This window comes from Falco rusticolus, chromosome 8, assembly GCF_015220075.1.
Source record: "Falco rusticolus isolate bFalRus1 chromosome 8, bFalRus1.pri, whole genome shotgun sequence".
Lineage (NCBI taxonomy): Eukaryota > Metazoa > Chordata > Aves > Falconiformes > Falconidae > Falco > Falco rusticolus.
The window spans coordinates 7115945-7362106 of record NC_051194.1 but is presented as its reverse complement, the minus strand read 5'-3'; the positions used below and the strand labels follow the sequence as shown (position 1 = coordinate 7362106).

The window sequence follows — 246162 nt, the reverse complement described above, 5'->3', positions numbered from 1 at the left end:
AAGTATGACTGGCCATTAGGACTTCTGCAGCCTGGATAACAGCTCCTTTGTCACCTTCTATCTGGACATGAGGCCAGAGGAGTGTCTGGGAAAATTCCCAAGGCATGCCTTCACCGTGTGCTGGGGACTCCAGTTGTCACAATGCTCCTGAGGGCTTTAATGGACAAACACATAAAAACCTCAGGAAGATTCTTGCTTAGTTTACAAAAACCCTCAGCCTGTTTTTAGAGAGACCCAGGTTTTTCAACAGTGACTTCTCTTCTCCCCCAGCAACCACTAAAACATAACTCCACTATAGACAACTGGTTTTGTCAACATGGGCTGCCACACTCCCAGGAAACAGGAAGCCAGCAAACCTTGGGCTGGCGCAGCTGACATCTAGCTACAACCCCTGGGTAACCCAGGGTAGACAAAGAAACCCTCTCAGGGCAAATAAAGGACAGAAAACCTCTTTCTTGTTCCTCTTTGCCCCTTCCTCCCTATTTAAACGCGATTGGCCCGCACAGATTGGAAGCACGCTGCACATCCTGAACCATGAACGTGTCCCAGGAGATCTGGCACTAAGCTGATGGTAAGCAAAAGTACCCAGAGCCTGAGGCATTACAGTTTGATTAACCAGACGAACCTTTGTAGAAGGATTAGGAGGACTCTATCATTGTGATGTTTGAATCCTAATTGAAAACCAGTCCGCTGTGCTGGTCTGGGATCTGGGAGGAGAGATGTGTGTGTCTGTGAGCAGCAGCTTTGCGCCAACAAGGGGGTTCACAGCTCCAAAGAACCACGTTCACCTCCCATTGCATATCAGCCCAGCAAACGTCATGGAATTGTACAAGACCAATGGAGACAGTGGGAACTGGAGTTTGAATTTTAATCATCTATATAGAGGCCATTTAGAAATCGGTCTGCTGTATGCAAGTGTCAACAAACACTCATGAAATTTCATCCCTGCATCAATTTGCAAAATAGGAAAAATGCTTTGTGAACACAAATGTAGTCCTGTGTATAGAGTATAGAGCTGCCAACAGCTGCTCTCTGGGGTGATTCCTGTAATTTGCTGTGGTTTTCTCAGCCAGATGTCATTTAGCATGAAGACTATCATCAATATCTGAGCTGAGGTTGAACCCCTAAGAGGGTCTGTTATCCTTAACCCTGAAGCACAGAGGACTTCTGTTTCAGGTTATCTTCTCTGAGTACCTAACTCAGCTACACAATGAGGAGATCTATGGGCAAAAGTGTGGTGCACGGTTTGGATTACCAGACCCTCATGCCATACACTGTCCATGGAGGGAAGCAGTCCCAATACCTAACTTTGAGCCCATCAGTGGCTGTCTAAATGCACAAGAGTCCCACTCCTGAGCATTCAATCTCAGTGTTGATGTTACAGTGCAATGCTGGCATAACAAAGCAACAAGACTTGACTACAAATGGTTATTACCACTATCTATCTGATCCTGCAGCTAAAGACCACAAATCATGGGGCTAGATGTTGTTCGTGTCCCCTTCAAATATGTAGCTATAGCATAGCCTCTTCCTCAAAGGAATTACTGTCGCACAGAAAAAGTTAATATCAGCAGGTAAAGACAGATGGGGACCATGAGATGATGAAACAATCTTGACTGGGTTACAGTCTGAAAGTACTAACAGCTTAACTAGTGTTAACCAGCTAATTACAGATGCTAAAGAGGTAACACCCCTTCAGCTGTTTCTTCATAACCACCTGGGCACATCACCCACACATGACTGCAAGACAGAGCTCTAGCTGAATGCTTAAAGACCATGGCAGTACAAGGGGATGTGTTCTAGCTCACGTATTTGCTTATGTTCTTCCTGAATGCCGCTTCCTAACATTTGAAATCATTTGAGTATGAGTTTCCCAGTGAACAGACCTGAAGACTGCAGCATTTAAGCATCTCTGTAAGGACAAAGGGAGGATCAGGTCCAAGCTGTTTCTCCTCAAACCATGGATCAATTGAGCAACGCTGATGATGTCACTATCCCTGGCACCGGGACCTAATTCAAAATTACCTCAAACCTGAAAGATTGATTTTCACCATCAGCATTTAATGTCTGCTGTATCTTTCTTTTCCCAGCAGAGGAAAAAAATAAAAGAGAGAGAGGGCTGGGGTGGGGGGGGGAGAAGAAGATGGTTCTGATTCAACTGCAATTTAGCATTAATTTGCATTTTTAAATTAGTTAAGCTATGGACCGTTGCAAAGCAATGACAGAGACTTTTTGTAATAATTAGTCTGCTGGGAGTGTAGAAATGGCTATACAGGCAGGTTGCACTGAAAGAGGAAGCGATACCCAAATGCTCAAACTGGGAAATCTGCATCGGGAAATTTACTCTCACTCATATGGGGCCAGCTCCAGCTCGCCAGACACAGCTACAGTTCAGACAACTTCATCTGTGCTAGGCACTGACTATAGGCAGCAGAGAGAAAGGGATATTTTTAGATTATGATTAGTCTTATCCTAAAGTAAAAATCTAAATCAGGTCAGATGATTAGATACCTGAAGTGAGGTGAGATCAATCTCACCACTGTTCTTTTCAGTATAATCTTACATTTGCAGTTTCTTCGTATGCACCAGTCTCTCCCAAGTAGGCTCCACACATCTTACCCCTTCTCCCTTCCTTCTGCAGTTCCTACCATGCTTCTCTTAGTGCCCGTGGTGAGGTTTATTCCCCTCCTAACTCCAGTGGAAAGTCATCATAGCTTCAGGTCTGATGGTGAGCGCTCAGGGAAGGAAGAAGTCGGGGGTCAGGGTGGAAATGAACTAAACAGCCCCCGGTTTTGCCACAGGGACCTACTTTTCCTCAGCTCCAACAGGGGGATACAACAGCACTTCACTGTGCGGTGCGTGCTTGCTGCACATTCAGCGATCTGACTCGGCCTCACTGATTTTTGCAATGCATCTCATGTTTGTTGTTTGAGATGGGTGAATATTATCACATCTCTTTCCTTGGGTGGCAGAACACGGCAGCACTAATGTTCACTTTGCTCAGTAATGGGAAGAGACAACTCGTGACTGAGCACTACTTTAGAAACACTGCACACTTGACCATCCTGAAAGCAACTGTCCAATACCCATTAGATGCTAATTTGCATCATCTTGTATTTGTTGTCCTTTGCCTGCCCTGCTCCAAAGGCTGGCATCTGTTTCTCAGTGTGACTACTACTTTCTGCTTAAGTTTTCCCTCTGGGTGAACTGAAGCACAAGGAATATTTAGTGAATTTCCTGAAATCCTTCACCTGGTCTGAAACATCAACCCTCAGAACATTTCTGTTTATCCAGCCTCATCACTGCCTGTCCAAAAATGCTCTTCCAAAGCAGCAACAGACAGTCCCAGCAACCCAGCGTCAGGAATCAGTCAATACAATGTATCTGGCACTCTCAGTACAGACAAAAAATGAAATTATAAGGAAGGTGGAAGCTTTCTTTGCCCCTATATTGGCTAGAAGATTTCTGATAATATCATTACAAATGTTATTTGCATCTGTCCATATTCATCAGACATTATCAAACAATCACCGAATACCTAAAAGCCAAACACTTGAAGTTAGACATTACTAATTATGTACCTATTAACCCCAATGGGATCAACAATTCAAAGAACATATGCACTTAACTGTTGTCTGAACCTATGTGACAGAAAATTGCGTGCACTATCCAGCATAATTATAAAGGAACAACAGATTCAGGGCTGTACCATGGAACGGTTTCCTATCTCTCAAACATAGTATGAGATTACAGAAAATCAACATTTTACAGACACTTAATCCATAACAGTGTGTCATGTGGGTACATAAAACCCAGCAATTTTAAAAGTGTTTTACTTCTCGTCTCCTTCCAAAGAGGTCTGTGTGACTTAAAAATTGTTCTACCTGCATCAAACGCATTCACTCTATGACCACAAAACAGAGACCTCATTATTCTGACAACAAAGTGAGTGCAACTGGATTTCCCTGAAGGAACCCAAACCTTTACGGTTATATTACCATGTCACTCTGAGTTTTCATAGGTATTAATCACAAAAGGACATCTTATTTCAGCATGGACTTAAGTGACTTGATCTAAGCTATCTCTTTTGAGGACAGAAGTGCAAGAAGAATGTGAAAGGTAAAATAAATAAACAGGTCTACTTATATTATGGATGCCAAGACCTAAATGTGGTGCACTGTTCCACATTTGTTAAGTCACTTGCACAACTTTTGGGACTGGCATTTCTGGAGTGTGTTTTTCCTTTTCAAGTTTCTGATATGTTGTTGCCAGTTAGGCTCATCACTTCAATGGGTCTTAGCCATGACAGCTACCGCTGCTGTAGAAAGTTCAAGTTTCTTGCTTACTCACCTATCCTTTTGCCACTAGTCACATGTCCAAACTGAGGTACAAGTAAGCACTTCCTAGGATCCTCCATGCATATAGCCTCAGGATATCCTTGCTTTCGTCCTCTGGCAGAGAATAGTTGTGGGATTTGTGATTTACAGCTGTGGTGTAGGCTCTGGAAAGGTTTTTTAGCTTGTAGCATACAGGGGTACATGGAGCAAACCTGGCAGTGCTGTTGAACTCTGGATAGGATTCTTCTCAACTGAGCTTAGGCAGCTGACCTGCAAGGTGTCTTGGTTTCTATTGTAGTCACTGGCGACAGAAACACCTCCCAAAGACCATTTGTCTCATCCTAAAATGGCTGTCCAAGAGAGATGGGACCGTTTCTGAACATGTCGTTCTATTCCTACTAACAACAGAGCAAATCTACACACTTATTTCGACTAGAAACAATTTTTAGGCAGTTACATTTAAACTAGGTGAAATACACTCAAAACATCTTTGCACATTTGCCTGTGTACATAGAAGCAGATCCAATCTAGTTGTTTATTCTTGAGTCTTTTCACAAAAGGACGCGATTTTCAGACAGGATCAAGCTGGTCCAGATTTAGACACAGGAACTATAAAAAAACATCCACAGCCCTATGAACTTACACTCCCAGTAAGTCCTGAGATCACAATGGTGTCTTCCCTGTGAGGCAGCAGGTTGTGTAGGGATAACAGTGAAAAGAGACAGAAAGGGGATGGAAAAGGAGCTTCACTGCATACCTTGCTGTTCCTTGTTACTTGGAGAGGACAGATCTGCATTATAACCTCCCTTTCTGAAAGACTGAAAGCTTTTTTGAAACATCTCTAACCACCCAAAGGCTGCCAAAGCTGTTACACACGATATTTCTTTGTCGAGTGTCTCCTTTTGCTGGCAGCGCAGAGGGCATGAACCTGGGACCTGTCGCTAGACCTAAACCTGCTGAGGCACAGTCATCTATAATCATATTTTCTGGATATTTCCATATGTGTAACCAGCAGTTCAGATACCCCACTCTCCCATGAAGTACTTTTCCATAAAAATAAGATCCTGTAAAACCTATACCTTTAGACAACCCCCATTGGAGATAGCCCACGTCTCTTTGTTTTACAAAAGAAATGCTTGAGTGTTCATTCTCCGGAGCCTCCTGAATTTCCACTGTGTTATCTGTGTTATCTGTGATTGTCTTGGAAACCCAGCTCACCCTGAGGCCACTATTAACATCTTTCAGCATAACAAAAGCTTTTATTGTCCCACTATTTCACATGCATCCCGTCAAGACACCCAGATGAATGAGTTACCAGGGGGTAAGTTTGGGTATAAATTTACAAGCCCTCTACTCCATCATAATTGTCTGTATTCATATTCTCATTCTTCATGCTCATCCAGATGTACTTGGAAGTGATTTGTCCTCAGGAAAAAAAAAAAAAAAAAGGTTTGGCTTCTTTGCATCTGTTCTGTAGAAACAAAGAAAAGGGTGTCCTGGGGCTTCTCGGGGAGAAGCTGACATCCTGGGAGGTCACCCACTCATCTTCCCTCTGTAACTTGTTCTTCTTTCTGTGGCCTCTGTCACGCCTATTCCACATCGTTAAAAAATATTTAGTGAAAATATGAAGCCATCTATTTAGTCTGAAACACAGTTTTCATCCAAGTAGCTGAAATATTTCAGCTGGAAGGAAACTTACTACCAGGGAGAAAATACTGAATGGGGTTTTCTACACTAAAACTCGACACTCTGCATGTTATGAGCAACCATCCATAAAGGACATGCAGTTTACATCACCAGAAAGCTCTTCTCCAAGCCCAGCTATAATATTTCTCCAGAGACACAACCCAAGAACATTTGACTATCTGCATTTTTGCATGTGCCTCAAAGCTTTTGTTAGCATGACTATGATGGCTAGTGGGGATGATTTGCTCACATTCCCAGCTATCTGCCAGGCCAGAAAAATCTCATTGTTTATACATGCTCGCTGATTGTTTTTATTATTTAGTTGATTGATAAAGAATCCCTTAATGGTGTCCAATGACTGTTGTGTTTTCAATGAAGCAGCAAATAATTCAAAAACACTAAATGCTCATTATAACTAGTAAACGGCAATACAATAACAGGCAGGCAAATATTAGAGAACTTCTCACCCAGCTGAGTGAAGCCAAATATAATAAAGATTATCTTCAGAGAAATACACCATGAAGGGCATTCATGTCTGTAAATGAGTTCAATGCACCCTTCTTACCTGTGGTGCTATTTCACCTAAAATGAGAAGAAAGCTAAAAAAGTTCCCCAAGTCCAGCTTGTACACACACTGAATTTTCTTGGTGTTTATCTGTTACATGAGTATACTGACTTTAGTCATCTTCAGCTCACACAAGTAGCATTGCTTATTTTATTCTTTCTGACTACTCCATTCCACCAATGCTGGAATTGCTCTCTAATAGTCTGTGAATGCTATGATGTCTTAATTACTGCAGTGCTTGTTGTATTCCTATGTTAGATAATCGAAATGTGGGGAGAGAAGCAACAAGGAGAGTCAGGCATTCTGAGGAAAAGACTTGCTCAATGTATGCATCTTAACGCAAACAAGTCCAGGATGCCAAGAGCCACATCCAGGAAATGAAAGAGGCTGGGCATGAGAATACCATCTGCCTGGGGTCTTGCATCACCACTGTAGAAATGTGACTGTGATTGCATTTTGTTTCTCTTTTAGCTTCAATCTCCCTGTAGCTAGAGAAGATGACTGTAGCTTGTAGGAGTAGAAAAATATAATGCTATTCAGGACTGTGACATTGTTATTCTAAGTTGCAAAGAAGGAGGAAGAGCAGATTCAAGGATGATACCCTTGGGCTTGATTCCCTTTCTGGCTTATATTGACATAAACAACATGCAGGAGTGGAAAAGTCTGTATTAGCAAGAGAATTTAAATGCACTAATCAATTTGCATTGCTAAAGTCATGCAAGACTTTAGAGGCATAATGATAAAACTGGTTCCCCTGAATTTCCTCTTTAATTCTCATTAACTGTCTTGGTCAAATTCTCTTCCTTATTCAGATTTCACCAATAAAAAATGACGCAGCTAAAGGCTTAGAGTAACTGTGGGTTTGCACCATTGTAGAGGATAACAGGTTTCTCTCTAAAAACCAAAGTGCCTTCTTCAGACTGGTGCTAGAATTGTTGATGTTCAAGGACAGGTTGGACAAACTGCTGCAAGAAGAACCCAGTGTGGTTTACTGAGAATCACATCAGTCTTGAGAAATCCTGAGCTGAATATACTCAGAAAGTAGAAAAGGTTTTGGAGGAAGATTAAACATGCTACCCTGCTCTTGTTCTTCACCAGATACCTGCTTATGGCCCCTGCTGAAGACCCATTACTGATGCTGTCAAGCTACTCTGAAGGATCCAAGATATCCATTCCTCAATAGCTAATAATCTACAGATTCAGCTGCACCATGAACATCATCTACATGTTTCAAGTCTGATGAGAAGACAGAAGACTGAAGATTTTTTTTACTGGAAAGGAACTCTCTGCATTCCTGCTAATGCCCTCAGAAGCAAACAGAGACAAACCCCTATAAAAAACAATTCTCAAAAGTCTTTCCACAAACCGGACATGTTTCACAAGATGGACAGAACAGATCCCAGCACGCCAAGTTCAGACATTTTATGGCAGAATGTGTTCCTACATGAGTAAAACACCAAATTGACCCATAATCTATCAGAGCAACAACAGAGAATAAAATTCCCAATATAATTGGTTTATAAATCACTCCTGCGATACCAGGACCTAGCCATTTATTTTGAGGACTTGAGGGTTTGTGCTGAGGAAATAGGGTGGTTTAGCTATATTTAAACTCTTTGGCTGGCACTTGGAGAGCAAAAAGACAACTGTGCACAGTGATTTATTTCTCCACTTTACTTGGATTGTAAAGGTGTGAAGACAGAGCTTGGAAAAAGAAGTGCTTCCAGCGGCCACCAGGCACTGTGCAAGCGTTATCCCTCCTGCCCCAGCTTTCTGCCATGCTAGATCTGCACTCAGAGCAGCTGGTGACGGACAGTCACCTTCAGCCTCTCCATGATGCCTGTCATAACGTGCTAGCTGTTAACTGATCTTTGAAGACCATTTTGCTAACAGAAGCTTACCAGAGATTCAGTGCCCCACACAGGGAGCCCATACAATGGCATATTCACTCACACATGTATATACTGTTTCTCAGGTCATGTATCATCCCTGTCTCTTACGTTCCGAACTCCTCTACATGATATGAACATCAGCACATGCACTTAGCTGCACAGTGGATGCAGAGCATCATCAGGGCCAGGTGGGATGGTTCCTCCCTAGTGTCCTGGATTCAGGAAGGACAGCCTTTTCTCCCTAGCAAAAGGAGCAGAAATGGTTTCTCAGTGTAGCTACTGCAGAAAGTCCTCAAAATTATCAGCCTTCACAGGACCATGGAGTGGGATAAAGGCCAGACCTGAACTGGGAGTGAGGTCAATAATCATGTGTGAAAGTATTTTACGGCAATTTTGTCTGAGCAGAGAATTAGCAGATAGGGAAAAAAAATATACTCCCATCCTCCATGGAAGAAATAGAGGTCACCTGCCAACCCTTTCCCACAAGCAAGTGGCCAGGACAGAGCATTGCTGGCAATTTCCTTTTCCTGACACTTACTTCCACATTCATTCCTCCAGAAAGCAACAGCAGGGCCATTACTGGATTTCTGCAGCTGTTCACGCCTCACTCTGTGCCAGCACAGTGACTTCAGTGACAGCAGCCAGGAAGCAATACAGTATTATCCTCCCTGTGCCATGGATTTACAAGTACAAACCTTTTCTATGACTAGCTTTTCATCAGCAGAATTGCACAAAGAGAGCAGCTGAAGTTCAGGAATTCCCATGCACATCCAAAGCCGACAGAAAGATCTGGTTACTTTAATCCTAATAAGAGATGCTCCTAACATACAATGAGAAACTGAAGTCTGTTAAAAAGGAAAAGGAGGGAAAGGTAAAATTTTGTACCACACTGTTCTGCTAAGTTATCAAAGGAAATCTGGAAACACTGGCCTCTGATTGCAAATTTGGTCATGGAAAGTGGCTCTAGGGGAAAAAAAAAACCAAAACAACACAACAAAAAAAAAACCAAACCACAAGAATTAAAGCTGTTTTCCTCCTTGTTTTCCAAAAGTACAAAGTAGCCAGGCAAAGAGATTCAAACAACAGCCCCAGTCATTGAGCTCCAGCATGTGAGCAGACAGACAAACGTATTTCACTGCATACGTGCCTTCTCCAGACAGAAGTCCCAGTGAAGGGGAGATTCCTCACATACTGACTGCAAGACCAGCAGGCAAGATCAGAAGGTATTCAGCATGCAGCCACACTGGCATACACACTCCTGCCCCATTCCTTCAGCCTGTACCATTTATCTGTTCCAGAGCAGAAGCTATAGAGTAATGCCTACAGTTGGCACACTGCTGTAGAATGCATCACCAGGCATTTCCCTTGAAAATCACTGATGTGCATCTGGCTTTAAAACTTATTTTATTTTCTTCTAAGTCATCTGTTCTGTTGGTTGACATTTTATGTCAACAGTCATGAAAGTATCTGAATAAACCCCATGGAAATGAACATTCTCTGTTTAGTTATGTGCAACACACAGTTCCTACAGCCTCCTATACCTTCACCCAACAAGATGGGTTGCACTGGATCTTCTTGTTTCATGATATAGGATGTTGTCCCTGAACCTCCCTTTCCAGACCACCAAAGAATTTCAGCTAGCCTCTTGCTCAGTGGAAAGAGACAGAGACAACTCAATGCTGCAAGCATCATACACTGCCATTGCCTTCTCCTCTGGCTGTAGCACATGGAGCTGGTTTTATTTTCAAAATCTTCTATTCAGTTTATCTCTTGGACACTTAGGAGACCACCAGTTGGTCCCTGTAGCATAAAGACTACTTAAATGAGAATGAGATATTGTTCTTCTGTAGCCTGTTAGCTACACATGAGTAAGCAAAGGCACGAAGGGCCTTAAAGGGAAGATATTTGAAGAAGGAACTTAAGCTGAAATTCTCAAGTGTATCCTAGTGCTTTCAGTAAGACACCTCATAAGCATCCATTTTATATGATCTGGAGAAAGGCTTTGGATTTTCAAACACTGGCATAAAATTAGTCTCTCCAGCCTAAGCTTTGATCTGAATTAAGATCATGGAGAACTGGTCAGCAGCAAAAATCTATAAGATCTGATTAATCAGAATTGAGTAATTGTTGATGTCCAGTTTGGACAGTGCTATCTAGCACTGTATGTTTAAAGTCTTGATGGTATATCTTTTCTGATTAGCCCTTCAAAAGAATATTCATGTAAGTTGGAGCTGCAGCGTCTCTGCTAAGTATTCTGATGACATTGTAGGTCATTATAAATACAAAATTTGCCCAAGTGAAACAAGTCCAGCTATTTAGGGTAGGTTAGAGCATCAAGTTAACGTGCCCTCTCTAACATAATTTTACAAACTTTTAGGTCAGGGAGATCCTGTTTAAATGCAAAAGCACTTTGTAACTGCAATTTGCAAAACAATGAGAGAAATATGCACAACATGGTTTGCTGATAAAGCAGAATTTTGTCAGAGTAGGACACTGTTTAGAGGTTTACCCTGGGGGCACCAGCTGTTTTCTGAAGTACTGCTAAATGACAGAAAAAGATACACTTACACACAATACACGCAAGGATAAAACCTGGAAACATTTAACTTGTAAATAATAGCACAGATACGAGAAATCTGTAAGTCCACAGATAGCACACTATGATAGAGAGATATTCACCGTCATATATGCCACTTTGTCAAGAAGGGAAATCTTCAGGAGGAAGGTATGAGACAGCAATTAATTTATCCTGTATCAATAAACAGCAACCAAAGATGCTGACATTCAGTACTTGCCTTTTTATCCTTTATTTCCTATTATTTTTTTCTCCTAATATTGCAAACAGCAACTGGGGTTTTTTTGCAACAATGTGAACTACATTTAATACTTAGATTAAATGAAATCTGGGGGCAGAGAAGTATTAAATGTAGAGATGATACGGTTTTAACAGACTGCTGGCCTTTGTCATAAGTAAGCTATCAAACTTAGACCAAACAAAATCCATCAGGAGAACAGCAGCTTTGCCAGCAGCTGTTACAAAGGGAACAGGGAATAATTTTAAGTCAAGGCCAATAACTTCTGTTGGGATTAGACAAATTCACAGATGGTGGAACCAGCAGTAGCTATGAAAAACAAGAGTCCACATCCAAACACTCAAAATATCTTTAATGAGAAAGGGAGGGTGAGCAGAAAGCAAGCCACTTGGACTTGTTTCTTTGCTTGGCCTCCGAGGTGTATCTGTTGTGGAAAGGAGGTTGCAGAAAAGGAAAGCAAGCCATGACAGCATATTAGCTACAGGCAGTATGTTGGACCCTCTTCTCCCATATCCCTCAAATATGTGGTACTAACGCTGTGAAAGGCATGCCATCCTAGATCCGAGGGCAAGGAGCCAGCAACTCAAAAGACAGAGGAAAAAATATGTACGTACCCAGGGAGGCAGAAAACATGACAAGGAAAAGGGAACAGCAATGACTTGCACCAAATTAAACAGAACCACTTGCCTCAACAGCCGTCTGGTCCGATACCATTTGTGAGTTTTGATCACATCAGCCAGGTCTCCAAGAGAGACAATTTATTTGTACAACATCAACAAATTATTCCAGGCTCCAGTTGTGTAATGCCTGGTAGAAAGCTGTAAGGAAAAGAAAACAGGAATGTATCTGGCCAATTATGCACTGAGGAGCATAGAGAAAGCAAACAAACAAAAAGCCTCTGAACCTGCAAGTGTCAACACAAACCCAAAAGACTGATAAGCTTGTTTTCATAACGTGGGGCTGTAGCGTGGTGAGCACAGGGAATGGGAGTGATTCCTACAGCGCCTGCTTGCAGGAGGTCAGTGCCTAGCATAGTGGTACAGTGCTCACCGCAAGCACGTGTGTGAAGGTAGAGCCACAGGGGTTCTGGCACTTGGATTTGTTTTCTCTTTTTTTTTTATCCACAGTGAAGCTCATGATGGCAGCCCATGGGAAGAGCCAATTACATGTCTGCCGATGGCTGCAGCAAAGCCTGTGAAATGCTGTGTCCCTTCGGCACCTCACCTCAAGGACTCCAGACGCCAGGTCAGAGAGTCTGAGGCTGAGCACACTGAGGAAAACCAGTGTGCACTGTCACAGGAGGAGACCACCACCTTCCGTACCTATCTCAAGGGCTGGAAAAAACCCAACCTGTTTTATTTTCTCTGTTTGTTCACCTGAGCACAGCTCAGCCCACTGCACCATGCAGGAGAAGCATGAGCACATCAGGACTGCTGCAGTGGAGCTGAGCATCAGCTCAAACGGTAACAGGACTGGTTCAAAACGCCAGCTTTGAAGAGACCTGCAATACAAGGTACAGCTCTGGGGGTGAAACGAGAAAGACTTTAGAGAAGCATCTTTTTGCTGCTCCTGATGAAATGAAGTGTTACTGCCCACTGAGACTCTCTCTCTGTTGTGCTCTTCAAATACAATTATTACTCCACCCTCAGCAGACTTTTGTCTTGTCTCTGGCAAGACCAGGGGCTGCTTTGCATGCTGTATCTGATCTTACATTGCCACACAACCCACAGGAATAGATCTTGTCAGACCTCGACAGCCCATATAGGACGGACCAGAACTATAAAAAGCCAGTGCATTCCCCACCTCAGAGCACAGGGGAAGCCTGGAGGCTTTCCTGCAGCAGGAGAGCGTACGCTGCCAACTGTTTTCTACATTGGTTCTTTTCACACTTTCCAGTCACTCACCTCACCCTCTGTAAATACCTGCAGGGTCAAAACACTGTCCTCAGGAGTTGGAGGAGTGACCTGGACAAGTGACACAGCCAATCCAAAGCCCTTTCTTTAGAAGGAGTTGCCCCCAGCACAATCTTTTGCTCATTCAGTCTTCTTTCTCCTTCCAGCAAAATCTGCCAGAACTGACTACTTCCAATTCATTTTTTTCCTTCCTCCTCTTCTTCATTTTATTTTGTGTGTTGTCCCAGCCTCCCCTTTCAGAGGTGACTCCCTGGGGAAATTCATATCCCTTGTACTTTTTACTCTGTGCGCATAATAGAACATTATCTGCATAATTTATCTTTCACTACATGTTGTCTTCCTTCTGGCTAAGTGTTTTTCTAAAATAAATATATATCCTCTTCGTGTACACTGAGAAAAAGAACCAACGCGCCTGTCCTATGTGAGAACTCCGTAACACCCAAAACCTGAACCACCAAGAATACGTTCGCCCGGTGCTTTAGCTCAAGCACAGCTGTGGAGCTGATCTTCCTCTTGCCTCCTCTCTCTGTATTTTTCAGCGTTCCATTCTTTCTGTAGATCTAATGAAACCCCCACGAGGCTGAATCCAGATAAAATTTGGAACTGAAATGCAACCTACAAAACAAGGGAATTCAATGAGATAAGACAAAAAGCCCTTTGCCTTTAATGCCTTTTATCACACCTCTGAATGGCAGGGCGTGAAATAACGGCAGACCTATGGGACTGGGAAGGGTAGGAGCACTGGTCATGGGCTAAGTAGCATGACCATAACATCCAGACCACATGTGGCAGAGATGTTGTTCCCGTACCTGCTTTCCAGAAGCACAGCTGTCAGCTAGTACTCGTTACAGCTCACAGCATGCCGGGGAGCTGACCAAGCATTTGACTATGTCTTGAAGTTAAATGTGCTGGGGCTGTTGTGGTCCAGTCAACACAATCTTCACTCAGCTTCTCTTATGTTCCTTTGAGCATGAGGACAGCATAGTGCTTTTCTGATGTTGCTGGGATTTCCAGGTATTCATAGCTGTGAGCTAGAAAATTTGAGAGAAAAATACAACAAAATAGTTTCTTTTCTATTGCAGCCTGAAGTTTCATAGCAAATCTGAATCACAGCATAGCAGGGTGAAAACATGTCCTGAATACTGGGGGAGCTAAAAATCCTCCCTCTTCATTTTACCATGTGACTACATCTATGCAATTGAAAGGGAATTTCATGTTTCCATGTTTCTTCCCATTTGCCTTCATATTGATTTTGAAAGTGCCCCAGTTTTTCTCCTTAGCACAACACTACTATGGTCCCTGGTTTGTACCATCCTTCCAATTTATCATCAGGTTCAGAGCCCAAGGTTAGAAGGTACTGTGAGGACTGAGTTGTCCATTTGCAATAAAAGGCAAATCCACGAAAAAGGTTTGGAGTTTCCTCTCAGTCCCCTCACACTTCTACTTCCTACAGATATCTTTGGATGAGCCGAATTGTCCTTGGAGATTCTAGATCTCTCCAAGGGCCACTGATGGGCTCAGTTCCTATGTACACACATGTCTGGTACCACTTCAGAAAACTGAGGGTCTCCTGCCTGACTTCTGAAAGTGCTGGGTCTCCAGAAAGCTCAATGTGGATGTCTCAGATACTCCTGGGAATCCATAGTAGCATTAGAAGCGTAGGCACCTGAATCTCTCCCTAGATGAATCTCTCCCTAGATTCAGACCTCTCTTTGTGATAGCTATGGTTGCATTGAGTGAATCTCAGGCCATGAGGCTTTTTTTAGAGGGCCACACCAGCAGGTTTGTGCCGAACCAAGAGACTCTGACTAGATGCAGGGCTGGAAGCCCTCCAGATGCTCTGCTGTCCCATCCATAGTGTCCCCATTTATGTATTTTACAGAGTCCCCTTTCTGATTTCCTTAGATGAATTTAATTTTCTTAGGAGAAGAAGGGCAATGTGAAGTTAGCTTCACTAACTCTGTATTAATCTCCTGGTGCACTGTCACAAGACTAATGGCCTAGTTTAAAAAGCATCACTGTCAGGGGGTCCTTTTTTAATAGGATTCCCACAGTGCAATAAGAGGCAACCCTTGTATCTAAAAAATGACGATATGGGAGGAGAGACTTCAATCTCAACAGATTAAATTTGGATTTTATTGAAGACCTTTAGAGCTAGGAACCTGTCATCTGTTGGAGTCAGCTGCAAAGCCCCAAAAATAGGAAATAAAAAGTCTGTCTCCTCTCTTCTTTGATAGCAATGCAAAGCTTTTCTGTGAATTTTTATGTTTCAGCAGAAAAGGTCAATCCAGACTCAAAAGCTATGGAAAACTGACCTGTTTTCATTACAGGTTCTTTGATAATCTCTGAGCCTTTGAGGCTCCTACCCAGGGAAGTGAACACAGAGAGGCAAACATGAAGCAGAGCTTGCACATGGCCACAGTGTGGGGGAGAAGCAAGTATAGTTTAACCCAAAACACACCAAAACTTTTCAAAGCTTCCCATCTCCCCTCAGCATCAGCTGTTCCTTTACAAACCTTCCTCTGAAGTCAAAGGCCACAGTCAGGGAAAGACTTCTCAGAGGAAAGAAGTTTCATCTCTGTCCTTGTTTTACCATATCCACTGTTCTCCCTTAATAACAAAGTTCCTACCTCATGTGCTCATCAGAGCTAAGACAACAGTGTAAAACATGATCCTCTGCCATCAGGGCTACTGTGAGGACTTAAACGTTGCTTGTTCTTTCTCACCATTTCTGTGGCTGTCTCATTATCACATTTATGCCAGCTTCAGAGGGGGTTCCAGCACAGGTGGCCTTCAGGCAGGTGAAGTCACACTGACCTCTCTTCTTTCATTTTCTCTGCGTTTGGGTGATAGTCTGTTGCCAGCAACAGGAGGAAGCTGTCCCTATGCTGTATCAGCACAGAAATAATTCTCCTAGCCTGGCTTTCCTTCAAAGAACTTGAAAGAATCTCCAAAAGAAAGTTGCAACAGGAAAAGATGAGAGAAGTGGTCAGCGGCCTCCCATTTGCTCAACTGGAAGCACACGTCCAGTATCAGCCATCTCGTTGCCTCTTAGGGGACACAAATATCACAATCCGCTTCCACACACTCTAATTTCAAAGTCAGGATCTGGGAGACTAGGTAATCATAGTGTAACGCTGATTCCTTGGGAACAGCTATCAGCACCCACTCAAATGTCAACACTCAAAGTAAAGACTGATGTAAGTATGGTCTCTTTATCAGTACTAGCTGTCCTAGAGATTTAATGATTTGAAGAAAGAACCCGAGTTGTAATAAAACTTAATAGCATCATCTGAAAGGCATTAGGTAAGTCTTGCCACAGGAAGAAAATAATTTCCCACCAATTTCTGTCTTAGTTTAAATCATCTTCATACGAGTATATGGTGATGATGGGAATATATCATGAGCTATAATTGAAGATAACCGATTTCTCTCCCTCAGCCTGTATCAGTAAAAGCTCAAGTTTCATGAAGTTTGGGGCACTGGACCTCAGAATAAGAAATGGAACAACTGCAGAAATTCCAAAGAAGAGAAATGTGAACTGTCAAAAATCAAAGACTATGATCCGTAAGGGAGCAACAAGGGATCTGTTGGTTCAGACTGAGAAGGAAAGAAAGTGGAGAGAGCATAAGAGCCATCAATTTTATAAAGGCTATTGGAAAGAGAAAGGAAATAATCTGTTTGCCGTGGCCAGGATGGCTAGCACAAGAAATAATGGGCTTGAGTGGCAGCAAGAGATGAGTCAGACATCAGGAAAAGCTTCCCAGCAGTGGGGGGAGTAGGGGGCCAGAATGGATCGCCTGGGGTGTGGTACAGTCTCACTGATGGAGTTTTTTAAAGAACAAACATTCCTCAGAAATTATATATACAGATAGCTGATCCTTGCTGAAGGAGGGGGGGAATGGATAAAGAAGCCTCTCTTAAAACCCTTTCCTCCCCCCTGTTTCTTCTCTCATCCTATAAATCTAGTAAAGAGACCCCAGCGCACACAAAATCCCAAGGATGTGGCCAAAGGCATCTATAACAAAGCCTCCTGCGGTGAAATTGCGGAGTCCATATAAACTCCTGCACAAGCCAGAGGGCTGCCTAGACCAACCTGCAGCATGTTGTACCCAGATGGCAGGTGAACCCCTGCCATGTTGTTTTACACTGCATTTAAACAACGGCCCAGCTTCCAGTAACCCAGTTAGTTTCACTGATACCTCCAGAACTACCTGCGTGGTGAAGATTAGGTGTGTCCTGGCTAAACCAGAATCTAACTACAGCGCCCTGTCCCAGACCACTGAAATACGCTCCTCTGCCAACACAAAACTTGACAGTACAGAAGTTTCTATATCCTGGAGTAGCTTCATAACCCAACGCACAAGGGAACAGTCCTGCCATTATCAGATAAGGGCCCTAAATGAGAAAGTCAACGTTCTCAAGGTCCAGTGCCTGTGCCCCTTTGATTACTGCAGTATAAATATATTATTGTTTGTCAGACCGATCTTCCTCAGTCTGTTTCTTCATATCAGTGGTAGAGATAGGAGCTCTCTGGGGTCCTCTGAATGTAATTACTTTCGGCATGGGGGAAGAGATTTCCTTTCATTCAAGGGTGCTGTCGTCTGCAGCCTTAATTTAGCCACTTTTATCTATATTATGAGGAACGTGGATTCTACTATGAGTTGTGCCAAGCACATCTTGAGAGTGAACTTCTTGCAACTTATGCTTCCCCCTACAAAGGGGAAATGAGGTTTGCTTTGCCTGCTTGCCAGAAGGCAGGAGGTCCCTATGGAGTACACCCCGAGGTTTCTTGCACCAGTCACTGTGTGTCACCCTTGCTTTGCCCACTTACACTGCATGAGCATTTTTCTACTTTGCAATGGTGCTTAGGACCCCAAAACCAATTGGTGGTCGTATCAGTGTTCCAGAAACATCTGATTATATTCCTTTGCAAGGGAAATGTTTTCCCCATGCCTGCTAGGGGAATTCTCCTGTGTCTTGAAGTGCAAAGTGCCATTGTTTTTCTACAAGTGTTTCCTTGGAACTTGTCCTGTAAGAAGCCAGGACCTGCCACACACCCTGAAGTACTCATGAGACCTCTGCTGTGGAAACAGGACAGCTGGTTTCACCGTTCAGTACATGAAAGGGAATATTGCACAAGGAAGTACCAGGAAGCCAGTGGCTCTAAATATTTACAGAGTTGTGTGCTTACCCCCCCAGATAGATTCCACAGGACTGTATTTAAGGTCATAGACTTGCCACACTAATATTGGAATGAATTCTCCTTTTTACTTCATTGAAAGCCTCAGGCAAGAGAGATCAAGTTTAACCTTAGCATCATTCTGTTTCAAACAGTGTATAGTAATGCTGAATGAGCTGGAAGGAGAGGTATATATTTTATTTATTTATTTGTGTGGTATTATCAAATTTGAGGTCCAAAGACTGAAATCCTACTCTTCGCAGTACTGTGTGCACATTGGTTAATATAGATTTTCCTCTGGGAGAAAAAACACGTTGAGATATGCTATGTGGTGAAAGTAAATATTACCACGTGCAAAGCAGCAAGGAGGGGAATGAGAGAAAGAAAAGAAGAGAGAAATGAAATTATATATCCAAGGACACTCAGGAAACCCATGTCACAGCAGGGAACTGGATTCACATTTGTTCTGTTCCAGCTAAACCTTTTCTACAAGCAGCCTCCCTCAATCTGTGGTCAAAACCCCAAAGAGGGAAAAGAGAAACAAGAAGAAGAAATACTGCAGGAACTTTAACCCCACTATTGAGTACTTTTCATGGTGTGCAGGTAGTTATGCTTAGTCTTCAATAATGTATGACAGAAAGTAATGCAATTTAAATCAGGAGAGGCAGACAGCAGGGTAGGGGAGGTAGAGGTGAGTGCTGAAGCGCACAAGCTGAAGGAGATAATATTGTAAGAAAAAAAGCTGTGAGCAATAATAACAGCTTTTCTTAACAGAACTTAACTAGGTTAGAGTGACCTCTGAGAGGTGCCAGAATTTTAACAGCCAAATTCTAATGCGAAGGATTATGGATATTTCTGTATAAATTGCCCTTGTTTTACATAGACCATTTTGCTGAGCACAATGTTAATTTTGCAGCTCCGTTGGAGCAGCAGCTTATAAGAAGATAAACAGAAAATGATGCCTTTAGCGGCTGACGGATACCTTGGCTAAGAGGGATGATGAAACTATTTACATGAAGATATTAAAGGCTCGAAGGGTGCACCAGTTCTTTTAGCAGCACTGCTCTGAATGGGGTGGGGGAAGGTGGCAATAGATGGGAAAGGACGTATTGTCTTTTCTCTGATTTGTAGCTAAGAGAAGACTTTTCTTTTTCAGCTGCATGTTCTTCTCCGAATTTCCTTTCTTGTGTAATTCTGCAGCACTGACTATTGACTGAATTCTTCGCATTTGAGGTGAAATCTGGGGTGTGATCTATGATGCTGACAGAGCAAGGAAGGGGAAACTGAAGAGAGCTAAGGCTTAACATGTTCTGGGAACATAAGCCCAATTGCACTGTGGTGGCTGAAACAGGGTGAACTCATAACTCCCCACGTTTCCAACCCCTGAATCTGTGGGCTTCTTTACCCTTGTGTTTCATCCAGCCTCAGCAAAGATGATGAGGGTAGAGAAAAGGGTAAAAGGAAAGGGACATCAGGATCATGAGGTTCAAGCCTGATCCCAAGCCTGTGTCAGGACATGCACTGTCACGGGACCTAGGCCAGTCCTGAGCTGAGCGATGTACCCACTTAAGGCACAGCAGGCAGGATAGGAAGAGAAAATTGGAGTCAGAAAGCAGCGACTTCCCAAAGCACTACCCTCAAAAACTCTGCAGCCGTATCTCAACAAACTTAGGATTCAGGCTGCATCAGCCAAGGCACAGGGATAAGTGAGCAAGCAGGGCAGCTGCTTAGGACCAACCACTGGGATGTGAAGGCGGAGGAAGGAAGAGGTAATCCTTCGTGCCTGGCACAGCGCATGTCCTCCTGCCTCCCCAGCCCAAGTAGGTATAACTCCAAGGTGACCCAGCCACTAACTTTCTCCTTGACTGGTCAACTCCACTTGCCCTAAGTCCAGGTTTTAATGACCTAAAAACGTGTATATCTAAGAATTAATCATAAAACATTTTTTTATTTTCAGCCATCTATTTTCCTCTCTTTATACTTGCCTACCATTAGCTCTTCTTAAATGTGAGACAAGTGACTGGCATTCATTCCAATCAAAAGTTTTGGGTTTTTTCCAAAGGGATAGTACTGTGGTGGCCACACTTGAATAGCACCAACAGATCTACCTGCCTACAAGGATAGAGCTGAATTCAGTGGATAGCAGCAAGGTAATATTAGCTCAGGTACAACCCCTCAGAACTCCACCTGGCCACGGTCATAAATTGCTGCCTCCATCACAACTTTGCCAATACCATTTCCATGCTGGCTGCACAGCAGCTTTATTGTAGTATAACGCGCATTTCACAGGAGTGCAGCAGGAATGACAGAATGGGGTTAGGACGCTAGAAAAGCCACATTATTTTTTCATCCTAGGAGTTGCAAAAGGAGGTAGAAAAGAGAAGGGCAAAGACACGAAAGGCTCAGCTCTAGGCTGCTGCTGCAACAGAGTGAAGAGAAGGAAAGACAGAAAAGGGCTGTGCTCACTCATCCACTCTAAATGTAGGAAAGTTTTTCGGAGACATTTCCCACTAGTCTTTCACTTATTATGCATCAAGGGCAGAGCTGTCTCCATTTTATTGCGCTCTGTCATTCAGAGCTGGGCTAATCATTGCTGCTGCGAATGGAGACAGCCAGCTGGGAATCTGCCTTTTCAAGTGTCCCTCATGTTTCTTATACACATGCCACTGCCCTGACTCAAGCTGTGTCTGGTGACTTTAGCAAAACTGTCTTTGCATACAAAGATCTAAAGGATACAGTGAAAAAAAGACAGGTATAGATGACAAAGGAATGAAAGAACAATTCTGCAATGTCCTGAGCTTGAGTTAAGGTATCTAGAAGTAACCTTGGCTTTGATATCCTCAGCACAACTTCAGTAACAGTGTGTAAGGAGCTCTGGGTAGAGATTGCCAGGCCAAGGAGACCACCCAGTGCCACACAGCCCTACGAGGACACAGCGGGTTGGGTTGGGTTGGAAGCAGCAAAGCCACCTTCACTTCCCCCAAGCCCAGTTCAGCAAGGTCTGCTCTCACCACTACAGCTGTTGAGACAGATCTGGGGGTAAATTTTAAATGTGGAATTTTTCAGACTGCTAGGAAGGAAGATGGGTTAGATGTCAAGTCCTGGAAAATGTTGAGCAGCCATCTGATATATTTTATCTACCCAAGCGGCAATGTCAGAGAAGAGTCTGAGGCCATCATCCTCCCATCCTTGACTTTTCCAGGCAAGGAATAAAGCCTGTTGTAAAAAATAATGCGTATTTACATTTCCAAAGAAATAAAGATAAAAATACAGACGAACTTCTTCAAGGGGAAGAGCACACCTTAGGGTTTAATTCATAGAAAGACTTTATAATTGCACAGAGGTTGATATTTGTGCTAGTCACTTGAGGGAGACAAAGAGCCACACTGAGTTTGCCTGGATTTTGTATGGTCAGCCTTCAAGGCAGAGAACCATAAAACCCTTATGGTCAGTGCAAGGTCTGGAGATATCTGTTAGCTTCTGGGTGCAAAAGAATGAATAATGAGATGGGAAAATCTACAGGGAAATAGGGAATTAATCAGAACTTGAAAGATCTCACAAGGCATTTCAGGAAGACTACCAAATGTGAGATAGCTGGTCAGCACAGCTTCAGACAATGTAGACAACAGCAAGGTTTGGGATAATTTATCTGAAAGGATCTAAACTCACTGTAATATCTCACGAGGGAAAGAAGGCCTGAGAACACAAAGGTCATTTCAATCAGCTCAGCATGATCAAACACTCTGATGCATCTGCTCAAAACATCTGTGGTGTTTAAACGCTGCTCCAGAGTCAAAATATTGAGAAACAGAAAATACCAATGTGCTGTGCAGTAAAGAAACCACAAGTAATTTCCTTGGTGAGTGCTGTGATCAGATCTGTGTCATAAACCCAAGAGGAAATGGTAAAAAATTAACATAATTTCAAAAAAAAGATTGTAAGAATAATAAAGATTTTTCTCCATGGAGAAAAGCTAGAAATATTATGGCTATTGAATAGAAATCAGAAAGATGAATGAGATGGTACAGCACAGGCGTGGTGACGAACATGAAATATCATATTTGGCACTTCAGCTTTTTCACTGACATTTGAGAAAGCAGTTTGGGACAATCTGCACAATTAAAACAGAAATTACTCAGAAGACCTATAAAGAACAGACTTTTAAGTTTTTAAGCAAAAATAACCACTGGAACTCTGCGCTGTGTGATACAACCGAAGCATCCAGCTATCGCTTTCTGTAACCTAAAAAAGATATTTAATATAAGCAGCACACGTGATTCCTAACACAAGAGATGCCAGAACAATTTTATTTTATTGGATGATATTGCCTTTTTTTTTTTTTTTTTTTTTTTGCAAGTTTCCTTCCTCTCTTTGTAAAGATGAAGTTTGGTTTGGTAACTCACAGCCACACAAAAGATCTTGGTGGAAGGTTTCATGTGAAAGAGCTGAACCACCTCTCAGCTCCGTTTCCCTCTGGAAATACCACCTCTCACCCTCAGGACTACAGAGGGAGCCTTTCTCTTGCCATTGATTAGCTTCACCATCTAAATTAGTTAGCTAACACCCAGTGCTGTGAATGCTCCCAGAAAGAAGTGAACACATTAGATGAACTTCATTCAGCCATTAAATCGGGAGGTATCTACCTCTTTCTTAGGGGTCACAAATGAGATCAATTTACCACAAACCTCTAGGGATTCTGCAGTACCAAGGTAGAGGTAGGTAAATGTTTCAGCTCTCCAGAAGTTGCTGGTCTGTTTATCACTGCAGTTTCAATGCACTTACGTGAACCAAAAATAGTTTAGCAGTTCAATGGAGCAAGACAGTCACTGTATCCATGCTGGACTGGACATGTGTGTGTTAGCTGTGTCACTGACCATAATGATGTCCTTAGGTATGAGTGCAGTATTCGTATGTTCTTCCAGCTGACATTTTATTGTAATTCTACATTAATAAAAGTACAACTGAAACATCAGTGCAGAATCCAGCTCAGCCTAATCCACTGAAGCTGAAGAAATACTGTGAAAGTCCTTCTGATACTGTGGGTTGGAGCTGGGTCAAACAGACCTGTACATCAAAGGGTTAGCACCCAATTGCACCGTCCTCTGTTACTGCAGGCAGGCAGTCCTTGAAATGATGACAAATTGGCTTGGAAATGCTGTGATGCACCTGGATGATTTTAGAAAAGTAAAAGCCTGGGGGATTCCCCTTTTCAACTGAAATGGGAAATACATTTTTATAAAAAACAGTCACGCTACTTTTCTTTTTTCATCACAGAGGTGTCTTTGGTGACAACGAAAGCGAAACACGCACAGTCCCGGGGACAGGCAGTGTCCCATAGCCAGACAATAATCAAACTGGTCTCCTGAGAGTTTAGCCAGTGGCTTCAGTGCAACGCCATAGCCAGTTTTCATCCTTTCCTTACCTCAGTCAATCCCCTCATTACCTGCGAATAGACTTGAGCTTGGTTACATTATTTTGCAAGCTCTTGGACAATCAAATAAGCAGAGATACACCATAGCCTTAAGAGTTTTCCCTGTGGCTGGTTGGGATTAGCAACTAGAGAGGAAAGAGCAAGTAAATACTAAACCAGATGATAAATTCCATATCTCACTCCTAGACATGCTAAGGAAGCATCCATTTCTTAGCTGCCACAGATCACCTTGTCCCTCAAGCAAACATACCATTTTATTTCCTAACAGAGGCATTAGTTACTTAAGGCAAATACGGGGATCAATACCAGCAAGCCTGGGAGTTCTAATACAACACTGACTGTATAACCAGGTTGTTAGCCTAGTACTCTCTCTAAATCAAGGAACAGCTCCTAGGCTTAAAATTCAAATATCCTCCTGCCCAGGTGAGTCACAACCAGAGAGGCAGCACTGGATATTTCACAGTTACTTCAAACTTTATGAAGAGTGAACAACATCCATTAACGTTTGATTTCATTGGCTCTTCTTTAGCCATATAAGACCAAAACACACTCCAATACAGAGCTGGTTTCCTCTCAGAAGCTGGTCCTCTCCCTCTCTCCACAGTACTGGATTGAGAAAAACTGCCCACAAAGTAGTATGAAGTCCCGGGCTTGCCCCCACCCACATTATTGACTTGTTTCCAACCTCTACTGCAGAAGTGCAAAACCTTCTCCTTTAGGAGAGTTACACTGGAGAAGGAGAGACTTCCCCTCTTCTTCGGAAGAGACTTCTGAACATCTAACAGGATTTATAAAGATCCACGGATACACTTACCAGGAGATGGCTTGAGGAAGGCAATAGAGACTCAGACCCCAATGAAGTCTCAACTTAGAGTTCTTTGTTCTTAGCGACAGACTCTTCACATTCATGTTTTCTGTTTTATTCATGCTGGAGACAACTTTGGAGACCACCACTCACTCATCTTTCCCCATCCCTTAGTGATAATTCACTGGGGGCCTTGACTAATGTTTTTAAAAAAAATTGCAGAATGGGAGCAGCACAAAGTCAGCTGTGACATGTGGTCCTTGGGGAGAGTTAGTCAGGAGCTGCCTGGAGAGGCTCTTTCAAGTTTGCCGAGTCTCTGAGCATAACAAGATACAGAAGAGAAGGACAGCAGTGCAAGGCCACAGGGCTCCCTACAATCTGCTGAGCCTGGGAGAAGGAAGGGCATGTTCCTTCGCTGCCTTATGGACGCCTTTCCTCTAGCGCTGGTAAAGCACTTCTGGAGCCCTACAGGGAGGTAGTGTTTTCCCTCACTGTTTCACCTCCAGCCTCTGCCCCAGAGTGTGAGCACACATGAAATACAATTTGTCAAGAACAAGCTTCTTGGGTTGATCATGCTTCTAAGATCTCACCTTTCTTTTCTTACTTAGATAAAATGCTTCCACACAGATGCCTTCACTTAACTGATGGAGCTGAACCTCTCCTCTGCTCCTGTGGCATCAGGTGAGTAATGAACTGCACTCCCTCGCCAGGCAAAGTAACCACCTCAGGAAACTCTAATCAGACACAGGAAAGCTCAAGAGGATAAAAACAGGTGTGAAAAAATATATGCAATGTGCACAATTTCGGCCACTCCTGAGGCAGGGATTGCTGCACAGACCCCTCCCCACCTGCCTGCAGGTTCCCCATCTCCCATTTGCCAGAGACAAGAAGAGGAACTTGTGTTCAGCTGTTCCCTCTATGCAGAGATTAATTCATTGACAAGGCTCCTAGGAATGTGCCAGCTCGTTAATTACCGTAAGAAATGTGTCAGCAAGAAGTAGGCAAGGTGACTGCTGAAAATGGTCAGAGCAAATCATCTATTAGTGCTTGCTACCCTGGCCATTACATGCCAAAAACCCAACCAGTAACACCTGGCAGACATTTCTTGACTATGAAATGCCACAAACTGCACAGTTTACTAATATAAAGCACTCATGTAAATCAGTGTTAAGGGAGAAGATTAAAAGGAAATTGGCCCCACAAGCTAGTAGGTCCTGTTGTTCCAAAGATGAAATTATTAGGTTACTTCCTACGGGCACAACGGAGTCCTGGGAGTATGATGGGTCTCCTAGCAGCAGGAGGTGGCATGGAAAAATCCCAGCTGCTTTGACATGCCACCTCATCTGTGTTTCTATCTGGCTGGTGGGAGAGAATTCATCTTCAGTAGAAGCTGCTTCTGTTATTAACAGGCAGGGTTGTTGGAAGGATGTCCCATAGCAAACCCACTGGGACATAAGGCAGAGAGAGACCGGGCTCAGCAGGCTGAGATCCTAAATGCAACGTCTGCTTACACCAGCAAGTACTTGACTCACAACCCTGTGCTGTCTACGCAGGCAGAGAGATGGCCACAGCCCATTTCAGATCTCACAGCTGGTAGCTCTGCCTGGTGCCTCCCTCAGAGAGGGAACGTGACCACCGGGAAGCCTCTGATTTGCTATTAAAATTCATCATTCTTCTTGAAATGCCAACACTGGGATAATGCGCCTGGGATTAGACCTAGGAAATCCATCAAGGCCAATACTTAGTCACACTCAAGTGCTTTTATGCCACAGTTGCTATGAGGAGCGGCTTCAAAAACAGCCCCTTAAGAAGATCGGGAGGGCAGGGGGCCTCCCGACTGCTGTGCAATTGAAGGCAGGGCTCTTCCCAGACAGAGCCCATGCATTTTCAGTAAAGGGGCATTTGAATGTCAGGCAGTGGGAAGCAAAGTCTTGTCAATGCATCAAAGGTTTTGCTTCTGTTGGCTCAGGGGGAATTAAAGGAATGGAGAGAAGAGGCTGGAGAAACTTAAGGTTGTTTCAACTCGCACAGAGCTCAGAAGAGCTCTGGGGTATCTGTAAGAACAAAAAGGAAGATCCGTGTTACAACTTCTCTCTTTTCATGCCTGTCACAGGGCTGGTGAATTCATACCTCAAGAGGAAAGTGCTAAGCTATGAGCTATGGAGTATCTTGCCACATTACCGACCATCTACCCATAACTCTTTCCAATCATCACACTGGATCATAGGGGGTGGCCTTGCCTTTGTCCCATAAGCAGCCCACATCCTTCCAGGCTTTTCATTTGATAGATTTTAATTTTATTCTCCCCCCTCACCCAGTCTTGTCCAGTCTTTCTGCAGGCTGTAGGGCTAGGAAATGTTATTTTTATCATCTGATATAAAAGGGATATGACAAGCCTGTGCTGTAAAATGCCGAGTATCAAACCATAAGGAATTCCACAAATAACTGTTCAGATGTCCAGAGCGGGGAGGCAGGATATGGATGGCTCCCAAGCGCACATCTAAGTCCACCAGCACTACAGAGAAAATGTGGCTCTGTCCAAGCTTGCAAGGTTTCCCGAGGTCCTTGCACAGGCTGAGAGCAAGACCTGCCAGAGGGCAGATAGGCAATGCCACCACCTGAAACCTTTGTCAGAGGTCTTGCAGAGAACCACTGGCTCTGGGTGACAGCATTAGTTGTGTCACACACCTGGAGCGATTGCCTTGAAGAGGAGAGATTGCCTTGAAGAGATCAGCATTTGCTGGTGGAAAGCACAAAATGGGTGACCTGGCTTCCCCTAAGGGATGTCTAGTGAGGTGTGGGAAGAAATTAGTAAAGAAAATCTGTGAGAGAATCCCCTGGCAGTGATGAGGCAGGAACGGGCTGATGCTGAGCAGCTGGAGGAGGTTTGGTACAGACCAGGGAGAAAGCGGAGAAGCCCGATGTGCTGGAGGAAAGAGGAGGAGCTGCTCTCCAGAGAAGAGGGGAGACGGTGGGATGGGAGACTGAAGAGACATTGGAGGAGGGGGAAGGTGGAAAGGAACCCAGAAATGGAGGCTAGCAATTCAGTCAAAATGGGTTAGACGGGGACAAAGGCAGCTGGGAAGGACTTAAATAACATGAGATTAAGAAATGCATGGGAGAGCTGATCAGTGTTAAGGGATATGAGAAAGCACAGTCATCTGGTTCCTGCTGATGGCTTTCAGAGGAGCAGAGTCTGAATAGTTTGAGGAGAAGGATAGCCACAAAGCAGAACAGAGGCATATAAAAACACCAGAAAAAAACAGGGGGGGTGTTAGACCTCCTGAATACCCACTGGGATCATCTGACAGCAAGCTTAGAAACAGCACGGTTTGAAAAGCACATGAACTCAGCGATGCTGTGAGACCCAGCTGCACGCAGGGCTGCAGGCACTGGACACATTTGTGGGTGGTACTAAATGGGGTACAAACACTGCACAGGAGTTTCTTACATTTCAGTCTCTGTTTAGCAACATGGTCCTGGGCCAGCTGGACTTAGCTGTGAGCCAGCACAGCAGACAGAGAGCACTAAATAAGAGAGACAGCTCCATCGCTGGGGACATGCCACCACCCTGAGGGGGGGCTCTGAGTGGCCCTGGTACACGACTCACTCCCCCGGGGCAGCCGAGCACTGTGACTCCTTGCATGGGCCAGACATTGCCATGACCCTGGTGGGCTAACCATCACGTGGCCACTACATCGCTTGTCATATACTGAGAAAAAGGTAATTGAGAGGTCCGAGTTGTGCAGTGAGCAGATGACAGAGAAATAGAAAGTGTTGGCTCAATTCCTTGATCTCTTCTGGGCTGGGAATCAACTCATATGCCAGTTTGGTCAGGCAAGAGCAACCACGTTGCTGCACCCTGGCTCCTTCCAGCCTACATGTCTGTTTGCTTTTCCCTGCCATTCTTTAGCATTTGCTAACAGGTTCTTGCACTGCAGGTCCTGTGAAATGGGCCGGAGCAGATCCTCACTTTGAGAGACCAGGTCCAGGACCATGGCCTTCACACAGCATGAGTGTGGCTGCCAGATACACCCCTTCATCAGGGATCTAGGCTGCTTCTGGCCACGTCACCACACAGAGGAGAGGGGAAAATGCCTCTGAACGGGGTAGCAGGTAGTCTGACTGTAGGCTTGTTTACGAATGCGTGCATTAGCTCAGAAACCAGTGCAACCACAGAAACCATCACCCAAAGCAGGAGCACAGATGGTGCTGAAGTCCTCCTAAGATGCTGAAGAAACAGACGTTTAACTACAGACTAAGAATAACTTCAGGTCTTTGAAGTGCTACGAACACCATGGGTTATCCCGATCGAGTTACTTTCCCTGCTAACTGTCCAGCCAGGTGTGTAAATAGTTAAATCACTTTATAAAAGAGTTCACAATTTTAGCGCTGCCAAGGAAACCTACGGAAGAAAACAGCCAACACAAGCAGAAGCCAAATCTGCAGACCAATTAATAACTCTCCTTCTTATCATTGCTACCTCCATTTTCTACAGGCCCTGCAGAAACAGGCACTTCTGAAGGGGCCAGGCAGCCCCCCAGCCCAGCGGGCTGCCTCTGCTGCTGCTTCAAACGCAGATCACATCCCGTAGGTCACATCCCGCAGGTCACGTCCCGGGAGCAGCCTCCTTCCTCCCAGGCCCCTGAGCCCACAGTGTCCCACTGCTCACACACAGGCACAGAGGCTTATTTTTCCCCTTATTCCTGACAAACAAAAAGAGAAAAGCTGGGAGAAAAAAGAGAAGAAAAAAGAAGAAAAGATGAACAAGAAGAACTACTCTGAGCAATGGGGGTTAATCTGACTCAAAGCCTAAATCCATGTTAGTAGTTAATCCAGTTAGTAAGGCTTTCATTGGGAGCTTTGAGAAATCCTTTAACCTCTCACTGTAAACCAGGAGCAGCTTAACAGCTCAATGTTCATGAGAAAAGCCTGTCGATAATGCTGCTAAGCAGGTATTTAGCAGGATTTAAGAAACAAGCATGTGACAACTCTTCTTTAATGAAGCAATTGGGCTTCTCTCCAGGAACCAAGTGGTCACTATTTCTTGTAGTCTTGCCTGTGATCTGCTGTTCAAGTTTGCAAAGAAGATGGTCTCTGTCAGCTTGGAAAGTATTCTTTCCTGGGGAAAGTGCAGTAAAAGACAGATATTGCTAGTGGTTTTTATAAATCTTATGGATTCTTTGTGCTAAAAGATCTTCTATGATGCAGATTGCAGTAGTCAAAAAATTAAATTAACTTCCCTGCAATTCTTTTTTCATTTCAGAGGTGTCTATAGTGTTTGAAGAAAAACAAGCTGACACACAACTTTAACGTTTAAGGCTTTTTACTCCAGCCTGAGCCTAGCAGGATCGACAGCAAACCAAGTCTTTTTACCATCTCTCTGCAAAGTCTTTACATATTCATTCCACCTGCAGAGACTGGTTAAACGTGAGTTAGCTCCAGTTCAGAAATAATGCCATCACACGTAGCCTGATGCTGTGTCCTGGTTCCTGGCAAAGGCAGAGTACAAGCATGTCTGGTAACACTGACATACCGCAAAGGAGACTTCATCCCTGCCCTGGACAAAGGGGACCTGGGGGGTCAGAGGCAGGCGATTGTCCAGACTCACCCACACTTGGCTTCTCTGGGTACCCAGTTGGCAGAGGGTTCATGAGGATGCACAGCTGTCCTCTGGATTGTACCTACTTAGCTCTCTGACAGTGGTCACAGAAATACCATCACAGAAGCTTTCAGGCACAATTCCCTTCTTTTATCTGTGTGGGTTGCTACCAATTCTCTCAAAGATATGTGAACCAAGGTGGCAGTACCTACTTTTTAGTGTGGGAAGCTCTTTTTGAGTTGCAAAATCCTCTGGAACCAGACCTGCTGGGCAACAGGGCAGAGATACATTCACTGCTGCCGTGACGAGGACCTCAATCAGTCTGGAAGCTCCAATAGATACTAGGATTTTCTTCTGTGATATCCCATCCACCCCGTTATTTCTGGAGAATAGGGCGATTCTGAGCTACAAGGAAGCAAAGCAAAGAGAAAAGAGAGGGGATGTGTGTGACAGAGGTGTGCGACACACAGTGAATGAGGCGCAAAACCATGGTTTTTCTCAGGCTTCCCTTCTGTTTTACACCAGAAGATTCAGCCAGGGGTAGCATTTCAGCAAGACCTCTCTGCCTCTTGGATTCCAGACACAGACTCTCCTATTTCCATTCACTTTCACAGATAAAAGGTCATTCTGCCTTTTTTCCCTCTTTATACTAAGGGGGAATGTTGCATTACTTTTGATATTTGCTGTGTTCAGGCAGCGTGGGCTGAGAGGCCCATGCAACATTAATCCGGCTCTACCACCGAGCACCCTGTGATGCTCAAAGGGAGACGGGTCATTGCCATTGTGGCTGCTACCTCTAATGCACACGAGCTATCAACGCAAGCAGGGTCTTTCAGAGGGAAACATTTTGCCGCTCTCAGTGCCTGAATTCATTTCTAAAGCAGATTGAGGAAACCAATGTGTAGGAAAATACAAGAGAAAATAATTCCTCTTTAAGCACCTGATCAGAATGTCAATAGTGTGCAGGTTTTGTGTCACTCAAAAGTTCTTCCATTTCTGGTCCCTTAAGTATCTGACTTTTTCTGCTGATAAGAGCAAAAAAATTCCATGCAAGCACACAGATACTAAACTACCTTTAGAAGGATTGTCTTTATGGGAGTCCTACCTAATGAGACCATGATCCCTTGTGAATAACTCTGGTAGGCACAAGGACCGCACAGATAATAATTAACCTATAACATTGCCATTAAAAAGTCATGACATGATTTAATGCACTGACTAGGATAGTTATTTTTCCTTTCATAAATTATATTTACCTATAGCTCAATTAGGTATTTTCAACCACTGTTCTTTCCTCAGTCCTTACACTGTGTCTTTTCCAAAAAGACAGTCACAAGACCTTTTAAGGAAAAAAAAAAAAAAAAAAAAAAAAAAGAGAAGAAAAGAAAAAAGAAAATATAACCTTTAAAACAGCAAAGGAGTGATAAAAGCAAGTGAGCTCCCACTCAGTTCAAATTCCAGCTTTCCTTGGCCAGGTATACTGATGGAAATGAGACTTCTTATGCATCATGCACAGCCATCTTTTCACTGAAAAATGAACTTCAAGCAGGTGCAAGGTTAGCAGAGACTGGGATACCGAGCAATTGATTATCCTGTTCACTGCAAAATCACCTGCTGTATCTAAGTTTGATGGTACTGTGTATTTACACTCTGGTTTCTTATGAAACCAATACAAAAGACAAAGTGGATAAGGGTAAGACTGTAGTCACAGCTGTATTGCAGCATCTGGATTCAGAAGTTAAGGTTCAAGCTCAGGAATTTAACTTCATAAAAGCAGCTGTATTAATCACAGATCAGCCAAAGAGAAAAAAACCACCCAACTTTCAACTGCAGATAATTTTCACTACGATGCAGCCACCTCCAGTTCCCAAATTTCAGAGGGAACCACCACCCAATTTTCATCTTGTTATGATTCACTCCCTTCCCAGCATCAAGACATTTGTGGCTTTTCCAGCTCAGCTCGTGTGCTGAGCCAACCAGGGCATGCAGAGCAGCAGCTTGTGGTCTACCAACAGCCCTAGCCACCGCTCCCAGACCTCCTCCTGCCAAGGAGGGCAGCAGCATTGGCCAGATGGCGCCTGCATCCCCCCCAGTGCCACTATGGACCACACCGCTAGCAAGGCAGGAATCTGCTGGGGTACACATCGCGGATGGGGTCGGTGCTGCTCGCTGCTTTCCCATGCAGACCTCCGCTTGGCTGCATCCCAGCACAGTTTGAGCTCTTTAGTCAGCATTGCCCTGGGGGTTACCCCTAGCCATCTGCCTGACGCACCATCTGAGCGGACCTTCTGCTAACCCTGCCTCCCGAGGAGGAAGCCGAATACTGCCAGGCTCCCCGCCACTCGCCTCAAAATAAATAAATAACAAAGGAGCGAGAAGAGCCACTGCTCTTTTGTTCTGATGCAGTCTGGCAAAGTCGGCACTGATGTGCTGACTTGGAAAGAGCCAGAAAAATGACAGGGTCCATCTAGCCTCACAAAGCCATCCCTGCTGGGGCTGTGCACCGAGTGCTACAGGCAAGGAGTCAGCATGCTGCAAGGTATTATCCCCATGGCAGCACCAGGCTGCAGAAAGGATAAACCATAGCCACTTGGAAAGCTGCATGGGACTTCAGAGAATCTTTTCTTAGGGTGGGTTGTGGGAAACCCCAGGACTGTTTTCCCTCAGGTAAGGGTGTGCTCCAACTTGGAACATTCTAATTCCTATCAGCCAAGAATGAAAAACAGCTCTGCAAAGTAGGGAGGGCTGGGACACAACATCCAGCTCTTCTCCCTCCCCATTGTTAAGGAGGAGATGCTAACTGTAGCCCTGCTCTAGAGGGAGGAACAGGAGAGCAAGGAAAGAGGGAGGCAAGGGGAGAGCAGATTCAGAAAAGCACTGAGCTTAGGCAAGGCTGAAGAGACCAGACTGTGAGGGCAAACATGGAGCAGAGTCTGAGGCTAATTTCAGTTACTAGTGTGGACGTCGCAAGTATATGGTATGGTGATGGTGCTGGCAACAACTGGCACAATCACCCCCCACTGCCCCAGGCCTCTGTAAACGCAGGCTCACAAACTCCCTAACAGAGTTCTGGGGTCTCCAGTTGCCTTCAGGCATGGGAAGCGCTTGTCTGCAACTGTTTATAAAAACACTGTGTAGACACCACTCAGAAACAGGGTTCAGGAAACAACCCTCAGCTCACACCTCACAAACAGACATCAGCCCCTCACCCTGATCCCTTTTCATTCTCTTCAGCCTAAAGAAAAACAGCTTACAGAATCTCAGACTGTGACTAACTGCTGAAATGACACTCACAGAAAGGGGGAGATCATTTTGCAGATTAGGCTGGGAAGGTCTGCAGGAGATGTGATGCAGTGTGGAAAAGTTCTGCAGCAAAGCTATGCAAAGGAACAGCTTGAGTCAGAGCCCCACTACAATAGCATGGTCATGCTACTTAGATCAAGCTCCTTGGCCATTGTTAGCAATAACTGACCTTCTGTCTTGCCATCATCTGATGGCTGGCAAGCTCATCAGCCACACTGCATGGCAGGGAAATGGCGGTGGAGTTAATGGGACTCTTCTCATTTTGCTGCACAGCCTCCCCGCCTACCACCATGGCCCCAGCAGCCAGTCCTTGCCCCAGCAGCTGAGAACCACAGCTCTGCTGCACTATCAGGGGCAGGAGACAGCGCTGCAGGTGCCTAGCCTCTGCTTAAAGTAATCAGGGCAAATGCAGACTGAATGCATGAAGCACGGGAGGGTGGAGGCAAGGAGGGAGGAACTGGGAGAACATCAGGTAACACAAGGCCACAGGCAGAGATGGATGGCAGAGTTTCCCTGCGTCAGCCTTTTGGTCCCAGCAGGTTAAGGTACAGCCGCCCTGACAGATGCAACATCCAGCTTGGAGGGATTCAAATTAAGGTCAAAAGGGATAAAGCAATGGTGAGCAAATGAATGTGTTGTTCCTGGCTCACAGTCATGCCCAGATGCATGTTGCTCATCACGAGGATAATCAAAATGCATCATTTGTATGTGTGCGTGGGCGCGCATACATGCACACACACACGATTTACTTCTCCAGAAGGGAATACAACTATAGGAACTATTTTTTCACGGCCTCTGTAGCAGCTCTCTGGATTTGAAGCTTGGGAAGAGGGGGAGGAAAATGGGAGGGGAAAAGGAAAGGAAACCCCCTCTCTCTGTTTCACCTCACCAGGAACAGAGGGGAAAGCTGCTCACAGTCCTGAGCAGGGATACGGTAGCACACTAATTGTTTATGCAATTTTGCATTTGCAAAGAGCAGGGCCTTGTAGTGTTTGTGGCTGGAATCGGGCCCAGGAGGGGCAGGTTTTCCCCCATCTCCATCACTCAGCAGATTAATTAGCCATTACTCTCAGCTCTACGATGTAATCACAGCCCAGATCTGCAACAGCAAACTCTGATCCCATCGCAGAGCACAATGCCAGCTGTGCCCAGCTCTTGTCCAACAACCATGAAGGTCCTACATGCCAGGGCTTCCTTCCCTCCTCCTCCTGGGCAGTGTGGCTTGAGGCTGTGACAGATTCTCTTTGCATCCTGCTATGCGCTCTCCACAGAAACTGGTCAAATGTCCATGTCTAGAATCTGAGTCCCAGGAAACAATTTATTTCAACGTTGGTGCCCAGAAGCATTGTCCAGACCTGGAAGGCAGATGTGCTCAGTGCTGTACGAGGGACAGGACTCAGCTGCCTGCATTTGACAAGACTATTTTGGCTCTGTGAGGCCACTGGACATCAACAGGACCCTATTCTTCAGTCTTGCAGCTGAAGCACACAGTCTGTATGCCTTCCACAGCAGGATGTACCTTCTCCCAAGGTAGGTAGACATTTTGCCCTCGACCTAAGATGTGCCTGAAAGCAGAATGTCTGAGCACAGCTCTGTGCATAAGGTAAAAGCTATTTTGGCTGGCCTCTAATTTTGTGTTAGTGCCTGCCAGTGGATCCACAAGCCACTGAGGAGAGGGCCGAATGCTTTTCGCTCATTGTAAATTTGTGATGCTTGGAAATTTGTTTATTCCTAGCTAGAAAATGCTAAGCCCATCAGTTATGTCCTCACTATTCTCATCACACCATCTAATTTATACTGACCTCCCATCCGGAGCATTGCCCTAAATTGTCACAAACAGTCAGCTCTCCATTACGCGGCTCAGTGGAGTGAGGGGTAGAGACATCTGTGTGCAGAGACTCAGTGCTGTGGTGTTGCTCAGCACAGGATCACCAGGCATAATTAGCCTGGACACCACACTGAATCCTGGCTGACTCTCCTGCAGCCCTGGTCTCCAGCTCATAAACCTTCCCAGAGTGCCAAGGCACATGGAGCAGAGACAGCGCTGCAGTCCCTGCTCACCTCTGGCATTACCCACCACTGCCTCCCCCCTGCACTGGTCGGGGGGGCTGCTGCCACACATCTGGTGCTGTGGCTGCCCACTGAGCTGGCAGTGTCACTGGGGCTGCTGCAAAGCCCATGCTCATAACTAGCTGACCCTGTCCCTCACCTCTACACTGCCTGCCTCTGCATCCTCTGCTCCAGGAACCTGGGTGAGGGACAAGCTGGAAGCCAGCAAAAATCCCACAAGATTTAGTAATTCACTGTCTCCCTGCTAAGTATCTGAATTATGGATTCTCCATTAGGGATCTGACCGAGATTGCCTGTGAGCTGAGAAACAGGCATTTCTCAGAAGCTTGGAGACCCATCACCACTTTGGTCTACTTCAAGATTTGGTCCTCAAGCAAAGTTGTCAGCAATTAGCACAGATGTATTTTAGGTCTGTTTATAAATGTCTTGCAGCTGCGCTGATCAGGAGCTGGGCACAAATAGCAAGCAAAAGAAATCTGTTTGGTCTCCTTACTGATGCAACTGGCTCTGGTTAGTCTCAGACTTGTTTTTCCTTCTTCCAAAGGCTGATGGTATCTTCAAATGGGTGAAAGCTGGGATGTAGGTGGGAGGGGAAAGAGGATCATCCTGACCTTTGAACACCCGAATTGCTCAGACATCACTGTTAACCATGTCTGATCAGCAGAAACGGGCCAGAAGCTCTCTCAGAATTCAAGTGCTCATGAATTCATCAGTATTCACACAGGGTATTTAATCAGGACTAAGACTATGTGGAGTTAAGATCTTCAGAGACACTACAGAATAAAGACCATGGTGACGTTTGTCTTCTGTCTTTCTGCTAGTGACCTTCTGCTAAACATCAGATCCCAGAACTGCCTGCCAAGGCCTCGGATATTATCAATAAGTCTTTCCACCATTTCCCCCGTGATATATTTATCTCCAGTGGTAAATCAGCAGTACCTTCTGGCTGGCTGTACTGCTCCTGGTTCCTGAAGCTTGGACGTCCTTCCCCAGGCACAATGCCATGCCTTAGGCACTGTCACCCAGGGTGTGCTTCCCTCCCTGGCGCAACGGCAGATGACATGCTTTGACGCTGTCTTTGCAAAAGGAGAGGCACCCAAGGTGCAAGTCTCAAAAGAAGAGGCAGAGGGTATAGCCTAGGCTGTTGCTACAGCATTAACATGAATAAAGAAGAAAAGCAGGTAACCCTCCTGACACTGCACAGCTTCAGCCTCCCTCACCGGCTTGTTTCACTCTCCTGCTCCAGCATCATTGTTTGCTGGTATCTGGGAGCAGGACCTGACCCACCAGCTTCCCTCAGCTCCCCCTGCCATCCCCATCCCCAGCGCACTGCTGGCTCGGTGGCCGCAGCCGTGTTAGCTGAGCCATGCAAGGCCCCATCAGCATCTCCTGAGCCGGCGCAGATGGACAAGCTGGCTTCAGCAATAAAGATAGTTTGAAACCATTAAAAAGCAGCAAGAGCAAAATGAAGCCCCCTGCAGTGCTACTGCCATTAGGAAAGCAACACCAGCAGCAAACAAACGGAAAAGTGTGCTGAAATTTTTGCCAAGGCAGCCCTAGTTGGGAAATGAGGTATATACGCAGTGCAGCAGGAGCCAGATGCAAAGTAATTCAAGCTGCAACTTTAGAGTAGGTCTTTTAAACAGTGTGGGATGCTTGATCCCACAACTTACATCAGAAGTGCATAACAAAAGGGGCTATTGTAAAAACCGTGCGGAATCAGGACTGACTATTACAGGCAACTCTGCTTAAAGACATGGTTAACTGCTGCACTGAAGTAATAATCCTGCCACTAAATCCAGAATTTAAATGCCTCAAGGGCTTAAGGACTGTCTGGAGATAGAATTCATTTCCAGAGGTTTTATTTAGTTGCAGCAGCAATTTTACCTGAGGGTGACAGTAAATTTGAGAAATACAGGACTAATAATTTAACAGAATTGTCCGTGGTATTTTTTTAAAGGCACAACTACACACACACAAGCTGGATGAAATGAGTTCTGCACATTGCGTGCTTGCAGGTTTCATTTGAATGAAAATGATTAATGGGAACATAAAGAAAAAACACAGCACAGCAACAAAACAAATCAGCTCTGTCTCCTAAAGGTCAGAACAAACCTGCCTCCTGATTTGGAAAATCACCTCCTAGGACAACATCAGGCATTTGCTTCTGCATCCACCTCTTGCTTCTCCCCGCTGATAGCTGCTGATTCCCAACATGCCAAACAAGTGGATGGAGCAGTAACTAAACACGCCTTCAGCCAGAGATGCAGGACATGAGCAGAAACGGTGATTTACACCACTGGCTAATTTCAGAGAATAACTTTTGCCTGTCTGTGTATCACCATTATTTGCAATTTTGAAAAAAAGCAAGAGATTTTTTTATTCAGTACCTCAGTTCAGCTTGGAGGATGCTTTCCCTCAGGAAGAGATGGGGAGTCAGCATAGCATCAAGCGTGGGATGTCTATCACCAGGAAGGTAAAACAATGTAACAGCTCATAGGGAGCTCTTTCCCCTTTGCCTTGGTCCTGGGCATAAGCAGAGCAAACAGCCCTCCTGTCCCCTTCCTGTGCCGTGTGACACCACCTGGGGACAACGGGACAACCTTCTGCAGAAGTTCCTATAGCTGAGCCCAGCCAGACTGCCGTTTCAGGGAGGGAAAGGGGTGGTCTGGGAGTCTGGGACCAAGAAGGGAACTAAACCTCCCAGCTGTGAGGCTCTTAGAGAAAAGCTCTACTGGATTTGAAACCACTAGATCCTCTTTTTCTTTGTGCAGTTCCACCAACAGCACACTTACCATGAGAAACGGAGACAAAAGATACAAAGGCCTAGAATTAGATCAGGTGAAACTGGAGCAAGTAATCTGATGTAGGTAAATAGTTTATTTCTAACCCTGCTTCCAGCTTCTACTGGTGCAGGAGCAGAGGTTTTTCAGGGGTGTGAGAGAAATAGTTTCAGCTAAAGAAAATACACCAAATGACAGCTGGACTTATTTTACTACTTTAAAACCAAGCCACTTCAGAATTTCATTCCCAAATGGTAAATGGGTACATTTGCCAAAATGAATTACTTTGGGGTTTTGGGGTTTTGGTTGGGATTTTTAAGTAAGTGAGGAAAGAAAAACAAACAAACAAAAAAACCAAACACCAAAAAACACACAACCTTTGGGGGTTTTGTTGTTGTTGGTTTTGCTTTTCTTTTCCTTTTTCTTTTTATACAGATCAGGAAGGAGAGCAAGTACTCAGCTGCTTCCCATGCTCAGACGCAGTGCCTTCTTGATCTCTACAGCACAGTGAAGAAAACAAAATACTTCTGTGGGAAATACCTATTCTCTTCAATGACGCATATTTTTTCTCATTTTGCAGAGAACCCAACAGGTTCATTGGTCCCTTTGGCTGTGAGGAAATACCTTGGGATAGCGATTCATTCAGAAATCAGGTTTATGCAGCTGGAGGAGAAACACAGCCCATGACACCTCCCAGCAGGCACCGACAACCCCGGCTGAAGTGTGACACAAACGATGACATGTTACACAAACCCCTGGGGAACGTGCCAGTCAGTCTGTGCACACATGAGGGAGCACCTGACGTGTGCTTCGACATGCCACATCCCCGACAAACCCAGATCCCACCAAGTCCCTGGCTGCAGTGGTCACTAACAGTCCTGCCACGGTGGGAAGGCAGCTCCTGCAGCTTTTAACAGCACCTGACACCTCTTAGGTCCCCCCAAAAATATTCTTCAAACATTCCTGTTTGCCTTGTGTCTGTCTTTCCAGCTGGACTGTCTTCCTTCTCTTTTGACCCATCACGAGCGAGAGGGATCCCTCTTTTGACTCCCTTTGAGCTATTATATGGGCTCATCTGCCTCCCAGCACTTATTACCACCCCTGAAACCCGTCTCTCTCTGGTGGCATCACATGCACATCTTCTGGCATTTGTGATGGTTCCCACACTGTCTCAAGCTGAGCTAAACAGTTTCCAAGTGCAAAGCAGCATGACTGAAACTTCTGTTAGACTTTCATAATGAATATGAAGTTGCCAGACAGTAGAAATTCCTAACCTCATCTAGTTCTCCAAATCCAATTATCAATGCTAATCAGCCAAGACCAGTCAAGTCTTCCCATTTTGACTAGAAATATTCTTTTTTTTTAACGACAACAAAACAATTCTTGCAAAAATGTTGGTATATCATATGTGAATTTCAGTATTCTATTAACACAATGTGCCAATAGCTCATGACTCGATGTCAGCTGCAAAAATGACTAGGTTGACTCATCTTTGTTCATGGGAAAAGCTTCAGACACATATCCTAGATCCTGCCATGAATTGTCCAGGCCTGAGAGCAGCCCTGGATCTGAACTCTCTTTGGTCTTTGAAGACACTCTGATCTAGCTCCAAATCTGCTGGTTTGGAGGGCACACCTTGTCCTCTGGGATGTTTCAGCAGCTGAATCAAATCATTTGATGGTTTTGTAATGCACTCAACTGAGACGCCATAGGTTGACTGTGTTAACATAACTGCTGCCTGTGAGTGTTGCAGCTGGCTAACAATAGGACTCGAGATAAAGGGATAATTCTGTAGCTCTGAAGGCATGCTAGATAAAATGCAGTAAAAAACCCTGAAGCTTTCGCAAAACACCAGATTCCAAGATCAAAGCTCTGCATCCACTTACTCATATCAAATCACAAAAGCTAATGGGCAGAGATGCCTCTTCGCCCAAGGTGCTGGTCTTGGCCAGAGTGCATGCAGGTTCTACATTTGTATCTCCTTCATAATAGCTCCAAGTAAGAGATGGGCTTTGACAGCTTGACCACCTCTCACTCTCACAAGTTGGCTGCCTTGTCATTGGCAGAGTCCTCAAGCAGATCCAGCTGCCCAGACGGAGCTGGCTCATACTTCAAAACGTGGCAGGCAGCCAGAGCAGCAAAGAGACGTGCTGGCTTTTCCCTACACAATCCCTTAACAAGGAATCCTGATGTTCCTGGGCACAGCTTTCTTTCCCTGGGTACCTCACACCACCCAGCAGTCACTCTGATAATCTCCGAGACTCCCTTCAGCAAAGAGAGAAACAACCTTTTTTTTTTCTCCTTTCTCTCTTGGGATGAGCACATAAGAAAACATCATTAAACAGAAATTTCCCTGGACTGGAGAGGCAACTCCAGGCCACTTGAATAAGGTGAATTCTGTCCTTGCTATTTTAACATCTGGTCCTGTTAGGGCTTGTGATTTTGCTTAAGCCATCCAAGCCAGACACACGCACCAGCTTCCACAGGGAGTGAGCCTTATTGAGGATGCCTATCCGTTTGTCTGTTACAGATGGATAGAAGGTAACATTTCTATTTATTTTCTAGATATCTTATTTCCTTTGACTCAGATGGTGAGCCCAGGCCACCTTCACATGGCACCTTCTGCCCAGATATATATTGCTTCCCCTTCTCTTAAGATGCCCAGGTTATACAAAAGCTCCCTAATCGCTTCCAGACACAACAAATGGATTAGCACAAGCAGTTTAACCCAGATCTCTTGGGTAACCATCCTCACCTCGAGTGGTGGGGCAGGGAGCACTCTCAGTTCAGTACCATGAGCTGCTAAAGGTTTAACAAGCCACTGCAGGACTGACCACCAACCAGCTGAGAAAGACCCAGACCTGTAGTCCCCCAAATCCCCACCACTTTCCCATCTCCGTAAATTCTTGTCCAGGATGGAGTTTATGAAAAAATAAACAGCAAAGACCATTTCACCATCAAAATGCTTCTTTCATCCTGCCACAGAGAGTCCACAGTATCAAAACACAATTAAGAAGCTGCACATCGACAGACTCTTCTAATTGCTGCAAGGAGCAATTCAATTATGTTTTCAACACCAAAATGAGTCATTATCAGTCTATAGGAGAAAATTTGTTTGTGGGGTCATGGTTTTTATAGCATGTGCTATCTTCTTCCCAAAAGTTAGCTATTTTACTGCTGACAATATTCTTTTTGGATGGATTCTTCCCTTTAGGAACTAAATTGAGACATTTCTGGTTATAGGAACAATGTTCCACTGTATATGAGAAAAGCCCAAAGGCATTTTCTCCTATCTGGGGTTATGAAAACAGAAATTTAAGGTCCCATCTGCCTTGTGAAATTCAGCTGTTTCATAATCAGATTATAAGTAGTCACACTTCTAGTCTGACTTCATTGTAACTCTAGTCTAGATAGGACTATAAACACAGTTAAGCTAGTAGCCCAGTTCAGACCAGTGATAGCTGGTTTTCAAGAAAGGAAGAAATAATTCCTGGGATGAAAGATGGCAAAGATATTTTGTAGAGACTCTGAATGACAAACGTTGGAAGAGTTAAAACATACAGAGTATCCTGAGAATTCAAGCAACTTACTGAATACTTAAAGGAAAGTTGAGTCAGGTTGGGTCTACTACTTGGGTGACTGAGGGTGGTTAAGAGCTGCAAGAACACTTGAACGTTTCTTACAGACAGATATCTTCTTTTTTATTGTTCCTACAGCAATTTGAAAGCAAGATGATTGCAGTGCGGTGAGATTCAGCAGCACTGAATAAGTTCTGTTTTGAGAGCTCTGGGTTAAACAGCACTGATTTAGATGTTCATGCCTGCACAGTAGTTCAGCAAAGATAACAGGTTGCAGTAGCCACTTGGTAATTGACCTGTGGTGATTTAAAACCTTAATTTGCTTTCATGCTTCCTGATTTAAAGTAGTGTGTGCACTTGGGCATAACTGCCTTAAGAGGTCTGAACAATATTTTAGCATGGATTCCTCAGGAAACAAGGCTTAACAGAGCATACAGACTCTCCCTCCTAACAATTCCTAAATGCACTGGCCATTTTCAGCCAAACTTGTTGCAGGTTCAGAGTCTCAATGCTTATAACATTCTCACAGGTTTTGTGAAAAGCCAGAACCAAGCTCTTCTCTTGCTTATTTTGAGAGCAGGCTGTTGCTTGAGCACGGTGGGCCACTGTGACTTGGTCACAACATGTCCTGTGTCTTCTGTCGTGGGCACATCACATGGGACATGGAGCAAGAAGAGGACAGCTGGGCTACTGTGGGGCTGGGTTCTAGATACAAAAGAGAAAACATAGGAATTCTGGGCTTCCCAGATCAACAGACAGGGAACTACTGGAGAGGGTCCAGTGCGGGGGCCACAGGGATGATGAGGGGACTGGAGCACCTCCTTTATGAGGAAAGGCTGAGAGAGCTGGGGCAGTTCAGGCTGGAGAAAAGACTGAGAGGAGACATTATCAATGTATACAAATACCTTAAGGGTGAGTGTCAAGTGGATGGGGCCAGGCTCTTTCCAGTAGTGCCCAGTGACAGGACAAGGGACAATGGGCACAAACTGCAACACAAGAAGTTGCTTCTGAATATGAGGAAGAACTTCATTACCCTAAGGGTGACAGAGCACTGAAACAGGCTGCCCAGAAAGGCTGTGGAGTCTCCTTCTGTGGGGACGTTCCAAACCTGCCTGGACACAACTCTGTGCAGCCTGCTCGAGGTGACCCTGCTTGAGGAGGGGGTGGGCCTGGATGATCTCCAGTGGTCCCTTCCAACCCTGACCAGTCTGTGATAGAAATCTAGGGTATAGTGGACCCACTGCTTGTTGAATGTCCTGCTGTGGTACAGCCATGACTTCATGACATTCCCCCTACGTACAGCCATTGACACAGGAATGAAATGCCATTCTCTAGCAGAGAGACCAGCAAGCAGAGGGGTGAAGCAGATCTGCCTCGCGCTGGGCCAAGCAGTGCGAGAGGCACCGCAGGCTGCAGAGCCCTGAGTGGCACCTACAGGCGGGTGACAAGGCTCCCTGGGTGATTTGTAGGCTCAGAACAGCAAAGCTGTCACGAAGCACCAGTGAATCTTCCTCAGTCTGCACCTTTGCTGAGCTGATTTATTGAATGTGTCAATAACAGAAGTGGTTTGGGGACAGGCTGTAAGGTTCAAAACTTGAATTTCCTCTGTGTTAGCACTGCCCTCTGACTTCAGCACTCTAAGTTTCATCTTCAAGTGAGTTCAGGTTTTGGCTGGCTTGTAGGGGCAAAGGGCTGCTGGAAATGAGCCCTACTGCTTTGTCTGCACAGGGTAAATTAGAGGATGCTCTTTTTCACAGACTGTGCACTTGGCGGCTGGGTTAAGTTAACAGGAGTTAAAAGGCAACTTGGTCAAGTAAGCAGGGAAGAGCAGCAGTCAGAATGTCCAGCTTCCTGCTGCCCATTAAATAATCATACACACCTTTGGGCCACAGCTTCCTTACTTATAAAAAAGGGTCAGTCCCAGCATGTCCTGGTCACAGGACAGTGGGCATTTCAGTAAAGGGGTGCTGCATTTTCGTTATTGCTATTCCAAAATTAAAATACAAGTGCTGACCAAAAGCTCACTGAACTAAAAAAGAAAACTCTATGGACTTCAGCAAAATATAATGTACCCCTCCTCACCCTGGCTGACAAGGTCCTGTCACGACATGGAGAGGGATTACACCAAACACCGAGAATGTCCCAGAACAGTTACATTTTCAAACCAGGCTGGGTTATCTGCAACCATGAGACACCGTGAAGCCCCTCTCTGTCCCACCAGGGCCACACTGCATGGCAGCGCGATCCCATCAAGACCAGCAGGACTCATCTTCTGGGCACAGAGCCCAGGGCCAAGAAGGGAAGTGCTAATAGTTGAAAAGATGTCTGAAGCTTGCAGAAATAGCTATTTTCCCAGGAATAAAACATGACTTTGAATAAATGTTTTATTCCATTGCACATAATGAATGGCAGTGAATGTGATTTGGGGACCTGTCAGAGCGGGGAGCACAGACATAGAACATGCACTGCAGACGGTATTAATGAGGTTGTTTAACTGAAACACAGGGAATTGAGATCACTGTTAATTTTAATCCCCTTTCCTCTGGGATTTTTTTTTCCTTTTTACGATCACCTTCCTATGTGGCTGATAAAACAGGGCCATCAAAATGTTTATGAGAAACTCTTGCAGGAACCAATCCATATGCAACTGCGTGGAAGGTAAAGAGGTATCCACTGCTCAGCGTTTCCAGCAGATTTAGCATCAAGCTCAGGTTGCAGCCAGGCAAAAAATGCTGCTTGCATCCAGAAAGTGTAACGGGAAGGAGTCACTAGGAAATAAATAAAGGATGGCTCCCTAACCCAGCAACTGCTGGAAATGGTCTGATCTGTGGCAACACCACTCTGCAGAGGAGCTTTGAATGGCTTAGTAGTGGCCATAAGGGATGTGCAAAACTATCACTCTTATGTGGATCAGAGCAGCTCTGGCCCCTATGCTTACTAGACAACATACTGCACAGCTGGTACCAGCATGGGGGGATAAGCCCATGTCTGCCATATTACCTCCTTTCTGGCTGCTAGAACCACTTTTAGGAGAGGACTCGCTCCAGTTTTATTAATTGCTTTAATAGGCAGAGAATATTCTTGTTGGTACCTTGCTTTCCTCCTTCAGGAGGAACACTCTCCACCTTGCCAGCTAAATCTCTATAAGGCTTGGAGAGTCCAATGCGAGGAAAGCTGTGCATGGTTTCACCTGGTTTATTAAATCTACAAAGAGGCTTGTCCTGGCAAAGGAGCATTGTGGTGCTATTAAAAGAGCAGAATGGCAACACGGCATCATCTCCAGCTAATTGTTTCATCAACTTGGAGAGCAACAACCGCCTGCTAAATAAGGCACTTCTTTTCTGCTTTGCAATTGTGCTCTTCTGTCTGCCAAGAAAAGCTCTGACACTGAAGGCTTTGCAGGGCCTCTAGAAATGTTGCCTTTGGTTTTAGTCCAGAAAGACAAAAAGCGAAACCGAAAGCTGCAATTTGGAAGAAGAGGCAAAAACTCTAAGGAGGTTTGGCCTCCTCCCACCCACCTAACCAGTAAGCACTGGCTAGAAGAAAAATACCTAATGAAACTGCTGTGTCAGCATCAGAAAATGTTAATGCTCCAGTAAAGAAAAGACACTTGAGAGTTTCCTCAAATAAGTTTATGCTTTCAGTTGCTTGTGGAAAAAACAATCAAGTTTGCATATGTTTACCAAAATGTTGAAAGTGCTTGAGTCTTTCATATTACAAACCAGGAAACTGAAGCTATTGAGCCAGTCCTATAATAAGATTTGAGAAGAAATAAGGGGCTATTTAGAACTAGTTATTGCTCTTTGTAATGAACTGAAGTGGCAAAACTTCTTTTATTTTGTCCTGTTCCTGAGTTATCCAGGAATCAAACATAATGTAAGCACCTATTAGTTAAAGTACATGCTCATGCATGTTGATTTTCCTTGTCTCAGGTTCAGCTTATTTGCAATTTAAAGCATCAGCAATAAAACATTTCTGCACTTAAAAGCCATATCTTTTCACCAGTAACAACACACCTCCCTTCTGTCCTGGCATGCCTGTTTGTGGGCTGCCTTTAAACTTTGTGTCTAAATTTCTCCTTCCTTCTCCTCAAGCAGGTGACCAGAGAGTAAGCCAGGCCAAATGGCCCTGGGTGCCAAACTTGGCATCGGTGTTATTGCTCTGTTATCTACAGCAAAGGTTCACTAGATTATGCAGATGGCTCCAAATCTGTAATCTTAAAGCAAATCAGTCAATAAAGTTCCCTCAAGGATCAAGGTGTCCTGGCAGGACACAAGTGTGAATGAGTAGGCATTTCTCACTCTTGAAAAAAAGAAGCGAGGAGATGGTGAGGAAGAAAGGAAAGAGGAGGGAGACCCGGGCTACCTCTGAACTGGTCAGCCTCCTTCCCAGAAGCCCAGTGGACACTGGTATGAACAGAGGTACCCAAGTACCAGACACATCCTGCAGGATGTAATTAGCGCCTGTATGCTGAATCAAGCCTGCCTGCCAGATTAACTGTGTGCATGGGACAAGCCGGTCACGATGAGAAATTCCTCTGGCTCCCATTGTGATTGACAAGAAAAGGAATAAGAAGATAAGACCTGAAAAGCTGTGTGCACTAACCTTTCCCTTTGTCAGAAATGTCAAACCAATTCCTAACAGCTCACTTTAAAATGCACTTTACATCCTCTTTTTGACATCTTTCCCACCTCTCCAACATTGTCAGAAGATACAAATTCACCCTGACAGCCAGAAGAGAAACAGAAAACAAGAAAGAAAAGAAAAGAAAACCAAATCTCTAAACACTTTCTAACCAGCGTAGAGGCAACAAGAGTTAGTGTAATACACTTACTGACAAATTAAGCATGAACCACCTTCTCCCTACAAAAAAACCCCACCACTAGTCAGGCAGGAACAAGGTTACTTATCCTAGCAGGACCCGATGATTATTGTCTTATTTCCCTGCTAAACACTGATAGCACTTCGTAACATAACTGTATCAAGTTCATTTTCTTATTTTTTATTGCCTTTCTCCTCTCACAAACTACTTCCATTCCCCTTCTCTGTTATGTTGACTTACACAACCCAACGCCTTTGCATCAGGAAAGCTGTGCAGCTCGATTAGTTGCTGCTGAATGAAGGCACGTATCACACATAGACAAAGAAAGAAAAAAACTCCAAAAACAACACCAAAAAAAGACCAATCTAAAATAAAGAGAAAAGGAAGAGGTTTCATTAACTAAACTCTCACATCTGCATTTTTTGACTTGATGGGTGGACTCCCTCTTACCTAAACTTACATCTCCTGCAAATTAGCTATCTGGTCTCATTAGCATCCGGGCTCCTACTAAGTGAACGGAGAAAGAGCAAGTCAAAAGAGTGATTCACTGCACCTTCTTTAGAAGCTATTTTGTGATGGACTAAATGATGCTTTGGAGATTAGACAAATATAGACTAGATGTCTAACTTCTACACAGCTACAGGGTAAGACGTACTGCTGTCATGACACAAGGAAGGACAGGTCCAAAGACTAAAAACTGATTAATAGGCATCAGTGACAATTATTTGATTGTAAAACCTCTGGGAAGAAGCAGACCCAGGGAGAGAAAACACTTGTTCAAGGTCACAGAGAAGGTCACTAGAACTGCTCATGTCTCCCCAGTGCGCTCCAATGTCCTGAATAAAACATATTCATTCATCATGCAAGGAGTAAGATTTAGGACATGACAGTCCAAATACCACATAAAAAAGAAAGAAAAAAAAAAAAAAAGCACAACCTTACATTGGCACATGTTTAACTGCAGTTTCATTTACATGAGCGCAGAAGCACACAGGTTCCCCCAGGCTTCTGAGAGTATTAGTAGTAGGAAAACATAATCCTGTGGATTTTCAATAGCTGCTTCCATTAACAAAAACTCGAGGCACAGGATGATATGAATGACCATATTAACTAACCAAACCTAAACTCAATACACTGCAGTCTGACTAGAACCGGGGCAAAAGCTGTAGGGAACTGAAGGACTTTGCACTGCACAAAATTAATGCTGGCTCTGGACTAAGTGATGGGACATACTTCGAAAAAATACAGCAGACAGCAGCTGGACACCAGTCTGGGGTTGTCCAGTGATGTGGGACTTCCATACGTGAAGCCAGTAGTCAGCAGCAGGTGGGAAACAAGCTTCATCTCTCCCACGATCAACCCCACGACGGCCAACAAGACATCACAGGAGAAATAAGGGACTTTCCAAGGACCTCTGGGAAAACGAAGGTCATGAAATATTTGGAGTGACTATATTATGAAAAACAAATAGCCCTGGCCATGGGCTTGCATATAAATTGCCAACTGCAGCTATGCTCACAACAGCAGTTACGTGTTAAAAAATGCCTCTTATAGCATCAATGTAGATAAGCCCGCATGGACCTGAAGGATGCTTTTTTATCCTTATACCACCACATTCCTTTGGACTTGTTTTCAGCTGTGGCCCCTTTCTTAGAACAAGAAGTAACTGCCAGCTGAATCGGTGCTTCCCCTCCTCCTCCTCCAAACATTTCATAACCGCAAACCTTCAGCTGGGCTTACTCGTTTCCTGTGTTTACCCAACAGATCATGGCAAAAAGGGACATGAGGAAGGAGTTTATAATAGGAAAATAATCAATACTGACACGCCATCACTGTCTGCAAGGCAATCATTAGCGGCTCAGGAGAGACCTCAGGGGCTTCTGTTTGCTCAGCGTGTGATTGCCTCCTGCAGAGAGCTAAGCTGCTGTGAAAGGCTTCAGCAGGTGCCTTTCCCTCCTCCGCTCCTCCTCCAGCCCAGGGAATTCAGTCTAAGTCAGGCAGCTAAATTACACCTCTGGGTTATTATCAGCAGTATTAATTACTGTGCTCTCCCTAATTATCCTCTTCTAACACACTCAGTTGGTTTGCGGGAACAATGCAAGGTTGGCAAACAGTGGCATTTAAAAATGATCGGGCCAGAGGCTCAACTGATATAAAGCAGCACAGCAGGTTTATAGAAAGGTCAGTTTGTGCTAGTGGTGGAGTTTAGCCGCTGTTTTACGAGGGTGTAAGCTGAGTTGCAGCTGGGCTGACATGCCTTGGCCAGCTGCCGTGAATGGAGACAAACAGTTTTGGGTCAGTTGTTCACTGGTCTACATTGTGACCTCGTGCAAAGTGCTATTCCCTACCACAGTCCTAACGTGGCTTTCTGACCTACATTAAAATAAACAACGCGATATCATCATCCAGAGCCAGAACATTCCTTCTGTCTTCTGTTCCATCCTGCATGGACTGAGGGTACATTTGGGAAACCCAGAGAGTCTGTAATATGGTTTGGCTGTCTATCCTGTCCTTGAAATAACCCAACCTCAGTGGACTTGCACTCAGATCACTGACATATGGAAAAACACATTTGCAACACAAGACAACTCAGTTGTGCACTTCCCTACCTTTGTTCTTCAAATCCCTCACTCCAGCTGGTTCCCTGCTTCTTCGATGCAACTTGTTTTTGTCTGGGGTATGTGACTCAACTCACCAGATGCAACCCATCTCAAACGTGACTGACAAGGGTAACTGCTCGGTGGCCTGACAGCCTGCTGTTGGAGCCCTGACAGATTTGTTGCCTCAGGGGATGACAAACTTACCCCGTCAAAACGCGCACATGTCCCCATCGTATAGGTCTGTTCCTGAACATTCAGATACAGCGTATTAAAAAAAGAAAATAAATTTCTGCAATCTGGAGTACACCTTCTTGGACTGTGGTCTTTCAGCATGATCCTTCAAATACCCATGTGTCCATAACCTCAGACCAGCACCTGTAGCTGTGGAACACTTTCTTCCACATGCCTGAAAACGTGTTTCTGTTTTGTTCTCACTTGGTGCCTGTGAAAATCATGTCTAACTGGTCTTCTGTCCTGCAGAAGACGTGACATAAAATACAGCAGTATTTGCAGAGATGGACTCTGAAAAATGTCACCTGATTTTCTACCCAGAGCTGACAAAAGCTCTGTCAGTGTCCTCTTGTCAGCTATGGGATGTGAAGTACTTTCTGCAAATATCACCAGACTCCTGTGCTCATCTGCCTCCGAAGTTCAGAGTTTAAATGAAGCACTGGGGAAATATAGATCCAAGCAGGCAAGATATATTTGCCAGTGTACAGAGAGAAGCAATAGAAATCCCATTTTAACAAACTACCCTAGCTCGGAGAATGAAACCCAGTCTGGTGAAGGTCAATTCTAGCTCTATGTGTATCGTTTAAGTCCTGCTTAGGCCTGTAGCTGTCACAGAGGCCACGCGCTTCTGGAAATGTTTATCCTGATAGAAGATCCCTGTTTTTCAAGAACAAATAGCAGCTGCTGCGTTTTTAACACATTCCCTACAACACAAGCGTAATCAGGGCAAGAGAAGTGACACCCTGCTCTAGGCACTCACTGAGTGGGCATCAGAGAAGGTAAATCTGCCCATTTCTTGGCTAATTCCTGCTCCTGCAGGAATCCAGGGATGTCTGCAGATCCACAGCATGGGAGGAGGAGGGGCAGAGTTGTGCAGGTGGAGGGACAAACCCACAGGAGGATGAAGCAGTGCCTCAAACATCAAACTCTCAGCCTTCCCCTGCGTATCTAATCAGTTACTTCAGTTACCATCTCCAGCATGAGCTGGTAACACCAGAGCCAGAATCATGCTTTCTGGTGGATATCAAGGGCTTTTCCTTCATTTTGATTACATGAATATAGCTCCGACAGAGTCGCAGCTGGAAGTACCCAGCAGAAAACTGAGAGTAGCCATGGCTGTAAGGAAGAGTCAAGACACAGTTTGGGTAGGCATATTACAACGGTAAAGAAGCCATTTCTACATGAATTCATTAACGACAAAAAGTAATCTGGCCAACAATGCAGCAAAAAAGGAAACTGGTACATATATAAACCTCCTTTCTCCTAGCTAGCAAACCTCCATCTTTGTGAACCCCTTCCACGATTATGAGCTCTATCTCATAAAGCAACACTGTCTTAATTCACCAGCAGTTTTGCATCATGAAGGTGACCTTCTCCATGACGCTGCAAAATATTCAGGGTGTAAAATGTGATACATAGATTGGGGTCTGATTCCTACCTGCACTGAGCCGTTTTAGACAGTCCCACAGCCCATTTCAGTCAAAGGTAATCTTTCCAGAAAGCTTTGGATCAAGCCCCGTGTAAATTAGAGCTCCCAAGGCCTCCTTGGTTTGGCTTTTTTCTGGAGGAGATTGTGCAGGACAGTGTTTGTGCTGATGAATAGCTTGGCATTATAGTAACAAGGTGCAGGAGATCCAAAAACCTGCTGCTGTTAATATACATGACTCACCACTGCTCTGTGTGCCAAACATGCTTCCAAACGAAGCTGCAGTTTGCCCTTGGTCGTTTAGCTGGGCAAAGGCAAGTTTGCAAAACTTGTTTGTTTTTTTTTTAGCCATTCAAGATATCAACACAGCAGAAATCTCTGTCTCAATCTGCTTACTGGCAAACATCAGACAGAGACTACTGTTGTGTGCTTTCATTTTATTAACAGTTTACAACTTGAATTCTTCTTCTCTTTGTTCCTGCTGATGTCGCAGGAAACTATAAAAATATATATAGATGTCTGCCAAATAGATTTCTTGGAGGAAAGTAGAAAAACGTGAATAATGGGTTCTGAACTATGGATAATTAGCAGATCAAATAACCCCAAGGACTGGGGAATTTTTTCATCATCTGCAGATATGCACCATTCCTATTTTTCTAAATAAATTATGTGTACCCTCCGGGTACATTTTTTCCTCCTAGCTCCTATAATAAAAATAGAGGTGTCTACTGTGGGGGTAGGGGAGGTTATTTATTTATTTTAATGCAATTTCATGCTTTGTACAGTGAGAAAATGACAGCTCTGGCTGCAGTTAGGAGTCATACAGTTGCTGGATGAACTTCCTGGCCATAGCACCTCTTCCCTGACCTTTCCACTCCTACAAAAGGCTGTTGTGCAATTTAGTTCAGTAATGCCCAGCTAAAGAACTTTGCCAGTGTCAGCAGGATGGTCAGTGGGCAGCAGGCACACAGCAAAAATTGTGGACGCATTTCTCTCTGGGTGCAAATGGCTGCAACTCTCCCTTAGGGTTCCAAGTCATATTCCAGCTTTTTTTTTTTTTTTTTTTTTTTTTTTTTTCAAATTACTGCCTTGCTTCTCATTTACTTGCTCTGCTTCTCATATCCATAAATAAGGAATATGCAAATCTCCAGCAACACAAAATCAAAGCAATTTGCTTCTCATCTGGAGCAGGGAAAGGCTAGGACACAGGAATGGATCTTTTCCTCCCCCCAGCCAGCAGTTTATCTGCCACTAGTGTCACTCATCACCAGCCCACAGATGATACATGCTCTGAAAGGTGTGTGCAGCTTTGCCCATACATTTTTGGAAATAAATGAATAGATAAAGGAATGGCTATGCCACGGAGGTGTTCAGCAGCTGATTTGTGGAAGCAGCCAGGGACTGATCCTTGAAACACGGAGAGGACTGCTGCAACCTAGGAGTTCACAAGAGCAGGTTTTCCAAAGCAGTTCTTTTATCAAAAACTATAGAGGGCCAAACCTCTGTAATCTACTAAGATCACAAGAAAAATGATGCAACTGTTACCTATTGTAAATAAACCTGATAAGTGTTTCAAAGCTTGAGCTCTCCAGATCTTTTTTCCTAATGAAACACTGTCATCTTAGAGGCAAAATAAAAGCCTTACTTAGAAACAGTAATTTAATAGCAGGGACATTAATTAATTTCATCTCCACATCAATGCTCTGTTTTATTTAAACTCCCATCCTGCAGCCACTGGGGTGCTTGAGCATCTGCAAAGCCTGCAAGAGCCCTGGACTGCAGCCAAGGGGAGGTTTGGTATAGGTGGCAGATGGCAGACTAACATAGACATGAGGGAACCAGCTCTAAGCCAGTTTGTTTGGGTAGCAGTAGTGGTTTACCACGAGTAACATGGTGCTTAGTCCAGGAACAGCAGGATGAATCTCAACCATTCATACTTAGCTCAGGCAATGGGATGACCATGGAACTTCAGCTACTGATAATGAAATTATGCCTATTACTAATAGGCTTTAAGTACTCAGATGCCCTAAACCCATCTATTTTTCATCTTTGCTGATGAAAAACTGCAACAGTGATTCACTGGTGACCCCGAATATTGGTTATATGTGTGAATGATAGTAGTTATTTCCCTCCTTAGAAATCTCCTCACTAGACTACAATGGTAAACTCAATAAATGCACCCACCGTGCATGGCACACCTAAATTCAATACCCAAAACTACAAAAGCAAGGTCTGACACGACCCAGAGTTCTTGTTAAATCCTTAGCTACCGCCTGCTGAGCCCTTCAAAATATAATTCAATGCCAAGGAAAGATGTCATAAAGCACTGACAGGAAGATGTCTCTGTCAGTAACCCACTGAAAGTCAAACTGATCTTTTGTATTACCCCATGCAATTAACCTGTGTAAATATGTGCTAACGACCACTTCACTAGTAATTCCTTTCATTTGCTCACCAAGCCACCTGAAGACAGAAGCAAGCACTGCTCTTAAAAAAACCACATCTGTGGCAACGAGGCCCCTCCAGCCTGGAAGAAAAATGCAGAAAGCCTGTGTAACACCATTGGTAGGACAGCCATCCTATGCTTCCCTCTACAAGCAGTTTCTGAGAGGTAAACTCAGCAACTTGCTGATGCTACAACACTGAAAAACTTCTCATGGCCTTTCCAGCCACTGCTGTTGCTGTTAACCATCTTCTTGTCGCTCTGATCTGTTCATCTTCAGTGGTGAAACAAGGGTTAGTTGCTTGCCTGCCTTTGCCCAGTGATGCTGAAACAAGGACAGGCAAGTTCTTCTGTGGACAAGTCTGTTTTCCTCCCTAGTTCCTGCCAAGTAAGCATGAGCAGATGGCACATGAAGAAGAGGGCAGCAGCAACATTGCCTGGGAGGCAGCCCAGAAGGTTCTCAGAAATAGGAAGCTTTGCTGGGTTTGCCTTGACTTCACTCCTATCACAATGATGATGCCTTACTGCTCCTGCTCCCACAGAGAATAGGGATTGTGTATCTTAAGGTCCAGATATCCTATGACACAACATGTGCTGCCTACTTTGCCATCTCCTATCAAGCGACCCACAAGCAAGCTCTCCTCACCTACCTCCAGGGCTGCCACAGCCCAGCTCGTACCCAGAGCCACAGCGCGGTGCGGCACCCACAACACCTGAGAATGAGCCCCACTTTCAGATATTGCCAGTTCCCTTCAAGACCTCAGAACCCTCTTGAACTTCAGTGGAGTTGTCACCTGCCTCTGCCTGTTACTCATCAGTAAAACAGCAATAGTAGCAACCCCTTGACTTTAGGTACTACGTTATTCTTGGGGTAGATGCTCATACTTCTGATAAAGCCTGGGTGCAGACTCAGCAAGACAAATCCCATTCTCAGAGCTCTCTACCATTAGAAAGTAAACTTCATTAGTTTACTGCATAGAAACACACAGAAAACATGACTTCTGGAGAACCGAGATACCCACACACTCTCTGCAGAACTCTCCAAAAGTGCTGCTGCCCACCATCCCTACAAACACACATCACAGACCACAGTCCTGTACCCTAGCACCATGTGCTGTAGGATTTTTATGTTCTGTCAATAATTCTCTTCAGCAGCTCAGCAAGTCTGGCAAAGCCCAAGGCTATAGCCACTGGTTTTTACGAGCATAATAAGCAGAGTTTATTTCCACACCACAAACATAAACGTTTCCAGGATCCCAGCCACGTACACAGGACACCTGAGACACCAGCAGCTGTCTCCAGCTCCACTTGACCCCCCTGAAAAAGGAGGCACGGAAAATGCTATCCCAGCAGACATTAACACAGGTTAATTAAACCTAAACTGTTCGGCAGGGGCACAGTGAATGGAGGAGCGGTGCTTCCCCAGGCTGCCCAGTGCACCAATCCCACCGTGGCATCATCATTAATGGTTCTCACAAAAGCCTCAGGGCTCATTTGCTTGACAAGAGCAAAGCAGTAATTTTACTGTTGAACACTTGCAAAAACGATGCCCTGACTGTTATCAAAAGTGACAGGCAAGTTATGTGAGCAGTTAACTGAAGGTTACTTTTTAGGGCCAAACCTCTGAATAGATCAGACGTCAATTAGTTCATGCGTGGAACGAGGAGGGGAAAGAAAACAAAGAGAAAAAGAAGGAAGGAAGGAAACGGCAGAGGGGAAAAGAAAAAGCAGTAAGGAGATGAACATTTCCCTCAATCAGTGCTCTGAGGGATAGGAGGGGGAGGAGTTTAAGCGTGGCAGCTGCCTGCATTCCCTGGGAGCTCTGGCCCTGCCAGCTGTGGGCAGCTGCTGCAGTTTAAGAGACGCAGCTGGGACAGCAGGAAGAAGCTGATGTTTCAGCACACACAGCAGCACCCTTCAATCGGTACCTCCCATAAAGTTTCGGGGCTTTTGCTTTCCTCTCTGTTCCTCAAGTGAAAACCTCATGAGAAGATTTTCAAGGTCCAACATATTGCTTCATTTACACTATGGACACTTGCAGAGGAAAAAACATCATCCACGGAGTGAAGGTACCTGAACACCCTCCAGTTCAAGATTTTTAGAGAAAAATACAGTCTTTGAGCCTCAGGAAAGTGCTTAATTAAGTCATGACAAAGTTTCTCTAGTAAAAAAAAAAGACTTTAAATATCCCATTTAATTCACTGTAAATAAAAAAGATGGGTTTTCATCTTAAAACAACTTTTACTTTTGAAAGTTTTAGTTATACTAGGCTCCAAAAGTGAAAGCTGAAAAAAAAGATAAGAGTATAAAGCTTCAGTCAAAATGCAGCCTTTGTTTAAAGAGACTGAAATCTTTATTTGTTTCTATGGAAAAGCAATATGCAATCATAACTTTCCCTTTGAAACACAAAAGAATGGATGGAGTCACAACCCCCACCCCCCACCATCCTATCCATCCTGCTTCACCTGATGACAAATGTGAGGAAAATCAAGAAAATTGAACTCACACCCTGCAAGCTGACTCACGACCAAGAGCTTGGCAGAGCCTGCCTGGCTCAGACAGAGGAAGCCACCTCCCCACCACCTCCCCGGAGAAGTCTTGTCCCTGCCCTGCGTTTGTGCTACCAAAGGGTTTAGCTGCTACTAACTTCTACTGCTCCCGCTGTTAGCTGGCTAGATGCTCTGTTGAGCTTCTTTAAGATGGTGTGGTACGAGCCCAGTGGTTCTCTGAATTTTGTGGAGAATAAGATTGATGGGAGGGAAGCAGGGGGTAGGATTCCCCAGGATGAGACCTCGAAGAATTAAGCCTGTTGACAACAAACTACATTCAAAGGTATAACTAGAGGTTTTCTTGCAGTTAAGGGTTCTAGAAACAATTTGGGTCACAGTTTTAGAAATGCTTTCTTTCATGTTTAACAGTAGGAGAAAGAAAACCAGTCTGCTCACTTCTCTGCCTCCCTCCCAGAGCAGCTGCCAACACACAGTGGTCTCAGCTAAGCTTACGCAGGTGGGGTGACAGCCACCCATCGCTGCCTGGCGGGTACACCCAGGGACACCAACCCTGAGATCCGGGTCCCACAGCCCTGCAAAGCCCCAAACCATGTCCCGCCAGGCTGCCCCGCACTGGGACAGCTCGCTGGCAGCCAGATTAAAGCATACCATTATTTATTTCCAGAGAAGTTCAATTCTGGACCTGTCAACCTTGACAGGACAATAAACATTCACAGGGGTGGACTTAGGCTGAGTGAGTGTCTTGGGTTTGGAGTGGGACTATTGCAGCTGGGAACTTATTTGTCCAAAATCTCATCTTCCTCAGCCCTCCTCTTCACCCCACTCCCCACTTTTTCTGATCTTTATCTTCCCAAGAAAAGGCATCGTTTTGCCCTACAGGTTTGCTCCTGGAGCACACCCTGGCTTGGTTGGTATGAACAGGTTCGATGCAGGCAAGGACTAAAGCTTACAGAGAGCACCCGTTGGTTTTCTGATCACATCCTGGGCTGGCTGTCAGGCTCCAAAGGCAACAGGATTTATTGCACTGAAAAGCAGCTGCAGCAGCCGCCCGTGAGGAGCCTACGGAGCTTCATGCACAGGAATAAAAATTTCAGGGCCGCTTGGAGATATGAAATATTTCTTAATTACTTTCTGTTCCAGCACAGCTTGAGGATTTTGCTGTTGCTGTTGTTCTTGGGGCTTGTTTGGTAGTTTTGGCTTTTTTTTCCTTTTTTTTTTTTGGGGGGGGGGGAGCTTTTTACATTTTTTTAAAGTGTAACTAGTAGCATAGCATTATTAATGCCAGCTTCCTTGCTGCATCTCATAAAGGACTATCTATGGCTTTGTTTGGGGACTGGTTGCTAATGGATAATGCTGGCGCGGAGAGAATGCCAGCGCCTGTCAGCATGGGATCATTTACCTCATGCTGAAACACATTAAAATCTCTTCCCCTGAGACATTTCTCCATAATGGCTTTGCGGAGAGGTGCATCATTGTAATGCTTAAAAGAAGCCTGGACAGGCTCCTTCCATTGATTCCCTTCTAGCCCTGCCAGATCATGCATTTCATTAATGCCCCTTTGTCCCTTAGACTGTGATTCCTAAGGCACAATTTTCCCAATCACCTTTAAGTCTTGCTCATCTCCTCTTTCTCCTGCTTAACCTCTGCCCCTCAAACTTAGGTGTTGGTTTTCACCACCAAAGCCAACATCTCAGACATGAAATGTCTGGTGGATGCTAAACTAAATTTGTTTCTGAGCTGCTTCTGCTGCTCGATGGCTCCTGGGAGAGAAAAGGGAGAAGTCTCTGGGGGAAATGAGAAAGCCCAGAGACTGAACCCCATTCCCCCCACTGTTCCCACATCCTCAGCCATTGCCTAAACACACGTAGCCCCTGCAGCCAAGGCCTGCAATAGCAAAAGGAAACTACCAGGGCACAGGGAGCTGCACCTTATTCTCAGCTTTCCTCTCCCAAAAAAGTTCCTGTTTTGCACTGGCCATCAGTCAGCACAAATGCCTCATAGCTGAGTTGCTCAGGTGAATGGGTAAGCCTTTTGAAGCAGGTTGGGTTTTTGGGTAGATGGATGGAGGCACCAGGCTACAAGGGGACACTGATGGTTGTCCCCCTGTTGTCCCAGGGTCAAGACCAGCTGGGATGTGGCCCCAGGCAGACTAGGGGTGGCTGCGTGTCCCCACACCGAAGTCATCGACACATACATAGCTCTTTTCACTTCCCTGACCCTGCTGCAGGGCTCTCCATAACACCGGCATGGAGTTGCTTCTGCATCCCCAGAAGCCTGAGCTAAAGAGAAAGATGCTGTAGCATCCCCCAGTTCAACCCTGCCCAGTAATTCTCCTGGGTGCTCCGGGGTTGTGCCTTGCACCAGAAGATTGTACCTTGCAAGACCCAGAAATGGCGTTAAAAGACTCCAACTCCCCTTATTCTGTGCAGCTGAAGAAAAGAATGACTTTTCAGCACCTCTTCACATCCCTTTTTTCTTCCACTTCACGTGTGAACTGAGAATAAGGCAGCACTAGCAGTCCAAAAGTTTTCCCACCCATGCCACAGTCAGTGCATCAGTTTTCAATCAGGGAAAATTGGTTCTGCATAATTATAAAACATAAAAAAAACCCTGGACATGACCTTAGAGTGGCCAGTTTCCAAAACAAAGAAGTGGCACAAGCCGGATTTGCTTCCCCGGTACCAGACCTGCTCAAATCTTTGTTCCTAAAAATGACACATTTTCTTCCAGCATACCAGGCTGGGGAGGACAGCAGGGGTGGGCAGCTGGATGGAAAAGTGAAGAACAATTTTGCCAGGACAGCCCAATGACCGTGGTAGGTCATGCTTTTTAATCTTTTCTAGGTTAAACACAGGCAGTTGTGTCTCATTATATTACATTATATAATATGATTTGCTGATATAGTTTGATAGGTTGAATCCAAGAACATGGTGACTCATGTAGGAAATTGGAAGCCTCCTTGTCTCCAGCATAGTGTTTCCAGAAGCCAGAGTGAATCAAATTGATTGTATTTATTTAGTTATTTTTGCTGTTTAGTAAATAACTATTTATGTAGTTATTTTTAAAATCTGTAGGGGAAACCTCCCCAGATTTGAGAGGTGGAGGGAAGCTACAGGCTTGGGTGCAACAGATTCTCTAAGATAAAATATTTTTAGGAAATGTCCCAAAAACAGAACAAGAGAAGAAGAGAATGTCACCCAAAGTGGGTGTCAGGACTCCTGGGTTGTAGTCCCTGGCTCCAGTACTGACTTCAGAGAAAAGCAGCTTTTCCTTGCGAAGCAGCCTGGCTGCCAAGGAGTTTCTTACTTCGGGAGCTGAATGCTTTTGACAAAAAGCCTGAGCTTTTCTGAAATCCTTCCCTCTAACAACTGGCCACCTTGCTTTGCCCAGACCTAAAGACCCACTTCACAGTAGCATTGTAAATCTTAATTAAAATCTGTAAACTATAGACGAAAAGGGTTATATGAGCACGCAGGTATCAGTATCAGGTACAGCTCCTGAGACATAAACGTTTTCATGCTGTACTGTTCACAGCGGCATTGACAAATGCATGAATGTCACAGCATTATTGATTTGGTAGCTACTAAAAAGCTCCAGGATCCCCGGCAATAAAACCATAATAATGAGAAGTAACCAGGATAGCACCATTGCTACAAACAGTATTTGCACTCACTAGGACTAGAGCATAAGTGGTATTTATCAATAGAGAGGGGAGGGCTAGTTTGAATGCAAAGAATTAGCCACGTTCATTTTGCAGATATGGTGGCTGTGATTTGCCTTTTTACCATCAGCTGCGAGGTATCAGTAAACAAGAGCAACTCACCCAAAAGTGAATGCTGCAAAACAAAACCAAAAGCTATTAGAAGAGAGTATAATTGCTATTTTCGGGGGGGAGGGGTTATTTTTTTTTTGTTAAGTGAAGCCTTCAAATTCTTAATAGCTAAAATATCAAAACCTTGGTCTATTTATACTCATGATGTGCAACACAATTTCATTACAAGGTGAAGGAAAAGCAGAATGTTAAATTGCCCTAACAAGTAGTTACTATTTAATGAAAAAGAAGATAAAATATTACTTTACAAAAGCCCGAAGAGTCAGAGATTTCTCTTGAGGGGGCGATATAATGTAATTAAGGCCAAGTACAACGATGAAAAGCGCTACCTCAATGAAGTATGTTGTCTGATACTGCTGCTCCCCGCCCCCCCCCCCCCCCCCCCAAGTCCCTCTCTGGTCTCTGTGTAAACGAGGACACAGCTCTAACAGGCTGCCTCCGATGATTAACCATAGCAGGGTATTTCCAACAGCAGAAAGAAGGACAGTTAGTAAACACCATTCGCTTTCCTGCTGAGAGAAAGGGGAAAGATGCTGCTGTGCTTGAACAGAGACTATGGGAAACAAATGGCTGCTTTGCTGCTGCAGGTCGTTAGCATAGGTACAACCATAAATTCTGCTGCTCCCTGCTGCTGTCGCTGCAGCACAGCTCTCACTTGCAGAGCAGAAATCCTGCTGAAACCATCCTTTGAGGTCATGACATTTTGGACAAAAGGCACTCTGGTGATGCACTGGGGACCCTGTGAAGCCTCACTTTCCACCTTTGCACTCGGTGACACACCGGCTGGAGCTCACCCTCCACTTCTCCTGCCTGAGCTCCCATGTGCTTAGCCTCAGTGAGACTTCTGGTGCTCATGCTCTGATGGAGATGGGGCAGTTTGCTCTGATTTTTGAAAGCTTGGGAACTCTATTTTGTCTTCCCCCCCGCCCGCCCCCTTAAATGAGTCATTGTCTCTTCATTTATCTCTTTTCTGGATGAATCTACTCTCATGGCTTCCACACATGTTCTACATGGCAGGAAATAAAGGAAAACTTTTCACCTCCCAAAGACCCTAAATAAGTGTCTAATTAAACAGTAATGATTACACTTCCTTTGGCAATGCTGTGCAGGCAGAGAACTTCTGTATTGCATGGAAAAAAGGCAGAAAGCAAATTCCTTCAGTGTTGCTCAACTTGGAAAAGCTTGCAAATCCTGTTGGCAGAAAGTTTATAGTCCTCTGCGGAGATCACCTCGGCTGGGTGATATTTTCCTGTCTGTCAGACACAAATACCACCTAAATTCTCTTAAATTACTTGGTAAGTAAGAAAGATATGCTTGGCAAATACCCTGTCACTATATAACACAGTAATTACATATTCTGCAACCAGGTACTAATTATATTGCCTCTTGATTATTCAGTGATTACACTTTGAAGTAATTACCATGACACCTATGTACTCTGGGTGATAAAGTAGCAATAAGCCTGTATCCATTCTAGGGGGAACTGGCTTCCCTCTAAACACCTTCCCCTCAACATTTTGTATCAAAAACAGATCTGGAGATCTCACAAGTAGCAGGGTTGTGAGAAAGGGAATGCGCCCTTCCTCCCAGCATGTTGGTGGGCTGCAGGTCTTCCTCCACTGAGCAGTGCTTGAAGACCTCTGAAAGCAAGACACTCATTGAATGTCAAAGGGAGCCAAAAGTCAGGAAGGCAAAAAGCATAGTGAGGAGTCAGGAGGCTTTGAAGACAAAGAGAGCTGATACGGTGGCTCCAGAGAAGCAGCAAAGCAAGACAGCTAGCAAGTGTTCAGCGTGTGACAGCACTGAGAGTGACAAACTAGCACCGACCCATGCTGCAGCTCTGCCACAGGAGCAGTCAAGCCCCACAACTGCAGCTTTATTGCTTCAAAACCAGAAGAGTTTGTGCCGTGTGGCTAAGCCTGGCACACTCCCCAGGGTGGCTGATGGCATCAATGCACATGATATGTACCCAGACACACAACCACAGCACAGATGAATCCCTTAACACAGGAACCCAAGGCTCAAAACACTCACACTTGCAAAGGCACTGCTTATCGTCCTCCCAGGATTCACATAACCAAATCATATTGTTAGTACACATTCAGCGAGTAATTTCTTCAAACATGGTATTTGGCTAGCACTGCTGAATAAATCAGAGGGGAAAAGGGAGGAAAGGATTTTTTAAAACAAAGACTACTGCCACCTACAGCTCCTACTTGCCTTTCCCATCACCTCCTGAAGCTCATTTCTGATCATATACATCATTCCAATTCTCCCTGCATCCCAGAAATATGACCCTTTTTAATTGCAGCAAATGTTAGAGATTCATTTCTGCCAGCCTTTTCAGACCAGTCCTGAATGCTCAGAAGCAACCTGGGCAGCATTTTAAGAGCTCAGATTTCTGGCACTGTCCCTTAACAACGCTTTAGTGGATGCTAATAGGTTAACATGTTAAATATTGCCTTTTTCTTGCCTGAACCAAATGAGAAATATTTCAATTACAGTATTCCCGTGGAAGATGCCTATACACTACAGTTATTATAAGCCAGGCCTCAATCATCACGTATCTGACTGCTCTAAGCTAAGATCGCAGCTCTTCAGAGCTTTTGCTTTGTGATTGCTGTGCGCCTGACTGAGGACAGGATCCTCTGGGAGATCATGATGCAAATAATAAATAAAATCCCTAAGCTTCTCCCCACCCCATGCTAGAACAGTGCTCATCTTCCAGCCCATGGCATGATCTGAGCTCGTTTTCCCCTAATTAAGCACAGGTCTTAGCTATGGTTTGTTGAAATAGATGGGAATTTTCCACCGATTTCAGCATATACAGGGTTCAGCCCCTAGACTACTTTCTAGCTAAATAAAGTACTCAGGGAAATCACCATGAGAGTTTATTAATAAATCTTACGATTTTATGCATACCGTGCAGGGAGAGAGAAGAAAGAAACTGCATACTGTCTGAAAAAACATGTACTTCCCCATTAAAAATACCCTTCCCTCAAGAGCATAATAATTATCAACGAAAACTGGACGAGTGTGTGCTTCCGTGGAGGAAAATTATTTCCTACTCTGCAGAAAAATCCTGTTACTGGGGTTGTATTTCTGTACCTGATCACAACTTTGGTCATCTGGCATCACCATGTCTGTAGAACACAGCTCCAGGCAGACACGTCACCCTGTACCTCTGTCCAGCTGCCATCAGCCCCATGTCTTGGGGCTTTGATTCCTCCTCCTTTACAGCACTGGAAGCAAGGGGAGGTTTAGATTGGATATTAGGAAAAATTTCTTCACTGAAAGGGTGGTCAAGTATTAGAACAGGCTGCCCAGGGAGGTGGTGAAATCACATTCTCTGGAGGTATTTAAAAAATGGCTAGATTTGGTGCTTAGAGCCTGATTCAGTGGTGGGCTTGGCAGTCCTGGGTTAGCAGTTGGACTTGTTGATCTCATAGGACTTTTCCAACCTAAATAATTCTATGATATCACTGTGAAGCTAGATAATCTAGCTTCTACTAGAAGATATGAAGGTAGATAACCAGGTCAGCTAAGCCCTCCCAACTTTCCTTGCTGGAATGGCAGCTCCTTGTTTACATGCCTCCTCCATATGTATCTGCTTCTGTGGTTTGAGTGAGGCCATTCCTGACCGCTCAAAGGATGTTGCCAGAGGCAAGATATAATCCACAGCTAGAATTTACAGAGGAAGTTCCCTATTCTGAACTTTAAAGGAAATAATTTTCACCCAGGAATGTTTCAGGCTGGAATTTCCCTTAAGAGAAGAAAATAAAGCAAACCAATCGTATCAGTAAAGATGCACAGAGATATTGTCTCACAAGGGCTTAGTTAAGAACATTCTCCTCCTGCTTTGCTGGTCATATCAAATTCAGCAAAAGTTCTGACCTTCTTCTTTGGCAAGACTGGGAGAGACTTGGCTGGCCAAACCTGAGCAGTAGCTTCTCCCTGCCCCACACTGGGCTGTGAGGAACGGTGAACACTGGTGTCTCCTCCTGCACTTGGGCTGACCTCAGCCAACACTCATCCTGCTGGGAAGCCTCGTCACTTGTGGCAATGATCAGAGTTGAATGCAGACCATGCTTTAACCTACTGCAGTGGTCTCACTGAGATCTTCCCACTCCCACATCATAATCCCCCAGCAAAAAGAATTCTGGACTTGCCCTTAGAAAAAAAATAAATTTCTCTTTGTGTACCTATCAGCAAGAAGAGGGCATTGCTTAAGCTTCTTGCCACAAGGCAGGTAATCCCTGTCGTGGTTCTGTCAAACCTGAAAGTCCCCAGTCAGCTCCTCTTTAGCAAGCAAAAATCAACTGGAAGGATCCAGCCTGTGCCTCTGCTAAATGGATGGCAAGAGGCTCCGTGCCTGGAACATGCAGTTTCACCCTTTGTGTCAGATGCATTCAGCCCTATTAACATTTTATCTGCGTGCCAGAGCAAAAGCAGAAGACTTGGCAACCAGTCAAGAATAATCTTTCCTGGCATGTGTTACCCTGCTGCAACAGCTCTGATGAACTTAGGGACCACTGATGGGCAGCAGGGAAGAGATTGAAGATGGAGATGTGGAAGATGGGATGGGGAGGGGGAAGCAGGCAGGCCCAGGACTGGGACCATAAGATTAGAAGAGGTATATGTGCAGGAGTACAGGTCTAAATAGTTCCACACCAGAGGATCCCGAAGTTTCTTCCTTCAGTTGCTGGCTTAGTAAACGGCTGTCTGCTTTCCCTTTGCATTTCTGGTCTCTGAAAATAGAAGGTATTAGCACTTATCTGCATGACATATCTGACTGTTGGCCAGTGTTCACATAGCACTGTGAGAGGAAAAAGTTTCTCCCAGCAAAATATCCCCCATCCACAAGAACCTCCTGAGCTAAGGCACTCAGGAGAAATGGAAAACAGCATCTGCAGATGAGAGAGTGCAGATGCAATGGATCAGTGCTGAGGACATGCTCTTTCTTGGACAAACTCAGTAACAAATGGGAGGTATTGCTTGTGCTTCATCATGAGATTTGGCATGGCCTGGTCAAAGCAATCCGGTGGGAAAAATGCCCCATGTTATTTAGTTTCAACTGAACATCCACAGAGCTTACTCTTGGGAAATCATTTGGTACCCCAGAGTCAGCGTAACTGAAGCTGCAAGTGATCAAATTTGATTCCCCTCCATCAGCTCAGGAGTAAAGAGAGATTCAATTCCTCCATGGGCCAGAAGAACAGGTTAAACGTAACATGCACCCAGACATGCAGGTTTCTCTAGGACCCATCTTCAGAGACTTGATCCAGGCCCTCTAACATATCTGAATGTAAAATTAAAATAGAAAATATACTATGTATGTTCTCCTGATACAGTCAAATACCCTAGCACTGGACTGGGTGTGATTAGTTAGTATAATTTCTGCTCACATTAATTAATTGGAACACCTAGGGTTTCAAAAAATAGCTCTGCAATTGCGCTGCTTGAATAGTTTATGGTATGACCAGCTAAGGCAAAGTGGAGAGATGAAGCAGCTAGTGATTAAAGCTATATTTTAATGATAGCAGTCCAAATTTTACAGAACGCATCAGGAATGGTGGTGAAGAACACCCAAATTCGAGTAGCAAAAACACACTACAAAGCCAGAATGAGATGAACCATCAGTGTCAGGCATGCAGACTGCCAGCCAGAACAGCTGGGTTGTCGGAGTGGGGGACAGCAGCAGGGTGATGACAGGAGGGTCAATACCTGCCACCAGCCATGTGACTCCCTGAATTCATTAGTGTAATAAGCACCACACCAGGAAATTCCATTAGAGGCCAAAATGTAGGAGAAGAGGAAAAACAAAAGGGAGCTTGGGAGAGCATCCTGATGAGGAGAAAGGGAGGAGTCCACATAACGAGGACAGCTAAATGTCAGAGCACACGTGGCCCACTGCAGCGTTTTCCTGCTGAAAGTAAGCTTTCTCAGCTTGCCTAAAGAAGTGACAGTTATGCAGTCATGCTCCATATATGTCTGCCCTATGCGTTTCAACCCAGTTCTACGCGGTGGCACAGTCTCAAAGATGTGGGCATCCCTGTGTTTTGCAGAAAGAGGAAGACAGGGATGCTCTGGAAGCAGCTGGGTTGCATTGGGGTTACTGAGCACACAGCCCTCAGCTATTCCATATTAGTCTTCAGAGAAACCACACAAGATGTTTGACTCCTGTGTTCCGTTGCTTTTCTTTACTGTGATTTCTGTGAAGTTTTGTTATATCCCTGTGTCCTCATGCAGGGGGTGAGAGACTCAGCTAATCTGCATCTTGGGAATCCTCAACAATATGAGGAGTCATAAGCATGCTGCTGCCAATGGACTTACTAAGCCATGGAACTGTCAACATGTGAAGTTGAAGAAATTGCCAGGTTCTCCCAAATGAGTTTTTCCTGGTGAATTAATAATGTTCCAGCATAAGGGCAACAGAAAATATCTGTCTTTAATTTCTTTTTGTCACTGATTTATTAACAGCATGGAAACATAAGCATGGCACAACAATACGGTCAGCTCGCAAATCCCCATTCTTCTTATAAATCAGGGAAATTAATTTTTTTTTCTAACCCAGGGAGCTGTCAGAATCAGTTCCAGCATGTGTATGTGTGGCCTAGAGATCCCAACAGCTTCAGAGGAAAGCAAGCACACTTAACACCTAAATTACCTTTGATAGCATGCAAAGGAGCACATAGACAGACTCCACCAATCTAATCATCCTCTCAACGCAGCTAATTTAATCCAAACCCTGCAAACTAAGTTCCTAAAAAAGGAAAATGTAGTTCCTTACCCCATCCCTAAAAAAAATACTTGTAAAATGAAGATATTTATCCTCCTGGTGAAACGGAGGAGTATCCCCTTGCCTGCTGTGCTTGTCTCCTGTCTTGCAGCACAACCAGCTTCTTAGCTGTGTGCTTCAGCGTGTAGGTCCCACATCAGCTACACTCACGTGGGAGGCACCTTTGGAAACAGACTTAAGCCTAGCCTAGCTTGCAATAGTCTCTCCTCAGCATGCCTTTTGGCTGCTTTTCCAGCCAGCTTTCCTCTGTGTTAATTTATTTGTCCTTGTCACTTCAAGATGCAGCTCTGTCCCACCCAGTGATTCCCTTGTCTAGGCTGACTGGGGTGAAGGTCCGAAATAGCAGCAAAAGACAAAAAGTTCCTCAAAGGAGGAAGATGACAAGGAGCAAAGTCAGTTGGCCTGAAGCTTTTTTCATACTCGGGTAGTGTGTAATGAATCTGCATCTTCCCACTGCAACTACAGGCTCATAAAGACCCAGTTCAGTGTTTCCATTTTATTCACACTGATGATAATACAACTAATTGTAGTCTTCCTGCCCACTGAAAATTGAATGAAGAAGGAAATCTGCATACTGACTGAACATGCTGCCAGGGAGAATAATAAATGAAAATCAAAGTCCTGGTTCCCAGATGACTGTATGCAAAAGAATCAGTTTGCATGAGAATTCACACTTTCAATCACCACTGGAAGTCTGCTGTTGATGGCATTTTTCTGGTGAAAATGATACAAGCATTTGATCTGCCTCAGAAGAAAATCTGTGATGTTCAAGAGCGCACAAAATCGTACCCTGTCTCAAAGCGCCCAGGCAGCAAGGCCAGGAAGAACCCGGTTTTGGATGAGCAAATTCCGTATGCAGCATCCCTTGATATCAGCCTGATTTACGTGATGACTTCCCAAAAAAGAGATAATTATGTAGATTGGGATTATTTATTTACACAGCCCTGTCACATTTGGAATGAAACCGGAGCCCCCGATCTGCTCAAATTCCCTTGCACAGCTGATGTAGACGTTCCCTGTCAGAACAGATAGAGCGTGCGCCTGTCACACTGGCTCTCTCTGGAAGTGAAAGGACATTATTCAGGCATGAATCGCTTGAATCAGAGCAGTGACTGTCCCAGAAGCCTCCTCAGCTCCGAGCCAGTGTGCACTGCTGCTGTCGGTCACGACGGCAGCAGCCACAGCAGTTTTATTGGTAAATTTGGAGGCACGCTTGCCTGCAGTCAGCTGCATGGACATGCTGGAGATGTATCACGTCAGCCCATGGCAGCCTGACAGCAGCCTGGTGTTTGTCTGGTCTTTCAAGAGAAAAGCGGAATGAAGCAATATCACAGCTCGGATGCAGATTCCACAATAAATAGCATGAATAACGCTTGTATCCCATCACCGCCTCCTAAAAATGACATGTCCAAATGCTGGTGGTGTTTTTGCCATCTATCCTGGTTTCTGCAGTGTCTCTGCTAGTTTTTGTCAAGGGGCACAGGTATAACCTTTCCAAGAGTCCTCTGGAGCCACCTTCCTCATCTAATGATCTATGTCCTGACATGGGATGGCTCAGAGGTGAATGTGACACTCCTCCCTTTGCAGGTCTGTAGGATTTTCTCATTAGCATAATTGTGCCAGAGCCACCAATTTTCCCTACTTCCAAAAAGTCAGGGCTGAAGCAAGGAGGCAACTGGAGATGAAGTTCCTAATATAACAAAATGCGATGCTTTTTTAAGACATCTTGAATGGGAAAAGTGTTCTACAGTGATACTTGGGTCATCTTTACACCTTTTCCATCCCTCTGCCCATCATCTTGGGCATGCTGAACAGAGCAGCTAGCAAGCTGTGGTAATCTGTGCTGCTCAAAACCAGCTTTTTGTGATTTCAACATTCAGATTTATCAGATTGCAGACTGGCCTGGACATTCCCTTCCAGCTTTCTGCTCATTTATGCAAGACGACGTCTATGTAACTCTTTAGATCAGCTGTGTCTCCTCCTTGCATCACTGGAGCAGTGCCAAGGGGATGGAGCTGAGGCTACAGTCTGAACTTACATATTAAATACAAGTCACATGAGTCAGTAAACCATTTGTCTCTACAGGGGTCCCTGTACGTGCCAGAGAGAAGCAATTAAATGAGCAAGTGTCCAGAGAGCTGCAGATAGAAACTGCATATATTTGGAGGTGCTGGAGTAGTCGTCTTCACAAAGTATCTAACAGCTACGTTCCTCATTAGCTTTATTCCCTTCCATCAGCCCTACAGCCCAGTGAAGCTAAAGGGTGAAAAGCAGGGCCAGAGCAAGGCTGAAGCACCGGACTCCCAACAGGGAGGAGGTGTTGATCTCACACACAGTCTGCCTCCACTCAGGAGGGCAACTTCACCTTGGGAGCCAGGCTCCTGCGCCCACTGAGTGACATTCCCTCCCCATCCCCTCGGGCGTTTGCTGCCCACGGGCACCCTTGCAGCCTGTTACTAATTTGGACTTGTCTTTCCAGTTCACTTCACTCATTTGCCGTTGAGGGAGATTAAAAAACAGAAGCAAAGCAAACCTAGAAAGGAATGTTTTAGGTTTTTTTACTTGGTGCTGGACAGAGCTCAAGCAGGAGTGGGACATCCTCTGAACATACGTCTTCCCGGAATCAAGAGAATCATGTATTGGGGATGGGTGGGACCACATGGATGGGGAAAGGGGACCACACTTTCTAACGGCTAAAAGTATTCCTTTGGCCTTGAGCCCAGTATCAGGTCAGAAAAGCAACCAGTACTGGTAGCCACCTGTGCAGGACATGCCTCTATCCACCTGAGAAGAGGCACCTACCTGGCACTCTTCCAGTCATACTCCTTTTCCCCCTGAGGGCCTACTGTCTCCTCCATAAAATTCTTATCACAACGGATTCTGAGCAGCCTGTTGTGACAAGATCATTGCGAGTGCTGCGTGCCCAGCGCCAGCCCGCCCCAGGTCAGGGCTACCCTGCCGCTGGCTCTGGCTCAGATGCAGCAGCACCTGCTGCCGCATCCCGCCCATCCTCCCTGGGTGCAGAAACATTCCATCTAACCATGGAAATGGCAATGCAAACCCTCCTGTCCTGAAAGCAGATAGGGAAGAAAAAAAAAAAAAAAAAAAAAAAAGACAACCGCTGCAAAACCTGCTCCTAAAACTAGCTTCTCTGAAGATGGAAGTGCATAAATGTTCATGTTTCCTGGCAAACTCAGGGAATGATTTTCAATGAATGAAAAAAAGGTGGTTTATTTGTCTGCTCTTGAAATATTTTAATTCACTATTTACCCTCAAAAAATATCATTTAGGAATTCATGATACATTTCAATTCAATGTTATGTATAGATTTGTTTTCATTTTGGAGCCAGAGGATGGGAGTGTTATTAAAAACTGACTCTGGATTAAATGTCCTAAAATAAAACACATTTCACCGAAAACTTTCATTTTGGGTGAAATTAAATGCTTGACAGACCAAATTGAGTATTTATGAAGAGGTTTCACTGTCACATCAAAAAAAAATTCTGTTAGCACATCAGCATAAGATACTCCTTGATTCTTCTCACCCAGAACCCAAAATCTGTCCTTTTTAACCAGTTCACATTAGATATTGTTTTCCCACTTCCATAGAATACAACGCTTACTTGGAAGAGGCATGAATTATGTTGGTAGGACACCAGCCTGGAAAACAAGAAAAGTTTTGAAACCCTGACAGAGAAACAAGCCTGCAGGAAGACTTTGTGAGCTGATACCACCACAGGCTGGTGGAAAAACAGTGAGCAATGAAAAAAAACCCACATAAATGAAGGCAGAAAAATTAAAAAAAAAACAAAAGCAGGGGGAAAAAAATCACAGGAAAAAGCTGTGCAAAAGCTTTAAAAATTCAAAACACTTCAGCTATATGTTTGGACCCAAGGGGATTTTCGAAGAAGAAATGCATCTGAATGGGACATTCAGAACTCCCCCGTGAGAGCAATTCTGCATTGTGGAACATTTTATATTCTTTTGCCAGAATGCTGATTTGTATGTGACCTGTACACAGAGCAGTAAAACTTTTACACCACCTTTCATTGTGTGTTTTATCCCAAAACAGAAATATTTAGCAAGCTTAAATTGTTAGCTATATCTGCCAACACTTTTAATAAAATAATTTCTGCCCTCATGACTGTATGTCATCACAGTTCCATTAGACTGAGCCAGTTGTAATAAACTAATCCACAGAATTATTTCCAGGCACCTGCAGCTAAAGGGAAAACAGTAAGTTTCTCCTCCTTTCCTCTCTTTCTTTCTCTTTTTCTCTCTACATGATAGACAGATAGATAGACAGAAGACAGACAGACATCCACACCCTGGTGACTGGGATATTCCTTCCGTTTTTTCTGGAAATATGGCAGTTTAAAGCAAGTCTTACCAGAAGCTGGTAGATGGCTACTGTATTTGGGATGTAATTGTGTCCATGCCTTGTGCACACAGACACTCTTGCACTGATCTAGTCGTGATGGAAATTTGTTTTGTTGAGGGTTTCTTCCCTCCCAGTGAACATACTGGGAACCTTATCCTAAACTCAGTGTACAGATATCGAGAGTCTCCATGCGGGGTGGTCATGCCAGTGTTAATGCAGCTCCGGAAGGTGGTGTTTGCTTATTCGCAAGGGCTGGCTGAGCGATTGGATTATTTTATTTGTGGATCCGCCCTGAAGTTACCATCACAAACCTTCATAACTAGGCAGTTGTCCAGACACAAGGGAAGGAATGATTTCTACTCTAATGAATCTGGGCTACATCTGCACTGAGAGCAAAGGTGTTAGTAATGGAACATGTAACCTAACAAGCAACCAGTCACTCCCTCTGCCTCCCTCCCTGGAGACAGCACAAAGTCGTCTTAGCAGAGCAGAGGATGCTGCAAGTGAAGAATGATGTGTGCTAACACTGCAGAGATTAGACATCCTGAACAAAATGCCCGGGGGAACAGTGGGCTGCAACCAAAGTGTCTCAGCCGAGCCGTGAGTAGAAGACCAGCCCTGCAATAACAAAGGGGTGCTGCAGACCTCTTCTGAGCGACTTGGGAGAGCAGTGTGGGAAAGACCCTGTGCCGCATTTCCCAGATGTCTAGTTGCCTCTAACTAGCACTATCAGTCTCTGAGCATCTTGAGCCAAACAACACTTGTCTTGCTCCTGCTGCTGCTTTGCCGTGTCCCACCCAGATGACGCAGAATGTGCCAGTCAAGAGTGAAGAAGCATCATGGTTGCCTAGGCAATGCCATTGCCACAAACAGTAAATAAAAGACAACAGTTTGGGTTAGCAGCATCCCAGGGTCCGTATTGTACTTGTCACTGCAAAGCCTCCCTACTGAAAAGCCTGCTCTTCCCTCGACACATGTACACGTACACACACACAAAGTGCCGGTGCATTCCTCCTGCCTTTCACTGCGGGAACTGCCTCCTTCAGCTCGCTCGCCATGTAAAAGAGCAATAGAGGAAGAAGAAAACGCATCCAAAACCACATTCAACCGAGCCCACTCCTTCCTGCCTCTTCGCAAATGACTGACAAATCGTGGGAGGAATCCAAGACCCTAAGACAAGGAGTTCAAGCCTCCGGTATTGTGAACCACTGCAGTGAAACCTCTTATTTAAATGTAATGGGAAATAGTCTTATATACATATACCAAAACAAAAAGAAAGCTACCAGCCCACCACCCTGTTCAAATTGGGTTTCTTTCAAAGGAAGACACTGCAGCCCAGCACTCGCTGCGGGCAGGCAGCCACCGCCTGGCCAAGCGTGATGGCGTTGCTCGTTTTTCACTCTGACACCACTGCAGGCTCCACAAGGCTCCTTGACTTGCAAGGTGATCAGAATATTGAGTACGATACTGCAGTAGCAAGCCTGGCACCCAGCACAGCAGCAGAGCAGCTACCGCCCTCCCCTCCCCGCCCCCTTTCTCGCTCGTATGCAAGGAAAAGAGAAAAAAGAAGGAAGAACAACCCCACCCATGACAATGAAATTTCAGGCGTCCAACGCCCCCTCATACATCTTCCGAGAAGGGACCTTGGCTCCATTGTTTCTGATCCTTCAACGCATTTCACAAACACCAGAATGTGCCCGTTGTCCCCGCACACACACCCTTTTTAATATGCATGCTTTTGCTATGGAAATGTAACCCCGGCAGTACGTTGTAATGATGGTCTTGCTGCAGGGACACTGCAGTCCTCCTTTGCCCGTTACTACGCAAATAAAATTCCTGGAGAGAGCAATAATTCTACCACACATGACAAAGCCCATGGCTCGGACCAGCTGCTAGGGTCAGACCCTGCAGCAGGAGCCAGCCTTATCCTTCTTACTCCATTCACCCTCGAACCCTTGATCCCTCAGTTCTCATTCACGAGGTAGGAACAACACTGTCCTTGTTGGCAGCCTAAAATCCCACCCTAAATCTGGAGCCACTCCTAACTGATACCAACAGAAACCCAGGGAGGTTGAGTTTGAGTCAGGGAGATATTGCCAGGTCGAATCTCAAAGGGCATCAATTAATCGATTGCCACAAAACACCTGAAAGGCACAACATCTTTGAACTTGTTGCTTGCCCTACTCCTCCCAATCTCTTCTCCCAGCTGCCACCTCTCCCCACTCCATGCCTGCATCTCTTGGACCACTTCTCTTGTCCCATCTCCTATCTGGAATATACTTAAGCCACAAGCTTCATTCCTGCCTGTAGCTTTCCTGCAATGAAGGGTGAGTCATCAAAAACACCTTCATAAAACTTCCCTTACACTTGTGAGTTTCTTTACCACATCGATTTGGGCAGAATGCATGCAGAACAAATGACCTTCTAACTTCTGAGACTTCTTAAGAACTCATGTCCTATATTCATGATGGAAAAGTTAGTGAAATTCAGTACTACAAGGGTTAAAGGTCCAACAGCCTATTTTCCTTGTATTTCTGAGATGCAGAGATATCCTGCACAATCAAATATCTTCAGGATACTTGAGCACAGTGCCTGTTCATCTTAGTTCTTTTTATTTATTTATTTTAACTAAATAAGATGTCTCTGAAAAGCATTTAAATTTACATAAATATTGTGGAGAAGAAAATTTCATGCTGCTACCTGACTAATCAGTTACACGCTAGCAAACCCAACAGTAACAGCACAGCAGAGGTGCGGTTCTCTCCCCTTCCCATTTGCATTATTTCTTCTGGATAACTTCTTATCAATCAGCTGAATGACACAGCAGAAATTTCCATTTCAAATTTAAAAAATTCATTTGCTGATTCAGTTTTAGAAAATGTTTGTAATAGGTTTCAATGTCAAAAAGCATAATTTCATTGAGCAGTTCTGACTCAAGAATATGAAACTAATACATTCTGTTGTTATTCTTCTCAGCGGCAAATGAGTGTTACAAAAATTAAGTCTGGGAAAATAGATCATTGTTATTAATATGTAATAGCAGATATTCTGCACTCGTTTATAAATGTCTCTGATGTGAGGTGGGGATTGACAACATAATCAGCTCTCTCAGCACTCTGCCTTTCCTCAGTAAAAAGTGTGTTCACGTGCCCTACAGGTCTCCTCCTTCCCCCAGTCCTTCCCACCTCTGGAGTTGCTCAGGAGAGCTTATTGCTGCCTGCAGTGAATCAAAATGTGTTATCATTAGGCTCAATGTGTTATTGAGTTAATTAAACGTCACACTTTTGATAACATTAATTAGAAACATTTCAGACTCATCTGAACACACATCCCTCACAAAACCTGAAAAATAAGTGCCAATGTCTTCATCTGGGTAGATTTTGTTGCTGCAAACAATCCATTCATTACTAATAATCAAAGTATTTTGTACATCCTAAGGTAGCAGGTTCTTCTCAACTTTTTCATTCTGTACGAGACTGTAGAAAACACTTGTGACACTCAGCAGTGTCACATGTCTGGGGGCTCAAGTTCCCAGGAGTTCAACCTGTACGTCCAGGACACGGCTTTCAGCATATTATGCTCTGCAAGTCATTGACAGCAGCTTCAGGCTGTCTATGGTGCATGGCCCAAGACCCTCACAAAGTCATCACGGAGGTTAACGTCATCCAGGTTTGCACAGTTCAAAGTTCTATTCCTCTTCCTACTTAGCATGGATTTCCACACCTTGAATTTGATATGAGGGAAGGTTCTAAACCAAAGCAAATCTCAGCTAAATCCATGCCTTACTATGGACAAGACAATTTTCCAAGCCAGGCACTAGCCTACCCACAAATACCTGTACTCACTGCAGACCTTTTCTTAGACAATATTGCATTTCCCTTTAGCCCATCAATCACTTCTTATTTCCCCTCCCCCATGGCAGGTTAGTTCTCACCAACACAGCCATCCATCCTCCCCATTTCAGAAGCAATCTCAAGAATTTTATTCTGAGGAATACAAATGTAAAACTTTTTTGTCAGGTTTCACTTCAGGAAGCCTCATGCTCTCTTGAAACCCTGACACTGCTGTTCCCTTACTACAGATTGGAAAGACATTTTGCACTTATCAGAAGCCTATTTAGTCATTTATTACTGTATAAGGGACAAATAAAGGACATTCTCCACAATACGGGACAGGTGGGCACTCTAGATGGTCATATATTTACTAGTAAGTGCTGGGCTGCTTCTCAACATATTCAGTTATGTGACTGTTTCCTTGGGTTTTGAAACCTGTCTGGCTGAAGAACAGACACAAATCACACTTGATTAAGTTCCCCACGCTACAAAGGAGAAATAAGGATGGTAAAATAAGACAGAAACAGCCTTCATCTCTTCTCCGCTTTCCTGCCAGCTGGCTGGAACCTGAACTGCAATGCACACTCTCAGTGGACTTTTTCATCAGAGCCCATCATCTTTTATTTCTTCATCACCATGACACTGTTAGTTTGTTGTGGTCCCTTTGTACGCTGCTGTATTGTTTTGTCTCAAAGTGCTGTGTCATATGTCTGACACATGAGGCATCCCACAGCATCTTTCACCAGGCTTGACCTTGGCTTTAAAAAGAGGAGGAAGGCGTGTTCCTGAAAGCAATGGCTGAAAAGAGAGAAGGAGAAGGGAAAAAAAAAAAAAAAAAAAAAAGAGGGGCTTATAAGAACTTTTATCAGTTCTGTGTAAAACACGCCATTTGCTATTAAAATGATAAACTGGAAGAGTTTCCAGAGATAAAGACTATGACAAAATTCTGTTATTAAGTGTTATACCATTGTTCTTGGCAGTACCATACACTGAAAAAAATGTAGCTGCGATAAGATGAGGAGCATAAGTAAATTTTCACTGAACTTGCTGCAAACAGGAACAAAAGAGCAATACAGACAATAATATCACAATTCTGGCAGATTCTCTACAACATTTAAATAGGACCTTGGATATAATTGTGAAATTATGATAAATGATAGTAAAAAGGTGTTTCACTGTGCGAATGGTAAAAATCAAAACTTTTGCATTAAAATTTGACAATAATATGACTGTTGGAAGGCCATCAGAAAAATTCCTGCAGTCTGAAAATACATCCAGACACTCGAGGATGAGGATTTCATGGTTCCTACATGTCTTCAGAGCACCACTGGCTCCAGTGACAGCAGGAAATAATTTTTTTTAAAAGAAGAGAGACAATTACCAGGGAAGGGAGGAACTATAACCTAACAGCCTTATTGAAAGAATGGCCATCTGTAAAAATCCAGTTTAGTCAAGTGTTTTGTGGCCAGCAGTTTGCAAAAGGAAATCCTGGGGAGATGTACAACTGTCCTAGCTCTGTATGGGCATGTATGCATAGGTTTGTTCAAATTAAGAGAAGGAAGAGCTTGTCAGAAAAAGAATAGTTACAGCAAGTTTTTTAACTAGAAAACACTAACTTTCTTCTAAATGGTTTTAAATAACGCATTCCATAGTAGGGCTTCTTTACATATTCCAAATGAAGAAGACAAATAAATGGAGTAAAACAATAATTTGAAAAGGAGTCACTGCCCAGGGCTATAAATACTTTCAGAGACAGAAGAAAAAGCTAAAGTAGCACATACAACAAATGTCAGATTTGCTTTTTACAAAAGCAATTACCCACCACAACAGTTTGTCTACAGCTTTGCGGAGATCTCTTTCACTCAAAGTCTTTAAACCAAGGTAGGATGATCAGACAAAAGTGATGAGCCTTGTGCAGATGTAATGGAGTGCAAGTCTGCACTCTGTAAGCTGGCAAGATGAAAGACGTAAGACGTAATGAGTCATGATCACCTTCTAGCCTTAAAATCTGTAATTCCCAGACTCTCTAACTTAGAAGTTTTGCCACCTTTCTGTTTTCCAGGTGGGATGGAGTCATCTGAGCCACAAACCATCACTGAGAAAGCAGTGGCATCTCAAAGTCACCGCGCTACAGTTTCCTCCTCATTATTGCTTTTTGCTTTGGAGTTTCTCTGCACAGACAAGCTGCTGCTTTGCTACTTTTCTCCACATTAGAGGAAAAATAACGAGGAATCCTCAGTGACCACGAACTTTCTCTTGCTTTTACTATAAGGTGTTTTCCCATAGCTATTTTACGTATAGAAATATCCCAGCATATCTGATGTTATTTAGACATATCAAAAACTGAGAATCAAGTCCAGCAAATCAGAGGGACAACTTGCTAGCAAAGGTGTAAAAAGCACTCAGGGATGACTGGCATATCCAGGGAAAGAGGGTGAACAATAGATCCACAAGGATCAGGGCTATGGCCAGTTTTATTTAACATCATCTTATTCAATGCACCTGGTGATGAGTTTAGGAGTCCTTCCAGTTCTTCCTGCAGTTCCCACCAGGAAGTTTGTAGTATTTGGGGTGAGGCTCTGAACAGCAAGCTGTACCCTGCAGGGTCTTCACATCTTTGCAATAACCCACAACGGGACTGTGCATTACTTGGGGAGGCACAGTCTCCTTTTCTACTTGTCTCTAAGGTAGCACTCAAAATGCTTGCACCAATGGCTAGAGAAAGAGCAACTCTTCAGACATCAAGGAGTAAATAATGTTAACGTCAGTGTTATTTAGCTGCTGGTAGAAGACAGCAGATTCATAGACATAGCAAAAATTGCTAGCATTAAGTAACATGACTACACACTGTTTTTTATTTGTACATTTTGTGTACAATTTGGTGTACGATCATAGAGCAGGCTCTTTCTCTTTGGGGCCCACACCAGCACGTAAGAGATGATCACAGCCCCCAGAAAAACATTGTGTTCTTGCTTTAGGAACACGCTTTCTCAGGAGGAGCAAATTCACACATCTCCACCAGCTTTGTACCGAACAGCATTTGCAACAAAGAGGATCTTTAAAGAGGACCAAAAAGATGGTAGTGGTGTGTATCTGTGTGTGTTTGCAGGGAGTGCTTTTGTATGAAAGCAGGTAAGGAAGGTATCAATTAAAATGCAATGGGGATGCGGTGGGAGGACAAGGAAGGTGGTTCTTATAGTTTGGTCATGGGAGCGGGCGCTGCTGGCTGACCCTTTTTGTTGACACTTTGTTGTTCTGCTCTCTGTCTAATCTTCCTCCCAATCATTCTCACTAAAGCTGGTAAAAACCCCTGTTCAAAAGAAGATAATGCCAAATCAGTAGCCTTTGAAAGCCCCATGAAAGTTGTCAGCGTTTATTTGGTTCAGAGGACGCTGGGCAGGAAGGGAACAGAGACAGAATAGTGGTGTGTGAAGACAATGTTTTACCTGGTTAACACAACCCAGATTTGTTCAAAACTAGGTTTTCTGGAAAGTTCACAAATCTTTCAACAAACCTGGCACAAATAACCTGACAAGCCTGCCCTTAGGTTAGACTTCCACTGTTGCCATTGCCCTCATTGGTGTAGCTTATTAGAAGATTAGGCAGTGCTCAACTGTTTCAGTTAAGGCAGTATTTAACTGACAGTTAAACTAACTGTTTAACAAAAGAGAAGATGCTCATAAGACTCAGGAAAAGAAAAAAGTTACTCTCTGAGATAATGCAGATGATTCCCTCGAGACCAGTCAAGTGAAAATGCTGGGCCAAACATCAACAACCTTACTCAAACATCAACAACCTTACTCAAGCAAGCAAGCCAAAGGCATTAGCAGTGCTGGGGTTACCAGGCAGCTTGGAAATGCAAAGTGTGTGTCTGAAATAAGAGACTGATGTGCTTGAGATGTCTCATTTTGACATTGTCGTCCCATGCCTGTCTTGCTATGGCTGGTTTGTTTGGTTTTTTTTCTTTTTACAGTAATTCACTGCCCCTCTCAAACAAATGGTAGGAAAGACAAATATCCAGACTGGTATCTGGAGCTAGTGAAAAGGGGTTCAGAATGGCAGTAATGGAAATGAATGTTTTCACATCTTTCAGAGCAGATAGCAAGTAAATCTCAGCAAGCTACCCCCATCACCATCATCCTGTTAAGGCTAGACTCTCCACTGGTCAAGCTGGAAACAGGTCATTTGGACTGACAAATAGTGAGCTTGTGCTATACGTTTCTCTGAAATCACCAGCATGATTCACAATGACTTCACAATCTGGCCTCAGAAGATCAGTCGAAATGGCCTATCCTATCCTTAATGTCTTCTGCAGCCTCTGAGAAAAAACACCTACTGGGAAATGGGCTTTCAAGAATACTTCCCAGCTACGCAAACCCCTAAAATCTACTCTAACCTTCACTGAAAACTTCCTCACAGGGAAGGAAAATTATATCTTCTCATTTTTTCTAATGTTCTGGTTTATTGTTTTTGCTCCTTCTCATGCAATATAATTAAAGTGATGTCCTCAGAGTTGGAGGATACTTACAATAAACAGCTTCTGTGGAAGCTGAACAACTCAGCTATGGTGCTTAATCAACTGGAGAAGATGTTTATTGCTGCATATGCTCTGCTGCTGTGAAAACTAGCCCTTAAACACTCAGTTTCTAAACAAGAGAAAATAAAAATGCAATAAGAAGAAGTTAAGGTCCTTGACACACTATAGGGAAGTGAAGGCAAGAAAAAAGGATTGTCTCTTGCACAAGAGGAACAGAGGGAGGTCAGTTAATGCATTGTAGAATGAATTACTAGTGATAGATGAACTGCAGGACACATAAAATGCTGATTTTTTTTCCAGTAACTGTCCATGTGCCGAGTTCCTTAAAGCTGCAAAATTCCACTCTCCAACTCTTCCAGTGCTGACTGCTTCAGAGCCCAGATAAAACCCACGGCTGCAGCACAGCTCGCACGCCTCGCTGTGGGAGGCCCGAACACAGCCATTTCAGTGGCTGAAGAACACATTTTAAATAAACACAAAGGGTGGAGGAGCAGATGTTAGCAGCACTGATAAATAATTGGGAAATATGTTAAGGGCCACATGTTCAAGAGTCCACAAGTACAAAATGAGCTTGTCACTGTAATGAGCCTTATAATTAGCAACAAAAACTGAAGAAATGGGAAAAGTCAATGCCTAGCTTTGCCTCAGGTGTAAAGAATTATATGGCTTTAAACCTTCTGAGGTCCTTCTTATTGTGTATAAATAATCTAATGTAATTTCCTGAGCTTCCTGGATTAGACAGGATTATACAGTCAAAGCTCATCAGCACTCTTGTGACGCTCGATCGGCAGATCATGCATGATTTCATCCAGTGGGATTGAACTGGAAAAAATCACATGGCTGCAGGAAAGATGGCAGTTAAGGGTACCTGGAGGAGAGAACTGGAGAGCTGTAACCCAGCAGCATGTGTTGTGTGTCCCTCCCGAGCCATTCGGTATATGGTGTCTCTGACCCAGTAGCTCACTTCTGAGCGGGACAAGCTTGCCCAAAGAAATCCTGCAAGGGTCCGTCGACACAGCCAGTGCAGGAACATCAGCCTTTGGTGTCTGTGATTTTATGAATCAGCTCCTGTATAATTAGCTAATTTTTACTGTATGTATCTTTCCAGGGAACGGGTTGTAGATCTTCCCTATTATATATTTCTGTTGGAGTCCTTCAGTTGAGTAAATTACATTATTAACAGCACTAATAGCAACAGAGTGAGTGATTGGTAGGAATTTCATTTGGCATGCGGGAAATTACAGTTAGAGATGTGTTTTAAATGTTGATAAACAGAAGCAGAGGACTCCTACTTCATTAGAGAAATAGATTCTTCCTTTCCCTCCTCTTATGACTGAGTCTGAAACACTACAAAATTATTTCTCTGCAATGTGGAGCCCAAGCCATGCACCTTTTCTCTGCTTTCAGCTTTGAAATACAGACACAAAGCTTTTGTATTTTAACTTATCTCGCCTCTACCGAGCTACTACTAGGTATAGTGACCCACTGTAAATCCTCAGGATTAAATTGTTTTGAACTAGAAAAATATAACACAAAGAAAAGGAGAGCATTTGATTTCTTTGGGTACCAGGCAGGAATTAGCTCATATATGTAGCACAAAATAAGCAGCTGGTTAAGGATTGCCTGTCATAAGGAGGCAACATAAACCTGCCAGAGGAATCAAAGCACCAATCATCAGATTTTATATTCCCTAGCTGTGCAAGGTAACAAATGCATTCTTTCAGAAATCACACAAAACATAGTGGAACAATCCTAAGGACTTAGGCCTTAAGGACAAGTAACAGATCTCTGTTAGAAACACCCCCTTTTTGTTGCTGGTTTTTTTTTGTTTAAGGTGAGTGAAGAATGTGGCAAGAACATGCTAGAGATCAAAATTCAGCATTGACGTTAGTTGAAAAGTATCTGTATAACATCAAGAGAAACAGCAGCATCAAACTGTCTGCAGTTTCTCTTACTAAATCACCTAAAGCATATCAGGAGATGCTTTCTCTTTATTTTCTTTCCCTTTTTTTTTTTTTTTTTTTTTAAATAATGAGTTCATTTACATCCTCTTTGTATTCTGTCATATTTAAGGAAACTCTAAATCAAAAAACTTACAGGCAGGCATCTTTTTAGGACAGATACCTTTCAGACAGAGAGCAAAGAAAGCTTCCAGACAGCCCTTTCTGAACTTGTCAGCAGAAACATTTGCAGAGGAAATTTTATTTCACGAGCTGTGTGCATTCAATTAGAGAACAGAAGCAGTGCTGTGCGAGATGAGCGACCAGAAGCGCAGCCTGATATTTTCAGTACAAAGTATACAACGAGGCAGATTCTCGCACAATAACAGTAAACAGCTTGCAAACTGCATCAAGCACCAATAATCATAAGGGCAATGTGGTTGTTCATGGATAAATCATGACCGAAAGCTTTCACCTACAGCAAGACAGAGATCTAGGCTCTTGCAAAGTATTAGTCAGGAAAGTCTCACTGAAATCACAGAAACAATTTCTTCCTCTCCTGAGCATCCTTGTCCTGCCAACCGAAGGAGGTCCCCATTGCAGTATTATTTAAACTGGAAGTGCCAACATCCATAAGCAATGGAGTTCTCCATCCGTCAGTTCACATAAGCATGTGCTTGTTTTTTAACCAATTTGAGTGATCTCAGGGGACTGCCAATCTGAGGGTGCTCTGCCACATCAGGACCAGAGTGCCAGCAACTTGCAGGACCCTCGAGACTGAGCCTCTGCTGAATTTTTGCCTCGAGTCACATTCTGGTCCTGGTAGGTGGAGCTGGAAATATACCAGCAGCTCTGATACTGGCTTTCTGGTGGTTTATTTAGACATCAAAACTCCCTGACAAATCTAAAGTGCTGCCTTCTCAAACAAAATCACTACCACCACATTATTGTGCCGTAATCCTTTGGGATGCCCACCATGAGTGAAAATCCAATTCAGGGATTTTCAGTGGGAGATGAAAGGGTTTCCTCAAGCTCACCCCATGTTCCTTCACCTCCGGGCAGGCACTGTATAACTCCAAACAGGATTTTGCACGGAATGGAGAAAAAGATGTAAAGCCCTGGTGGTTCTCTCCAACAAAGGCTCACACAGGGAAACGAAGACATGAAATATGAAGGAAGAGAGGGAAATTAAAAGAGAAAAAGCCTTTATGATCCTAATAACAAAAGTTCATCATCCACCCGGTCTTTTGTTCTGGCTCAGAAGGACATTTCCCCTGAGGGACAGCAACCAGAAAAAAGAAAGAGATGCAGAGAGAGGCGGGGGGGGCAGGAAGAAAGGTTTGGAAGACAACTGAGGAAAACAATACCTCCTTTTGGCATGCAGCTTACAGCAGAACATGCTTCACACACTTGTTACTAATCCTCATAGTATCAGGAAGCATTTTGGAAATACTTTTCACTGAACAGCAGACCCTCTTCTGCCAAACCCACTGCAAATCCCACAGGTTCTGCAGGACTTCCCCGGCCACTGAGCTACTGCAAAACCTGGAATTTGCTCGCTAAGCCTCAATGGGGTATTTGGTACCAGTTTGCATCTCTCTAACAAACTAAGGGCAAAGCTTTCTAGCAAGCACAAGGCAAACCTGTCCAAATTTCTACCTTTGGTGGCATATTTGGTTTAGGCAAGTGGATGGCGGTTCTGTACCTGCTGGAGAGTTTTTGGCCAAAGGTTTGGAAGACTGCAAGTGTGTTAACCTTGCACATCTGGAAGTTTTGTAAAAAACACACAGACTTTGTGCACAACTTCTCAGTTTAACCTTTTCCTCTTTCTGTTGTCCCTTTCAAACTCCTTTACCTCTGTTCCTCAGTGTTGCCCTAAGTAGGTGCCTTCCTGCGGCTGTTTGTATAACAACTGTTTTCTCCAAAGATCTTGCTGTCTGAAAGCCTGTCACTCCACTCTGAGCGTCCTGCCCCGTTCGATTTATAGTGGAGACAGACCACCTAACACACCCAGCTGCTGGCAGGAACACCGCAAATCAACCGAGTGTGTCATTCGGCTGTACCTGAAAGTGAAATAGTGCTGTTTGAAAAGCCAGCATCTCCAGCCAGTGGCCACAACCAGCTGAAGCGTATTGATGTTCTCTCTAGTGATGAGTGAACTTCTCCTTGTCTTCAGGGCCATGGGAAGCTGAAGAGGCCAAGAAGTGAAATGACCTAAGACAGACACGTGTGGATCTTTTTGTCAATATTAGCTTTTCCTCATAGGCTTTCACTCAGGTGCAGTAGATGGAAAGGTTTGGAGAGAGGCACACCAAATGAAAATTAATTTTTCCAGTGAAAGTGTGGCCCTGTTGCAGTTGCTGGGAATTTTGAAATTAAATTAATTGGGACCAGGATTTTGCCTTTAATTTCAAACATGAGCCAGATATGTTGGCATGTCTTTCTTCTTATCTTGGGTGCATCTAAAGATGGACAAGCCACTAAAAGATTAAATACTTGGTTCAAACAGACATGCACATATCTGAGTGCTCCTGCAATCCTCCTGGCCCAAAGCTGGCTGACACAAACGTGCAGAATTGGACTCAAAACTGTATAACCTTAATGTAAATTTCTTTGAAATAGGAAATTCTCCAATAAAGATATTAATTTGTTGTTTAAATATGGCAGCGCAATGCTGTGTACCAGTTCTGATTGCATATTAATTTTTAATTAAATTATGCTACTTAAAACGCTGCCTGGAGGGCAGTGAGGGGGCTGCAGCCCCTCTGAAATGACTCCTACCAGCTTCCCTGCCAAGGGCCGGCTCCCCGGGAGCTGTGGCTATTAGCCAGCAGCGGGAAATGACCGCCTTCAGCAACCTCTTGGTCTGATCACCAAGTGTCCAACCAGAAATAAGCCCCTGATGCAATTATAATAAAGACGACCGCAATACTATGGAGATGAGGACATTCTAGATTTGTGATTGCAGCTAAAATGAGAGTATTATGGGCTGTTATGCCTTGTTAATTTTCTCCGGACACTGCAGAAAAGGAGAGAGGTAAGGTCAGATTTCTTAAATGATTCTGTCTCCCAGGAAATGAAACCACAGCATCCTTTATACTCCCTGCAACCACAGCGTGCAGGCAAAGATTGCATTCCTGGATCAGGAGCTCCAGGAGTCCAGCTGCTTTGTATGGTAGCAGCTGACATCTTCTCCCACTGATGAGCCACTTTGGTGGTTTTACTTCAGTAACCACCATGTGAATTGGCATAATGATGATGGCCAGAATCAACTCAGATTTATGCTGAGTCCTAAAAGGCATCATCATCTCACATAATATAATCATCCAGTTTCAGCTTATCCCTTTCTTCCCAACCTGTCAGACAAAAAAAGCCCCCGTATCTCCCCCAAGAAGGATTGCGTTGGAGTGGGAACACACCCATGGCATTGCTTTTCTCCCTCCCACAACGCACTTGCTCAGATCCTCTGGTCCAATTAAATTTAACAAATGCTTCAGGGCACAACTCATGCCAGCAAAAGAGGCCCATCAGCTGTAAATGTTTTTGGGAATTCATACTCCTGCCTACTTACTAATTGCACAACTGGATCCAACCCAGGGATGTTTCCACTACAACTCAGAGAGGTGGTAAAGCACACATCTGATGCTTTTCCAACTAGATTTTACGTGCACGGTCCATAGCTTCAAAAGATAGAGTGGTAAAAGAAAAGTCTGCCTGGGTTTGGTACCAGCAGTCACTGGCTATATGAAGGAATGAACATGACAGAGAACAGGGAGAAATGGACTGGGTTGGAACCAGGGTCAGGAGCACCCACAGCTGGACATGCTCCTCTCCCAGCTTCATTCCCTGATAACAGTACAATCTACCATGTACATTCAATATAACCCAGGCCAGAGCTGACTCTCCTTCGTATGGATTCACCTTCAGCCCTCAGTTCCCTAGTCCCTTGCCTGTGTCCACAGGCACTTACATCACCAAGGACTGGGTAAATTTCCTGCCTATAGGTCTGCCAATGTGAGTTTCAGGTAACTGTCTATATGAGCCACTAACACTCATCAAACAAATACTGAGGTTTTACAAAGACAACATCATGCTGAGGAGACCAAGACGTGATCTGAACAATTTTCTCTTAGCAAAGTCTCTTAAATGGAGAGACTAGGATTCTTTTTTCCTAGAATGAGAACTTCAGTAGTGTTAGAAAAAGAAAAATCAAAGAAATTATTCAATGGACTATAACGAAGAGCAGCTAAATGCAATCACAGTAAATTGCACAGACTCCGTCTTTTTCTTCTCAGAAAAAGTATTTACAGATGAAAATATACATGAGGATCTATATTTTTATACATGGAGCAAAACACAGTTCCGTGCAGACAGCCACATAAACCAAACGTATCATAAACCCCCTACCTGAGCACATAACACCATTGCCCAACTGCAAGCCCACAGGCCACATTTAGCTGCCAAAATTGTTTTACATGCTCTGCTGCTTTTGCAGGGGAGGAAGGAGGGAACCGTGTTGCTAAAGCAGCACAGACTGCTGCTCTTGGGAGACCTGTGCTCCTACAGCTGCCGCTGTGCAACAGCAGATGGAGAACAGGGATGAGTGGGAATTCTTATAACATTGTGCTTACAGAGGGTTTAAACAGACTTGCACACGGGAGTGTAAAAGCTGGGCCAAGCAGAGCCTGCAAGGCGTGCACTACGAATGAAGGTGGGCTTCTCATGGCATTCAACTTCTAGCAGCTTTCCTTCAGCAAAGGGGGACAAACTAGCACTAAAAGATATTTTTTAAAACCAGAAAGATCATTAAAACTGCTGCAGGGGAACAGACATAGAAGAAAAGGAATTTGTACAGGCTCAGGGTACATTTTGTCTGCTTTAGACCTTTCCAAAAAGGAGAACAAGACATTAATCTAATTTACTCAGCCAGTTATATGAGGTTTATGCCTCCTTCATATCACCAGTCTGGCATAAAGCAACTAGAAGTGCACAGGTAAATCAATCCTGTAATTTCCATTTTAGCTTTAACAAGTTATTTTACTGTTTCTAGGTGCTAAACATGTGTATTTGATGACTGCAATACACATTATGCAGCGATGCATCCTGAATAGATATATGAATATTAAAGGTTGCTCTGTTCTGACAGCTGATTCTAGAGTTTGCCTTATGCTGGCTGAGATTTTCAGTTCTTCTTAAATGTAACTTGCATATCACTGTAAACTCTCTCCCTCCTTTTGACAGGGTGCCCTTGTAGATGGTAATTTCCTGAGTAGAGAAGAAGAGACTCACAATTCATCTTGGATTGGGTATCCTACGGCAAGACATCTTTGCAGAACATAAATATGTATCACTAGATATAAAGCTGAGGCCCCATTCTTACAGTATGTTGTGATGAATATGGAGGAAAATTACTGATGTCATTGTGGCTACAGTAACATGAAACTGGTACAAAAGAGGCCAAAATCAGGTGTATTCAGGAGTCTAGTACAAAAAGTTATATTAAGACAGAGTAAAATACAAGACAGTGGTAAGAGAGAATCTTGGCCTTCTCTAAGTGATACCGTAATACTCAGACTGGGTGAAATAACCAAAGCAAGTAACTTAAGGAAATGAACTATAGAATAACATTAACTTTGACTTCACACAGTTGCACTAGGACTCTTAACAGTTGGACTTTATGATCTCAAAAGTCTGTTCTAACCTAAACAATTCTATAATTCTAATGATTCCTCAAACAGTGAACTCTTGCCTGGCTCCAGAGTGCAAGAAAATTTCACTTGGATCTCATCCCTGGCATTTACTGTCTCCCAAACTCATGTCAGAGAGCATCTACTTCTTTTTTTTCTGCCATTCTAAGGAGCCACCACACCTCCCAGTCCACCACAATGCTTCATGGACAGCAGAGCCTGCAAACACACCACTTCCATTCATAGACCTCCAAAAAACATGCTGCCCTTTGATTCAAGTTAAAAATGTTCCTAGTTTACCTGACAGTAAGATGTATATAGGGGAAGAAAATCAAGTTAGCATCATGACAAGCATGGCTACACATGGTGAGAGGCAAAGCTCTGCTCTTACTCCACCACCAAGCCCAGGCATAGATTGATGTCTTTAGTAAATTAATGAACTAGAAGAGCTGAGAGAAGGGACACAGGAGAGCTCAACCTCTGCCAGCTCGTGCCTCGTCCATCAGCTGCAGTTCTCCCCGGGGTTTTCATAGACAAACTGTCCTGAGTGGGGAGGATCCCAGCCAGAATCACCCTCTCCAGCATTTCCTCCAACCGCCTTGGCAGTAGATCTGCTCTCCAAATCACAGTTAAATCCTGTATCATTTTGAAGGAGAGGAGAAAAACAAAAACAGATACAGATGCACATGGGCTGCTGCTTGCATTGTGATGCAGCTGTGGAGCACTGCATTGTAATGGGGTGGGAAAAGACTGGTGACAAAATAACCCTGATGTGCTATTAAGGCAATATCCAGGCTCCTTGTTTTTATTGGAGTCAGCTTGCTCTCTGCTCAAGCACTGTTGTATTCCCTGCACAGGACACTGGCTGAAGCATTTCTGCTTGGGAGCAGCTACTGCCCTTTTAAACATGTAATGCTTTTTCACAGGTAATGGAGAGAACTAGGTGGGGAAATCCTTTACTCAACCCACCAGACGCAGCTGTCTCATTGCTAGAGGTGCTTCTGAAAATGCCAGCCTATGCCCAAAGAGAATTTCTCGATGTTTTTTATCTCTTTCCCTTTTGTTTTTGAGAACAACACACAGGGGAGAGCAGAAGGAAAGAAACAGAAGCTGGAAGGCCTCCAAGTGGGAGACTTTTGTGGCTGTATGGCAAGACAGAATAGGGAATCCCTGCAAGAGTCAGAAGTAGAGACCTGGAGAGAAGGGCAGGAAACCTAGTGGGGCCAGGAAAGGAGCAAATAAGGCTGTAAAGCGGCAGAAGACCAGAAGTCTAGAGAGCAGCTCGAGACCAGAGATCTGCACTCACTACATCTTTTGTAGCTGGGCTTAAACTGAGTGACTTGAAACACCAAGACCCATGCAGCAGAAACTGAGTGCATGATAGCCCCAGGTTAAAAAGCAAATAGGCTTGGTTTGGAGTAAAGCTAGAGTTCAAACCTGTATTTAAGTGTTGTGGAAAATCAGGTGAGTTGGGTGGGGCTGAAGATTAAGCTACAACCCCTGGAGAACATGCTATACAGATGCCATGCCACATGCTAGCATAGCCAAGCAGGCTGCTGCCAATGGATGGGGCTTCTTGCAGGCTGAGAGGAGGGTCACTGCACAGGATAAATCTGAGGAGGGAGAAGTAGGCTAAAAAAGGAAATAATCTGTTCTTTGTCTGGCTTTATGATACTTCAGCACCCGACTGCACTGCTGCTTGGGGAAGGCGTAGCTCATTTTTCCTCAGACAGCTGAAGCTTTGCTCAGGGCTTCTTTCCAGCTTTAGAAGGAATAGGGTGCTTACATTTGTTTGCAGAAAAAAAGCCAGCTCTGGCACAGCTGCCAAAGGACATGCTGTTGCACTGCAGACGCTTGCTCTGTAACCCTGCAATGTGCTGCAAAGCGCTATGGCAAATCAGCCCGGCTTCCATCCCAACGTGCTCCCTCTCCTGCCATACCCCAGAGCATGCTTGCTGCACTGTAGCAGAACAGAAAATGTCGTGGAGTTACTCAGCACGCTGCTCTAGCCGTACAGGCCACTCTAAGGCACATCCAGCAGGCAGCCTTCCTCTGCACTGCTCCTCCCTGACTACCTGCAGCACCGTGTTAATACCGCTCAATACAAGCCCAGAGGCAGCTGCCGCTACGGAAAATTCAGCAGACCCTCTTTGTAAGGGTGTTAGAGTTTTTCCCAATCACTTGGCTTTCTAGTCATCTAGGATTTACATCATTTAACGTGGCCCTTTAGAGCACAATTTCCAATTATTTCCTTGGCTGTAAACAGATCCTAATTGCTACCACAAAACATCATCTGACTTTCAAACTGAGTCACATCAGAGCAGCAGTTTCAAGATTCCTATTAAAGCACTAAATCCAGCCTCAGATCTTGTCCTGGGACCATTCACCAAACCCAGTCTGGGTCCAGAACAGCCACCCCATATTACAGGGCTCTACTGAGAATGCTGATCTGGTCCTTGATTTAGGAACATCAGGCTAAATTTTTTCCTTCCTCTGTAGGAGTTACATCAATTCTTTATCTCCTCCCCTAACTTGACACAAGGTCAAGCAAATGGCCATGAACTACTTCATTTTGCTCCACAGCACACAATAGAAAATGCAAGAGCCAAGCTTCTACAAACCTTCTAAAATGAGGAGGAATATTAGTGCAAAGCATTATGCTCCAAGCAGCAAAGTACAGGCATTGCTATAGTGTCCAGCAAGCCATGATACAAATCATATGAAATATTAAAACGTTTTGAAACAAGTAATGAAACCCTTCCACCTCATCCCTCAACCCACAGATGTTACCTATTTAGGGTACTATCCACAGCAGACTGAGAAACCACCAGTCTCAAGACTTGGTCTGTGGTTAATCTACTCAACAGCTTGAAAAGGGAAACCTGCCACGTTATAAATTTGGTTTCTCAGAAGAGTCTGCTGTCAATGATGTTGAAAACAATATGGAATAGAAACTTTCCCTTAAAAGTAATGGAAGCATCTGTCTTTCCTCAGTATACAAGGCAAATGAATCTGCCTCCTCCCTTTGTACCTGTGTCCATACAGCACTTTGCATCACAGCCTCAGCAAAGCAAATGATCAATAAGACTTTGCTGTCTGAAGCTCTCTCCACATTTTGCTGAAAGAAAGAGTAATTTTCATTGAAGGGGAGAAGACACAAAGGGAGATTAAGTAATCTGCCAGAGGCATGACGGGAAGCCTGCAGTATGGCAGAGAACTCCAGTCTACTCAGCACTGCAGCCTGAGGACCAGGAGATGACCCTCTGCCTCCAGCTGGAGAGGAACCCAGCACGCTTCACCATGGCAGAGCTGCAAGCAACCAGGAACTCAACAACCACAGAAGGTGCAAAAAGGTGCCAAGACTCTCACCAAGCTGGAGGAAGGTCTCTTTCCAGGGGGGCTGATCAACCGGTATCATGCTTTCCCTGCTGGAGGCTGTGGCAGGCTGAAGGAAGCAAATGGCTTCTCCGTCTTTAGTGCTGGATTTGTCCCTGCAGCAGCACGGTGGCACACCATCCCTGCCACACGCTCTGCCACCGCACCAAGCACCCCCCCCCTCCGCTGAATCCGGGGAGGTGGGAAGTTCCCAGCATTTCTAAGAGATATTTGCTTGTGGTAGCACCAGAGGCTCACCTGCTTTACCTTGGGGGAAGTTTCAGTCTTTTCAGGCGAAGCCACCAAGCTTAAATTCCCAGGCTGAGCTCCACACTGTATTCAAGGCAAAATTTTGGTTCCCAGTAATACATAAGAAATGCCGCCTATCTTCCTTGAGCTCACCGCACTGGTTCTCTAGAGATGAGCATGAATTTCCTGAGATACTACAAGTAAATCCATTAATTGTTTCAGAAGCCGAAATTAATTAAAATACAGCCCTTAAAAGAAACTTAGCATCTCTATGTCTTCTCATTGTTCTGGATGATCTTAAGAGTGAAAAAACAGACTCCACAGATCTTCAGTGTAATGAACCTTAATTGGAATCTTTTACATTAGACTGCAACTGAAGAAAACCAGTTGTAATTAAGCTGGGTTATTAATGATTTTATAATCTAACTGTAAGAAGTAAATAAGCTAGCACGAGACCCAAGCTAACTTTTCTGGGAGGGACTGATATACGAAAGGTAGCCCAGCTCATTGCCACTTTCCCCTGCGGCAGCCTCCCTGCAAGATCTGCAGTCGCTGCGCTACTGCAGAGGAGAGCAGGCTGCAGTGGTCACTTGTGGGCGAGCTGGGCTACAGCTGTGGCCATGGGGAGCACTTTGCAGTTCTGTTCCTCACAGTCAGTGATGTGGTTACTTCTGGATTCCCTCTTTTCCCTGGAATGCAGTGTTGTCCCTCATCATTTTTGATATCTGCAGTTCAAACCCTCCCTACCACTCCTCAGGAAAGCGTTACAGACTGATAATAAAACTACTGAAATTCCCACTGACATGTGCAAGCAGCCCATGGCATGTCACTTGGTGTTTTCCACTTCATTTGTTTCTGTTGAGTCACCTCATTTAACAAAGTTTTGTGATCTTTTCTCTAAGGTTGGCATCCCACATTTGTGCACTGCTGAGAGGAGAGGTTAGGACAGGTCACAGGGTTCCTCCCTGGAGAAAGCTGCAGGAAGCACAGAAGAAAGGAGTGAATTTATGAAAACTTCTCTGGAAATACAAAGTCATGATGAGACAGCTCTACAGCAGTACTTGTGGGGGACACTGAAGGCAGTGTTTTCTGACGGCCATGAGAAAAAGAAAATCTACATATGGCTTCCCTGCAACTAAAGCAAGCAACTAAACCCAGAACTTAAAATTCAGAGCATGTAAATTCTTCAGTAGTGGTATAATTTAAAAGTCTTATTCCCTTCAGGGGACTTTTCTCATTTTAGACATAGGCAAACAAATTTAGCAAAATCATTTCAATTAAATCTTGGGACAGAGCCCCAAACCTCAGAGCATCTTTCTGATTTTCCCTTTGACAACAGTGCTGGTGAACAGGGCACCCACATAAGAATGGGCAAATACTAGATAAAAGGACACATTTTTGAGCAAGTGTCCTGGACCATGGCAGAGATGCAGAATAGAGATGCTCCAGCTACATCCTGGGAGGAGTCCACAGCCTACTGGAACCTCTTATCACTCCAGGCTGAATTATGGCTAAGTATAAGCAACTGTTAATCTCTTTTGGTTGGGAGCTACTTTTTGGTGAGTACTTCATAAAAACAGTAGCCAATTTTTTTTAAAGCTGAACTTTGAAAAAGTTTGCATCTCTAACTCAGCTAAGAGAGTACCTTTCCTCTATGCTGCAGTTCAGTTCCAAGGTCCATTGTGTCACATTACAACCAACCAGCTGGACTGAGCCTGGATTCACTGGGATAAAACTTGGTCCTTTCTCCAGAACCATTGCTTCCCTGTGCCTCCACACCACTCTACAAGGCAGACAGAGCACACAGGCAGGGGCTATCAAGAGAGTTCCTTCAAAGCATGCCCCCGAGGCCAAACTAGCACATTAAGGGAGGCACACCCTGAAAGTACTTCTTCAAGACAAATTGGCCTCAGGTCTCTTGGTCTCCTATACAAAAGAGCCCGTAAGCTCCAAACTGGGATCAACAGAAAGCAAAATCATTTTCCCCTCAGGAAAAATGGGGTAATTTATGCAGGTTTCTCTGTGTTTAAGAGGCACTACAGTGGACTTAAGCAAACACCCAGTTAGCAGCAGCATACACCAACCGCTATATTACCATGTCTCTCTGGATCTTGTAAATCTGCCACACATTTCCAACAGGCCTCAGCAAACACCTTTGTTAAATGGATGGGAAAAGTCACACATCACTGATGATGTGCGTTGGTCCTGGCTTGCAGGACCTCTTTTCTGCCAGAACAGAGCATCATTTTCTACAGCAGCTCTAGTGCACAAGACAGCCTGCAGGTTTTTATGACAGCTGCAGACACTGTTACAGGCTCAGCCACAAAGCACACAGCCCTGGGCTGTAGAGGCGGGGTTAGCTAGGGCACAAAAACTCTCTTCTCCCTTGCTAGCAAACAGCAGAAAAGCTCTCGCTGTAACAGCTTGTTACACACTGACAGCGTGTGACCATCTGGGCTGCAGGGTGAGCTCCAGAACCCAAAGCAGGTGAAGTCAGTAGTTACTTTCACAGCAGGATCACATCCTGGGGGACACTATCAAAAAGCCCGAGTTTACATCTGCCCAGTGCTGGACATTCAGGCATGGTTTTCTCAACCTTTCTGGCCTCATTAACTCACCAGAGCTCCTGCAGTAGCTGAGATGGAGAGGAAAACAGCATGTGGGAAACACTCATGAGCTGCTTCTACAGACACCAGCATTCAGATCCACATCAGGACCTGGATGAAATAAATTTAAAGCACTTCACTGGCACTTGAACTCAGCCCACAGCTGGTGAGGATCTGCTTTCAGGATTTGCTAAGGGGATGGTTTCAGCGAGAGCCTTGAGGCAACCGGTGCACATTGTGGTGTGTTTGCTGTTGGCAGGAGCCCAGGTGTGACTAGCTTCCCTTACAACAGTCCCATTTTCATAAGCACTTCTCTATTGCATAAACAAGCCATAAACCAGTCTCAGAGATAAAGCTTCCCTCCTCAGGTGCTTTTATCATTCCCAATCCCTTTAAGAAAAAGCACGAAGGATTCATTTTGCCCATCAATCTGGATTACATTCTCCTTTTATCAGCACTTTTTCCTTAATGTCTTTGGCCATTCAGTTTACAGGTCCACTTAGATACAAGAGAGCTGAGCTTTCCTCATTGGAAAAGGAAAAGAGTGTTGGGAGGAAGGAAAAAGCCTAAGTAAAATCATCAGTTGTGTGCTGGACTATTGCAAAGGAAGCATCAATTATGCAGGTTTTGGAATATGTTACACTACCCACAGCTGTTTGATAGCTAGGCGATATGATTTATGAGAACAGCCAAGATTCAATTACTGATTTCCCATAAATTATCTATACAGTCCTTTCATCCTATGCCAGGTTATGGAGGGCTCTGATGAACAGAGGGGACTGAGGAGGGGGTTCTCTGGCCATGAAATGAGCAGGGATTTTCAAAGAGAAATCAAAAGGAAAGAAACAACAAGTGATGTAGCGCCAATGGGAGGTGTTGGACTTCGGATTCATGAAATTGAACTGTCATTCCCAGGCAGGCACAGGAACGCTTAGTACAGATGCAGTGATTGAGCCAGTCTTCAGACTATCCGTCTATTTGTCCTTGACTTCTTATCATGCACTTTGGAAGAGGCAGATTACGGCTAAAAGGAAAGAGCACTTTTTGCTGTATTTTATAAATCTGAAAATATTATTGAGAGAAATTGCTTAGTAAGTTCCTGGGAAATTTTAGATGCATGCACTGACTTTAGTGAGGATTTTATCAAAGCAGAAAAAGCAAGACTGCCCCTTAGGAATAGTAACACCGATTTAATAGAGGCTAACATGGCAGAAGAGTTAAAATGACTATTAGTCTTGTTTTGAGGCAACACTGACCATGAAATACTCGAACTTCCTGGTTTTAGGATGTATTTGGGTGTCTCTCACTGAAAATTGTGAACGAAATGTGAATGAAGTGGGAAAGAACTGAAGGAGCAAACCTTGTTCTTGTCACCCCATTGTGATAATGGCTCTGGCCAAGGCTCTTTCCTGCACACAGCCCGTCAAGGACATCATAATGTTGCTATTTATATTTATTTTCCCTCTGGCTTTTCCACCCAGCCTGAATGGCAGTGAGCACACATCTCTGACAGCACGCCACCCCTGTTACCACCACTTTGATTTCAAATATAACATTCTTAATCCGATCTGTGGCAGCTGAAAGTAGAAAACTACCTAATTAGAAATGAAACGCGCCATCCAGAGGAGAATAAAGCAATTCTTTGATTACACTTTAAAGGATTGAAAGAAAAAAAGGGGAAGACGGAAGAAAAGTTAAATGGGAAACTTTGGTAGGACTTCTATGTGCCCTTAGGGGTTACAATCAATAATCTTTGCCTCCCTGTATGGTTAATGGAGAAAGACACCTCTTCGAAGATCAGTACAACTATGCTTGAAGCTTGGGCATCCTGGCTTAGACATACTGTTTCACTCCCTCAAGTTAGATATTTGCATTTTCCCTTCTCCCATCTTTTCTCCCACCCAAGAAAATTCACACTTACTCTCATCAGGAATCCATTGTACCTAGACAGCTATGGGAAAGTGGGGAGAAAATATCACTATGCTCTATCTCTTATAGCTCTGTAATTTATCTTCCCTCTTTTCTTGTATCCCCCTTTCCCTGACCTCTTACAGGCTGTCCTCATGAATGCAACAGAGGCACAGCCAGCACAGCCCTATTACCCTCTGAACCCAAACCAAGGTGACACTGCATAGGGTTGCCTCCAAAACTCCAGCCAACACCTTCTCCATAGCACCAGTGGAACCAACCTAAACAGCATTAGGAAATAATGATTATCATCTGCAAGTGGGTTCCACAATTCAACAGCAAAGTGCTCGCTCTCCATTCAAGCCTGTAGATCTCTTCCATGTGGGGACATAAAAGTCATTACATCTAAAATAAGAGGTAGCCATATGTTACGGGGTGCTGATCCTGGAAGGCTTCTAAGGCAAGGGATGAAGTGGAGCATTGAAAAATAACTTTCATAGGTATTTCAAGTTTTCTAGTTCTTTTCTGTATTTCCTCTGGATTTCTCTTTGACCGCCCCATACGTATTTGTTCTATTTTGTACCTCTCTGTGCCACCCCCTCCCATGTTCACACGTGAGGACGAGGGGGATGCTGAAGCAAACAGTTGCTTGCCTGCTTGTTTTGAAATATTAGAGTGAAACTTAATGTGGTTCCTTGTTTGTGAAGCAAAAAGCTCTTGCTGGGGTGCCACTGTAACAGAGCAGCTAAGGGAAATGGATTTTATTAGCCTGGTTTCCAATCCCTTTACTTAGCTGGCTCGTTATTACATATCTATCCCCTTAACTGTGCAAGCAGCTATACAGACAAATAACAGGTGAGGCCCGTAATGACAGGTTGTTACAGTCTGGAGCACCTGAATGGCAAAGCGATTCTCACAGAAGATTGTTTCTGCTCACCTGAGTAACCCCAGGAGGCCTCCGAGGAGCTCGGGGAGAAGCAACAGCCGGGCTGTGCGCTGTGCACGGCTGCAGCCGCCATGCCGGGGCTGCCCGCAGCGCTGCTCAGCTACCGCGCAAACGTCACCATCAACATCGCTGAGAAAAAAGCCTGACCCAGGAGGGGCTCTCATCTCTGGTAAAGGGGAACAGAGGGGGTAATGGCTCACCCCAGCTCACAGTATCGGCTTTAAACTGTGGGAAGCTCTCAGCTCCGGCGCAGCACCTTTGCCAGCACATGGCCCAGGTCTGCTCTCCTCCAGCTGTACATGCTCGAGAGACACGCTCCAGCAGCTGCCTGAGCCACAACTCTTGGATCTGGCTGGTCCCTCAGCCCAGGTATTGTTTTGATGCACCTTCTCCTCAGACATTGTCCTGCAAGGCATTTTGCTGATGAAGAGTCTTGGCCAGCACACCCCAACGCTTAACAAAGATCCATGGTTTGCTGATCCAGCACTAGTTCCCCAGGTCTCTCACCTTCAGACAGGGAATAGCACATAACAGTAAAGCCCTTCCTTGGGATGGCCAGTTAACAGACTGCTTGAGTCTTCCTTATGCTCCAGCCACTTGTTTTCTTCCTGTAAGTGTCTGAAATAATTAATTTAAGATTTAAAGACCCAAGTTACTGTAGTGTGCCCAAAATAATAAATGTCTCAGATTTTCAATTACGCTAAATGTAGAAGTGTTGGATCCCATTTCTGTATCTAATGCGTCATGCAGAAGCATTAGCCCCTTATTCATTAATTAAAACAAGGTCAGCATATTCCCTGATGTCTCTTCATGACTGCACAATGAACAAGCACTGCCTCTGCTGTGGGCAGAGTCCAGTCACAGATACACAGCCCTCCCACCAGAGAGCCAGACTTTGGCTGCCCGAAACGGTCGAGAGAACAGCGCGAGGCTTTGGGAATAAACATATCTGGATATAACAGAAGAGGACAAGGGAGGTGAAGCCGCCTGTGTGTCTCTTAGCCTAAACAAGAAGCACAAAGACACATTGCTCAGGGGAGAGGTGTGCAGAAGAGCCTTAACTACACCAAAGAATAGCTTTGAGAACTGAAAATGAAATACTTCTTTCATCCACAAAAGACTTCCAGAAATAAGGGGAAGGAGGAAGTAAAAAAAAAGAATAGCGGGGAAAAAATGAAGAAGATCGTTTGCGCCAGGTGTAGTCCCCATCTGTACATACGTCCCACTGTCACAGCCCAGATCTGCAGCCACATTATCATGGTGGGCTACACGATAGATACAAGCTCTGTCCTCAAACTCACCCCAGCTCCTCCCACTAGGAAGCATTTACTAGACAAAGGTGGGAAAGATCAGGAAGGAGGTACAGTTTCTCTCTGAGCATTAGCTGTTCTTCCAAACTGTTCCCAGGTACGGGGTGCATTAACACAGCTAACCAATCCCTGCCACCACCACCCCCACACCCCCCCCCAGTTTTATCAAAGTGTTTTCTGCTTCTGTCTCATCCCATTTCACTGTTAAGACCTTTTTATGGTCCCCAGGCTCTAGCTGCAATATGGCCATGCCATTCTGGTACCTCAGATGTGTAAACTGCCCATTCTCTCCTCCTACCCTTTGTTTTCCCACCTCCTCTGGACTTCCTCTGCCTGGCTTTCATTTTCAAAGATTTTAGAGGTAGTATTTTATTGTAATGGGTTTTATTATGATGATGTACAATACCCTTAAGTGCTTTGGTGAAGGAAGAAAGAAAGGTTGTGCTATAAATAAAATCCTTATCTACAATCAAAGGCAGATAAATGATGGATGCGTGAGGGTGACTGCACACATGTACCTACAGGCAGTTCCTCCGTTGGGTGGTAGCTGCACTGGGAAGAACCAGAGTCATTGTAAAGATGAGGGTATTTGGCAGTGGCTTACTTCCAAAAGAAGTTACTTATAAGGGGGATTCCCTGATAAAAACCTGCACAGCATCCTCTGGACTAGAGCCAGAAAGATTGCTGAAGGCAAAGTAACACCCACAGCACTGTCGCAAGACTCAATACTGTGACAGAAGCTTCTTTAAACAGCCCTTAAAGACTTGCAGGGATGGCAACACAGCCGTGTTGGATGCTCTGTTCCCGCACTGGTCTCACAATACCAGTTTTCCTACTGACTGCTACAGTCCTTGCTGCCATTGCAGCCCATGTCCGATTGCCCCATGCCCAGCGGAAATGAGGAAGAGTGATCACCTTCCTCTCTGCAGCTCCTGTGCATGTGTTTGAAGGCTGCTGTGGTACCTCCCCACCCATTTTTTCAAAACTAGGGAGACATTTGACTTGTGCTCCCATACAGAACTGGCTGTCAGTTCTGTATCTGTACCAGAAGGTATCTTCAGGGAAGGTGAAGCACAGCAGTGTTTGACGATCTCTGAAATGTCCATCTGATCTGGCAACTGCCTTGGTGAGCCAGCCCAAAAACTCTTCTTCCCACAAAACTCCTTTCACATCAGTCCAAAAGCCAACCAGGCTGGGAGCCCACAAGTGAACAGGGAGCACCAGCTGCAAACATGCTGTCTGTGTTGTCTTTTCTGCTATGGACTGATACAAATGTTTCTGTTTCCATAGCATAATTGAGTCTTTATTTTACTGGATTAGCTAACTCTTGTCCCTCATCTGGGGTTTCTGCCCTTTCAAACTGGCCAATGCACAGGCTACTCCTGCTAGAATCATTCTCCAGTGTAATATCTCTAAACACATAACCAATTGTTTTTTAAAATAGGGTTAATAGGTTTAAGAGGTGGGAGGAATTCCTACAGCAGGGGAAAGAGAGCAAAGAAAGTTTCCAGCTCTTGAGATTATCCTCCCTTGAGCTATGCTATGAATGAAAGGACCCAGAGGAAGATGACACGAAACAAAACAAAGCTAAAATAGATATTGAATTAAAAAAAAAAAAAACCACACAAAAAAAACCCCCAAGCAAACAAAAAACAACCAACCAACACCAAAAAACCACAGAGAATAACAGAGGAGGGGGAGGGTATCTATCCTGCAGCTTTACAGACAGTATTAGCATCTTTTTGCCTAATGAGCCATAGATGTAACAGACACACCATGAAAATAAAAGAGGGAGGGAAAAGCAAGCATCAATAATACAGAAAAACAGCAACAGAGGCTGCTGTTAAGCGAATGTCACTTCCCTCACATCCTCCGAGTCTCCCCAACCAGCTGCCCTCCTCCCTTCCCAGATGATTATTGTCTGACTCTCTTTTAGCACTTTATCTCCACAATCATTTGTTTATCATTATGTCCTGGGGTTTAGAGCTGACAGCAGCCAAGGGGTGAGATTCAAGGGTGCCTCCTGAGGAGTCCCTTGCCAGTGCTAACATCTCACAATGCAGAGAGGTGCTCCCACCTCACTAAAGTTGTGAAGAGAAGGGGCCAGAGTGCAGGAGGACAGTGATGTTTACCTCTCAGTATGTCACAGGTGGGTTTTCATGCTCAGGAAAAACAAAAAGACCCATGCCTGTCAGCGTGCGTTAGCACAAGCACGCTTGGTGGGACATCCCTTTGGCTTGAAAGCCCTATGCTCGCTCACAGAAGCAACACCAAAGCTTCCACAGCATCATCCACCATCCTTAACAGTTATTTTACTGGCACAGCTCTTAGGCGAGAAGCTGGGGCAATGGCAGGAGTGCCAACCAGGCAGAGGCCCGCCACTGTCCCATCTTCTCACTTAGAGACTTCTGTCAGTAACTTGGACATAAAATGCAGCCGGTTCTAAGTTAAACTACCTTTGCTCTCTGTTTGGGCATATTAATAAGCCCTAGCCTGTTTGTTTCTCTTCCCTGCTTTTTTCTCCTTCCTCCTTCCTCAACCCATCAGTCCTTCCTCCTGTTGTTTTTTTTCATCTGCAGAGCCTGCCTTCAAGGTTTATTCCTTTCCCACAAGATTATTTGGAGGTTTGCTTGTGCAGGGCGAACAGCATTTCTGTAATAAAGCCTCAGCCACATTCCATTAGTGTCATTTCCATCTGCAGAAGTGAAGTGTCAGCTAATAAAAGGTAGCACAGACCCCTTGGGCAAGATAAAATGAGAGAGCAAGAGAGGGGGGGGGGAAAATATCTACCGTCAAAGATGGAGAAATGATAAATGTCTTTCCAGAAGGAGAAGCACCTGGAATAGGAATAAGGGAACATTGGGGGAAGGGGAGGGGAAAGGAAGGAGGGGGGGTATATTACCTCTGCTGAAAGAGCTTTGTTTCTGAAAGATCTTATTAACTCAAAAATCACCTGCTACCCATATTTTCTGTTCACCAAAGGCAACATGCAGCCTTGCCGCACCTCTGTGGGGAGATGTTAATGTGCAATTGTTGTCTGCAAGCAGTAACGGCCCGGGGGAGCCAGGGGGGCTGTGCGGCAGGGTCCAGCACCGCAGGCAGAGAAATCAGCACAGGCTGGGACCTGTGCGGCTCTGCTGAGCATCGCCTCTCCACAGGGATGAGAGGAGACAGGGTGTCGCTGGCTGTCTCTGAGCTGTGAGACCCACAGGCATTTCTCAGCAGCCAGATACAAGTTTGTCTGTCTAAGCTGTTCTCTGACTCCATGTCAGTTGTCTAACAGGTCCCCCATCCAGATGATGTAAGAACAAGGCGCCTCGGGGTACATCAAAGGGTACACACCCGCCTGCAGCTTAGGGGCATGTTTATGACCCATTTGGTCCTTGTCTGCTCCCATTACACAGAAGGGAGGTGACTGCAATGCTGCTGTGGCCTCAGTGCTGTCCATTAGTCCCCACCAGCCCCATCTGCCCTGCAGTGAAGCAGGCACATCAGTGGTTGCCCGTCTCTCCACAGCACCCTTCCCTCTGGACAAGGACAGAGAGGCCCAGATACCACGAGAGGAAAAAAAAAAAAAAAAAAGAAAAAAAAATATATATGAATCAGGTTTAGTCCGGAACAAGGGTCCATTTTATTCCTGCAGCTAGAATTTATCTCCCTGATCTCAGATGATCTTTGTCTAGACTTGGGCTCCAATTATGGAGAAGTTTCAACTCCCTGCTGAATTTATCCATGATGCTCAAGCTTTCCAGGGCAAGATCACTACTACTCAACTTTACAAGCAGCTCCGAGCCCTGTTAGAGAAACACAACCATAAAAGCATCTGTGATTAGATTGCTGCCGATGCAGCAGCTCTTAATGCCATAAGCTGTGTAGCAAGCACAGGCAAACACGACCACACAAAAGGGGTCAAGTGTGCCATCCTCCAGAGCTGTCAGGTCTCCAGCTAGGCCACTGAAGCTATTGGCAGCTGGCAGAACGTGACAACCTTCAGGCTTTTTACATTACCCTGAAGAATACAATCAGTCCACATTAAACCCAAAGGCCACACTCACAAGGTCTTCCTCAGCAGCGTGCATCTCAGCCACAGACATTTGTTCTATAATATACAATGCACATGCACGCACACATATAGATTTTTCTCAAAGTATCAGCCATACATTCTTCACTTTTGCCCTCAGAAACAAGGCTGTTGCCCTTTTTGCTCTTAAACCTACCAGCAATACTTTACTGTCAACATTTTGGAAAGCAATCGCCACAAACAAAGCAACCATACAGGTAAATACAGAAAGCTCTAGTCTTTAAAGGCCTCAGGTTCTTAGCTGAGCAACCAAGAAACTCGGGATAAATTTGGGACTTTCCTTTTGATTTTAAATGGAAATGTTATCACCTGGTAGTCACTCTCCTCTCCTCACTGCTTTGACTACATATGGATTTTTTTTCCTACATCTGTATCGAAGCATCATCCCTGGGGGCACCAGCAACGTTTTTAGGTCTGTGACAGATAACCATGTCCCTCCAATTTCTCGGCTAAAAACTTCCTAAATTCACCTAGGTCAGCACTCCGGGGAGCCAACCGGATAGCAGTTTGCTTAATAAAAGTTGCCTTTATACAAAGATCTAAATCCTATTTTCCAAGAACTGCCAGGGGATTTTCAGGCTGTAATCCACCTACTGATGACCCTCCACAGCAAAAAAAAACTTTTATGTTTCTGGGTGGGATTTTTTTGTTTGAGAATAACACCAGCTTTTTCTGGTGGCTCTGGGAGAGGGGGATGCGAGAGCATCTCAGGATTGCCACAGGCAGAGAAAAAAGGTTGGGCAGTTTTTTTCCACACCTGCTGCACAGCCAGTTATCAGAGATGACAGAAGAAGAGGGATCACTGAAGAGGCTGCAATTCTTGGAAATTTTTTCTCAGGTTCAGCATGGAAATCTGAATGAACCGACAGGTCTCTGAAGGAGCTTGGGAAGCCCTTTTTGCTACTTTAGAGGCAGACTCTTCTGTTATCCTATCGCTGTGCAGAGCATCCAAGTCACTTCCCAGGCAAGCCCTGGGGACTCCCAGCTGCGCTGAGAAATCTTCATCCTGATGTGGATGAGCCACCGTCTCACCCTCCTGCCACAAGAAACTGTCACCTGGATAGAAACGAGGCTGGTACGACAGGAATGTTTAAAGCTACGAACAAATATCCATCAATGGTTCAAAATATTTGAGGAAGATTTGCTTGTCTCTAGGGCCCAGAAAACCATATTGTACAAAGCTCCTCTTCCTGAGAAGAAATTCGCACTGGGCCTTTAAGCCTCAGGAACGCACGCGATGGATTATTAACAAATGTGAGTGGAAGGGTAGCTCAGTTTAATGTCACCTTTGTATACACACAGGCTTCCATCCTTTCTTCACAGAAAGATTATCCTCCCCACAGATAGATGCTGGAAGTCATCCAAGAATTTAAGAACATTCTTTCATTCACAGGTGGTTTTGGAGCTTACAACAGCAGTGCTTACTCTGGAAGATGATGAGGGAGAGAATTGCCTTGGCCCTTCAATCAGCTTTTGCCCATTTCGCATCAAATTGCAATCTGATAATACTCAGCACAAACTAGAACACTCTAATACAAACAGAAATGGCTTCAGCAGCCAGAAGAAACACTAATGACAGAAATTAAATGGAAAGACACCGAAGCATGCAGCGCTCCTCACTGTCTTGGTGGACAAGTTGAACATGGGTCTGCAAGTGTGCCCCTATGGCAAAGTGGGCCAGCAGCATCGTAGCGTGTGCTAGGCAGAGGGTTGCCACAGGTCGAGGGAAATGTGGTCATTCCCTTCCACTCAGCACTGGTGAGATACATCTGGAGTGCTGTGTCCAGTGCTGGGCTCCCCAGAACAAGAGAGATATGGACATATTGGAGGGTGTCCAGCAAAGGGCTGTGGAGATGACTAAGGGCTTGGAGTGCCTGATGTACAAGGCAAGGCTGAGAAAGCTGGGGTTGCTTAGCCTGGAGAACACTCAAGGAGACCTTAACGATGTGTGCCAATACCTGATGGAGGAAGTAAAGACAACAAGACCAAACTCTTCTCAGTGGTGCCTAGAGTCAGGATGAGAGGCAAAGGGCACAAAGCAAACCACAGTAAATGAGCACTTTCTGCAGCTCTTGTCTCCTTCCAGAGCAACATCCCATGCAGCAGCAGAGACTCTCATGATCATGGCATTGACACTGGAGAAATCAACGCTTAATTCTCATCTCCACCTCTCATCAAGCCATTTCGCTGGGATCAGTGACAGGAGTGAGAAAGGCCCTGTTCTCACTCAGAAATCCAGGGTATGAGGCTGAATTCACTAATAAAGCTTCAGGAACAGCAGACAGAGAGGGATAATATTTGAAAACTCATTGAGCTGCTGACAGCAGTCTAACAAAGGATCATTACAAAGACATGCAGAAGCTGTGACCAGGATGCAGCAAGTTAGTCCAGGACTGAGAGACCTTAGTTACAACAGCAGGATGAAGTGGAGCTAAAATCCATAGGAGCTAAAAAATTATGACCTGACAGTGATACCAATTCTGGAGGGACTGAGGAGGGAAAAGAAACAACAAAGCTACTTAAAACCATATCAAACATACAGAACAAGGGCCATGAGCTTAAAGATGTGGAAAGGTTGTGCCACAAAGGAGCAGAGGTGGAAATAAAGAGAAGTAAAAACAAAACAACTGCAATGGAGATAGCAATAAGAGTGAGAGCAGGATAAAAAAAAGAAGCTGGACAAGAATACTGACAAGTCAAAAACATTGATCCTCAGCTTCCTTAGCCAAACAAGACTGGAAACAGTGTACCAGTTGGGCTCCGGGGAGGATGGAGAAAATTCAGACAGGCCATCTACTGTTCCCTCTCCTCCAGACAAAGTCTGGGGATTGTTCACGCATACGCTGTTACACTGATAGCTGTTGCTGCAAGGTGTAGATGTTTGACCAGGGAAGAATCAGGTTTGTAACATCTAGAGGCACCTTAACGTACTTCTCACATGGAAATAGTGCAATGACTCTGCAAACAAATACCTGTCCTGCAGTTTTTTCAATGGCAAAGGAAGATGGTCTGTGCCACCAGGTTTTTTATCCTCACTTATCCAGCCCCAGAAGAACCCCACTCTTACTGAGAGCCCAGATATGTCTCAACACCTCTAGCAGCCTATGTTTCCCAAGTAAGTGCCAAGATCAAAGAAAGAAGGGAGAAGAAACCCACAGGATTTTCTGCTTTAGGACAGTTGGATTGTCTTAAAGCCAGTGTTGAGGAAATTATATAAGCTGCCCTTTCTGGCCTGGGAGATGGCTTCCTCTTTGCTCTACATCTATTTCATCAGATCAAAATTACTCCTGTTGCCAAGATATTTGAAAGCAAATTGCCAAAAAACTTCAGTCACTATCCCCAGCTACTGATTCCCCAACAGGACCCAGTACCCAGTCTGATTCTCACCAAGACATGATTTGTAGGCACAACATCCTCACCAAGATGCCTCAAGAGGGAGAGGCAGTACATAACCCAGGAAATACTACATGCAAAAAATCCAACAAGACTTAGTAGATTCAATCCTTTTTCATTCGGAGGTAACTTCCATATTCATTTGGACCCCAAAAGTATATGGAGGAACAGGAAGCAGCAATTAAATGGTGCAAGCACGGGGTGAGAACACGTGTGTCTGATACCATCCCATGTCAGTGACTTTGACAGGACAAAGCTTTGGAGAGGGTTTCAGCCACAGACGGAGAAAATGCTGCCCCAGTGAATCACGATGCTGGGAAAATTAATTAGCTCCTGTTAAGTCAGCTATAAGCATACACAGCTCCGTGCCCACCCAACCTTTTATCATTATTACAGAATCACAACATAATCTGCCACCGCAGTCTTCCCAGACCAAGGCCAGGACTGAAATAGTAGGGCCTCTGGCTGTGGAGAGTGTGCTGCCATCGTAAATGTGCACGGAGAGACGGCTGCAGCTCAGAGCTGAGATGAACCTCTCCAGCAGCTTCATCAGAGGCATCTCTGCTTCCAGGGAAGGGTTCTGACTGGGAGATATGTGCAATGGCAGGACTGTGAGGGCAAGAGGCATCCAGGGTGGAAAAGGGTGGCAGTGATGAATTTGGGGATAAACACACTGTATAATTTCAGGAGAGGCAAAGAAGACAGAAGCACGATACCTGCAGGTCAAACCCAGAAAAGAGTAACAGCACTGCAGACTGGCTGACTTGCAGAAGCCTCAGGCTGGAGCTGAGGCATATTTGCAGACTTAAACAGGAGATCAAAGCATACTGAGGACTTGGCTCAAGCCTTTTCCAGCTAAGGGAAGAGAAACCTTTCTTACCTGTGACAGCAGGTTAAATGCTATGATTTTCAGCCTAAGGAGCCTCCTCTTCAGAAGAGACAGACCTGATAGTCCTTCTGATTTGGACTGTTCTGGGAGGGGGTCAGCTGGCTGTTCCCAACCACTGGCAGCCTGGACTGCTGGATGCCAGGATGCGTGCCCATTCATTTCTGAGCAATGTGGATGTTGACCTACACGCATCAGGAGTCTTCCAGACTCATAGTGTATGATTAAAGGGTCCAGAGCAGGGTCCCCAAACTTCCAGCTTTTGTTTGTCATAGCACTGAGAGCATCTAGCTGAAAAGTCTTTTTTTAAAGCTTCCTAGGCAGGTAAAGATGGGCATCAGGAATAGAAGTGTCTTTGCATTACAGTAGCCCGTTCACCATGCCCTGCCTCCCCTTCTTCTCTTGCAGTCTAAATTTTTAGCTAACCCTGTGCACCCTTCATTAGGAGGCAGTCGTCCATCTGTGTCCTACACCAGCGTGCAAATATGCTGACATGCAAAGCGCATGTTTCCCCGCTTGCAGGAAACACGCTGTGTAATGAAAGCATCTCCCAGCAGGAGGGACAGAACTTGTGTGCCAATTACCTTGGCACGCACCATGGGATCAAATGGGGCAAGAGCATAGCAGTAGATACAGCAAAGCTGAGCTTTCCTGCCAGCTTCTGCACTCAGCTTAATACTGCCTTGTAATGAAGTCATTTTGGCCTGCAAGACACACAAGCAGATGGGCTGTCATTCAGGGGCTACCGTCTGCACCATCCGTTCCTTGGGGTTTGAACTTTATTAAGGTCGGTGTTTTACAAACGCAATCAAGGAAGCAAGCTTGAGAGATATTGTGACAGCAATAAAAGTGCGTCCTGCTTCATCAGCGCTTTTTCAAAAATTAGTGTAAATGTCCTCAGTGGCAAACAGTGTTTAGTGCTGCTCAGCGCAGGAGAGGGAGGCAGGAAAAAAGAGACTACACAGGGGTTTTTAAAAGTAAAACTCAAAGCAAGTTTGCCACAATGAGTAAATCACAAGCAACTGCCTCCCTATAGCGCCCCGCTGCATGAAACTCCTTCCTGATATAAATCAGTGCCATATCTAACCAAATATAAAAGCTGTGCCTCTCTTGCTGCATAGTTTACCTTACTCCAAGACGTTAGCAAAACTAGCATCTTCATCTCTTCAGACAATTGCAGTATCTCACCTTACACTGCAGCATGCAGCCACACCATGGGTTTGTTGCTTATAACGCCACCACAGCCACCCATCAGCTCTACAGTGCCTGATGTCACTGTACCATCCCTGTTCTTGTTTTGCATCTTCTTTCCCTGCACTGCCATGGGGACTTGAGAGCAAACTGCATGGTGAACCTTAAAAATCAATTCCAATTATGAAACCTCATTTTCACTGCTCCCAAAGTATTTTGTTCTAGATAGACATTCAAATTTTGCTCCAAAATGAGTTTTCTTTTCTTCTTTTAAACAAAATTATATGAGATGATTTTCGAATTTGTGAAAGTGTCTGGGGAAGGAGGAGGGAGGAACAATACATATTCTCACAACTTTTCTTAAAAATACCCAAACAGACAGATAAATAATAAAGTAAATAGCATCACATTTGGTGAAAAAAATGCCTCAAGGCTTGAAACTGGGCAGCATGGCCCCAAAATACTAGTTTGATTTTTGCTGAGAAAAAGGGCAACTGAAGCAAAAAGAAAATAATTCTGCATCAGCTCTCCAGAGCATCCTTGCACAGCAACCGATCCAGCTCCCTTCTTGCAGGGAGGAGAAATCACACCCCCGTATTGACTTCGCCGCACACTCTCCCTGCCAACCCTGATAAGTTCATGGTCTGCTGTCCCTGAGCTGCCGCTGGGCCAATTTGCATGAGGAAAACTGTAAATGTCACACTGAAACACGCACAGTAATATTCTCCCAAAGCAAATAAAGCTTAGGACAAGTAAGCAAAGAAAATTACGCCCACAAAGCAGTTGTAAATCAGCCCCTTTCCAGGCTTTTTGCAAGTTTTGTTGCCTCGTAAGTATTCAGCAGATTCAAAGATTTCACGCAGACAAAAATCTAGCATTTTCCTACTTTCTCACCGTGAAATTAAAGTCCTTACAGCACAAAGGGTGCCATCACTCTGTTAACACAGGACAAGGGACACCTCCCTTCTAAGGTGGAAAGTATAAGGATCCCCCTTCCTGCCTCTGGAAAACCCACACAGAGTCATAGAATTGTTTAGGTTAGAAAAGACCTTTACAGTCATGGAGTCCAACCATTAACGTAACACTACCAAGTCCACCATAAACCACATCCCCAAGCGCTGCATCTACACATCTTTTAAATCCCTCCAGGGATGGTGACTCCACCACCTCCCTGGGCAGCCTCTTCCAGTGCTTGACAACCCTTTCAGTGAAGAAATTTTTCCTAACATCCAACCTAAACCTCCCTTGGCATAACCTGACACGGTTTCCTCTGGTCCTATTGCTTGTAACTTGGGAGAATGACCCCCACCTGCCTACACCCCCCTATCAAGCAGCTGTAGACAGCAATGAGGTCCCCCCGATCGTCCTTTTCTGCAGGCTGAGCAACTCTAGTTCCCTCAGCCACTCATAAGATTCATGTTCCAGACCCTTCCCCAGCTCTTTTGCTCCTCTGTGGATGCACTCCAGCACCTCAATGTCTGTCTTGTAGTGAGGGGCTTCATTAAACACCAGTAGTTTAACTGGGAGACAGACAGAGCTTCACCCCACAGGACTGGAGGCATTTAACTGGGATGCTGAAAATGGAAATAGTAACTAGTCATCCTGGGCCCTTGCTGGGGCAGAGAGATGTCTCCAAAGGATGATTTGCTCCTCTGAGGTCAGCCCAGTGCAGGTGCCTTTCACACGCTGCAGACTGAAAGGGGAGGTTGTGTGGAGGTTAATGTAGATGCTTCAGGACCAAAGTTTGGTGGGCTGAACCTGGGGTGTGAGACATCAGCTTTTAATGTAAAGTCTCCAAGGAGTAGGGAATCTCTCCTGTCCTGGGGAGCAGCAGCTAACAACTCTCCAAATTAAAAACTATTTTATTTTACCTCTTTCTATGGGAACTAACCAGAATGTGCCTACATATAAATCCATTGCTGGTGAGGAACCAGCAGACTCTCCACAGCTGCATCAGCCCAATGAGTAAATAAAGCAGAATCCAAATAAACCATTTCCACTAATTGGCACAAGCCACCTAGCCCACACTGCACCAGCAGAGCGCACCGTCCTTGACTGCACAGTTCCTTTCCTCTCAAGCTTTCCCTAATATGTTTTCAAAGACTGAAACTCTCTCACTACATCCCAGGTAATGGAGAGTAAGATGGGCAAAACGTATATCACTGCCTTGTGACCAGTCTCTCAGCGCTACGCACAGTCAGCCGTAAAGAAAGACGGTGTTTAAGATGACCCTGGCAAGGGTCAAAACTACCTTGTGGTAAATCATTCATTCACCTGCTTCCTGAAACTTGCTCTTCCAGATCACTGATGTTCTGGGTGAGGTTTACAATGGATATTTTTCCCCTCTCAGTACAGGATCACTTAGCTCTGGCAGATACATCTGGTGATTCCTGAAGCAGCAGGGACAGAGCTAACAAGGTGGCTGCAGTGCAGCCCTCACCCCGGGGGGGCTCAGGGACAGGCTAGGACAGTGGAGGGACAAGCTGGAGTGGGACAGAATGGGCCTACCCCATCCCTCATATCAAAGCAAAGACTGATTTCTCTCCATGCATCTGAGCAAGCCCAGGATTTTTATCAGCTTCTCCTCTCCCCAATTTCTTCATCAGTCCCTTTTCTCCAAAAAAACCTCACCCTCTTTACCTCTTTTGTATCAGCTTTCCTTACACTGCTGTGCACAGGCTCAGTGTGTACCTAAGGTAAAAGCTCCTGAGAGCACATAAAGGCACAGAATTACTTTTCAGCAAGCAGTAAACTGAGATTGTGACCAACGTGCCTCATGTTATGCAAATACACAGTGCTGGATAAACAATTATGCAAAGCCAGCCCCAAAGTGGACAAACTATAGTGCATGTTATCACGGTGCCTTTCAGGGAACGTTGAACCATGCTCTGATTTTACAGCCTTTCCTTCCACAATATGCTGATTTCCAAGCTAAAGAAACAATCTGAAAACAGGGAAGAGAATTTCAGGGTAACTAGATAGAAAAAGAAAAGGAAAATGCATATGTAGCTTGGAAGCTGCTCTCCAATCCTCCAAGCTCCTTTCCAGTGTGCCTAAAGTTCTCAAAAGTTTGTAGTTTGTTTGGGGGGAAGAAAAAAAAAAAAAAAAAAGAAAAAAAAAGTGCAATTAATCCATTCCACTTTTCCAAAACTTCCCAACATATAAAACTCGGCATAAATCTCCTTCATGGAGTTACTGTAGTGCCTTCAGCAACCTTCTTGCATCTCTGGAGACATTCAGCTGCACTAAGGTTCCTCCAGCACGAGGGACTCAGCCAAGGAAAAAGAATTTCCTCGTGTCCTTCCTCTCTCTCACACTGAACAAGCAATAGCATGGCCCCAAGGATGCTGCCGTGAAGAAGGAGTTTAGGCAATACAGGACTGATTCAGCAGCTTGGTACCTCACGCGGAAGCGCTGGGCTAACATGACCTGTATCTGTTGGGAGAGAGGAGATGCAGAGGTGAGGGAGGTAAAACATAGCCCTAAATAGTTTTGTACCATCTCATGAATTCTCTTTAGAGTTATGTCAAATGTGGGAAGCAGGTGGCATAAATGAAAAAGCTCAAGAAAGGTCAAGCCTGGGAGGAATTGAGCAAGAATCTTTTCATGCAGGGAAGAACTGATCTGAAACAGCCTCTTGCCAGAGGCAACCAGGCAAGAAAAATCAAGTAAATAGCTTTGAAGGAATTGGAGGATAGAATTCGTCTTATTTTAAGCGTAAAAAAAATGAGGTATGTAACCTAGGCTTGTCACCCAGGCTCCTTCAACAGCAGAAAGGGAGAAAGGCACCTTAGAAGGCAAGTAATCCTGGATACCTGTGAAAGCGCCTGTTAGCATGGATCCTGGATCTGTCTCAAACGTGCTCAGAGAGATGAAGTTAGGCAAGGAAAATCCCAACCTTAATCACCGCAGAGCTCCTGGGAAGGTGACAAACATTTGCCAACATGAATTTAATGAGGTGTCTCCCTGGAGCAGCACCCCACCAACAGGTATTAAGAGAGACTATGTGGATGTGAGGCTGGCCATCTGCCAGCTTCAGCCAACCAGCAAAACTCAGCAAAACCAAACCAAACCAAGACGGTCTTTACTAGCCTTTAAATACCCGAGGAGGGAGGGGGGGTATTGAAAAAAGATGGAAAAATACAAGGAAAGATGATGGACACTAAATGCAATAAATGAAAAAAATACATTATCTTCAGTTCCTCTTTGCCTGGTTCTGTAGTAATTTCAGAAAGAATCGTTAGGTTATGAGATAGATTTTATTTATTCCTGATAAAAGAGCAACGCTACATTTTTGACAAGAGTTCTTCAATATGCCACCTGAGTAGTTCTAATAACAGATAATAAAAATGAAATATGATAGGATTCCTAAGAAGATCACAGCGGTGAACCGGGGAAGCTATTTCATAGCTCTTCCTTAGGAGGTAGCCAGATTTCCTAAGGATAACAAGTAAGTTTTAATCAGTCCCTTTGCAAAGGGTGTGGGGTAAGTTTTCAGGATGTGGCTTTATTCCCGTCTTAGCTGTAGGTGTTACATAAGAATCAAAGTAAAGCGAGAGGCTTATAGCTGGATGAAGGCAAACTACCTCTGGTAGCTAAGTAGCAGTGGAAAGCAATGGTGCAGGGGTAGGAAAGATGGTGAGTTTTATTGTGAGCACCAAAGGCTCTGCAGCTGCAGAAGGAAAAAGCACCTCATCATCGTGCTTCAGGGTCCAACGTCAGTGAGAAGATACTCTCTCTGCCATTAGGCAGCACCATGTTGGGAGCAAAGGGTAAAGTGTTTTCAGGCTTTCCCTTATCCTATTAATCTGTCATTACTGGAAACTAGATTTACTCAACCGTCCCGGGTCTAGTTCTTACTTTAGCTATACAGACATAAATGTGGCATTAGCTCTCTAGACTCTTGGACTGATCCTGGCTGTAGGCCCATGCCATTCTGAAGGCAGCCTGGTCTTGCACAGCCCAAATTGCCTGTTAGTTCTCCATGGATTTACATTTGCACAATGTCTGTTATGGGGTGCCATGAAAGCTGGCTGCGAAGAAGAAACACATGAGATGCTTAATGAAACCATCCTTCCATGTATCAACTCTATACATTAAGGCATCAAATCTGCTATTGCTTCTCTTAGGTCAGCTTTTGTTGGCCTTTGTCTTTTGTATTAGTTCCTCCTTGCTTTTCAAACACACTTCCACTGTCCTAACAGAGCTCCTCCACCACTAAAACCCCTACAATCAGACTGCAAAGGAGTCAGAGGGAAACTATCTTTGCTGTTGGCTGCAGCCAACAGAACAGAAATGCTGTGGAAAGTGGCAGTGATTATGCAATACATAAATCATAGGGACAGTATTTTCTCTCTTCCCTTTGCACAGATCCCATACATCACCGTGACTCAGTGCAGTTCTCCCAGTAGGGACGAATTCCAACTTCTAATGCACTTTCCATCTGATTCCTCCATGATAACAGATGGGTCGCTGTCCTGAGATATTGCATTTTGATAGTAATATATTAAATACCTCTGTGTTTCAGAAAAATTTGGTTTGGGGACCCAGCATGAATCTCATTTCAGTGGTTTGAGTTGTGCGTTTTACCACTGATGAGAGAAAACCCCTTCAGTCCAATGGCTATCATCTTGCCTCCCCTTCTCCTCTAGTATTTCTGGTTGTTTCACCACTCTTCCTAGATGTGATAAATCACATAAATTTAATTTAGAGATTATACCCCTGGCTTTGAAGGCAGACAAGGTTAGCTCACTGCTTGTAGCCTGCTAATCTTATAAAACTCCTCCGTTCCCACTTGGCTGAAACTGTTGTTGGGGAGTGAAGGGAGAGCAATATCTATTCTACAAAGTGTTTGGAACTTTGTTGGACACTTGCAGATGGCATCCTGGCCACTGTCCAAACTCTCGTACAGCTGCATAAGGGCAAATGCTGTAATGCTGAAGATTTTCATAAGCCCCACGCTATTGCAAATTCTATCTCAGCAGCACGAAGCTGGTGCTACCATTTCCAAACTCTTCCCAGCCTTTCTGATCAGTTACAAATTTCTCTCAGATACAAGATTTTCCTCAAACCTAAGTAGTTCCCATTGTACTACCTCCTTGTGCACGTTTGTTTGTGACGATTGCTGCCTTCTTTCTATGAAACTGGAAGCCAGGACTCCTTCGCTAAAGCACCACCAGCTCTGCAGAAGAGGTGCATGAGAAAGGAGAATTCCTGCTGTCTGAAGGAGAGCACTGTTTCTTGCCTGTAAGAAGAGCTTTTGGCCCCAAGCCGAGGGTTAAAAATAGTGACCAAGCACATTCTCCATGCAATTTTTCTTTTATTTATAAATTCCCTTTCTAAGGAAACATGTATCACCAGTAGGGGATTAAAATCAGCTGTTTCACGGGCATCCCAGGTGGCTGTCTTTCCTCTCTTTTCCTAATATTTCCTTTAGGCTTGGATAGTTTTTATTGGGTTTTTTTCCTCTTTGCTCTTTCCCACGCCTGAACAGTTCTTGGCTTTGGCAGGCACAGAGACAGCAGTTTTATGACATGCATTTTTTAATGTATCAAAACATACTCTTTTGATTAATTTTTTAAAAAGCAAACTCTGCTCACTCAAGGTTAATATCTTTCCCACTTCAACTGAACATAACAGAGTTCCAGGTGTTGCTGCTGTTAAAAATCTTTAAACAAAACCCTCATCTTCAGAAATTAACAGGGCAAAACCAGCAGCTTCCTAGATATCCAAACCAAGAGATATTTCTGGACCCTTTGAGAAATGGCTCAGAGTGTTCTTCAGTGATGACAGTTTGGCTTATTTGATAGACATTTATGCGAAGCTATGATAGCTGTATGAGCCCAATAGCAGCTGCCCAGATAATTCACATTAGTAGCTCCCTACAGCTCCGAGTACCGTACATACAGGAAATGTGCAGAAATCACACACTGACCTCAGACAAGCACGCAACGTTCTCCTTACTTAGCAAGTCAGTATTTCTACATCCAACACCAAGAAGAAATTGCCTCCAGTCAAAAGCCTACATGCTCTTTGCTGGGTGACCATCTGAGATGGCCTTTAGGAAAAAACATAAGGAAGGGAGGGAGGGAACCATCACTTCAGCCAGCCCTGACCATCCAGGACTACTCCAGATAGGGTGCCAGGGCAGTGCTGCTGCTTTGCCAGGACATCAGAGAACAAGGTGATTTGCAAGCAATTCACATACGTTCACTTTGATCTTTCTCACAAACTTGAGTAACCTCACTAGATTTTAATCAAGTTCTTTAGAGCTTTAACCTACACTTTTAATGCATTGAAGTTAGGCATCTCAGCTTGTTTCAGGCTTTACACACAAGAAGGTAACAAGTATTACACTCTTTTTTTTTTTTTCCCCTTCAGTTCAATGAAGAAAATGTTGGACAAGGGGAAAACATTTTGTTTTACGATTTCTACAGTGGATTTCCCTTGGATCTACCTACTCTTACAAATACTATAACATTTTAAGAAAGGTTTGAATCCGAAATGAAGGAGACTTACCAGACAGGACCAGAAGGAGCATCTCATGCACTGGAGAAGACTGTGATCAGAAGCAACAGAGAAGTCAAACTTTGCATCTTGGTAGAGTGCAGAGGACCACACAACAAACCCAGATCAACAGCATCGATAAGAGTAAAGCATGGAGGGCCTAGAAAGAAAAATCAGGACATTTTTTTTAAAAAAAACACACATCAGATTCACAGGTACAAGCCAAGGTCTCAGCTGCACAAGTAAAGAGGCATCTTAATATATTTTTAGCCTAACTTCCTAGTGAAGCGAGTGGCTGAGCACATATATATTAGCAATCCCTCTTAAATTATTTTGGAAATTTTAAACCACATTTGAAGAGGGGAGAAGAATTTCAGAGATACCCAAATCTGACTTGTCCCACCAGGACTGGAGGCCAGGGAGAAGAGAGAATTTATTAATACTCCCACTGAAGAGAAAATACAGTGCAGGCTCAGCCCTTACTGAACACAGAAGAATTCTTTTTTTTTTTAAAAAGGGGGGTCTGGACCCACATATCAAGCTCAGAGTTGTAAGCCGAGCCCAGGACACCAATCATACAATCATTTAGGTTGGAAAAGACCTTTAAGATCGTTGAGTCCAACCATAAACCTAACACAGCCAAGTCCACCACTTAACCATGCCCCTAAGTATCACATCTACGTGTCTCTTAAACAGTTCCAGGGCTGGTGACTCAATCACTTCCCTGGGTAACCAATGCACCAGAAAGACAGCTTCTAGCATCTTCCTACTGCACAGCGCACATCACTGCTGATCCGGACGCTCCCTGAGCTAGGCTCATCCCCAATTTGTTTCAGAAAAACGTTATGGATGTTGTAGGTCATTTACTAGCAAGGGAAGGATGATGCAAAAAAACCCAAAGCCAATAGAGACTGGACAGACAACAGTGCATTACTAGCCAAGCATGCCGAGAAATAAACGTGACGATTTTTATCAGAGTGCATCACAGTTTTTCATGGTAGTGCACAGAACTCAGTTTTACAGCAAAATTATTCTCAGCTTCTGCTTTCTTTACTCAAAGCAGCTGATCTCTCACAGAATCCTTTGGAAAACCACTCAGCTTTGCAGCTATCATTGCTTCTTCTGTCTTCCATCCTCCTCCCTTTTTCTAGGGAGGAAAATAAGAGCTTTGCTACCTGGGGACAACTTAACCAGATCATACAACTCATTCAAGTTTTATTTGTTTCCCTTGACTTCACACTCAGCTCACCAGCAACTGGATATAATGTCACCAGCGAGGCAAGCTGAGCAACAGCTGAGACGTGGTAGCAAACTAAGGAGAATGACAGGGCTGGGAAAGCCACCGTGCCCCAGGCTCAAGAAGACCTGGACCAGGGGACCCCAGAATTCACTCAAGATAACACCTTTGCTGTACAAGGAAAATAACCTCTCTTTTCCTAACACCCTGATTTTTTTTTTTTTGACATCTTCAGTGTCAATAGAAGCAGAGAAACATATAGAGTCTAACAAAACAAGCCTCTCTGCAAAACATCACATTTTCTAGTACAGCAAATCATAAACTTCACAGAGGACAAAATAAAGGAAGAGATCTCTATGAAGAAGATAACAGAAAATAGTGAAATCATCTTTTAAAAAAATATTGAAGAGAAGAAAATGAATCACGTTACATAATTTACTTTTAGATGCCTTGCAGAGAGGCTACCACAACCTCAGCACTGAAGATTCCCGTGAACCTGGAAGCAGTTACTGGCTGCATGTTATCCTGCCGCACTGAATTCCAAAGGGTGCTTGCACAGGGTGATACAGGAGGGGGAAGAGCATAAGCAGAAAAGAAACTCCTTGCCTAAAAGCCAATTCATACAGAAATATCATCTTGAAATTAACCTGTACTCATTTTTAAAGTGGAAATTTAAATAGAGTGATAATTTAAAAAAACTGGCATAAGCCTGCTTCTTGCTAGCTCAGCATTTAGAGATTTTCACCTATGGAAAGGTTCTATTTTGAGTAGGAACCCTGACAGCAACGAAGCTGAATAAGATTAAATTTGAATTAGTCAGAAAACCATCATACTTAGATGAGAACAAGCTTCTCCCAGAGTGTTTAAACTTCCTCTGAGATTTCCGAGGAAAGGACACTGCTCTGCGTTGTTTTTTATGGGAAAGTCAACAGCCTGAAGAAACATAATTATTGTTCATAACATCTATAAAAGATTTTATCAAAAAGTATCACATTGGCAGGGCATTTGAGGTTAAGCTCCTGATTTTAGTTTCCCCTTTAGCCTATTTCCAGTTGCTGGGAAAGCTCAATGAGGGATAGAAGTGTCCATGTGAACACATGCAAGTCGCAGAGCAGAAGAAAGGGAGCAGTGCTTTCCCCTGCCCCTGGAAACCACTCAGCCTTAAAAGAAACAGCCTCAGCCAGAATCCTGCGTGTTCCTGTGACTGGTCCACTTTGTGTCTGGTAAGAACAGAGCGCGTTTTAGGGCAAAGACCCCAGAAGTCAAGATCGCTTTAAAGTTAAATGTCCAGTGTTTCACAGAACCCAGCAAGGACAGCGGTGCCATCTCTTCATGCTACTTGTCTCTTTCCAAGAGGTCCCTGTGACCTTTAATTCCTCTACAGAGAGGCACCAGGGACTTCATTTTAAGCAATGCCATGAACAACTCCACCACCACAGCAGTTTCAAGTAGTGCTTCAGAGCCTAGAGCCCTCCTGAGAACCAAGAGCAGCTCTCTGGACCAGAGGCAGAATGGTACAGAGCCAGATGGGTGCTTGGTACAGCAGCAGCTAGCAGATGGTGAATAAAGAAAGGCAAGAGGACTACATAAGAAAGAGTTCACCTTCTTCATTTTGATTATATTTTTACACCCAGTCTTGCTGAATGCAATTATTTGTCCTGTTACAGAAGTACACGCTGCTCAGATGCAAGCTTCCCAGAGAAGAACTTGCACTGCTAAGTGGGTCAAAAGACTTTACTTAGAAGTCAGTAAAAATTATCACCCCAATGTGTTTTGTAGCCTAAATAAACACGAGTGACCACACACACCACCCAAGCCTCAAAAACCCCTACTACATGTAAATGTTTAACCCTATCCATAATTCTTATTACAAATCAAAGTATTTATTTTGTGAGAAATGATTCCTTCAATTTCTACCCTCAAAATACTAGTGTAAGCAAGCAGCTTACTTTTTTTTGCCAATGGGGAAACCAAGCTGCCAGAGGGATGAGGGACAAAAAAACAGGTGTGGAGCAAAATTCCATTCAAAGCAGTGATAATACTCAAAGCAACTAATTAACTGAATGCTCAAAATAATTCCATTAAGTAACTGAACACTCAAAAACAATTCCATTTCTACAGTAGCATCTGCTCCTGTGAACAGTCACATATTGAACCCCACTGAAGCTCAGTGAAGGAGATATTACTCCCATTTTACAGCTATAGATGCTGAGGCACAGAGCAGCGAAATGCTCATCGTCAGATCTTGCATTTGCGTGCCCCCTCATACTCCCTTGCTTCCTCTCTAGAAAACGTGGAAAGGAGACAGGAAAACTCTTCCCAGGCAAGCTGTGCCTCTGGGTAGGTGCAGGATCAGCAAGGCAGAGCTATGATGGCTGATCACAATCAGGAGTCCTGCAGGAGAGCGGAGGACCCCTTCCAGCTGCCCGAAGGGGAGACAGCTGCCAACAGCTGCTGGGGACAAAGCGCTACAAATGGTAATGCCAAAACAACCTGCACAGGGCCATAAATACACAGGGTTCATTACTGTGCAATGCCCTCAACACACAGCGCTTCAGGAGGAGCAAGTTCTATTTCTACATCGCATGCTGGATAACCTGAGAACAGTCTGAGAACAAAACTACCTGGAAACTAACTCCTTTGTGAGACTCTATGAGTGACATTTGCCTCCCAGCCAGGGCACAGCTTCAGAGCTCCTCCACTCATGCCAAGTAAGGGGCAAACATTTTCATTTAAACATATTGTGTATTTCTTTAAATAAATAATAATAAAAAAATTTTCCTTTTCCCCCCCCCACCTGTTTTTTTTTTTTCAAATATGCCATCAAAATCTCTGGGTGGAATGTGCTTTCCTTTTGAAAGGAGCAAAATTCTTTGCATAGGTAGGAATCCAATTCAGTGACAGTGGAATCAGGCAGCAGTTCAACATCTTAAAGGAATATTTAGGAAATACAGGATAATTGTAAATATTGTAAATCATCCGTATTTCCAATTAAAGGATTGGGGGCGAGGGGAGCAGGTTTTGGGGAGTTTTTGTTTTAACAACATAACTCATCTGAAGAGCATACAAAGCCATCCTAAATTCCCCTTAAATTCTCAAGCCCAGTGTTTTCTACTAGCTAAACACAGCCTTAGTAAACAGGGCCATTCAACCCCATTCTAGGGACCACTAGGCTAATAGAGGTAAGTGGAGTTTAAACCAGATTAATAGATCCTAATGTCTGCACCTTGTTAACTCCAGCATTTGGATTACTCTAAAAAGGCCACCCGTATCTGCTAGCAGGGCACATGCCAGTGGGGAAATGGCTCATGGAAGACCTGAAACAAGGGCAATGACCAAAGCATACTCAACAGCTTCTAACACAAACATTGCCTGCCGTTTCCTGTAATGCCCTGATGCCACTGGGAAGTAATGATGCAGCCAGGCAGAGGACAGGAGACGCCAGGAGGCTTCAAGAGCTCCAAAGAGACAGCAGGGGACCCTGTGGATTGATCTTAGTTGCCATCATGCCTGAAGCATCCCAACCCTCTGCAGCAGCTCCTGCCGGTAGTGCTGGGCCATCACAAGTACATACAAGTGCTTATCTCTCTGCCAGCACAGGTCACTCTCTGGGTCTTGGTCCTTTATCCCCAAGTTCAATGACACCCACCCACGCTGAAGCGATCGCTGCAGCTGTGGTCAGCAGCGCTACGTCTCCTGTGTGCAGGTAATAACTAATTACTATGGTATTAACTCTCAAGAGACATAATAATCCCTATAAACTTCGTTTTCCTCCATTCCAGGAGAAATTTATTTGGCCTGGCCTTTTTCTAGCAAGTATTTAGCATCCTGTGTGCACATATTTAAAAAGAATTCCTAACAAATCACTCAACTGAAAATAATTACCCCCGAGGAGGGAGCGAGAGAACAAACACGCGCCAGATGTGAGTCACACTGTTCACTGCACTCCTGGAAGGCACTCGGATACTGTGATGCTGAAAACAGTGGAGGAATCGAGGTGGGACACAATTAGCCATGTTGTATTAAATTGATTTTTATTCAGTTTTCCTACCAGGTTCATTGCTGCAAAAACAGAAGGAATGAGGTTTCATGAAGTGATTTACAAGGTGAGGGGATGGCAGAACAAGGTAAAGAAAAGTACTAGTACCAGTCTTCTTGTTTATATTCATCTTTGCTCTGTTTCAAAACTTTTACATACCAACAGCTTTGTATGTGAATTTCTGGTTATTGCTATAAAAATATTTCTGCTAATTTTTTTGTATCTACTCTGTGGGAGTTTAGTTTTTACTGGTCTTAGATGAAAAGGTTGCAGTTAATGTTGTCTAACAGATAAGATTTGGGAAAGCTATTCACACGAAACTGCTTTCTATTAAACTGACACAATATTATTGAAACAATGAAAAAAATGGATTTTTTTGAATTTTTGCTTTGGGATTTTTTCTGTTATTTTGGAACGCTGACATTTCACTTATTTGCAACACTTCCACTTTTCTATTTTTACATGAAAACATCACAAAATCAATTACAAATAAAACTTCTGTTGAAGATTATTCTTTGGGGCAAATTATGAGATTGAATTAAAATATTGTTTTACTGTAAATCAAGATTACAACAGAACAAATCCACATTTGGAAATACCATGGGTTAACATAGAAAGGGTAAGAAAACTTGATTGTAAAGAAAATAATAAAATAAGGAAACTCAAAAATGCCTGATTTTCCACAAGGAAAAATTTCAGAAAGTATTTTGTAGGAATTTGGGGTGAAAAATAATGAAACATCAATACTCCCTGTGAATAAGACCTACGTAAATCATTCCTCTGTTCCTTGATACATGACAACACAGAGGAAAGATGTACATTAGGGTGCTGGCCTGGAATATGGGACATTTCTATTCAAATTTCCAAATGGACAGAGATTTCTGGTTTGACTATGGGCTTTTCTATGTCTCAGTCACCAAGGCTGTGAAATGCAATAAGAAAACACACTGCCTGTTCCCTACTACACTTGCTATGATAATAAGGTGGCATAAGAATTCCTTGGATATATGCCAGTTCCTTCTAGCCACACTCACCTGCTCCCAACAGTAAAATGTTTACTGATAATAATTACAAGCTGAGATTATCAAAGCTGCCTGGGGGATTGGGATGCCCATGGGAACTGGCAGCACAGAAGCTCTCCGCCTATGGATTTTGCTGAAACTCTGATTGATTTTGCCACTCCACCCCAGCAACATTTCAAATGCATGCATGCAGAACAGCAAGAATATTTACAAAGGTAACATCTTCGTGGTGGCTAGGCAGAGAATCCCGTTGTGCTAGAGGTTTTATAAACAGAGTAAATAAGAATGCTTGCTCCAAAAAAAAACTGTATTGCGGTTCAGGCATGCACCTTTGAGCAGGGACAGTTCCCCACTACCTCCATGCAGAAAATTTGCAACTTTGAAGCACTTGAAGGGTCACATGAATTCCAACAGCCTGTTCACAGGATGCTGCTCTACAACTATGAAAGTAACTTCTTCCTGCTCCTTTCCAAAAATCAAATCTCAGTCCAAATTCCCTATGCAGAGAAAAAGCCTTTGTAGATTATCACCTTCTCCATCAACAGAATTGTTGATGCTGGTTTTGCAGCTGATAAGCTAATCAGCTGTTGTCCAGCCAGATGAGATTTTCTGTCAGGTGGAGGTACAGAAAGTTTTCCAATGAAGAGCAGCAGTGTGGGGAGGGCACTGACTTACAGCACTGTCCTTTGCTAGAATAAAAGCTTTCCTGAGGAATAAGTGTCAAACTAGTCATGCCCAGAGGTGGAGAAAGTGTTGCTGTTGCCTTGTGGTTTTATTCTGACCCTTTAGCCTTCCCCAAACCCAGTGGCTATAGACAGAGCAGAGCCTAGAAGAAAACTCCTCCTGCCAGAGGTGAAGGGAGGGATGCTGAAAGGGAGAGGAGGGCCAGCAGCACATCCCCAGCTGCGACAGAGATTTTTCACACATGTAAATCCTGGCTCAAATCTTCAGCAACAGCCCAAGCTTTAGCTACCTCAGAGGCCGATTTCCTACCAGTCCTGGAAGAAACGAGGGGCCCAGTGCCCCTCAGAGAATGAGAGGGCTCCAGGTTTATAAACCAATTCGTCTGAAGAGAGCTTTCCACCACAGACCCGCCCCACTCAAGATGATCTGGATGGTACATCAGGCATCATTAACCCTGTGCCCCGGGCATGGGCACAAGCCAGTCACACTGTTCACTACAGTCTTTGTCAAAGACATGAAAGCTGTCGGAGCTTTGTGTTCTGTTCTGACACTCAGGTACCTTGACCCTCCTTTTGCACTGTGGCTATTTCAGTTTAATGGAGAGGGAAAGCTCTCCCACAGCTGCAGATGCCTTTTAATCCAATTTTTATATTTCCTATTCTTTCATTATTGCTATGGATTCTGGAAGCTTCTTGCTGCAGTTACACAGCCCTCTGATTTTGGAGGCAAGGAAGCTTTATCCAGGGCAGCAAGTGAACAAATAAATCTAGTGCTGCTTTGACCAAAGAAGGGAGGAGAGGGAGAAGGCTGGAACTAGACTGTTCATCCCAGCCTTGTCTCCTACTTTGCTTCTCCTCCCTCCAAGCCAGACCCCAGGGAAGGCTCATGTTCACCATCTCTCCTCTGCTTTTCTTGCAGAGCACACAGCAAAAGCAAAGCCCTCCCCTTCTGTGTAGGAGCAATTTGTTTACACTTCCCAGCCTCTCAGAGGGTAGGAGAGGGATGAGATCCTCTCTTTGTTCTTTATTGCTTGGGAAATTTGCATAAGAAGAGACTCTTTGTTATTTAAACACTCATCTGCTCCCACTGCTTAGTCTCATTTTGAAGTCATAATCCTCTATTAGCCACGTGTCAATCTCAGTGCTGGAGGGATGCCCTGGAGGTCAGACTGCAGTTCAGGAGCCCAGGTTTGAGCCTCCATGTGCATGGGAATCTGCAGGCTTAAAGGTCCTCCTTCTGAAATTTAAAGGTCCTCCTTCTGAAATAGGCAGGTGTAAATCCTGGGACCAATTCTGGTATCACTACTGCTGTGCCAGAGCCAGGCGAAGTCCAGTGCAGTGACAAGCAAGGCTGTCCCCTAGCTGGCAGGGCACTGGGCAATCGCCCATCCCCAGCCAGCCACCCCAAAGAGCTCCAGAGCAAGGTGCGCCCAAAGCACCGGGGACAGCCGGTGCCGGACACAGCACCCATAAGCTCGAAGCGGGTCTTTCATTACCTCAATGACCTTGTTCAGACCGAGAACAAGCCAGGAGCATTACTGGCCAGATCTAAAGACGTCTTCCCCAGCACAAGCAAGAACTTCATTTTCCTCACACGTAGACAGGAGCGAGGAGCAACTCCTTTGAAATCAGTGGCATGAAGTCAGTGAGAGAAATCAGACCCCCTGAGTGCTGATGGAAGCAGCAAAAGTTTCCAGATTACATTTTTAATACCTAGTAAATATTTATTCTGTATTTCATTTCACATAGGAACACTGAATAAAGTCGATTTTCAATATACAACAGCAACAGACTCAGTCCTGCTACAAGGAAATGAAATGGTCTTGTTATGGTATCTGGGAAACCTTTTTTCAACTAAGGAAGGAACACAGAGAGCTTAATTAAATACGTTAGTAATCACAAGGTAGTTAAATGTCAATTGGTCATTAAAATATGGAGTGTAATAAAAGCCTAAATAATTGTTGAATTTTGAACATAAGTGTATGCAGCAGCATGGGTAAAGTATTTTCTGTTAAAAGGTGGCGATTTTCTTCTGGAAAACTGCCACCATTTTATATTTTTCTGGTTTAAATTTTCATTAAGATTTCTAGAGCCTTCTGCCAAAATCATTGTCAGAGTCCTGGTCTTGAATTAATATTATTATACCATGTCTGACATACCTTATTTCTGAAAATAAAAACCATTAAAGTAGCATTTGCTTTTGCTAAAAATTTTGCAGAAATTTTCACTAGAATCTAATTCTGAAAATTCAGAATAAATTTTAATTTCTTCATAGAATTGTTGCTCCTCTTTTGACTAGTGTTATTTATATTGTTTATGGCATCTAAAAATCCCCTTCTCTAGACCACTGTCAGGACGGAGTTTGATCATCCCAAAGAAGAGTGGATTGTTTCTAAAAGCAGCCCATGGCATCATGGATAATTTCATCTGACATGAAGCCACAGTCTCTGTGACTTCAGTTGTGGGTAGCAAGAGCCTCTAGGATGGGGGCTATAGAAGCACACAAAGAAAGGGATTTTAATGACTGGTGGTTATTCAACAATTCTTTCCAATTCTACTACACACACAGAGGGGGTTTTGGGGGAAGGGGAAAATAACCAAAAACAACCAACCACCACAAACATGTTGGCTTTTCAGGTGATTTATTTAGGACCAAAGAAAACTGCCAGCCTGGAATTGACTTCTAGCTGTCTGCAAGCAAATGCAACATGGGAAATGCCAGTACAACACATAGTCCCAGAACAGCCCTTTATCCACATCGTCCCACTTTGCAGAAGACATTTTTCCTCATAAGACGAGGTACTTGCATGGTCCAAGTGTCCCCAGTTAACCTCAGAGACAACAATCCACCCGTGGAGTGCATTTGAACAAGTTGGAGCTAGAGCAACAGTTTAGTAGCACCAGTCCATGAGGAAATCTTGTCCATCCCCTCTCATTTTTGTACTTTACATTACACATAATCTTTTAATCTTCTGCTGAGTTTTTGTGAATTTGCCATTTGTGAGGATTTATCCCCATTTTCAAGTAGGGTATAAATAACATCCTGTCAGAAGGGGTTAATAATACAAAAGAATACTTAAAGGACTGGACAAAAGCTACACAACATATCCTGCTTTCTGATTTACTATCAGCTGATCTAACCACTAGTGTTCACTGCTTCTAAAATACCAAACAAACCATGAAATTAAAAATCCCCTGTGCCCTACCTTTAGTACACCGAAGAAATCAAAGGATCCCTGCAGGGGCTTAATTCCTTACTGGTAAAGGGAAATAGCTTTTATTTGAAAATGCTTTTTGAAGGAAAAATCCTGTATTTGGCATGAGGAGGGAAAAGAAAAAAAAAAAAAAAAAAAGATAGCTTAGCTGTTGTGATTTAGTTTAAAATATACCAAGTTATAAAAGGTACAAGCTTGGCATTGCTCCTTCAGAAGTTAAATATTTCTGACCCATGGAAAAAACCCGAAAATCTAAGAACATCTTGATCCCAAAGGTAATCCTAAATTATTTTGGATTTTAGGAGTCACATAATGGCAGTAAATTTTCAATGCTGTAAAGTGACTAAAATGGAAACCTGAAACACAATTAAACCTCCCGATGCCTGGCCCCAGGCAGCCCAAACACGGTCTTTCTTTTTGACTGGGTAGCTTATCCACTTTTATCAATCATGCCCATTTCCACGTTCAGTCTGGTCCAGTAATTAAGAACGTGTTTCTACCTTCACACAGTGTTGCTCTGTTTCCCTGCATCTTGCTTCATGCACGAGGTATGCATGAAAGTATAGGTATATACATATATATATATAGGTAGCAATACCTACATATATATATATATATATACCTATATACGCATATCGGTAGCGATGCTGATAGCCGGGCCTGTCTAAGCGTGGGGTGCAGCTGCTTCTGTTCTCATTAAGTCAAACCTATGTCCTGGCCTCTACTGGTGTGTACTGGATGGACATAGGCAGGATGCTCAGGGAAACAGAAATTACTTTTAATACAGAGAACTTTCTTGCATCAAAGGAAACAGAATTTTTTCACCAAAAAAAAAATTCAACATGATAAATAACCCAAATCCATTGTGGAAGGAGGCAATAAATGCAGATCTCCGGCATCCACCTCCTGATGTGCAAGTAAAATCAACTACCTACCAGATCTGCAAATGCCTCTGGCTGCTCTGTAGGCTTTAAGTTCCACGCCACCACTAATGACTGCGAGGAAGAGTTTTGTTTGAATACACTATGTCTAACTTAATCTTGCTCCCACATTTGAACAAGGCAGGACTCCGTAATTTCCTGACCTCTGCTGCTATTCAGGGCTGATGCACCGCTTGGAGCCTTCAGTGTCACGTAGGGACTGGACTTGACACATCCGAATGACCCACAGAAACCTGACATAGAAAAGGCTCAAAAACATCAGATCAAGCTGATTTAATTGGGAGAGAAAGGGGACACCACTGAGTTGAAAAGATTTGGGGGCAGAAGCTCAGTGGTTGGCCACACAGTAAATAAGGATAAAGCAAGGAGGGTGATGTAACTGATGTTTCACATGGGTCAAGGAAAGTGCCGTTATGTTGCAGATCATGCCCTGGGATAGCCCTTTCACGGCTGTGTTTTATACATGCCTGTGGGATTTAGCATGTGCATTTAACTGTTTTAAGAGCTTTGGGATCTCCTAGGAAGGTTTCATGCTACCAAAAGTCATTAAAAGAACTACTCGGCACACCCATATGTCAAAGGATTGCACAGCAAAATACCCAGTTGAACTACAGGCAAGGACAGAAATCTAGTCTATTTTTCCATCATCACGGGTGCATAAATACCGTGCAAGTTTACATGCAGACTCGGACATTACCTATTCCAGTTATACCTCCTCCATCTGAGTTTAGGAGAATTACTATGTTGTCACTTGACAAGCTTGTAGATCGCTTGTAACCCAAGGTGTATTTGTGATGTGCCTATGATTGAAAACCAAAACCATCAATCCCCTCCAGTGACCAGCTCAGTCCAAGAGGAAACCTGAAGTGAGCCAGACTACAGGCACTCCACAGAGCACCACAAAGCTAATACCTGCATAGAAAGAATTAATACTGAAACAAATAAAGAAGTCTGGTTTAGCTGTGTAATGTTGAAATATTAATACTGTTGGCAGAGAGAGTACATGAACCTATTATTTTGCAAAGTGTGGCTAAATATAGCGAAGGCAAACATTGAATAAGTAACTCGAGAATGCAGTTCTTTAACTGGATTTTTATGAGGCCTGTTGCCAGACACACAGATTGCTTATTCCATTCTGCTTCTATAGCTGGAACAGATTTTCCATAAACAACCTGTTAGGCAGTTTTTAAGTGTAGGGAAAATGTATTTTGAAATCCTAGATAACTTCATTTCTAACTACGAAGGCGTATCTACCGAGTTGAGAAATAGGAAACATGGTTGGTTTCATCAGTGGAAGAGGTTTGACTTCAGGATCTACAGAGAGTGAAATATAGCAGAATTGTTCTGAATTAACTTCTTACAACAGTAAGGCCAAGAGAACTTGACAAGAGAGCCCCAGTCTAAACTAGTATGAAACAGAGTAGCTCCACATAACTACCACCACCGATACAATTTTCTGTGTACGTCTTTCTCCCTGTATTGCTTGCACATAAAATCTTGCATGAAGGGATCTCTGCAAAGTATGCAAGAAATAAGACATATTTGTCATTCCATCCCCACATTTATTGTTAATCTAAATTCCTTTTGAGGAGGGAAAACATCAATTGCAGAACAAGGAAAAGCAGAAAGTCAAATCTCATTATGCAATCTGTGAAAAATGCCTTGATCAATGCAATGGAGCCTTAACAATTGCATAGAGTTAAATAATTCTCGGCATCTCGGCAAGTGCTAAATTCATTTGGCACACCCTTGAATTTCAAAAGAATTCATAAAAGAGAAGAACTAACACAACAGTGGACACAGCCTATCAGGTTATCAGTGACTCGAGCCATACGCTTTAAGCAGGCATTAAAGGCTGCATACATCAGACAATAAGCTAACAACATTGTTTTCTTTCATGTTCCAGACTGCAGGCAAAGGACTGGGATTCAGTTCCCTCTTCTACTTAATGGTATTTGAAGTCGCAGTTCTCAAGAACACATCAAACCACCAAGCAAGCCACAAATGCCCCAGGGCTCTTGCTCTCCAGATGTGGCATCTGGGCTGCCCATAATATGCCAGACTGCCCGACGCAGGGAAGAGGCATGCTTTCTCCCTTGCTGAATATTTAAGTGTTGTACATGAAGTACAACTACTGAGGCAGGAGTTCTCACCTTCGTTCACACAGATGAAAACTCTGCTTACGTCCTCACTAGCGAGGAAGTCTTCTGTAAAACAATTCAAGCAGGTTTGAACCCATTCAGCCAGAGGAAAGGATCGAAATTAAGCCTCTCCAACCATAGGCAGGGCGGCTGTAAGGAAAAACTGCATTTTAAAGTAATCTTCTACATGAATAGAAATGCTCAAGTAATTACATAATGATCAAAGATGCATTTCAAGGGTTTGGGGTTTTTTTTTTCCCTTTTCTTACAATGACAGTGAATAAAAGAGGATTTTGTCAAAAGTGGAATTTTGTAAATTTGCATAAGCCTGTAAGAGTACACAGCTGTTTGGCCACAAGGATTTGGCATTTGCTTCTACAGAACAGAAGAAAGCTCACTATGCATACAGCCAGTTCCACACACTTTTGTTGTTGTTTGCCTGTTTTAATTGTTTGCTGCTAACCACAGACAATACTCTGCATGGATGGACCTGCAGACTGTCTCTGTATAGCCATTTTTATATTCTTAAATCAGCAGCAAATATGATGGGTTGGGAAATACCAGGAAACTGATGTACTCCTTGCTGGAAGATGGAGTTTGTAGACTGTGATCCTGCAACGGAGTTGTAGGGTCATTTCTGCCATTCACCCTTAATCAGGCCAGAAGTCCACAAAGCCATGTGGGCTAGTTTTAAGTTAAAGCAACACAAAATGGCCACGTGTGATCTTGAGAGGTTCAAAGAGGACCTGTGACTGCTGCTGTTTGAACACAGGCCACCTACATCCCTCATTTTCACCATGACAGAGACTTCCTCCCCCCTTCACCTGGGGAAATATAAAGCAGAAGATTACAGCTATTACAACCACCTCTTGTTTGAACCAAAGTTCAAAACTTGTCTTCTTTAATCAATCTTCCAGCAAACTAAGAGGGCTGTAAATTTCACTTTCATGGAATCAAAGCACTAGGGCTAAATCAGAGTTTTTCCCTCTGATACCTTTCTCAAAGCAAAGCACAAGTGAAGGAACTCAGATGAGAAAGTTAACTGAGCTGACGACACAAGCCACAGCACTTTGAGGAAAGCAAAAGGCAAGAGGTAGTAAAACATCTTGGCTCTAATACCATAAGCTGGCGAAGCACTTTCGGCAGTCAGATACAATGAATATTCAGCAATCTCTGGGTATCGTGGCATAGCAAAGTGCTTCTGTCAGGGGAGCCATTTCTGTGGCTGAGGTGAGAAAATAATAGATGTCCACTTGGCAGAGGTAGCCACAGACATGTTAACTCAGAGCACATAGGTCTCCCTGGGTAGTATCCAGCTGGAGATTATTAATGAGTCTATTAATGAGTGTTTCTACTGCAATGGAGTAGGGAAGATTTTAGCCTACGCATTGCAAGTAACCCTCGGGATCAGAAGTTCAAGAGAAAAAAGAAAAGGAACATTCATAAACAGGAATAAGAGCAGAGACTCATCTAAATATATTGTGCTATTATACAACACCCACAAACATACATAGAAACGCCTTTTTTTCTTCCACAGAGCCAGTCACAGACAGTAAAGAGCTCACAAATGCACAAACAGAAAGATAGTTTCATAAATACTGCTAGCATGAAACCATCTGAAATAGCCAATTTCTTTCACCACCTTCATAATAGTCCAGACATAATTTAGTCTGGATTTCTTCCAGTCCAGATTCACTAATGATACCACGGACTATAAATGGCCCTTCAAACAGCAAGAGTAATGGGTAGCACAAGACCTGGTCAAAGGGAACAGTTTGCAAACAATTTGTGGATCTGTGTCAAATTTAAGGGCATATTGTAATAATTTTGGACATTTACTAAAGTTGAAGAAAGCAAAAAAAGTGCTTGCCTCTACAGATTTAAAGAACTAAGTTCATTCTTTATGTTGTCATGATTTAACTCTACACAACCGTTTTATTCCTACTTTTATTGTATACCCAAGCATACCTCTCCCACAGAAAGCACTTATCTAGCTGTTGAATTCCCAGAAGTCCAAGGTAATGGATCATATGTGAATGGAGACTGAAGAAAAAACTGTGTTTATTAGTTTCTGATGGGCTGCAGTAGGAACTTGATTAGAAAATAACAACCGTCACACAGTACCTGGCAGAAGTTTGTAACTCAGTGTCCTGTCACTTGCAGCCAAAGCAGACGAGACATATCCAATCCTACAGAAAATAAAGATGTTCAGGACTCAGCCACCTTCTCCCCCTGTACAGTACCACACTACTGCTATGTTTTCTGCCATTCCTCTCTATCCCATATGATTCCTTTGCATAGTGGCTGCATGGCAGCCTTGCCTGTACTACTGCAAGGCTCCAGGTGTTGGTCAACCCTCTCTCATTTCTCGCTTGCTGTCCTGAGCTGCAAAATCTGTGCTTTCCAGAGGGTGAACAAGCTCCTTGACTGCTGTAACATGTCCTCTCTAGATGCTTGGCCCAGTAGATGAAATAGCAGGAGTTACAGGTGCTTGATACGCTCAGCTCTACAGAAGTTCAGCACTCAGTTTCTTCTGTACTCTCCCCCACTAGTTTGCAACCATCTCATGACTTTAGACTTGTTTGTATTGCACTGGTCCTTCTTTCTTCCTCTTCCTTTCTTTTGGTATCAATCAGCTCTTAACCTCATCTTCTCTAAAGGAAATATAAGAAAGCACCGAGTCATGCTCTGCTTTCCTGGAGAAGACAGACATTTTCTGCATTACTCTCCATTAATTTGCAAGCATTGCACAGAACTGGACCAACATAAACCATCCTTCCATCAGCTCAAGCACATCCCCAGAGGCTGGGATATTTGTCGTTAAAGATAGCTGTTATCAATAAGAAACTTGTCTCCCTTCCCCCTCACTGTACTCAGAGCATCTCTGGAAGCAGCTCAGTGCTGCAGAGAGACATGACTTCAGAGAGCAAATTGATTAGAAGAAATTTTATGTTAAAGCAGGGATGAAGAGGAGGGACAGGGAGAGACTAGAGGCATCTGCAGGATTCTCCCGGGACCACACAGGGGGATGTCTGAGCTAGTGCTGTACCCAGTCCCTGCAGTGGTGCCTCTGCAGAGCACCAGGTGAGTTCCACAATGCAGCAATCCACCCTGCCAAGCCTCCTGCCTGGCAGCTCCCTGCGGCACAGACGTGTCTCCAAACAGAAAGATGTATCCACCACCACAAAAACTAGATCTCACCAAGTCGTCTTAACATTAAGCATCTGAGAGGTAGAGACAGAAAGCTTTTCCTTGCTAATACATTTGCTGAGCTGCAAGATATCCTGAGAAAGAAGAGGACTGAACTGCAAGCTCAAGGTGCTGGACTAACACCAGTGCACTAGGGTAGGGTTCACATCTCTCAAGTCTGTAAGTACCAGGGATGTGCAAAATAAGAGGCTTCCTCCACTCCAGCACCACCTGGTTAGCACAGAGACCATTCCACAGAAGCATCGAGTGTGACATACTCCATCATTGGCAACTGCCAGGCTGCAGGTACGACCTTTTCTGTCCTACACACTAGAGGATTAAACCCATCTGAGGACAGTGAAGAGTGTTTCAGACACGTGCAAGGGAACTCTCTAAGGACCTTAGTATATCTATTTGGGCTGCCTGAGAGGTCTTCATTGCTGTCATTACCCACGCTGTGTAGACCCACAAGAACTCAGGTAACGTCTGCACAGCTTTGTTACACAGTCCTACCTACCACAATGCTGGAGTTCTCTGGCAGCCAGTGGACCTGTGCTACAGTCCCATCCTCTCCCAAAGGACAGAGGCACTCAGAAAGGCACCACAACACACAAGCTGGCACACAGCAGTCCTGTCAATGCAGCAGCGTGGACACTAGCACCAAACTGCCGCAAAAACGTCTGACGGCTAGCAAGATCCAAGCAAGTTAATTTAAAGCTGTCTATGCTGCAGCACGGATATATCCAGAGAAGCAGCACCACAGGGAAATGTATGCAGTGTTGACACCATCTAGGAGGATGGTGAATGGTGAAGTAGCTGCTCCATTTCTGTGCAGGACGGCCTCAAATGCAGGATTCACATCCAGCAAACAATAAAAAGAAGGCAAAAAAAGTACGGGACTGTGTGTTGCTGATTTATCTGCAGCCTGCACATTAACAGCATCTTCTCTGGAGCCCTTTTAGCCTACCAAATGGTTCTGGCTCATACACAACCTCTCCTTTCCTCCAAAGGGAGGAGGAGGAAGGAATGAGAGGGAACATCTGTGGCTAGGCCAGGGTTTTACAGTGCAACTAGGACAGGGAAGTAAAGCCAATAAGAGCCATCAGTGCTGGCAGCATCAGAGGCAGCATCAGATCTTTGGTGGAGACTCTTTTGTAGTGGACAAATAGAGAACATGCCAGTGAGGAGCTGTCAGGTCAACACCCTACATCCCTGTTATGAGGGATATTAGGCACTCCCAAGCCATACCAACAGGTACGCAACAAGTTAACAGACCTGAACAAGAGCTGTCTTGGTTCACTTGCTAAGACTCTGTTGCTTGTGAAATGAAACACTATAGATCTAGGATGATGAAGGACAAAACACAGCAGACAGTGTCATAAATCCTCTATAAAGGTGCCTGAGTACTTAGATGCTATCAATGTACTCTCAATCACAGTGGAAGAATCATGCCTTCAAACATGAGGGTTCAGCAAGGTTACCATGGGGAATTCCAATAATCCTCTCTGAAAAGCCTCAGAACCGTAAGCTCAGGAGAAGACCACAATGAATTATACAAGAAAAACTTCTGTAAATGACTCAACAGTCCTGCTGAGAGGCCATATCTACAGCAGTTTCAAATCACACTAGAAGTTCAACTGACAAAGCAACTTCCTCGAAATTCACTTCCATGGAGACAGGCTGGTGTCTCCAAGCACCACAGACAACAGAAAAAACACTGAGCTGTACATGCTGCATCACACTGTCAGGTCCAGTGGATGTGGGAGCAGGAAGCCAACTTCACTAGAAAGGGCAATAAGGTTTATGAACTCTTTATTTCCCCGTAACACACATTGCCTGGTTAAAGCAGGGGCTTTGTCAATCGCTTTGAAGCTGTGCCACTCCAGCAGAATTTTGCACAAATTCTAGTATTTATCTGCTGAGAAATTGTAGTATTTCAGTAGCACAGAGGGAGCCCAGCTGCATGCCAACATCTCTGTTAAAGCTGATACCTGCTACCACACCGCTGCTTTACCTCTATGAGGAGCACGTCCATGACATGGAACTGTCAAGGGCATTCTCCAGTTACCAGGCTGGGCCTTGGGAGGCTTGATGCTCCTGAAGTAGAAGACAGTAAGTCTTCTCTGCCACAAGCATATTCCCCACTCCTGAAAAAAATACTTTGCGAAAAAGACAAACTTCTACCAAACTCTGCAACATCTCTGGTATTACCAGCCACTTTCTTAGCCACGGGTTCCAGACACCTACAAGGCTCCTCTGAACGATGTGAGTAATGTAGGGGCTGTGGCAGATGCTGCTGTGAGACACTGTGGAAGGCATTCAGCTGTGACAGCAATGGGAGCTGTACAAGTGGAAGACGCAGAGCTAATTGAGTAGCCTTATGGATATTTATGTTACCCATAAAGGCCCACAAGCATCAGTGACTGCATCAAATCAGGTCACAGTGCCAAGGGGAGCTGCATGAGGACTTTGCTCTTTTTCAGGCGTGAGTGAACGAGTGCATACATGTCTCGGGCACTTCATGGGAAGCTGACCTTTAATGGGTTGGGAGAGAACTCTGTTCATCCTGCTGAACACAGACGTTCCCTTCCCTCCCCTCCATGCAGATCAATGTGACATCTGGATAGAAGTTATCCCTATTCCTTCCGACTATGCCATCAGGGCCAGTTACTGCCGCACCAGCTCTCTGCAGCTCAGACAGCAGCTGCCTCCTGGTGAGGGGCCCAAGAAGAGAAGGAAACATAAGAGAAGAAAGCTCCCATCCAGCCTGCACAGCACCGTACACACTGGCTCTTGCCAAGCCCCATTTCCAGCCCACTCCCTGCAATCTTACTAACCCCCCTGAGCCCCTGCACAACAAATACCAAAGCAGCCCAGCACTCAGAAGGGCAGAAAGAGGGATAGCTGAGCAGGAGCATGAAATTTATAATATTGAGCAATGTAAAGGAGGAAATGGTTCATCACCTCTCCCAGCGTACAAAGTGGCATCAAATGGACTAGCAAGACACACGTTCAAAGCAGACCAGAGGAGAAGCTTCATTAAACTACAAAACTGCTTGCCACAGGAGCTTCAGGATGCCAGATGCTTACCAGGATTCAGGAAGCAGCTGGACAAGTTCAGGTGGAAAAAGCCCTATCAAGACAAAAGCTATGAAGTCTGGTTTAAGCAGCTGTTGAGCTGCAAACTACTGGAAACTCTGACCCTAATCTGCCAGCTCGCCCACAAGCATCCATTTCTGATGCTGTTGGAGAGCAGCATTTATAGCTGGACCATTCTCTGGCTCAGAACAACTACTCTAGGATCAGCTAAGGAACAGAAAGCACCAGAGCTCTGCAGGGGAGTTCAAACCAGACTCAGGACAGCTACTGGTGTTCATACAGTCCAGGGAGAGCTTTGCAGAGCTTTCAAACTGCCATACCCATAGCCGGCCATTGGGCTGAGGCTCCATGGAGAAGTAAACATGTAAGGGATGGTTAGAAATGTCCACAGAAGGACAGCGTGAGCTAGATTTGCAAGATAAAGAGTACAACTGCCTACTGATGGGAAGCACAGGAGAAAAGGAATGACACCAGCTTAAGTTTTTATTATCTTATTTGCTTCTAATACATTGTAAACAGACACTGCTAAACTCAAGAAGACTTAAAGTAAACTAAGCAGATTATACTGTGATCAATAACTTACATTAAAAAAGGTCACTTTTAGAGCCAACTGTAAACTTCCACAGAGAGGTTGATACATCTTTGATGAAAGCAGTTTAAATTTGCACTGTGGTTTCGAAGTCCAGGGCCACAACCTGGCGCGAAGAAACCTTAAACGTCTCTGATGTTTCTCTCTACTCATGGAGTTTCAAACTATCCAGCCCCTACAAACAGGCTCCGCTCAGCCTCCAAGCTGGCCACCTGCAGCTCAAACACACAACTCCTGCCACTTGAAAGAAACACACCAAACAGCCTCTTTCAAAGCAAACACTCCAGGCAGATGCCTTTGAAGAGACAGAGACAAAAGCTTTTGCAGCTAGTGCAGTCTTCAGAGGCTCTCCTGGGCACATAACTAAAGGGCAGTTTTCCCTGGGGAACCCATTTTTTCTCCCTTCTGCATCAGTTTCTGCAAAGGACAACTTTGTTGCCAGCTCAGCCAGGACTCCTCAGCTCGGGCAAACGAAGCCCAAATGCATGTTCCCTGCTCTAGGAGTTTCATCTCCATGCCAGAGCAGTTACCACAGGGCACCAAGCACTCAACTGAAGTCCAACAGAGATAGGCCTCCCTGGGAAGCAGTGTAATATCCAACAGGAGTTGCAGCTGAGGCTTGGGATCCCTTCCACACCAGGCTCACTCTTTTCCCTGAGGATGTCCACCTCTGACCTCTGCCAGCCTGGAAATGGTTCCCAGAGCTAGCATTGCTGTTACATCCATATGACTTAATGAAGATGTATATGCACTGCACCAGGGCAGGTCCAGGTGCAATCTAATTGTCAGCGTACAAACATGTCCGGGCATCCTCCCTCTCATCTGCTGTGCTCAAATCCCTTTAAACCTTCTCCCTCCCGGTGTTTCTGATCTACAGACAGCCTGCAAGCAAAGCTCTTTAGGTGAGGCAATAGCACTGTAATCTTACTCCCTCTTTGGTGCAAATGTCACTTCTCAACTTGAGTAATTAGGCTTTGAAAAGACCACTTTTTCCTCTCTCAGCTCCTGCTTGCACCGCACTCCATCCTGTTTTGGCCCTAATTACAGAGAATAATAAATCCAGCTAGACAGTGCTTTTCTGAAGAGCAATTTGGTTTGACTTTTCCCAGCACTAATGAGTTCATTAATAGAAGGATTTTCCCTCTCCCTCCCCTCTTCTAATCTGTTTCCTCAAATAGCATCACACACATCGGTAGCTATCCCATGCCGCGGCAGGTGATGCCTTTCCCTAACCCATCTTCTCCCCTCCCTCAAGGGAAAGACAGGCAGAGTACGACACCTCCCAACCTTTTCCTTCTATCAGAGGAGATGGAAAGCAAGCATGATTAATAACTGTCTGTTAACTAGCACCAGGAGGATCACTCATCAGTTCACAACCGCAGCAAACAGAAATGGCTACTGCCAGCCTATCTGGTCAGAACCAGCACTGGGACCTGGAAAGCAGCTGAGTGCTGGGGAACCAGTTGAGCTGCTGACCCAAACAGGAAAAAGATGGCACACATCTTATCAAAACTTAGCTTTTTTTTGATCACAAAACCAGAACTTTAAAGCATCTCATTTATCTGCCAAATGAAATCTTTCAAGTGGCCTACAGGAAAAAAGTTCCACATCAGTCTCTCCTTAAAGAAGCAAAGGAGTTGAAGGGGTAGATGTTCTCAAGAGATTAACAGCTTCTTTCTGTCCCTTGTTCAATAAAAGCTATGCCAGAAAAGGGGAACCATTGATTTTTATTTTTTTTCCCTCCATTCGGAGACGTAAGAACTGTATTTTCACGCCTAAGTAAAATTTCTTAACAACAAGGACTTCACCAGTGACTTTGGGAAAATCTCCCCCCCAGTTTTTGTCCCCAACAAATGTAACAAGCATTTGCAGGGACAGACATTAAACTTGACAAGTTACGATTAACCTGAATCTAAGAAGAATCCCACTTCAAGGTACTGGGTAGAAATCACTACATGGGCAACTTTGCCTGCAGTGTCTCTACAAAGTGGATACCAGACCCTGGAATTCCAGATTCTATTTTACATATGAAAAATAAAGTGTTTTGTATTTTTCAACTTAGTTGGAAGCTTTGTCAGAAGCAATTCCATAAATTCAACTCAAATTCATAGATGGTTTCAGTTCCCCTCACGCAGAATATTTTCATGCCTGTTCTGGAAACATGTCCACTGACCTGACGAGCATGTCAAGAATCCCTAGGTATTTTTCTTCTTCGATCATTTACGTTATAAATCTAACCTAAAGTAGCAAGTCTGAGACAAGGAGATCAGGTCCTTGTGGTGATGTGTGGGGTACAGAGAGATAACAGTGATTATGAAGATTTCAGTTCTGACTTCACGCGTTGCATTTTTCCCCTGAGCCCCTTATTTGACAAAACTATTTTCTCCTATCTCTCTGCAGCCCATTTATTATCCTCTCTATTAATAAACCCTCCTTCCCTGACGAATCACTGCAATTTATCATTAAATTAGAAGATGAAGTGGGTCTATTTTTTTTTTAAACAAGGAGATTAACTACTATCAACAGGATACTTCTCCATTATAAAACTCCATCTTCCTCACCAAGCGCAGAAGTAGCATTGCTTAAAGCAGCCCTAAGGTGATGCAAGGTGGGAGAGACAGAGAGGTGACATCCTGCTACATAAATATATGGATCAATCTGAAAATTACTGTGAAAGAAAACACATGACATTATGACCATGACATATTCTGGAGTTTTCTAATAGTACAACTGAAAAAAAAGTTTAACTGTATACAGATGAGGCTGCCAGGAACTGGTATGACAAAACAGCCTAGAAAACAAAAACCATCTCTCCCTGCATACACCAGTGATTAATCTCACAACAAAAGGTCAGTCAGAAAAAGCATTCAACTAAATATGAAGCAACTTTCTGCTGGAAACTCATGCCAGCCTCACATCCTTTTTCTTTCATACAGGTCACAGGGCTGTCCCTTATCAGGCCACTGAAATTTAACATGAGCACAGATACAGAACATATCCTCAGCTCCACTGCAGCCAGGCAAGCCAGTCTGATCCTCGCGAGCTCCTCCACATCATTTAATTGCCTGAACACAATCTCTCTGCAAAACTAAAACTGCGTTTACCATGATGGCTTGGATCTGATCTATGAGGGCAGCGGTGAAGTCTTGATGTTTCCTGGGGTCAGTTTATGTCCCAGAAATGGTACCAACAAGAGGTAGATGAAAGCTTGAGAGGGAGAGCATCCCTGCGCACCCCACGCTGTGCTATAGGAAACCTCTTGGCTGCAAGGGCTGCACTTGGCTGCTTGCCTTTCCTCCCACATCCAACCACCTTTACTGCAGAAGTCAGCCAGCACTAGGCACCACAGAAAACAAGAATCTCCAGTATCATTCCCTACAAATCCCTAGATCCAACCTCTTCACAACACCTGGTTATTTGATTTCTCTCTCCAGAAATTAGGAAGTTATTTTCTTTTATTCTTGGATGCTAAGGAGATAGTCCATCTTCTGCCCCTGCAGGTCTGCAGTGAGAAGAAAGAATTAGGATTTTACGTCACTGTTTGCCTGTGATGAACTTTCGCCTATAAGGAACAGAGGCAGCCCTGCTGAGCACCCTTCCTATATGTCAGTGTACTCCTCTGCTCCAGATGTGATCTCTTCTGGAAAAAGACACTCTGGCTGGGCTATTCACAGGCCTGTGTCATATTCCAGCAATAAAGGAATCTATTAATTCCAAGTAGGAGCTCATTCTCTAAAGAGCTGTTGATAAAATGAAACTGATAAAATGGAGGTAATTTAAAGGTCAGATGAAATGCAGCTTACGTTCGTCCTGCTTATAACGGAACATCACCAAGATGCTTCATTGGCAAAGGAGCATTTATATGTATTTTTATTTAAGAAAAATTGCTTATCTGTAACAGAGACTCTAAACGTCTGATAGGAAACCTTCCCACATTAATCTACCCAACAGCTGGCATCCTGCTGCCTGCCTGGGTGTCCCTTTCTGGAAATTAAATCTCCTATCATCTTTTTATCACACTCTGGAGAACAGAAATAGGAACCAAATGCAGTGTTCACATGAGCAACAGAAGCAAGAGCTGAAACTGATAGTGCTGCATTAATTCAATCATGCAAGAGATGAGCATAAGACAAGTTACTGCTGCACTCGGACACATTCCTCCTCCTTTGCTCTGTGCCCAAGATGCTTTTTGCCAGCCCAGTTCAGCATTCCACACCATCCCTTCGCTTGACATTGGGCCCACAAGCTACACAGAGTGGCCTTGGAACCAAATACCAAGTCTTTTACACCTGTGTTGTATTAGGTTGCTAAATGAAATAAAAACCTTTTCTCCCTTTTCACAATGGCATAAGTTACATTGAAGAGGAGTGTGTTTGCACTGCAGCAGAAGCAAATTTTTCATAGCTGGCACAAGTTGATGCCACCAAGGGATCTAAACTCAAAGGAAAAAACTGCAGAGTATTTAATATGTTGGATCAGAGTGTTTTTTCCCCCCACTCAGTGCCCCATTTTCAGATCAGAACTGAAAGACATGACTGTTGGAAGGCAGCCGCTTCCAAGATGTTTGGCTAACATTGTCAAACAGCCCACTGAAACCCTGAGGTAGTACGGTGCTGAAGAAGGCTGTTTCCACTCAGAAGGACATGGCAACATAGCCACATCCAGGTAGCCTAAATCCCACATGCACTGCTAAACCTAGCTTGGTTCCCACCACTTACACTTTTGAACACTTAGAGGCAGTCCATGTGGGATGTCAGGTTCCCTGGGTGTTTGGTCATCTTGAACAAGCCAGCTGACCCCCTTTTTTCCATCTTTCCTTTTCTCTTCTACAGGTCAGTGAGGTTCTGTGTGCTCACCTTGCCCCAGGGCACAGTAATTAAATGTCACCTGTTGACCATAACCTGAGGAAATCCTCACCTGTCAGGCAAAGGCTTGAGTGGCTGATAGTAATGAAATCCAAATTTGTGTGTTTGTATGGGAATTGGGCCTAAATACAATTAGGATTTTTTGGAAGCATTCAAACAGACAAAGCACTCAAGAGACAAAGAACAAACACGACCACAAAGAGAAGCAATAGTAGCTGCAAATTGATGCCTCCCAATTCAGCGTCCTGATGCAAATGAAAAGCAGCAGTAAGCAGTGGGAAACAGCAGAGCAGAAGGGGCCAAGGGACAACAAGCAGTATCCCGTAGAGCCCTGGGACCACTGTGATTTCTGCCTTACACCTTCTGGCTTGTCACACATGTTTCTCCAAGAGATCCTGCAGGAGATTTCAGGCAGTACCTTGAATTGCTTGCCCTGTCCATGCACTCCTACCTCAGCTTCTACTACTGGCACCCGCCTGGGACAGCAGGCTAGGCTAGGCTGGACTTACTACAGCTCTTCCAGCGTGCTAAGGTTGTACGTGTTGAGATACGCTAAAGCCCCAGTAAACAGGGACTTCCATGCCATAAATCCAATCCACATACTTTCTCTCACCTTTTACACACCTTATTTGCTGACTGAACTCAGGAATCTCCAGCAACCCCATCAGGAATACACAGAGAAACTGTCTGTCTGCAACCCATGAAGCTTCTCTGCTACCAAAATTCATTTGGTACGAGGCTCAGATAAACTCCCCTTTGCTGATCGAACAGACAGGGCTCATCTGGCTGCTCTGTTTCCTACTGCAGCAAAAGGACTGTTGCAGTCTGATTTCTCCTTCCTTCCAGTCTATTCTCTGCCTCCATCCTTCACATGCTCCTCCCCAAATCCCTCTAATTAATATTAAATGTTACAGTTTTGTCCTATTAACACAAATTGCCCTTTCCAGAGGCAGATTAAAGAGTTTCCACTTGGGATTTCTTCTTTCCTTTACAATTTTGTTTCTGTGATCAGTGCTGTCTGTCTCTCACTAGCTCCTAGGGGAAAGGAGCAGGAGGGAAAGAGAAGACAAACAGTTATTAGCAACTCCTTTGAAGAGCTGAAGATTGCAAATTAAACTGATTATTAACTCCCATCTTACCAAGAAGGCAGTTTCCCCTTTTCTCCCTCTTTCTGCTCCTCCTATGAGGATGCTCATTGGGAATCACACAAATCACATGCATAGAGTAATTTACTTAGCAGTACAAATCAACTTATTATTTATTATTATTATTTTGTCTCCATTTCTTGGGGGGAGGAGGGGGCTGTTGTTGTTCAGTGAGAAATACATGCACATAGAATACTAAAGCATACAGACATGCAAGTGTGGGCATGCACATGCATTCCCATTCGCATGACCCTTCCAGTTTAGACCTTGGAACAGGAAAGAAACACACACATCGGCCCTGGGGCAGCTCTAGCTCCCTTCCCAGCTAGGTCCTCTAATATTTTAGCTCTGAATTCTTAAGGAGTATTTAGGGACAGACCCTACTCATCAGACTCGTCACCTGCATTCAGCATCACAAGGGCTACCATCACCAGCACACATATCACCACGTAAAAACCTATGCTCCCCTCCAGCCAAACTTCTCCAAGCCCTCAGTCTGACTTCTCGATAACAGCAGCATCCAGAGGTACCACAGGTCCAACAGAGCAAGAAGTGCTGGTCCCTATAAAAAACCCCCGTTCACCACCAAAATCTCTGACCACCCACAAATTTGGTACTCTGTCAGATGTACTCCACACACACACATCACTTGTGCTTTCCCAGAGACAACTGAGATTCTCCTTCCTAAAAGGATCAGCCCCAGGGGAAAGTCTGACTAGCTGATGTCATTGAGGGCTTTGGACAGAAAGTAAAACAATTTTGAGCCTGTGAAAAGGAGCACGTACATCATCTGGTTTATTAAAACACTCCATTATTAAATTACTATTTCTGGGGCTGCGATGGCAAATGAATAACTGAACTTGGACACAACATCAGCAAGAAAATCTGGCCAATGACAATTCACTATAGCAGCTCATCATACTAATTAAAAAACACTATTGTCATGACATTTAAAGACTATGAAATAAGATACATGTTTAAAGTGATTAAGCTATTTATAATCAAGATGCATTTATTTAGTGTACAGCAAACCACTTATAAAGCCTGAATTAAATGCTGAACTACCTGTAGACACACAGCATTTATTTAAAATGTTTCAGGATGCAGCAGCTTCTTCAGCAAAGAGAACTTAATCAGTCCCTTGAGCTTTCCCTTCTTCTGCTAGGACAAGGAAAGTGCAGCTGTATTGATTTCTAACATACAGCACTGCCACGTGAGTCATTTTATTGGGTCAACAAACTGTTTAACAGACAAGGTCCCAGAGGTCTCAGGTTTTATATGGGAGCACAGACACACCCTCTATAGATTGCTGATGTAATGTTAACTGGAATTTACAAGACAATACATCATACTACCCAGTGGCAGGAGCAGAGCCTACACATCAGGCTGCCTGAAGCCCATTGTAACACCCAGTTTCATTTGTTTATTACTTCGTCCACCTTCTGCTGTTATGACAATTTCTATGCTAGATTTCTCCTTAGCTTTCCAACAAAATAGTGCAGACTTCTTGAGGAAAATATGTTGTTTTACCAATGCTAAAAAAGCATCCCTCTGTGTAATTTATATAGGCACTAACCTGTTCCCAGTAATTCCGAGTGAATATTTAGATTTGGTAGGGCTGGGAGATGTGCCTCTTACACTTCCCAGTGAGGCCCATCCAACTTCAGGCAAGTTATGAGTCCTTGGAAAGCCTTGGTTCCTGTAAGGTCATAGAAGTTCTCGGAAATTTCTACTCAATTGGAACTGGACAGCTGTTTGGGCACATCCTTAGGACAGCAAAGACACAACCAGATGTAGTCGTTCCTGCACAGCCTTCGCGTTCTCATAACACAAGACTTTTGGGGCTCTCTGGAATGCTGAGACTTGCAAGAGACTTTTCTAGGATTCCCTGGATTTACCAGAAACACCAGTTAAATGAGGAGCAGCCCATCCCCAGGTTGCAAGGACTATTTGCATAGAGGATAAAGCACTGTGACAGCTCACCTTGGGAAACAATGATGTGGTTCAAGCCTGAACGTCAGTTCTTTATCCCAGTAGCTGCCCAGAGGAATTTGACAAGTAGGACAGTTGTAATCTAGCAGGCATCAACTTGAGAACAGGAATGTTTTCTAGTTTAGAAGTCCAGAACTGATAAAGGTCTTCTGAAGAGATTGATAACACTTGCCCGTGGGAGAAAGAGGCCTTAGAAGTTCTTGAATATTTCTGGGAATGAATATGTGTATCCTTGAGGTGGGACACACAACCCAGCCCAGATCTGCAAGCTGCCATGGTTTAACCCCAGCTGGCAACTAAGTACCACACAGGCGCTTGCTTAGTCACCACCACCACCCGCAGGATGGGGAAGAGAATCAGAAAGTTTAAAACTTGTGGGTTGAGACAAGAACAACTTCATAACTGAAATAAGATATTATAATAATAAAAACCCAACAACTTTAATGAAAAGGAGAGAGAAAGAGGAATAAGACCCAAAGGACAAAAAAACCCCAAGTGATGCGTGGTACAACTGCTCACCACTTGCTGACTGATGCCCAGCCGGTCCCTGAGCAGCCATTGTCAAGCCCTCGGCCAACTCCCCCAGGCTACATACTCTGCATGACATTCTGTAGTATGGAACATCCCTTTAGCTAGTTCGGGTCCTGGCTCTGCTCCCTCCCAGCTTCTTGTGCACCTACTCACTGACAGAGCTTGGGAAACTGAAAAGTCCTTGATTCAGAGTAAGCATTACTTAACACACCGATGTTTCAGTTGTTGCTATCAACATTATTTGCATGCTAAATCTAACCCGCAGCATTCACCAGCTACTAAGAAGAAAATGAACTCTATCCCAGCCAAAACCAGGACACAAGCACTTTCCCTGCAAGAGACTCCAGCAGCAGATAGCTTTGAGGTGCAACAAAACACCTGTCTGGAAAGGAAGAAATGTTCACACAGTGTTGGTGCAGGATTAGAAAGGGGAAACTTTTACCAGATCTACAAGAAAGTTTCTACATACAGAACTGCTCTCTGGGTTACATATGACACTACACGTTGTGTGATGATATGGATTACATACCATGCTACCAAGGGGTTTGGACCTGTGATGTGTTGTGGAAACCCAGCACAACATGGTCAGAACGACAGATAATGTTGTGGTTTCAGCTGGTATCTTCTATCCAGAAAGTCCATGCATTAACATACATACATAAGCACACACACTCAAATATATATTATGTTATTAATGTTTATATGTGTATATACATATATTTTAGTTATTCCTTTACAGACAATTCATCCAGTTCTCAAATACCAAGAAAAGCGCATTAGAATATCTAGTGTCTATACAACAAAGCACTCCAAAATTTAATTCAATAACTAAGCTCTGGCCCTTTGACAGTGTTCTTCCACTTCAGATAATATGAATACAAGGAGTGCAATATCAGAAACATCTCCAATGTTTTTGTCCACACAGAGTCAGGTGACAGTCACCACAGTTCTGTTTCTCCCTAATATTGAATTAGACTGCTTCAAACCAGCATTACGCCCTGCTTTACTCTGTCACACCCCAAGATGGTTTCAGAAAAAAAAAAAAATGCTGTCAAATAAAACTCCTCACCAGTTGAAGGGGTTGATTATCCCATGGTTAAGTTATCTAGAAGGAGAGGGGGAGATTTCTTTTCATAAGGAGGAGTCTCTCCTAGACCATGGCATGTTACATAAGAAGTTAAAAAGTTGAGTTGTATTTGCACTTCCATGTGCAAAAGAAATGTGCATAGACAGGTTTTAGCATCTGCCATATTCAGACTACGAGCCAAAGGAGAATAGGACACCACAAGCTTCCTAAACTCCCATTGAAAGATGCCCATTTATTTGATTTACTGCCTTTTGTTTCCAGACGACAGCTTCATAGACTCGGTAATCAAGCAGCAAATGCAAAGTGAGGCCACGTCTGGTCATAGGTATGGAGATTTAATGAGAGGATTGTGATTCCCCATGTCTCAGCCAAGCTGTTTCTCACCCTCAGTGTTCCATGTCTTTCCTGAAACCTAACAAAGCCTTTTCTCTCTGCACAGCCTACATAAATCACTTTTGTCTAATTCAATTGCCATGATAGAGAACTATTTTCACGGGTAGGAAAAGCTGTATGAAAGAAAAATGCTGGCATGGTGCAACATCACGAATAGGCTGCAATTTCTTTTCTCTGACTTGTCCGAAGGAAATGCATGATAACGCTCCGATTTTTTTACCATAAAGAATTGTATTGGTGCTTGAAACAAAAAAAAATCGGAGCTACCATATTTTTACCAAAAAAAAAATCCATTCTGATTACATCCTGGGGTTTACAGTTTCGTTCCTTTTGATAAATACAGGCCACTGACACTTAGCAGGAATTTGCAAAGGACTTGCAACTTCCCTGTTTGCCAGGCATGCAGCAAGCAAAGGCAGCAACAGAACAATGGTGCCAAACTTATAACCAGCACCACTTTAGTGCCTTTGCATTAGCTGAACTGTAGGCACAAAAGCCATCTGCCTTGAGAATCATATTTTAAAGAGGGACGTGAACTTTGATTTGGTAGATAAAAACAATCTTGTAGTTATGGCAAAAAGAATCATGGTCTAGGAGATTCAGTGTCCTTCTCTATATACCTTTAGGAGCACTCACTGTGCAAGAGAAAGGTCATTAATCATTAGTATCTTAGGAAAATCAAATTCCATTCATTAATGGTGGCAGTCGTTTAGAGAAGGAGCCTCATCAAGTGCTATGATCAAACAAGGCATGTACAAGCTTGTGTCAAAGAGGAGCGCTCCCTCCATTCAGACCTGGCAGAGGACAAGTCAGTGACAGTGGCTGCCAAATTCCCTTTGCTGAACCCAAGGAGCAGTCCACAGTGTCTAACACCTAACACGCTTCTCCAGCTGGAGAATCAATACTATCACACAAAGCATGGCAACCAGAGCACACTGAACAAACTTTGCAGCCCCTCTGTGGGGGAAATTTTTCCCAAGCCCTGGGCAAACAGGAGGCTGAGAGATGGCATAAAAGAGGGCTTGTACCTGTCACAAGGTTCAACTCAGCAAGCTGCGAAGAAATCTATAGCCCAAGGCAATAACAAGGTACTTAGCAAATGTGTTACAATCTCTGTTCTCTTTCACCTGAGGCATGAGACACTGCACCTGAGGCAAGGATTTTCGGTGAGGCAAGCATCTCAACTTGCACACAACCCAGCTGAGACTTTCAAATGGCACCTCTCACCTCCACTTAGGATTTCCACAAACAGTTATCAGTAAACCTAGTGCAGAAGTGTCCTTAGTGACCCAACCCTACATCAGCTCTATGTCTAAAATAGAGAGGTAAAAGCATGATGTTTTTATGAAGGCCAAACAAGTAGCTCAAGTCAGTGATGCTCAAGTGAATTTCTGCAAGTCCACAGGGCCACATTTTCAAACAATAAGATAAAATACAGCTGCGTAATAAGTCCTCTGCCTAATGACCTCCCAAAATCACCACTTACCCCACCAGGGAATGACTGCTTTGGATGGCAATGAGGCAGCCAGATCTGCTACTCCTTATGGGGAAAACAACCTCAAACCACATCCACTAACTTGGACAATTCAAGAGGGCTGCAATACCAAAGCAAGAAACATGCTGCCAGAGAGAGGCCTCTACTGATACATGACATCTCAGCAATGCTATCAAACCTGAGGGCATCTCAAGAGGGTGAGAAGCGTTTTCTGCTAATGCAATATGAAAACTTACCTTATTATCAGCACTTTCTGGTGCAATGGAAACTGAGATCGTTAACAAGAACTGTTTCATAGCTCCCTTCAGAGTCAAAAAACTTCATTGAAGTGGTTGGAGGATCAGACCTTCTTTATTCATTAAAAGAAGAGGGATCCTACAGGGTTTTTTTTTTTATCCTTTAGACATCTGACATGCAAATATTTCCATCACAAAAATCTTAAAAAAAACCCTGCGAGCTGCAGCTTGTTTCTTTCACTCCACAAGATAAATTATGCTACTTGGTCCTGGGAGTGAATTGGTGCATGTAAGGGGAAGAAGTTTCAATATCTAAACACTTGGACACTGAGGGGCCACTTCATCATCACCAGCTATTGTCTTCTGATTTGCTTTCTGAGCCTGCTGTTTGCAATCAAAATCTTCCTCTGAAGGGTTCCACTTCCTGGTGTCTCCCCGACATGCTCTATTGAGTTCACAAGACAAAGCAATGAAAGCATGCAATGTATTTGTTTCCCTTTTTTTCTCTCTCTCTTTTTTTTTTTTTTTTTAATCCATGACACCAGGAATGAAGACTGTGATATGAATAGCTCTAGATCTGCCCTGTATGCTTCTACCTCTGTGTAAGCACCTCTCAAAACCTGGTGTCTGCTCACCTCAAAATAAATAGGTGGTTTCTTTCATTTACAAGCAAGGTACAGAGTAGAAAAGTTCCATTTCCCACAGCAGCTGAGGGCTGTTAAGGCAGGAGCAATGGGCTTCACAAAAGCAAAACCTAAGATAATACTTTCAACAACTGCATGATGTTCAGCACCTGACAAGTTCTGGCAAGGTGGGCCATAAAAGCAAATTTGGCTTATTTTTATTCACACAGTAATATAACCAAAAAAGTTTTATTAGCCAAGATCTTTGAAAGAAATAATACTTCTCGGTTCTCTGGGATTGCCTGGTAATTATTCTGTACAGGTCAGAAAATAATTAACTTATGACCTGCAAATCAAGCTTCTAATGGAAGTAGCAGTGTATTTTTTTTAGGGCTATAGGGTCCGCGCTGCTTTCTTACTACATAATACTACCCAAATTACAACAGTGACAAGCCTACGATATGCAGCAAGACTACTCACAGCTCAAGTCAAGTGTCATTATATGACATATGAGACATGGAAATATATTAATAAATCAGCACTGCTAGGGGGAAAATGACCATCCATTCTTCTTTATTTCCTCTCCTTCAGGGATTACTGCCTTAACCTGATTCATGCACCTGACACAGGGGGCAAACACTTATTCAGGTCAGGAAGAGCTGAATGCTGCACTCAGCAAGCACATCACTTGGCCTTCTGCAGACATATAGCCTCTCATGAAGTCATCCTAGCACAGAGCTTTACACCACTTCCAAAGAGACTACAATCCCAGATTGGATATCACTAGACTCACGAAGGCTATGTTTCCAGTGATGAGAAACCAATACAGCCCCTAATCTACTTGTCAAGAAATACATTGCCCAGTAGAGTAAAGATCAAGGGCAATCTATATACCTGCTCTTTTCACAGAGAATGACATAGGGCATGAATCTTCATGTTTAAGACATTCAGCATGCAGTGCATATATGCCCTTACATAAAGGGAAATCTTATGTTCACTGGTAGAAATAAGACAATAAACTTAGATGCACCATGTAGGCACTTCAAATGAGTACCTGTACTGCCTGTAAGGAAGGAGCAAGAGAGGGAGACCTCAGCAGTTCTGTACAGGACACTTCCACTTGACTATTATACTATGACCATTACACTATGACTATTACATTTATGAGAACGCAAATATTGTATATAGAAACAACACATCTTGGGTGGGTGGGGGTAGACGGCAGTAAAAACCTTCCCTGGTTCCTCAAAGTATTAAGGTAAGTTTTCCTCCAAATTAAAAAGTTAAGTAGTTGATAGACAGTTGCCTGGCCCCTGGTTCCTGCAAATTTTCATCTGCTCTTTACCTTCAGCTTTGGATCATCCCATTAAGAGCTCAGATTGCCAGTGATGTATCTTGAAGTTTTGTGCCTCTCAGCATTTCTTATTCTGGGTGCAGCTCCTAAGAAAGGGTCCTTATGAAACCAAGAAATAATTTTATAAGGATATACCATGCATGATGGAGTACTTTATAACCAATAAGCTCCAGTGTATTGACTGAATTCAGCTGTTTCTGTTTTCTAAGACAAGCTCCATTTCTGTGGTTAAACCTATCATTTTTTAAACAAATGGGGCAAAATACTGTGAACAGTGATATTTGGCCTGAATTTCAGCCAAAAATATCAATCACCTACACCACAAATCTCTCAGCTCCATCCCTAGGTGGCTTTCTGACCTTAGTCTGCAAGTTCTGCTTAATTTCCTATGCAAAACTCTCCAGTGGTTGTTTTCCACAAATTTGCTGCATATCAAAACAGAATTTATCAAATTTTTCACCAGAGTTCATTTTTAAACATACTTTTGGAAATACAGATAAGATGAACCTTTACACTAGTTCCAGTGAATTCTCTTTTATCTGTATATCTCTTCGGTAAAAAACCAACAAACAGTTAACTTTACAAAACACAGCAGAAACTTTAGGATGTTATTTTACCAGTAACTATTAAAAAAAAAAAAAAAAGAGTAGTGCCCAAGGTTCTCAAGTTTCTAAGAAAATTGTATTTAGTTGAACTATCTTGCACAGAAATAGCCTACTATATACGGAAATTAACTAAATAGGAATTTACTTTATAGACTCCTTTGTAGAATTCCCTGAACTTAACTTTAATTTAAATTTTGTTTTTCATTTGTTCAGTGTCAGAAAGCCAGTGGTGCTGCTGTAGCAATTTCATTGTCTGTCTTGGGAAGCACAATCCAAGTTCTTGGGGCACTGTTTCCTCATTAGCCATTCTCCAAAGAACAAACTGACAATAATGGATTTAGTATTCCCAAGATAGGCTGAGTGTGCTTTACTGCTATGCTAGCCACTGCTTCACTGAAAATCCTGTAATTTATTTGGGGAAGGAAGGCAGTGTGTGTGCATGTTCAACTTCAAGGAGGTTACTTCTATGTATGAATTTAGTATCAAAATTTTAATTTCAAAAGGGCAAGCAAAATAAAAGAAAAATTACTCTACCTGCTATAAAATCCAGAAGTAAAAACCAGATTAAGAATGAAATCAACTTGCCGTGAATGAGTCTTTAGGTTAATTCTCAGAATAGGGTATGTGTTCATCTTGACACAGAGTGATTTCAAAGGCCTTCTGGGTTGTCTTTGTCTTTAAGTGATTCTATCAACTATCAAAAAGAAAATTAACTCACAAACTACTAGGAACATTGAAAGATTCATTTTCTTCCCAGAGAAGAAATCCATTTCTTGCATCCTTCAAAGGAAAAGGATCAGGGATGAACCATATGAAGGAAACTAGGGGAGCAAATATTCCCAGACTCTCATAGCTAGGAAAAGAATGAAGAAAGAAAAAGGCACAGTTAGAAAGCAGATTTTGGTTTTCAGCCACAAAAGACTTGTACCTACTGACACACATACCATCAGATTACATATAAGTCCTCATGCACACCCTTTTCTGCAGGTGTCCCCAGATTTTAGTTGATTGCTAAAGAGAAATTAAATACATTATGCTTTTTTTTTAAAAAAAAAAAAAAAAAAAAAAAAAAGCATTATGTTTCCTGTTGGCTCCTGTTGCATTCCCCGAGAAGTCTGATTTGATTCTTCCTACCAAAATGCCTGATCTGCTTCTACCGTACAAGGAATCAAAAGAAGACATACTGAAACAGGGACTTATCGTTATAGGTGCATTTCAATAACTCTCTGGATCAGATCCAGCCTTTGACTAGTAACAAGTAAACAAACCACTAAAATATTCTTTGCTATTAATTACCTGCCACTCTATAAAGAATAAAATTCAGACAGCCTCAAACATGCTAACTGAGCTTTGGGGAGAGGAGATAGGCCAGGAGATGATATCCTGTACAACTGCCTCATAAAATTAACCACAGCTTCAACTCATCCCTTTGTTCTGTCTATGTGACTTTGGCTTTCAGGGGATCTTCTGACAGTGCCATGGTTCAGTGCTGGGGCTACAATGCCCACCCAGAAACATATAACGGCAGGTCCTTCTTCTTGAATAGTCATAGCCTGAAGGTACTTTTCTAGGTCACAATCCCCACTGCCTTGGAAAGACTCACTTTAACTTTGTTAGCCCTCAGGTCCCCCTGGAGCCCAAGACAAAAGTATTATTTGACAAATTGTTTGTCCTATCCCCATCACCATCTCCCTTCACAGCTGCATCTCATCCCACCAGCCACCTAATGGCACATTCTTGATTACAGTCATATTCTGTTTCTGGTAGTCAGCATTTGTAGAATAGCCAACCACAGTATCACTGAAAATTAAGATCTCATATAGAAAAACATCAGAAGACAGTGATACCTAAAAAAATAAAATGAAAACCAGTTTCATCTATCTAAAACACTAAAAATCAAATGGAGAGAAACAGAAAACCCACCAGCTGCACTGGTTGGACTGAGTCATCACAGAGTCCTCAGCCATCAGTACAAACTGAAATGTTTGAATCACCATAAGGAAGGATAAACCCCTCAAATTCATCTGCAGTGAAGACAGTAGTGAGATTATTATAAGACAGAGTCAAGATCTAGCACTGTGTCCTAGAACAAGTGTTCTCAGCCCAAATCCAGCAGCCCCAGTAACTTGCTTTCCAACAAGGTGTGCCTAGAACCACACAGAATTCAGACCCATCTGTCGGTTGTTGCACCAGTGGTATTTCACTGTCAGCCACAACTTTTGCAATACTGACCTGCTCCTGAAAGTTTTGATGTAAATACTGACCTCTCAAATGAGAGGACATTTTTTCCTACTCCAGCAATTACCCTGCAATAAACATCTTTGTGGTGTCTTACATCTAACACAATCCATCACCCAGAAAGAAGATGACACAGAAGCTTCCCAGACAGCTTCACCTACAGTGAATTTTACAAGACTCATCCACTTCAAAACAAGCTAATAAAAACCACAAAGAGGTGAACACACAACAAGTAATTCTAATTTTAAAAAGCCTTATTTGATATCATGATGTTATCTTCAACTCTACCGTTTGTACAAATGCCACCAGAGAAAATCCGTTTGGAGTCTGCTTGAAAAATAAAAAACCTGGCAAGTGAACCCTCAAAAAAAAAAATAAATATCACAAAACACTGCAGCAAAACCAAGCAGAGAGTGAAACCCCAATCTAAGAGCAAGCCAGGACAGATACAGTGAAAGGAGTCCTGCCAACCAGTACTTGATGACAAGGGTTACTTACAGTAATGGTGATAAAATTGACTTCCAGCCATTATTAGATCTCCAGAGCTGATTTCCAGTTTATCTGCCCTTAGCTTCTTAGATAGCAAAAGGAAACTAAAAATCAGGCATTTTACAGAACCCACGTAGGTAACTTCATCACAGGTATACCTATAGATGTGTTTTGGTGGGGATTGGTTGGCTGTTTCTGGAATCACCTGGGTTAAGTCAGAGGATGGGGAACTCCAAGGATCTGGAGCCACCCTGACCAGGGTCTGACCAAGGTAAGCAAGTGACAACTGCCTTGGCACCAAGAAGAGATACAAGAGCATACAGTCTAGAGGCAGATATCTACAGGGGGGAAAAAAAAAAAAAAAAAAAAAAAGAATAGACAAGGAAAGTTTTATCCAAAATACATTCCTTTTTCAATCACAGCAACACATAATGCAGAAGGTGGAATTTCTGAATCCTCCTGATAAGACAATCTTCGGAATCCTCCTGATAAGACATGCAAAACTCACATTCCTTAAATTCACATTCCTTTTGATTTTACTCCCTGGTCTAAATCATATTGATGCCTAAACCTGCTCCAAGCATCTGTTGCAACCTGGTTTTGCCTTTATTTCCTCAAATGCCAAATCAAATAATGCTCCTATTTCTCCCCAGTTAGAAGAAATGTTTGAATACCAGCACAGTCCCTGGGCCAACTCAGTCACCATCACCAGAAGGATAAGTTACAGCAAAGCAGGTAAGTTCTTTCCCTGGTAAAAGAGTTTTGAGACCCTTCAACAGGAATAGCTGTGAAGATTCATTGTGTTATACACACACAGACTCATCTGCTTCCTTGATCTTACGCACAGCCACCCTGGTTCTCTAACCCAAGGAAGTGCAAGGAGAGCAAGTGGGGACAAAGGGACACAAGTCTGGATTCCTTTGCTGCAAAGAAAATCAAACTTAAAGCCAAGGGAGAAATCACATGAAACACTCCTATCCCTTACAGATCCCATTTCTAAGGAAACCAGAAGGCTAACTGGCCTCTAGATTTAACACACAGTTATCAAGAGATGATTCTGCCTTCTGCTCTTTGTCCTGCTTCCCTGTAAAAATGCAGGGAAACATCACTTTTCTCCTGCTGTTAACACTCCCAGTTTGGAGCTGTTCCTCTGGTCCACCAGCACACTGGGGGCTAGAAAAGCACAGTGTCAGAGGCTCATCCATGTGGGGATAAATATCAGGAGAAAAAGTACAGCAAAGAGCCAGTGAGCAGCAGGCGGGAAGTACTGCATGGAATCGTGTCCCCAGGAATCTCCATGAGTTGAAATCAGAGCCTGTTATTAATCTAGCTAGACACTGAGACCCAGTAGCTGGAGTAAATCAGATTAAACTCCATCTGTATCAATGGCTAGAAGCCAAGCAGGTCTTTCTTGCTTTTTGTTTTGAATGATAACCCAAAGGATATTTCTGTCTGCTTAGCTAAGTAAACATACTGCCTTAAAACAAATAAAAACAGGACATCAAAAATATCCAGTGAATTTTAGCATGGCAGTAAGGTAATTTGAGATAAAACTCAAAGTGAGAAGAAAAACATGGTTATTTCCTAGCCCGGGGGTGGGGTAGGTGGGCTACAGTAGTGGTGGAGCAAGCAGTCCATTTCACCTTCACCCTCCCAACATGGGATGGGACAAGTCTTAGAACAGACTAAAAACAGCTAGAAAGGGGTTAAAAGCGACTCTTTCTTTGCCATGGGGAGTTTCACAAAGCACAGGGCAAGTAAACGAAACAACCTAAAAGAACGAAAACTCCATTACGCCAGGACAAGAGAGAAGAAAGTAATGCTAGATTATTTAGGAGAGCTAAGTTTTAATTTCAATTCTCAGGAGGTCTTGAGAAGCCGAGCACAGTGGCATGCTGACGAAGTGACTAAGGAGCCCATTCCTCTCCCCGCCCCCGACCACCACACTCGGCATCCTGCTAACAACTGGAGCTGCGATAAGAAACTGCTAAATGCTCCTTACCTGCCTTAGCCTTGATGGCTCCAGCGTTTGCCAAACCTCTTTGCAAAACCAAACACAAAAGACAAAAAAGAAAAAAAAAAATCAAGCAAAGAGAAAAGGAGAAAAAAAACACCAAAGAAAACACTAAAGAAACCCAACACAGAGATGTTCCTTAAAAGCCAACAGCAAGACATAGCAACTGCTAGCCAAGCAGATCTTCCACGAGATGGAGACTTAAGGCATGTTACGCTTGCCCTGTCAAGGGAGACTATTTCAGAGACTTCTTAAAAAGACAGCAATTCGGGTAAAAAAAATTGAAATAAACCAAAACATATCAGCGCTTCAAAGGTTAACAGCTTCTGCTGAACAACATGCGTTTATCCAACCACGTCCTAGAGTAGTTTTTTCAGCCGCGAGACCAATGAGCACAGCTAAGAGGAGGGCCTTGGGATGGTGGAGAGGCTGTTACCCCCTCCCCTCTGCCTTCCCTCTTCTCCACCTCCACCTCCTTTTTTTCTTTCCTTTTTTTTTCTTTTTTTTCTTTTTTTTTTTAGTTTAGTAAATTAATGCAGTAAGAAACTCCCAAGATCTGGCGAGTCCTAGCAGGGGAGAGAGGGCAGAGGGGAAATGAGATGCATTAGGAGGACACTGAGCCACTTTCTTTCTGAGCACAATGGGAGTGCTTCCCAAGAAACTTCCCCTTCTCTCCCCTCCGCTCTAGCCCTGAGCAATGGGACACCTTCCCTACAGCAGCAATAACTTATTCGGGAGGAAAATAACCCAGGAAGCAGGAATCAACAGCAGCCGAGCGGCAGGCAGAAGAGCAACACAACCGGGACTGCAGCACAGCTCCACATTTCCACATTGACAAATTCCTGTGGATGTAATTAGGAAGACACCCCGGCTAGCAGCGGAGATTAAAATCCTGGGTTGTTGAGGGTCGTCCCCCCCCTCCCATTTTATCCCCACCGCCCTGATGGCGAACCTACACCCCCTGTGTCTCCCCCTCTCGCCAGCCTGATGTCCGGAGCGAGATTCCGCTGAAGGGAGATTTCGGTGCGGGAAGCCTGGTCCTCCGGCCCCGAGCACCACTGCAGTGGCGGTGGCGGGGGCACAGGCGGAGCGGAGGGACGAGCCAAGGCAGCGCCGGAGCGGAGCCGCCGGCCGCTCCGCAGGCGATCGCGGAGCGCCGCGCACCGCCGCTGTCCAGGGTGCTGAGCGGAGCCGCCCGCCAGGCGCTGCCCAGGGTGCTGAGCGGAGCGCGCACCGCCGCTGTCCAGGGTGCTGAGCGGGGCCGCCCGCCAGGCGCTGCCCGGGGTCGCTCTCCCTGCTGCTGCCCAGGGTGCTGAGCGGACCCCCTCGGCCTTCCCCCTGCCCAGCCCGCCTCGGGAGGGGTCGCTGGCTTCCCCCACCGATTCTCCCCAAGTGCCGGGTTACTTTATTGGCCAACCCCACCGGCCCACCCCTCACGGAGTACAAAAAAAAACAGCCAGAGCTGGAAAAATGTGCAACGTCAACGCGCTCGGAGTCTACGTGTGGGAGACGATCGTTTTCTTCAGGTAAGGCTCAGCTTTACGGGAGGAGTGTGTGCGCACCGGGCGCTGCCAGGCTAGGCTCCCGTGCCCACCCCAAGCTCGGGGCACAGCCCCCAGGCAGAGCCTCAGCCTTAGGACAGTGGCGTTCTGCCATTCTCGAGCTTCCTTTTCGCCTCCTTTCGTTTCCCCGAGACTGGCTATCGCACAGCCCCTGGCTCGGGACTTTCCGCGGCTTTGAGAGTTACTCAGTTTAATTAGCACCGCAATCTCGCTAACCGCAGTGCTGAAAACACCGACCCCGGCTGGTTGCAAAGTGACAACTAGTGGCGGCTGGGAATGCTGCACTTGAATTTGCCCGGGTAAATATTCCCACCTCGCCCCCTCCCCATCCTCAGATTGCAGGTTAAGGTGAGTTCCGTGGGATACTTTCACTGCTTAGCTATGCTATCTTGATAAATCGTAGGACTCCTTTTCGAGGAGGGCTCACCCCACTGCCTCAGCTTGCTATGTCTGAAGTCACTGAAAACAAAGAAATAATCCCCTTCCTTCCCAACTTTTTTCTTTCATGTTGTTTTCAACATCATTCCCTTGCAGAGTCTAATTGAAAGCCAAAGGCGATGTGGGGAGTTTTTTGCTATTATGCCAATATTGCCTAGATGTATTTTGACTCAGTTTTAGATGTGTTCAGTTTCTCATTAAGGCTAAGGTAGGAGAAGAAACAGTTTTAGTCTTAAAGAATTGGTTTGGGTCCACCTCTCCTTGCAGTGCTTTTATTAAATGGACAAAAAAAAAAAAATACTAGAAGGTAGAAGCTCCTCTGTATTTGCATAAATACTGTAGCCTGCTGTAGCAAGTGATAGATGTCAGATACATGCAATTGGAAAAATAACCTTCTTCCATGCCCTGAACTTGCTCATCAGTCTTAGACTTCATTTCATTTGCATAGCTCTCAGTTCTGTATTTCTGTATTTTACCAAAGTCTCATCTTATAGTTTCATGTGAAAGAACAATTATTATTTACATATACATCACTAGTATAATACTTACTTTACAAATCACAGCAGCATACTTGCCAATACTGGCCAGACTTTTCTAGCTAGCAGTCTCTTTCTTTTTGAACACTAAAGTCTTTCCAGGCATAAAAATGATGATATCCCCACTTCTGTAATACCACAGTCAAAGACAGCAATATTGTAATATGAAATCAAAGCATTTGATGTTTATCTGGCAGGTAAACAAAGAAAGAAGTTCGGGAAATAACTAAAATCATCAATATCTGAAAAGCAATGCACAACACCCAATACTTCAGAGCCATCCTTTCTCATTTTAGTCACAAGTGTAGAGCAGCACTGCACAATACAGCGGGGTGGACTAAAAAGAAGCATATATATGTGCAATAAACTCTTAGTTAAACAATGCTGAATCATAGAGATAAAAAGCTTGACAATAAACAACATATAAATGCTCTGGGGAATGATGTCCAAAAATAAGCCAGAAGGCAAAAGGAAAACAAATGTAAAAAAAAAAAAAAAAAAAAACAAACAAACAAACAAAAAAACCCCCACACAACCAAAAACAAAAACACACAACAACATTTCCAGGCTTGACTTTCCTATGGCCCTGGCATTAAAGCATCCATATGGTTCTTAGAACTGCCTAAACAAGTGAAATTGGTACATACTTGTCTTGCTGATGCTGTTCTATGATACACACGTGAGCACTTACAGATTCTCAGCACATCAGTTAAAGTCCTGGGCATTCAAAACCTTGGTAAACCAGTCCCTTCAGGTTCTAATGTAGACGTTTATACTGTTATAAATTATATAGGTGTGCATATACATACATGCATGCTATATACAATTATGTCACGTTGCATACAAATAGTATTTCTAGAAGTCTAGTTTTCCTGAAATTAACATTTAAGAAAATTTGAAAATGCTTTAATTCAAATACAGGGAGATGTTGAAACCAAATTGTTTTATATACTGCAATAATTTTTCAAACAAGAAAAAAAAATTGGTGGTTTCTGCTCAGAACTGACTCTAAGCAATGTTTTTCTTTTTCTCTCACTTCATGTTGTCTGTTCAATTTATTACAGGCCAAAAATTTATCAGCCTTTCTGGTCCAGGAATAGCTTTGCTATTTCAGTTTCAGTAAGAGAAGTTTATTCATTAACAGTCATTCATAAATTTAGTGTGCCAATTACTCCTGCACTCAGTCATACATAATGTTTTAAAAGACACAAGCTGATAATCCCATAATCCATAACAGAAGTATGTATTGCTTTAAATTACAGGGTGTACCACAATTTATTGTCAGCCTGTCAAAAATATTCTGGAAAGAGAATCCATTATATGTTAGCATATACACCACAAAAACAAAGAAAAATTCAAAGTCACAAAGGAAAATTAGACACAGCCAATAGAGGAAATAAGACTAGATCTGTTCCTCAAGAAAAATGTTCTCCAGCTTTGTAAAAAACAAGACCCTATGGGAAAGAGTAACAGCTGGTGTGTGAATGCAAACATTACAGTATTGCCAATATGATATTTGTTTCTGTTACAGTTGGGGTGGTTTAGAAGGAATTTGCAATAAGTGGCTTATTCTGGCATGCCTTTCTTTATGGAAGAGCATTTCCCATTTTGCTACCTGCCTTCTCAGACTGCAGTCACTTAGCTGTGACTAAGACATTTACTGAGACCCTGGGTAGAGTCAGGGATGGAAACCAGGCTGGGGTGGGAGACTGTCTTCTGACAGACAGGCTGCTTGACCAACCTTTCCTTACACATATCTGTGCAAGGCCAAATGCTGTTTCTTGAAAATAAAAATAGATTGAACAACATTTACCACAGGGACTTCAGATGTCCTGCTTATATCTGTGGAGATATATACAAACATTCTCCTGAAATCTAACTACATAGACTGCGTGTTCATACCCTGGTTCATTTGCAAATTCCTTCATGCAGAACAAAAAGCTACCCCTACCCTGTGATGATCTGTCTGGACTTTCTGTTACACCAACATATTTTAATAGCCTTAGCGGTCCAGAAACACCACTGCATAAGCCCAGGGGTAGGAACGCACCTTGTGCAAGTTAGAAGATAAAAAATAGCTTAGAAGTGGCACCTTGCGCAACTAGGCACTGGCCTGTGAGGCTCTGAAATTGTTTGGGCCTGATTCTTGTCTTAATTGCACTCGCACATATCAGGAATCAGCAGCATGACCTTCACTGAATCAAGATCAGAGTTGGCCCCTTCTCAACAGCAATCTGACAGCTAGCAGGATGCTTCAAGGCTACTGCTCCAAGCAATTCACAGGCTAAAGGTTGCTTCCAGCTTCAGACTCTGTTGGATTGCTCTAACTCTTCCCTCCCGTCAGTAATAGGAGCTCTTGAATGCCAGGTTTTTTTAAAAAAATAAGATGCCATTCTGAATATGACCTAACTTTGTGGAAAGACAGACACTTTTTCCTAAAACAGACTTGAGAAGCTGATTTCAGCCCCTTGAAAATACAGCAAAAGAAAAGGCAAGGGGAAGGAAAAGGAGAGTAACGTGCATGTTATCTCTAAACCTCCTGCTATAGCTCTGCAGTGCTAGATAAGATTACAGAAGTACCTGTGAATAAAGCACTAGCCAGACTCCCAGAGCCACAAGCTAAGCAACATAGCAGACACTCTCCATAGTTAAAGATATTTTCCTCACACTAACTAAAATCTACTAGAAGTTGTGCCTTATGACCTGTTGTGCCTCTGCTGAGTCTGTCAGCTCCCCAGTGAAATAAAAATGATTTAGCAAAGGCTGGAACTAGATGGCTTTAAGGACACTCTTTAGCTTCTTTGGTCTGCAACCTGTAATAGCCCCATTAGAGACCCTTCTAAAAGGGTTACAAATTCAAGGTTTGAAAATGCGATAAGGTAGACAATTCTAGCTAGAAATCCTTATAAATCATTCCACAAAGAAAGATTAATTTGGTGTCATCCCTGTAGAAGCACAAAACGCTTGTTAACCCGCTTTCTGCGAGGACTTTGATACACACTTCCATCACAATTCACCTGCATTCTAGGCTTTCAAGGCAAATCAATGTAAAGTACACAAAACATTTTCTAACAGTCTAATCTTAACCTTCCTCTCTAAACAGCTGCCTCAACTCCAAACATGCTTTTTGGTTAGATCTGAACAAAAGAAAGGCTCAACATCTGGGCAAATACTCTTTCTCCCCCCTTATGTTGGGTGCAAGGAGCAGGAAGACCACAGACAATCACCTTGCTTAAAAACATTATACAAAATGTTGCTGTTTCTCACATGCAGTTATAAATATCCTTCATCTCAGAGCCACTGGGGCTGTGCAGGCTTTAGGTAATATAGACTGGCTGTCCACCTCGACTCCTGCTGAATGTTACCCTATACTGCAGGAAGTCCCACTGGCAGAACACACATTTACCGTTTGAATACCTGAAGGGAGCTGCTTCTGGAATGAGAGCAATACGTGCAGGGAACGGTAGGATCCTGCCCTTACATGTAAGAGCATTACACCATATGAATTGTCTATGAAGACTTCAAGAACGAGAGTTTAGGCATGGGAATTTAGTCCCCCCTTATTCCTCTTCTCCCATGAAAGAGGTGCTAGAGACCCTTATGTATGAAGCAAATCAGCAGCAAAGCACCCTCTGACTCCGCTTCAAGCATCTCAGATTTAGTAGCACTGCCTAAAGCCTAAGTTCATTCTGCTACCGACCAAGTGATTCAAGTCAAAAAGGAAAGCACTTGTAAGCAACAACACACTGAAGTTCCCCTGGTCCTGAACAAACACTTTCCTTGTTGGTTTATGAAATTCATCTCACCAAATCCTCATGAGCTGACCTGAGCAGAAGATGATCCTAACATCTGAATTAAGATGTTAATCAGTGTCCAAAATTAAATTACTTTGTTATCCCAGCACCAACCAGTGATCATTCATCTGTGGTAGAAAACCAGCAGTCTGTTCTCATCTCATCCTGGCATGCAGGTTAAAGGGCTCTCTAAATTTCGGTATTAAGAACAAGATGTCAGACCACCTAAAGGAATTTAATTGCTATTTCAGTACTGACGAAAGAGAAGGGTTTTAAAAATAAATGATGTTTTAAAAATAAATCACAACATCCATATCAAACCCACAACATTTAAACATGTCAAATCATCTAAATCTATTCCCTGAGGTTCACTTGCTCATTTTTTATAACCTGGAGCTTTTCCAAGAGTCCCAAAGTGACTAGGATTAAGAGAACAGATAGGCTGATAATGCGTTTTGACTTCTGTTTTGTTTGCCTGTATCAGCTCTCACTGTTGTGACACATTAAATAGGGTTTCACTATTTCCAGTAAATTAACCTTTTGTTATCGTTACCTTGCATACTTTCTTTTGATGTTTATCTATCAGCAAGAGCACAATGATTTCTTTTCTTATGAAGTATGGTTACACCTGCGCACCTCGCACCTTTCAAGAGAAATGGCTCATCATATTCTTTCACATCCTAAAACCATCATTCCAGCATACCCTCCCCACCATGGTTTGATTCAATTTTTTGATTGGCAAAAAAGTCATTCCAAGCGCTTTTGATAATTTCAGTCGCAGGAGGAGGGGGAAACAAACCCAAAAGCTTAGGATAAATGAAGGAAAAAGGAAGGAGCGAGAGAAGCAGGGAATCCTCTTGCTGCTCCAGTGTGAGGCACTGGAAGGATCGTTAGGAGCCATGACCAGACAACTCGGCACCAGGTGGTCAGGCTGCTGACTTACAGACCTACTTGCGCAGCCTAGAAAAGAGGAGGTTTTGCGTTGCACTCGAAATATTGTTAATTCAGCAGGTCAGTTCCACTGAAAGAGGGGGCGGAAATAAAAACCCCTCTTCTTTGTTGCTTTCACCTTTCCCCCAAAGTATCCAAACAATTTACATTTGTGTTTACAGAGCCAGACAACAGAAACCTTGAGGGCAAAGCGGTTTGCATTGCTAGTTCTTAGCCAAGACTATTTGTTAGTGCAAAACAATGTAGTCCCCCCCCTTAAGCTCTTGGGAAACTGCTGATAAGCTCTAGCTGATCTGGTCCTGGAGGTCTGAATGCTTTGATCCCACTGGTGATATAGATCGGACAGGATCAAACAGATGAAGGTGCTCCTAAATCTCTCCCGATACTTCAAGAGACTGATGCACAGAAACTAATCAAAAAAAATTCCACACAAACCCAAACACAGCAATATAGCTTTTGTCCTCTCGGTAAGGCCAAAGCACAGAGAAGGCCTGCAGAGCACAGAAATAGATAGAGACAGATGCACCCGTCATTTACACGCGCTGAGCTCTCCCCATTATGCAGACAATTATTTCATCCATATAATGCACCATGGTAAGCTGCTGATTTGGGGACGGCACCACATCTGGCTGGTACATAGACACAGTTGGCATCCTGTAAATACATCTCTGCTGGATCCAAGTGCCAGCTGAGAAAAGCAGGAGAAATCTTAATTTACCAAACCCCACAAAATCTGTGTTTTGAGAGGGATGCAAAAGAACACACTTGCACCTGCTTTCCTTCTGATTCCTCCCGCTTCATCCTTCCAGTGTGGCTCAGTCTGCTAGGAAAAAAAAAAAACAGAAAAAGAAAAAAAGAAAAAAAAAAAAAGAGGGATAAGAAAAGACAAAACCCCAAAATGCCTTAGCAGACAGTCAGGGAACTCTCTTGTTTTTATCGGTGCCTCATTGCAGGGTGGGTGAGGAGGGAAAAAGCTACCAAGAGGTTGCCAAGAGAAGGAGTGTCGCATGCATGGAACAGTAGTGCTTGCAGTGCCATCAATCATTGCACACACTGCCTTCAGATGAAGGCTGCCGACAGCAGCTCCCCTCACACGCCTGCCCTGCAAGCAGTACCTGCTGCTACAACCAGTCACCCAGAATGCAGATCCTGTCCCCCAGCCCCAGCAGGGCTGGACAAACACACAAATCAATAAATAGCAATAGAAGTGGGATTGATGGTGGATCGGACCACTATCACATGCATCTGGTTCAGCAACAAAATGCAGCTGAGCCAGGAATCATGCAGAAAAATCCAACAAAATTCATGATTTCTCACCTTTACCTGATTTTCTTTCAACTTTTTCTCTTTTATTTCCGATTATGCAAGTGAAAAGATGCTTTGTACAAAGCCCCAAGTACGCCCCTCCTCCCCTCTTATTGAGGGGGTATAAAACCTGAAAGCATACAAGGGTCAGCTGTTATCAGCACGCTTTAGAAAATCCTTAGTTCCAAATATCCTTGCTGGTGCCAAGAGCTCCTATGCAAGATAGGTCAAGTCCCCCATTACAGCAGGATCTCTGCACCATGTGTATTACCACAGTTGGGAGTAGGGAAGCAGGATGCTCCGATTTCCTGGGTGAGGCAGCCTTTTTTAATCTTACAAGAATGTCAAAGACAAGCTGTGGACCAAAAAAAGTCACTTTTTGTGGGGTATCTTTACCATCTTGTCTCTTTGCTCACTCCCAGTGCTTTTACCCTCTAGAAGCACTGCTGAGCAGGGCAATAGTTCCTGGCACATACACACACACATGTGGATTTTTTTATTTTTTTTTTTGCTGCACCAGAGTTCCCAAGATCTGGTTTACAAACCAGAATGTGTGCATCCCACCTCTCCTGCCACCGCACGTGCCCAAGAACTGCAAGCATCCTCCAGCTTCCAGCCCCATCCATCACACCCTGACACAGAGCTATGGGCTCAGAAATCACCTCCCAGCAGTGGGGCTGACAAAGTACAAGCCTCATCAAACACAACCTGCTCTCCTGCACCAGCACAGGCCCTACAGCACTGCCAGGGTTGAAAAGATTTATTTTATTTTTTTTTTTTATCAGGGATCTAAAGAAACCAAAGCCAGAGGGCAGCCAGGGTGGGGAGGAGAAGACACCCCTGGGGCAGGGGACCCACAGCTTAGCCATTCATTCCAGAAGTGACAATTCATTATAGTTTACAAAAAACCCTGATAAATTACACCAGGAATCACAGACAGCACACAGGGAATATTCCTCTCCAGCAGGGTATTTGTGTTGCAATGACAACTAATTCCATCAGCAAATATCAAAATGAGCTCTTCTATCATGCAACTCGTTCTGCACAGTACAAAGCATCCTCATCAGCCCCATCCCTCTCAAACTGGGACCCACAGTTCTATAGGCAGGTTATGCCTGTTGGCTCAGGAGGTCTTTTCAAAAGATCTGCAGCAAAAAGTTTCAGAAGATAAAAACTCAGCACTACTCTGCACCATACATTACATCTCTTTTTCAAAAGAATTCTATTCATACCACCTCTGATTTATCAAAAAAGAACAAAGCAGCTACAATATTCTTGTCTAATCCTAACGAGCAGCATAAATCCTTAAGCTAAAACTAATTTTTAAAAAGCTGCTGTAGCAAGGTATTTGAACTGATGAAAACGCGACTGATAGTGTGACTGCAGAGCTATAGATAGAAGAGCATCCACGATTTCTCGTAATTCTCTGACACTTGTCTAGCCTGTGATCTAAAACCTCCTGACGTCAATTGAGGTTCCCACCACAGCTCTCCATCCAAACACGGAATCAAAAGCACATCAGTGAAGAGAATATTGTTACCTAGAATATGAAGCCTTGTCTTGTAAAGACATTTTCCCCCTTTATTTATTGCATTCAGGAAGGTTGTTTATGCATAACTTTAAATATCTGACTAGCCCCCCTGACTTTAAAGGGAATATTCAGTGTGTGTGACGGTAGATACATGCTTTTGTCTTTGCAGGGATTTTTTTTCCCTTTGTTTTTTTCAACAAAAAATGCAATTATAACTTTTTTTTTAAAACCCTTCAGTATATGTACACATAAGAGTCAGTGCTGATGTTTGGTGGATTTATTTCACAACTGATTAAACCTGAGCACATGACTTGCACTTCTCCAATATTTGAGTTGTGTTTTCAAACCTGTCTCAGTGGCTTAGGATCATACCTTTCCAGAAAGTGAGTACTTATGTTCCAAGGGCTGTAGATGTTTCTAGAAAAGGAATTACTTGAGAACGTCACTAAAGAGAATGCCTGTAGTTCAAAACTGAATTTAACACACGCTTTTTTTTAATATGCAATAAGCAAGAGTGGCCACACAACATATGACTGTTTGAACAACAGTCCTTGTAAAAGCAGGGATTTTACATGCAACCAAGCACTATTTCCATGTAATTTGCTGGTCTCCCAGTGCTCTTCCCATTTCAACTATATACAACACACAGATTTCTCTCCCTGCCCCCCACAGCTGACTGTCTAGTCATTTATTATTTTCTTTTGCTCTGTCCAGGCAGCGCCAGCAATTGTTTCAAGTGCTGGTGTCTTTCCATAGAGTTAATCAGTGTAATTGGGATGTTTTATAGTTCTGGACAGGGTGTTTTGCCATATGGCATAGGAGCCATGGGCTACAGGAATGTGGTAGTGGAACACAGAGATATCTGAATGCTGCAGTCTGAAGAGATTTTTCTCACTCCAGTCATGTTGTTGCAGCTTCCCCTGGACGGGAACAATCGCAGAGGGTTAATTCCCCTGAGGCCCATGGAGAAGTGCCTCCCAGCTCCTCTCCTCCCATACAGCCACCAAGACCGGTGGCAACCAGTATTGTGCAGGACCTTTGAGAGTGTTTTGGGATCCTTGGGTTAAAATTTTAACTGATTACATCCTGTGACTACTGCAATGCAGTTACTTCTGGTGCAAAAGCTAGAATTGGTTTAAACAGCCCACAGCAACAGAGCACAGCCATCCAGGACAGAGATGGCAACATTTAACAAGCCTACTTTCACTTTCCTGAACCCCTCCTCCCACCATGAATAGGGATAAATAATAGCTTATTGCACATTTCTTTCTCAGAATGAAATGTTTCCCAGGTTCTTGAATTCCTTATTTCACCAATCTCACCGTACACGAGTATTTTCTCATCCTGCCCCAACATCCAGGTCCACTCCATGCCTCTGTTGCATAAGGTCTCAGCTGAATTAAAGAAACAACCAAGTCCAAATTTCTTCCCCACCTCCAAGAATAAGCTTTTCAAATTCCACCCACCCCCACCCCCTCGTAGCACACCCCACAGCCCTACTGCAGGGACTGTAACTACCAGCAGCTGAGCAGGAGCACATGGATTGCAATCGGTGCTGTGCAACCAGTGCATCTGTTACACTCTGAGCTCCTTCCCCTCTGCACCATGCCGGGCCACAAATCTTTGATCAGGGCTTTCTTTCCTCCCAACACACCTCCACTCTTCTTTTATCCTGGCCACCTCTACAGCTGTAGGCCAGGAATTCAGACAACGTGACTGAGAAAAACATGCAGACTATGAGTTTCATCTTTAATTGAATTGCATACCAATATTGATTGTGCTATTAATTTCGATAGTAAATCTAATCGTTTAAAAAAAAAAAAGTCTGCTCACAGTCTCTGCCAAGCCTTTCCAGGCCAGCATCTGGCAGCGTTTCCCTCCAGATAAGATGTTGATGTGCAGTCAGAAATAACAGTCTGGGTGCAGAGTAGTTTAGAGCTGCCCTTTTTCCTTTTCACCAGGAAAATCTCTCGTCTGTCCTTCCTCCCTCTCTCCAGCTGCTGAGGACAAGAAGGAGATGGGCAGCCCCAGCATCAGCAGAGGCCAAACACAGGCTTGCTCTGCTGAGCTCCAGTCCCTGCTCAGGGGTCTCTGCCCAAGAGGCACTGTCCAAAGGACCAGGGAGATGGTTCAGGGAAAGCAGTGGGAGAGTTACCACGGGTAACGCTAGTCAGTCATGGTGCCTTTCTGTGCACAGCTGTCTGATATTCTCTTTGTGACATGTCTCAGAGCCTGCTAGGGTCAATAAAACTAAGCTGATTAATCCTCCTGTGTCCCCAAAACCCCACGCTGCTCTAGCCTGGCTGTGAAGGTGGGAAACCGTTACACTGGTCACCTCAGCCTGCCTCGAAGACCTGATGGGTATTCCTCTCCCCTGGGATACCTACTTATAGAAAACATCACGTTTGAAGGACAAATGTGTGAGCCAGCTCACCTGAACACTATTCCCAACACATCCCTGCCAAGCTTTCTGGCTTGCCTTGTATTTCAAAAATAAGCAAACCAACCAAGCACTTCAGAAACCTTTGCTGAGCAGCACTGAACCAGGATAAGTGACCAGGTATCTTCTGTCTCCCCACCCTGCGGAGAGCCCAGCCAGAGGAACAAACCCAGCCCTGCTCCCCGAGCCACTGACGTTGCACCATTCACCTTCCACCCTTTGCAGAGATATTTCCTCTTCAAACATTTGTTTCGCAACAGTTTGTGTTTCTGCTGCCAGACATTTTTTACCCTCAGAATTAATGATTAACAATTAAATTATTTAACAGGGGACTAGAGGCCCCATGCTAATTAAATTCCTTCATCTCTCGTCTTTGCAAAGAAAAAAAAAAATATATTTTTCAGTATCAGCATTCAACCAGAACAGGGCAGGTTGTGATTTTGAACTTAATTAGATGGACAACCATGGTCATAGCAAAAAAAAAAACCCCAAAATAAAAAAAATGCATGAAAATATTGCACAAGGGCCATACAAATGGGGAGAGGAGGAGGAAACAGCCAACTGGGGAGCTGGGAACTGAGCAAACCGACATGTCCAGACTGCAGAAGAGCCACTTTCTAAACCAAATAACTTTTTATAAGGATATATCATCTGTTTAGCTGAAACGAAATAATGCAGACAGAGCAAACAGTGCCTGGGAGAAACCAGTAATAGGTGTCCTACAAAGCCTGACTGCTCCATTTTAAGGAATGCAATCCTGAGCAGCTGGGCTGCTCGCCTCCACCAGCTTTCACCTTCAAATGCCTGCTAGTGGGCTGGACCTCCCAGGGCCTTCGTGGTGTCTTCATACCTGCCAGCATTAACATCACAAAAGATTATGTTCGTTTATCGACCCTTTGAAGAGAACCTTCCCGTTGTTGTTGCCGTGATGATTGCCTGATGGCGCTTTCTCAGCCAGATCCACTAGGGATTACACCAGCATAAATATAATAAACTGCTGTCTGGCTGCTATTAAAATGCACCAAAATGCTTTCAGCCCAGACAACACTCTTTCACCAATACAAACTACATCCTCAGTGATTTTGTTACATGTTCTGTCTCCTTTTGTTTATTCGGAAAATAATTTTTTTCTCTGAACAACATAACACCCACCCTAAATTTCCAGTTCTCTTCTATCATCAATAATTTTCAAATCATTTGGCAATTTCCCTCTCCTTGTCTCTGCTGGTCCAGGAGATGAACAGTTCCATGGGACATTCAAGGGTACTTCTGCACAGGAAGTGTCATTGGGAGAATGATAAGGGATGGAGGGATGGAGAAAATCCCAGAAAGCTCCCAAAGCAGCCCACACAGCACTGGTCAGGACAGACCTGGAAGAGAACAGAAGCTGACAGCTTTTTGGGGTGCTGTCTGAGCTAAACTACAATAGCAAAGCTCAACTGTCACAATGAGAGCGAACATTTCATGGCTGTGGTAGATGCAGCCCATCCATCCAAAGCATCATGGGGTGGGCCTGCCTCTCTGTAGCTCCCAGTGGTGTTTTCTACAATTACTTCCAAGCTAGAGAGTAGACATCTGCCTGCTGCCTATAGAGCCTGCTGCTGGAAAGGCTTTGCTGTTCCCTCATCCCCTGCTTTCTTGCCTTTTCTAGTTAAATCCTGGGGGGAAGAGGGCAGGGCGGAGTTGTTACTAGCTAGTTTTAGGAAAACATTTAGTTACCAAATAGAAACTGGAAGAAAGTTAGAACTCATCATTCCTAGGTCCCCCGGGTAACTAACAACACACAGAAGCCAAACAGAGCTTCTAAAACACCAGAAGAAAAGAAACCACGTTTGACAGTTCCAGCACATCCCCGAAGGGGCTCACAGAAACCGACCGTAGGGATGGGCACAAAGCTGCAGAAAGCACTGGGGCTGTGAGACGGTGGCCCTCTCCCAAATGCTTGTGGGAGAGTTCTTATGTATTTAGCTCAATATATACTTCCCATGTAGGAACTAAGCTCATAAAATTCATTTACTTCCAACTTCAATGCAGAAAGAATCAGAAAATGGCACCCAAGAAATAGCAAACTTGGAAGTGGAGTGAACATACTCAGCATGGGCTTTCACACTGAATTGACAGGAAAGCTGAACACTGCTTTCTGTGCTTTTTCCCCCCCCTTTTTTTTTTTTTTAAACGAATGCCAGAGGAATTGCAGCTTCTAATTACCTTTTTGGCACTTAAAGCCTATTAGATTCATATTGCCTGTTTCCCTCCTGCCCCCCACTTTTCCACTTCCATGTACTTCCTCCAGTCTACAGTTAATGAGAAGAAATCAGTGTATTGCATTATCTGGCATCTTGCTGCTGAAGTGGCAGGAGTCTTTGGTTACCAAGTCATTTGCCGCTTAATTGAAATCTTTTCTCTCGACTCATTGCCATGCAGACACTCTATTGGAATGCAGTAGTCAGCCCAGTATCGACTGTCCTCCCCCTCCCAGCTTTCTTCTCCTGAGTTTGCAAATCAATTGCACCCTGTTTTCCTTGTAAAAAAAAAAAAAAAAAAAAAGAAAGAAATTAAAACATCACCCATTCCACAATGCCATTTACCCTCAAAACCACGTTGGTTTGGCTTTGCATAGTTCCTTAGAGCAGAGATGGGGACAAGACAAGAAATGGCACGTGGCTATAGTAAAAGCTATATCCACACCTCCTCAGACGGCCTCCAAGTGGGAGTGTGCATCAGCCAGCTCAGATAAGGTCCAGGTGGGATGGACTGTGAATATATAAAGGGTGAATGAAATCCGAGTCTTAGACTCACTGAAAGTGATCAGGAATTCATCTCCCTTCTTTACTGCAGAAATTAAACATTTTTTAATAGTTAAAAATCTAGCTATGAGAGAATGCTAATACAGTTGCAACTTACAAAAGAAACCAGACTGCAGTTGTGAGCTTGCAGGATTGAAAACCCAGGCTTGGCAAGCCATCACTGCTAACACTAGAGAAGAAAGTCAATACAATACAGGTTACTACAGACTCCTGATTTTGAAATTATGGCACCCAAGCGCTTTTGAATCCCATCCATTTTTATAGTCCCAATGAACCTGGTGATTCAAAATGCTCTTGACAAGGCCTCTTTCTAGGTAACATTTGTTGTTTTGGAGTTTCAGCCTAAACTTGCATTGTAAGAACAAGTCTTTGAGGGCAGGGTCACACTAATGCCATGCATAGTAACCATTCCTGAATTCTTCCTTCCAAATAGATCTTGTATCAGTATTTAGCATTACTCTTCTGCAAGACCGCAGGTTTGACTACTGCAGAGTCCCTTGAGAAAAGAAATACAAAACTTCCCAAGGTGAGATTCTTGAGATCCTCATGCTGTAAGAGGACTCCATGGTGTCATTTGTGAGGATGTAAGTAGCTAAATAACTTGTGTCTGGTGTAAACATCCTAAGGCCTCTCAGCTGCTCTGCCACAGTGGCTTCTCACAGTTCCCACACAGCCTTTGTACTTCAAAAAAATTCAGGAGTTTTGCAAAGCATGAGGCAATAAACTTCACTTCCTCCTGAACAGCTTGCTTTGCCTTATTATATATTTACATTACAATACTGCCCATAGGCTTTAACTAGCATCAGGCATCTGAACCCACAGGCAGAGACAGCGCTCTTGCTCTAAGCACACTGCACATCACCTATGGGAGTGGTCGATAGGGTTTGGCAATTTTTTGTTGTTGGTTGCATTTTTTGCTAACCTAAGGAACTTCACACCACACTTGCAGTCTGGGAACAGATCTGTGTTCAAAAGCAGAACCCATATAACCATAGGGAAGGAACTGAAGTGTCTATTCTTGTCTTGGAAATAAAACCTTCCTGCAAAGTTGAAAATGAGCACCTAGTACCAGGAGTCACTTGTCCCTGTGTAGATAGCAACAACAGAGACTTCCTAAGCTCAAATCATCACCCTGCAGATCTCTTGGACTCCCATAGAATCAGAAGGCACGTACGTTGCCAGGCTTAGATTTTCATCTTCTACAGACAAATCAGTAATTTTACTCTTTCTACCCCAGAAGCCACACAAGTCCCCAAAAGATGCGATTTCCTTTCATCCTCAACTCAACATGAGTATTATTTCAGGATTGCACTCCAGACACCTCCCAGACCAGAGACCATCCTGCTGTATTGAACTCAGACCCCTGCATTGCAGGTACCGATAGCAGATGCTGGACTGACCAGCAAGTGGGAAGCAGAAATACATCTATCCCCTACAGTCCCAAAGGCTCTGCAGGAGCTCTACAATCACATGACACTCATTTAAGCCTCAAAATCCAGATTGCTCTGATCCTACCTGCCTTTTGGAAAATTAGACTGTCAGAGTACCAAATATGCTCCTTGGTATTTGCCATGTAATTAAGCAGTAATTGCTGCCCAAGGCTAATCTCAGAGTATATTTTACCTGTGGAGCTCAGCGCCAGAGTTCACATTTGTAATTTAGTGGCATGCCAAGGAGGTATACCTAAACTCACAAAAGGATTTTCTCCACTCATCATCTCTCTTCTGCTTTGGTCGCAGCTGGGATTCTATATTCAGAGATGTTTGGGCTGGGCAAACAAATTAGCAGAGACCAGCCTCATCAGGAATTCACATGGGGACCCATCCTCCCTTATAGCAGGAATGAGATGCTGACTGCTCTGCTCCTGGACCCTAAACCCTCCCCAGTATGGGGCGCACACTAAAACCTCCTCTTTCTTTCTACTCGCACAGCCTGGCAGCCTCCAAAGAAGCTGAAGCAGCAGCACGATCTGCCCCCAAACCCATGTCTCCTTCCGATTTCTTGGATAAGCTGATGGGGCGAACTTCAGGATATGATGCCAGGATCAGGCCAAATTTTAAAGGTATGCAAAAACCCTGCTTTGTGGCTTTGTTTCATTTTGGGACTGAAACCCACATGCAATCCTCATGAATGCCTCCCTAGCTGCATATGAAATATATAGTTTATGTTCATATGAAATATGTATGATAATGAGTTGGCACACGGATCCCTCATAGATGTCTGGAAAGGCATCCACTCAGAATGAAAACAACCTTGTAACAACTTTACGTGCAGGGCAGAACTTCAATATTAGGATCAGGGATCCTGCCACACCAAGTAGAGACTGGCAGGGAACTGAAAAACTTGCAGATCAGGAGAAAAACCATCAACTTTCTTTTCCCCTCAAGTCACTACCCATAGCACCTTCTAACAGCGGGCAGTGCTGCTTACACCCACTGAAGCCAAGAGAGGTCTCTCCCATCAGCTCTGGATAAATCCAGCAAGATGCCATCACAGCCCCCATAGTAAAGAGGCTTCTTCAGCCAGCGCCCAGCACAGCTCCGTCACAACAGCTGAGTGTCACACCTGATCCACGCAGCTAACGCTCCCTGGCAGCCAAGCACATTGGGAGAGGCAACAGACCCACTTCCTTTGCTCCTCAAAACACTTTAAGAAGGGTGGATTTGGGGGGGGGGGGGGGGGGGGCTGGTAGTTTTGGTTTTGTGTTTTGGGGGTTTGTTTGGTTTTTTTTGGGGGGGGGGCATGGTTCCCACCTGGTCTAGTGAAAGATGTCCCTGCCCATGGCAAGGGGGTTGGAGCTAGATGATATTCAAGGTCCCTTCCAACCCAAACAATTTTGATGTTTTTGGTTTTTTTCATTTTAACTGAGCTTGCTTTCCCAGAGCTACTCACCCCTGAATCACACCCAGAGATAAAGTGGGACCTGCCCCCTCCCAGCCACTGTCCAGCCCTCTCCAGTGCTCATTTCATCCACTTCTTTTGTTTCCAAATACCAGTCCCTCCTCCCAACAAGAGTCACTGGCAATGCTAACACAGGACTCCCAGGACCCATTAATCATGGTGACAGCACCTGCCATCCAGCTTCACACAATAAGCTCTATACTGGGCTTTTAAGCCCCTGTATAGGTGGGAAGCTTGTGCCCTAGTAATCAGCTAGACAACGGAGAACACTGCTGGTTTTATCCAAATCACAGAGAGTTAAAAAACCACCCTGTAAACCTTCCTACCACTAAATTATGCACACACACAAAAGAAATTAAACTTTAATATTTAATGAAATGTATACATTATCTTCCTGCTGAAGGCAGCTGTATTGCATTTTTATTTGAGATAATTTAATTTCAGTTTTATTTCAATGAACTACACCTTCCCCACAGGGCAGTTTTGCTGGCTTAGCCTCCCACATATAAATCAGGCTCCAATTTATATGGGAGGCATAAGAGGTGTTCTACAGAGCTTAGGGTTGCAGCTCTCAAAGCACGTCATTTAAATTAACGGCAGTAACTCATAAGGGCATTTTAATGGCTTAGATCTAAATTAAAATAATATCAAAGATCTGTATCAGATTGATTTTTGGGGAGGGGAAGATCAACAAAAAGATGATTGCTGGTTGTCATAAATGCTGTAAAGTCCAGACTTAGCCATGAATTCACATTCTGAGGACAAGGAAGCAGCATCAGGGCTTTAGTTTAAGTTGGAGGATGAAGTCGGTAACTTGGGCAGGGGCAGAGATGAACCCAGCAGGTGTGGGACCCAGGACCTCTCACCCAAGCTGTACCCTTAATTAATCCTGCTGCTGGAAAATTCCTTCCCAGCTGCATCCCACCACATAGGCAGCACGTTTCAGTGGCAGGCAGGGAAGTTTCTAGAGCCTCACACAAGCTAAAAAACCCCAAAGCCTGCAGAGGGCTCCCAGCTCCCCGTGGACACAGGGGGAAGAGTGCTGGGCTGCTGGGGAAGAGTCATCCTCATGTACGCTGGGCCAAGCTCACCCCACACTGGCTTCCCATCAGCACAGGATGAGGAAGAGGAGGGCCAAAATCTTCCATGCATGTCAGCCAGGAGCACATGCAGTCATCCAGGGAACAGCTCAGTATTTTTCTTGTGCTGTGTCATCTGGGGGAGAAAAACACATGCACATAGACCTTCTATACTGCTCATGAGATTGATCCAGAGGAAAAAAACTTACTCCTGAGCTCAACAGGAGCACTACAGCAGGGATAAAACAAGTGCTAAAGCCTGATCAACCGTGTTCTTTCAGCTGCTGGATAAATTTCATGAGCCTTTTGGATAAGAGGGGTTAGTGAAGGGGGCAAAAGAAAAAGATGCCATTTTGTATCTGATATTTTAGCCCATGCCTATGTTTAACAGTCCGGAGGAAGAGCTGCTCAGACTGAACAGCCTGTGAGCTGCTGCTGAGCTGGCAAACTGCTGTCTGGGAGCTGGTGGGACAGAAGCCTGCTCAGATTGCTTGGGACTCGCACCAAGAAAATCCCAGCCACAGAGAACACCACTGTTACGTGGCTGCAATCCCACTCCCACAGAGGACAGGCACAAAGTTTTAAAAGAGTCTGAAGTAGGAAGGGGGAAAAAAAAGGAAATTAAGAGGAGCAAACCAAGCTCCAAATGTTACTTAGTAAACAGGAAATTCCGTTAATTTCCAGAGGAGGAAGTTTGCACTGATTAGAAGCACAAGCTTCTCGTTAAAGCCATTCCTTCCCCCCAGCATTTCATCTTGCAGCAACTGCCAGACTGCAGATGTGACCTTAACGGGCAAGCATCACTCCCCAGTGAGGCTGAGCCATCAGGCAGTGTTTGAAATGCAGACACCATCCTTGTCACCATGAAGGATGGGGGAATAATCTAAAAATTCACACTCACCACTTCCACAGATCTTATCTTCCCAGAAGCATCTGTCACAGGGATGATATAAGATTAATTCCCCTGGTATTAAAGGGGAACCTTGGTTCCTGGGACAGCGTCCTCTGCTCTCTGCCTGGCTTGCCTTTCCCTACCACATACCGGGCAGCACCAGTAGCAAGTCCTTTGGGAGCCCCCAGAGCAGAGGCCCTTTTTGCTTCTCTCCCGCCCTTGTTAAGGCTCTACAGAAATCCTCTCGTACATGGGCAAGCCACTGGTTTGCCAGGCACCAGGTATGGCTCTGGGTCCAAACTGTTCACCAGCTTTTTATGTTGTGCTGAAGTCAGCTCTTGGAATCTCCTTCCATGCAGATGCAACATTTCCACCTCAGATTTGAATTGGATCACAATATTGCCTGGCAAACCATACCGATCCCTTTGGGCACCAGCACCACATGGACAGACTGACCCCCCATGCCCTCTAACCACAACCTCTTCAGCCCCTAATCTTTACTCCTCTTTGGTGGTCCCTTCACTTTTCCAATATGAGCAAGCTAAGCAAAGCTTCAGTCTGAAAGCAAATAAAGCCTGGGGGAAGCATGGCCCAAAGTTTGGGAGTACCTTCACCCAAAACAGGACAGCCAGGGAATTTCTGCTGGCAGAGCCTGAAGTCTTCTGCCCAGCTGTGAGCCTTAGCAGGTACCACCATTATCACATGGAGTGCCGGCTGCTCTGCCCAGCCTGAGCCCCACAGCACACTCTGCTGCACTGGTTCCGCAGGGAGCTCAGAAGCATTTAGATAATTTAAACTAGTATTTGTAAATTATAGAGCTCTAAACAAGAGGGCCTGTCAATAGTCTCTCAGCTTTTTCCTGGGATACATTGCTATCATGGTCAAGGTGAGCTTGCCACCTCTACAGCAATGCTGAGAGATCTAGAAAGCTGTCCTGCCTGGCTGTGATCTATTCCTTGTCATCATAACAGTTCACAGAATAGATATATAAACACCCTCCCAAACAGGGAATCAGAGGCAAAGCAAAAGCCTTGCCTGACGTCAAGCTAGCATCAGAATCAAGACTGGACTAAGCCAGGTCATCTGGGCCTTGTTCCCTCACTCACCCCGATCCCACAATGGGTTTTAACACTACAGAGTGGAAATACTTTGTCTTACAGGCACATAGTGAACTGCTGTTCCAATCTCTATTTGTCATGCAGGCCCACCAGTGAATGTCAGCTGCAACATTTTCATCAACAGCTTTGGTTCGATTGCAGAAACGACTATGGTAAGTAAAAAAAAAAAAAAAAGAAATCACAGCACAGCTGCTCAGCTTCGTTGCACTCCAGCAATTGCAGCATCACCCTCTTAGGCATGACCAGAAGAAAATATTGTCTGTGTTCCCAAGTTTACCCACTGTTTGAGTAAATTGATCATCAACACACAAGACTCACATTGCAGGTAGTTGAAAATCACAGTCTCTATCTGCGTCTCTACAAAAACACTGTACAGGCAGAGTATAAAGGTCAGAAAAGGAAATAGTCTTTTCTGAAGACTTGCCTAAGGCTCCAAGCACAGAGTCAGTTGCAGATACTTTATGTTGAAGTGCACATAAATCCAGAAGTTTGAAACAGTAAGTGAAGGGAAAGGGGCTGAACTCAAATTCAGTCTGCAGCAGGTTCCAGATTCCCAAAGATTAAGAGAATCGCTGCATGATTATTTTCTTGGAGACATTTTTGTTAGACAATGATTTTTGATAAAGTGTCAAACCCAATACTTGCAAGTTAAGGCTCACTTCCAACGAAATTAGTGAACATGGCTAAAGGCTGTATCTAATTGGCAAGACACTAGGAGCAGGGATCACTAGAACAGGAGATAATTGCTCCACCTGAGAACTATTAAAGATTGGTTGTGACATAATCAGTGAGCAGCAAAGGAAAACTCTGGAGGTATAGTGCCTTATCTCTGTGCTAATTAAAGATAATCCAGAAATATGGTGTTTAATTACTCTTTAGTAATTCTTTTTCTAGAAAGGTGTTGAATAAAGAATGCAAGACTCCAGCTTCAGGCATTTTGTGTGTTCAGGCAGGATATTGTAGGCTTTACATACAGATCACACCCCTCGACTTGAACAAGTTACTCATGCACACCACTGTCAGAGGACATCAATAGCTCTGTATCTGGAACTATAAGTCTCTTCTGATACTATACCATTCTTCTGGAAATGTTTGGGGTTGGGGCCAGTTCAATCCTGGTAGTAGAGAAAAAGCTGTTACTCTGTTCAAGCACAGATAAACACATTTTGTACTTGGATTGCAGAATTTGTCAGAATTCATAGCTGAGAAGTGTATTCGTTTATATATAAAGCAAAAAAAGAACTAAAACCAAAAATACACATCTGTTCCTAATGTACTATTTTATTGGATACCTCCTTTGGTATTACAGGCAATAAATATTTTATTCCTAAACAATCTAGCAGAGACTATCCAGAGCACAAGGGAGAGGGGCAGGCCCACAAAGGATCCCTGTGCATCGTACAGAGCACATTACAATGACATGGTTTTCAATACCTATCATACATCACAAGATGCATCAGAACAACCATACAAAGATGTCAGAGAATTCCTGTAAGCAGGATGCTCCATAAAATTAGCATAGACTAGCATGAGAGAGAGATATGCAGTCCACCTTTAAGACATGCTGCAGGGATTCGCTATCCTCTCCAGATGCCACTCATTTCATAGTCTATCTTCCATAGAAAAAATTCCCATGGGAACCCAAGAACACCCTCTGGGCACATTGCTTTGTCTAGAAATACCCAAACCAGCTCTGACAAGCTAGTCCAGATGTCAAGCTGACGCAGCACTGCACACAGCCTAATATAATGCACTTCTTTGGGGACAGCAATACTGCTTGTAAACACTGACAAGAATACAAGAAACACAAGGACTGAAACATTTAAAAATGAGATCTCAGCAAGCTAGAGCAGTCTTTGGGATTTGCTAACTTGAGATTTACTCTGCAGGGAAGCCAGTCCCCCCCCACTGTTTGAGGATGCAGCAGGTCAAACAGGCAGTGTCAACTCCCCAGCACAGCCCTGGGAAGGGCAGGAAGTCCTGCCATGAAGGGAATTTTGAGGGAGACCCAACTACTTTGAATTTAAGCAAGAGGGGGAAGCTGGGGCAGGGAGAGGCAATTCAACATTTTACCAAAGAAAGTACTAGTCCATTATTGACCCCCAAGATTGATGATGGTAACACTCCCCCAGCTGCTTTAATGGCCAGAAGTGAAAAGTGAAATAACAACATGATGGTTTAGACACCCATCATTAGGCACCCTAAGCCTGGCCAGGTTCAGGTTCTGAGTACTACATCATCCTATATTTGGTTACTATTGCACTACTACCTGCAGGAGAAAAGTCACATGTTTTTACAGATACCACACATGCAATTAGAGAAGGCTTTAAAATATCTCTGTAGTGGGGCTGTTAGTTTCTACAGCAAATACCACTGCTACTATTTAAGTTTACATGGCCTGAATCTCACAAATCGGTGTAAATCATGAGGCCATCATACAGAGGAATAGAGAAATTGAAGGTGAACACTCACAGCTCAAGGCATCATGGAAGGTAGAGGAAGAGGAAAAAAAACCCCAGAAAAATAGAACTAATGTATTTGATGCAGCCACTTGGGTCTACAAACCTCAGAAAGGAGGATTATGAGTTGGGGCCAAGAGAAGGCACAGAATTCCTAGCGTGGGCATAAAGCTGCTATCTGACCCACAAAGGTTCAAGATGAACAAGGCAAGAAATGGGGACCTGAAAACTGCTGCAAGGGTAGAGGGAATAAAAAAAGGCAGATAGAGCCATTGACCAAACCAAATTCCCCAAAGCACAGCTGACTTAGAGCAAGGGAAGTAAACTCTTTTAAGGATCCCACAGAACTGGAGACCTAACATAAAAGCTTCCGGTGGTGCACATAATTGATTGGACATTTATGTTACATTGCACTCACAGCTTACATCCATCAGCCTCACTTGCAATCAGCTCTAAGGACAAGGGAACCTGTGACTGGGAACACGTCTCTGTGAACCCAACAAGTGCTTCAAGGGGAAGGATACTACCAGCTACACCACGCAGACAAGTGCAGCCAGCCTCCTTCTGTCCCAAAGCATTACTGCAATAGTGCATCGACAGCAAGGGATTCCAGAGGACAAATGCAAGATGCATCCACTCTGCTTTTTATTATTATTAAAAACACCAAACAACCCCCAACCACAAGCTGTTAAGCCCCCTTTTGCTCTTCAACAGTATAAACACCTTCCCTCCAGCCATACCAGAGTAGGAAACCTATAAGCAAAACTACAAATTCTTCATTCAAAATGAAACAGAAGTCAAGCATCTAGGGAACAGGGTCTTAGTTTTGACTAGACTGCACCAGCTTTGGCTTTTCTTTGTAGCATGAAACAACTGGTAGGATTATCTGAGCAATTAGTCTCACAAATTTCCTACTGTAACAATAAACTTCAAATTAAGCTATGCCCTTGATCTCTCTTCCAATGGAAGCTGCTATTTTATAGATTTCTCACTGGCTTAGGCAGCTGGGAGCATTTTGTATGCAGTGAAGGCATCACTTAAAGTTGCTAGGAGCTGAACTCAACACTTAAGATGACCTCTTCCAGTCTCAAGTTTTAAAAAAGACCCACATGCAGCAAACAAGAGCATAAAACAAAGAAAACCACAAAACAGCCAGCACAGGCTCCCCTAGACACAGGGTATACATGCAAATTTATTTTTGCTGCTTTCATGCCATAACTATCCCATCTGGAAAGAGTAAACCAAATGTAACCTTCCAGCCAGCTGGAACACAGCCACAATTGGTCCTCCAACATCTCCTAAGGACAGGAGAAGCTGGAGAATGCAACTATCTGAATGTTTAATACTTGTTCAGAGACACCTATATATAATACTGCCAACAAGGTAACAAACCACCCTGCAAAACAGACAACAATTTACTCCAGCCTCACAAGCCACAGCGCAGTAGGTAGCAAATGCAGCCGATGAAGTGCAAGGGTCACACGCTTAATACTGGGCCCACTCACCCTAAGTTCAGCGAAAAATGTAAATACCAACACACAAAGCCTGTAGCAAAGGCTAGGTTTTGAGCTCAATTTTCTGCAGTCAGTCATTCTTACAACTAGCCACCAGCCCCACAGAGATGATAAGCGTTTAACAAGTCACACGACACAAAATGAAAGTGTTTTCACGTCTCACAGCCCGCTGCAGTTTCAACGTTAGACCTGCAGTGTTTTGGCTATCTATGTGGTTGAAGTTTGTATTTGTGCTGAATAGAAAAGAAATAAAAAAACCCAAACCCCATGAAACAGGGCTACACAACTCAAATACAAGGACACAAATAAAAAAACCTACAAACCAAAGAAAAAGACCATACTACTATACTCCTAATTTTGAAACGCAGGACGCTGGCTACAGCCCACTCATCAGCAGCTCCATCCTCAGCCCAGAAAGACATACTTTCCCCTCCCTTTTATAAAGACACCCAGCAAAAGCTGCTGCTTTAAGCTCCAGCACAAAACCCCACACCTATTAAGCACTACTGCTTTCACCACAAACTTACATTCCTCAAGCAGCGGATGTCCTCCTCAACAGTACCTCCAACACAACTACTGGCCATAGCACCTCCCCACTTGGCCCAGCTGTGGTTTTCACATCAAGCTTCAAATTAGCTACTTGGCTACAGCTGTGGCAAGGTAACAAGGTCCCTTATTAACCTTTCCAAAGTCTGCTTCAGGTGTCGCTTGTTTTAGTTTGTTTGGTTTTTTTTAAATCAGCCAGTTGTAGTGCTCCTTTGCAGGGCAGCTAGCCTTAAAAGTGTGTTTAATCCCATTCTTAAGAATTAACTCAATGCTAATAAAGCCCCTTGTGCCCTGCTGTCCAGGTGGGATAACAGAATCCCCTCCTGAAGGACTTCAGTCCCTGCCCTGTTTTTTCCATCAACAAAATGTAAATTTATCAAAGTGAAGTCTCTCAACAAAACTATTCAGTGAGGAGGCTCATCTGACAGAACCCCTGAGCCAGGTATTGAAACTTACTGAGTTCCCTGACAGCCTCCATCCCCTCTTCCCAGCGTGACCGCCAGCCTGCCACTGCCTTCATCAGCTTACTCATCGTCAGGTGCCAAGACTGGAGTATCTTGGGAAGGAAAAGTCTCAAACTGATCTTCTGTTTCATTGGCTCCTTGTGAGGTCACTAAGCAGAATTTCATTTCAGCATTATCAAATTGAACTACTTTGAGCACTTCAGTTATTTTCTTCTTGTCCTGTGTCATTTTCCCCTTGGGAGTAAAATCCCTTTGTGCCAGATTGCAAAGCTCCTGAATGCCTCCACAACACAAAGTTGCTGCTCTCCCCTCCCAAACCAGCCAGAGGAGCAGGCTGCACGAAATAATCAATGTCTGAATGTGATTGGCACACAAATGAGGAACTCAAGTGATAATAAGGATATGGAGAAAGACATTTCTTTTGCTGAATTTTCAGCCCCAGTAAGACCTTTTTTTTCTCTCCTTGAAAGTCCACATCAGAAATTGGTCCATTCTGTCCATCATTTAGGAATAATTTAGGACTTCTTGTTGATGCTAATAAAAATGTCATACAACAGCATCTAGAATAAACACTGTATATCTCCAGACAGTCAACAAATGAGTGGTTTGGCTCATCACCTCTCAGTTTGACTGCAGTGCCTAGGCACAAAGCTTTCAACACACAGGATCCTCTAGCTGGTACGGAAAACTGTAACACTTATCTTAGGTTATATCACAGCCCCAGACGTACCCTACTTGTTCTCCATGCCTCTTCTGGCTCCTCAGGCAGTGCCATGTCCAGTTTACAGCTTGTTTTTACATTTACATTCAAATAAGCCTGGGCACAAGACATCTAAAAGGCTGTTCAGCTTCAATAGTGCAGTGCGTTCAGCTATCTGTCATAAGGGAAAAGGTATCTGGGAGGAAACAACCATCCTCAGTGGCCAGGCCAGGACTGCGGAACAAACCCACTGAGAAGGAAGATCTTCATAAGCACATACACACAGAGATAGGTAAAATACTAATGCCATAAAATGGCAAAGGCAGAGAACTGCATTCAGTGCATGTATTACATTTCTTTGTCCTTGCCTCTTTTTATGTCACAGCATAAATGCTCAGCTGTTCATATTCCAAAACAAAAAATATCCACTGCAAACACTTGTCTCAAAAGAAAGACCACAAAGAGTAGCATACACCAGAGTTACTCACCACACCGCTGAACAGAGGCAGTTCAGTCTCTCACACCACATGTCCATGACAGGCCCCTGCGCTGTTCCCATGCAGGACACGAGTACAGGGCACTTGGTCTCTGGAGACGAGTTAGGAGGGGCTTTCTTACAGCCATCTATTGTGAGAAGTTAATTTTCATTTGCCCCACAAGCCATGATTAAGATTCCTCATCATGATGACAAGAATTATGGCAGTCTTTCTGTGTATGGCCTCTTACACCTGTTGTGGTAGCAACATAAACCACACTACACCTCTCTTCTCACCCTCCCCTTTCTTTCCCTTTCCTTTCCCTTTCCTTCACCTTTCCCTTTCCGCATTTTTTGGAGCTGAAGTAGTGAATTTACTCCAGCAACAAAGCTTATCTGTGGCAACACAGGCTGCTGTAGGGAGATTGGCTCCATTTCACACACACCGACACACACACACCCCCCAGCTTCCAACACTCCATCAGGCTGAGAACACTTCTGGGCAGCTACCACTGAAGTTTCTTCCAAACATGAGTTTAATTTGTGTTGTACATGACATAAGCCCCCAACAGGAGCTGACCTGCTAGCGTCTAGCTTATTTGTAGCTGAATAAGCAAAACAACCTTTTGCTTTCTACCTATTAGGTCAGCGACGTTGATTTCCCCTGACTGCAACGGCTGCAGATCCTTACACACAGAAAAGGGTGAACTGGAAGTATACAAGTAGTTCAGGGAGCTGTTGTGTGCCATGGGAAGCAGAAATTCGGGGTCACTTTCCCTTTTCAGGTTTGCATGGTTGGCTAGTCCTGCACTGAGACCCTGGTTCCTATCTGTCCACAGCTATTCGCGTTTTCTCAAGACACATTATCCAGGGTCAAGAGAGATGAGTAATCAAGTCAAAGGGATGCACTAGGACTTGCGAAGGTGACATTTGAAATATCAGCAGAAGAAGAGAGTGTCGCAACTCTTTTTCATGTTCAGAGGTCTGCTCCTTTTAGCTTCAAGTCTTTGGTCCGTTTGCTGTTGTCACAGTCATTACTGTCATTAGCAGTTTCTGTGCTCTGAGGATGAAGGTGGCACTAAGTGGCCTGAAACAGATTCTAGACCATGGGCTTGGCCATGAACTGCCCCATCCAAAGCACAAGGTACCCAAGACACAATCCTCACCCAGCCCTACACTGTGACTGGACTCCACAAAAGTCATGTCCTCCTGGACAAGAGGCTGTAGGTTCATACTCCAGCAAGCACCTGAGGCAGCAACATCAGAAGGACTCCCATCCACATGCACCCTTCAACTCCAGAGCTTTGTGTTCTCCAGATGGAAAGAACAGACCTGAGGCAGAGTCAGGGAGATCCCCTCAGAGGTGCCAGAAGGTCTCACTGAAAGCAATGTCCTAGTGCCTGCAGCAGGTATTAGATACTGTCAAGCACGTCAGACACCCTCCATTAAGCATCTCTTAATAAAAGTCTTCAAAGTACATTAGTATTAGAAAGGCACCAAAGAAACCCTTAATCATGATAGCAACTATTAGTTTGGGCCAGGGCAGTGAAATTATATGCTGCTCTTCAGACACAGTCTGCCTCTATACTTAGAAAATGTCAATTAATTTATGGACAGGGAGCTTTTATCCCTCTCCTGACAACTGGCACGTCCTCTCCCCATTTCAATTTGTTGGCTCACTTTCTTATGTGAAAGTCAGCAGAAAAGGGGCATGCAGATCACCCTGGGAAGCTCTTGGTCAGACAGGGAGAACAGAAACTGCTTTTAATTGTCCAGGAGAGTGTCTAAGCTTGACCTCAGCAGCCAACCTTGGCCTGGGGAACTCAGGGGAGCTGTAAGACACATGGTTATGAGGCAGATGAAATTTTCCTTAGCGCTGGGGGACTAGCTTCAGTTAAAGAAGATGGCCATCCTATAAAATCTGTAGCATTTCTGGCATTTTGACATTAGAGAGGGTAACCCAGAACACTCGCTCAGGATTAGGAGAGCAGACTTCGTGCACATCCCTCTCATGTTCACACACTCTCACCAAGGGCAGCTGCTCCCGTCCGTTCATCCGAGTTACCCTTGTATGAGCAGACACACAGGGAATGCCTCTCCCATGGACAGCCTGTCTCACTGTGTCTTTTCCTTTCACAAATCTGGAGGAACCATAGATTGTCACAATATGGGCTTGTTCAGCACTGAAAGGGAGTTGGCTCTGGCCTCCTTTCCCCTTAATCCTCTGCAGCAGTTACCATGCTGCCACCAGCCCTCACAGCCTCTGCAGCTGAACATCACTTCTGCAGCCGCGGGGTTCACACTAGAGGTCCTGACACTTCACACACAGCTGACAATTGCTGTGACAGAGGGATGCAAGGATAGGCATCTGCTCATGTTATGAGATAGCTGTAAGCTACAGAGCTAAAGATTAGCAACAGCTCCTTGAGAAATAACGCCAACAAGGATGGCCATAGCTTGGGAATGTAGGCCTAGACGTGGTTTGGTTTTGAGAATGATTTTAGTACATGCTTGCCAGTTTTCAGCATTTTCAGCACTACCTGCATGTCTCTGCTCCCACTCTGCAGGATTACAGGGTGAACATCTTCCTGCGACAGCAGTGGAATGACCCACGGTTGGCGTACAACGAATACCCTGATGACTCCCTGGACCTGGACCCCTCTATGCTGGACTCCATCTGGAAGCCTGACTTGTTCTTTGCTAATGAGAAAGGGGCACATTTCCATGAGATTACAACAGACAACAAGCTTCTGAGGATCTCCAGAAATGGCAACGTCCTCTACAGCATCAGGTGAGGTAACTCAATGGGAAGACTCCACCAAGGTAGGGGTGGGCAGAGCTAAACTCCCACTGTGCAAGCCTAAAAAGAGAAAGTGAAGGCTTTGAACATGCTGTTGGATAAAAGAAATTGAGGTGGGTTTTTTTTTAGGGAGTTCATACAATTAGCAGTGTCATAGCAATGTGGTGGGAATAGATCTCTGGAGGTCTCCCATGCAACCTCATCCTGATGATTGACAACAGATCAGGTCAGGTGTGGCTTTGGCCAAATCAAAATACCCCACAGATGGTGCCCATGACTTCTGTGGGCAGCCTGTGCCAGTGTTTCATCCTCCTTCTGGGGCAGATTCCTTCACGCAAAAAGCACTGAAAAGTGAAACACAGCCTTATTTCCCTAACAAATATTGTTTGTTTGGGTTTTTTTAATTAAATTCAGCTACACAAGCTAAAAGAAAGAAAGAGGTCCCTAAGCACCTCCTTCATCTGCACCTTTATATCCAACATTAACCTGTGCTTAAGAGCAGCAAGGTGCAGTTCCCTGTTTGCATGTCTAAGCATGTCCTTATGGGAGCAGAGTTATGTGCTGTAAGTGAAGAGGTCTTTCTCCAGCCACCTCAAGAAGAGGTTGGCAGAAGTGTGGAATCCTTCTGAGAAAGCACCACCAGCTACCTGAGCTTCAAGTCCTAATTTTGCATTAGTAGCTTCCCTTTGACAGAAAACACAAGAAACACCATTATTTTTCATCATCTTTAAATAAGAAGACACCCATCCCAAAGGACTGGGCAGCCTGGCAGTACTCTGTCCCACACCAATGAAGAGCCAGAGAGAGAGATAAATTTTCCTGTGCCCCACGCCCCCCTCTAGAAGTCAGGATCTTGAGAAGGACGGTGCTTCTGAAAGGCACTGAGATCGCACACCATGGGCTGGGCTGCCCCTGGGACAGCAGAGGCCACTGCACAGCTAAGGGTACTTCCATACCCCCAGGCACCCCTGCCTTCAAGACCTGCTAAGACAAAGCTACACCAGGAAATGTATTTTCAGAAAGTTTCATTTGGAGAAGGGAGGGAAAAAACTTGAGTGAAAAGGAGAGTCTGGGAACTGCCTCCTTACATCAGTAGCTGAATCTGCTGGAGCAGAAGGATGTCGGTACTTCAGCCACATGGTCACCACTTGCAGGTGCTTCCACAACAGGTAGTAAAGGAATAACCAGGAAGGTGTTAGTCAAAGCATATTGAGACAGAGGGTTGGTCTGGGAAGGAGTCTAGCTCATCTCTAGCTTTCTCAGTCCAAGGACTTCTGCTCCTCACTAGTAGATTCCTTAACATCCCTACTGTAAAATTACTTGAGATATTATACTAGCACAAGCCTAAAACTAGCTGCACTATGTGGAAACTAGTAGAAGTCCATGAAAACTATGTTTTGAAAGCTGCAGCATTTCCTGACAAGAGATTAGGGAAACTGCTAAACAGAGCTCCGTGGTTTTGCCTCCGCATAACTATTCCCATTTATCCCTTTATCACTAGCCACAAGAATCCATCAGTGAAGCTGAACTAATTGTACTGAATTTCCCACAGGAAATCAGTCCAATCCTCCACCTTCACTTCCAAGCCCATCTACTCTTTATTTTAAACCAATGGCATAAAGATCAAACTTCATGAGCTTAAAGAAGGAAATTTAACTCTATCTCACAGACTTTTCCACCTCATGTATAATGTAAATTTGCATAAGGTACACACACCCCATCTCACACTGCAGCTCCCAGTGGTAGCCATGGGGAAGAAAAAGCAGCACAGAGCTGTAAAACAGAAAATGAACAGCTTAATGCTGCAATGTAGACAGCATCCATCAAACATCAAGGTGGTTCCAGCCCAAGGACCGGCGCCCTCATGACTGAAACAGTACGAGAATTGCCATGCTTGTTGGCTGAACATGGAAACCTCACATTTCTTAATTTCTAAAAAAAAGGCAGGTAATAAAACTGCCACCAGCAACCTGGCAGAGAGCATGGCACAGAGTCCCGTTCCAGGTGTGTTTGCAGGAGCACAGACAGGGAATACTGGGTCACCCCAGCCCTGGGGCTGCTCAGCAAAACAGAGCAAAGACTCAGCAGGGGACATGGAGCAAGGTGGCTGAGCTGATCACCTTTTTCCAGGCAAAAGTTGAAAACACTTCAGTTCTTGTTTTCTAAAAAGAACTTTCCTCTCTCCCTCATCTCCAAATGAAAATGTTGGTTTCTTTTTAAGAACATTTTCCTATGAAAATCAAAAAGAAAGAGGACATTCGTGATGGAAGGGCACAATGCAAATGCGAAGAGTTTCCAAAAGGAGTAATAGTCTTTCCCTTTTTAAAAAAAGTTTCCATCTAAAGTCTCTGCCATTTTGTAACTGGCTCTTTGCTACAACTATTTGCAACAGTCAGACTTGAATCAAGGCACTTACAATAAGGTGGACTTTGTCCCGTGGACCCAAGACTCAGCCCATTCACCCAAAATCACCTTTGAGGATTTCACTCTCTGATCCTTTCTCAGCATGCACTTGTCCAGCGTTTGCTCAGCATCTCGTGACCTCGTTGTAGCCACAGTCACCCCTGTTTCACATCTGGCAGATACTTCCAAGTACATTCTTCTCAAGGGACTTGTCTGAAGATGTAGTTGAAGGCTTGTCTTTCTGATTGATCAGAGATGGAGTTCCCTGCCAGAGATGCAATGAGAAAAATAAAGTGGGTAAAGGCTAGTGGTGATGCTTTTCTAGTAAGGTGTTTGTTTAAACACAGAAAATGCAGTTGCTTTCATTAAGAGGAAGCTTGAACAGGTCGATTCTTTCTACTGCCACATCTTCTGTCCCACCATGCCTCTAAACTCACGCAGATATCTTCTTCCAACATAAGGAAGTTAAAAAATATCTTTCCCTCCTGCTAAGTCTCTTGTAGGTCTGATGATAGAAAATTTCAATTCCTGTCCCCCAGGAAATTCCACTATTTCTACACAAAGGCAAAAAGCTGAAAAACCTAAACACTTCAGGGAACAGCATTTTCAGTATTACCAAACCCCATAACACAAGTCTAGCTATGTGAAACAAATCATTTCATATCAGCTTGTTGAACCAAGCAAATATTTTGAGCATAGATCATGGTTTAGTGCAGCACAGCAATACACCCCAGAAAATGCAGTCTGCACCTAGTGGGAAATGGAGCTTGAGAGACAAAAGCAGAGGTGTCAAGAGGCACAGCAGGAATTCAGGAAGAGACACAGGTTCGTATTGACTTACCACAGGGCATTTTTCCTGCAGAAAATCCTGCCAAAGTCTCTCTTTTCCCCCACAGCAACATGTGATCTTGACCAAATTTCAGATTTTTTTCTGACAGAGAACTATTCTGTTCAAAGGGTTCCAATCTCTAGAAATGCATCTGGGGGGTCCAGAGAATGGGTTTGGGCTTGCTGCTAATCCAGATTGTTGCAAGCCTGAGGCAAGAATTGGAGACCAAAGTGGCAAAACTGTCTGGTGTGGGAACTCTTTGTTCTGCACAGTCCAAAACAACATGGCAATGAAACACCATCTGCAGCAGGTGACTCTGCTGGGAACTGTATCACAGACACAAATGCTCGGCATTTCTGATGCTTTCCAACCCCACAGGCAGGAAAGAGGTGAACGATCAGCTGTTCCCGCAGCACACCCGTCTGTCTCGGGCAAGGTATCAGCCTGTTTACAACACTGGATGTCCAAGAGGGTTCATCCCTTCACCATTACCACAAACTGTTTGGCATTCTCCTGTACTGTCTTCTCTCCTCAGGATCACGCTGACTCTGGCCTGCCCCATGGACCTGAAGAACTTCCCCATGGACGTACAGACGTGCATCATGCAGTTAGAAAGCTGTGAGTTGTGCATTTTGGAGAGGAGATGATGTCTTTTCCCTCTCCCCTGCCATCTCCCTCCCCAGCTGCAACCCATTCCCTGTTCAGCCTTCACTGAAGGCTTGCTCAAGAACCACCTGCTCAGGATTTTCCATTCATTCAGCACACATGACATTTCCTAGAGAAGCCAAACCTTAAAAGATCCCACAAGAGGAGCCCTGGCTTGCTTGTATTTGCATTGGCCTTTCACTTTGAAGGAGAAAGGTGAAAGTGCTTTCAGCTGCAGATGGGATTTTTTCTCTCTGGATGAACATTTGCCCCTTGTACATCTTGCTTATCCCAAAGGAGGGAAAGATGATGAGCAGCTTCTTTCAGAAAAAGAGGTCAGGTCTGAAAAAAGCAGCAAACAGCTCAACAAGCCAAATTCAAGAAAAGTGATTTATTGCAGACAATTCATTGCACACCACCACAGCTCCAGCACAGGTCATTACCCTAGCTTTTATCACATGCACAAGCAGTTTTGCCTCAATCTAAATCCCATTCATTACAGCATTGCCAAGAAAGGCCAGGATAAGCCCCTGCCTCCAAGCATAGCTCTGTTCTACAAGTCCAGATCAGTATTTAATATGTTTCACGTGGTATTTCTCCCCTCCTCTCAACAGTTGGTTATACAATGAATGATCTCATATTTGAGTGGCAAGAAAAAGGAGCCGTGCAAGTTGCCGATGGGCTGACATTGCCTCAGTTTATCCTCAAAGAAGAAAAAGACTTGAGATACTGCACAAAGCACTACAACACAGGTCAGTGTTTACTCTGAGCTTCTGGGTTCATTAGAGAGGAATTCAGGACTACGCATTTGCCAGAGTCTCTTCCTGTCTGATGGCACTCTAATGATGCAAGCCTTGTCCTACACATCTAAGGACAACGTACATATAAATACACATAGATGTGTTGCCAGTAAATATACACATATATAGCCAATAAAAAGCTAATAGACACAAATGTGTGGAACCCTCTCATCCCCAGTAACTTCTGCATCAGTTCAAGGGTGTTTGGCCTGGACCACCTCTCCCAGCATCTTTTGTCTTTGATGCAAGGGGGCCGGTGAAATTTAAGTGACAAAGGACACACTGCCATGAGCTTTCCTTGCTATGTTGATGTTGTACATTCGTTTTTCAGAACTGGGCAGCAGCTGTTAATTTCCTTCTCTAACAAGGCTCTGGTTCTAGGCAATGCAAGGGAAGTCCCCAGACCATAGCTGAAACCAGAAGGCTCGCTGTGCCTTATCAGTAATCTTCCACGTACCTCCCATCCTTCTCAGGCAAGTTCACATGTATAGAAGCTCGTTTCCACCTGGAGCGGCAGATGGGCTATTACTTGATCCAGATGTACATCCCCAGCCTCCTTATTGTCATTCTGTCCTGGATCTCCTTCTGGATCAATATGGATGCTGCACCTGCTCGTGTTGGCCTGGGGATCACCACAGTGCTCACTATGACCACGCAGAGCTCTGGTTCCCGAGCATCACTGCCCAAGGTAGGGAGCACACCTTCACAGAGGGGCAAGATACTCACTTTTCTGGGGACAGTACATAAGTTAGTCACCACACAGATCCTCTTGCTCAACACAAGAGGCATTCTGTTGCCATTGCACTATTCCAATTTAAGGGCAAGCAGAACAAATTGCAGTCCCCTCCTGTAAAAATTTCAGTAGAGTTTCTATGACTAGCAGCAAAACTTCCTCTAAGATTCAGCACTCATCCCAAGATCCACCACATCTCCGAGCAGCTGTGTACCTTACAAACCCCTGCGACAACCACACATGGATATTCACTCTACATTCAAGCTTTTTATTCACTTGACCATCATACTTTTATAATAGTACTGAATATACCTGTTATGAAGGGCTTCTGGTATTATCAGATTGCATTACTATTTTCTTTGTATATAAACCATCATGGTCAAGACCTGGATAAATTAAAAACTGTGGAATTATTGCTATTTAAGAACCCTGGAGCAGTTTCAGTGGCCTGATAAGACATTCATGTTAAATGAACTAGCTTTTCATATCCAAGAGTAGATGTCAACCATATCATGGCTTGACCAACTCCATCCAAAGACCTTGGGAGTAACATGTAAAATGCAAGCCAAAAGGCATTTGGGTAAAGAAGCCACCCCATCTCAGTCTCTCTCTCTGAATTCTAGGTATCCTATGTGAAGGCCATAGACATCTGGATGGCTGTGTGCTTGCTGTTTGTGTTCTCTGCACTTCTAGAGTATGCTGCTGTCAACTTCGTGTCTCGGCAGCACAAAGAGCTGCTCAGGTTCAGAAGGAAGAGGAGGCATCATAAGGTAATACATAAAGCATGAAGGACATGGCTGGAATCTGTCCCAGCACAACATCACTACACAGTCAGCTGAACCCAGCCACTAGCTCCCAGAGAAGTCCTCCATGTACAGTCAGATGTTAAGGAGGGTCACACACCAAAAAGCAAGGCTACCTCAATGAATTCTGTTTCTTCTAACGGTCTGCTGACCCCAGGGGTCTAGCAAGCCGGTTTTTATTAGCTAAGCCAAAAGGGTTGCTCTCCACAGAACAATTTTCACACAGCAGTATTCTGGTCTGAGTTTTTCTCTTCAGAAGACACAGCAAGGGCTGGGGGGAGGCAGGCAGGGAGGTGTGAGGGATGTCTATCACAGAACAGCATCCCCCAACAAGACAGACAGCCTACATTTGCCCGGAGGTAAGTGACACCTCTTTTGATTCTGTCATCTCCGTGTTGAAAAGCATCTGCTTCTCAGACAGACTGCAAATTCCTCTCAGAAGGAAAGAGCATTATGCTCAGCCTTAGCCTCGCTCCATGCTTACTCGCCATGACTGATGCCAATCCGGGCAGGCATGCATTACATACATACATACAAACATGCATATCCTGCAGCCTGGACTCTACTAGCTTTTTTTTTTTTTTTTTTCAAGGTACCACAGCAAAGATTTCACCCCACAGGATGCACTAGAAAGAAATGTAAAGGTGATTGTGATCACAAGACCAAAGGCGCTTAAAAGTTATCCTTGATTAACTAGCAGAATCAGATAGGGGGTATCAAATTTTCAGCACCAAGCCTGAAAGACTGCCCTCAAGGTAGCATTAAAAAAACAGTGAATTTGCTAAGAAAAAAAAAACAACCCACACCATAGAATATTTTGCTGATGGGAATCTCAAGAAAGCCTCTAGGAGACCACTGAGCTCTGCCTAAAATATTCCTCTTAGGTATTTATCTACACTATATTTTTAAGAGCCCTCCATGATCCATCCCATCCAAAGACCCCCATTCCACTTCTTCACTGTCCCAGCCATTAAAAGTCTTTCCCAGGCTCTAACCCATCCTACAGCTGTCCACAGTGCGTGCCTGCAGAACTGCCACCGTGCCAGGAGGCAGTGGGGCTAAGGAGCAGGAAACCCTGCCCCTTTGTACATCTCTCTCTGCTTCACTTGTCCTACCAGCAAAACAGGACAGAATTGTTCACTTGTCCCCACCGAGTCAGGACCAGGGATGAAAAGTGTTGGATCAATGCAAAGGAAAAGAAGTAACAGATGAGACCATCAGCACCCATTGATTTTTCTCTGGCCAGAGCGAGACCCTGCCACCTCAAAATCAGCTGAGGCCGTTTTGGTTCGGAAGATGCAGTATGCTTAACAGAGCCAAAGCCAAAACCACCCAACACGGGTGCCTCATAGTGCTTTTATCTCTTCACCTGGATTCCGGCATTCTGTCTCTGGATCTGTGCTGTTGTATGCAGATGAGTCTGTTAATAAAACAATAAGGAGAAAAAAGCCACTAATATACAGATGAGTTTAAAATATATTTGACAGAGATGTTCCACTGAACACAAGGCTGCTATTACAATCCCTGCCCAATCTCACAGCAATTTAAATGGAACAAAGCATAAACAAAAACAGTTGCAAAAGCAAAATGAACAAGGTTCGCAGGCTCATCAGAAAACAAGGAGCTGACTACAAATATGCAAATTGGTTACTGCAGCTGCCAAAGAACCTAATTGCTCTGTCCTGATGTCCTGAATTGTTTGGGTAGCTCTACCTGGTTTAGGCAGGACATGCCAGGCTAAAAACAAGCAAGATGCAGCAGTGGTCCATGCTGGTGGAGGCAGCTGGGGGTAGTACCAGCCCATGCTCACATTTATCAGGTCTGCCCAAACCAAAACCTACCAGCCACTCTTCACAGCTCAATGCACCAGACAATGTGCCCTGGTCTGGCATTAATACAAGTGAACCCAGACAAATCTGGTTTTTGCTTTTCTCAGAGTTAGATGCAAGGTGCTAGCTGATTCTCATTAAAAGTCTTTCTTTCTCTCTAAGGAAAAAAAAAAAAAAAATCAAATCAATAAATATCTGTTGCCAGGTTTCAACTGGCCCTTTCCATTTCTGAGCCACCTCTTACCTCCTTTCCGCTGGAAGGAGGGCGAGGATTGGACTGGAAAGATCAACTAGGCAGCTCTCTCAGAACCCATTATTCTGTCTGGATTTACTGGGGCAGACAGGTCCTGGCATGGGGAGATGTAGGGACTGTGACAAGGGAGAGTTACTGTCCCTTTGAGGTATGGCCCGGTCTGGTTAATATGACCCCATCATCAGACCCACTTGGAGTGTATTTGGAGACCCAGCCCAGTGTGGCTGGTGATGTCTTTGCCTTTCTCCTTTGATATGGCACCTCGAAAGAGGCACCGCTAGCTGCTCGATCCTCAGTAGGGCACTCACACAAAAAAAATCGGCGACAGAAAACAGCCAGTGACCCCTCAGCAATGAGAAGAGAAAGAAACGCAGTGAGTTAGGGAATTAAGTGATTTAGGCTAAACCAGACACATGTCAGTGCACGTGTTTGTGCAAGCAGAGAAGAGCAGATACAGTTTTACCCGAACTCCCATCATACAGGTGATGAGAAGGTCTGTAAACTCTGAGCATTTCAGAAAGCCAGGCTTTCGCAGCCCATACACGCATTATCAGCTGCACAAAGGAGTCCAGTTAAGGAAAGGGGGAGAAGTTAGGGATGAGAGGGACCTTTGCAAAACTCTCCCTGATGGCCCAGCACCGAGGGATGGCCGGTGACCTGCTGCCCTGCAGGCGCAGCCCCCAACACAGCCCGGGGCTCCTGCCTGGCTCTGTGCCACCTGCCCGCAGGCTTGGCAGGAGCTGGCAGCGTGGCTGCAGGCATCCACCAGACTGCCAGGCAGTGCGACGGTCAGAATTGGCCCCTGCAGCCCTGTACGCCTCAAGGTCCCCATCGACCCTCACGGCCAATGTCTCATCCACATCGCAGGTCCTGGCCACCTAAGAATTAGAACAGCTGCATTGCCCACCATCAGAAAATCAGCCTTTTAACTCAAAAATTATCACCAAGAGAGGCAAGAGCAGAGTTTCTCTGAACCTTGAATCCCAGCTCACAAAGCACCTCTTACTAGATGTTCAGCATCTCGACTCATCCAGCCCTGAGAGCAGCTGGGTCCTAATTTTTGGTCCCTCAGCATCCCCAGCCAGTGCACACAGTGCTCACAGAGGCACTGGTAGGAGGCAAAGACACTTAAGGATTGTCACGTCTCAGGTGCCAAGGACTAGAGATACACAAAAAGGGTGCAATCAGAGCAGGGAAGAATTAATTCAAAGGCCTCCAAAATTGTCTCAGCCAGGACTTTGAAACAAAGCAGCCTGCTGGTAGGTCACACAACTCACCAGCTTGCCACTCTCACAAAAAAAGCCTCCCCCCCCCAAAAAAAAAAAAAAAAAAAGAAGGTGTGATTTTATTTGACTTGTTTTGCTTTGCTCAGCTATGCCAGCGTGCTGTCCTGTCTGCTCCTCCACCCCAGACCCTCAGCCCAGTGCCTCCATCCCACGCAGCTACCCGCTCGGTACAGGGGCCATCCAGAAAAGACACTCTGCAAAGGAGAGGGGAAGGGGCAGCAGGGCACGGCAGGCAGGCGGGTTACAAGGGAGGGGGTCGGTAGGTCAGTGCCGGGGGACACAGCATGGATCAGCCTCTGTGACAGTTAATTAGTGCCACTGGTCTAACAATTAGCCTTGGTGACCTGTGGTCAAGAGACTTGGGTTTCTGACCCTGCCTCTGCAACTCACTGGTTGTATTACTTTGGTCAGACTTGGTTTCCCCTGTGATTGCATCCCTGTGTTCAATAAAACAGGGCAAAATCATTCTGACCTGCAAGGCCTCCACCAAAAAACAGCGATAGCATTTGCCTTTAGACTGGAAAATAAATTTATTTTTTTTGCTCAATAATTGGAATTAGCACCAGAAGCCACTGCTTACTATCGACCTGCAGAAGGACACTCCCCTGCTCCTCCCCTAAGAGAGGGTTTGTGGGGAGAGGCCGTGGGGCTCGGGGGTCCCATGGGTGGGCAAGCGGAGGGCTGGCTGCACGCTGCCTGCAGAGGTCTTTTCCTGGACAGGTCTCGGCGCCTGCACGTCCATGTAACTCTGTAGGAAGTCTCACACTGTGGCTTCGGCTACGTGAGTTACATGGAGCCCACTCCTTCTGGGCAAGCTGGTACAGCACAGGCAAAGCAAAGAAGGTGCTGATGGGAACAGGGGGGAGGGAGAGGCAGAAGCAAAACAGGGGATGCAATTGGAAAAATGAAAGCAGTATCATAAACCCTTCAAGTATGTCAAAGACCCCAATGGGGTGGAAGTCAGTCCTGTTCTGCATGGGGTGCCTGGATCCCCTGATTTGCATCTGTGCATCATACAGCTGGCACCCCTCTATAAGGCTGGTCTCCCAAGAGCAGAGGGTTTGTCCAAGGGCGCTGAGGTCAGGGCGTCTTTCCCCTTGCAGAGCAGGAAGCTGTCAGTGGAGAGCCTTATAGCGAGGGTGCACTGTCTATATCTCATTTTAAGTAGAGTCCCATGCTGAATCTGTTTCAGGAGGATGAAGCTGCTGAAGGCAGGTTCAACTTCACTGCCTACGGGATGGGACCAGCTTGCCTGCAAGCCAAGGATGGCATCTCCGTCAAGGGCGCCAACAACAACAACACAGCCAACCCCGTTCCCCCACCATCCCGCTCCCCTGAGGAGATGCGAAAGCTCTTCATTCAGCGAGCCAAGAAGATCGACAAGATCTCACGCATCGGCTTCCCGATGGCATTCCTCATCTTCAACATTTTCTACTGGATCATCTACAAGATCGTCCGCAGAGAGGATGTGCACAACCAGTGAGGGAAGGGGAGCAGCTGGGAGGGAGTGAGCAATCCTTTATATATGTGCAATAGCAATGCAGCAATGCATGAATTTAAGAATGTGGCAATATCTACTAAAAAAAAAGGGGGAGGGGGGCTGGGAGGGACTTCTAATCATGTGAACTGATGATAACTGGCACAGGGAGGAGGAAAAAAGCTCTTGATCTGCCGAGCGCAGGGTGGGGGTTAGTTTTACAGCATAGAAAGGTTTGGATTGTTCCAGCTGCAATCCAAGCAGTGTAATATATTAATATATATTCATGCTTAATTATAATGCAGAAAGAAAACAATCAAAAAAAGATAAACAAAAAAATTTTTTTAGCCTATTAACAGCTTAGATTCTCAAGTCACTGGAATGATTCATAATTCCATGTGCAGAAATGACTGCAATTATGCTTTATCTGACTTTTGCTATAGAAAGGCCATACCAGTCAAGCACGTGAGGGAAAAGAAGCCCTAACAAAAGGGAAAAAAAAGAAAAAACACAAGAAAATCATCCTATTGTTCTTTTGGTTTTGCACTTTGAAAACTGGATAGACAGGGAAGCTTAAGAAAGAGGCTGTTGGTTGTTTATTTTATATATTTACTTTTTTTAGTCACAGGGTTGCTGATCAAACACTTTGTGACTTTTGGATAGAGGAAAGCAAATACATTATCTCTCTCATCCCCATCAGAGAACATCCAATGGGAAACCTGAGAAGGACATCAGGGCCTTCATCAGAAATCACAGGTACCTTCTGTCCTTTGAAATGACCTGGCAGGATTCGAGTCCCAGGAAGCAGAAATACTATTCAGAACACTAGAAATGATGAGGGATTTTTTAAAAAGCTTTTTTTTTTTTTTTCCTCCCATTGCCAAACTCCTTCCTGCATTGCCAAACCCCTTTCTGCCATGTTCGTTTACAATGGGTTGTGGTGGAAGGAATTATACTTAAAACATAGAGAAAACAGGCATATTCATGCCTTTTGCAACAGGACCGGGCAAAGGGCAATACTGTCAGTAAGGGGGGTGGGGGGTGGGGGATAGTGTGTATAGAGAGAGCAGTTCATATTTTCAGACATGTCATAGCAGTAATATTAATAGCGAAGCTGGGCCGATGGACCCAAAATTCTATTTTTGTATCTATTTTGGTGCTGCATTTAGCTTTAATGTGGATGGGAAGATGGAGCGGCTTGCTTTGCCCCTCTCTGCTGCCCAGCAGAGTCCCAGGGTAGGCTGGCACAGTTTGATGGGGATAGGGAAGGGGGGGGAGGGGAGGGAGGTGGGAATGGGTGAGCAAAGGGGTTTCCCTTTGGCCAAGAGGTAGCACAGGTTGGTGTTGGCGTTTGGGGTGGGGTGGGGGGTAAGTACCAAATGCCTCCAGGGTGTTATTCAAAAGCCTGCCTCAGGGCTGGCACGGGCAGGTCAAGGGCTTGATGCCCCACTTGCCCCTCGGGGGCCCTGGGCACGAGCTGGGCTGCAGCGCTCGGGCCATGCAGTCGTGCTCCTTTGCACTTTAGCGAGGCAGGTAAAAGAGAGCATGAAGGAAGAGACAATCAGTCTGCACTGAAGCACTTGGGGTCAGGTCTGGATTAGGCACTAAACGAAGGCAGAGACACAAGTGGCACCCGAAGGGGTGCATCCACTCTCCTTTCCCTCCATCTCCTGCTCAGGACCAGACCACAGCCGACCTGGGTGGCAGGTCCAATGCTTGCTCTGGGAACAATCAAGTTCCTGCTTGCAGAAGCTGCATCCTCTATGGGAGCTGCAACAGCTCACACCAAGGACCCTCTGGCACTGGCAGCTGCAGTCTGGCCCAGGTCAGCAGCATCCAAGCCTGGGACAGGAGGTGGGAGCCATGGGTGTCCCAACCAGTGCAGCAAGAGGTGGCTGTGGAAGAGGGCAGGGACCTGCAAGCTCTCCTAGCACAGGGTTGGTGCCAAGAAAGGAAACCACCAGGGCTTTGCTGGGAGGGGTAGAGAGACACCCATCTCCAAGGCTGCCAATTCAGCACCTTTCACCAGCACTAAATACACTTTATTTAAAGAAAAAAAAAAATCAGAAGAAACGAAGGATAACAAGGAAAAAAAAAAAAAAAGAGAAAAAACCCCACACACGGTGGTCACCGTGTGGACTAGGGCAAACAGCAATATTTCCTAATGTTTTGGCAAAGGCTACATAGCTTTCCGGGTCCCTTTGCATTGCTGAGACAAGGAAAGGTCATGCAATACCAGTGTGAACCAGTGTATCAGTCCCATCGCTCCAATGGGGCAGCAGAAAACCTGTGGGCTGAGGATTTCTCCTTCCCCTGGCAAACCGTGAAACCCTGCTTTCCCAAGCAGGGAGATCTCAAGCTGTCAAGCAGAGGCATTATTTGATGCTAGGACAACTTTCTGAGCCTTGGCTGGAGCCCAAGTCTGCTGCTGGCTCTGGTTTTGCTTGCTGAATTATTGAACTCTTCCTGCATGCACAACGGTCAGCCGTGCCAACTGCGGGTTATGCGATTGCTTTAAACGGTGCATCCTTGTCTGAGATGAAAGAGTAAATCCAGGGAATTCCCTTCCCTGCCCGGCAGAGGCTTGGCAGCCTATGCATTGTGGCTCCTTGTTCACGCAGGTGAACAACCACAAATCGCTGTCGTTTGGGCAAAAGAGGTCCTCCCTGGATGCTCAGACCTTGCACTTAGGAGTCAGGCAATTTGGTTGTGGTTCACACAACTTCTCTGTCTCCCCAAGGTACTTGGGATGGCTCACCAGGGCACAGCCGTGGGTTTTCTTCCTAACTGGAGCTGCTCTAAGGAGTTGCCTTTACATTGTTAACAAATCCTGTGCACCATCCTCCCACTCAAGTGAGATTTTGATCCTACATCCCAAAGGCAAGACCAGAGCAAGGAGAAAGAATACGTTCCCACCTCGTTTCATTCTCCTCCAGCCTAGAGAAGGGCCTTGAGACCAAAGAGGAATCCCATGTTCATCCCAGACCTACTGCTTGAAGATGCAGACAAGCTCGCAGTTACTGCTTCGCTAGAGCTCCAGTGTCACTTCTTGGCACAGAGTAAGGCCAGAGGAAGGCAAATTAGGAACTAGAAGTCATCAGAAAAATGCTTGTGTTCCCTGCTCATACAGAAGCATTTCAGCTGCTAGCAGAGCCAATGGAGTATAGGGACTGAAATAAGAATTACACGCTTACCAGCTTGCTTTTGCATCCAGTCCGACTCTGCCAACCACTAGGCATTTGATGTTCACCATAAGCAGTGTTATTTTCTCTTCATTAAGCAGCCAGTTTCCATTTGGGCCATTTTCCAGCCCCAGGGCTGCCTGCACGGTGACAGCGAGCAGCACTTGCATCCCAACATGAAACACGCTGGGGTCTTGGCAAAGGTCTGACAGTGCTAAGGTCGCTGCCCCACAGATGTCGTGCCAGACAGTTTCACCACATAGACAGGACCTTAGACTGTCCTAAGAGCCCCGGCAAGTCTGCAGTTTTCAAAATCTAACCTTTTTTCTCCATCTGTACTAGACTGTGCTTAGTCTCTGTATTGCAATAGAACTTGCTTTGATAACCTATCTCATCTTCAAAGTAGGCTGTTTTAATAGTGTCAGCAATTATATTTATTAGTAAGAATGTACAGGATTTGATATTGCAAGGTAACTTCCAGGCATATTGATGGAATTTAACTCTGTAATCATTAGCTCCTGTTACGAACAAAGCTCTGTGTAAAATAGCAGTCAGCCCGACAGTAAAGAGAAAAAACAGGATTCTGATTCGCTTGGACTCTTTGGAGAAACAGTTTTATCCCAAACAATATTATTTCCAGATGTTGCTGGAAACATATCACTTCATACTCAGTAATTATTTTTCCTTATATATAACTGTGGAAAATAGAAAAAAGCAGGATAAGCTTACCATTTTTCTGGTCAGGTAAAGGAGTGTTTTCCTACTTTAATTCCTGATCAAAGTGGCTTTCCATCTGGGATCCCAGTACCATGGAAATCTGAGAGAGGTGCTGAAGAGCATCCAGAACAGACAAGTAAGAATGCGGTCTGGTACAGGCTGTAAGGCTTAGGCTTGACCCTGGCAAAGCACCAGCCTCTCTTCAAACACAGGCAGGGTCGTTTGCTTCACGGGCTTCTTGTCCCAGAAGCTTTTGCTGGTCAGGGCTGGGGAACTTCACTCCTAAAAGCCTCAAGAGTTCAAATGCTGAATATTCTCATGTCCTGTGAGCAAAAAAATAAAAGGTTTTTTGTTGATTTCCCCAGACTTTTCTGGGCTTCTTTATACCACCACCCCCTTCTGGTTCTTCTGAAGACTTTTGATTTTGAGGCAAATCTAAGACAATTCAAATTATACTATTGGTTGTCCTTTATCTCAACTGTAATTTGAAGACCTTGCTTCATTTCCTAATGCTGGTGGACAAAAGATTAGAAGCGCTCACAATATATATTTTTTTAAAAGAAAGGAACATATGAAAGGAAAAAAGGGTATTTTAAATGGTGCCATATTTTTCACAGATTTTATACAATCATATTTTTGTACTGTACTACCATTCCTTAATAAAACGCAGTTCTTATCCCTGTGCCAAAGACAGACAATCGCTTTCAGTACCCCATCCCTTACCCCAAAACCATGCTACCAGCAGCAGTGGATAACACAGTATGGACCCCTTCTCCCTCAAATCCCAACCTACCAGCACAGCCGCAGGTCTGGGGTCCCTGCCTGGCAGCTGGACATCCTGCATCTCCATCTGGGTAACTGCAAGCAGGAGTCCTGCCCTGCCGGAGCATCCCAGAGAGCTCAGTTCAGTGAAAGCAGTGTCCGATCCCCTCCCTGCTGGGAACAGCCTGACACGCTCCTGTCTTCTTCTCAAAGGGAGATGTAAGGGGTATCTTGTGCTGCTCCTGCTTCAATAGATTTCCATCATTTGTATGGAGACAGTATACTATTTAAGTAGAAAATTGAGATACTTGATTGTTCTTCAGGGTGCTAGGATGAACACCAAAGCAGAAGCTAATATTCATTAATTTTAGCATCTTCAGAATTACTTCAGGTCCTTTAAAGTCTTCCCATCCCCTCATCTCCTTCTCCTTAATTATTTCTCTAGGACAATTTCACATCTCTTGCTCAAATGAATCTACACAAGTCTCTTATTTCATTCAAGTATATTGCATTTTTCTGTGTTCATCTCCCTTCTTTACCCACCCAAACGTTCATTTCTATGGGGCCAAGTTCCTCAGCTCTGCAGCCTTTGAGGGGCCTGGCACAGGTGGGTGTCTTGGGAAATACAGGGCAAAATATGTGAGTAAAACCATTGCTCCTGAGCAGGCAGGGAGTTACCCAGAGAATGCTCTCATGACAAAGTGTGCATGAGGACGACTCCTGAGGAAGGCAAGGGTGGCCAACAAGGACTTTTTTTGACTCTCCTCATGTGAAAGCAAAGCAGCGTAAGTCAGAGAAAGCAGACTTTTCGGCTATTATCCCTGTAGGGCTCCATATTTTTCAGTGATCCAGCTACATAGCAGCTGCTTATTGGAAATCAAATTCTTATGGTCTCAGTCTCCTCCCACTGGAGAGGAGGTGTTGCATAGCAGAGGTGCCCAGAAGAAATAAGCTGTTGTGAACCTGGCGATGAGTAAGGAGCGGTTGCGTGTTTTGCACAGGGCATCTGCTGAGAGATACTCCACACTGCAGCTGAGGAGGAGATGCTGGTGCTTGCACTAGGCAAGTCATTCTCCTCTGAGGACTGCTAGGATGAGCAGCCCCTGGCTGATGCCCTCAGGTGAACTCACACTGAGGGAACATTGATGTGTACAGCCTGAACTAGAGATAGTGGCGTTAGCTTGGTAATGGGAAGCACAGGCTGAGCCAGGTGAGGAGTCCCAGGCTGTGGTCTCTCTTGCAGTGGGAGGCTGACCTTTTTGTCTGTAGGGGCTACAGCTCTCTTGGTTCATCTCTGCCCTCACTCACCCTATCACAATGTCCCAGCATCATGCTGCCAGTGAAGGACCAAAGCTCCTGGTACAGGACACAAACCACACAGCAGTCTACAAAGAGAGGGATGGTTTAAGCACATAGCAGAGGAAATTACCGGTTAAATTGTCAGATTAGAATCCTGGCATAGACAGGGAAGGAAAAGGAAAAGCAATAGGAGAGGTTTGTTTGCATGTCACATAACTCTTCTGGCATTCAAGGCAGACAGCACTAGCAGGTATGATGCAAGAGTCAAAGCTGGCAGTAGTAATTATGAGATTGTGTTAAGTAATCACTGCCATCAAGTCTAGCAAACCGAAGTTGCAGTCTTCATGCACTTGACTGTCAGGCTTTCAAGTAGAAATTGTAAGGGAGTCTTATGCTTGCGATATTACTGCTCCTGGGTGTATAATAGACAGTGCTGAAGCCCACCCCGAGGTAGGGCCAGCTTCCAGCAGCGCTAGAGATGGATTAGCCAGGGGTTGACCTGGACAGGGTGAGTGCATGCACGGGGTCAGATTCAGCACAAGGGGATGTTGCCGCTTTGGGGGAAGACAGGGATGGCTTCACGTTGGCTTAACAATCCCATCAGCACTCAAAGCATCACTGCTGGGGTTTGGAGGCTGTGTTTAGTGCTGCCACTACTCCTACCAACAGTAAGAAGCCAGCCACAAAAAGCACAAGGGAGAGGGACCTCAGCAGCATCCCAACAGCCGTTCTCAGCAAGGAGAGAGGATATAAAACCCTATTACGTGTTCCCAGGTACCCTGAGGCTCAAGCATGTCAGCACTTCCAGTATAAAATCATCCATCTTTTCCTGGGCATAGGATGATACCACCATAAATAACCCATCAGCCTAGCTTGATTAACTTTTATTCATAGATTTGCCACTTGAATTGTGTAAGTAGCTTAAGCCAAACAAGGACAACCTCTTCACCTATGCAGGGAACTTGGCTGAGCCTGGCTGGGGCATGAAGTACCCACATTAACTACATGCTCTGGCTTTGAGCTGCAAGCACGATGGGTCAAGGTTGGCACAAGCAGGGGCAGGTAGAGCTGGCCTGAAGCTGCCAGGTCTGAGGGACATGGAGCTCACTAGTAGCTTTTGCTGCTAAGGCTTTTGGGAAGCTGCTCCCAGGATTGCTGGCACCATAGCAAACTGAAATCGCCTCCCCCCGTGGATCTGTGGGAGGAGATGTCTGCTTTATTTAGGCACTTGGTGATGCTGGGGCACAGCTGGGTTACTTGTCCGACAAAAACATGAGTCAAGCTTTGGGCTGCAGACTAGCTGAGCCAGCTGCCCTGGGTTGAGCACACCACAGAATCTGAGCACTAAATTACAGCTCAGGCTTGAACCTGGAATCAACCTCACAGTCACAATTACAGGGAGGGCCTCATGGTAGTGTTGCTTAAATCAGCATTGCCCTGTCACAGCCCTATGGAGATCAACAGGCTGTGACTTCCAACGATAGCAGAATTGACCCTTGGGCTTCAGTGTTTGTTGCTTGACAACTAATCCCCAAACACTGACCTTTATCGAACTAGAACTATGCAATATTGAACGGATTGTGCCAAGGACGGTGCCTTAGCCACCTCTCCTGGATACACACGTACATATTTGTAAAAGTATCCTCATCACGGTCGCTCATGATGGGCTAAAGAACCAACACAAACCCCTGAGGAGCAGGACCAGCTCTGGAGCGTGTGATGTGCCACAGTTGAACACAACTGTGTTGTGACCACAGCCTCTAGGACAGCTCTGCTCCTCCAAGACTTCAGTGTTAGAAGCAGAAGTTCTACAAGTTCAGCTCCCTACCCAAGAGCAGAGTGAGGGCAAGGATCAGGAAGGAAGAGCAGCTGAAGATTAGTGTAAGGCACAGGAGCTTGTAGTACTTACTCCCCACTGCAGTAGGTGCAGTCACAGCTGCAGCCCCAGCCCATGTGGTCTTCCTGGGAGCTGAGGCTTTAAATGCCGTTGCTTGTTCTTTGAGGGGTTGGAAAGAATTCATGAGGCTTGACTTGTACCATACCTCTTACTCCACGGGACAGCACAGGCAGCGTCATCTCTAAAAACAAAGCTTGAGAAACCAGCAAATAAAGAAAGGACATGGGAAGGGGCAGCCTCTGTAACACAGGAAAGAGGTGCTGGAAATGCATCTCGCTGAACAACTGCACACTAAGGTGAGGGACACCTGTACATCCTTCACAGGCAGGAATATAATGATCAATCCTGGCAAGCCCTTGATGCCTCCACTTGCCATCAAGCTCACTTTCTAGTCAGGAATATAAGTTAAAAGAAAAATCAAACCACAAAACAAAACCACCCCACCACTAACAAATTAGGCTATTATTATATCCTCTGCTTACCATTTTAAGTAACCATGGCCTGTGCTATTGGCCACAGCAGCAGAACTTAGCTCTACAAGAAATGCCCAGCTAGAGATTGACCAAACAAAATCTTAGCAGAAGGGAACACAAGTTCCCTTACCTTCTGCTTGCCTAGGCTGGGCAAACAACTGAACAAGGGCTTTGGAACACCCTGCCCTGCCATTGCCCACACTGAACTTGTACCCTTTCCTTTCTGTCCTCCCCTTCCCAAACCTGCTTGTGTTTCAGTCCAAAACACTTGCATACTTCCAACTCCAGGGTCAGAGAAGTAGTAAGCAGGGAAAATAAGCTCAGTAGCATCACAGACCAAACTGACAAATCTTTAAGTTAACCTACTCAAAAGTGGAGAACCACAAAACCAGCGGCTCCACGCCCAGGTTGATGCCCCTTCACAGCCCTCCAGCACTGAGCAGGGTTACTAAACTTGACAGAGCAGCTGAAAGACACTTGCATTTCAAACCCATGACTGATACATCCCTCCTTAAATTAGATCAAGACAGTAGGTTGAGTTGGGGATCTGTCAGCTTCAGGAGCATCCCAATTGGAATTTCTGGGAAATAAGCGTTAAGGTCTAAACAGTGATGTTATGTGAGATTTGGAGAGACAGGTATGTAATACACCTTCCCCTTGCTGGGAAGGGCAATCTGTTGTGCTTAAACTCTGCCTTTGAGCTCCATCTTGCTGCTCACTGCAACGTCAGAGCACCTCACTGTACACCCAGCACTGCACTCCCTGCAGCTGGTGTGGTAAGTCAGGCGACACAGCTCAACTCCAGAAGCATCTGAGGTGACAGACACAGAGATTAAGGCACAAAGGCCAAGTGACTTCACTCACCACATGCATGTGGAATTAATTATCCTGAAAAATGCACTGCCTGGAGCATCTCAAGCCTACCGTGAAATGGAATTCATACACGAAAAGATAAGTTTGTGTGGTTCCCGGGTCTGGCCACGACATACTGACAGCACTGATCATGGCCAGACCTCACCTCTTCTTTCATGGACTTACCGAGCTGCAGGAAAGAGATGATGGTTTCAAAAGAACTGAAATAGAAGGCAACTGTGCTAAAAGCCATGCACACATGTGTTTGAGATACAGTAAAACCCCACTGAATTAAGAGATCTAGAGAGAGATGTAAAGATGAAGCAACACACTAAGGACTTCATCCAAAAATGGCCTGACATGCAAAGGTCACAGTGCATTTCATTGCAATTTACCATCCCTGCAGCACTGGTGAACGCCACTTTGGAAGCAGCCTTTGAATCCTGAAGATGCACAAGCCTGTCCCAAGCAGCTGTTTGTAACCACGCACTTGAGATAAACAACAGCCATAAGCAGGCTAACGTCGTTGTGGACCATGACATTTTATGGACTGTGTTGTCTACTCACATTCTACCACCGTGTACAGCATATCATGCTTACTATGTTAAAACAGATGAGGAGTAATGAAAAACTTAGATGTAAGTGATTAAAAAAAAAAAAAGGGAGAGGAGGACCCAGGAATTCCTCCCTTCCCACTACAAACGCACACCCATTTACATTGTTTTGTAAATGAATTTATCTTTAGAAGAAAAATAAAAATATTTAAGATATTTCTCTTCAGGACAACCATCGCACACTTGGTTTTACTTTGGAGGGGAGATACATACTCACAGCAGGAATACTAATTGAAAACATACAAAACAAACAGAAGTGGGAACAGTTCAGTACTTGGAGAGTGTTTTCCTTATGTCCCTGATAAATATTATCTCATTTTCCTTGAAGTATCCACCTCACTGGCGAAACCCCCAGAAATCCAGTATCTAAGAATACCTCCCCAAAACTGTTGAAAAAAGCCTGTTAAGGAGCGGCGTTGTTTTGTCCCATTTTCTGTCTCTCTCCCATCTGTAAGCTATTTGTATCAAGGAAATCTTTGTTTCCAAACCTTGACTTACTAAAGCTCATTTGTTCCAAAACACAACAGCGCCTTGATGCTGTTTACACCAGGGACAGCCAAGGGCTCTGACAAACGAGCTGTGCTGGGTTTAGCAGCTGCAGTGGAGCATGTTACTGGCTGCCCCATCCCTCCGCCAGCAAAGCGCCGTCCCTCCCAGAGAGGGCAATACCAGTCACCCTCCACTCTCTAGTGGAGCTCAGGGTAAAAACATGGGGTTTGCCAACACAGGCCAAGACCTCAGCTGTGGGACAGTCCCTCGGGGCAGGACAGACTGCCTGAGGATTATACCCTCTTGACACACCCATCCATCAGAGCCCATTTATCAATGCTCTTCTGTAAATACCAAATCCAGATAGGAACTAGTTTTGCATTTCCGTGTGTGTGTGCTTGTTGGAAAAAAAAAATCAAATCAGGATACAGCTATTTTCTCAAGTTTGTTCAAAATGAAGAAAGGACAGGTAACAAGGTCAGAGTATTTTCTTTCGTCAGTCTTAGCGAGACCTCAGAAGGAAGCAGTGGCATTAAAACTCCCCCGGTTTTATCAACTCTTATGCATAGGAGTGAGAGGCATCTGCTGTTAAGAGGACAAAACTCACCTCCCTTTAATTTCAGATAAGCTTAAAACAGGCATTGAAACAGTTCATATTCAGCTGTTTTAGTTTTCCCCCTTGCAAGGCGCGTGCTAATATATCAGCATCTCACAGGAGATAATCAGAAAAGTATTCAGAGATTAAGAATTAATCACCGGAGTTAAGGCAAGAAGGAAGAGTGAAGTGGGCAACTCAAGTGCTCTCTTGTTCAGTGCAACTGGTTCATTAACACAGGTCTGAAAAGATAATGGAAAAATGCTTATTAATTTTCATGCTAGTCTCCCCTCAAAAGCAGAGGAGTGACTACGGAAATACAGAATATAGCACACCCTAGTCTGATCATGAAATGCTTACATATCTTGTCCCTACCCACCTTAAAAAGGTACCTTCCCATCTTTTCTCTATGATTTTATTATATATACATAAATATATACATACACAAAATTGGTATGGCCTTACACTCCATTTAATGATATTTTGCTACATTGGTCAGAGTGCAAAGCAACTGCTTCCTTAAGAGCAGCATTTTTACGTCATGATGAAATAAACCTGTAACGTACATAATTTGCATGACCACACAGAAACAGTGGCAGATTATTTTTCTGGCTTGTAAAAAATTTTAAAACAGAAGTTCTATTTCAGCAGTTTGAAGATGGAATGTAAAGTTTCTGCTGTTATATGTATATAAAATGTATTTATTGAATCATACATTCATGCCGATTCCAATAAAAAAGATTAAAGATTTTTCTGAAATTCTCTCCATCGATTTTTAGAGCCTGAGGTTCCATGCTGCAGCCCACACTGCTGGTACATTTGTGCTAATGCAACATTTCATGAAAATAAGGCAAAAGACCAGTTTTACTGTTAAACCTGTTATCCTGGAGAATACTCTCTCCCTTCTGTGACCTCCTGAGCTCCACCCCGCACCGGAATTCCTACAAAGGCGGCACTGGCAGCCACAGCATTCAGACTCCTGAACTGTTCCTTGGCGTGTCAGACTCTTGCGAGGCTAACACTAACAGTCAGCCTTCCTTTCCCAGGATTCAAGATCAAATCCAGGCAGCAGAAAAAAGTCTTCCACAAGAGGGACATACCACATCTCTAGCCTCTACAAAACACCTCCTAAGCTGCTCTGGTCTTTCACACAGCAAGGACAGGCACCCAAACAGAATGTTTTGTTTGCGTCTTCTTTGCAAGAACACCAGTACTATACCCTACTTACAGCCAAACTATGCCTTACGTTCTCACAGAGATTGAAAAAAGTTCTGGCAAGGAGCTTAGCTGTTTGGGTCTAGGGTCCACATAAAAGAAAGATTTATTTTATGTACCATTTTGCAAGCTAGGACACGGCATTATTTATACACAGCCTTCAATTTTTTTAGTAAGTGAACTGACCTTGGTGCAGATACCCAAAATAACATTTCGGAACGTTAAACAACTGCCACTCACGCTGAATCTCGAAGATGTGGACATGATGAAGAATTTTTCCTTGCACAGTCAGGTTCTTTGTCAAGTTTGAAATACCATCAGTAGAACAGCAGACACCACTTGGATTGGCAAGTGGCATTTTGTGACAGAAAATAGGAGGGCACCATCCTGCCCTTCAAATCAATTCTGAAAACACACCATTAGTCTAAACTCTGTTGTCTTTAAGGAATAATGGAGTTTGAAAGCATTTTACTCACTTGTTTCATGTCTCATAACCAGATGAACTATTAACAGGCCCCCTTGCCCCATCTTCCACACAACATGCAAATGAGATGATCAAGATCTTAGGACAGCAGGTTTTCCAAGTTACCAGTCAGGGTAAGAGTGGTACTGCTGGGAAATGAAATGATCAGAGATAATTACTTCCTGCTAAAGCACGCACAACTTAGGGGAACTGCTAGCATGCCACGTGCTCTTAGCCCCAGGCAGCAGTGTGTAAAGAAAAACAATTAGAAAAAAAACACATTTTGTTCAAAAGTATCTCCCTCCGCAACATGCGGAGTAAAATCAGCAGCTGCAGAGATCAACTCCAGATCTTCATACCTGCACCTATAACCATCCTCTTCACCAAAGAAAGCAGACTCCCATGTCTAAAGGGTATCCCTTCATGTGGTACTGCTGAAGAATATTTCTCATTTGGATTCAAGTCAGAGCTCAATGTTACCACACAGCAGGTTAAGCACACAGGCTCCGATTCCTACTCCAGGAATAAATCCTCTCTGCAGAGCTCTACTTCCAACAGCACACTCACCACCTCCACACTTGCCTGCAGTGGCTAGCAGGAACTAGGAACAGTTCCTAGACCTAGGAACAGTAGAGCTTCAGCTCTGAGCAATATTTTATTTTTTTATTTAAAAAAAAAAGAAAGAAAAGAGGAAAAATACTGTAAGAAGTGCCCCACAGAACAAGCTCCTGCAGTCCTGGACAAAAATTGCAGTTCAGCTTTACACATAACCATGCAAGTCTGCTGGTAGTTAGAAGTACTCCAGAAGCAGTTTCTCCCTGCACAAGAAAAGGCGGTAACTAAACCTAGTAAACTGTGCAATGCCCTTAACCAAAGAAAACACAGCAAAAGCAGCACAGCTTCTAGTTCTGGTGGTATGAAATACTATTGTAAATGAAAGTCTTATTTCTCATCTTACACTATTAAGATCAGCCAGAAGAGGCCAGATCACACTGGTCATATGTGAAAATCCCCATGCTCTCAGAAGGGCAGATCATTACAGTATAAGGATCATTAAAGTTGTTCCCGACACTGTCCATGCGGCCTGTGTGGGTGCAAAAGCAGCCTATTGACAGGTCTGACCAAGTTTTCCCCACCTCCTACTCCCTGCAGAGCACTGGGACATCAAGAGCACTTCAGCAAACACCTCATTGTCTCAATTAAAGTGGAGAAGCTGGCAGGGGAACACAGAGAGTCTTATTCATTTGAGACTTCCCTATTGCACTTTCCTTCTAGAAAGAGTTAGGCTACCTCGGTTATTGCAGGTTAAGCCTTCTGGTAGCTGTTCTATCTCACTGCAGCCAGGTGAGACAAAGCAAATCGTGACTTCTTCAGAGTCATCTTCACCATTAATGTACGCAGAGCACTGAAGACCTTAGACAAGTTATTGAGCTTTTAGTAGGACAGCAACACAGAAATCAGAAGGGCTTGAGGGTACTAGAAGGTTTAAACAAAAAAGCCAACGTAACACTTTGCAGCATGTTTTTTCAGTACACTTTGTTATTGGATAGTCACAGAACCAAAACGCAAATGCTAACAGTCACTGCGTTTTGTTCAAGCTGCTGTCAACATAACTTGCTTTTGAAAAGTATTTCTTTACAAGACATTCCAAGAAAATTTTATGTAAATATTTTATTTTTGCCTGTCATCTTGGACAAGAACATCACTTTCTGGGTCAACATATTGAGAGTATGACTCATGACAACAAGCATACAACTTCACCTTATATGCTTTTAAATTCTTCCCTGACATTCCTCAGCTCTTTCTCAAACCAGATGACAACAAGCCAGAAATATTCAACTCCCACTACAGAAATGGTGTTTCAGGCTTAAGGGTGCTTTTGCAGATTTAGGTAGTAGCTATAAAAGCTTCTATTAATAGCACTTTGATAAGTCTGAAGTGCAACCTGTTACTGCAGTCTTGGATTTAACAGCAGTAGAAACCCAACAAATGAGAAGGAAAAAAAAAAAATTACAAAAGAGGACAGAATTTAGTGAAGGGCTTCCACTGCATACCTTCACCTCACAGTCATTCCCAATATGAAAAACGCAGAACTCTTTCTTTAAAAATACCAGTTACCACCACAAGAGGAAGCAGTATGTATTTCCAGTATGCAGGCTATGACAGCACACCACAGCTACTGCTGTCACACTTCACTCTCCTCCAGCTCACTAGGACATTTAAGTCTTCAGGAATAGATTGCAAGCAAGTCAGTCTGAGAAACAGTTGTAAGGACAGAAGGGACAAATAGTGTAACTCTGAAGATTAAGACAGAGCAAAAATCAAAGCTCTACTGACATCTAGCACAACCAGGCTGAACCACTAAGTTTGGCAAGTAAAAGGCAAAAAATTACTGTTCTAGAACAGGTAATTCTATGTGCCCTTTCGGCAAGGGCAGCTTTGCTCTAGCTTTAAAGCAAGCAAAGGTCAAGAGATATATATGTTGCATATGCACAGTGATTATATTAATAAATCAAAAAAACATGGAAACAACCAACCCCGACACAGATGAGCACACTTAGTAAGCAACTCTTTTGTATTATCAAGAGCTCTGAAGGCCTGGTGTAGACTCAACACTGCCATTTTCATCCAGATGTTTAACACCACACACTACAGAAAGAATACTGCTTTGGGCAGCACAATCTTACAAGACCTCTTTGATTGAAATTACAGAGTTTTGCATTTTATTTTCAGTTTCATCTTCTTTCAGAGGCAGCGGAGAGCATTCAACATCTCTCCCAACACCAAGACAGACAGGCACCTTCTGTACTTCTGACAAAAATGCCATCCACCTGCTTCAGGTCTGGCAAAAGCAAGGGATGAAATTAACGCAAAAATAACTCCATTACATATAATAGCTCTAACTGTAAAGGACGTGACAGAGGTATTTCTGCTTCAGTTGTACTTCTGTGACAGGGCCTGCCCAGCCTTAATTCACAGTTATGAATTCTGCGTGCAAAAAGTACTTGTTTTCAATTATTAAATGCAGCCAAACCAATGAACAGAAGGTATTACAAACTTCAGCTATAACCATCTCTACCTAGTAAACCTAGCAACTGAAGGAAGAACCTCTTCCTTCCCCTTGGAAAAATTCCAACATACTCTTGACTTGATAAAGCAAATCTAGACCTTTTTTATTTTTATTTTTTTTTTAAAACAATTTGCCAAGACTGGAATGAGAGATAAATAGAAGGCACAACAATTTTGCTTTTTTTTATACAAATACAAACTAAACATGAAAAAAACTCCCTATTTCAATAAAAAAATTTCACAAGTTCAGGAAAAGTGTTTTAAGAGTCAAGTTCTAGACATTTAAAACCTATCCCACAATCCAAAATTTTAAAGTGGTAAAACAGTAGTTCGAATTCCTTTCTGAAATCATGTATCAAAAGAAAAAAGATTCTACGGATACCCATTATTCCACTTTTACAGCGCCACAGAGAGAAAGGTGAATGTCTATTTTTCAAGTGGCAATATCTCCAGGCCAGAGGATGTTCGTACGACCCCCAAAGAATAAAATCAATAGTTTTGTTTTTCTGCCCTTGAAATACTTGTCAAGTACTATTGTTTTCCTATAGGCTCTTGAACGCATGCACGTGAAATATTATTCCACTGACTGAAATGCACCCAAATTCAGTAGAAAGGGCAAGAGAAAAAAAGAAAAAGAAAAAATAAAGAGACATTCCTTTAGGAAAAACCACTGGTACCAAAAAATCCAGTCCGCAAGTTTGAGGTGAACAAGAAAATTCAGTTTTTTCTTTTTAAAAATCCACTTTTCCTAAAACGTTGTTCCACAAAGCTGGAATCTGGGACAAGGACTAGAAAAAAAAAAATCACAAAACCATAACACAAACAAAAAGGGGCCAAAATAGTATCAAACGTAGCAGTCTATAACAGGCTAGGGCCACATTCCAAGATACCCAAGGCTGAAATTCACAAATCTGCAGGAAAAAGGGTTTGCGCCACCATGTCAACATCCGTGATGCGTTCACTGGCGTTGCCCGATCCCCCTTCCAGCTCCAAATCCTGGCTTCTGGGACATTCCTCCACGTGGAGGCCCTCGAATCCCACCTCCCAGCCCCCCACGAGTGCCTCCAGGTCCACGTGGTCTGTTATCTCTGCGGTCACCCTCCCTGGCAGCTCGTGTTTTCTTTTCCTCCACGTTCAGGCGCACCTCTCCCCTGAACATGATGGGCTGCAACAAAAGCAGAAGAGGTACTTTAATGACTGACTCACTGGTAACTCTTCCAACATCGAACAGATTTCTGCAATCTTGTCTCATATCTTCCCCTCTGCAGGGAAAAAAATAAAAACAATTGAAGCATTTTATAATTGTTACTAGAAAATGCCAATAGTCAAACTATGTATCCAGTCTTGTGGCTTTACAGAGAAGATATAAAAAAAGATGCGTGTGACACTTGAAAAGCAATCTCTAGCTTAACACTGAGCATTCTGACATCTTTTAGAAAAGCAGTGAACTATTGACAGTAACCGCCTTTCATTAATACATGGAAATTCATTGTCTGACACCATGCAGAGTCCCAGCTATTTTGTTTGGGTTTTTTTAATAATGGCATGAACAATGTCATATCATCTCTGCCACCTTGCTATACAGGACAGTGAAGTCTTTCACTTAGGTCAAGCTTAATTTTTTAGAACTGCAATGGCAAGTGGTCACTTGACTGGGAAATCCCACTGAAGTAAAACCACAGAGAAGCGGGCCTACAACATCCCAGAAACCTCACTGCAGACAAAAAGTTGGTCTGCAAGAATCCACAAGCTACAGGAATAAGTACTCACTTTTTCAAATTATTCCTGCAGTTGCATAACAAACAAGAACATGAAAAATACGATCCATCACTGGCACAGGCACAATGTTTTCTTATCAAATGGGAAGACGAGCCATTCACTTGTAGTGAACTGACTGCAAAAGTAGAACAGATCTAAGGATGAAGCACACTGCCCTCCTCTAGCCATCAGTGGTGCTGGGCAAAGATCAAAACATCACGTTACAGCCTTGTTACCAACTCCAGTGTAAACTCCCACATTTTACATCAGACAGACATCAGGTTTAGCTTCACTGGCTAACAGTCTACCAAAGTCTTTTAGACTCATTTACAGCAAAGCTTATCCTCAAAAAAGTCCTACTGTTTCAGGGCATATGGTTGTTCAAAGCACTGGGCCCATTTGCAAAACAATTCACACATTGAATATTACAAACAGAGTTTAGTGCTGTTCAAAGCAGGGTAGGAGGTGTGTTAAACTGCTTTTATAGGGCCTAAGTCTATATTAAAAAAAAGGTTACACCTTATTTTAGAAAACCATGTCCATCCATTATAACTTAAGCATTTACATGGGCTTGCAGAAAAGATACTTTGAGTGCACCAACTATTACACATTCTAATTCTAACTTGGAAGCCAGCACCTACTCTCTTCTTTGGCTCCACCTGGATGTAGTGGCACAGTTAAACAAGTAAGAGCCACAAATCCCTCAGCCAAGTGTGCCTTTGGTATTCCCTGGACATGAAGTCTAGCACCCAGCTCTTAGCTACAAGCCCCACTGCAAGAGAACTCACAAGTGAACATTTCTAATTTGTTTCAGCAAAGATTCAAACATGCAAAGTTTAAGTCACTGCTGAAGGTGTTCACATATTGTTTGCAGCCGAGAAATGGCTTAAGGATGCACTGTCACTGTACTACTAGTTCCGACACCAATTCAGGCCAAAGTCAATCAAATTTACTCAATCTTCTGGTTTAGACTTTACCCTAGACCACATTAGAAATGCTCAACCCACAACAGTAGGAAAGCACTTAAGGAACCAACTTTCAGCATTTCAATGTTGAATCAGCAGCTCCCTAGCAGTTCTAAATACTAACTCACCAAACACTGCCACAAATGCTGCTGGCGTCCCTCAACTAAATGTGTCTAGCCACATGAAATATGCCAAACTTAGACCAAATCTCGAGGTTTAAAAATCTACACCCGCATTATCCTAAAATTTAAGAACAGAAATATACTGGTAATACTGCTGTACAGTAAAGAGGAAAGGATGTCCCTGTCTGGTGAAAAGCTAGGCTGTAAGCAAGCAAACTGCACAGCTGTTACGGTGCATCCAGATTGACTGCCTACCACAACACTGTACAGTCATGGGCATGTTGTGCATTAGCAATCACTGCTAGTGAGCTGTGCAAGTATTTCCTGCCTTTGCTAGCAGAAATTTTTTCAAGCTGCAGACTAATATAGCTTCTCCCTTTCAACCCTTCTTCAACAAAAAAGATTCTATTTGTCCATAGGGTCAAACTCTCTCTACCTTGCCTTCCTAAAAGCATTTACCCGCCTCCTGCGTAGAGCTCAGCAACTTCCTATTGGAAAACGGCTCCTATAATGAATAAATTCACATTCACCTGAGTTGTTACAAGCTACTTAAATGACAAAAAATTCAACCTACACAAATGCTGCACAAGTCTTGGTAATAGCAGGAAAAGACATCACACCTACTTTAATAAGCTCAAGAAAGGCCAAAGGGACCAAGTAGCATTTTTCTTGTTAGAGTAATCCGACAAACATTCCCTGTCACTAGCAGACCAAAACCAGTGACTACAAGTTTATTTACCCTGCTGCTAAGGATCTTCTGGACTGGTTCAGGATCATCAAACACCACAAACCCAAAATTAGGGAGCTTTCCACCACTGTTGATGCGGAGTTCAACAACATTGCCATAGCCTGCAAGAGAAAAGCCAAGTTCTTGGGTCATACATTAGAATGTTCTGTTGACCACGTTTGTGGCTGTAACCCCCAAACCCCAAGTACAGCAAAGCAGCTAACTTACTTTGGAAAAAGTCTTTAAGTTCAGTTTTATCCACATCATGGGGAAGGTTCCCAACAAACAGCTGATGACTGTCTGGGTATCTCACAATCCGTCTAGTTTCCACATCACCTTGTTCACCCTCACGAACTTGAACAGAAAAGCAGAACTTGTTTAAGAAAAGCCAGTCCCCACAAACAAGAAACTAAAATAAAAAAAAGCAGCCACGGCCAGAATTAGCACCTTATAAAAGAATCAGAATTCACACTACTTATCCATTCATATCTAAACTAAAAAGGTAAGCATTCTACACCAGCAAGTTTGTAACTGCTTTTTGTCACCTGACTGAAGGCAAACACTGGAGTGGAAACCTGGTTACTTCAATAGAATGCTAGTGAAATTCAGCTCTAAAGATCACCACACATTCACACCAAGGTCATCTAAACCAACCATATCCACAAAAGTAGAAACCATTTTCTTACTGACAAAATTAATGAGATTTTTAAAGCTTTAATCATGATATCGCCTCCCCAAAACCATCAAAGAGCAGAAAACAGTTCATCCTTTGTAGTTTCACTTACTTGGTCTAGGACCCCTCTGTGGTGGGATGCTTGTTCGCTGTTCCCTCACTCGCTGATCCCTCTGAGGTCTCTGAGGTGGGGTCTGAGATTCAGGCTTTGCCTCAGGGCGGGGCTGTATAAATTCAAAGAGGAGTTAACAGTAAATAACTAGACATAAGAGCAGAGTTCACCTATTAAGAGCTCACTATCAAGTTGTTGAAAAAATAAATTGAAAATAAAGGAAAATCAAAAATCAGTTCTTTCTACCTGTGACTAAAATGCATGTTAGCTCATGCTGGCTGACAGCATACACATCACCTAAGTTAGAATTTCAAGGTCAGCACATTCATGACTATATACAATAAAGCATGTTGGCCCGAAGTGCAGTAGCAGTTACATAGACAGACAGTATTAACGTAAATTACTTCATGATAAAACCTCATTCATGAATAGGCAGTGGAAATAAAAGTTGCCTCTTTTGTGAAGAGGGTGCAATCGCTTTAGATGACACGTATATCCAGCACTTGCATAAATACGTCTCAGTTTTCTTCCTTAAGAAAAAATTCCTTCTCAACCCAAAAGCAAAGCAGTAACATTTTTATGAAGTCTATCAGGAAACATTGATTTTTGAAGTCTTTAGAGTGTCTGAGAATTCAGATCATAAGCAAGTAGATTTCACTATGTTTTTCCCCACTTCAGTTAATGTAAGCCAGTTCAGCACTTAACTTCTCTAGGTGCTGGATTCCTACCTGCGAGACCGGTACTTTCACAACGTGAGGTGGTATTCCTGATACTGGAACAGCTCCACTGGGAGGGAGGTTCTTACTGGTTACTGATGCCCAGGAAAATGTCTAAAAAAAAACCAACCAACAAAAACCCAAACAAACGAAGACTGTAACTCAACTCCAGACACTTTTGTCCTTCCAAATTATATTCCTGATAGCACAGCTAACAAGACACAGGGTAACAGTAACAAGTTTTAACTTGTCCTTGAAGTTTGGGATCCAGTTACTAGCACTTTCCCCACAACTTCCTTCAAAACATTTAAATTCAGAAGATTTAGCATAATGACAATGGGGTACCACTTCCACCCTACTTCTAAGTTCTACGGAGAGTTGAAATAGGACACAGCACTGGCCTAAAACCAAATATCACATCAAGGTTAACCAAAGCATTGGTTTTGTACTCATTTGTCTACTTTCACCTCCCTAAACACCGAAGAGTGACAAAAATCCCCAGGTACAAGTGAAGCCGCATTTCACCAATTTTCCTGATTCAGCATGTCTGTTGCAGTCTGTTCAGAATTTCAGAAACTGTTTACAAAGAATTTGAATCTCTCACTGCTGCCACAGTTCCCACACCTACCGAATATACAAAGCTTTACCTTAGCTCCTGGTATTTTAACCAACTAGTTACTATTTAGAATTTCAACTACCTGTTCTTGTAGAGGAACTAATGGGAAAGAGGCAACTTGTCATGAGAAGAGTAGTTTGGGCAGGAGGGGTGGAAATTATAGAGCATATGAACACTTTTAATTGCAGCTTTTTCTCCTCTTGCCAGAGAAAGGGTCATGCTCTGTAGAACGACAGGAGTCAAACATACAAATGAAACCACCACATCATAAGAAAGAGCCATCCACTGCCATTACCCTAGAATCCTCTTGCACTGCAGGAGCCGGATCAGCAGGAGCTGGAGAAGGACTCTTTTCCACAGTCTCTTCTGGAGCTGACTCCTCTAATACCGGCTCAGATTTTTCTTCCTGCACCTCTGGTTCAGGTTCCTGTTCAGGTTCTGGCTCAGGCTCAGGCTCTGCCTCTGCAGCAGTCTCTTCCAGGTGTTCCTCAATGTCATTGCTATTAAGCAGCACCACAAAAAGCAAGAAAAAGAGGTACTGTATTTATTACTGGGTGTTAAGAAATGCTATTTGTCCAACACAGAACTCAGGCACACTGCATTCAAGAAGAACAAGGTTAATCCTATCTAAATAAGGCCACACTGCACAGGGATGATGGAAACAAGTTTCACATTATTAAACTATAAAGTTGCAAAAGCATTACATTACTAAAAATCCAGAGTCTCTGTATGCAGCCTAACAGCACTCTGGTTTCAGCTGCCCCATAAACAGAACTTTTAACTACCAAAGAGAAAAAGCATCAGTAACAAATCAATTTGACCTGTTTTACAAGCAGTCTGTATTACACAATACCTGACTTCACATAAAATATTACCTGACAGCCTGCTCATAATAAGCACCGGTATCATCAGGAACAGCCTCAGGTGTCTGCTGTCTTTCCTCAGGTTCCTCCCCTTCCTCCTCTGATTCTAAATAAAAGTCAAAACAGGAAAAAAAAAAATACACCAGATAAGTCTTTAGTACTTGGTCCAAATGCAAGGCATCTTCCACAACATGCAGGTTAAGTCTCCGGTGAAAAGCACATGGGAAACACTATCAAGATATGACACAGAACAGCTTATTTCCTTATACTTCTACTATCACTTTGGTTACTCGGTTTTGACCAAGGTTAAACATGTTCTAAATACTTCAGAGAAGTAGATTTATAGCCTACAAGTCTGACCACAATTGCTAAAATAAGTTTTACAGGTTTTTTTAATGGAAGAAGAACATGCTAGAAAAATTACAATCATCTGCATGTCACAACTGCTTGCTGGAGTGCAAAGGAAAAAAACTAGATCACGAAGCTTAATGCTGATCTGCTCTCTCCAGCAAGGTTTCCTTTGGTCTGGGAGTGGACTATTCATACAGACCCAGAAACAAATATACCAGAACCACCCAAAAACTCCTGCTACTTACCCTCTGGAGGCTCAGTGTCAGAGTCACCAAAAACCTCATCTTGGTAACGGAAGATATCATTGTGGACATAAAACTTGTTTGCAACAGAACCCTAAAAACAAAATCAAAGGAAGAGGCAGGTTCAACTACATCAATTGCAGTAATATAAAACATGAAATAATGAGAAAACAAGAACAGCTTGAGGAAATCATCCTCCCCAAATAAGATTAATCAAACATGACTCCTTCAACAATATGTGTATTATTCAGGGAGGGGGGTGGGGGGAAAGGACACATCATACTAGCAAGGCAAGTATGCATGGAATAGTGGGAAAAAAGAATCAATTAGCGCTTTGAATTCCAATAGCTCACAACACTGAAAAAGTACCAATGAAAACTTTCTGGGGTCTGAAGTATTAGTTATTAGCTCCAAGCCAAACTGAAAAATAAAGTGATCTTGCAACACTTTTTTCACTATCATTTTCAATTATGTGGACTGTTTTGAAAGGTATCTTTTTAAAAAGCGACCTCAAATGCCAAGTCAGCGCTTTATAGAACAAGAAAGTCCAGAACCTTTTTCTACTAGTTCTTTTCAGTAAGAGGACCGGCTGCTAGGAGGGCAAATTGAAGAAAATAACCTCAGAAAATGCTTAAGAAAAAAAATATGCATTGCACATACCTAGCAATCAAAAGTTAGGATATTTACAACTGTAACTGTAATATCCAAGGTTAATGTATGACCATACAGAAGTAGTGTCATTTCCTAAGGAATATGCAGAACAACACTGCTGAATTTTGTGGCAAACTACCTTCCCAGTCTAACCCTTCAGATTCTAACACTGAACCAGACAGACCTCATTAATCTGACATGGTATTAGAACCACTATACCACCACTAGCACTCAATACAGCATACCTCAGGCGCAAGTACAAATGTTTGCATGAATCTGCGCACAGGCTGCATGTTATTGGAGAGCTCTCCCATCACCTGGACTACAACACCATCGTTGAGAGTAGCATGGGCATCCACATGACGAATCTTTGTGTGGCAATCCTTGAAGTTCAATGACAGCACCTTCTTGTGGATATCCTATGAAAGAACAGTGTACAGGTTACCCTGCAGAAGCCATTTCTGCTAAGTTAGCAGCTTTCAACGAAAACAAAAACATAGAACACTGTTTCAGACTATATTCCCTAACCCTAGAAAGGAAGCTTCACAGGATAATCTTTAATTGTGCTCTGCAAGCAATTTTACATGAACTTTAATAAAGGAAGCATATCTTGCCTAATTATTGCTGTCACAGACAGTTTTCTCTCCCTATTTTTTTTTTTTTATTTTCCAGAAAGCACTTGGACAAAGGGCGATCAATCACAGCTGGATATGCATCTCTGCTTAATCACAAAGATGACAAAAAGAAGGAAAGAACAGTAAGATTTTTTTAATACTTACAGATTGCCCATAGACTGCGTCAGCTGGTTTTCCATTGGAATCCAAGCCACCATGGACGTAGGAAGAGTTCTTTCCATAAAACCTGTTGGAAAAAAATATTTTAACACTAAGCTTTGTTATGTAAGAACATTTGAGCCTCCACATTAGAAAGCATTATGAATAATTTACTCTCAAGCAATTTTTCTGTCTGAATTATTGGTATATAGCCATACAACTCTATAACCCTGTTGGTAATTTCGGGGTGCATGGGTTTAATCAAAGGGGAAAATGCAAAGTTCTCCTGTGTAAGCTGTAGCATTCAGATATGTCAGACACCCAAGCACTAATACCCAAAACCAAAGCCTCACAGGAGTCAGATGACCCATTTCCATTCTCCCTTTTCTGTACAAAGTCCCTAAAGCAACACAATACCCTGAACACCTGGGATGCCAAAGGCTTTCCCTCAACTTCTAGTTTAAAGTTTTGAGCAAGGGGCAATGGTACTTTTTTGTTCATCTACGGTAAAGAAAGTACTGCAGGTAAATCTTCCTTTTTGTAACTGAGTGATGACAAGCTAAAATGGCATGTGACTGCATTCTGCCAGCAGATAAAAAGCATAGAACTTAATTCCATGGCACACTGTCAACCTACATGAACGTGGTCAGCTGTCCCACCAAGTGGACAAATATTCCAAGTGTTCCTGAGACTGGAAGAAGGAAAGTTTCAGAAATTGTCTAGCTACTCAAAGCACAGCAAAGGAAAAAAAAAAAGAAGGGGGTATCTTCAAAAACAAGTTAGTTCTAGCATACAGGATACCTGTCAAATCAAACAGGACCAATCTGTTTGGATAACAGGTTGTAGTTTGCTGCACATTCCTAATTTCTCTGATTTTCCTTTAAGAAAGAGTTGTCGGTAAGACTACTGAGACATAAGAATATACAAGCATACATCATTCTCAACATTTTCCCCCTATTCAGGGGGCACTGTATCGAGAGAAAACTACAAAAATGCTTAATTAAATAACATATATCCAATTATAATCAACATCTATATTGATTACAACTAGAAGTAGCAAGCAGAACACTCCTGATTTACATTTTTTCCCCCACTTAAAATACATGTCTAGCAGCATTTCAGTAGCAACTAGGACACAAGTAATTCAAAGAATTCCTCTATTACACGTTTTAACCCAGCTGATGAAAACTGAAAGCAAACTACACCCTTAGCCTGTCTTGAGTAAATCAGATTAAATGTTCAAATTCAGCAAGCCAAGATGTAATAAGCTTATTCACCAATTTTAACATACAAATTAAGAAATTCACACAGAGAAACATGATCATGAAGTGAAGCAGAACTTTACCTGTGCAAATAGTCAGGTGCTTGGTTCAGCAGAGTATAGTACTGCCTCACGAATTCCCGCCCGACCAGCAGGGGACTTGGCTTCTCCATCACCATTTCTTTGGTCAGCTGAAAACTACAGAAAAATCAGAAGCTCCATATGACATGAACATTTCACACTGCTGTTCACATACCGACAGCATAAGCCACATCACTGTGGAAAGCACGCACCAAACCCCATTATCTGTTTCACCACAGTAAGCAGTTTAACCAATGTTTCAGAGTCATCAGTCTTCGGTGCTGAGAAAAAGACTACTGGGTACAAAAACCAGTGGCAGGAGAGGCCGTACAGGTAAGGGAGATTACCTCATAACATGCCAGCATTTAATCATCCTACGTATCCTCAGTAAAAAGCAGGTGGCAAGCAAGTATGGTTCTTCAAGAGGATTTGCTAAGTGGCTAAGTCATTTACAGTTGATCCAAGTTCTACTTACCTCACTTGACTTCACAATCAGAATTAAAAGTCAGATGTTCTAAGGCAAAGCCTGTGCTAGTGTATTAGAGGCATTTTTAAAAGGTCAGAACAAGTGCAATCTAATTTTATCAGCAGTGCAGCACTCTCTGCTTGTGAGTGACAAGCGCTGTAGAGTAATATCGGATTATATTAAAATTACCATGCTACAAACAAATGTATGCTATTCTTCCCCCCGCTTCCACCAAACTCAGCAAGTCACCTCTCACTTAAATCCATCCAGAAGACCAGTCAAATGAACAGCACCACCCATACCTGGGCCAAGGGACCAATCAATCTAGGTACCTTCTACCTAATTCCCATCAATCTGTTAAATTACAGAAAGAAAAGAAAAAAAAAAAGGTCTTCGCAGGTAGATTACACAATATGTGCATCTTCAGTCCCAATCAGTCAAAACCGGAACACATGTTTCCTTGCTTTCAGCTACTCATACACACCACTCACACTCATACAAATGAGATTCAAACTGGTCAGGAAAAACACCAATACCAGAGTATATTCTTGCTACCTAATACAGAAACAAAAGTAGATTTTTTGCTTCATAGTCAATTATACCAATAGGTAGCAGAATGGGTGCTTAGCAGACAGCTTTGCTATTGATGTATCACAGACTATATCTGATAGCTAGTTTTCCTGCAACTATTCAGGCCCTGTAGTGCAGACAGTAAAGTGCTATCTGCAGTAGGTCAAGCAAATGTTAACCAAAAGGGCATTAAAAAGACCCCCATGTAGCAGCTGAAATAACTTTCTCCCCATTACTGACCCTCAATCCCTTCCCCTACACAACACTTTCCCCACACACGGTGAGAAGATTCACCATACACACACTTAAGGTGTCATGCAAATCAAAACCAATACACTGCTAACTTAAGCCCTCCAGAAAGCAATTCAGGAGTCATCATTTACTTATCTGCTTTTATTTAAGGCTGTGTATCTATAAATAGCTCCAAGAACTGTCAGATTCAACTAAAAAAAAAGTCAAACTAAGGTAGTCCTCTACACAGACTAACCTAGACGGGAGCCTGCAAAGTTCATACCTAGGCAGTTATATTAGGACAAGCTCTCCCTTGTCCCTATACGTAACAGCATCCTGTATCCTGGATAAACAGAGATGCCCACAACTACCATCTGAACAAAGCAAGGGGGGGGAAAGAAAAACGACTGCCTCTCCCATGTACTTGTACTAAGCCTTGTCCTAGTTCATCCAAGGATCTTGTTTGACACTTCCATTACATCTGCTGAATATCAGAGTCCTTTAAATGCTAAGAACTGACAAGAGACTGTAGCTTCAAAAGGCAGAGGCAACCTACCAGGTCAGGATTATTACAGCAAGTTTCAAATGCACACCATAGCAGGCCAAGATAACCAGACTGCTGGATGCACCAGGAAAGCAAAACAGAAGCTTCAAACCCCAAAGAGAAGAACATACAAAAAAGATGACATGGAAGCTGGTATTTCGGATAAAGCCAAGTCCAAGTCAACCTGGCAAATTCCTTATCTTTCAAACTGTGGTCTAACACCCAACATACTGTAAACAAAAGATCCAAGGCAATGCTTAACCATACTGGCAGAACATACAGATAATGTATTTGAGATTGTAATCACACCTGAACTCCCAGCAATGGTCAGCACACACTGCATCTAGCTCATTTGGAGATACAGTACACAAATTCCTACCCTGGGAGGCATGCAGTTTAAGGTTCAAAACAGGAGACTTAACTAGAACACTATTAATATGACAACAAAACTTGCTATAACTCATATACACAGATATGTTTTGCTCTGCTTTTAACACAATCACAGTTTTTTTCACTCTGTAAGCTTCAAAATAAGTGCGAAGTATTTTTTTAAATATATGTGAGAAAGATCTGACAGGCTCCAGAGGATGTGTACATTGAATGCCTGCTCTTTCAGTAGGAAGGGTGTGTATCCCCTCCATATGAGGAAATATTACTTAAATGGTAACATGCCGAAAAAATAAGATTAAACATGACCTAGAATGGAAAAAGGCTTTTCAATACGTTCAAAAGCTTTCAGTTGTTTGAGGGTATTTTCAAGAGCTAACCATGCAGAAATAAAGTGATATTCCATGATCGGGTCTGGCCCACAGTAAGTGCTCACATTCTGCAGACCACTTGCATTTTAAGAAGGTTGCAGTATCTGTGGTTTTGAAGAAGCCTTCAAACTGCAAGCGTAATGTGTTATGGAGACAGATGCCCGAGACCAAGCACAGTCCGAAGTGACAAAACCTCAAAGACAGGAGCTTGTTTGCCTTCAGTGCATGTTAAATTAGATCCCCACAGAATATTATCAGATGAAAAGAAACACCTCAGGTAAAGTAAAGTTACAATTGTGGGTACCACTGCCAATTTTCTCATTTGTTTCCTGTCGAGCACTTGGGAAGCTCTATCATTATGAGGTGCAGGACAACCCTAAAGCAGTAGGAATAGAAACTGCAGACAGACAAGACCTGCACTTACAGGTCCAGTCAGATTAACTGAAAAAGCAAGACTTAATTGCTCCACAACAGTTAAAAAACTTGCCTCTGTGCTCCGAGTTTACAGTTAGAAAGCCAGTCCCCCAAGATCACTGTTTGGAGTACGACAAGAGCAAGCACATGTTGCCTGTTCACTCTTCTTCCTGTTTTTTGGGGTGGAGGGTGGAGAAGCTGCAAGAGGAACATACAATTTCTTTGTAAAGACTAGCTTCCCCTGGAATTCAAGCTTATTTCTATAAACAAACAGGCAGGTTTTCTACTCAATTCTGTTAAGTGCTGAATGGGGCTCTTTGGAGAGTTATCTCCAGCTGCTTCTAAATATGAATGTACGAAGCTTGACATCCTCCCACAATAGTAAACTCTTACCTGCAGCACACAAATCTCATTTGTTCATTTAGCAAAAAGCTCTTGCTGATTTCTCTTCTTCAGTGAAAGAGTCCTCACCTGTATTAACCCACTATCACGTCATCCTCAATGCTGTTCAGCAGAGCATTGGGAGAGCTCACAAGACAAAGTGGCTTGTGCTGATTATGTCTGTCACATTTACCTGCTAAAAATCAAAAAATATTTTTTTAAAAAATAAATCAAAGGACTTCCCTACTGCTAAGGGTGAAAAAAAAAAATCTATCGGAACTAACTCTTAACGTTGAAAGAGGAATAGCAGAGTGCCCAGTTCTCACTAAGTGGATCTGAAAAGAAATGGGAAAAACCTTTACATGACCTAATCGGAGGACAACAATCTGTTTTTATTCCTGCTGCACCTGCTGCTACACTGCCAGTTACCATCTGTTCTTATCCTCCAGCCAGAAGAACCTGAATGATAGAAGCCAAGCATCCCCAGAGAGATTTTTCGCTCCCTACCGCTCATGAGTAGTCTATTACACCACTATTCCTTGACCTAAGAATAACTGCAAGTATTTTATACTGCATTTCTACTGCACAGAGCATAGTAGCACCAAATGCTTGAACCGTCACTACATTACTCCTGATAGAAGCTTATCCACACATTTTTGTGTCAAGTTAATGATGAAAGGGTGAAAATTGACAGGAAAAGCTGAAAATCAGACAATTTAAGATTCATTCATAAACATGCATTCATATTACTCCATATGTAAGACAAACTGAGTAATTCAAGTTATAACAAATACACTAAAACAGTTCTGCCACATAACTGAGCCTTTTCCTTAAGCCAAGAGACTTACAGGAAGACAAATACCTCCTTTACAGTGGTTATCACCTGGGTGGTGGAAAATTCCACCATCTGTTACAACGCTCCTACTTGGCAGAAAATCAATGCTAGGCACAAATTTCTGAAGTACAGTTATGTAAATTCTGTATTAGCAAATTCAGATTTATGTCCACAAAACAAAAAATGTATTAGTATTCAGAAAAATAATAGACTCAAAGAACACCTAACAGCGCTAGTTAGTATTAGTCTGAACCTTATTTCTACTAGACAAGAAAGAAAACGTCACCAATATACGTCACACAATGTTCAGGCTGTCAGGGCAGCTAGTGACTGCAGAACCCACTTAGCCTGATGTAACAAGCCAAAGGACCAGACTCCATAGAAATAAAATACAGAAATCAGAAAATCCCAAACTTTACTTCCTGAAGTACGGGGCAATTTTAAACATCTTCTGTCAAGCAAAATGTCAGTACTAACAGAAAGGTAAGCTAAAATCTACATTGAAGCATATTCTAAACAGGCCACGGTTTGTTTTTAACATTATCCTTATGCCTTTGTTCTCAGCCATCTTATTTTCCATATTTTTTACTTTTATTTCAGTAAAAGGAACAATCTCAAAACCCCCAAAGTTACTACAACGCATTATAGTTCTGTGATTGGTATATCACACATCAGATACAGGGAACAACCATACAGAAGTTTACACTTTCTCTTTTGGCTATTTGCATGCTATAAGGAGACTCATTTGATACAATATTCTTGTCCATCTCTACAAATTGGTAGTTTACAGAGTACCAAAACAATCATGTTGTCTCCTCATCCTGTCAATTACAGGGTTAACCAACTAAAATATTATCATAGAGCTATTAGACTGTTTCCAACAACTTTTATGAAATACAATTCAGATCTTTCACCTCTATAACTTTACCTCTAAGTATACAAAAGCAACTCTCACAGTACAAATTATGTTACCCAGATAAAGATACTTCTCCCCTCTAAATCAGAATGTCAAACTTTTCACACAACTCTACATCCCTCATTTTGATATCAATTAATTCCTGAATATAAAAAGGCTTTCAGAAAACTTAAGAAACACCCAGAGAAGCTCACATGGAAAAGAGGTGACTGTATCCAAGCATGTCATACTACAAAGCTGGCAAACAACAATTTTACTAGACATTAAAGGTCTGGTCAATAGTTAATCGGATTGCGTAATTAAGTGTCATTTGGGACTTCTCCAAGTTGCTTAGCAACAGGTGAGCATGTTCAAAGCTACAAAGCTTTTATCTGTACATGGTTACTACTGCTGCTTTGGACAAGAAAAAGAAAGTAGTCAGTAAAAAGAAAACTCCTAATATGCCTCCAACAGGCATGATATAGATTAAAAGTTAAAAAGCAAAACAATTCCACTTATTTCCAACAATCCATATGTTTCACTTGACTAGCATCTGCTAGTGCTGCTGACTAAGCAAAAAAAATAATAAGATAAGCTAGTACCTGTGTGAGCTACACTACAGAGCATTAAAGAGTGAACAATGAAACACAAACAAGCTGAGCTTGCAACACTAGGCACGTTCCAGTGCCCATCTCAACTGGGGATTTACATCATTACACCAGATAGCTCTCAAGTAATTAATGTAAACCTTTTCAAGAAAATTCGTATTTAAAATGCTACAAGATACCAGATACCTTTATTTTAACAGAGCTTTAGCTTTAACTACCTGTGAGGAACAAAAAAAAAAAAAACAAACCCAAAACAAAACCCCACCCAATTGTTGACCCCAAGCCTAAATTATGATGTGCTGAAAAAGCACCTTAAATAAGTAGGCAACCAAAGTCTCAAAACACTAACCTCCTTTAAAAGAACACATCTCATTACTGGCCTCCCACTGGATGCAGAAGCAGACAATGTCACAGGTAACTCTCACAGCAATACAGCCTGTATTTTATACAGAAGCCATTACTGACAGTTGCCTGCCTGCAACCAGTTCAACTTCTTTGCATTCTGACAAATTCAGAGGGAAAGTATTCCGTCTGAAAGAAGTTACCTTGAAGGTAGCATTATTTCACAGGAGGCATGACACTTGGAAGCCAGAGCCTGAAAGCTCAGCGATGGGATAATTTAGCCAATGAAAAATGAAATACTTGAAGATCAAACTGGAACAAGTGGTGAGGTTACCAGCATTCAACTCTTACTAGTATCTCCTGGAAACATTAAGCTACTCCGTAAGGTACACTTCCAGAAGCAGGCACTCCGCACTACCCAACCAAGATCAGAGCAGTATGAAGTGCTAGACACATCATGGAGAGAAAGTAGCCTTTATTGATCATCTTCAAAACCAACACCTAATAAAAGTTTGAGGATCCAGATCCACTTTAACACAGCTGTTTCTTCATTCACTACAGCAACTTGTGTCTACCATGTGACAGCCACCCAACCTACAAAGACATGCAGTTCCAAAGTTCATAGGGTACCTGAGGGTGCTATAAAGAGCTGGATCCTAAAAAAAAAAATAATTGTGGGGGAGTGACTTTGGCTGAATGCCAGGTGTCCACCAAGCAGCTCTATCACTCCCCTCCTCAGTTGAATCTCAGGGTGTGCGGGTAGAGGGGGAGAAAATAAGATGAAAAAAATATTTGTGGGTCCAGATAAAGGCAGTTTAGTGAAGCGATAGCTAAAGTCACTCATGCAGAAGCAAAGGAAAACAAAAGATGTTATTCTCTACTTCCCATCCACAGGTAATGTTCGGCCACTTCCCAGGAAGCAGAGTTTCAGTATGGGTACCAGTTCCTCCAGAAGACAAATGTCATTAATAACGAATGCCCCCCACTTTCTCCTCATTTCGCTTGGCTTTTGTATCTGAGCAGACATCACATGGTATGGAATATCCCATTGGGCCAGTTGTCGTGGCTATGTCCCTTCCCAAGGTCTTGCCCACCCCCAGCCTACTGGTGGTGGGTGGGAGGTCTGAGATAAGGCCTTGATGCTGTGCGAGCACTGCTCAGCAGTAGCCAAAACACCGGGGCGGTATCACCACTTTTCCAGCTACCAGTACAAAACGCAGCACTGAGGGCTGCTATGGGGCTCAGCCAGACCCAATACTGTAATCATACAGCAACCAGAATGCGGCATCCTTGGACAAACAGCTTTCTCTGTGCTTAATTACCCTGATGCTGCACTGCAGGGAGGCAGAGCAATACCTGAACCCTCTTCTAAAGTTATTTGAGACATACTGATGAGGAACACTATAGAAAAGCTAGACATTACACCAACAGACAGATAAGAAAAATCAAACGAAGTTAAATATTCTCTAATCAATGTATCCAAGCAATCAATCCAAATTTAAATACAAGAAAAACATGTTCGCTACAAGATTAAAAAAATAATTAAAAATTACATTCAATACTGCCCATGCTAGTACTGAAAAACCCCTCAGCTTGCCAGTGGCAGATGGGAAGCCTTACTCAGCAGCAATGCACAGCCCTTTAAACACTGTAAGAATACAAATAAACCATGAATTGCTGCAGAAGAGCTGTCATTGTAGAAGTCAGCCTGTGTTTTTGCTAACAAACCTAAGTGTGATCCACAAGTTGATGGATATGGAGTCTGCCAGTTTGTAGACAAAAATTCTGTGCTTCTTGTATTGTTCAGCTCTGCCAAGCAAGACAGATCAACTGAAGATTTCTACTGCTATTATTCAAAGTCTAAAAGAACACCCACCATTTCAGAGAAATGTAATTCCTACAGCATTAAGCTCAAAAGCTGAGAAATAAAATACAAAAGACAACTACCTAAAGCGTAAGTTAAGGTAGCTGACACCAACATCTATACCTATACAGTAAAGACTTCATCTGGGGAAGGGAAAAAAAAGATACTAGATACGATTCCTGTAGTTAAGAGCATAAGGGTCCAAAGAAAAAACCAAATTAGGTCCTCTTTAAAAGGGGAGAAAAAAAGAAACTAACCCAGAAGAATCTTAAAAATTTGGTTTTAAAAAGTAAGTGATATCAAAAGAGTTTCTCATCAAGCTGTTTTTCTTGGGTTCTTCTCCCTTCAAAATGCTTTGTTTTCCCTGAGTGCTGGGCCTATTTTAGTGTGGGTACGGATTTTTTCTTTCTTTCTTCCTTTTAAAGCAGTCTCAACTGGCTTCTGATTTTCTACTTTGTATCACACAACTATCACTTCTGTTAAGTGACACAAAAACTAGCAATACAAAGAAAAGGGTAGTATTTCTGCAGAAGCAGCCTGAAGTATTGGAGTCCTTCCTTAGAATTAGCAGCAAGAAACAGGTTTTATTTGAAGTTAATGTTTGGAACAGCTGCCTCATGCCTATGATCCAGCAAGGGTCACCTTTCAGTAGCCAAATCTGCAGTCTCCCTTTAGACTGCAGCTAAGGGCACTTAGCATTAGTTTTTTGAAAGTTCTTCTGTACCGTGTCACAGGAGAAAAATAATCAAACTTAAACTACACATACCTAAGTTTGTCCTTTCTTATGTTACAAACAGATCATCACATCGAGTTACACATGCCATTTATTACCTACTTTTGTTTCAACAATGTGCACTATATATAGATTTATGATGGGGAAGTGAATTTTTTCTTTTCTGTTCTCAGATGTCTCAATATGGCTCTGCCTCTTTCAACAAGTCACCAGAAATTTCCTACTCATTACACAAAAGCGATACAGGGTAGGCAAGGTGGAAGACCTAGAACTAAACACACAAAACTAAGTTCCTGTTACTTAAGTTTTATTGTCTAAAAAAAAAAAAAGAAATACTGGAACACCAAATTAGAAATCTTAATCTCTGGTACTTCTAGACATCCAAAAGGCAGGGAGAGAGCCCTCGATTGGTAACTACTTTGCTAAATTCTTTCTGTGGAGGACTGCCATTAAAAACACACTTGCACACAGTCTCAGAAGCACAACCTGAAGCTCAGTCCCTATTTGGTGATTTTTCATGAAACAACTTCACCTGCAGTAAGTCTCACCATATAGGTCAGCCAGTATTTTTATTTTTGAAGCATATATAGACAATGTAATCCTCCTCCAATAACAGCTGTCCCCAAGACAGTCACAATAGTCTACATGCACTAATCCCTTTGAATTCCTTTGTGCATTTCCAGAAGTATGTTTCTCAATTGTTGAGAGGCTATACCTAGGTATGTTAAGTAAAGAGCTCCAAAAATGCATAGAACATGTCTCATTCGCTCTCCTTTTTATATTGGAACAGTTCTGGGAACTGTTCATATCCTGCTTGAGTTTGACAGAGGAAAAACTGGAAATAATCTTGCTACTGAAAAAAAGTTAAGCAAGGCTGCTGTAGAGGGACCTGCTGTAACATTAAGCCAAGATGATCTGCCCTGAGCCTAACTAGTAAAACTTCATGTTGTCACAGAAAGATAGCTATGTTGCATTTAGCATTACAGAAAAAAAAAAGTGGCCACTGTGATTTGACGGAAGTCCAAGATGAACTCCTCTTGAAAAATCTGAGCTCTCACAAAACCCAAAGCCTTGAGAATTCACAGAAATATTCCTACACTTATTTTAAAATAATCCTAAATAATTTTTCTAAACAGGCTCTCTCCTACACCTGGGCAAAGGACTTTCTCATTTCTAACCAGACCTATTCCAACCTTTTACCCTACAATCAGAAAAAAATTTCTGTAAAATTACCTTTTAACCATGCAAATTTCATCCTAAAGGGTAGTAGGATAGTGCTAACCTGAATGGTTTATTTACTCATTTTTTAAAATGAAAAATAAAAGTCAGCTTTATGCCTATGCTGCTCTCCAGACTAGTCAGTGATGGAAGTAGCTACTTAAACCCAATGATTTTGCCATTAGAACAGGTTTTGTTTTGACATCCAAGAGCTGCTCCAACAACTCGATGAAGTTGGCAGCAGGTCCAGTCTTCTCTTAGGTCTGCAATTTTTCCATTTGGCTCCACTGCAGCTTCTTAAAGTAAAAAGCAAAAGTTACTCATAGGCAGTCAGAAGAGGCAGATTAGAACACCCAGCTACACAGACATTACAGTGAAATTCAAACTCATTCCCACTTGGATTAAAATCACCAGGATTAAAATTTACCAAAATATTTTCTGCATGCCAAGCAACAGATACTTGTAAAGAGAGTGAACTCTTTCACCTCTACCCATTTTGGCCACAGAAGACTCTTAACCTTCATATGTTGACTGGATTCTAGCACTCAAGACTGATCCGTCACAGCATTGCTAAAACACTTAAAAACAAAACAGAAAGTCAGCCTAAGAGCAGTCATAAGTGAAACAAGAAAACAGTACAGGGCAACGCAGAAGAAAATAGAAGATGGCCACTAGCATTTTAGAATGCAGTATTTCACATTTGCCTCAGCCAGTAATCAGGTTTATAACTGATGATTTGTACATAGCTGACAGCTCACAATCTCCTAGCTCTGAAAGCAGCACTCCACCAGCTATGCCTTTCTGGAAGAGGTCCAGACTTAATATAGCAAAACTAGGACCTCAGACCAGTATAATATTCACTGCCTGCAAAGTTTTAGGGAGTCTTTCAGAGTAGTTTAATATCAAGCATCTTAATTTTTTTCTTTCTTTTCACTACTCAATGAGGTAGCTGAAGATTATCAAGTCTGTTAGCAATTTCAGTAAAAAGTTAATAATTACTTCAATTCTGGAAATTTTATTTAGGTACCTGTAAAAAAGTATGCAGTTTTATAGACAAAACTATCACTTTCACCTTTGGTTTGTTTCAAGCACAGCAGACTACAGCCAGCACAACTAGCACCATCCTGCTAGAGCTCTGCTCTACTTTGATTTCCTCAGATTCTTCTTTCATCACATTAGTCAGACAAAAAGGCGCAGGTCATAATATTTAAATGTCTTCTAACTCAAACAGGCCATTTATACCAATCTTATGAGTGCTCTCTCAACAAGTACTCCTGTTATGAACAGAAATATCAGTATGTACTTAAGAGTATCATCATCTTTGCTTCGTTTTACTTTCCTTAAAAAGCATTCCTCTGTACATATTCAACTTACAATTAGCAAGGTGAAAAACAAAACACTGGTTTTTTCTGAACCAACAAAGAACTTGCTGTTTCATCAGGTGCATAAAGATTTCATGTTTAAAATTAAGATATTCAAACTTAAAAAAAGAGTATCATCAGTTGTGCTGAAGTCCATTGACACTATTGTGCCAGCAGCAAACTGAACAGTAGAGCAGTGGTCATTATAAGACCAGTACAAACAAGTCTTCTAGTATGTTTTTGTTGTTTCTTAGACTGCAAATGCAAAGAATTCCTACAAAACATCCTGATGTTTACACTTGACCCACACAAAGGAAATCTTGACCACCACGTCTTCTATCTTACTTATGTTTTCTATCCTTCAGCTTAAGGAGTTCACACTTAAAAGAATACAACCCAGCAAAAAAAGGCAGTTGCCCAATTCACATTAAGTCAAGAACTGGAGTCCGCTACTTAGCGCCTGATGTACACAACATTTTTTTAAAAAATTACATTTAAAAATAAGATACACATTTGCAAAGGTCGCAATGTTGATTTGATTATTTTTCTAGTAAGTTTTGTATAATTACACTTCCTAGCACGTTTTAACACTGCCTTTCAGGCAAACTAGTCCCTTGAACATGTGATGCTATAAAAAAAGTTGTGAGATCATCATAAAGATGCTCTGCAACTATTAACATGTAAGACCTTAAGCACATAAATACTTATAGCTAAATTGAAGACTAGCTGTATATTCCATCCACTGAGGGTTTTTTTATTATTTTTTTCTCCAAAGCTAGATGCACAGTTTCACAACATTAACTATACTGACTGAAACACTCCAGGAAAAGGTGCGTTCAGTTCACAGGATGTGAACATGCTACTACCAGTATCACGGAAGTATCACAGAAGTATTACAGAACTACCTATTTACCAAAATGATTAGGCTTGTTCTTTACAGAGGAGCAATAAAAGTGAAAATTTGGTCAAAGGGAAGATTTCAAAAAAGGTTTGAAACGCAGTTTTTGTCTGTCGACTTCTGTACTCCCTTCTCTTTACATCACCAATCCAAAAAGTCTTATTGACTAAGGCCAATCCAACACACACTCTACGTTTGATTTATGGCACCTGGAAGCATTAGCCTTCAGAGCCTGATAGTGGTGTCCACATTTCCTGAAGCTGTCACTCCTTGCTGCGAGAGCACAGGCTAGACAAAAATAGCATCCACTGGAAACATGGCGGCTTGCTGCAAATGCTGCTTTCAACCAATCGTGAAAACAAAAAATAAAACTATCGGTTTGTTTGTAAAGAATACTTACTACATTCACGCAACCCTTAACATAACAGGTCACCAGGTAAACCCGTTGAGAATTCCTATCATATTAGATCATCCAGATCAAGACTAAAATGTACCCGACAGATATACGGAAACCTTTTCTCTGGTTTTCCTCCAGCAAGTATATTTAGGGCCTTACAAGAGGCTGGAAAGTCTTCATACAAGCACTACTTCACATTTAAATCTTAGCTTAATCTCGGATCCAGCCAAGGTCATGCGGTAAGTCAGAGTAAGATACACACTCCCCTTCTGCTCGCATTATGACTCCCTTGATCTACGAAGTTGGAGCCAGGGAGACACGATATGATAAACCGGGAAAGACACCCTCGCTATGCAAGCACCCAGTATTACTCCTTCAATCTACAGCTACTACCGACTGTTGAAAGGGGCTCTCACAACTACGTACCAGGCGTTCGGTCGTCTCAGACCCAACCCCAACCCCCCTCAAAAAAAAAAAAAAAAAAAAAAAAAAAAAGGCGCCACAAAAAGAAAACCACAAACACAAAGCCAGCGGATAAAAAAACACCAACAGTCCGTAAAACCGAGAACAAAGCTCGCAGCTCCACATCTCGACTCGCACAATGAAGGCCCGTGAGCGGCCGATCCCTCCCCCCGCAAATAACGCTCCCTCCCAAGTAGCTGCTGGCCGAGCAGCGCCCCATCCCACCCACCCCCCCCCCCGCACCTCTCCGAGGGCCCGGGAGGTTCCTCCCGCCCGAGGGCCCCGCGAAAGCCCAGCCACGGGGTCGGACGGGAGGGCGCTCGCCACAAAGCGCCGCCGGCACCGGGCGGGCCCCGCAAGCGGGACCGGGACAGTGGGAGCCACCTCAGCGCCAGGAACGCGGGGGTACACCGGCAGCCCCCCTCCCTCAACGGACCGCGGCCTACCAGGGGGGTGGGGGGGGCCACCTCAGGCCAGGCCCGGTGTGTGCGGCCCGCAGCCATCCCTGGGAGGACGGGACCCCGCCGGTGGCTCCCGCCCGCTCCCCCTGCGGCCACGGACCCTCCCTCTCACCTGCGGGCGGAGTGGGACGGGAGCGGGAGGCGTCGCTTCACCACAGGCCTGCCCGGCGGACGAGAAGCACCTCACGCAACGGCGTGCTCTGCCGCCGGCTAGATATATCCGGTGCGCAGCCTACCCCAACGGGAGCAAAATGAGCCAATCAGAGAACGGCGGTAGCCTTCACTCGGATGCTAGTTGGCCCACAGCAGTAAAAAAGGCGAGCGAAGAGTTGAGAGGCAGCTCAGGCTACCAACCATGCGGCCAGGCTCCGCGGGGCGGTGAGAGTGACCGACACCTAGAAGAACCAATAGACGATAGGTCTCCCGCTGTTGGGGTGGGACGAGACCTAATAGATTTCCCCTTTAGCCAATAGGACGACGCTACCCGCGCTCCCAGGCGCGAAGGGCGGGGCAGGTCTGACGCCGTAGTATGGTTGAGCCGCACAGCAGCGCCCTTGAGAAAGTGCTGGTAAACCCCGTTATAGAACGGGGCGGCCCCTCTGTGCGGCACAGAGCGCAGCGACCAATGGGAGAGCGCGGCGGGCCTGACGGACAGGCCACCTCCGGCGTTCTTAAAGGGACAGGCAGCCCGCCACGAGGGCTGGCGTTCCGCGCCCGGCACCACCCCCTGCTGGAGGGAAGGGGACGGCGCCCAACATGGCGGCGGGGGGGCCATGTGCTGTGTGCCGAGGCCCTGCCACCCCTAGTACAGGAGCACACAGTCCCCACGGGTAGGGCCTCAGACCCATAGCAGTGAGCAGGCCGTGGCCTCCCTCTTTGATGGTGGCACCTCCTGCCCCTGCTGCAGCCTTGCCAGGGCCACAGGTGCTCACCCAGCCTGAGGCCAGGGCACCCGCCATCCTGGCACAGAGCCACACCTGACAGAAACTGCCGGTGGGGTGGCTACAAAGCTGCTCACGACAAAGGGCTCCAGTGCAGGGCTGCAGCCGAGGCCACCTCCACCAGAAAGGGGCCCAGCCACTCATGCAAGGCAGTGGTCACCATCTCCAGGCCAGAGAAACACAGGCTGGCTTCCCCTGCCCAGCCGTGGGAGACCCCAGGCAGAGCCGGGAGACTCATTAGGCTGCTTTTCCTTCACAACTTCTGAGCAAAGCTGGCAGATGGATCGTCTGCACCAGAGGAAAGATGAGCCAAGCAAGGATGTTTTCTAACCCACCTTGCAAGGCCTAAGCAGTCCCACAAAGGAGGAGAAAGCCCTCAAAGTTCACAGATCCTTCCTCACCAGTAGGTGCTGGTCTAGAGAGCCCAAGGATAGAAAGGAAGCAATCGACGTGAGCCAGCCAGATTCTAGAAGGCCATAGCTTTCCATTATTTGCATCACATCCCATCCCAAATGTATCTATGACAAGAAGCAGTCAGAGATAACGTTTCACTCTATAAAAGTGATTTCCTCCCCACCACCATATCCCTAAATGCTGCATAAAACCCTCCCTGCCATCCCTGCAGCTAGAGATACAGGCAGTGGACTGGCACAGGGCCATGCTCAGCATTAATGTCCTTCCCCCCCTACACCCCAGCTATTTATAGACTAAGCCACATTGCAATCTGCCAGTTCATAAATCAGTAGCGCAGGCTTTTACAAAATTTAACATGAGACCAGTGACCCAGCACAACAGCCATCCAAAATAAACTCTGGCAGGGGGATATTAGACATCTCTCCCCAGAGCAACAAGGGGGCAGATAATTCTTTTATAAAAAGGTTAGTACAACAACAGGGTCCTATGCACGTTAAAACAAATGCCCTCACTCCCCCCGTGCAATGGCAGCTCAGTAGGGAAGGTATTCACATCCTCTTGGGCTCAGTCTGCCTGGCAGGGGCCCAGCCTGTTCAGTATCAACGCAGTGAGAGGGGACGGGTTAGCCAAGGGCAGCCGACATCCCGGTTTGCAGCTCCAGTTGGTGGGGTAGCAAATAACCATAACCACCCCGACTATTTTTCCTGCTACAGGTTAGGCTACTTAACAGCAAGATACTGAAGCCCAGCACATGGTGAGGAAGCATCGTCCCCACACAGCTCTGCCAGCGTTTCTCAGCCCCGACGTACCGCACTGTCTCCTCTCCTGGCTACCCACAGCCTGCCGAGGCACCCGAGCTGCTCCCAGCCCACACCATCGCCTCCTCCACCTTGACTCAAGTTTTTAAGAAAGGGTCCATGCTCCTTCAAAGGGCCAAACAGCCAGGGAAAAAAATGAACAAACTACCCCAAAGCAGACACACAAACATCTCCAGGGGCCAGCATCCCTTCTCTCAAGCTACTCTGAAGTAGAGACCCCCACCACAAACCTCCCTCATTCAATAACTCAATCTACCAGAGCTCTCCTAAACCAGTAAACCTCAAAACCTCAACAAAGACGACCAAGCCTTCTGAAGCAGCCCAGCCGACCCTCACACCTCCTGCCCCATCCTTAGGGCTGCTGTTCCCACCTCCCTCCCACAGCCACCGGATCCCTATCCTGTCCCCAACCCTCACACCTCCTGCCCCATCCTTAGGGCTGCTGTTCCCACCTCCCTCCCACAGCCACCGGATCCCTATCCTGTCCCCAGCCCATCAGGCAGGTGGAGCAGCCTGGGATCTGTACCCACTAGAAACTTTCTCCATCACTTTCTCCTTAACCCTTGCTGGCATCTCACGCCTTTCGATGGCCTCAGCCCTACTCCCACCTCCGGCTTCCTCCAGAGTGGATGGCATCAGGCCGGCCGCAGCCCCGCCGTGTCTCCTCACACGGGGCGGCAGCACTTTAGTAGCAGAAAAATGGGAAGAGGAACGTAACCGTGAGACACAGGGATGTGTTTCAGCAACAAATATCCGAAGAATCAAACTGCCATCCCCAAAAGGCTACTGGGAGCACTTTGGTCAGCCTAAAGACCAGGCCAAAGGGTGCCTGAGCAGCCCCAGGGCTGGAGCCGGTCCATGGCCGTGCCAGCTCCCGGTGCACTGAAACCTCCCGCAGCAGCTCTCCCCCTGCCCCCCCGGGCTCCTCCGCGGCTGGCACCGGCTCCTGGCGCACCGGTGACCTGCCAGAACCTTCCGAAACGCCGGCCTCGGCGGGGCTGCGGGGCCAGGGGCGAGGGCGGCCGGCACGGCTCAGCACTGCGGGGTTCGGCTCGGCCCTGCGCGGGGAGGCCGGGCCGCCTCCGCCCCGCCGCCCCAGTGCCGGGCGGGCGGCTCGCCGGGGCCGCGGGCTGCGCGGGGCGGGCGCTCAGGGCCCAGCCCCGGCCCGGAGGAGCCGCCGCGCCCCGCCCCTTCCTCCGCGCCGCGCCGAGAGCCGGGAGCCGCCGCGCCGCGCTCCGCCATGCCGGTGGGTGCCGGGCCGGGGGCGCGGGCGGCCCTTCGCGGGCCCCGCCCGGCCCTGCACAACGCCTGGGCCCGCCCGGGGGTCGTGTGGGGCCGGGGGCCGTGTGGGGCTGAGGGCTGCGTGGGGCCGGGGGTCGTGTGGGGCTGGGCCAAGAGCCAGCGGAGATGGCGGGGCAGGGAGGGCGCAGCCCGGTACCGGGGACACTGGCGGGGCTTCCCCAGGCTTGGGGGGTCCCTGCCCCGGCACCCGTCTCACCGCCTCTGTGGCCCATCGGCCCGCACGTCGGCCCTCGCAGCACACGGGGCTTTTGTAAAATAAGGCCCTTTGGGGTTTGGGGGAAAAAAATACTCCATAATTACACCGGAAAATCCTAATGGGAAACGCCGTTCCCCAGCTCCATTCCCGGGTGCGTCGTGCCCCTGACAGCGGCAGGGGGCAGAGGAGGGGTTTGAATAGAATGAAATACGGGTTGCAGGCAACACATGAAAACCAGCTTTACTTACCTTTTTTAAGGAAAGTAAAAAGCATGTGCAAGAAATTAGGATCCGTCTGGTGCCAAAGGTTGAACACGATGGTTAGTGTTCCAGGCAAGCACGTTTCTGCTGACCCGGTATGTCCCAAGTACTGAAGATAACAGAGGCCCTGGTAGGGTGAAGGGATGAAAAACCAGTACTAATGTTCCTTAAATTTCAGTTTTGTTTGTATTTTTTTTATGAGTTTATTATATTGGGGACCAGAGGCCTTGGACACACAAGAAGAATAGGATGGGCAAACACCAAAGGCCTGGCAGACCAAGTCAGGGCAGCTGGAGGCAGGAGATACTTCTCCTGGGCTCTCCAGGAAAAGTGGAGCGAGTCCAGGAGCAGCCTGTAGACGTGGCAACCACACTGACCCTGCAGGTGGCCCTGCTCGGAGTAGGGGCCAGACAGTCTCCAAAAGCCCCTCGGGAGGATGCTGTGAGGGACAGCACAAGGACACCATAGGGAGGAGTACCAAGAGCTCTCAGTTTTGCTGAGGTTCCCTCAGTGGCATGTATGGGCTTTCTGGTTGGGGAGGATTTGAATCCACCTCCCCAGGGGAAAAGGCAAGTGTGGAGGACGAACGCCCCTGCTGTGTTGCCAGCTGTGCCCTCCCTGACCCCTCATCTCCCTCTTTTCAGAAACACGAGTTCTTTGTCGACATGACCTGTGAAGGCTGCTCCAATGCGGTCACCCGTGTCTTGCACAGGCTGGGAGGTGAGTCAGTGCTGAGTGTGTGACAGCCAGCTCGCTGGAGCCAACACCAGCTCCAGGGCAGGCTGACCCTGCCCTGGGATCCTCCATCTTGCAAGGGTAGCGCGGTGGGTAAAAGCTAATGAACCACTGGTTGTTCACAGGACTTTTGTCCTTGACTCTTCTGACCCTTGGAGAAATGTCAAGGGAAGGAGTAGCTGCCATGGCTGCAGGTGGCTCTGAATCCCTAGGGCCTTATCCTGAACCCTCTGGGAATGACACTGGCAGACCCCTGCTCAGGCTGCCAGAGGGAAGGGAGGCAGGTATCCTGCCAGACATTGTTCCCAAGAAGGCCTGGGGTATCTGTGGTGCTTTCCTAGATGTGTCATCAGCAGTCTCAGTGAAGAGCTGCTGAGCAGAGCGTTTGGTGGTTGCCTGCATAGCCTGTTTCCAATACTACCTGTAAAATTGTAACCTGTGCCTCCTTTTTCTGGCATTACCAAGAGAGAAGGATCTGGCCTGCGCTCACCAGTTGTGAATACCTGTCATCCTGCTCCCTTGTCCTCACTGAGTGAGAACAGCTTTCAGTCACCCAGGCAAAGGTCTTGCAACTTCTTCCAGACCCTGTTACCAGGCTTTAGCGATCCCACTTCCTCTGTGTCTGGTTGTCAGCACCTCCACCACTCTTCAACATGCTGGCCAATATCAGCCTCATGTGATGATGTGTCAGAGCTCTCAAGGCTGATACGTACCTCCAACCTCCAAATTTTGTGAAAATACATGGCTGGATAGAGGCTTCATGCCCAGTTCCTTTCACCGGGCTGACAGCGGCTCACCCTTATTAGCCACTGTGAAATCCACATGAGAAAATGTCTTTTCCCTCCTCCTGCTTAGAGCTGTTAGCTGGTACCACCACTGAGGAAAACTGTCCTGACCCTGTCCTAACCCCTATGGTAACTCCCTCATTAGTGCCTATCCATACTAAACCACAGCACAGGCTGAGCTGGTTGGAGATTATAGTGGTTGGTTTCAACTCGGCTCATTCTGGTTATTGCATGAGTGATTATCTTGATCCAAGGTGGGGTGAGCCGATACAAGCAGTAGAGAAACTGTGGTGCCCAATGCAGATCTATAGGAGACCTGGCTTCCTTCATACCATTGCTGGCAGGACACCAGTTTGGTTTTGCTGGCTAGTGGTGGTATCAGGGTTTGCTGGCAGGAAGCACATGTACATTTGACTGACAGCCTTAGGAGCACAAATGTGTGAACGTGAGCTTTTCCTGTAGTCACATCATTTGACTGCTTCTAACTGTGCAAAATTTTTTCCCTTTCCTGGTAGGTGTCCAGTTTGATATTGACCTGCCCAACAAGAAGGTGTGCATCGACTCAGAGCACAACGTTGACACCCTATTGGAAACCCTGAAGAAGACTGGAAAGAATGCTTCCTATCTGGGGGAGAAGTCCGCACAGTAGCCTTGCCTGGTGTGAGGAGGCTAGGTATATATCAGGTGTATGAAATGCTAAAGAGAGAGATCTGGGCTTTTTCAAGCTTTCCCAGTAAAACAGGCTGCTTTCTGGGAAGCATGTAGTGGGAAAGACCTGTAGGTCCAGCTTCAGCAAACCCCTTATATCCCAGAAGCAACTGGACCACCTACAGCCAGCACCATTCTTGTGTGGGACCCCTTAGCTACCCTGCAAAGCCCATGGGATCCCAGCCATGGCTGTAGTGGAGAGGTAGAACACAGCCTCTGTGCCATTCCCAGGTGAACCTAGGGTTTCCCAGAGCATATTATGCATGAAAACACCTCCCAAAGACATTTACCTGCCAACCAGAGAGAGTGGTGGCCCCCACAATACCAGGGAGGGCAATGGGACCCAAAGACCCCTGTGGGTATGTGATGCAGGGGATTCATTGTTAGCACAAGGACCTCCGACATCTGATTCTGTTCATATCGCTGTTAATTCTCCGCTGAACTCAAGGGTGGAAAAAAAGCAGCACCTTGCTACCCTCAAGGATGTAAAATGTCAGGTTTCAGAATAGCTCCCAGCACGCGCAGCCCCTGGCCAACTGGACATCTATCCCAAAGACAACTGGATTGTTGCAGCCTGTCGATTTTCCTAGACTCCCAGCACTATGGGGACATGTACAAAACTCTTTCCTGGCCTGTGAAGTGCTTTTGCAGACAGGGATCAATTTCAGTGGAAAAGAGTGAAGGGCTGTCCACTCGCTGCATGTACCGTTCTTTAGTGCCCAGGATTATTATCTTGCATCTCTTAAGAGTTTGTTTCTGTCAGTGGAGCTTTCTAATCCAATGACATTGTTTTAAAATGCTCTAGTTTGATCATCACAAATACCCGGCACAGATGCACTGAAACCAGTTCATGCTGATTTAATTCCCAGTCAGTAAATTAAATCCGGGATTTACACCAGCAGGAATTAAACTGATATATGGAAGAGTTGAGCTGATACTGATGTACGCATGCAGTAGATATGCATTGTTTTAATCATCTCTATCATTTGAGCAAGCTCTCAATACTTCTTAGACGTTGTTTAAAGTCATAGCTATAATCAAATAACGTCGCTATTTAAAGACAAGAGAGAAACATGCTCTGAATTGATTAGTGCCTCAAATAGTTTTCAGCTCGTAGTATTGACTGCAAGAGCTGTTTTCAACTTGCAGGGACTTGCGGACTACATCTCAAATGCCTGCAGAAGCTAACTAGTACAGCAAAGCTAGTCTCAAATAATGTGGATGTATCCCTTTTTTTCCCTGGCCCTGTGTTTTCACCACTTTCCTTATATTACATCAAGGGAGCCAAGGAGTCAGTTCAGCTGACCCACCTGGCAAAACATTTCTCTTGATGCTTGTTTTCTTACTGGGTTTTAACAGAAGCTATTTGACTTACCCAAGGATAGTAAGATCCAAAGCAAAGGAGAAGGGGTGGCTGGACTGCCCTTGCTAGTAGTTTGCTGCTGGATCACTTCAGCTGTCATGGGAAAAAACCCAATAAATTTAAGTTTTCGAGCACATTTCCCTCCATAGGAAATATTTTTAGGGGTTCATCTATAAAAGGAGGGAGGGAAGTTACAAATCATTGGTGTGGAGCGCGGGTGGATAGCTTTCCTTTAGCCTGTGCCCGGCAGAGGGCATCTTTGTATAATGTTATCTTCTCTGTGCCTTGGTATTTTTTCCTTTTATTTATTTATTTATTTTGCAGGAACTCAAACATGATTTCAGCAGAAAGATGGCTTAACTGTTTGCATATCTCCCAACTTCCTGTCATATGACTTTTACTACCCTGCCAGATGTTGGAAAACAGAGGGCCGACAGGAGGGGGCAGCTGTGTCTTGGGCTTTAAAAGTGAAGAAATCTAAAGGAGGAGGTTACACACTGTTTGTAGTCCCACAGTAAATTGAGGTGCTGCTTCTATCCTTCAGTGCATGTCTATGTGTCTTGTGTGTCTTTGTACTGCTTTAAGTGGTTTTCTGTAAAAGAGACGGCTCTTAGGGATGGGAAACTACCCATTACATGCAAGACAAGCCTCTCAGGAAATTGCACCTATCTTTATAAGCTGACTGCAACCCTTGCCTGAGGGACACGTCTCAGGAGACCTGAGCTCAAATGTCACTTAGGTTCATGGAGTCTAGGTCTTGGCAGATGTCCTTCAGTCACAGAACAGACAAACTTTCCACATGGGATGCAAATGCTGGGAAGGGACTCTTGCAGCCCCTGTAAGTCAAAGATAGCCAAGTGGCCTTTGAGCTAGATGGAGCCTTGAGCAGAAGCGTGCAGAAGGGAATGCCTGTGCTGATGAGAAGTGCAGAAGGGATGGAGGAAGGAGAGGGCTGTGGGAATCTCTTCAAGGTCTCTTATTTCTTGACCCAGTAACCAGGGTTATGGGCTGTACTGTTGCTTTGCCCAGCTCCCATCCATTTAATTCAGGTTTTCAGCCCAGTGAAAGGATTACATGTGTCTGTCCCAGTCTACTGTCGCTTTTCACGTGGGGGATGTCTCCTATGCCTACCAGTCACAGGTGACTTGTTCTACAGAAAGGGAAGCCAACTAAAGACTGAAGGAAAAAGTTACTCTGTATTTAAGAGATTTTTCACACCTGAATGTTGAGATTACTTTTGATGTAGTTGCAATCTGTTCTTTCTTAGAGTGGTTTAGTACTTCGAAGTCCTCCTTTACCATTGATCTACAGCACAATTAATTGCTGTAGACACTTGCAGGGGCTGGAGACACTTCAAGGAAAGTGTTGCAGAGACTTTTTAATTTAAGAGAAGCTAAAGGGTAAAAGGGTAACATTGCTGCATTATTTTCTTGCATTAAAGTCTCCTAGTGGCAGGAAGTTTCCAGAGCCAAGGCCTAGAACTGCAGCCTATTCTGCTTTGTGCCCGTGCACTCCAATGCACGGCATGACACCGCCAGGGTCCCAGTTGGGTGAGTGGATCCCTTTCCCTAGCCCTTCCTTGCTGGTCTGAGCTGGTGTTTGCCAGTGTTAGTTATTATTTATTGCTTTCAGCTTCCTCCCAGGCTTGGCCAGTGCATCCACCAGCAGCTGGTTTGCCCATGGCTCGGCTCTTCTGGCAGTGGGAAGAACGTGCTGTTGGTTTGGCGTGGAGCTGGATGGCACGTGGTGGCATGGCTGGCTTTGGAGCCAGCAGTCCTTGTGGCACTTGCTGTCTGCCAGACTGGCAGGCAGGATTGGCAGTGTTGCGCTCACAGAGGATAACTCTCAGTCTGTCTTGCTGTAAACCAGGCCGCTCGTCCTTGATGTCTGGGCTGTAGCTTATGCTCGCCACAATCCCCCAGCTGCTCTGCTCCCCTCTCCCTGTCCTGCTGAACTGTCTGTTTTGGTTAAAGCCTGCTTATCTCTGAGCCAGACAAGGAAAGGTTTCTACCCACAGCTAGCCAGGAGACTCATGCAGATACCCAAAGTTTCATCACCCGTCTGCAGGGCTGCAGTCTCCCAGGCCTTCTCTCAGCATGCTTTAAGCTCTTGCCTGCTGCAGAAATGACATTGCAGCTTTGGGTGGACATCGGCTGCAGTGACAAGCTGTGGTCACCTCGAGCTGGCTACGGAGTGTGGTGGGAATACAAGCTGCTCAGAGGAGAGAGGAGTGACCTGACAAAGCCTGCCCAGAGCTGGTCTCTATCCATCAGAACAGTGATGTCCAGGCTGGGGACTCTTCCCCTCCTGGTCCCTGCCCCGGGCTGTAAGTAATGCCTCTAACTGTCCCTCGCAGCAAGCAATCGATACACTAGGCTGCTGTGTTCTGCCTGGCCATTAGTGTCATTTACAGCCCCTATAATTTCCCTGTGCGCGCAGCATGGCAGGGGCTGCCCACAGCCACTTCCCTGAGGCGCCCCTGTCACTTGCTTCCCAACGGAGGCTGCAGGCGCGGGGTCCGTGGGCTTTCGTACCTGATGGCTCATGGCATTTGGTATCCTCACTCGCTGTTTCACAACAGAGGGGACAGAGGGGTGACAAGTCTGCATAAGCCACCTCTCTCTGGTGCCATACCCTGAAGATGCTGATGGGAGTGAGCAGTTGGGAAAGCACCAAGGGCTCCCTGCTTCAGCCTTCCTTCAGTGGCCCCAGTGTTCAGACCCTCCCATCACATCTCTCTCCCTTTCCCTAGGCCTGTGAAGAAGGGAAGTGAGCTCCTAGGGTTTCTTCTCTAGCCAAGAAGAGGGAAGTGCTGTAATGGTTACTAACCCCAGCACTCCAGGCACATTTAGTGAAAATATCAAAGAACTGGGACAACTCCTGAGCAGGGCTGGAGGATGATGCCCAAGCTGCTGCTTGTTCTCTCCACCAAAAGCCCAGCAGGACAGCCTTACTTATGCTTCCCCCATCAACCTTGCAGGCTTATCGGGGGAACAGGACATTTCAACTAGACCAAGCAATCTGCAGAACATTCTCTTTCTGCCTGCTTTCCTTTCCTCCAGATAAGATAAGGTGTTTGGGGAAGATGACCTGCTGCTCCTGCCTCCAGGACAGTGAATGCAGGCAGCTCTGCACCAGCGCTCTAGAAGCAGTGGCTCTGCAGGAGCACAGGGTGCCTCCCAAAGGGCCACCTCTCCCACAAATACACAGCCAGAGCTGTGTTCAGTCCTTGCTGTGGCAGTCCCTGTGACAGTCCTTGCTTTGGTGTGTGGGCCGTATTTGGGCTGGTTACAGCTGGGCTAGGGAAGTGAAGGAAGGGTGATTAAGTCCGACCAGAGCAGAAGACCTGCAGGGCAGCTGGCTGAGAGACTTCTAAAAAAGCTTTGGGAGAAAAACCAACTCCTCCGTAGCATCTCAAAGGATAAGACAGTCAGTACCTAAGCAGAACCTCTGCTCCACCACTGCCCAACTTCAAGATCTCCAAAATCTTCAGCAGACTGGCCTGAAATTGGCCACTGGGTTGCATGTCATGGAGAGGGACCGCAACAAGCTTGCACAAATAGTATGGTCGCAATAATTTCCACAGGAAACAATATGCCAGACACTGAGGCTGGGAGACTGTCTTCAGACAAGGAAATGCTCAGTTTGCAGAGCAAACAGGAAAGGGCGGCGCTTGGAAAAGGAGCTTTCCTGTACCACAGACACCCTGGCTCTGCAGGACATCCCAGTGACCTGCTGGAAGAGGGACATGTCAGCCCTGCCAGCTGCAGGACGAGCAGCTGGGGAGGTGCCGTTCAGCGCATTGCCATTCCTGTCCTCCCACCAGCAGCAGTTCACGCCTGGTTTCTTCACAAGGTTCTCAGCCCAGCTCCAGCTGAACTGTGAGAGTCTGTGAAATGCCTCTAACTGCAGCACCAGTGAGAACTGGGCAAACCGGGAGGGACAAGCTTGAAAAGTTCTGTTGTTTCCCCTGCCTCAAAATTATCTTTGCTTCCCCCTCCCCCCCCATGGTGTTTCCAACAGAAAGCATTTGCTTTTCTCACCCACCTTATTGCATTTGTAGCATTGCCGTTCTTGAAGTGCTGCTCTGCTTCTGCGTGTCATTTTTCAACCAGCATTACCTTCCCCCACTTTCTAAACCAAAATCCAATTTCAGTAGAAAAGTCTATGGCCTCCAAAGCCCAGTCCTCTATCCACAAAAGAAAAAGCTGCCCTGGTTATCCCAGAGCTGCCTTAAGTACCACTGGCTTTTTGGCACTTTCTAATTACCAGCTGACAGGCAGGGGATGATTTTAACCAAAGGAACAGCTGTGCTCAGCTGAACCACCCAGTAAATGAGAGAATTTCCAAGATAACACCACAGGCTGCAGAAAGCAGACAAGGGACGGGAGATCCCCTTCAGTGCCTGCACATGGTGATCTCTGATGGTTTGGAGAGGTAAATTGCTGTGAAATTTTGGGGTGGGAAAGAAGGATTCAGTTTGCAGGAATTCCGGGCGTGTCATGTCTGGGTGTTAAGACTGTTACATGAGGGATTCACTTCCGAATGATGGGGATTTTCTAGTCTTACTCTGCTTTTAAATGTTTGCTGTAAGAAACAAGGCACCTTAGGCTTCCACCT

The 246162-nt window shown here is 44.3% G+C and overlaps 3 protein-coding genes and 1 long non-coding RNA gene across 11 annotated transcripts; 2 read left to right on the top strand and 2 right to left on the bottom strand.

Annotated features, from left to right (window-relative positions):
- Positions 1-11981: 11981 nt before the first annotated feature.
- On the bottom strand, positions 11982-198949 carry LOC119153022. 3 transcript variants are annotated; one of them, XR_005106015.1, is made up of 5 exons: positions 198239-198949; positions 186403-186654; positions 114465-114612; positions 14016-14237; positions 11982-13821 (listed from the first exon to the last, which is right to left on the bottom strand). It is a non-coding gene; the product is annotated as an uncharacterized LOC119153022 (long non-coding RNA). The 3 variants fall into 3 exon arrangements; XR_005106017.1 differs by lacking the exon at positions 198239-198949 and adding an exon at positions 191006-191037; XR_005106016.1 differs by lacking the exon at positions 198239-198949 and adding an exon at positions 187231-187416.
- GLRA1 (glycine receptor alpha 1) lies at positions 154255-196360 on the top strand. 2 transcript variants are annotated; one of them, XM_037398915.1, is made up of 9 exons: positions 154255-155200; positions 170970-171100; positions 175113-175180; positions 183754-183977; positions 187754-187836; positions 188478-188615; positions 189137-189351; positions 190020-190166; positions 194760-196360. In XM_037398915.1, the coding sequence occupies exons 1-9, from the start codon at positions 155145-155147 to the stop codon at positions 195048-195050; spliced, it is 1353 nt and encodes a 450-aa protein (XP_037254812.1). In that variant the 5' UTR covers positions 154255-155144; the 3' UTR covers positions 195051-196360. The 2 variants fall into 2 exon arrangements, with proteins under 2 accessions (XP_037254812.1, XP_037254813.1); XM_037398916.1 differs by having other exon boundaries at positions 194736-196360.
- Positions 198950-209254: 10305 nt separating the features above from the next.
- On the bottom strand, positions 209255-234391 carry G3BP1 (G3BP stress granule assembly factor 1). 3 transcript variants are annotated; one of them, XM_037398912.1, is made up of 12 exons: positions 234133-234391; positions 220586-220699; positions 219247-219328; positions 218713-218886; positions 217820-217910; positions 217236-217329; positions 216656-216860; positions 215757-215858; positions 215029-215140; positions 214472-214597; positions 214256-214386; positions 209255-211836 (listed from the first exon to the last, which is right to left on the bottom strand). In XM_037398912.1, exons 2-12 carry the CDS (start codon positions 220678-220680, stop codon positions 211630-211632), a joined length of 1419 nt encoding a protein of 472 aa, XP_037254809.1. In that variant the 5' UTR covers positions 220681-220699; positions 234133-234391; the 3' UTR covers positions 209255-211629. The 3 variants fall into 3 exon arrangements, with proteins under 3 accessions (XP_037254809.1, XP_037254811.1, XP_037254810.1); XM_037398914.1 differs by having other exon boundaries at positions 214256-214365; XM_037398913.1 differs by lacking the exon at positions 234133-234391 and adding an exon at positions 220795-220906.
- Positions 234392-237360: 2969 nt separating this feature from the next.
- ATOX1 (antioxidant 1 copper chaperone) lies at positions 237361-242090 on the top strand. 3 transcript variants are annotated; one of them, XM_037398386.1, is made up of 4 exons: positions 237361-237439; positions 238596-238671; positions 239987-240131; positions 241867-242090. In XM_037398386.1, exons 1-3 carry the CDS (start codon positions 237434-237436, stop codon positions 240118-240120), a joined length of 216 nt encoding a protein of 71 aa, XP_037254283.1. In that variant the 5' UTR covers positions 237361-237433; the 3' UTR covers positions 240121-240131; positions 241867-242090. The 3 variants fall into 3 exon arrangements, with proteins under 3 accessions (XP_037254283.1, XP_037254284.1, XP_037254282.1); XM_037398387.1 differs by having other exon boundaries at positions 239987-240155; XM_037398385.1 differs by having other exon boundaries at positions 237362-237439; positions 239987-240144.
- The last annotated feature ends 4072 nt before the right edge of the window (positions 242091-246162 follow it).

Excerpts from the sequence above, each read along its gene's own strand:
- GLRA1 (XM_037398916.1), top strand. The coding sequence starts at position 155,145 with ATGTGCAACGTCAACGCGCTCGGAGTCTACGTGTGGGAGACGATCGTT. Across the intron at positions 188,616-189,136 it reads CACAAAGCACTACAACACAG|GCAAGTTCACATGTATAGAA; the intron begins GTCAGTGTTTAC and ends CATCCTTCTCAG. Across the intron at positions 189,352-190,019 it reads CCCGAGCATCACTGCCCAAG|GTATCCTATGTGAAGGCCAT; the intron begins GTAGGGAGCACA and ends TCTGAATTCTAG.
- G3BP1 (XM_037398912.1), bottom strand. The coding sequence starts at position 220,680 with ATGGTGATGGAGAAGCCAAGTCCCCTGCTGGTCGGGCGGGAATTCGTG. Across the intron at positions 219,329-220,585 it reads GCACCTGACTATTTGCACAG|GTTTTATGGAAAGAACTCTT; the intron begins GTAAAGTTCTGC and ends TTTTTCCAACAG. Across the intron at positions 217,330-217,819 it reads TGACACTGAGCCTCCAGAGG|AATCAGAGGAGGAAGGGGAG; the intron begins GTAAGTAGCAGG and ends ACTTTTATTTAG.
- ATOX1 (XM_037398386.1), top strand. Across the intron at positions 238,672-239,986 it reads TGTCTTGCACAGGCTGGGAG|GTGTCCAGTTTGATATTGAC; the intron begins GTGAGTCAGTGC and ends CTTTCCTGGTAG.